The following is a 257,065-nucleotide window of genomic DNA, read 5'->3' on the forward strand; positions in this document are numbered from 1 at the left end:
TAAACTCATCACCAACTGACTTTTTGAAGAGCTTATAATCACTACCCATATTCCATTCACTTTCATCATCACTATCCATCACATTTTTATCTTTACTCATACTGCCTTAAATTAATAAAGAACAAAGAAAACTAGCAAATATGGTGTTAGAAATAAAAACACTCAAGCATTTGCACTCTTACCACTTTTTTGCTGATTCTTCAATTGCCCTTCAGAAACTAAGGTCAACCAACCAACCACAAGTTTAAAGAAACAATGAAGAAAACCTAAATAAAGAAGAAAGCGCGCAGAAACTAGAAAGAAGACACTGACAATTTGGAAAGTAACGTGCTACTTGAAAATTATCACCTAGAGTATAAGTACAAGCAAACAATACTCTAGCAATGTCAAGTAAGCAAAAACAAGTTTAAACAAAAAAAAAAAAAACAGAAACTTAGAATTCAAATGAAAACGAATTTGGACAAAAGTTTTAATTTAACTCACTTTAATGCAAATTAAATATGGATCTATTTAAATCTACCCAAAAATGCAAGTATCACAAAACTCCACAAATAGAATCAGAAAATAAAAAAATTCCACTCAATTCAGCATCTGGATGAATTTTTTGGTCTTAAAAGAATGATTTGATATCAAATCAATTTAGATGCAATTGCCTTAAATGTGCCCTCTAGGAAATAGGCGGATTTTTTTTTGTTTTCTAATCTGGATTTAACCCAATTCAATTTATCTTAGGATCTAGGGTTTTAGAGTTTTCCTTTTTTTCCTTATTGATTTCGGTGAAGTTTGAGTATCCATTACTGCACTTTCTTGATTATGAACCATCTCATGATCTCTTTTGGAAGAAAAATTTGAAATTCATAAAAAAAAAAAGAAAATTTCAAGGATTACTCTTGTTTGACAAAAAAAATTGCCTTTGCCTTGATCATCCTAACGTGGCCGAAATTGTGATATACTTCCTATTTCATCTGTATTGCTTTAGTTATCTCAATTGATGGTTGTAATTTATGGGAATCTCTGATATCAACTGACGTGGAATCCTATGATATAAGTCTCAAACCCACATGCACAAGTAGATATGAAATCTAAAAATTTGATAAACCTACCTCCTATGATACCCCACACGTAGAGAAACTAAAACACCAATGATAAAGGATTTAGACGATAATACGACGAACGTCACAATGATAAATTAGTCACTGTGCTCGTTTCAAAAAAAAAAAGTTAGTCATTATGCAATTGATAGAAGCAAATCTCATTCTTAGTCAAAGTAATAAATGCCAAAAGCACAAAAAAGAATTATGAAAATTTTTAATTCCACTTAACCATTTGTTTTTGTTTTCCTCTTTTTTCTTCTTTTGTCGAACACCTCCACTTGTCAAACCTGGAATCTTTGATCCTTGATAATGAGACAGAAATTCCGGCCAATAAAATTCCTGAGATCGGGTGTCTTAACTGGGACCTGTATATTCCTCGAGAGTAGTTACGTTGTGTGTTGACTAACTAGAGAGTAAAAGAGAGTGAAAATGGAGTTGAAAGTTGCATTGCCTTTCGTGGGGATGGTAATGGCAGAGTGTGCCCAAGTTGGGCTTATAGTAGTAAGCAAAGCGGCCATGTCTAAAGGCATGAGCAGTTTCATCTTTGTCTGTTACTCTAATGCCCTCGCCTCTCTCATCCTTCTCCCTTCTTCTTTGCTTTTGCACAGGTACTTTGACTTTCTCTCTCTCTCTCTCTCTCTCTCTCTCTCTCTTTCTCTTTCTCTCTCTCTCACACACACACACCCTTAAAGTAAATTCCCCTTTGCATGCACTTCTATTTTTTGAATTTGTTTTGTAGATCACAGAGGCCTCCTCTTACCTTCTCAATTATCTGTGGATTCTTCTTGCTTGGTCTATTTGGGTATGCTATTTCAATTCGTGATTGAAACTTATTTTGTGGGTTTGTTTTTGTTTTAATGATTTTCTTTTTCGCTTTACTGGTAAATCTTGTTTTGGGTCTGATTGGTATTTGTTTAATTCAGTTGCTTGGCACAGTTTTTTGGGTATGCTGGGATTAACCTCAGTTCTCCTACGCTTGGCACAGCCATGCTCAATCTCGTCCCTGGTTTTACCTTCATGCTTGCTGTTGCATTAAGGTTAGGTTTTCCTCTTTATTTTACTGCAGTATTAGTTGATCTGGTTGCAGTGAGTTGTGGTCACCAGCTGTAGTAACAGAAAAGTACCCCAATGTTCTTTCTTTTATGCTGCTGATGGTGCTACTGTGTAATTCAAGAAACAAATGCCATTATTTATCTATTTAATTCAGATAGAAAATACGGAAATTTACTTTAAACTCATTGGTTGGTCTATCGGTCTTGATAAACACAGTAAAATATTATGAGATTTTAAAAAATCTATTAATTAGTCCTTCTATTAACTTTAGCTATATTTTATCATTTAGTCCTATAATATTGAAAAACTCATTAGTTGGTCATTCGATTATCTTCGTATCGAGATATTTTAGATTTTTTTACAATGTTTACAATAAATGGAGAAACTAATTAGTGGATTTTTTAAAATCTCATGAACGATTGAATGTATTTTTCAAAACTAAAGAACTAACCAATGAGTTTGATAGAATAAAGTGCTTAAAAAGATTATAAAGATCAATCAAACAGAGAAATATGGAAGAGAAGATAGAAATGCTTTCACTTCCTTTCACTGAATGCCCAGCTTTCCAGGATTACAGTAACTTTGGCCCAGCAAAATGCCAAATACAAGCAAATCATTCAAAACATACCTCTTAATTCTCCTATTACAATTATTTATAGACATACAAAGGAATATTGCATACCTGTTCTTTCTTCCGCTATTTCCGCAACTGATAGAATCTGGGTAACGGACTGTCCTTTGTGAATTTATTCTCCTTCTGGGCATTTTTCCTTTCCCAAATAAACTTTCCATGAGCCCGGTTTCCTATCAATCCATCCTTTCCTTATGGTTTGGTCCATAACATTGCCTGCCTCTTGAGAAACAACCTTGTCCTCAAGTTTGAATTGAGGAAACTGATTCTGAAAATCCATGACATTAATCCAAGTGGGTTCCTCCTTAGTTCGTCCTTTTCACTGAACTAGAACCTGCGGTAGGAGTTGCCTTTTTTCGTGACTTCTTCGGACATCTAAAATAGCAACAGGTTCAAACGTTGGTACCTCAACATCCAAATTAGTTGGTAATTCAGCTATGACTGCATGATTGCCGACTACTCATTTCAATTGTGAGATGTGGAACACTGGATGTATATGAGCTTCTTCAGGCAACTGCAATTTATAGGCAACTAATCCTATCTTAGCAAGAATTCGAAACAGCCCATAATACCTTGCTGCTAGTTTAGGACAGATTGGGGGGTTAAGTGATAACTATAGTGAGGTCGAAATTTCAAAAAGACAGAATCCCCAACTGAGAACTGAACATACCTTCAATGTCGGATAGCTGCCTTTGTCATACGTTGCTGAGCTCTCTCTAAACTATACTTCAGCTGGGCTAGGATCTCATCTTTGTCCTTGAGTGTTTGAGCTACAGCTTCAACTCTTATCTCTCTTGTCAGAAATTTAGACAACGTGGTTGGTGGTTTTCCATAAACATCTCAAAGGGAGTCATCCCCGAAACTGTGTGAAAATTGGAGTTATACCAATACTCAGCCCATGTCACCCACTTGCTCCATTGTTTGGTCTGCTCTGAAGTAAAACACCTTAAATATGTCTGCAGACATCGGTTTAAGACCTCTGTTTGGCCATTTATTTCTGGGTGGTAGATAGAACTCATTCTCAATCTAGTCCCTGTAGGTGGAATAGTTCCCTCCAGAAGTTGCTCAAGAACAGGGGATCCCTATCACTGATAATGGAGCGAGGCATACCATATAGATGGATCACTTCTTTAGCAAATAACTCAACAACCATTCTTGCCGTGAAAGGGTGTTTTAGGCTTAAGAAATGAGCATATTTAGATAGGCGATCATTAACCACCAATATGCAATCAACACCATAGGATCGCAGCAGCCCAATAATTAAATTCATGCTGATATCTTTCCAAATTGATGTTGGAGTAGGAATTGGTTGCAACAACCCTCCTGGACTGGTTGCCTCATACTTTTGTTTTTTTGACAAATTAGACACTCAGCTACAAATTGTTGTACTGTTTTCACCATATCTTTCCAGTAGAGATTCGAAGCTAACCTTGTTAGGCCTTGATTCTTTCCTCGCTCAATTGTTGTTGTTGTAAACTCAATAAAGGGAGCTCTGACTTTTTAAACTTGTTGAGAGAGTTCAGATCTCAATTTAGATGAAATAAATATGCTTGCTTTATTGAATAAAAATAAAGGTCTTATATAATGGAGGTTCATATAATTATAATACTCATAATTAGAGAAGAAATCTAATACAAACAACTATTAGACAAAGAACTCCGAAGATAAGATAACAAAAAATCTAATAACAAATGTATAAGATAAGATAAGATACTAGAGATAAAATAAGGTAGCAGAGATAAAATAACAAATAAATATAATATGTTTATTATGGATTTAATCTATCCATTATCCATAACATCACTCCCCTCCTGAGGAAGGAGTTTGTCCTCAAGCTCAAAGGTGGAATATGCGGCCGTCAACTAACTAATAGGTGGAATATGCGGCCGTCAACTAACTAATAATTTCCAAACTTGGCTGTCTAAACCAAAAGCAATAACTCTACGCCCCTTTTTATCATCGCCGGAAAAGCCAACTTACCAAAATTTTGTTGGCTACTACTCATATATCTTGGTTCTGGTTTGCCTCCCTATTGAAGGTGTGAACTACTAGTTCAAATATTTGCAGCTCATTCAAACGTGATCGTTGTATGAAGGAATTCAACTTCTCTGATAGAATTTTTGAATCACCCATGATGATCGACTTTTCTTTTGCTTTTTCTGCTAAGGTTAAATGCTTAGCCCTTGAAGCTCATATCTCTTTGTGTTCATGACATTGTTGTTGATACCGTTTTTCTTTATTCTTTCCTCGCCCAATTTTCGTTGTTGTGAGCTTAATAAAGGGAGCTTTGACCTTTTAAACTCGTTGAGAGAGAGTTCAAATCTCAATTTAGATGAAATAAATCTGATTGCTTTATTGAATAAAAATAAATCTCTTATATAGTGGAGGTTCATACAATTATAATACTTCTAATTACAGTAGAAGTCTAATACAAGTAACTATTAGATAAAAAACTCCTAAGATAATAACAAAGAATCTAATAACAAATGCATAAGATAAGGTAAGATACTAGAGATAAGATAGCAGAGATAAGATAACATAGCATAGATAAGATAACAGATAAATATAATCTGTTTGTTATGGATTTAATCTATCTGTTATTCATAACAAACCTCCTGTAAGTTCTATATACTCCTGGATGTCCACCTGTTGGGGTTTGAATGAAATTCTTCTAACAGCAGGTTAATTGTGGAAGATTTTGTAGGAAGTACCAAGTGCACTTCATAAAAAAAGTCTCCCTTGATCGAGATGTTATTGAGAATTCCTTAATTTATTTCTTTCCAAGGCAGTAACAATTTTAGCAAGATCAAGATCAGGATCTTTATGGACCTCCTGATCTATATAAATGCATGTCAATCCACTGCGGCATAGTGATGGCCCGACACTCCATCTCCTTCCCACAACGTGACAAGGCATTTGCAAATTGCAACTGTATTCGTGTTTCTAGCCTTGTAATAAATATCAAAATCATACCCCAAGGGTTTTGCTATCCAATGCTACTAGGCTGGAGTTGTAATTGGTTGTTGGAGCAAGTGTCGAAGGCTCTTTTGGTCGGTATATTCTGTGAATTATCTCCCCACGAGATAAGGTCTCCATTGCTGGATTACCAAGACTAAAGCCATCATTTTCTTTTCATAAGTCGACTTAGAGAAGGACTGATCTGATAATGCTTTGCTAAAGAAGGCAATGGGATGTTTGTTTTGCATCAGAACCGCTCTTAGTCCTTTCCTGGATGTATCACATTCCAACAAAAACTGTTTTGAAAAACCTGGCATAGTGAGTGTCGGAGCAGATATCACAACCTTTTGAAGAGTGAGAAATGCGTTTCTTGCCTCATCATTCCACAAGAAGTTGCTGATGTTTTCTTTTTTGAGTAATTGGTTTAGGGGTTGAGCGATCTTACCATAGTCCTTGATGAATCTTCTACAGTATCCCGTTAAACCCAAAAATCCTCGAACTCCTTTTACCAATGATATTAAAGGCGCACCAAAGGCGTGAGGTGAGCAACGCGATCGACACATTGCCTGGAACCACTTAAGGCAGGCGATCTTCCAAAGGCGGTGATAGGCGACGTGAGGCACACCTAGGTTCAGGGTGCACCCAAGCACACCTCAACAAAAGCCAGTGCCTTTTAATAGAAAATGCCATTTTTTTGAGCCCAAACAGTCTCAGTCCCGTGGCAAACCAGCCAAAGAAGAATAAGAAAAAGAAGAAGCAAAATTATTTGGTTAGTTTACCCTTCCTCCTCCTTCTTCTCCTCCTCCTCCCCCTTGTTGGTTGCTTGTTTGCAGGAGACTTTCTTCTTCTCCTCCTCTTTGGCTGCTGGTTTGCATGGGACTTTCTTCTTCTTCATCATGATCTTCCTCTTCTTCTCCTTCTTCTTCTGGTTTGATCATTTTCTCTGGTTTTCTTCTTTTTTTCTTTCTTTCTTTCTTTCTCCTTCTTGCTCTTTAGCTTCTTGAAGACATGCACAAATTTCTTCTTGCCCCTAGGCTTCTTCTGTTGTGACCTTGGGTCTGGGATCCCATCACGAGTCTGTTAACCATGAAGTCAAACTTGAAGGCTGTAGCCTTGGCCTTCCCTCGATTCCTACCTCGACCAATGGTTACAGATGTGAGCTTGAAAGGAGCTCTAACCTGGAACTCGTTAGGAGGAGAGAGGGAGCTCAAACCTCAGTCTAGATCAACAATTCTGCTTATTTTATTTCATAATTTGGTTCACCTTATATAGGCGAGTACAATCAATAAGTATCAGAATAAAATCCTATTATAAGGAAATGATTTGAGCAAATCTAGAAACAAATAAAAGGAGATATTAGCTGCAGAAATCAAGTCCTTAAATTCTGCCAATGATCAATCAGTTCTCTTCCTGACATCCACAACATCACCCCTGTCCTGGAGAAAAAGCTTGTCCTCAAGCAAAAAGGTACGATAAACAACATGGAATTGATCCAACGGCTCCCAAGTGGCGTCTGTGTCGGGTAGGCTTTCCCAATGAACTAGCAATTTCCAAGTGCCCTTATGTAGAGCAAACTTGTTCCTCCATCAAAGGAGGCAACATGTGTAGAGTAGAGGGGGGCACACCCTTGAAGGGTTTATGCAAAGAGACATGGAAGACATTGTGAATCTTGTTAGAGGGTGGAAGAACCAATTGGTAGGCCACAGAACCAATGCAAAGAAGAACCTGGAAGGGGCTATAGTAATGTGGAGAAAGCTTGTTGCCGGGTCGTCCTACCCAAACATAATCACCAATGGCGAATTCGAACTCCTGGTGACCCTTGTCATAATGGGTTTTCATGCGAGTCTGTGCTTGTTCCAAACGGTGATAAATTTCAGCAAGAGCAGCATCCCGATCCTGTAAAGTGATGTCAATTGCCTCAACACAAAAGGAACCCGAATCATAAGAGAGCATCCGAGGGGAGTTACGTCTATAGACGACTTAGACGAGAGAGGTTTGGTGGGCAGTATGAATTCTATCTGACATTTCGACTTATCACCCACAAAGCAATGTAATTATATTTCAATGGTGCGGTTCACCACCTCCGTTTGCTCGTACGACTAGGGATGATAAGTGAAGGAGAAGGCCAACTTGGTACCACATAAATAGAACAATTCTTTCGAATCGAATCGGTTTGATTTGGTTTGATTGAGTTCGGTTTAATCTGTTGAGTTTTTAGTTTTTATATTTTATTTTTAGTGTTCTAAAATTCAATTGAAGTATTTCAATTTTGGTTATAGTCTAATCTCCATATGTTATCAATTATAATATACTATTGCTTACTAATTGGTTTGGTTAGAATTTATCGATTTTTTCTGGTTAAAATTGAACTGAACTGAACCGAAATTTTTAAAAATAAAAATAATATATTGTTGCTTAATAGTTGGTTTGGTTCAATTTTATCAATTTTTGCTTACTAAATCTGAACCGAACCAAAATAATCAAAATTTTTAAAAATAAAAATAAACCGAAAAAAATAAAAAAAATCGAACCGAATTTCTAAATTAATTCGGTTCAATCAATTTTTTCGGTTTGAATCAAATACAGCTCACCCCTACATTGTTGCAACCATCAAACCCGGTGAAGAGCTGCCCCTTCCATAAAAACCAGCACTAAAGACACCTTCATGTCGGGTGGAGTTCTATTGACTGCAAAAAACTGGTCCGCTCTGGCTAGCCACCCCGGATCTTGCCTATCAAACATGGGTAACTCCACCTTCTTGGCGGCTAACTGAACTTCTATCGGATCCAACATACATGTAGGTGGTTGAACTAACAGCAGCATTGAGACCCTGGTTGACTATCGTTTGTGAGTCCCCTTCATTACTTGTATCTGTGCTTTTCCCTTTTAAAAGGGTTGCTAACATTCCCTCTATACTGTCAAGCTTCCTTCGGGTCTGTAAAATCTCTTCCCACATTCCATGGGACTTTTGTTCCTGTTGCTCCCGTTCCTTCCCTAACTTTAGGATTCCTTCTATCGCAACTAAGCTCTTTTCTATGGAATCTATTTTGGACTCCATTCTTGTGGTCGGACCAATTTGATAGAATAAAGAGCTTAAGAAGATTATAAAGATCAATCAAACAGAGAAATATGGAAGAGAAGAAGATAGAAATGCTTTCACTTCCTTTCACTGAATGCCAGTAAGTAACTTTGGCCCAGCAAAATGCCGAATACAAGCAAATCATTCAAAACATACCTCTTAATTTTCCTATTACAATTATTTATAGACATACAATGGAATATTGCATAGCTGTCCTTTCTTCCGCTATTTCCGCAACTTATAGAATCTGGTAACGGACTGTCCTTTGTGAATTTCATTCCCTTCTGGAATATTCTCCTTCTGGGCTCTTTCCCTTTCTGAAATAAACTTTTCACGAGCCCAGTTTCTTATCAGCCCATCCTTTCCTTATGGTTAGGTTCATAACAGTGTTTCCCTATACGACAAGGACCAAATAGTAATTTTTTCTAGAAAATATTGCTTTATTTTTCTTTCTTTAAGAATTAGAATTTTGTATCAGAAGTTGCCAGGGATTATTTTTATGCTGTTAAAAGAAAACATGGCATGAACATTGACATGGGTGTATTGACTGGACTAAAGAGTTACTTATCTATGCAATCACTCCATCATTTCTACCATCTACCCATCTAGCTCCGCAATAAACTAGTATGTCAGCAAGAACATCCATTTGGAAATAGCAATGTGCTTGGTTCTTTCGTCCTCAAGTACCTAATCTTCCAGTATTTGAAGCAATAATGACTGCAAGTGTTTCACCTGCTTTATCTGTGAGGCATTTTGAAGAATGTGTAGTTTTCTCCAGCTAATGGAGTTCTTTCTTTAAGTTGCAACATGCAGGGAGATCTAGTTCTTAAACACCAAACTCTACCCCCTCCTTTTTTCTGGTAAACACCTTAAAAAAACCATGATCTTGTTCCAGTCCCATGAATTCTAAAACTTGTTGCTAGCATGATAAGGTCTTGAAACATTGGTTTCTTATTTAGTTTAGTAAATTCCTCTTATTGGCCCACAAATATTTATGTGTTTTACATAAAAGTAACAGAATCAGAATCTCCTTGTTCAGCTGTTCCTTTCTTTTTCTCCCCTTAGCATGAGCTAATTTTATTGATTATTCCAATCTAAAGGATTTTTTCTTCATCCAATATCTCTCTTATTTTCAAAAAGAAAAAAGGAACAAAATTAAAATAAACAAGAAAATGGTTAATTATTGTAGAAGGATAATATTTGTTGTTGTATTTCACAATAGAGATTACAATCTATTTATACATGAGAGAGGGTATCTAAATAGGAAGGAAAATCAAGTCTATGATTATACAATCCCTAGGATTAAGCAACTGATCCATCTATCAATATTTACTTCCTATATTAGCATATTTACTTTCTATAACTTATAACACTCCCCCTCAAGTTGGATCATAAATGTTAATCATGCCCAACTTGTTACATATATAATCGACTCGAGTCCCATTTAGAGCTTTAGTGAAAATATCTCCTAATTGTTCTCCAGTTCGGATATGTTCTGTTGATATTATCTTCTGTTGATATTATCTTTTGTTGAACCTTTTCACGAACAAAATGACAATCAATCTCGATGTGTTTGGTCCTCTCGTGAAATACTGGATTGGAGGCAATGTGGATAGCTGCTTGATTATCACACCACAACTTAGCAGGCACCGAATTTGAAAACCCAACTTCTTCCAACAGTTGACGTACCCACAAGATTTCACAAACGGCTTGTGCCATGGCTCGATATTCAGATTCAGCACTAGAACGGGAGACCACATTTTGCTTCTTACTTTTCCATGAGACCAAGTTACCTCCCACAAAAACACAATACCCAGTAGTTGACCTCCTATCAACTTTCGAGCCTGCCCAATCAGCATCAGAAAAGCATTCAATATTTGAGTGCCTATGGTTATCATAGAATAGGCCTCGCCCTGGGGCCCCTTTAAGGTAACAAAGAATCTGTCCCAGAGCATCCCACTGGGCAACAGTAGGAGAGGACATAAACTGACTTACCACACTCACTGAATATGCAATATCAGGACGAGTCACAGTCAAATAATTCAGCTTACCAACTAATCTTCTGTACCTTCCAGGATCTGCAAATGGCTCACTGTCTTCTGTGGTAAGTTGAAGGTTAGGGGTCATTGGGGTACTACAAGGCTTAGCTCCCAATTTTCCTGTTTCTGCCAACAAATCAAGAACATATTTTCTTTGAGATAAGAAGATGCCTTTCTTACACCGCATAACTTCAATTCCCAAGAAATATTTCAAGGAACCCAAATCCTTTGTATAAAACTGTGTTTTAAGAAATTCTTTTAGGGATGTGATGCCAGCAATGTCACTTCCTGTAATAACGATATCATCCACATATACTACAAGCAGAATTACTTCACTATCAGAATTTCTATAAAACACTGAGTGATCACACTTACTCATTTTCATTTCAAACTGTTGGACCACCTCACTAAACCTGCCAAACCATACTTGAGGACTCTGTTTCAAGCCATAAAGGGATTTTCGAAGTCTACAAACCTTACCTGACTCCCCCTGAGCAACAAAACCAGGTGGTTGCTCAATATAAACCTCCTCCTGAAGATCACCATGAAGAAAAGCATTTTTAATATCCAGTTGATGCAAGGGCCAATCATGAGTAGCCGCCAAGGAAATAAACAATCGGACAGATGCGAGATTGGCAATTGGAGAGAATGTATCAGAATAGTCAACTCCATAAGTTTGTGCATAACCTTTGGCCACTAAACGGGCCTTGAGGCGAGCAATAGATCCATCAGGGTTTACTTTTACTGCAAACACCCATTTGCACCCAATAGCCCGCTTTCCTGGGGGCAAGGACATCAACTCCCAAGTACCATTAGTGTCAAGGGCCATCATTTCCTCTTCCATTGCAGCACGCCAACCAGGATGGGACAAAGCCTCAATAACAGTTTTGGGAATTGAAATAGAATCTAAAGTAGTGACAAAACAACGAGAAGAGGAGGATAATTGATCATAAGAGACACAAGATGAAATAGGATAAGTGCAAGTACGTTTACCTTTGCGAAGAGCAATGGGCAAATCCAAATCAGACGGTGAAGGATCAGTGGGAGCAGGATCTGTCGACGAAGAAGCAGGTAGCGGAACGGAGTCAGAGTTCTCTAAGCGTCTGGAATACATATGAAAGATGGGAGGGCGACCTGGCACATGAGCGAAAGGTGTAGGAGTAGTCTAAGGAGACAAAGAGCGAACAGTGTATAACAAGAGGTCATCTTCCTCCCCCTCGGTGTTATAAACAGATGATGGCGGAAAAAATGGAGTGGACTCAAAGAATGTTACATCCGCAGACACAAGAAACCGATTCAGATCAGGAGAAAAACAACGATACCCTTTCTGACGTCGAGAGTAGCCAAGGAAGACACATTTGAGTGATTTAGGATCCAATTTAGTAACCTGTGGACGAACATCACGAACAAAACATGTACAACCAAACATACGTGGCTCAATAGGAAACAAAGATTTAGTGGGAAACAAAATGTTATAAGGGATATCACCATGAAGGATGGAGGAAGGCATGCGATTGATCAAAAAACAAGCAGTGGATACAGCATCAACCCAAAAACATTTAGGTACCTTCATTTGGAATAAGAGAGCTCTGGCTACTTCAAGAAGATGTCGATTTTTTCTTTCAGCAACTCCATTTTGTGAAGGAGTGGCAACACAAGATAACTGATGAAGAATCCCTTTTTGTAACAAATAAGATTGAAATTCCCCACAGAGATACTCTTTAGCATTATCACTTTGCAATATACGAATGGAAATATTGAATTGGGTTTGGATTTCAGCATAAAATGCACAAAAAACAGAAAATAATTCTGAACGACTCTTCATTAAAAATAACCAAGTAGTACGAGAGAAATCATCAACAAAAGTAACAAAATACTTAAAGCCAGACTTAGACACAACAGGACAAGGACCCCAAACATCTGAATGTACTAACTCAAAGGGAGACGAAGCCCGTTTATTGACTCGAGGCAGTGTAGGTAAACGATGATGTTTGGCAAATTGACAAGACTCACAATCTAGAGTAGACAAAGAATGAAACTGTGGATATAACTTCTTTAAAACTGAGAGAGAAGGATGCCCCAAACGACAATGAACATCAAAAGGTGTTAAACGCGTGGAGCATACCAGAGATTGAGGAGATCGAGGTAGTTGCTGATCCAAGACGTAAAGACCCTCTGACTCACTCCCTCTACCAATAATCTGCTTCGTCGAAAGATCCTGAAAAACACAGTGATCAGGAAAGAATGAGACACAACAATTCAATGCACGAGTGAGTTTACTAACGGAAAGCAAATTAAATGCGAACTTAGGGAGACATAACACAGAGGATACAGAAAGAGAAGGGGTTAAGTTGACATGACCAGAACCAATGATAGAAGATTTAGTGCCATCAGCAAGAGTAACATAAGAAGGCGATGTACGAGACTCAAGATTGGACAAAAGGGTAGAATTACCTGACATATGATCGGTAGCACCAGAATCAATAATCCATTTTGAGGATGAAGACACAAGACATGTAGTAGAGTTACCTGACTTGGCAATTGCAGTGATAGAGGAGGAATTAGAGGATTTTAGAGATGTCTGGTATTGGACGAATTGTGCATACTCATCTGCAGATATCAAAATTCCTTGATTGGAAGATCCATTCAATTTGTGTTCCGTGATTTTAGTCATCATAGGAATCACATCAGTTACGGTGGTGGTTTTCACTTCAACCATGATAACAAACCCAAAACGACAGCAACAAAAGAAACACAGAATCAGAAAACAGTACCCGGCGTGAACAGTACCGATGAACAGTACCACGTGAACAGTACTCGTGAACAGTACCGTGAACAGTTCCGATGAACAGTACCGATAAAAACACCTCCCCCAAAACCCGAACGGCAAATAAACCTCAGATCTGACAAGGGAATGATGTGGCGGCTCCAGCGATGGTGAGATCCAAATATTACCCGTTATGGGTAACCCAAATAAACAGAGCCCTAAGTCTCCAAAAAAATTTTTTTTTTTTTTCTTAAAAAAACTTTGACGGGAGAGAAAAATTAAATCTTTACGAGAAAGGCTTTGATACCATGTAGAAGGATAATATTTGTTGTTGTATTTCACAATAGAGATTACAATCTATTTATACATGAGAGAGGGTATCTAAATAGGAAGGAAAATCAAGTCTATGATTATACAATCCCTAGGATTAAGCAACTGACCCATCTATCAATATTTACTTCCTATATTAACATATTTACTTTCTATAACTTATAACAATTACTAATAGAAGCTCAACTGTTGTGTTGAAGGTCAGTTATGCTCAGAATATGGGAGCAAAGCCCTTTTTGAAACAATTCCAGTGATATGCTGCTTGGAATGAAATATTTACTGCAATAGATGAGCTGAAATTTATTCAACTATTTGGTTTCAGGATGGAAAAAGTTGACTGGAGAACCTCTAGAACTCTAGCTAAAGCCATGGGAACCATAGTATCAATTGGAGGGGCATTCATTTTAACTTACTACAGAGGTCCACCGGTTTTGATGACACTCTCTTCTTTGAACGCCTCTCCTCAACGTTTCATGCAATTGTCAAATTGGGTTATTGGAGGATCGCTACTTGCAGTTGATTGTGTTATGGCTTCTGCATGGATCATCATACAGGTGAAATTTCTTAAAACCTTATGGAATAAGAAAATCAATTGGAAATATGTGATATACTTTTGAACTCTTAATCTTTCAGGCATTGATACTCAAGAAATACCCAGCAGAGCTGATTGTTGTCTTTTTCTACTGCTTCTTTGTGACGATTCTGTCTGCAATAGTTTGTGTGGTTGTAGAAAGAGACCCTTTTGCTTGGAGCTTAAAACCTAATATAAGATTGGCTGCTGTTTTGTACTCGGTATGCAACTAAACTTCATTTATTCATGATGTAGATAAAGGAACTTATCATGGTACTGGAGTTAATTTACATGCTGCATCTGACCTGTGGATAGTGATTTAAGCTTTAATATGTCAAAGTATGCCTTTTTTTGGCTATGCATTTCAACTTTTCACTTCTAATTGCTTTATAGGTGCTAGTCTAACAGTGACTTTAAACCTTTAACAAGTGACATTGTAGGGAGTTTTTGGGTCGGCATTCCAAGTTGGCATTACTACATGGTGCCTGCGGCAGACAGGCCCTGTTTTTGTTTCTATGTTCAAGCCCCTGGGCATTGTCATTGCGGCTGTTGCAGGTGTCATCTTCTTAGGGGATACCTTGTACCTTGGGAGGTATGGTCCTGGTCCTGGAATTAAATTCTTTGTTCTTTTTTTGGCTACTACAAGTTGATATATTTGGACTTTGAGTTCATCATGCTATTGAATTATATTTATTTCTTTCTTTTTATATTTTTGCAATCATTTTCATATTCAAGTAGCATATCACTTACGCTAAGAATTTTGCAGTATAGTTGGAGCAATTGTGATAGTCACCGGGTTCTATTTGGTGATGTGGGGAAAAGCCAAAGAATGGGAGATGGGTGTGGATGCTGTAGTGAGGAGCTTTGAGTCAAGCAGCCAAAAAGTCCCTCTTCTGCAAAGCTCTATTGAAGAAAATAGAAGTGTTTTGCAATGACAAAAAAAAAAAAAATTCCTTTTGCCAAACCAAATAGGTAATTTCCATTTCCTTCTCCTAGAGCGCATGCATACATGCAACATTAAAAGGAGAATTTGTGATCAAAGTTGCTTTTGCATTGTTGTGAAAACTGAGGGGTCAGGTACTTTGTGCTTGTCTTATGCTTTGGGTTCAACCCACTGGAGTATGGATCACTCTCATGAGTCATGTGTGGATTATGGTCTAAGCAAGCCTTTGCCTTTTTCAGCCTAAGGTTTGGGTTTATAGTGTTGATAGTTTAGTTCAGTTGGTGAGTTAGCACCTGTGAATGAGTTATAACTGTTAGCCAATTTAAAACAAGTTGGCTTAAAAAAACTCATAATCTTCAGATTATGCATTTGCTATCGTATATACATTCGATTAATGTCGACTGGAGTTTGTTGTTATTACCAACCAAAGTTGCTTCTCATGATTGGGGACAATGCTCAATTGATAATTCCATTTGATGTAATGTAGTTTATAACCATAACAGAATATCCTCTTGTGCCTGGAATTCTCCCCGTCTCTGTCCCCCTATCCTTGCTTTTCATGTTGAACTAATACTTAAAGATGTTGCAAATTGAAAATTGTTTTAAGCAGAGGCATCTTTTATGTCCCCTGAATTCACTTGTAGCCAAATTCATGTGAACATTTCTTCCCCCCTCCCCCTTGTGCGTATCATGGACCAAGAATCAAGAGGCATTATGCTAGATAAGTGTCTGATGTATTTGACGCCTCTGTTCATGAGGAGGCAACTTTGATCATTGACTCTATCCTAACAACATTGAAGTAATCAATGTGTGGCAATACATTTCTTTGTCAATGTGTCGGTACTTTTCTATAGTTCCTTCTCTTTGATTTTATAATGAGTTTGTCTTGAGTCAATTCATTTTATATTTGATTTTGCAGATGAACTTAATACGTCTTCAACTTTTGAATAAGCTCTTCCTCATATGTTTTACCCAGAAAGGAGGAAGAAGTCCGCAAAGAATATATAAGGTACTTTGTTTGTCTGTAATAGAACTAGATATGGAAGGCACGTTCAGAGATCCAAGCATGTGAGAAAGGCAACTGCAATGGCTGTGGGCTCAATAACATTGGCTTTGATTGAAAGGAAGTCTTTGTGCCTGAAAGCAGCTTAGAAATTGGTTGGTAATAAAGTGAGAACTCGACAGTTAGGCTAGGGTCAACTTACTGTCTAAAGATGATATTGAAAATTTCTACATTTTCAACTTATTTTTAATTAAAACACTGTCTCATGACTAGATCACCGTCATGACCAGCAGCATTGACATTCAATTTGATATAGAACATAGAGTTTGCACGCGTGATACACAGGTTTCATCATGGTCAATGGATATGCCCTTTTTAGCAGCTCACATTCCTTTGACCTCCATGTCCAAATAAAGAATATTAATCTGAAGTGAAGGAATGATCATGATCTGGACTCTGATGCAATCCCTTATTAAAATTTTGTTAACCATTCTGATGCACCAGTTAACGTATTTGTCATAAATAAAAGAAACATGCTAATAAGGTCTGAATACTTTTAGTGTATCTGTTTTTTCACCTGCATTAACAAAAAATACTTAAAAATAATAAGTATTATAGTGTATCTTTCGTTCATATTGTTATATTACTAAATTATATTCTTGAAATTCATAATTTTTCAAAAAATATAAATCAAATTATTATTAGTAATAATAAATTTTCCTGAAAAAGCGGTGCAAGCCACCGATCGGACAGATTGTCTGGGCGCCGTAATTTACAAACGGTAGACGAGTGTGGTTGCAGGCAGAGTTGATTCTTGAATCTAAAATAATTCCAAACCAGGAGCGTGGTATCACAAGAATCTGAAAGGAAAGAAAATTAGGTTTTGGGTCCATCTTGTTGATTTTTACAGAGTAGGTGGACCAAAAGACTAATAATACTCCATTTTGAGTGGGACCCTTTTCAATATCCACCACACATATCTTTCAGCTTTTGGCCATTACTGATTTAAAAAATAATTAGAAAATAATAAAGCAAGAGACGAATTAAGGTAAAACAAGTGCAGCACTTGAACTGCTTAGATCATCATACACCAAACAAATCAATATCTATGAGAACATGTATGCCACGTCACGTCTCCCCCTTTGTTTACAGCTTGAGGCATTAACGAGTCGCTTTTTCTCCTTTTGAGTAGCCTCACCAACTTGTGAAAGGGTACCTCTTTTCTTTCTCATCTCACATCCTCAATCATAACTTCTTGTCACAGACCAACCATAAATAGAGAGGGATACTGGGAGAGAGAGATGGAGACGTTTTGCAGAGTATTATCTTGCTGTTTTAAGACACAAGAGAGAGAGTGAGGTAGAGAGCTTACTGCTAATTCTGTCTTGATCAAATAAGAGATCAAGAATCTTGTTGTTTGAAAGCAGACAAAAAGAGAGATGATGGGTGTGAGTTATAACGTAGGAGAAGTAGCTCCATTTGTAGTGATGGTGATAATGGAAGGTTGCACTATAGCACTGACCATTATGGCCAAGACGGCCATCTCCGGAGGGATGAGCCCTTTTGTATTTGTTTTGTATACAAATGCTCTAGGTTCTATTATTCTCTTCCCTTGTTCCTTCTTGTTTCACAGGGAAAGGTCCATTCTCTCTCTCGATCGCTTTGCTAGTTTGCTTTGTTCACTGTGATCAGCTGCCAACTTTTTCGTTTTCTGGTTTTCTGCAGGGTTGAACAGCTACTCTTCACCTTACCTCTTCTCTTGCGACTCTTCTTCTTGGGTTTCACAGGGTCCGTTCTCTCTCTATCTCTCTCTCTAAAGCACATATATTTCTGTTTGTTACTTATAGAATCTCAAATTATAGAAGGAGCATGAGAAATGGTTCAAGTTCATGCATTCAATAAATTAGACATAGATTCTGGACCGTTTTAAATGGTTCTACTGAGTCCGCGGATGCAGAAATTTAAATCAGTAAATTCAATTTCATTGTTTCAATGAAAAATTCTAATTTCATTTAATTTATAAACATTTTATTTATATATATAAAATTTTCAAATTAAAATTTAATTTTAAATAAAGCAATAAAAAAATTCACATGCATGAAATTTTGTGAATTAATTTATTTTTAAAATTTTTTTAATATGAATTATATAAACTATTTTCTGTTAAAAAATTATTTAATTTTAATATTTTATTGTATATTTAAAATTTTAAATATAATCATTAATTATTAAACTAATATTTTTCATTAAATTTTTTTTTTAATTTAAATAGTTCATTAAATGATGTAACGGTTAATCTTAAAATTATTTTTTTTATAAATTTAAGATTTATTTTTTAAATTTAAATAATGCAATATAATTTCAATTACGTAAACCAAAATAGATAAAAATAACTTTACTTCTAAATTAAATATATATTTACACTCAATAATAGTGCTGATTGTGATTTAAATTTTTCATATTTTATTAATTTATAAGAAAATTATTATTATTACATCATTGAAATTTTAAAAATTTTATTAATTTACATTTGTATTAAAATTACTCAATTAAAATATTTATATATTTTATAAAATTAAATTATTTAATTCATTTGTCAAAATAACTATTAATGAACTTGTTTGACCATTAATAAAAAAAAAATAGTATAGATATTTAAATGTATTAAACTAAAACTCATTAGTATATTAGATATTTTATTGATTTAATATTAAAAAAAATATGATATCTATTTTGAAAAATAGACTATAACTTTCAATATTTATGTTAAACTTCTAATTATTTGACAGGATCCTTTTTTTTTTTTCTTTATGAGAAAAATTACATAGAACAAGGATGGAAATATAATTGTAATTAATATTTCCTAATTTATAACTTTTGATTAAAATTTAGGAATTAAATATAATTTATTTCAAAGAAAACAAAGTTTTTTCTTCCCTAAAATGAAAAGAAAATAAAGGGTTTCTTGGTCCATACGAAAAAAGATAACTTTGGCCCATTGACTGTTCCCTCTTTAGTTGGGCAGCTCAAATTAAAGTTGAAATACAATAGGCAAACTTCAAACTTCAAAGGGCCATGAATAATTAAATTTTAATTATTTTCATATGGATCACTGTAATCAATAATTTCGTAATTGTAATTCAATTACCTGACATGTATGAGTTTATATCTTATGTAGGATAGCTTTGTCTCAGAATCTGGCATTTGTGGGTCTAAGCTACAGTTCACCAATAGTTGTATGTGCAATGGGCCTTCTGATCCCTGCCTTTTCCTTCATTCTTTCCATTATTCTCAGGTTTGACCTCATCCCTCATCCCTCTTTCTTCATTACTATTTGTCCATTTTCACATACAACAGATTTTCAACTCTTGGGCATTAAATCACTAGTAGTAGTATCATCAACAGACCTGTAAAGTCTCTAGATTGAATCATAATCAAAGCCAATTGAAAAAAAGGAAAAGATAAACAAATAAATAAACAAAAATCATGTAATAAGATCCATTTATCAATACCACATGTTGCCCACCGATTAGTTTAATGTCTCAGGATGAAAAAGCTGGAGTGGAGTAGCTCAAGTTTCCAATTCAAAGTGCTTGGCACCTTGATATCAGCCATAGGAGCAGTGATAGTAGAACTTTACAAGGGTCCATATATAAGAGAAGCTTCATCTTCGTCTCTTAAACTCAAGCAGAAACAGCACCTATTTGTTTTCTACTCAGCACCAGACCGCTGGGTTCTTGGTGGTTTATTGCTTGCAGCTTCTTGTTTATGTAATTCAATATGGAATGTTATCCAGGTAGAATTCTTTTGAGACGTCTAGTATTTTTCTGATCTAGTTGTGGATATCTATGCTTTCCTGTACATAAAATCTTTCTTCTTCTTCTCCTATTTTATTTGGTCAGTTGGGAACTGTGAAACAATATCCCCAAGTGATGAAAATAGCCTCTTTTTATAGCTTAGCTGGGACTATTCAATGTGCAATCTTCTCTTTGATTGTAGAAAGAGACTTGAATGCTTGGAAGATAAAGCATAACATGGATCTACTTCTCATTGTTTTGACAGTAAGTGCATCATAGATATTGTATTTTGCTTTGATATTCATATTCTCAATAGCTATATATGACCTTATTGATCACTTTATCTGGTGCAATGATAGGCAATCTTTGGGAGTGTTATTCGTAGCAGTGTACACATCTCGTTTACACGCATGAAGGGCCCTTTTTACGTCCCCTTGTTTCAGCCATTTAGGGTTTTTTGGGCAACCTGTTTTGGCGTCAGCTTCTTCGTAAATAGCCTTCACTACGGCAGGTTGAAAAAAACAAACGTTGTTTCTCTGCATGAAAAATGTGGTAGGCTTTGTCGACATTTAATTATTAACTGTCTATGTTGATGGTGCAGTGTGATAGGAACAGTAATATGTGGAATGGGATATTACACAGTAACATGGGGACAAACGCGAGAAGATGAAAAACGCAAAAACTTTGACGTTGAAAGAGCCAATTCTTCTGAGGAAAAGGTCCCTCTTCTGCAACAAGATGCAGAAGTCTAGAAGTTCTAGGCAATTAAAATACTTTAGAAGAGCTCTTCTGCAAAGAGTCTTTCATAAGTAAGCAATTCTGATCTCTTTTATCAAACATCATTGTTACATTAACCTTGCAGATTTACTTTCTGTCTGAGGATTCCTTCTTTTTATCAGCTAATATGTCTTTTGTATTTGTTTCCTGAAAGATAGAAGTTGGAGGCAGGTACATGGGGATCTGCAGCAGCCTCGTTCAGCAAATGTACATTTTCTTGTGAATAAATTAAACTTGTAAAAATTGGAAAACCAGTGTGCTGTATTTTTGGACATTTGAAACTGTTCTTTTATTTTCTTGATTGCTTGGAAGATGTTTTTGAATTTTCAAGTGATTCTACAAGATATATTAATTAATTTCTTCGTCTTGTTTTATTTACCTAATTAATTAAGTTGATTTCTTGGTGACTCTCTCAAGTCTCATCAGTACCGACTGTACATGCTCCCTTCGGATGCTGCAATAGTTAATCCAAGAGTGACACTGAGAATCGGATGGAAAATAAGTGACATACAAACATTCCCAAAGATAAAAAGGAATCCACTTTTGAATTTGATGCGTATATTGCAATCAAGAATCTGTCATAAAAGGATTTCTTGTAAAAGTTTAAATTTATGAGATACGTGTACATATGTTAAAATTTTCAAATTATGTATATATTTCAATGAATTTTATTTTTTTATTTTTTTGAGGTTTTTAAATACCAAAAATATTGGAGTCATTTTATTTCTTTATTTTTTGTTTCAAATGGAGTCTTTTTATTTCTTTTGTTATCTTATTTTGTGTTGTAATCCTCAAATTTCCAGCCTGGGAAACATAAGGTTGAGATAGATGAACCAGCTAAAGCTGGAATCTATTATAATTAAGACAAATACACAAGTGCAGAGCATTAAACTCACAAGCATAGGGCTCTGCTTTATTTACTATGCCACATGCAGTACATAGCACAGAACCACATGCATATACTCGCATCTAGCGGATATGCATGGATCGAGGAGTGCAGAGCAGGGCTCTGTTTTATTCACGTAATCTATTTATATATGTGCTTTAAGATGCCTGTGCTTGCAATTTAGCAGCTGCAGCAAAGTTAGCTGCGGCAAAGTTGAAGGATTCACTTTGAACATAGTAATCAACTTTTGCCAGGGTCTCAGATGCAATCTCTGACATCTCTTTGTCAACACTAATAGCATCTTCTTCCTTATCTGATGTATAATTATATGTCCAAGTCCATGACACCCATTGATCTCTTGGGTAACGTATTACAGCTTTGAAGTTGGTCACTGGAAACCTAGTGAGAATATCACCACCAGTTACAGTGTAAGCAAACTCTCCTCGATCGTTTTTAGTGATAGTCTCAGTCGATTTTTTTATATTCTCAGCCCCTACAAAGAAAGCAAAAAAAGAAAAAATCACCAACGCTAATGCTTAACTGCTAACTCATAATCAGTTGTTAATATATGTAAAATGGAGGCGTGTACTTACTTGGGCCATAGGTGACATGGCGCACATTACCATTTTTGGAATCTGATGAAATTGATAGGTATAGCGAATTAGCAGCTTTAGGGAAATATTTTTTGGAGTGTTGAATATAATTCCAGAACATGTCTGGGCTAGTCCTTATCTTAACTCTAACTCCACCTTCTGCACTGACAACCGACATTTCTGCTAACAGAGAAACAAAGCAAATGAAGAGACAAGTATTGGATGATGGATATGGGTCCAGAGCTAACATACACCGCTATTTATAGTGCAGCAGGTGATGGGCAACTGAGAAGCCTTACCAAAAGTTGATAAAAGGTCTTTTTTTCTTTGGGCGAATAAAGGGAAGGAACAGAGAAAGCATGAAACGGAAACATCAAGATGATTATGTTATGCGCAATACCACTCCCTACATATTTTCAGATTCGGATCGGTGGTAGGTAAATCTAAATAAATACGAGAGATTTTATATTTTATTTTTTTAGTTTTCATTTAAAAAATTTATAATAATCACTTAATTTTATCTTAAATTTACGTTATTATTTAATTAAATAATTAAATTTTAATTAATAAAAATTAATTATTAATATTTAATACTGATATTAATCGATATAATTATTTTATTTTTTTGAATAATTTGAATAAAATATTGCTAGCGGGGCTCTTATCCTTATCTATTGATGAGGAGATCATTTTAAAAGGGAACATAAAATTCCCTGAGGCTGTCAAGAGTGATATCATCTCAAGTCTCAAAGTATTTCATCAGTGAATTCCATGCTGCAAATATCTTATCCAAAGAGAACAAATGCTTTTAAGATTTTTTTTCTTCTAGAAAAATTTCTTCACCATCGAGAAGGGGCGGACCAGCCACTCCCACCAAATATATTTATTAGTAATAAAATTTCAAATATAATGCACAATAAATATTTTAATCCCTTAAATATTTAATAAGTTAATATAGTTTAATTTTTTATTATTTAGTGATGTATATTAGTATTAAAATATATTAAATTTAAATTTTAATAATTCAAATCACATTAATTATTTAAATAAAATTTTATTTTTTTATTTTATCTAAAATTTCACATTCTACATTAAAATATAATTCTATTATTTAATCTATTTTTAGTAATATCATATCAATTATTTAAATAAAATTTTATTCTTTTATTTTATTTAAAGTTTCACCTCCTATTTCAATTCTTTTAATATTTAAACTTTATTCATTATCATGCTACGTTTAACAATCGTCCAAAATAAGTTATAAATTGTTATTATAAAATAGAGTTATAAAATGAAAAATACAGTCTTATCCAAGTAAAAAAAGATTCGAACACCTCAAACACTTGGTTTATTATCAAAATTAGTCCTCTCCTAAATAGAACGAGTCTTTGTATAAAATTATCGTTATCGAGCACATCCCAACATGTCCCTATTACATTATTAACTTATTAGTTGACGATATCTTTTATCAAACAATCAGTTATATCATCGTCGAATTATCAGGAAATACTATAAAAAGAAAAAGATCACACAGATAAATACACACTTTTTTTAAAAAAAAAAAATTCTAAACAATTCATTATCTTCACTTTCTTCCAAATACTGACTTGAGCGTGGGTGTAATTGTCATGAGCATCCATCGCCACCACCTCACATTCTCTTTCTTACAGGTCTAAACTAATCACAACTCTATTTTCTAGCTTTATTTTCTAGTTGCATTAAATATGCTATTTTCTAGTTACATTAAATACGCTATTCTATCATCATACATACTGATTTAAGCATGATAAAAGTTTATATTATTTTTTATTATAGTTTTATACTCAAAAAATTATGATATAAATAAATAATTAATTTTATTAATTATTAAAATAAATAAATTATAATACACTATATAATTAAATTAGGAATTTAATGGGTGAAAATAACATAAACAAGATTAAAAAAAAAACTAGTACATTCTAAAAAGTTTCTAATAAGTACGCTTGTACAATTTAAAAATCATAATTTATTAAGAATTTATATTAAAATTAGATCCAAATTTTCAATTTCGAATCTAATTAGCATCCAAAAATAGCATTAGAATTTTATTTTGCAATATCGGAGTATATATATTAAATTTAATAATTTTAATTCATAAAATCTAAAAAAAAAAAAAATTAACATATCAAGTTATATCTAACCCTTGGTCAACATGCCATCTAATAACACTAAGTTTTTAGACAGTAAATATTAAATAAAAAAATTAAAAAATTATTAAATTTAGAACATATTTAACAATTATTTTTAAAATAGTGTTTAATATTTTGATTTAATCAAAATACTATTATTTAATAATTAAAAAATAATTTACGAAAATATATTCTTTATAACATTTTGATTAACTACTATCTGAATAGTTTATTCAGTACTATAACGGATAATATTATCGAATAAAATCTTAATAACATCGCTAATAGAGTTTGAAAGTTCAGATCAATAGATCTGAACTATCATATAATATTACAATCATAGCAAAATAAAATTTTAAGTGTATATTTCAACACAATGTACAATGTTGATGTGAAATAAGCGGTTGATTGAATAATTTTTGAAATTTCATAATGCAATGTTTATCCAATTGGATGCAATATGCGTGACATATAACCATTCCCTAAGATAAAAAGGAATCCACTTTTGAATTTGATGCATGTTTTGCAATCAAGAATCTGTCATAAAGGTTTCTGGTAAATGTGAAATTTTAAGAGATTGACACATGGGCATACGTTAAAATTTTAAAATTATTTCATGAATTTTATTTTTTATGATGTTTTTTTAAATTTAATTAAAATATAAATAAATAAAGAACGAAGAACAAAAACAAAAATATAATTACTCTCCATTCACATAGTGAGCTCTGTTTCCTGTGAATGTATGGGCGTGTATATTGTTTGTAACAATGCCTATGCTATTATATTATAAGAAAAATAAAAGGAATTTATTAATTAAATTATAAAATAAATTTATTTGAAAGATTAAATTTAATTAGTTATTAAAATTAATTTTTTATATTTAAATTATTTTAAAATAGATATAAATTTAAAATATTTAATCTCTACCTGAACTCTATTTCGTTATAATTTTAAATAAAATTTTATTATAATAAACCCATTAAAAAACGTTGATGTTATATAAGTTATTGGTGCATATAGTAAAAAATAATAAAAATAGTTTTAATTATTTTTTTATTATAATAATAGTAATTTTTAGTAATAGTAACTCTTCATTATAATTTTTTTATTATGTTATGATAATAATAGTTAAAAATTAATTTCATATTTAAAGTATTTTACAGATTTAAAATACTTAGTCCTATTGGTACTTAAATTCTATTTTATTAATTTCATATATGAAGCAGCTAAAGCTGGATTGTATTATAATTAAGAAAAATACACAAGTGCAGAGCATTAAGTTTATAAGCATAGCGCTCTTCTTTATTTACTATGCCACAAGCAGTACGTAACACAGAAACACATGCATACTCATAACCTAGCAAACATGCATGGATTGACGGGTGCAGAGAACAGGGCTCTGTTTTATTTACGTGCTATGTATATGTATGCTTTAAGACGCCTGTGCTTGCAATTTAGCAGCAGCAGCAAAATTAGCAGATTCACTTTGAACATAGTAATCAACTTTTGCCAGGGTCTCCGTTGCAATCTCTGACATCTCTTTGTCAACACTAATAGCATCTTCTTCGTCATTTGAAGAATATTTATAGGTCCAGGTCCATGACACCCATCCGCCTCTTGGGTAACGTATTACAGCTTTGAACTCGGTTAATGAAAACTTAGTGAGAATATCACCAGTTACAGTGTAAGCGAACTCTCCTCCATCGTTTTTGGTGATAATCTCAGTGGAGTTTTTTATATTCTCAGCCCCTGAAAAAAAAAAAAAAAAAGAAAAGAAAACAAAGAAAAAGAAGATACCAACACCAGTACTTTACTACTAACTCATAATCAGTTTGTTAATATATGTAAAATGGAGGCGTACGTGTACTTACTTGGGCCATACGTGACATAGCGCACATTACATTTTTTGGAATCTGATGTAATTGATGAATATAGTGTCTTAGCAGCTTTAGGAAAATATTTTTTGGAGTGTTGAATATGATTCCAGAACACGTCTGGGTTAGTCCTTATCTTAACTACAACTCCTCCTTCGCCACTTACTATCGACATTTCTGCTAACAGAGAAACAAAGGGACAGGTATTTGAATGATGGATATGCTTCCAGAGCTAACATACAACGCTATTTATAGTGCTGCAGGTGATAGAGAACTGATGAGAAGCCTTTACCAAAAGTTAATAAATTCTTGATGTTAACATATTCTGATAATTAGATTTTTTTTTTTTTCTTTTTTTTCTTTTTAACTTATGGAGAATAAAGGAAGGAGTTAAACAAAGCATGAAATGACCATATAAAGATACTTCTGTCATGCGCAACACCGCAGAGATAATGCACAAGCCACTCTCTACAGTCCAAAGGAGGATAATCAATATAAAGTTCCCTCTTGCTCCATAGCTACAATCATGGCCTTTAAATTCTTCTCTTGCTACATCAAAGCTCTGATCACCTTCATTTTGGTGGCTATGCTCATATTCCTTTTACAGTAGGGTTTGTTCCCCTGCATGGGTTTGATGTATTTTCAGTTCTGGATTTTCATTATGCTTACCTATGTGTTTTTTCTTACCTATCTGCATATTAAAAACAAAAAACCTTTTGATAAAGATATGGTTTTCAGTATCTTTTTAATGCATATTTTCCTAGTAAGCAAGAATTTCTTAATTTCATTAATAAAAAGTCAAGAAAAATGTAGCAAACCCAGCTTGCTAAACCTAGATGATAGGTTTCTGTACAATTCTACTTAGCCCTTCGTCTTTGATAGTATTTTACGAAGAAAAAAAACTAAAGAGTGAAAATTTTGGAAGGAAATAAAATAATGAAGAGGTTAATTTTCTCTATTCTTACTTGGATATTAGTGAAGAAAATAAAAGAGGAAAGCGACTTTTCGAGTACTAAAATATTTATTTTATTCTACATATTTGTAATTAAAATATATGAAGATAAAATATATATTTGTTCATTTTAGATCATTTGTTAAGATGTAATTAATTTTGTTTTTTTCCTTCATGCCACCCTGATAGCTAGGGCTGAGCAGATTTCGGTTCAAACCGAAAAAATCGACCGAACCGAACCGATTTGAAAATTTAGTTCGGTTTTTTATACATTTCGGTTCGGTTCGGTTTTTATTTTCAGAAATTTCGGTGATTTCGGTTCGGTTCGGTTTTAGATTCAAAAATTTCGATTAAACCGAACCGAACCGAAATCATCAATACTACGTCGTTTTTAATAGTTCACTTATTTGCCCTAAATATAAAAGTCATCTCGTCTGCCACAATTCGCATTCACACTCTGTTGCTCTCCATCCATTTCAGATTCCATCGCCGCCTGCCCTCACCTCACACTCACAGTGCATGTGCCTCCATCCACTCCATCCACCACTTCCAGCGGCGCTTCCACCGTCCAACCTCCACTTTCCTCCCGGCGACATCGATTGATTGACCATCGTCGGGTACCTCGGCTTGTACGTTGCAGCTGTGTGACCCGTCGCTGCAATCGTCGGTGCCGCGTCACCCATCGCCGCTGTCGTGTGCTGTTGTGTTGTACATCTGCATCGCTGTCGTGCACTGCCGCGTGCTGTTGTGTCGTACATCTCTCTCACGCCTCCAGCCCTTAGTTCAGTCGGTTGTGTCGTCTGCCGCGTGCTGTTGTGTCGTCTGCCGCGTGCTGTTGTGTCGTACATCTCTCTCTCAAGCCTCCAGCCCTCAGTTCAGTCGGTTGTGTCGTCCATGTGTGCTGTTGAACTTGAGGCAACCGTAGAAGGTAAATAAATATTTTGAAAACAAATTCCATTAGATCTGCTGTTCTGTGATGTTGTATCCTGATTCATATATATTACAAATTAGATGTTGTGTTGAGGCAACTATTTTTTCAAATTCTTGAATAGCATAATAAAATTGATGAAAACCCAGAACTTTTGAGGCTTAACGTGTCAAAGGTAAAAGGATGGAATTGCCATTTAAAACGCTGTTGCTGGCACTTGGCAGGTCGTTTAGCATTAAGTTTAAACGAATTGCTCCAAAAATCGGTTTAACCGATCAAACCGACCGAATTGAACCGAACCGATTTGATTCGGTTCGATTCGGTTATCCCTCTTATTCGGTTCGGTTCGGTTTTTATAAAGTTCTTCAATTCGGTTTTCGATTATTTCGGTTCGATTCGGTTTTAAACCGAACCGACCGAATGCTCACCCCTACTGATAGCTTTAATAAATTTATTTTTATAAAAAAAAAAAAAATCTGAGGCGACATATACTGACAACAAGAAAACCGGAGGTGGTATAATTATAAAAGCAAGATCCCAAAGTTGATGTAAGGTGGCAAAAATTCTTTTTGATAAGTCCAATCCATTCCAGCTTGTGTGATGATAATACTTCCTGTTTTGAGAGAACTTTCTCTCTATTATTTGAGGGAGAAAACTCACTCTCTCATATATTTTTTTTTTTTTTTAAATTTCTGAGCTCAGTTTCTACTTTTTACCATAATCGGTGTAGTTCCAATCGGTCAATTCAATTTCAAATTTGACTTGAGACAGTTCAACTTTAAATTAAATTGAATTAAAAAAATTAAAAATTAAATTATAAAAATATTAAAGATTTAATCAATTGATTATAAAAATATAATCAAATTGAATTAATTCGATAAAAATAAATTCGGTTTAATTCGGTTATTTTAAATTGAAATCTGTAATTTTTTTTAAATTTTTTATTTTTAATTTCAGTAAAATAATTTAATAAATATTTTTTATAAATTTATTAATAAATATTATTTGAATACATAATAATAATATTTAAAAAATTCATATAAATTTATATAAAATTTAAAAATATATATAAAATTAATATTTTACATAATAAAAATATGTATGAAATCAGTTATTTAATTTATCGGTTATTTAACATATTTAAATTGAATCAAATTAAAAATTAAATAAATTGAAAAATACTAATCGAACCGAATCGAATATTTCGATTAACCGAACCATTAAAACAAAATTTATCAGTTCGGTTTAATTTTTCGATTCAAACTGATTTATACTCTCCCCTATTCCTCTCTAACCGAAATGTGAGTTTGCCTTCCTGGGCTCGAGATGGGAATATATAGCTTTTTTTTTAATTTTGTTTTGATATAAATTTTGTAATCTAAAGGATAGAGTTTTTTTATGTAGATTTTCTGGTTACTTGACTCGTATTATCCGCTAGGCTCTATAAAATGAATCCATTTGAAATTTATTATAAAAAAATAAAAATTAATTTCATACAGACGGTACGCCTTCCTTTTTATAGAAAATTTATTTTTCACCTTCTTTTCACCCTGTCAATTATTTTGATATATTAGCCCGAAATTATTAATTTGGTTGTTTTTATTTTTCATTAAAAACTTGATCCAATAAAAAAATTATAAAATAAAATAAATTTACTATTAAAATTTATTTACACGATAGAATTTTTTTTAATTAAATTGAATTTTAAAATTTTTTTATCAGAATTATAAGAAGATCGGAGATTTACTCCATCTTTGTGAGTGAATCTCCATTCTGTTAGGAACAGAAAATTGGCTTGCAAGTCTATCTCAAAATATTACGTCAGTGAATTCCATGCTGCATTTTATCCAAAAAGAATATGCTTTTAAGATTTTTTTTTTAAGAAAATAAAATAAATTTAGTTTCAGAATAAAATCCTAACATGTGTCAAATTATTTCAGTTGAACTTTTTATTAAAATTTAATTGAATAGAAATAATTATAAATTTAAAAAAAAATCAAATTTTAATAAATTAATTTTTTTCATTTAAACTAAATACGGCTCGCCAAATTCCGTATCAAATGCCGATATCACTTCAAAATTTAGGGGAAAAAATATATAGCTTTGAAAAGTTTTTTAAAAAAAATCCCTTACATTGTAATTGATGGTGATATCATCTACAGTATTAAGATACACGACAGTGAATTCCAGCTCGCAAAATTTCATCCGTTTAATGTTGCAGTAATTTTAGTTTAGCTATTTTTTTATATATATTTTTAACTGCATAATAATGAAATTAAGCAATTAATTATATTTTTATCCAAAAAGAGTATGTTTTTTAAAATATATAAAAATATTATAGTAAAGAATCTGTCATAAAGAGTCTTGTAATTTAAAAATTAAAAGTAAATTATTCAGAAGAACGTTAACTTTAATTTGGCTTTTTAAATAAAAAAAGAAAACGCAAAACCTTTTGGCGAGGCTTCTCAGTTTTAATCATTTCTCCTATGATGCTCTAACTGTAAGTGTTAGCTTTGAATTCTGAGGATGTCTCCATTGCTTTTTAAAGAAGGCAGTTTGCCACTTCCATTTGATCTGATGTTGCATGCGCTTATTTTCTGACCTCTGAAAGTTTGAATTTACTTGGTTGTGGGAGTAGTACTTTTCTACTTCAATTTGTTGCTATCACCTTTTAGGTTGCTGTGGGAGGAAAAATCTTACCGCTTTGACCTCAGTCGGCAATGATGGCCGATTGTCTAAAGACGGAGACAGGCGCTTACTTAGGATTTTAACCGGGTTGAGTTTCGATCAGGTTTAGGTTTTAAGTTTCTAGGATTTTTTTTTTTTTCCATCCGCTTTGTTTATCTGTTAAGCTTTAAGAACCCTTTTTAATAAGTATGTTCTCTTTAAATCTTAAGCCTTCGTAAAATTGTATTGAGCTCTGTACCCCTGGTTTATAAAGAATTCAATGCCCTAAAAACCTAAAGGATTTCTCCCAATGAATGTCCAAAGATGATGATTCAGGCCTAAGATCAGGCCCAAATTAAGAACTATCCTTTGTCTTTTAAGGAAAAAAAAAAAGAATAAAAGAAAAAGAAAAAGGAGCAGCTTTGGATTGGACGCATATATATCCAAGTAGTTAGGAAATTCTAAAGTAAAGCAGGCTACATAAGAAAACATAATACCATAAAACACCAAATATTTTACAAAGCTAGGAGACAGGTAACCCATCTCCATTTGCAAACATGATACAAACGACAACCAAATACAACATGCACTTGCGTATTACAAGTGCAGGGTGGAGCAGTAGTCCACTTTATTTACCATATTCATACGATAACAGCTTGCATGGGACAGCATCTCCAAGTATCCTGGGAGATGAGTTTTATTTACTATCTAATATTCCATGCATGCTGCACGTGAGGCAACATATGCCTCAGTATTTTTTGGTAGGAGCATTTTGAATCACTTGATCCACCTGAATGAGGACAGCGATTTCGAACTCGAAGAATGCTGGAGCAAAGCTGTTATCTACCTTCTCATACTCATACGCCCTTTTCACCTTGCAACCTTTCTCTTGAGGATACAAAGTAACAGTGACTTTGAGATTCTTGTAATACTTCAGCACATCTCCATCAATTACAGAGTAAAAGCATTGCAGTTTTTCAAGATCCAGTTTATCAATCTGGTCTGTCTCTGTCTCGATTGGACATCCTGCGTACACGTATAATATGTTAGAAGCTAATTACATGGAAAAATAAAACACACACAGAGAGAGAGGGAGAAAGATTTTTACCATTAGCATACTCGATTTTAAATGTATATACACCCTTGCTCGACTGGCATGGCGTGATCTTCTTGTATATATTGGGCAAATACTTGGGGAGGAGTTCTGCAGCCTGCGTGAAAAAGTTCGTCAGCTGGTCCTCACTGGACTGGAGCATTATAGTATTTTCGACAGTAACAGTGTAGGGAGTGTTGCCACTGGAACTCATTTTGATAATACTTGCGAGAGAACTGCTTGGATATGGATGGATGCATTCACTAGAGCTAAACTCACGTTTATTTATACTAGTAGCTGTGTAGGAGGAGACAAAAAAAAAAAAAGTTAATTCAAGATTTTAGACATAGACATTGGAGAATTAAAACTCGGTATTATCCCTTGTTCAATATATAATATTGATAATTTTATATGAAATAATAATTCAATTATAAAAGATAAACACATATAAAATTGGAGTCCATAAAATTATTCTTATCTTTGTTTATTTTAATACAATTTTTGAATTTGATAGCTACTTATTTACTTTTTATGTTTAATTAATTATTTCATATAAAAATATTTTCTTTATAAATTTAAATTGATCTAAAAATATTTTATAAAATTTATGCTATATGTTGATTGAGATTATAGTTTATATATTTAAAATTTAAAGTACTAAAAAAAAAATTTTAAGTTGAAAAGTAAAAAGTACGTATTCAGCCAATAAGGATACTGTTCATGGACAACACCAATTTGACTTGTGTATGTGAAACCATTAAGTAAAATTCCATTCTTCATTGTCATTTTCAATTTTTGTTAAAAATTCCTACTTCTTATTTCTCCATTTATATTATAACAGTATATTGTATACTTCCAGGTGAAACTGGGGTTTTATAGAGAACTTCAATATTAATAAATAGTTATTTTTAACGATTTTTTCCTTATTTATTAACTTTAAATTATTGCCTCTTTCCTTCTTTTCTATGTGAAAAGAAAAAAAAGAGAATTATTATTGAATTCATAAATTTTTAAAAAATTTATGGATTTGCTTAAATTTTAAAATTATTTAATTTTATAAAATATTATATTTTATAAAATTAAATTATTTAGTCTTTCTATTAAATAAGTTGTTAGTCATATTATTTTAATTTTAATTAAATGAATTAAATATTATTATTAGAATGTAAACATAATCTTAGCAAATTATATAATCATATATTAATCGATTAGCAAAGGATTCTTAGGAATTGATTTAACAAGACCTTATAATCTGTGTATATATACACTTACTTCAATGGAGAAAGATACGGAAATTATCCAATTATTTCTTATCTTATTCCATGATATTAAAGTCATTCCCATAGAAATTTAATTTTTTTCTTTTCCATCAAATTTTAAATTTTTTTAGAGACTTAGTCCTCCTGTTCTTTTGGGTTACCTATCTAGGGTAACATTTGTCTCTCACCCCCATCTAGGGAAGACGCTGGAGTTGCCTTGCAGCTCCCTTATCAGATTTGTGGTTCATTTGCCGTTTAAGTGTTGAGTTAAGGCGTTTTTTATACTATTCACGATGGGTACTGTTAACGTCAATACTGTTCACATTGGCTACTATTTATTGGGTTACTGTTCACTAGGTTAGGTTTTGCTAACTTCTTTTAATTCATTCGTTTGAAGGTATAGGAGTATAGGATTTTGGTTGAAACGGTTTCTGACAGTAAGACCCATGTTATTAAAATTATCCCAACGTCTTAAATAGCGACTGAGACAGGTAAAACGTGTCTTATTTTCTCTTCATTTAAATGGGTTATTGATTCTGGTGCCACGGATCATATGATAGGTAATCCTCATATTTTTACTAACTTTCGATCTCATAAAGCACCTTCTCCTGTTATTATAGTTGATGGGTCAACTTACAATGTTGAGGGTTCTGGGACTGTTAAATCTACTCCTTCTATTACCCTATCATCTGTACTAAGTTTATCTAATCTTGCCTTTAATTTAATCTTTGTGAATAAACTTACCAAATACCTAAATTGTTGTGTTTCCTTTTTTCCTAATAATTGTCTCATTCAGGATCTTGTGACGAAATAGATTATTGGTAAAGGACATGTATCTAGGGGTCTCTATATTTTGGATGCATGGGTGTCTTGGTCTGTTGCTTGCTCCAGTGTTATGTCTCCATTTGAAGCACATTGTCGATTGGGACAACCTTCTTTACCGGTTTTGAAGAAGTTATGCCCTCAATTTTATGAGTTATCTTTACTAGAATGTGAATCATTTCATTTTGCAAAATATTATCGAAATTCTATAAGTCATAGAGTCAATAAAAAAGCTGAGTCTGCTTTTGAATTAGTTCATTCAGATATTTGGGATCCATGTCTGATTGGATCTAAGACTGTATTCAGATATTTTATCACTTTTGTGGATGATTACTATACAATGATATGGATTTATTTTATGAAGCATTGTTCGAAAGTGTTTTCTCATTTTTCTGCCTTTTATGCTGAAATCAAGACTCAATTTAATGTTTCTGTGAAAATTTTGTGGAGCGACAATGCTAAAGAATATATGCCAGAATCAATTCAGGCTTATATGACTCAACATGGTTTTTTTCATCAATCGTCATGTGTTGATACACCCGCTCAAAATGGGGTAGCTAAAAGGAAGAATCGACATCTCCTTGAGACTGCTCGAGCTCTATTGTTTCAAATGCAAGTTCCTAAGCAATTTTGAGCCGATGTTATTTCTACTGCATGCTTTCTCAATAATCGCATGCCCTCCATAGTACTAAACGGTAATACTCCTTATAATGTTCTCTTTCCTAAAAAACTATTATTTCCTAAGAAACTACGACTGTTTGGCAGCACTTGCTATGTTCGGGATGTCAGACCTTATATGGCTAAATTTGATTCTAAAGTTTTAAAGTGTATTTTTTTGAGATATTCTCGCCTTCAGAAGAGGTATCGGTGTTACTTTCCAGACCTCAATAAATATCTGGTCTCAACAGATGTATCATTTTTTGAGAAAATTTCTTTATATCCTATTGCACAAACCTCTCCTGATCAAGAGGAGGATGATGAGTGGCTCATCTATAAAATCATATCTGATGGTGGGACCTCTTCGAGTATGCATTCTACTATGCTATTTGATGGTAACATTCCTTCTAGAACTCAGCCTCCTGTTTAATTGTCAATTATTCAAGTTTACTCTCGGAGACCAGTACTTGATGATACATGTCCTGCACCAGAATCTTCTTGTAATACCCGGCTAGAGTCCGGCATCGGGATTCCTGTAGTCCGGTGGAATCTTGGGTGTCGGAATCCTCTGGAATGGGTAATACGTAAGTTTTAAAGTGTTTTAAGTTGGTTTTAATGTTTTAAGAGTTAAAGAGAAAGAGTTTTTGGATAAAAAGCAACAAGGGAGAAAATAGCAAGTTCGGCCGCCGAAGGTCACTTTCGGCCGCCGAACATTGCATGGTTTCGGATTCACGTTCGGCTGCCGAAGGTGGTCTGATCAGCCACCTATAAAAGAGTCAAAGGTCGGTGAGAGGAGGTATTTTCTCCTTCACCCGCAGCCAAAGGTGAGTCCCAACCCTCTCCATGTTGACTTTCATGTTTTTGATGTTTTTCACCAAATCTTCCAAGGTTTTAAGAGTTTTGGGATGTTTTGAAGGTTTTTAGTAAAAAGATCAAAGTTTGGAAGCTTGGAGCTTTGGGAGAGATTTTCCTCATAACTCCACGTTGGGATTCTTCAACCTTGAGTTTTTCAAGAGGTAAGTGAAGATCTTAAGCTTCTAGTATGGTTTTTAAAGGTTTTAAGAAGTTTGTATGGGTAGTATGCATGTTTAGGTTTAAGGGGGGTTTTGGTGATCTTGGCATGTTCAAGTGTGTTAAGTGTTATTTGTAATGTTTGTTGAGGTTATAGGTTAGCTTTTGACCTCTTTATGCATGTTTTATGATATGTGCTAGTTGGGAGTAGTTGATATGCATGTTAGATAGGTTTGGGGGAAAGTTTACATGAAGCAGAGCAAGTCTCTGCCCTTCTGGCTAAGCCAGGTTCGGCCGCCGAAGGAAGGTTCGGCCGCCGAACCCCTTATGGAGGCAGTTTCGGCTGCCAAAGCTTGCTTCCGAAAGTTTGGACTTTCGTCTCTGGAGGCAAGGTTCGGCCGCCAAAAGTGCCGCCGAAGGTTGAGTTTCGTCTCTGGACGAGACATTCGGCTGCCAAAGGTGCCCTCGAAGGTTAGGAAAAGGAATTTCGGCCGCCGAAGGTGGAGATTCGGCCACCAAAAGTATGTGAGTTTCGTCTCTGGATGGGACTTTCGGCCGCCGAACCTGCCGCCGAAAGTGCCCTGTCCAGCCTTCCTTTGCATGCTATGTGTGCTTGTTTTAGGGTCTTTTAGAGGGCTTTTGGGGGAGTTTATAGAAATGTTCTAGAGTTGGTTTGGTCCCTCATATGTGTCCATCTGTGTAGGAACAGATCAGAGGAACCTGAGTGGTCAGCAGTGAGCACTGCTACAGAACCTGCGAAGTTTATACGGAGTCAGCCAGAGGTGAGTGGAACTAACTTTAATGTTTTAATATGAGCAAATGAATATTTTATCATGTTTCATGCATCATGAATATGTTATAGGTTGAGTGCATTAGAATTCACAAAGATGACGCATTGCATTATTCTATGTTGATGATCAATCCGTGAGAGGAAGGACGCTTGCGTGAACTCTCTGGGGAAGGATGTTTACGTGAACCCATACGGATAAAAGTAACAGACGATGAAATACTTGTGCTATGATGCATTTCCATGAGAGCATTTTTATCACCTGTTTTATAGGTTCTGCTCACTGGGCTAGTATAGCTCATCCCTCTCCCTTAACCCCAGTTTTGCAGGTTCAGAGTCCAGAGAAGGGTGTCAGCAGGGTACAGAGAAAAAGAAGAGTTATGTAATAGTTTAGCTGGACATGTAAATGTAAAGAGATAGTATATGATGTATAGTGTATAGAATTGTGCTTGACATATGTAAGATGTGATCTTTTTGGTATACATGATCATTTTTATGAAAATGTTTTATGTTATGTGAATGAAAAACCAGGCTTAACATTATATGAGATAACCCGCTTAGAGCATAGATGAGAGCTCTAGCAGGGGTTTTACAGTATAGAGTTAGCATATGCACAGGTTAAGCCTTGGAACAGGGAAAGATTTTAATTATTTTACAGAAAAATGCATGATCATTTACAGGTTTTCACAGGTTCACAGAGCACATGGCAGGCTTACTACGGGTCTAGGCGGCCTTAAGCCGATCTGGATCCTAGTGCCAGTAACAGTTCGGTTTTCGGGCTGTTACAGAGTGGTATCAGAGCAGTTAGGTTCACATGGTCGGACCTATATAGATAGAGATGGGCTCATAGAGTTTTTAGAAGGTCAAGCACAATAGGGAAAACATGTCCACTAGGATAGGATGTTAGTCTTGTCTATATAATGATGTGAAATGCCATGATTTATGCATGTGCATTGCTTTATATGTGATGTATGCTGACATGTTGCTGATGTGTTGTGCTATATGTTGTTTCCCAGAAAGTAGTCATGAGAGGAACTCGTCGATCCACCAGATTGACTAGAGTCCCATCAGAAAGAGAGGGTACAGCTGCTCATCCTCCTGCATTGCCAAGGGAAAGGGCACGCAGAGCAGGCGGGGAAGGAACGTCAAGAGACCCTAGAAGGTCTTCTGACGAGAGTAGAATGGGTGTGCACAGAGGAGAAAGACTAGAGGAAGTCAGAGAAGCTATGGAGGTAGAGCAGGGAAGAGATGAGGGTATGGGTGTGGAAAGGCAGGAGGAAGGTATGGGGGAGTCTCAGGGAGGAGCACAGGGCTACGGGTATCCGATGGAGGGCACTTCGGATTACTCCAGCTATGCCCCCTATCCACCATATATGCCCTATATGCCTTATCCTACCTTTTATCCACCTTACCACATGTATCCACCCCCACCTTATCAACAAAGTCCAGCACACCCTGAACCTCAAGAAACAGCACCTCCACCACCACCACCTGAACCAGCAGCCCCTGTTGTGGAAGCACAGCCATCTAGTTCTTCAGGGGGGAGAAAAGTAAAGATGACAGAGTACTTGAAACTGGATGCTCCTAAATTCAATACGGGAGACGATCCATTTGAGTATCTCAGTGCGGTCAGAATGATCACAAGTGAGCTGGGAGCGGATGATTGTAGAGCCATTGAGATGGCAGGGTTTACCCTAAAGTGTAAGAAGGCTAGGGAATGGTTCAAGAGTTATGTAGAGCCCAGGATAGACAGTATGTCTTAGGAAGTGTTTGCTAATGAGTTCGCCGGTTGGGCGTTTCCTGACAGCTCCAGGGAGATGAAAGTGGTTGAGTTTGAGCAGCTCAGGCAAACAGAGGAGATGACCGCAGATGAGTACACAGATAAATTCCTGGATCTGTTGAGGTATGTGGGTCAGGCATATGATACGGATCAGAAGAAGGCGAGGAGATATGCCTCAAGGCTTCATCCCAGGTATTTCTCCTTGATTCTTCCAGCTGAGAAGGAGAGTTTTCACTCTATTGTGGATGCAGCCAGGAAAATGGAGGCGAGTGCCATTATTCAAGGAATAGTTAAACAGCCTACGGCACAGTCTTCAGGTTCTAAGATGGAAACTTCTTCTCAGAGTACAGCAGCTACAGGCAGGAAGAGATGGGATAGAAGAGGAAAGAGGGGAAAGTTCTGGAGCAGGGTTAAATCAGGTCTGGGAATGGGGAGTAGTTCAAGTTCAGATGCAAGCAGTGCAGCGTGCAAGAGATGTGGGAAAATGCATAGAGGGGCTTGTTTGTTGGGATCTACAGCTTGCTATAAGTGTGGGCAAGAAGGGCATTATGCACGAGAATGTCCTCAGGCGACTTTGGTTGCACCATCCCAGCAGATGACATCTGGCAGTGTTGTACAGCCAGCAGCTCCGACAGTACCCCAGAGTAGTGGCAGAGGAAGAGGAAGAGGGTCAGCCTCTTCGTCAGGGATGGGTTCCCGAGGTGCAGGTCCGTCAGTCCCAGCATGGATTTTCACCATGACTCAACAGGAGGCAGACACTTCGAACACAGTGGTGTCAGGTAAACTCATCATTGGGTGTTCAGAGGTGTATGCTTTGATGGACCCCGGTGCTTCTCACTCTTTTATTTCTTTGAAAGCCGCAGAGAGATTGGGTTTGATAGTCTCTGAGCTAGAGTGTCCTTTTTGGGTGAGTGGACCCAGATGTGACCCATCATTGGCAAAGTCAGTCTGTCGGTTCAGTCCAGTCTGTATAGAGAGTAGATACCTTCCAGCTGACCTGGTGGTTCTAGAGTTGACAGATTTTGATGTCATTCTAGGGATGGATTGGTTATCTACGTATAATGCTACCTTGAACTGCAGAGACAAGGTAGTGAGTTTCAGAGACCAGGATGGGTACGAGTGTGTCTTCAGAGGAGACAGAAGGGGGACACCTAAAGGGATGATATCAGCCCTTCAGGCTCGTAGGTTGTTGAGGAGAGGATGTCAGGGGTTCCTAGCTCATGTGAGAGAGCTAGATAGTCGGGTTAGGGAACCATCCTCAGTGCCAGTGGTTAGAGAGTTCCCAGACGTGTTTCCTGAAGATCTTCCAGGACTACCACCTGATAGGGAAATAGAGTTCGAGATTGAATTGATGCCTGGTACCAGACCGATCTCTATTCCTCCCTACAGGATGGCACCAGCGGAGCTGAGAGAGTTGAAAGAGCAGTTACAGGAGTTGGTAGACAAGGGTTTCATCCGTCCGAGTACCTCACCTTGGGGTGCTCCAGTACCGTTTGTCAGGAAGAAGGATGGATCTCTTAGACTTTGTATCGACTACAGACAGTTGAACAAAGTCACTACCAAGAATAAGTATCCTCTACCCAGGATCGATGATCTATTTGACCAGCTGGCAGGAGCGGGTTATTTTTCTAAGATAGATCTGAGGTCCGGGTATCATCAGTTAAAGATCAGGGAAGAGGATGTACCGAAAACTGCTTTCAGGACTAGATATGGGCACTATGAGTTCCTGGTAATGCCGTTCGGGTTGACTAATGCCCCTGCAGCATTTATGGATCTCATGAACAGGGTTTTCAGGGAGTACCTAGATCACTTTGTGATTGTCTTTATAGATGATATCCTGGTGTACTCCAAGGATGCAGAGGAACATACCCAGCATCTGAGAATAGTCCTGCAGACTTTGAGAGAGCATGGCTTGTATGCCAAGTTCTCTAAGTGTGAGTTCTGGCTGAGGAGCATTTCCTTCTTGGGTCATGTAGTATCAGATGAAGGCATAGCAGTGGACCCCAAGAAGGTAGAGGCAGTAGCCAACTGGCCTACACCCACTACAGTGACAGAGGTTAAGAGTTTTCTGGGTTTGGCAGGTTACTATCGGAGGTTCGTTCAGGACTTCTCGAAGATAGCTGCTCCTATGACCAGACTGACCAGAAAGAACCAGAAGTTCTTATGGTCTGAAGAGTGTGATGAAAGTTTTGAAGAGTTGAAGAGACGGTTGACTTCAGCACCGGTACTAGCTCTGCCGATCAGTGATGAGGACTTCACAGTGTTCTGTGATGCGTCCCGAGTGGGACTGGGTTGTGTGTTAATGCAGAGAGACAGAGTGATAGCTTATGCTTCTAGGCAGCTGAAGAAGCACGAGCTGAACTACCCGACACACGATCTGGAAATGGCAGCTGTTATCTTTGCACTTAAGATGTGGAGGCATTACCTCTATGGGGTGAAATGTGAGATCTTTACGGATCATAAGAGCCTGCAGCACATCTTGAGTCAGAGGGATCTGAATCTAAGGCAGAGAAGGTGGGTGGAATTGCTTAGTGATTATGATTGTAAGATTCAGTATCATCCGGGTAAGGCTAATGTTGTAGCTGATGCCTTAAGCCGGAAATCACTTGGCAGTCTATCCCACATTTCAGCACAGAGAAGGCCGATGTGAAGGACTTTTACAGGCTCATAGATGAAGGGCTACAGTTAGAGTTATCTGGTACAGGAGCTTTGGTTGCACAGATGAGAGTTACACCTGTGTTTCTAGAGCAGGTGGCTCTGAAACAGCACGAGGACCCTGAGTTAGTGAAGATTGCCAGGACTGTTCAGTCAGGCGATAGTGCAGAGTTCAGATTTGACAGTCAGGGGATTCTTCGGCACGGGAAGAGGTTATGTGTACCAGATGACAGCGAGTTGAAGGAAGATATTATGAGGGAAGCTCATAATGCAAGGTATAGCATGCACCCTGGAGCCACCAAGATGTATCAAGACCTGAGAAGAGTATATTGGTGGCCAGCAATGAAGAGAGAAGTGGCACAGTATGTGTCAGCCTGCGAGATATGTCAAAGGGTGAAGCTAGAGCACCAGAAGCCGGCTGGAATGCTTAACCCACTGCCGATTCCAGAGTGGAAATGGGAGAACATAGCTATGGATTTTGTAGTGGGGTTACCGGCGACGTCTAACAGACTAGACTCTATCTGGGTGATTGTGGATAGACTGACTAAATCTGCTCACTTCATACCAGTCAGGAGTAACTACTCTGTAGACAAGTTAGCGCAGGTGTATGTGGAAGAAATAGTGAGATTGCATGGAGTACCAGTGTCAATAGTTTCTGATAGAGGACCACAGTTCACCTCTCGATTTTGGCGGAGTCTGCAAGCTGAAATGGGCACAAGATTGGATTTCAGCACTGCTTTCCATCCACAGACGGACGGTCAGTCAGAGAGGACCATCCAGACCATAGAGGATATGTTGAGAATGTGTGTGTTAGACTTTGGCAGTTCTTGGAGGCAGCATCTACCTCTGGTGGAGTTTGCCTACAATAACAGCCATCATGCTAGCATAGGGATGGCTCCTTATGAAGCTCTGTATGGAAGGAAGTGCAGAACACCAGTTTGCTGGGAAGAGGTAGGAGAGAAGGCTCTTGCAGGGCCAGAGATTGTAGAGATCACCAGCAGACTAGTGCCTATCATCAGAGAGAGGATCAAGACAGTTGTCAGTAGACAGAAGAGTTATGCAGACGTCCGGAGGAAACAGATAGAATTCCAGGAGGGGGATATGGTATTGCTGAAGGTGTCTCCGATGAAGGGAGTGGTTCGCTTTGGAAGGAAGGGTAAGCTAGCTCCACGATACATTGGTCCCTTCGAGGTCTTGCAAAAGATCGGAAATGTGTCGTATAAGCTGGATTTACCTGCTTCTATGGAAAAGATCCATCCGGTGTTCCATGTTTCTATGCTACGGAGGTTCGTGTCAAATCCGAGTAAAGTTCTCAGTGAGCCTGATGTAGAGATCCTAGGAGATCTCACTTATGTAGAGCAGCCAGTACGGATCATTGACACCCAGATCAGAAGATTAAGGAACAAGGAGATACCGATGGTAAAAGTTTTGTGGAACCACCACAATCTAGAGGAGTGCACCTGGGAGACACGAGAATCCATGCTTCAGCAGTATCCCTATCTGTTTTAAGGTTAGTTAGCTTTCCCCTTTTCTTATGTGCTTATGTGTTTTATGTTGAGTTAGGAACATTCGGGGACGAATGTTCTTAAGGGGGGGAGAATGTAATACCCGGCTAGAGTCCGGCATCGGGATTCCTGCAGTCCGGTGGAATCTCGGGTGTCAGAATCCTCTGGAATGGGTAATACGTAAGTTTTAAAGTGTTTTAAGTTGGTTTTAATGTTTTAAGAGTTAAAGAGAAAGAGTTTTTGGATAAAAAGCAACAAGGGAGAAAATAGCAAGTTCGGCCGCCGAAGGTCACTTTCGGCCGCCGAACATTGCATTGGTTCGGCTTCACGTTCGGCTGCCGAAGGTGGTCTGATCAGCCACCTATAAAAGAGTCAAAGGTCGGTGAGAGGAGGTATTTTCTCCTTCACCCGCAGCCAAAGGTGAGTCCCAACCCTCTCCATGTTGACTTTCATGTTTTTGATGTTTTTCACCAAATCTTCCAAGGTTTTAAGAGTTTTGGGATGTTTTGAAGGTTTTTAGTAAAAAGATCAAAGTTTGGAAGCTTGGAGCTTTGGGAGAGATTTTCCTCTTAACTCCACGTTGGGATTCTTCAACCTTGAGTTTTTCAAGAGGTAAGTGAAGATCTTAAGCTTCTAGTATGGTTTTTAAAGGTTTTAAGAAGTTTGTATGGATAGTATGCATGTTTAGGTTTAAGGGGGGTTTTGGTGATCTTGGCATGTTCAAGTGTGTTAAGTGTTATTTGTAATGTTTGTTGAGGTTATAGGTTAGCTTTTGACCTCTTTATGCATGTTTTATGATATGTGCTAGTTGGGAGTAGTTGATATGCATGTTAGATAGGTTTGGGGGAAAGTTTGCATGAAGCAGAGCAAGTCTCTGCCCTTCTGGCTAAGCCAGGTTCGGCCGCCGAAGGAAGGTTCGGCCGCCGAACCCCTTGTGGAGGCAGTTTCAGCTGCCAAAGCTTGCTTCCGAAAGTTTGGACTTTCGTCTCTGGAGGCAAGGTTCGGCCGCCGAAAGTGCCGCCGAAGGTTGAGTTTCGTCTCTGGACGAGACATTCGGCTGCCAAAGGTGCCCCCGAAGGTTAGGAAAAGGACTTTCGGCCGCCGAAGGTGGAGATTCTGCCGTCGAAAGTATGTGAGTTTCGTCTCTGGACGGGACTTTCGGCCGCCGAACCTGCCGCCGAAAGTGCCCTGTCCAGCCTTCCTTTGCATGCTATGTGTGCTTGTTTTAGGGTCTTTTAGAGGGCTTTTGGGGGAGTTTATAGAAATGTTCTAGAGTTGGTTTGGTCCCTCATATGTGTCCATCTGTGTAGGAACAGATCAAAGGAACCTGAGTGGTCAGCAGTGAGCACTGCTACAGAACCTGCGGAGTTTATACGGAGTCAGCCAGAGGTGAGTGGAACTAACTTTAATGTTTTAATATGAGCAAATGAATATTTTATCATGTTTCATGCATCATGAATATGTTATAGGTTGAGTGCATTAGAATTCACAAAGATGACGCATTGCATTATTCTATGTCGATGATCAATCCGTGAGAGGAAGGACGCTTGCGTGAACTCTCTGGGGAAGGACGTTTACGTGAACCCATACGGATAAAAGCAACAGACGATGAAATACTTGTGCTATGATGCATTTCCATGAGAGCATTTTTATCACCTGTTTTATAGGTTCTGCTCACTGGGCTAGTATAGCTCATCCCTCTCCCTTAACCCCAGTTTTGCAGGTTCAGAGTCCAGAGAAGGGTGTCAGCAGGGTACAGAGAAAAAGAAGAGTTATGTAATAGTTTAGCTGGACATGTAAATGTAAAGAGATAGTATATGATGTATAGTGTATAGAATTGTGCTTGACATATGTAAGATGTGATCTTTTTGGTATACATGATCATTTTTATGAAAATGTTTTATATTATGTGAATGAAAAACCAGGCTTAACATTATATGAGATAACCCGCTTAGAGCATAGATGAGAGCTCTAGCAGGGGTTTTACAGTATAGTGTTAGCATATGCACAGGTTAAGCCTTGGAACAGGGAAAGATTTTAATTATTTTACAGAAAAATGCATGATCATGTACAGGTTTTCACAGGTTCACAGAGCACATGGCAGGCTTACTACGGGTCTAGGCGGCCTTAAGCCGATCTGGATCCTAGTGCCGGTAATAGTTCGGTTTCCGGGCTGTTACACTTCTTGGCCATCGGATCCACCATCAAGTGACCTTGACCTCTCCATTAGTCTTCATAAAGGTAAACGACATAATAAATCTACTTATTCTGTTGCTAACTTTCTGTCTTATGATCACCTATCTCCTTCTTCTACCTCCTTAATTGTCTCTCTAGATTCCATTTTTTTGCCTAAAATAATTAAAGAGACCCTGACTCATTCTAGATGGCGTGATGCAATATTTAGAAGATCAAGCCTCTAGATGAAAATCTTACTTGAGAACTAGTTGATTTACCCTTTGGCAAGAAGGTTGTGGGCTGTAAATGGGTTTTTGCCATCAAAGTCAATCCAGATGGTTTCATAGCGAGGCTTAAGACCCGTCTTGTCGCCAAAGGTTATGCCCAAACCTATAGCGTTGACTATTTTGACATTTTTTCTCCTGTGGCAAAAGTAACCTCTGTTCACTTGTTCATCTCCTTAGCTGCTTTTCAGCATTGACCTTTACACTAGTTAGATATCAAGAATGCATTTTTACATAGTGACCTCCAAGAGGAGGTGTATATGGAGCAACTACCAGGATTTGTTACTCAGGAGAGTATGGGAAGTCTGCCATTTGAAGAAATCTTTGTATGGTTTGAAGTAGAGTCCCCGTGCATGGTTTGGCAAGTTTAGTGAAGCTGTTCAAAAATTTGGGTTGAAAAAAGCAAGTGTGACTATTCAGTCTTCTAGAGAAATTCAGATACTAGTATTATTCTCCTTCCTTGTTGTATATGTTGATGATATTGTAATTACATGTCATTACAGGGAATGATAGTACAGAGATCTCTTCTCTCAAAAACTACTTGCATACGAGTTTTCATATTAAATACTTGGGTCGGCTTAAGTATTTCTTAGGAGTCGAAGTCTTGAGGAGTAAAAGAGGAATTTTCCTATCTCAAAGGAAGTATATCATTGACTTACTTACAGAAACTGGGAAGATGGGAGCTAAACCATGTAGCACACTAATTATTCGTAATATATGTCTTACAAAGGACGACGGAGACTCTTATGATGATCTAGAGAGATACAGGAGGTTGGTTGGAAAACTAAACTATCTTATGGTGATAACTTAGCCAGATATTGCTTTTACAGTAAGCGTTGTAAGCTAGTTCATATTTGCACCTACAGTAAAATATTGGGCAACTCTAGAACAAATTTTATGTTATCTAAAAGGAACTCCTGGATTCAGTATACTCTATAGTGATCATGGGTATACTGCACTTGAGTGTTTTTCTGATATTGACTGGACAGAATCCAAAAGTGATAGAAGGTCGACTACAAGCTATTGTGTATTTGTTGAAGGAAATCTAGTGTCTTGGAAGAGTAAGTAAAATGTGGTATCCAAATCTAGTGCCGAGTCAGAATACAGGGCCACGACTCAATCCACTTGTGAGATTCTGTGGATAAATCATCTGCTGAATGAAGTAGGTATGGATATTGCATCACCCACAAAACTTTGGTGTGATAACCAGGCTACTCTTCACATTACTTCAAATCCAGTATATCACAAACGGACTAAGCATATTGAAGTTAATTGTCATTTCATCCGTGAGAAAATTTAAGAAAATTTAATTTCCATCACTTATGTGAAGATAGGAGAGCAATTGGCTGATTTACTCACCAAAACTTTAAATGGATTTCGAATAAAATATTTTTCTAATAAGTTGACCATGATAAACATTTATAATCCAACTTAAGCAAAATGTTAGAGTTTGAACATAATTATAGAAAATTACATAATTATAAGAGATTATATAATCATAAACTAATTAATTGATAGATGATTCTTGGAAGTTATGTTAATGAGACGTTATAATCTGTATATATATACATACTTATTTTAATAAAGAAAAATATAAAAATTATCCAATTATTCTTTATTTTATTATAATTATAAATATTTATAATTATAAATGCTAAATAATATGTATAATTAAATTTATAAAATTAAACTATATAAATATTTAAAATAATTAATTATTTTTTATTAAAAATAAATGTGTCTATATACACATTAGAGCTTTTTTTACTTATTCTTAAGAAATAATTAAAATAGAGGCTTGCGATTTCATTTTTATTTAGAATTTAAATAAAAATAAAAATTACACTCACTTGTTAATAGTTTAATTATAATTCAGTTAATTCGATTTTAATTGCTTAAATAATTTTATATGTTTATTGTCAAGATTCATTGTATATAAATGTCTAGTTAAATAATTTAATATTTTATTTGTTTTATAGAAAATCATTTATATAAGAAAAAATATTTTTTAATAAAATAATTTTTTTTTATTATTTAGTTATAATCAAATAGTTTTAACAAATTTCATACATAGTGTGAAATAGATTTTCAAATTTTAAAAGATAACCTTTACTTTTAAAAACGTTTTTTTTTTTTTTTTTTTTTTACCGCATTAATGTACTTGTTACAAACAGAGTAAATGGGTATGATTGCCAGATGGCAGCATCTTGTGAATGCATTAAATGCAATTCCCCTGAAATTTTGATTTTTCCGGAAGAGGTTAAACAAAATTGAATCATCACATTCAGCTCCCGTGTTTTCTTCTTCCATGTGATACACACTCTTGTAAGACAAATTTATTCACTGTTCTCCAAATAATACGTCATATATGAATTATGTTGTACTTCTAATTAATAAAAATAAAATATTTATTATTAAATAATTAATTAAAAAATAATTATCAACACACTTAATTATTTTATTTATATATTTTAATATAAATTTGAGTCATGTAATATTCTAAATTTATTATTTCCCTTTTATCCTCCATTTTCTTACCAGCCACACAATTTATTTTATTTTCAGAGAATTATCAAATGCTGTGTCTACCAGAATTTGTCTTATTTCAATTGGTTCCCATCTCCAATTCCATGATATTTTGTTTTATTTTATATAATCTTTTTTGGCTGCTTCCATGAATATACAGATGTCACGTTCCCCAAAGTAATGAAAAATAGCCAAAATTCAAAACTCGTGTATCTTTTTGTACCAATTAATTTAATACTTTTCAAAATATATTATTATTTTTTTAAATAAAAATTAAAAATTAAAAAAATAAAATCTGATATTTTTTAAAAAAATAATTACTATCAAATTAAATCTATAAATACATAAGATATTTTCATTGAATCAATAAATTTAAATGATATTTTATATTTTTTAAAAAATAAATTGTCCTTACCATGAATGTCTTTTATTTCTTGAGAAAAAAAAAAGAATATTATGACGTCAGCTTGGTGACATCACCAGGATAATGGAATTCCTTTCGTGGTAAATTCATGTGCCAGCTGTCCCCGGTGAAAACACGAAATGGATTATTTGATCTTATTTCTTTATTTATTTATTTTGCTAGATAATCAATACAAAAATTTATATTTGAAAAAAACAAAAACTTAATTTACATAAAAACAAATTTTTTTTATTGGTCTTTATTTTTTTTTATTTCAACATGCAAATATTGCCTGAAAAGTCTAAAAAGGCATCTAAGTATAAAGCCCATCCAGGGTTAACAGAACAGCCCAACCCATAGCCATCTCCTAAGCCCACAACAAGAACTGGTGTGCGGTTAAAACATTATTTTATTTTAATTTATTTAGCATGATTTTCCTTCTCTGGGAAACAATTGCAAGAGGCCAACCATCCAGTGGATTGGTAGTCAAATTATTCATTTGCCCATATATATATATATAACTCGAGGTGAGCTAGGTGCTTCTAAGCCTTGTGATCCAGAATATATTCATCCACCTCCTTGAAGTTCTTTACTACAAAATCCTTGATCACATGTGGGACTTCAACGTCGTCGCTCGCCTTCTCGTACTCACAGCTCCATTTCACCAAGCTTTCACCATTTTCCTTTGAACCAACAGATATGAAGCCCTTGAAAGTCTTGTAGTATTTCAGAAGGTCACCATCAATCACACTGTAAGCGACGTGCTTGGTTGCTTCATCTACAGCATCGATCCTCTCCTTCGATACCTTAACGAGCGGAGAACCTGGAAAATCAAACAACCCACTTTCAGTAATATAATTAAAACTGAAATCTTTATAATCTAAGACTGCATGTTAATGAATTGAAGGCTACACCTTCAGCATAACTGAAGAGGCGAATAGAACCAGGAGCCTTGCCATCGCCTTCAAGTACTTGAATGCTCTTGTATTGGTCAGGGAAGGCCTTGGGGAAGAGAGTTGTGGAGCTCCTAATGCTATCCCAGAACTTTTCTGGAGAAGACTTGATGTGAACTTCTACGTCAAGCTTTCCACTAGAGGCCATGTTGGGATGATGCACAAACGAAAGTAGATGAACAAGAGAGAATCGGTGACTTGCATTTTAGAGAGCCTCAATGTGCAAATTTAATACTGGCGGTGTTGTATCGGGATTTGGTTGAGAGCTTTCAATTCATTGAAAGCAAGTTCAACTGCCACTGACTTGTAATCAAGAATTCCGCTGCTTTGTTCACCGGCCAGTGCCAGCAATGGACCCAATCACATAAATTCTGTGACGGTGGTGTTACATATACATGGATCACTATAATGGCAGATTTTTTTTTTTTTTGCTTTGTACAAAAAGAATATACAAAATCATTTACAAAGAAGAACAAAAATCATTTTTGGCTATTTACTTCGCCGATAAACTCTTACCAATTTTTAAACCGGCCATTGGTGAGCAATAAGCCATCTTCCATCCAAAATCTCCTCGTCTTATCAATTATAGTGCACCTTTTACTTGCCAATATTCTCACAAATTTTTAATCAATTAAATTTCTAAGAGAAAATGAACTCCTTATTTTAACTCAAATGAACTCCTTATTTTAACTCACTATTTTATCTTTAGATCCACGCTAAAAAAATCAATGTAATTTCTATTTTAACATGATGTTTATTTAGTGGAATATTCTACTAAATATATTCAAGAATAACAAAACTATAAATTTCAATTTCATTACTTAGATTTTTTTGTAAATTAATAAGAATACATCAATTTTAGTGTATATCTCTTATTTGATCATTATAATATTTTACTAAATTTAATGAATTTTTATATAATATAATTTAATGAGTTAATAAAAAATTAAAATATTTGGATATATAGTTTCTATAAATTTTTATTCTTAAAAAATTTAAAATAACTAAAAATCTTCTATGTTTAGTAATATATATATATTTATATAAATTTTAAAAGCTATAAAATTGAAGAAAAATATTTATGATACTTCATGTTTATAATCAAAATTTAAATTTTAAATGGTAAAAATAAAAAATTTTAAAAATACTTACTAATCCAATTAAAATGAAAACAAATAAATGTATGATATAACACAATAATTATTCGAAGTAAGTCATATGTCGGTACTTGAAAACGGAGTCACATGGCAAGAGTCTGATCAAATGATACTTTGTCTCACCGAGAGAGAAAGAAAGACTTGGACTCTTCAAGTTTTAACTCTTCGTTAAAACTCACCCCTACAGAGCGAGACTCCATGGAAAGTTACCATTAGAGAATGTCATTCAACAAATTCTTATTACACCTATAATCACAAGATCTCATATCCACTAGGCGGTGCTAGTTGAATTTCTAGGAGATCTGATAACTAACTCCATCTTCTTATAGTATAAAAACTCATAATTACTGAGATCAATGTATACAATTACTATTAAATTCAAAATATTACATTACAGTCGCTCTTATCTTTAATTTATTGACTCGAGTGTCGGAGTGGCTGCCGTAGGCACTAACTACCTCATATTCTCTTTTTTGCAAATTGACCAATCACAGTACAATTTCATTTTAGCCATATTATTTGATTCCGTTACAAGAAAATCCATTGAATTCTCTCTATTCAATTAGAGTAGAAACCGGTCTCTTATTCCCATTCTTTTAAAAAGAAATCTTTCTTTCCTTTTCTATTCTCTAAAATGGTTGACAATTCACGAGATGCTGCTAAGGTGCCAACAAAGGTGTAATTATTTCCTCCACTCCTGATAGTGGACAAAACACTCCAACAATGGTTAATGAAGCTGATTTGAGCAATCTAAACAATGAGAAGATGCTTCAATACATAAAAAGGCTACGGGCCACTCTTGAGCAGTATAAAACTCGGGAGTAGGCCTCCTTCATGGCTCCCAGGATAAGGGAGGAAATCCCAATCGACACCCCAAGAATTCGGACAGAAGCATATAAAAACTCATAATTACTTAGATCAAGGTATACAATTACTGTTAAATTCAAAATATTACATTACAGTCACTCTTATCTTTAATTTATTGACTCGAGTGTCGGAGTGGCTGCCGTAGGCGCCAACCACCTCATATTCTCTTTTTTGCAAATTGACCAATCACAGTATAATTTCATTTTAGCCATATTATTTGATTCCGTTATAAGAAAATCCATTGAATTCTCTCTATTCAATTAGAGTAGAAACCGGTCTCTTATTCCCATTCTCTTAAAAAGAAATCTTTCTTTCTTTTTCTATTCTCTAAAATGGTTGACAATTCACGAGATGCTACTAAGGTGCCAACAAAGGCGTAATTATTTCCTCCACTCCTGATAGTGGATAAAACACTCCAACAATGGTCAATGAAGCTGATTTGAGCAATCTAAACAATGAGAAGATGCTTCAATACATAAAAAGGCTACGGGCCACTCTTGAGCAGTATAAAACTCGGGAGTAGGCCTCCTTCATGGCTCCCAGGATAAGGGAGGAAATCCCAATCGACACCCCAAGAATTCGGACAGAGGCAATTCAAGCGCAATCCAAGAGAAAGGCAAAGCTGGAGGAAGAGGAATTGTTGGACGCAACTCCAAAGGATGTCGACTGACACTTGATACGGGCCATACAAAGGTACCAGAAGGAGAAGGAGGAGGATTGTGGGCTGGACGATACTTCACCCCTGATAGAAGAGATCCTGGCAGAGACATTCCTTGTCAAGTTCAAACTGCCAAACTTGGACCAAAAACAATGGAACAATAGATCCTAGAAGTACTTGTCGATCTTTAGAATAACAATACAACTCCAAAATGTCAACGACTTTGTATTGTGATAAGTATTTTCGTGAACAATTACAAGTTTGGCTCTAAAATGGTACCAACATCTGAGTCCAAGTTTAATTCAAAACTTTATACAAATTGCTATACTATTTAAATCCGGATTTATTACTTGTATACCTCCTAAAAAGCTCTCCTCTGACTTACGAAAGATCCGCCAAGTAGAGGGTGAGTCTTTAAGGAGTTTTATCTCACATTTCAATGCAGAAACAATACAAGTGGAAGAATTAAATCGTGAGATAGCATGTGAAGTTTTGAAAAAAGGAATGCGCAACATCAAGTTCAAGGATTTTCTAATCAAGAATCCAGCCACTACGTACCAATAGCTAATAGATAAAGCCCAAAAATACATCGGGCTGGATGATGAAATTCGAGCATTGAGAGAGGACTAAAGGATGAGTCAAAAGCAAAACCAAAAGTCAGAGAGGCGATGATATGTATTGACAAGAAGAAGGCCACAAAGTGAGTATCCGCTAGACCATAATTTGGATGTTAGTCCCATTAAACAAGGCATTTTATGCCAAGCCACAAGGCGGGTATTCGCAGGCTATAATTCGAGTGTTAGTCTCACTAACAAGGCATTTTATGCCAGGTTACAAGGCAGGTATTCGTTGGGCCACAATCCAGATATTAGTCCCGCTAAACAAGACATTTTACGCCAAGCTACAAGGCAGGTATCTGCCAAGTTATAATTCAGGTGTTAATCCCGCTAAACAAGGCATTTCATGCCAAGGCCACAAGGCGGGTATCCACCAAGCCACGTAACCGAGTGTTAGTTTCATTTCATAAAAAAGTTTCTAAAGCATTTTATGCCAGGCTAAAAGGCAAGTATCCGCCAGGCCATGTAATTGGGTATTAGTCCCATTTTCCAAAAAAGTTTCTAAGACGCCAGGCCACAAGGCGGATATTTGTCAAGCTATGCAACCGGGTGTTAGTCTCATTTCATAAAAAATTTCTAAGGTATTTTATGGTAAAGCGGGTATCAACCAGACTATGCAACTGAGTGTTAGTCCCATTTCACAAAAAAGTTTCTAATGTATTTTATGCCAGGCCACAAAGTGGGTATCTGCTAGGCCATGCAGCCGAATGTTAGTCTCATTTCACAAAAAGTTTATAAGGCAATTTATGTTAGGCTGCAAGGCGGTTATCCGCCAAGCGAGTCTTCGAGTGTTAGTCCCAAAAGACAAATGCAAGTTTCTGTCGAAAAGCCTCACAAGGCGAGTAATCGCCAAGTGAGTCTTCGAGTATTAGTCCCAAAAGATAAAAGACAAGTTTTTGTTAAAAAGCGCTATAAGGCAGATAACCGTCAGGCGAGTCTTCGGATATTAGTCCCAAAAGATAAAATCAAGCTTTTACCAAAACGCGACTTAAGGTGGGTATCTACCAGGCTAACGACCGAGTGTTAATCCCTATTAATAAAATCCTTTGTCGTTATCATGACCGAATATTAAGTTTAATTTAATATTTTTTCTAAATTTTTTTCTATAGCCACAAGGCGGGTATCCTTCACGCGAATCACAAGGTGAGGGGTAAATCCCATTAAAAAGTTTAAAGTTATTTTATGCCAAAAAGTATAGGCTGCCAGGTGCTTGGTCGAGTATTAACCCCTTAACAATTTTTAAGAGATTATTTAAGTCTTGTTTAATGATGATCGGATGAGGGTTATAAACGAGTACAGATAAACACTCAATAAAAATAATAATAAGAAATGAGAGAAAATATTTTTCATTAAAATCATAGAAAGCCGATCAAGACGTACTACATGTTTCGGATCGTGAAAACAACTGTCACTTTTAAATCTGAAGAATTGAAGATTAGCAGGGACTTTTGATATAACACAATAATCATCCAAAATAGGCCATATGCTGGTAATCGAAAACAGTGCCACATGGCAAAAGTCTGATAAGATGATACTCGGTCCTACCGAGGGAAAAAAAGACCTGGACGCTTCAGGTCTCAGCTCTTCGTTAAGATTCGTCTCTATAGGGTGAGACTCCATGGAAAGTTACCGTTAAAAAACGCAATTCAGAATATTCTCATTACACCTATAATCGTGGGATTCCATATCTACTAACCGATGCACGTTGAATTTCTAGGAAATGTGATAACTAACTCTATTTTCTTACTGTATAAAAGCTAATGATTATAAAAATTAAGGTATGCAATTCTTAATGATTACAGAGATCAAGATATGCAATTCTTACATAACTATTGTTAAGTTTAAAACATTATATTACACTCGTTTTTATCTTTAGTTTATTAACTTGAGCGTTAGAATGGCTGCTATAAATACCGACAATTTCACATTCTCTTTTTTACAGATTAATTAATCACAGCACAATTTCATTTCAGTCACATTAATATATAATAATATGAATTCGTGCCTATGACTATGGATTTTGTATTGCAGATTAATCCTCCACCAATAATACCAATAGGTGACATAGAGGAAGGAGCACTACACGATAACCATCGCATTTGTAATGCGATGCTCTAACCTCTGAGTTAAGTGGACTCACATAAAAAAATTAAATTAATAAATTATTTAATTAATATTTTAATAATAAAATAATTTTATTTTATATTCTACCATTTATATTATTAAATTTAAATATAAAAGGAAATTATACATTGAAGATTTGTATAATTAAATTAAATTAAAGCACAGTACTATTTGTATATTTTACAATCTTATCATTTTTCTATTTTTTTTAGAAATTTACTCGACTCTTACATCTTTTAATATATTTTAAGTTTTTAACATCTAATTTGTTATTTTTCATACTTGTTAATACCAATACTTTAATATACACAAAAATTTAGTGACTCTCCTTTTATATTATAATAATTTTTCACACTTTTAGGTTTACTATTAATCATTGTGTAGGATTCATAAATCAAATATGTAAATTTTGTAATATATAAAATTTTTAATATTATTTAATTTTTAATTTAAATAAAAATTATCACTTCAAAAATTAACTCAATAGAAAGAGTATGTAAAATTCTTTTAAGATATCTATTACTTCTATCATAAATATGGAATTCAACGCACTCTTCCCATTTAAAAAATTAAATTAGAATCTAAAATATTTATGAAAAGTCTAACATTAAATAAGAGTCTCTAATATCATATTAAATTTCGATCGAGCTTAATTTATACAGAAAATTAATTTAAAAAAAATATTTAAATCCCTTATAAAAGGATATTATTCTATCTCAATACACTGACTTCATATCTATAAAAACGCCATCTCCTCGTAAAAAGACAATTGCATTCAAAAATCAATGATAAAGCAAATAAGACTATGGGTAAATATACGGCCAGACTTGTGGTTAAAGACTATAACCATTTTCTAAAAATTAATTATTTTGACAATTACTCACACGTGGCAAAGCTTGTAATTATCAGTGTTTTCTAAATTGTTGTTACAACTTTTGCTTGCTCCATTCACCAACTTCATGTATCATGATTTTTTGCATGGCTTTATTAAAGAGGATTTATATGTGTTGCCTCATGCTGAGGGATTTATTATGATCTTAAGGAAGCTAATAGATGGAACAGAGAGTTTACTACTCACCTGATTTCTCCAAAACTCCAAATATTAATGTATTATAGGAGAGGCCTAAGATTTATAGAAAAATAAAAATTTAATTATTAATTATCCCATAAGAAAGAAAAAATAGCGATTAACAACTTAGTGGAAATAAAAACTCTGAATTTCTGTTAATTACACAGTCATTTCTACATTGTTTTCCTAGGTTGCATTTCCAACAAATTGTTATCTCCTCTCCAAGAAAAGCAAATAAAATTACACTTAGCCAAATGCCACAGGCTGGCTGAAGTTCAATCTTCCCAGTAGGAAGAGGGCTTCCTTTCCTTTCCTTTCCTTTCTAAAATCCTTGGTTATAGCAACAGCATCTGCTTTTCATTACAGCATTCTGAAGTTAAGCTTATGCTTGCTAATTGACTTGAAAAGTAGATGATAGAGATCTTTACTAGCTTCTCCCACATCAGCACTTGGTCATTTTCAAATAAGAAACTAATGATATGTAAAATGAACTAAAAATTAGAGAAACAAATGAAAACAACCTCTCAACTGCCACCACCGCCTTCACAAAAAGTTGAAAACAAAAATCAAAGGAAAATGGAGGGAGAGGCGGATTGTATTTCCTTATCAAACAAAACGTCCCCCACCAACTTTCCGCTACATTAGCCAGAGGTAAGCAACCAATACCAACTTTTCTTTTTTCCCTTAATCTTCTATTCCCAGGTTGTTGAAAGATGTAGTAGTTTAGTTGAGTATTCTCCTCGTTTAACTTACCTAAGCTTGCTCAATGCGTACTCATCAGACCATTCTCTTAATATCAACTCCCGTCTCTTTTGCAGTTTCTTTATTTTTTTCAGTTTTCATCATATTTTTTACTTTAAACAAGAACTCTAGTCGCTGATTTCTGTCAAGACTGGCGTCAAGAAACATACATTAGTCCCACGGTTTCATTTCTCTCGTCTGTTCCAGATAATTCAATTCTTTTTAAACCCTGAAAACACAGGTTAATTCCATCCAAGGAAGAATCATTATGCCTTTTGGGCTGGTCTCCTCGTGGAGCAAACGCCGAGGAAAAAAGTCTAAAGATCACTCAGATCCCTGTATATTCCTCTTTTGTTTCTTTATCTTATAGCATAAAAATAAGTTCCTACACTAAGTTCTTTCAGTTTACTTTTCCATAACTAGTTTCACAGTTTGAATGTGCACCTACTTTTCTCCAGGGGTTTATAAACCTGTGGAGTTTTGGCAACTCGAGGATCAAACTCCCCATGCCACAAAAAAACACCATGGATCTTCAGTATTCACACTCAAGGAAATGGAAGACGCAACTTGCTCTTTTAGTGATGAACATATGGTTGGAAAAGGGGGTTTTGGCCGAGTTTATCGGGGCACTCTGCGATCAGGAGAGGTATGTTCTAACAAGTAACAATGCATTTTCATTTACAGAAAAATGCAATAACAACAATAATGGCCCTCCAATGAAGTCTCATGTCTAATCTAAAATTCAGAACATAACAAATAGATGAACAACATTAATTTTATTTTCTTCAGAACAAAAAATTTTCAGTGAACCAATTAAATTCTGGATTATAAAAATAGGAAAACAGTTAAAGAGTTGTTAATCATCATTACCACAATTAAAAGAATACAAACTTGCTTCTCTCTGAAATATAAAGGTCGTAGCAATCAAGAAAATGGAGCTGCCACCATTTAAAGAAGCTCAAGGAGAGCGAGAGTTTCGTGTTGAAGTCGATATCTTGAGCAGGCTCAGCCACCCAAATTTGGTATCCTTGATAGGATATTGTGCTGATGGGAAGCACAGGTTTCTAGTGTATGAATACCTGCAAAATGGTAATCTGCAAGATCACTTAAATGGTAGGTAGCACTCCAAATCCTATCCTCACGTGAAACTTATTAAATTGTCATAACTAGAGTTTGTTAATTTTTCCTAGGAATTGGAGAGGTAAAAATGGATTGGCCCTTAAGGCTTAAAGTGGCACATGGAGCAGCAAGGGGACTGGCTTTTCTCCATTCCAGTTCTGCAGTTGGGATACCAATTGTCCATAGAGATTTTAAATCCACCAACATTCTCCTAAATGCTAACTTTGACGCCAAGGTAAATAACCTTGAAGCTTTTTATACTCTTAGCTGAACTTATCAGAGGTTGCTCCAATGTAACTAGGAAGCTTTCTTCGAAAATATAACAAATAATAACCTAAAATAATGAAAATTCGTAGCTAAACTTCACAATCTTATTTTTAATAGATTTCTGATTTTGGGCTTGCTAAGTTGATGCCAGAAGGCCAGGAGACATATTTGACAGCCAGGGTTCTTGGCACATTTGGCTATTTTGATCCGCAGTATACATCGGTATGCACCCTTCTTCAATTTCTAATTTGAAAATGTTCAAAGATTAAAGAAATTGTCTCTTCATAATTTCTAGTCCTTTAATGAATGCTAGGTTCCTCACTGCTTTGCTAACCAGAATCTCTTAATCACAGAACATAATTCTCCAAAAATCTCCTAATTCATTGACCTAAAAAAATAGAAGAACAGGTAACTCACTCACAAGACAGGTTTGAACTTTAGGTTCCCTAACTTTGGAAAACAAGTATCCAATGCACCATGGATACCACAATACCTAAATTCTTAGTTTGCATTTGCACATTGGTAAGATACTAGGAAGATAAAATGCTTAGTAGACATGAACCTTGGAGTTATAAATTTATGAACCTTAGCTAGATTAACATTTGTTTCTTTTATTTGATATAATAAGTTGATGTATTGTGCTACATTCATAAACAGTTTCCAAGTCCTCCAGACCACATGCAATATACAGAAAAGTTGGTAACTTCTCTCCTTTGTGATCCCCAGAGGACTTTCTACAAACTTGTTTTAGCAAATTTAAGACCAAACTCAAAATAAAATTTGTGAACATCTAAGTTGCAATCCCACCAGGTTTGCTTCCTAAGTCTAATTAACCAGCCCAACAAGATTATAATACCAAAAGTATTTAGATATGCCAAGCACTTGTATTCAAGTATCCATGCTTCCTTTGGTTGTATTTCTAGCAAAATACAACTCCATTTCAAGCTGACCTGAAGTTTATCAGACAGATGATATTTTAGCCATGAACACTCAGTTTTAATCCTTCCAAGACAGATAAATAACCATAATGCAACTCATAATCCTAAATCGATCTGTTTCAATTAAAAGCAAATAAGCAATATCCTACAAGTATTCAGTAATCATTCAGACAATTAGGAAAACTGCTAGTTTCTTGCTGAATAGAAAATAAGGAATTTCAGTCTTTGACAACCACTTGACTAACCATAAATAAAAATCTAGTACCTCCACTATTACCTTAGATCAACTTAATTCAGTCTTGGTTGCCTTATTTCCAAGCTCATAGGTCTACTTTCATTCAAGTCATAGGAAGAATAATTGTTTCAAGCTCCTACTTTTGTCCTGCTTAATTGGAATAGCAAGTTAAATGTAACCATCATTTCCTCTCCCTTCATGACAGACAGGGAAACTCACTTTACAAAGTGATGTTTATGCGTTTGGAGTAGTTCTTCTTGAGCTTTTGACAGGACGCAGAGCAGTGGACTTAAGTCAGGGACCAAGTGATCAAAACCTTGTACTACAAGTAAGCAGTTTGTTTTTTTGCTTATTTGACCAATGTGCACATAAGGAACACTAAGCAAACATTACTGAAATAGAATATGATTTTTTTTTTGTCGAAAAAGAATATGAATAAACCTTCTGTTTCAGGTTAGGCATATAATGAATGATTGGAAGAAGTTGCGTAAGGTGATAGATCCAGAACTAAATCGGAGTTCATATACAAGAGAATCTATAGCCACGTTTGCGAACCTGGCATCACGTTGTGTCCGCATTGAGAGCAGTGAGAGACCCTCCATGATTGAATGTGTAAACGAACTCCAAATGATAAGATATACAAACTCAAGAGCCTTGGGCATGCCATTGCATACATTCAAAATAGTCAAATAGCCCCTGATGAACTATCAGCAGACAAACTGTATTACATCAGTAATAAAGTTCTTTATTTTCATTCATTTGGTTACTGTTGGAAGCTGTGGCACCAAGGGGTTCAACAATACAAGCAAGAAATAGATGCATAACAAGAAAGGAACTTTGTAATTGTTAGCAACACAAGAAATAAAATGAAGATCTATGAAGATTTTTTACCAATGAACTCGAACCTTAAAAATATAAATAAAGAGTACCTTCACTCATATGTATGGCTCAATCTAGCGTCAACATTTTACTTTACATCTTTCTCTCCACCTATTAAAGACTCCTATATGTATATCATATGCACTCTAGAGCAAGAAACAGGTCTTTGCAATAAAGCTAGATCTTCTCTCTGTGAGTTTTTGGAAACAATTCCAGAGGCACTATAACTTTTTCTCTGTCCCTTGTTTCTCATTAACATCCAAGCTCATGCTCATTTGTTTTGTTTGTTTTTTCAAATGATATACATATATTCTATAAAGTTTTGAGTGTAAATTGCTTATAAGAAAAAGGATAAACCCGGTCAAATTATCTGTAGCGCAACAAAAAGTTATCACATAACCATACTGACTTCCTAGCATAATCAACTTGATTTGATGATCACCAAAACCCACTCTGACAATATTCTGAAGAACCTGAAGCTGAAAAGTATAATAGGCAAGGTTTAATATGGTTGTTGGCATGGAACAGACAGGAAAATCTTCAAGAAGATTTCTAAGAGATCAATTGAAAAAGAAATGAATTCAAGCATAGAAAGATAGAGAGAGAATAAAGGAATTTCAACTGTTCCCACCATTGCATGTACCTTAGAAACACATCATGGCATCTGTGTCTTGTGAAGAAAGTTCCATGTCTCCGAAAAAGAAAATTTCTGAAGGATTCTTTAAGACTGGAAGTTTCTTATGCATCAAATGTTTGCGACTCTGTTATCTGTCTTAACAATATTGTAGCCTGCTTTTGTATACATGTTAAAGGAGGCCAAATCAATCATTCTGCAATGCAAATACACCTCTCTTAAGCATCTCACCAGAGAAATTAGTTCCTTACTTGCCCTCAGAAGATTCCAACCAATGCTTCTCCTGGAAGTTTCAGAAATCAAAGTTCAATACATTGTACAGAAATTCTTTAAGTTCCGAAATCTTAAGATTCATGATACAGAAAGTTAAATAAAATCCAACAAGTGTAACAGCATGTGGCACCGCTCTCCTCTCAATCAAGTACTGCTTCACCGTAAACCCCACAAAGACACATAGCCCACGGGCAACAACATAGACGCCGCAAATGACTCAGCTAGCAATTTCACAGTGATATCCATCTCCGCTGGCATCACCCTAACCCACATCGACCCAGTTTCCAGTTCTTGGTAATATCTAAAGTTTTGCAGTGCTTGAAGCTTCTCAGACTCTTCATTGCTCGAAAACCTCTCCATGTTTTGAATGAATCCTCGAGATTCGAAAAAATAGCCGAAACACCAGTTGTTTCTGTTTGTAGAAGAAGAGTGCGAGGAGGATGACGATTTGAAATCAGGACTTGCAGGAAGAAAAACTTGGGAGTTTATGATTGGGAGGTGAGAGAATGAAGGGTAGCCTTTGATAGGGCTGTCGATCGGAGGAGAGAGTGAGAGAGAGGAGAAGGTGTTTTCCGTTCATCAGCTCGTTTGACTAATTTGGACATGAGATGATCAATGAGAAACGTCATCATATTAGGTAATGCGCGAGTAAAATAAATATGAATTCTTCGCTAAAAAATTAAAAAAAAAAAAAAAAAAAAAAAATTAACTATGAATTTTTTATTTAAATTAAAATTAAAATTTTAATTTAAAAACTAAATGAGGTGAAGTTGATTATAATTAAATCAATTTCTATCAAATTTAATTGCAATATAAAAAAATAAAACAAAATTATAAAAAATAAAATAAAATTACATTTAAATGAGAAAAATAATTTAAACTTAAATATTTAATAATTAATTTGCCTATATATTAATTTCAAGTGACACAAATTTATAGAAATGCTTTATATTAAAAACTCAAATCAAACTGAAGCTTGAATTGGATCATCAATTCGAACAAACCATTTTTTTATCTGATTTCAATTCTAAATCAGAAAAAAGAAAAAAATCATAATCACCCTTTAGTTTGAGGTTCTGGTCTAGAACGGGAACCAATTGATCAGTCCAATATAAAAAGAACTGAAGCCATTTTCCCTTTCACTTTTTGCCTCTTTAGTCTTATGTTAGGATCTAGCATACTAAAAGTTCTATAGACTCTTCAATCTTCATTAACAAGCACTGGAAAGTGGAAAGTTACCTTGGATCCCTTGGACTAGGGCTTTTATGCTATGGAATAATGGAGCCCCACAATTTTTTTTTTTTTGAAAAAAATAGGGTTGTCATTATGTGTTGACTTTTAAAGAGAGGGGGAGAGTAATTTCTAATTTTATATCATTCTCTATGCCAGGCCGCCTCATTATGATTGGCACACTGAGGGTGGTTAAGCAAAATATTAAGACTTTATGGATTAGCAGTTGAGTTTAAAATAATGAAACTTGTTTCAACAAGTCTTTGCTTTTGATCAATTCAAAAGCATGAGCCTACCTAATTTTACCAAGTATCAAAATGAAAAACTTGTCTGAACAATAATTGCAATTGATATTTCCAATTCATTGCTGCCAAATCTCTGATTTGATCAATTCCAAATCACCTAAGGGATATAATCATACCCTTCAACAAAGACATCTCCAGCAAAGACTCCACAAGGGTAAATCTGCTAAAAGATTGGAATGTGGCCAAGCTTTCATTTGTACATTTTACATAAATAAAAAAATTACAGGAGAAATCACTGTGAAATCACTGTTCTTGACACCCACTTAACCTCATTTTTCTACTTGTCTCCTTTTCTTTTGTATCTTTCAAGAGCAATAAACACAACACAAATGAATCAGAAAATTCAGCAAAAAACAAACTCGCTCATTCTTGTCTTATTGATTGATACGCCCATCTCTTGATCATCTCCAGCAATATTTCGTTCCAGGTATCTACAGGCCCTGGCAAGCACCAATGCACACAGTCATTTTGTACACGCTCAGTTACACCATTAGCAAATGGAAATGGATACATGTATGGTCCTGGATGACCATCTGGCCTCAGTAGTGATAATTTGGTTACATCTAATGCCTCTAATCTCAGATTGTCAAATTGCATAGCACTCAACTTTGCAGCTTCAACTTCTTGGATCTCAATGTTTCTCATATCTGCATCCATTCCTTCAACTGATTTCTCTCCCTCCTGATAAGGCTTTGTTTTTGGACAGGCACCAAATTTATCCCAGTCACCTTCAAAGTGTGAAGGTGAAAATGTGGTGAGAATTACTTCAATGCCTTTGCCATTAGTCCCTCTTCCTCTCCTTTGGATTGCTGTATTGAGTGTAGTCTTTAAAGCCTTCCTCAAGACATCATAAAATCCAATTTCAGTGTGATTAAGACCAGGACAGTAATGGCAGCCTAGAACAGAATCACCCTCATAATACACTGCTGGATGTAGAAACCAATGGCCAACTGATAGCACAAGCAAGTCAAATCCATTCATATCAGCTGCCCATCTCTCATCAACATGATCTAAATACAATTTGTTATGATTTGGACCAGCATTTGATTTTTCCACACCTTTTACAAGAAAAGGTGACCAATACACTGATATGGTGATATTATGAGAATCAAAATGCCATCTGCGATACTTGTTATCCTCACCATCTCGATAAACAAGATTAGGGGCAGAGACAGAGGCTAGCATACAAAGAAGGGACTCTAATTGGTTCCTAGCCATGGAGTCACCAACAAATGCTAAATGCTTATTGCTAAGGAGTTGAAGAAATATGTTGGGTTCAAACCTTGGAAGCTCGCATTGCTTTGGTTTCCATCTCCAGTATAGATAACCCATATCTGGCCTGCCATGAGCCATGCAGTTCTGGCCTTCTTTGATTGTACCACAGGTTGTGCCATTGTACAAAGGACCCCTCTCGTCTTGGACCCAGTCTCCACTGGTGTAGTCACATGGAGTTTCCTTAGAACTTTCCTCTTCTGTAATAGAAAACAATTTCAAAGAGACATTGTTAGTGCCAAAAATAACCCAAAATTTCAATCAAGAAATCAAACAAACAAAAAAAGAACAATCTTTTGAGAGTTGAATACGGATACCTACCTAGCGTAGAAGGAGAAAGAGAGGAGGAGGAGGAGATGAGAATGGGGAGAGAATGAGGAAGAGGGCAAGGGTAGAAATACAAGCGAAACAAAACCAAAGGAATAATAGTATAAAATGTCCATGGAAGGAGCTTCCTGGTGAGAGAAGGATAAGAATGGTCTTTGGAAGGACTGTAAGTGACCATTCTTGAAAATTTTTTTGTTCTCTTCCTCTGTTTCGTCTCTGGCAGCTTCGAAGTCAGCTGTTGTGTTCCCGGCTTCCTGCTGCGAGTCCTGTTCTAAGATAGCAGTGGATGAACCATGAGTGTACAGTGGGGCACTTTGGGTTGGCCAGGTGTGGACCGGAGAGGGAAGAGAGAGGAGAGAGGCGGTGGGGGTGTAGAGTTTTAATGGGATGATACTCTGTGATAGAGTCAAAACATCGAGAATCCCATTACACCTGTGGGTTTGGCCAACTAATTCTTACATGTCGTGGCTCTTTTAGTCTTGTCTTCTTCCCTATTTGGAACATGTCGCTTCTCTCTCCACCCGCTCTTCTTTTTTTTTTTTTTCCTTTAATTTTTTTAAGTACATTCCATTTATAATTTTTATCTACGTTACAGGGGAAGGCCAAAACAGAGTTAAAACTTGCATTTTCCTAAACAAAAATGAAAATTATTGGACAGACGATCTGAATTGGCAATTTTCAAGTTGATAACGTATTTTTTCCTCTATTAGGAAACAATCTTCTTGGATTATGGCTTTGATTATATTGAGATCGTAGACACACTCATTAACTTTTTTGCACAGAGAGATATACTACTTTTATGAAAAAATATAATTCAAAAACAGAAATTAAGGGCGGAGGGTGAGAGAAAAATAAGAGAATAGAGTTAGAGTTTGAATAGATTATATTTGAATAATAATTTATTTTTATACAAAATTATATTAAATAACCAATTTTTTTAAAAATAGTTAAAATTAATTATAAAGTTAATCAGTATTCTAAAAAGTTATGGCTCTTTGACGGTGACCCGCTGCCACTGGGCTACAAAAAAAATTGATTCGTACAAGATAACACAGAGAAGCAACTTCCCCACGTTACAAGACCCCATACCTAAAAAGCTTTAAAAAGAAGTCAATAACTCATGATTCCCAGCACCTCAATAAATCTTAAATATTACTATTTAGGAAAAAAAAATTGTTGGAATTCAAAATTTAAATAATGTAGATGCAGGGAGATGACAAGTGGGGTGTCGTAAATCTTTTATTATGTGGCATCAAGATACAAGGTTAAGAGAGCACTCGATGATGCCAGGCAATCCACGCCCAATCTCGTATGGAAGCCATGGGTGTGATTAATGATTGTGTCTGGAAGCTGAATCCTGAGCTTTCATTGGCCAACCATTTAATATGTGTAGGCTTCTGTTTTGGTCTCTACATGTTTGCTTCTGTCCTTAGTAGATGTCTAGGTTGTATTCGTCCCTTATGTATGAATAATCAATTTGGCATTAAATTAAGATTTGTGTCCAGAAGTTCAGCAAACTCTCGCAATAATTGTTTACTTGTAGGAATATTTATATCTATATCAAATCTAGATCTATCTATCAAAAAATAAAAATAAAAATTTGAACGATTGGTGTTTCGTTTCTACTTGTTATGCTGCACCGACATAACCGTGAGGAGTTTTCTGGAAAGCTGAGTGTTCTTCCCCGTTATTAACTACTCATAGTATAGAATATATGAAAATATGAGGTAAAGGTAAATATGCTCAGTTAAATTTTTATGAAATTTATTTTAATTTTAAATTATTTTGATAAAGATAAATACTAAATTAGATATTTTTATATATCATTAAATTTTATAAATAATTAAAATTATTACGTAAGCTTTAAGTAATTGAATTATGTTCAATCATAATAAATGAGTCAAATCATGTGGATTTGTGTTATATTTATTATGATATTAAATTAATTTAGCATGATTCAGTTAAATATAAATTTATAAAATAAAATTATTATACTCAGTATTCAAAAATTTGACATAATTTATTGATTATCATTTTTATATTATATTTATCCTTATTAGTATGATGAAATTAATTAATTAATTATTATATTTTAAAAAATACACCATAATATTTGCCATTTTAAAGATTCAATTAAAATATTATTTTTATTAAATTTTAGACAGAAAAAAGTGAAATAAAAATTGTGGTTATAAAAATTAATTGATTAATTTCTTGTTATAGTAATTTTCACTATATTTTATGTGGATTAGAGTATTTAATATTTGATTTAAATTGAAAAAATTAATTGAATTAAATTAATTTAAAAGTTTAGTTTGATTTTTTTTAATTTGATTTGACTCGATTTAATTTTAATAAAAAAATAATAAAATTAAATTAATTAATAATAATAATATTTTATTTTTTATGTATAAAGATATTAAATCATAAGTAAAATTAAAATATTTTAATTAAATTTTAAAATATAAAAAATAAGATATAAAAAATAAAAAATTTATTAAAAAATTAAATCGATAAAATTAAATTAAATTAATTTAATTCAAATCAATTCTATTTAAATTTTATAAATATTAATTTTTAATTTTTAATTTTTTTAATTTAATTTAATTTTAAATCAAAGAACCTAAATTGTGGACACAAATGTGATGGGAGATATAAAATGCGACTGAAAGATTATGCCAGCCCAAGGCACGGGATTCCTGACCCTAAATTGTAACCTGATTGGTCTTTTCAAAAAAAAAAAAAAATTGTAACGTGTTTGGTCTAGAGTTTTTTTCTTCTTTTTTTTTTTTAAATGCAACGAGGCCATAATGGGCATCCAATGTACAAATGGTGTTTAAGGATTTGGGGCATAGCCACCAACCATTAACTAGACCCATAGGAATCCTAAACTCAAATTGGAAATATTTTTATATCAAAGATATGGAGATCTCATAGGAAGGCTTATTTCTTGATTTTTTGGAATTGTCCTTTTTTCCAATATATCTTATCTCTAAGTTAAAAAAAAAAAAAAAAAAAAGAAGCTTTTGTGAATGAAATGAAGAAAGCAGATGCAGACAGTGTTGCCTAATAATGTAGAGATCATGCCATTGCCATTGCTCTTGCCCAGCAAGGGCTTGCTTAGTGGTGACCAGCTAAGCTCCCACCTCACCATGTCATAATTCATTTTCCAGTGCCTACTGCCTCATTATAAAATAGAATGATAATAAAATAAGTTCTAAATCAATAATTACATAATTAATTATAATTTAAAGCTTTTAAATTGGGTATTTTATATCAGTATTAAAATTTGAAGATTCAGATTTTTATTAAACATGCAATGAAGATGAGGGAGAGAAGAAAAAGATCATGTGAACTTATCATGACTTTCTTTTCAGAAGAAAACAAGGAAAGCATGCCTCACATGTATAATCATCCAATTGAGATTATGTTGCGGGGAAAATAGAATTAATTAGATATGCTGGTTTCCATATATGAAATTAGATTTAAAAGAAAATCAAACCAAAATAATTAAAACTGAAATAAACACAAATTAAAATTAAAATAATAATCGAACAGTTCATTTACGTGCATCAGTCATTATCATCGATTTCATTATTCCATCAATGACTATCGACTCATCAACATGATTCCTTAATACTATAATTGAGACTAGAACAAATGAGTAAACCTAGAGAAAAAAACCACACATAAGTGTGACAATATATACCCATATCAACAGAGCAGCACCGACCACATAAAATATCATCGTAAAAAGTACGCAAACAAAAAAATAAAGGTAACATACATGGAACATATATAAGAAAGTAATAGGTATTCAATATTATGAGTTATTTATGGACAGTCGAGAGGGAAGACATTGTAAAGTCGAATTGAAAATAGTTGGCGGAAGCGTGATCACCAAACATATCCATGTGATTTCGAAAATATAGACATTACGTAAATAATTATTCTTTACGTAAAAAATATCCGTTGAAGTTTTGATAAAATAAATTCAATAAGAAGTTTCGATAAAATAAATTCAACAAATGGTAAATCTCTTGTAAAATCGATGTTGAAAATTTAGAAAGTAAAAAATAAATAATAAAACAATAAACAAAAGAAAGGAAATAAAACAAACTGCCAGTACATCCATCCACGAGGAGAAATTTCAAGAAGGATGGTGATAATGAAAAAATAATAATTAACTAACTTTTTTCGTTTAAAAGCAAGGAAAAAAAACTAAAAATGAGGAAAACTAAAATTCGGAGGTTCACGTCGGTATCACTTCTTTTTATATATATATTTTTTCTCTATCTTCTTCTCTTTAAGATTAAGTATACCAGGCTAAATCTAATGGATGAGGGAGAGCCAAATACATCACGAAGACAAGCTGGGCATAAAGAAATGTTTTTTGTGAAAAAAATAACTAAGGTTTACACAAAATTTTAATTTTTTTATGATTATTTAAAATTAAATAAATATTTTTTAAAAGTTAAAAAATTCACATTTTACAATGTTATAGTAATTTATTTTTAAATATAACAAAAACAAATACATTTTGCTTATATAAAAATTATTGAATAATTAAATTAAACATAAAAAAATAAATAATTTAATAGAAGAGAAAGAAATCAATAAATTAAAAAAATTAAAACGTATAATTTTCATCGAAGTATTATACATATAAGATACATTTTATAAATTTTAATTTTTAGAACAATATTTATTTTAAAATAATAAAAAATAAATACACTTTATTTATATAAAATATTTTTAATTGAAAAAATAAAAAATAATTCAAAAGTGAAAAAGCAAAAGGACTTGATATTCTGATTTAATCCATAAATAACTAAGTTTTTTTAATCATAAATAATAAAATTAAAATATAAAATTTAATTTCTTAATCATTTGTTAGTATTTTGAATTATTTAAATTATTTACTATTTATAATTTTAACTATATATATTATTTAATTTTTATAATTATATATTTATATTATTTATTTTCTCTTATAAAAGTTAAAATAAATTTTTTTAATAAAAACACTAAAAATTTTAATTTTACAAAATAAATTATTATTTTACCCGAATGACTTGGGGATAAAAATAAACTAATAAATTTCTGAAAAATCCAAGAAAATGATTGCAAGTCTCATGAATCCAATTGTGGGCTTCAAAGGTTTTTTATGGAAGCAACTGGTTGGAATGGGATACAAATTGAATTGGGGTTATGGGCCTATTAAATCCAAAGCTCAAAAACATTAAAAAAAGAAGAAAAATTGAAACTGAATCAAGACAGGCAGCCATGGAAGGTAGCAACAGCGGCCAGGACTTTGAAGTGGGCTGCTTGCTCTCCATCAAGACCACATTACGCGACGAGTTCGACGGCCAAGTCATCACCTTCGACCGCCCCTCCAACATTCTCGTCCTGCATATCTTCGTTTCATTCTTGTACTCATTAATCTTTGCTTCTCTTTTCTTTCTAACCCTAATTCTTTGAGCTTTTTTTTTTTTTGAAATTCTCAACTATTTTGAGTCATAAAAGATAGGCCCGTGCATAATTTTTAAGATATCAAATTAGATGAAATTAAAAATTTGCATCGAATTGAATTAAAATTAAAAAAAAATCAATAGTGTAAGAAATTAAACTGAATTTATTAAATTATCTGATTTTATTTTTTATCGATAATTATATTAAAATTGAAATAAAATCATAATAAAAAATTTATATTTATATATATATATATATATTAATAGTTTTTATATGTTTTATATATATATAATTTTAATAAAATTATACATATAATTATAATATTATTTAATTATTAAATATTTCTTATCATTTTATTAAGTCAATTTAGTTAAGTTAATTATAACTTATTCTATTTAAATAAATCACACATATATATAATATATATATTAATAAAATTATATTATTAGAATATAAATTATTAAAATAATTATATATATATATATATATATATTTTTAATCAAATTATATATATATATATATATTTATAATTATTATTATATATATATATATAATAATATAAAATTATTATATTTTTAGTCATTAATCAATTATTAAATATTTATAATAATATACTTTAACTAATTCAATTAGTTAATTAAAATTTGTCCTATCTAAATAGATTATGTAATAGAATATAAATTACTAAAATATAGATTGATATGTGTATATATAATTATAATTATTATCATTAGTTATATATATATAATTATTATATATTTTAATTATTAGTCAATTATTAAAAATTTATAAAAATATAATTTAATTTATTAATTATATTTCATTCTATTTAAATAAAATATATTATACATCATCTATATTAATAAAATTTATACTAATTGAATGTAAATCATTAAAATCAATTATATATAATAATAATAATAATAATAATTATTATTATTATTATTATTATTATTATTATTATTATATTAATTAAATTATATAATAATAAAATATAATTTAATAAAATTAAAATAATTATAACTATATAAAAATAAAGTATTAACCTAAACTATAAAATTTTAGATATTACATAATTTTATTTTAAATTATATAATTTTACTATAAAAAATAATAATAAAATAAATACATTTGTAGGAAATGATAAAAATTCGATTAGTTGAATTTATTTTTTATGAAAATACTGCAATAAAATTTTTAGAAGTTCTGTTAGAAAATTTTGTCTTCTTTTTTTTAATTAAAAATTTAAAAATTGTAATAGAAAGATTATATTATGTTTAATTATACGGTGTCTTCATATATTTTAAATAAAAATATTATATAATATTATGAATATTTAATATTATTTTTAAAATTAAAATATAATATTTATTAATTTGATATAAATAATATCAGTATTGTGTTATGAATATTTAATTATTTTATAAATTTAGATTTTTTTATAAAAATTAAAAATTATATCGAAATTAAAAAAAATCGATACTAAAATTAAATTGAAATCGAAAATATGTAAGACGGTATTTTTTATTCTAAAAATTTTAAAGAGCCAACTTTCTATTCTAGTTTCAAATTCTGTAAAAATTCGTTCTGAAATCTAAACCTAAGAGAAACATAAGGTTCTTGAAAGCTAATTATATAAATGAATCCTTTTCTGGGTCAAGCCGACGACCCACTTGATGTCAAAAGTGTTACGTTGATCTCCATAGTCTTCAAGCTAGAGAGGATTTGGTGATTTTGGCAATTGGTACATAACCCACGTGGGGATTTGTAATTTCTGTTTTTTGTAGTGTTTTGGCCTTTGGGTGGTCAAATGCGACGGGTGGGTTTTTGAGGTGGTGGATATTTAATGTTGTACGTTCCTTGCAGCTAGGGATGGCAACGAGTAGGGTACCCGCGAAATTGGGAGTACCCAAATCCGAACCCGATTATATATAAAATTTTTAAACCCGTCCCAAATCCGTTTAGTGTTTTAATTTTACTACCCGTGTCCGTTCCAAATCCGTTTAGCAATACCCGCACACTACCCGAACCCGACCGACTTTCTTCTCAGCAGTAGGGTCAATCAGATTCAATGGTTTATGAGAATGATGCAATCTGATATTAGTGGAGTCACCACCTGATGGAACGATCAAGGGTGCCCCATCCCCAACAAGCCCATCAAAACTGATTGTTTTTACGATTGTAATTTCAGTCAATTTTCCTTTTCCAAAACCATTTTAAGTGCCTGAAAAAAGAAAATAGTATTTTTTTCTTTCATGTTTCTAGCATAATTCCAGTATGTGTTACTTTACTACTAAACTAGCAGTTCCGAAAATAGATAGCTTCTGACTACAACAAGCATGTCAGCCAGAACCCCCAATTTGCAGTATAATATTCAAAACAATATTGACAAATGCCAAGCATCCAAAAAAACTAGATGACAACAACAAAAAGAAAGGTTAGGAAAACCTCTGACAAAAGATGCTCAAAAAATCAATCCATGAGACTAAATATATCAATGTGCCAAAAGATGTAAAGTTTATCTGCATAACATTTAAACTGGAAAATACATTAATCTGGTAAGTGAAGAGTTGTCTCCGACTGAGAAGTGGGAGATGTCGCCACACTGGAGAGAGAGAAGGAGATATTGCTGACCGGAGAGAGAAGATTTATCGTCAACTGGGGAGAGAAAGGAGACGTTGTCGGTGCCGACTGAGCTGCCGGCACTCGTCAAGTGAAGTGGGGGAGAGATGCGTTGACTGGGAAGTGGGAGATATCGCCGACTGGAGAGAGAAGGAGATATCGCTGACTGGGGAGAGGAAGCAGATGTCGCCGGTGCCGACTGGGCTGCCGGCAGTCGTCAGTGAAGTGGGAGAGAGGCGTCGATTGGAAATTATGGGAAGGGAAGGGGGGAGAGAGGCGCCGACAAAGAGAGAAGCTCGAGTAAAATGAGAAAATGAATTAGGGATAAGAAATTAGGGTTAGTATAGCTAAACGGGTTCGGGTAATGGGTATCCAATCACCTAATCCCGAACCCTACCCGAATCCGAGACGGGTAAAATTTTTCAAATCCAAATCCGTCCAAATCCGTTTTATAAATACTCAAATCCGTCCTAATAGGGTTTGGGCGGATTGGATATCCGTGAAAACCCGCCCGTCTGCCATCCCTACTTGCACCGACCCATTTAAAAATTTTATTTAGAGGCTCGGTAAAACGAATGGTTAATAAAAATAATATATATAAAATAAATGTATATTTAAATAATTTATAAAAAATTAATAAAATATTTTTTTCTTAATTAAAATATATTAATAATATTATTATTTTTAATATTTTTAGATATATTTTTTATATATTTTTCAGTTATTATAAAATTAATTTTTAATAATATTTATTATAATTTTTTTTATTATAATTATAACATATAAATTTATAAAAGATAATACTGTTAAAATAATATATTAATTTAATATAATATTTACTATAAAATTTATTTTTTAAATTAAATTATTTAACTCATTAGTAATTAATAATAAAAACAATATTTCTATTTTATTTTTTTAATTTAAATAATTTAATCTATTATATATAAAAATAATATTTGATTTATATTTAAATATTTTTAAATTTAAATTATTTAACTTATTATCTATTAAATTTATATTTTTAAAATTAAATTATTTTTTAAATTTAAATAGTTCAAAAAACTCATTAATTAATAAAACATTATTCATAAAAATACTTTTATTTATAAAAAATTAAAATTTATTTCTTTAAATTTAGATAGTTTAATAAATAATTTCAATTATATAAATAGATTAGAAATTAATTAAATGAGATAATTATTTTTTAATAATAAAAATAGTGTGTAAAATTAAATTATATAATAAATGAATAATTTTTTTTAAAAAAATATGTATTGGAGTTGAAATTTTAAATATAAAAAATATATTTTTTAAATTAAAAAAATATTAGAAGGACAAAATAAAATAAACAATTAAAATTAAATAAATTAAATAATATTAAAAATGGATAAAAACTTATTTGATAAAAAAAATTAAAAATTTTAATTTTATAAAATATAAAATATTTTAATTAAATAATTTTAAAATAAAAATTAACTAATAAATTTTTTAAATATATAAAAATTTAATAATAATTTTTTTATTATATATAAAATTACCTAAATATGTCTAGACAATTTAAAATTTTTCAGGGCTCTTGGCCCTGCTCCGTCACTACTTCCTTGCTCTTATTAATTGCTGATCACGAAAATTGCTACGGCGTGATTTAGGACTTGCGTTTCAGTTTGTTGATTTTTGTAAATTTACTAAGCTTTAACTCTTAGAAAAACATAAACAGGAACAAAAACTGATGGATGCAGGTTGTTTTTAGTGTGCAACTGAAAGTATCTGAATAAGCCCTAATCTTATAGTGTACATTTAGACGATATTCAGATACACTTATCATCAAATTATTTAGACGATATTCAGATACACTTATCATCAAATTAAGTTTACAAGTATGATTATTATTATATTTATAAATAAATCATACTGATTTTTTTAAAATTTACGTAAATTATATTACTATATAATTTTATTAAAATTATCATAATTTTAATTACATAATTCAATTTATATCTAAGATTAATTATATTGATTCTTCTTTGACTTTGAAGAGAATTCCCTTTCCTTTACACTTTTTTTAAAGTTAATAAATTGAATTGATTCTTCCTCTCATTAGCTCTTGGCATAAGGAATCTCACCTTTCAGTTTTTCTAATTTTTGTCCAAGGTGGGTACTTTCAGTCAAAGTTGGAGTTTTATTTAATTTTTAACATTTTTTTTTCAAAATTTAAGATTGATTATTTCATTCATATAATTCATAAAACAAAGAATCTCAAATTGCTGATACATCTTACTAATTAAAAAAAAAATACTTGAAAAAAGTAACTCATAAAAAATTATGAAAAATATCAAAATAAAATTATGATATTAATTTCTAGTCCTAAGCAGTGAAAGGATGAATTTCATCTCTCAATTTTCATCCTTAAATAAAAATTTTAAATCTATTAAACTCTTTATGAATTAGTTTTAAATAATTTTTTATATAATAAATGTATAGATTTAGAGTTAATATTTAATTTAGGGAAAATTATTTTTTAGTCCATGAGATTTAACGTAATTAACACTTCTGTTTCTCTATTTTGGCGACCCAACACTTAAGTCCCTCACTTTTTTTTCTGTCCAAATTCGTAGTCATTCCGTCCAAAATAGCCAATTGGGACACATGAATTGACAAAATTAACCCTCTAAAAATCCCGCTATTTCAAAATCACAAAACCCAAATCCAAATGCTTGTTCTTCTTTTTTTTCTTCTTCTTCTTCCTACCCTTTCTGCAACTTCTTCTTCTTCTTTCTTCTTCTTCTTCTTTTTCTTCTTCTTCTTCTTCTTCTTCTTCTTCTTACCCTTTCTACAACTTCTTCTCCTTCTTCTTCTTTCTTCCTATCCTTTCTACAACTGGAGAAAACATGAAAGAGAAAAAAAATAGGGATTTCACATTAAGAGAAGGGTATTTTTGAAAAAAATTATCACCTCTCACCTTTGACTCTTTGACCAAACGATTTAAATGGACGAAAGGACTACGAATTTGGACGGAAAAGAAAGTGAGAGACTTAAGTGTTGGGTCGCCAAAATATAAGGATAGAAATGTTAATTACATTAAATTTTAGGGACTAAAAAGTAATTTTTCCTATAATTTATAATTATTACCCTCATTCTCAATAAAGAATTTGAGCTCTCAAGTGATTGATTTGTTTTTGAATTCAAATCAATTTTTCAAGTTATTAGAAAAACAAATTGAATTGAAATTAGTTATTTCAATTTAATTCGATTTAAATTTTTTGAATTAAATCTATATTGGAATTTTAAAAATTAAAAAAATATGAAAATGGGCTTTCAATGGATTTATTTCAAGGTATTGGCAAAAATTTAAACCAAATACTAATAAAATAATATTAATAATAATGTTATTAATTTATTATAGTTTTTATTATATTAATTTGTGTACAAATATATTTATATATTAATCTGAAACATCAATTTTTGTTAATTAATGTATTTTTCATAAAATAATTACTTAACATCATTTTACATAAATTTATAATAAAAATATACAATTTTAAAGTTCAATTTATTATTTTATTAATATTTGAAAAAGTTTAAATGAGCTTTGTCACTTTAAATAAGGCTAATACGCTTTACATCTGCCTCTAATCCACAATTTAAAATATTAATATATAAATTAACTATTATAATTTTATTTTATTTTAAAGATATTTTTTCATTAATGGTGTTTTTAGATAAAAATTTTAATTTTTTTAATATTTAATAAAATTTAATTAAAATTCAAAAAGTTAATAATGTAAAAGAAATAAAATGGACAGAAATCATAATAGTTAATTGAAAAAGTTAAAAATGTATCGATTTTTTAATAATGTTGATTTTAAAAATAGAGGGAATGGAGCCCTTGGTTGTATAATTGATTTTTCTTTCCAAACAAGGAGAAAGAAGTTTGTTGGAGATATTGTAACAGCCCGAAAATCAGTACCTCTCTGTAATGGCCCAAACTGCTCGGCGCTAGGATCCAGATCGGCTTAAGGCCGTCAGAACCCGTAGCAAGCCTAACCTGAACTCCAAACATCCCATACATGATCCGACTTGATTACTAGCTTTTTAAACTTTTTCTGTAAAACGACCAGACTTAACCTTTAAAACCAATCAGATACACCAATCTGAAATAGCCCCTAGGGCTCACACCAGTAACTTTGTCCGTAGAGTCACGGGACTCAAACCCGTTCTTCCCTCACGGTCTGGTCTTGGGTTACAGGAATCAAACCTTGTCTTCCCTCACAGTTAAATTTTACTGGAGTTTTCACAACACATCATTTATTAAGCCTGGTTTGACTCATTTCTCATCAAGAAACTGAAAACAGGATACATGCATACACAAGGGATAAACAAACACTAGGCAAAGCACATTCTAAACCATATCATACTGACTTACTAGCTATTACATGCCTTTACATATATTTCTTTAATTTACATCATGTCCATACTAGTCTAGTACACATGCAGTCTTCTAATCAACACTCTGTTGTTGCTGACTTTCCCTGCTATACTGAACCTGCAAAACTGGGATTAAGGGAAAGGGATGAGCTTCTAAAGCCCAGTGAGTAGAAACACTGTAAAACAGTTCAGTAAAACACACTTACATGAATGTGGCACAACACAAACATTTCACATCTCGGATTAGACATGACCTCAAAACTCCCTTTGTCGGCACCCGATTCCCATAGGAACTCACACAGGATTTTCACTACCATGACAGATCGTGGGCTATTGATGTCGCCTTGGTCCAATCCCCACTATCAGTAAATAATGCAATGCACCATATTCGTGATTCTAATGCAAACATCCTATTACATAACATGGTATTCATGATGCATGATCTGTGCTAAAGCATTCCATTTTCTTAGTATAAAAGATTTAGTTTAGTTCTACTCACCTCTGCTCCTCTAGCAGAAAACTGACCTGACGCTGCAACCACTAACACTGGTGACCTCCTCGATCTCTCGGGTCCAATCCTATACAAATGGACTCAAATGAGGTGTCAAACATACTCTTATCAACTCATAAACAACTTCCCAAAACCCCTTAACACGCTCTTAGAACAATCACATAAAGCATACAAAAGAAAAGCTAGACAGAACACATTCGACAGCAGGTTCGGCGGCCGAATGCCCTGTCCAGAGCCGAAACTTGCATACTTTCGGCGGCCGAAACCCCTAAACAGAGCCGAACCTTCAAACACTCGGGGGCAAGCTGTGGCAGCCTAAGCCACCATGCAAGAGGTTCGGCGGCCGAATGCTCCTTCGGCTGCCGAACCTGAGTTCTTCAAGAACTCAGCTTCACCCGCAACCTAGCTCCTCTATCCGTTCCACCTCTCTAAACATGCATACCTCCATTCCTTAACACACATATACTCACGTATATGAACAAAGGGGTCCAAAACTAACTTACAACCCCAACAAAACAACAAACATAACACATATACAAGCTTGCATGCATAACTCATCAAAAACTAAACTTAAACCCTATACATGCAACTCTACCCTTAACCTCTTTAAAAGCTGGTATAAATCATTAAAACAAGTTAAAAAGCTGCCCTTACCTCCTGAAAACAGAAGCTGATCAACCTGAACCTAAGAATAAGCACCACCTTCCCTTCACCTTCTCCAAACTACCAAACCTCTCTTTTTCCCTTTACAAACCACAAACCAACTCATTAAAACTTTACAAAGTTGATAAAAACAAAGCAAGTGACTCATGGAGACGTGGCCTCACCTCAGGAAGTGAAAGGAATAGAAATCCATCCATTTCACCGACTGGAGGCGCTAAAATAGAGGGCTGGCCGACTCACCTTCGGCTGCCAAACCTGCATGCAAAACCATGCAACGTTCGGGGGCCGAACATGACCTTCGGAAATCGAATCTATAACACTTTCGGCGGCCGAACATTACCTTCGGCGGCCGAACATGGCAAAAGTCCCCATAGTCTTTTCTCTTCAAAACTTAATCCAAAACTCATTCAAAACACATTAAAGACTTAAAACATTTTAGAAATCATTCTCTTACCCTTCTAACAACACTGACATCCCCGAATTCCACCGGACGGTAAGAATTCCGATGCCTGAGCTAGCCGGTGTAACAGCCCGGAAACCGGTACCCCTCTGTAACGGCCCGAACCATCACTGGCACTAGGATCCAGATCGGCTTAAGGCCGCCGGGACCCGTAGTAAGCCGACTATACTCTCTGTGTACCTGATAAATCCCATACATGATACAAAACGACTCAACAATCCTGTAAAACTCTGTAGGCTTAACTACTGCTACTCAGATATGTCAATCTGAAATGGCCCTCAGGGCCTATACCAGGGACTCTGTGGGTCATGGGAATGAAACCCTTTTAATCTGTAACACATTCCACTGATATCTCATCGAAGCCATACATTAAGCCTAACTCACACATTTCTCATCAAGAAACGTAAAACAGGATTCATGTACAGGGGATTAAGCATACATCACACAACAACAAAAACACTAGGGAAAGCACAAGTCTATCCGTATATGACAGTACAGATCTATACAGTACATGACAGTGAATCTTTTAATTACATCATGTCCACTACACTACACTATTACAGCATACATTCAAGCACAACTTTCCTCTGTACTCTTGCTGACTTTGCTTTCCCATAGCTATCTCAGGACCTGCAAAACTGGGGTTAAGGGAGTGGGATGAGCTCTAGAGCCCAGTGAGGAGGAACAATAAAAACAGTTCATTCATTACATGCTCTCATGAAATGCATCACATCACAAACATATCATCTCAAGGATGAATTTGTCCCCAATAACCCTCAACTACATGTTATAATTATGCCAACTGTGCCAAGGAGACTATGTCATCACCTGGTCTACACTTATCTCTCTGATATCATAACATGACCAACTGTGCCAAGGAGACGAGGTCTCACCTGGTCTAAACTTAACTCTGATTTGACAGCCCAGCTGTCTCACTCATAGTACCAGGAGCGACCTGGACTATCCAGGGGCGACCTGGTATGGCTATCTCATGCCATAATTCTGTATCTGCTCTCTGTCAAGGGCTAAGGATCATCCAACATTCATCCACAGGAATAACAACTTATGCAATGCATCATATTCGTGAATTCTAATGCAACACAACCTAATACATAACATGGCAGTTTATGATGCATGGATCATGCTCGAATCGTGTCAGGTCTCAAGATAACATATTGAGTTTAGTTCCACTCACCTGTAGCCACTGCTTGGCTAACTCTGGGCTACCTCTAACTCTGCAACAGCTACGACTGCTAAACACCTCGGTTCCTCGGGTCCAATCCTACAATGGAGGACGCAAATGAGGCACCACACATACTCTATGCAACTGACAAAACAATTCCCCAAAACCCCTCTAGAACACCTCAAAACATGCATGCAAAACAAGCAAAGGAAGGCTGGACAGGGCACCTTCGGCAGCACCTTCGGCGGCCGAATGTCTCCTCCAGAGACGAAAGTCAGGCATGTTCGGCGGCCTAACTTGGACTTTCGGCGGCCGAACCTGAGTTCATCCAGAACTCAGTTTCGTGCACAAGGACGCCTGCCAGTCCCTCCAGCACCTGCTCAGCCCTTAATACATGCAGTTAACCCCTCTAAAACATGCATAAACACTTAAACAAGCAGAAAGGAGCGTCAAACTACTTAAACCCAACAAAACAATACACATAACATGCTTACACCATTAAAACGTCAAAACTACACCTAATCATGTATAACCCATGACAACACTAAAATGAACCTATATAGCAACTCTACCCTTATCCTCTGTAACAACTGTTAAAACCAATAAAACAAGAAGAGGAACAATGCTCTTACCTCCTGAAACTAGAAGAGGAACAACTTGAACTCAGCAAATCCCCTTCACAAGCTTCAAACCACCAAAACCTCTCTTTTCTCTCCACCCCTTCAAAACGCTTTGAAACACACTCAACCCTCTGCACGAGCTGATAAAAGCTTGCAGATGAGTCAAGGGAGACGTGGCCTAACCTCTGGTCATGATCTGGAGGTGAACACCTGGCCAAACCACGGACTGAGGAGCGTACACAACTAACCGACCACCTCAGCTTCGGCTGCCGAAACTGCATGCAAAACCATGCAACTTTCGGGGGCCGAACATAACCTTCGGGGGCCGAACATTGGGCACTTTCGGTGGCCAAACTTACCTTCGGCGGCCGAACCTGGCCTTTGTCCCCTAAGCCTTTTCTTTTCAACACTCAATCCTATTCTATTCCAAACCTTACAAAGTCTTAAAAAACATTTTGCAAAACTTTCTAATACCCTCCCACTAGAAGTCTCTGACATCCCCGAATTCCACCGGACGGTAGGAATTCCGATGCCTGAATTAGCCGGGTATTACAGCCGGGTATTACAATCTTCCCCCCTTTAAAAACATTCGTCCTCGAATGTTAAAAACAAACAAGTAAACAATCAAGAACGAAATCTATGCCTGAACTTTACAGCTTCTGCTGCGCTACTCTGATCCTGACTCCTTTTTTCTCTTTATCCTTTTTCCTCTAATCTCTTTTCTAACTTTCACATTCTACCTCTCAACAGATCATACTCAAATCTAGGTGTTACCTAGGAAAACCACAATCGATCCTTAGTCGCTGTTCTTTCTAGATCACTCCTAACTAGACATACTTCGTCACCATTGACAGGTACTATAAAAGCTCAAGAAGTCATCCTTCGTTTCCCATCACAACTCTGGACCATTCCAGGGTGAGGTACTAAGTCAGATAAAACCCCTTAGCTACCAAGCCTCCATACTGGAAACATCTAGTCAATACGAACATTGGCACTGAGGCTGATTCCCTGACCTGACTGCAAACCTTGCTCACAAGAGCGAAAACGCCCTAGCAACCTTTCCTGAAAAACTATGAGCTTACGGGGCTGACACCAACTTCTAGGCATCCCTATACTCTGTCCTCTCTCAGGACTCATTCTGATCCCTCCTAGCCTCTATACACTGAACTTTCCTACCTTGTCTCTGCAGACTCAGGTAGTACCTCGAGTAGCTAGCCAATCCGCCCTAGATTGACATCACTAGTCACCTCTAGAACCATAAGGTCAGCTGGATTGCATCCACTACTCTCACATGCTCTGAACTGAACCGACAGACTGACTCTGCCACAGATGGATCATACTCGGGTCTACTAACCCAAAGAAAACACTCAAATGCCCAGAAGTCATCAAACCCACCCTAGTTAAGGCTCACAAACAGAAAGGAAAGCGAAACACTAGGGTCCAAACCAAATAGCATACACATCCAAACACTTCCAGTGACCGTACCTGACGTCACCGTGTTCAATGTGATAGCCTCCTATAGAATCAGGGTGAAGATCCAAGCCAAAGCTAACGGAACTTCCCACGGGAATCTACAAAAGAAAAGCCTGGCACTTTTCTCTGCCTCAAAGACCACCTATTCCCAGACTAACTCTATTCTCTTTCTAACCTTAGTCTTTCTTCTTTTCTCTTTCGTTTATTTTAAACTATCTTCTCTTATGATCATTCGTACTATAACTACACGTAACAACCCAAGGTTACCACATTTCATAGCAATTCTCTCTTTACCTTTTCTTTAGTTCACTAATCTCTTAGCTATTCACTTTCCTCAGCATTCCTATAATTCTGTTTTCCTCTATGAATCTCACAACATATAGACAACAGACGACCCAAAAACACAACCATACCTGGCACCTCTGTGTCAAATGTGGCTGCCTCCTGCTGAACAGCTCTACCAGAAAATGTCCGCTGGGACTGAACTATCCAAGGCGCAACAGGACACTCACGTATCATATGCCCTTCCTTACCACACCTATAACATCCTGTTATCCCTACACGACAGACTCCCTTATGCAACCTTCCACACCTCCCACACCCTTCTCTCAAATGCTTCCACAACCTACCCTTCCTAGTCCTACCCCACTCCTTTTGCTTTGACCTTCTAAGGCCTCTGACTTTTTGCTTACTAGTGCTCCCCCATTGCACTCCTTTTGAGGTAGCTGTACTCCAAGTAGAGGGATCATTCTCTCCTATAACTGAAAGTCTGGCATCCTTGGCCTGCATATCCTCTAAAGATTCGTTGTCCATATTCACCTGCAAACCTATATCCCTTCTTTGCACATCCACTTCCATCTCTTTCCTATCTCCAGATACTCTTTCTAGATCCATTCCTTCCCTGCTTTCATCAAAAGACCCTTCAGACGGATCTGAATCAATCTGAGGACTAATTCCACTCATCTTAGCTCTTCTGAAAACACAAAACACAAATAGACAAACATTAGCACACATATCGTTCATATGAAAGACACATGAACATAGCACATATACATGCATAGCATATATCATGGCATTGCACAGCAGCTTTCAAAACAAAACTTAACAACCTAGTGGACATGTACATTTCACATCTCGGATTAGACATGACCTCAAAACTCCCTCTGTCGGCACCCGATTCCCATAGGAACTCACACAGGATTTTCACTGCCATGACAGATCGTGGGCTATTGATGTCGCCTTGGTCCAATCCCCACTATCAGTAAATAATGCAATGCACCATATTCGTGATTCTAATGCAAACATCCTATTACATAACATGGTATTCATGATGCATGATCTGTGCTAAAGCATTCCATTTTCTTAGTATAAAAGATTTAGTTTAGTTCTACTCACCTCTGCTCCTCTAGCAGAAAACTGACCTGACGCTGCAACCACTAACACTGGTGACCTCCTCGATCTCTCGGGTCCAATCCTATACAAATGGACTCAAATGAGGTGTCAAACATACTCTTATCAACTCATAAACAACTTCCCAAAACCCCTTAACACGCTCTTAGAACAATCACATAAAGCATACAAAAGAAAAGCTAGACAGAACACATTCGGCAGCAGGTTCGGCGGCCGAATGCCCTGTCCAGAGCCGAAACTTGCATACTTTCGGCGGCCGAAACCCCTAAACAGAGCCGAACCTTCAAACACTCGGGGGCAAGCTGTGGCAGCCTAAGCCACCATGCAAGAGGTTCGGCGGCCGAATGCTCCTTCGGCTGCCGAACCTGAGTTCTTCAAGAACTCAGCTTCACCCGCAACCTAGCTCCTCTATCCGTTCCACCTCTCTAAACATGCATACCTCCATTCCTTAACACACATATACTCACGTATATGAACAAAGGGGTCCAAAACTAACTTACAACTCCAACAAAACAACAAACATAACACATATACAAGCTTGCATGCATAACTCATCAAAAACTAAACTTAAACCCTATACATGCAACTCTACCCTTAACCTCTTTAAAAGCTGGTATAAATCATTAAAACAAGTTAAAAAGCTGCCCTTACCTCCTGAAAACAGAAGCTGATCAACCTGAACCTAAGAATAAGCACCACCTTCCCTTCACCTTCTCCAAACTACCAAACCTCTCTTTTTCCCTTTACAAACCACAAACCAACTCATTAAAACTTTACAAAGTTGATAAAAACAAAGCAAGTGACTCATGGAGACGTGGCCTCACCTCAGGAAGTGAAAGGAATAGAAATCCATCCATTTCACCGACTGGAGGCGCTAAAATAGAGGGCTGGCCGACTCACCTTCGGCTGCCAAACCTGCATGCAAAACCATGCAACGTTCGGGGGCCGAACATGACCTTCGGAAACCGAATCTATAACACTTTCGGCGGCCGAACATTACCTTCGGCGGCCGAACATGGCAAAAGGCCCCATAGTCTTTTCTCTTCAAAACTTAATCCAAAACTCATTCAAAACACATTAAAGACTTAAAACATTTTAGAAATCATTCTCTTACCCTTCTAACAACACTGACATCCCCGAATTCCACCGGACGGTAAGAATTCCGATGCCTGAGCTAGCCGGGTATTACATATATGGTAATATATTTACTGTAAATTTTTAATACAAAAAGCCTGACTATTTTTTGCTATCTATTTAGGAAATTGAGTCCTTTCTGTGACTTGCAGCTAAAGTTGAAGAAAGAATATATAAGTTTGGTTGGAGTGATTTCCTCACAGTACCTGTTCGTCTGAACCAGAGACTTATATAAATCTGTGACTGCGTGATTCCGGCAATTATGCTCCGTCGAGATTTGTGACAGGATTGGTATCAACTAGTAATTTTGAAAACATTAATTTAGCAGCACATAATAGGCAATTCTCCTTATTTGACAAAAGTCATAATACTACTCTAACGGTTCATATTTTGGCTAGAGAATATATTTTGTATAATCGTCTCTCTATCCTTATTTGACAAAAGTCATAATAAATACTCTAACTGCTCATACTCTTGCTAAAAAATCTATTAGGTATAATTATTTTTCTATTTGGGATGATATCATTTCTATTTGATAAAATTTTATTAATACAATCAATAATTTTGTTTTAAAAAAATAGTTTATAAAACTCATTAATTAATAAAATATTATTCATAAACATTTTTACTTATAAAATTTAAATTTATTTCTCTAAATTTAGATAATTTAATAAATAATTTTAATTATATAAATAGATTAGAAATTAATTATGTAAAATAATTATTTTTAATAATAAAAATAGTCTGTACAATTAAATTATATAATTAATGAATAATTCTATCCATTGGAGTTAAAATCTTAAAGATAAAAAATAAATTTATTGAATTGGAAAAATAGAAAATGAAAAGGAAAAAATAAAATGAACCACTAAAATGAAACGGAAGGATAAAAATTTATTTGATAAAAAGATTAAAAAATTTAATGTTATAAAATATAAAATATATTAATTAAATAATTTTAAAATAAAAATTAAATAATAAATTTTTTAAATATATAAAGGACTAATGAAAATTTTTTTTATTATATATAAAACTATCTAAATATTCTTTAAGTAATTTAAAATTTGTTCGAAGCCCGTAACCCTTGACCCCTTTAGCTCCGTCACTGGTTCTTTACTCTTATTAATTGCTGATCACGAAAATTGCTGCGGCGTGGTTTAGGACTTGCGTGTCAGTTTGTTGATTTTTGTAAATTTACTAAGCTTTAAATGAATCGAATATGAACTGATTTTTTAAAATTCTTTATAAATAAATCGAGTATAAATTGGTATTTTAAAATTCACGTCGATTCATATGATTATAAACTTATATACTATCATATAATTTTATTAAAATTATCATAATTTTAATTTGCATTCCGTAAAATGATTGAATTCATATCTTAAGATTAATTATATTGATTCTTCTTGGCTTTGAGGAGAATTCCCTTTCCTTTACACTTTTTTAAAGTTAATTAATAAATTTAATTGATTCTTCCTCTCATTTGCTCTTGGCATAAGGAATCTCACCTTTCAGTTTTTCTAATTTTTGTCCAAGGTGGGCACTTTCAGTTTTATTTATTTTTTAACTTTTTTTTTTCAAAATTTAAGATTGATTATTTCATTCATAAAACAAAGAATCTCAAATTGCTGATACATCTTACTAATTAAAAAAAAATTACTTGAAAAAAGTAACTCATAAAAAATTATGAAAAATATCAAAATAAAATTATGATATTAAGTTCTAGTCCTAGGCAGTGAAAGGATGAATTTCATCTCTCAATTTTCATCCTTAAATAAAAATTTTAAATCTATTAAACTCTTTATGAATTAGTTTTAAATAATTTTTTATATAATAAATGTATAGATTTAGAGTTAATATTTAATTTATAATTATTACACTCATTCTCAATAAACAAATTGAATCAAAATTAATTATTTTAATTTAATTTTTTATTATATTAATTTGTGTACAAATATATTTATATATTAATTTGAAACATCAATTTTTGTTAATTAATATATTTTTCATGAAATAATTACTTAACATCATTTTACATAAATTTATAATAAAAATATACAATTTTAAAGTTCAATTTATTATTTTATTAATATTTGAAAAAGTTTAAATGAGCTTTGTCATTTTAAATAAGGCTAATACGCTTTACATTTGAGTCTAATCCATAATTTAAAATATTAATATATAAATTAACTATTATAATTTTGTTTTATTTTAAAGATATTTTTTCAATAATGGTGTTTTTAGATAAAAATTTTAATTTTTTAATATTTAATAAAATTTAATTAAAATTGAAAAAGTTAATAATGTAAAAGAAATAAAATGGACAGAAATCATAAAATGGAGTAAGAAGGGAAAATCCAAAACAGAGCATATGGATGGGCGCAGTTTTGACTCCCAAGAGGTATGGTTTCTGCGAGACGTGAACAGCTCAGTGGGAAGTGTCAGGCGAAATCCAGAAGTTAAGACAGACAGAAGAGGAGATTGATTGTGTACGAAAGAGACTCATCAGTCTATCAAAATCCCCTCGCACCAATATCAAAAACGCTCGTCTTTTATTTCGTTTTCAAGATAGAAAGAAAGAAATAGCTGCTTTTTTTAATTTCTGTCATAGAAAATGCTTCAAAGAACCTCGAACTGTACTACTTATTGTTAACCCCAGAAAGCAAGTACGAAATTTGGTACCCTTTAATGTGTCTGTAAATTCAGCATTAACAATTCTTTCTTTAATCGAAAATATCAATAGAGAATATTAGTAGTAACAAGAAGATGGCTAAAGGTGGCGGTGGAGAGAAGCTTTTATGCAAGCAGGAAGCAAGCTTTATCTTTACGTGATACATGAAAAGAGAATAGACACACAATAGCAATATAGTTTAAAATTAAAAATTGTAAAGCAGTGGACGTAGGATTCTTTTGGGTCAGCGAGAGGTATTCTGGTTTTCTTTCTCGCTTTGGGTGGCTCCTCTTTCTTCTTTTACTTTTTCTTTCCCTCTTCACTCTCGCTTTTATGTAACTTGGGAGGTGTTCTGGTCTTCTTCCTTTTTTTTGGGGAGCTCTAAATCAAGCCTAGTAAGCTAAATTTTACACCTCTTGAGTTGTTCATTGTATTTGGGTTCAGTCTTTAAAGGGTGGAATATTGTGTTTTTCACGGCAATGCCAGCATTTTGATTCTGATTCTCGGCTCTCTAGGTGTTTCTCTGCCATTTTTTTTTCTTGCTCTGTTTTCGTTTACCTGTCTTATCAGTTTTAACTGAACAAGGGTTGTGGTATTTTTTTCCCTTTGGGAATCGTGACATCTGGGTTTGGTAAGTTATTTTCTGTGAGATTTCTTGAGAGATTTGGGATTCTAGTTCTGTACTGAGAATTGGGTTTTCTAACGTGCAAGGACTAAATAAAGTTGTGAAAGGGAAACAGAGAGCGTGACACAGAGAGAGGAGATGGCAGGAGGTGGAGGTGGAGGTGGAGGTGGAGGTGGAGGTGGAGCCGCACCACCGCCAAAACAGGAAGAGTTGCAACCACATCCAGTGAAGGATCAACTCCCTAGCATTTCTTACTGCATTACTAGTCCTCCTCCTTGGCGTAAGTTCCTATTCATTTATTTATTTTAGTAGTTCATCCTTCAGTTATTTGTCTGATAGGGCCAAACTATGTTGTTTGTCTGGTTTAATCATTAAGCATAGTATAAGGAAAGTGGTTTGATCTTGATGATCATGATTCATGAGCCAATATGCTGTAGTTGTTTATACATAAATCCTCTGCTTCTTCAACACGAATTTGTGCCGTAGACTAAATTGTAACATCATGTTCTCACTTTGCTTTGTTTAATTTATTCCCTGTTTGCGAGAACACGTTTTTATTTGAATCCCATATTTTCATACATAATTCTTTTTTTTTTTTTCTCATCTTTTTATGGCGTTGTTTTCTGATTGTTTCTGATTTTTTCTTATTTGTATGGAAGTCATTTACTTCTACCATTTGATCATGTGGAATTCCCATTTTTATTTGGCTTGTCTTTCCATTTATGGCAGTGTTTCGAATGGAACGCACTTAGAAGTATATTTATTTTGTGAAATAATATGCATTTGTGTCTTGATTTGATGAGTTTTTATTTTGGGGTTTATTTCTAAAATGCAGCTGAGGCAATTCTACTTGGTTTCCAGCACTACTTGGTGATGCTTGGGACAACAGTGGTTATACCCACTACTCTAGTTCCCCAGATGGGGGGAGGAAATGTAAGCTTAATAGCCAGATTCTTCCCTGTGTTGCTCCTTATTTCACTTACACATGCTTTTGCTCATTGATATGAAATCTTTTAGGAAGAAAAAGCCAAAATGATTCAAACCTTGCTCTTTGTTGCTGGGCTGAATACATTGTTCCAAACGATGTTTGGTACTCGCCTACCTGCAGTAATCGGAGGCTCTTATACCTATTTGCCAACCACCATTTCGATTGTTTTGGCTGGTCAATACAGTGATATTTTGAGTCCGCAGGAGGTTGTTCACAGGAACCTTTGTCATTTATGAGATCAAGAATGATATGATACTGATTCGGCTTGTTTAAAATGGTCACACAGAAATTTGAGAAGATAATGCGTGGAATTCAAGGTTCTCTTATTGTTGCCTCAACCCTACAGATTGTTGTTGGCTTCAGTGGCCTTTGGCGTAATGTTGCAAGGTTCATTATATATCGTCGAATTATTATCTCAGAGAGTTGTTTGTGACAGTACACTCTTTTAATTCCAATGCTTGAATTTTGTTTCAAGATATCTATTGAATATATAGGTAGCTTTTTGTCATGATTTGCAGCTCTTTTGTGCTGATCAATCCTTGAATTTGTTTCATGGACTTGACTGCCTGCCTGATTTCCATCACTTCTCTTTTCTTCAAATGTGAATTACAAATTCTCCTTTCATGTCATGAAAACTGAATTTGCCATTATCAGATATTGGTTGGAAATTTCAGTCATGGTTTTGTAATATTGAAGAATCTGCTTATAATGCTAACCAATTTATGCTTCTCTATTACGCCAGGTTCTTAAGTCCATTATCTGCTGTTCCTTTGGTTGCTCTATCTGGTTTCGGGCTCTATGAATTTGGTTTTCCTCTGGTACACAGGCTTCCCTTCTTTAATTTTTTGTTTTTTTTCTAATTATTTGCAGATGAAATTTTATCGCTTAACACCCCTTCCCCCCCAAATCTACAGTATTCATTATTGACCTGGGCTTTTGTATTTCTAGCTTACAAAATGTGTGGAGATTGGACTGCCACAGATCATCCTTCTACTTGTTTTCTCACAGGTATAATGAGATATTGTTATTGCATATTTATCCATTCTTTCACTTTCATTGGGGCATTGCAGATAATGTCAACATTGGTCTATCTTAGATGAAAGTTCTGTAAAAATAGAAGTAACCTTGTTGAGTTGTTGCAGTATCTACCTCATTTGACACGAGGAGAGCGAACAGTATTTGATCGCTTTGCTGTAATATTCTCAGTGGTTATCGTGTGGGTTTATGCTCACCTCCTAACTGTTGGTGGAGCATATAAAAATTCAGGACCAAAAACTCAAATAAGCTGCCGAACCGATCGTGCAGGGATTATAGGTGCTGCCCCATGGTAAGCTTCTTGATTTCCTTCTATTGACACTTAGATGTGATGAGATCTTGACACTCTATATTTATGAAACTATGGATTCCATTTTGGCTTCTTACTTATTCTCGTTTGTTTTAACACTTCTTATATAGGATACGAGTTCCATATCCTTTCCAATGGGGAGCTCCCACTTTCGATGCTGGAGAGGCCTTCGCAATGATGGCTGCTTCATTTGTTTCTCTTGTAGAGGTTTGATTGCAATCATGCTTATAACATTTTGATGTATTAATGAACTTGAAGTGATTGCAATTTCATTTTGTTGGAATATCTTTTATAACATGACCTTATAGATACGTCGATATATTTTATTCATAGTCCGCTGAAACTTGCTTACTCTTTCTATACTTAACAGTCCAGTGGTGCTTTCATTGCCGTGTCAAGATATGCAAGTGCCACTCCATTGCCACCTTCTATACTTAGTCGTGGTGTCGGTTGGCAGGTACAAGTTTTGTCATTGCTTATGTTTCTCCGTGGTTTTGGCACCTTTCTGCTCAAAGACAAGCTGGATAAAATAATTATCAAATTCAATTGCTACAGAAACTATCAACATTTTGTTTACCTTTCTGTTGCCTGCATCTATAAAGTAACAGAGTTGAAAAGAGGATCTTGTTGATCTTTTGATGGCTAAAGTTGTACAATTTCTTGCATTGCAATTTTGATCGATTATTTGACCAAAAAATTTCTTTTATCCTCATCTCAGGGAGTTGGAATTCTCTTCTCTGGGATATTTGGAACTGGCAGTGGATCATCAGTGTCTGTGTAAGATGCTTTCTGTAATAATATCTTCTTTTCCTTACACATAACTACTTGTTCTTCTCCAACCAAATTCTTTATTTATTTTATTCTTCAATTCGGCATGAAACCTTTATTGGCTTAATTGCAGGGAAAATGCTGGTTTATTAGCACTGACGCGTGTTGGCAGCCGAAGGGTTGTCCAGATATCAGCAGCGTTTATGATTTTCTTTTCCATTCTTGGTTAGTAAACTAACTGATTCTCTCTGCCATTAATTCTCTATTAAATGTACACATGGTTCTCACTTCTCATGCTTGGTTATCCAGGGAAATTTGGTGCTGTCTTTGCTTCAATTCCAGCTCCAATAGTTGCAGCTCTATATTGCCTTTTCTTTGCATATGTTGGTACGTCCACTCAAATTTTACAATCATTTATTGTCATAATTCAGCTCAATTTATGCTCTTTCATGGCACATGAGCAGGTTCAGGAGGTCTTAGTTTCCTTCAGTTCTGCAACTTAAACAGCTTCAGGACAAAATTTATACTTGGATTCTCTGTCTTCATGGGTTTATCAATACCACAATACTTCAACGAGTACACAGCTATTAATGGGTATGGCCCAGTCCACACTGGAGCAAGATGGGTAACCAACTATGCCTTACCTTTATTACTATCAGATTTCCTGGTTTTTGTTCCTAGACGACTCATGTTTTCGTATGCTATGGCAGTTCAACGACATGATAAATGTGCCGTTTTCATCAGAAGCTTTTGTCGCTGGCGTATTGGCATTCTTCTTGGACACCACATTGCATGGGAAAGATAATGCAACGAAGAAAGACAGAGGTATGCATTGGTGGGACAAGTTTCGGTCTTACAAAACAGACACAAGAAGTGAAGAGTTTTATTCCCTCCCTTTCAATCTCAACAAGTTCTTCCCATCCGTGTGATGTTACAACATGTAATTGTGGAGTTGCTTGCATGGAATTTACCCCCAAAATGTCTTACTGCTGGCACCTTTGTACTGCTTTTTTGCCCGCTGTTCTTCAACTCTTACACTAAATGAATAATTGATGATAATTATAGAAGATTGCGTTTTGACTTTTGTTGTTTTGGATTCTGGTCTGATTTTTATTAAGATTTTAATTCTTGAAATAATTTTATGCAATTTCAATAAAAAAATAATAATTATTTAAGTTTTAAAATTATTTTTTTAAATATTAGTTATATAATATCTTCACTCACACATGCAGATAAAACTAATTCATAATTATAATATATAATATAAAAAAATAAAATAAAATAAGTTGGTTTTAGGACTATGCTTATTGAACAATTCAATTCTGTTTAGGATCTAAAAACTGTCCACGCCCTTGTGCGCATTAGGCCACTAGGCTTCCGGTTGTTGCCAGATTATTTGGGGCCAAATCTAGCCGGCCGGCTTAATTTGCTTTTTATCATAACTGTTCCTTTGTTCCCACCTTATGTAGATATTAAAATATTTTATATTATTAATAATATAAAGTTATTTTATAGGACAATATAAAATTATCTTATAAAATAATATATATTTTTTATAAATTCATTTTATTTATCATAAAAATAAAATTTTTTCTTATATTTAGATTTTAAATTTTAAATTATTAATTAATACATAATAGATCATAATATCTTACTTAATATATGTACACATAAAACAATATATATATATTCTCTTTGTTTTGTAATAAAATATATATATTCTTAATATATTTTTTATATTATATATATATATATATATTCTTAATATATATATATTCTCTTTCTTTTGTAATAAAATAATATGTACACATAAAACAAAGAAAAATTTTACTCATTCAATTTGCTATAAACTCAAAATATAATTTTTATATAAAAAAAATTCACATAAATGTGTTAATTTTATAATAAATCGAATTTAAGACAAATGTGACGTTTAAAGCCATTGTGTATGCAAGAAGACAAATTAGAATTGTCCAAATGTTGTAATAAGGGTTTAAAGAAGTACATAAAATTGTATGGAAGCTTTTTCCAATCCAATCCATTTGCTTCAATTTCTCCACCAAAAAACTGGTTTCCACTAAAATTTGTTTTCTTTCGGCCTCTCCGCTACCCATTACCCAACAAAAGCCAACACAGAAGGGACCACTTTGTCAACTTCCAACTGGAGCTTCTGCATTTCTTTGATTTAATTTGGTTGGTTCCATTTGTATAAATTTGATAGTTTGATCGGTTTTTAGGTTTTTTTTATTTTAGCTCACGATAAATAAATAAATAAAAATTCTTTCACACTAAATTAATAAAATATAAATATATTATAAATTTAATTTATTTATTAATTAAATATATATAACAATTTTTCTACTTTATAATCTTACTTTCTAAAATATTGCAGTTAAAAAACAAATTAACAATGCTATGTAGCTTCCACTCTTAATTAATTGATTTTAATTCAATTTCAAATATGAGTGAAACGGTGAGTTTTTGAGAATGTATATATGTTAATAATTTTTTAATGGCACTAGAGATAGACCTAGCAATGGATCAATTACGATTTGGTTTTTGGGTCAAAATCGTTGGTTCAGTTCACTTCACAATTGAGATGAAAATTCTATTTGAAAATGAAGTCCAGTAAAAAGTGATTTCAGTTCAAAAGTTTTCGGTTTGAAGCCATTTTGATGCTTTCAATTTCAACTTGTCCCAACTTGAAAATTTTAAAATTTCAACGATTTTAATATTTTCCTGTTTCTCGAATGGGACTGGCTGGCTTTCTAAGGAAATCAAATCAATCCTCCTCACCCCATAGCTAAAAGATCGATTTTATACATTTTTTTTTTTTTTGATTTTTGGGTTATTAAGTTAAAAAGTAGGACAGACTTGTGAAGATGCTGCATTATCTAATTTAATGATAAAAGAGAATATACCAATGCTTCGTCATCACACTTGTAACATTAATTTTGAAGCTTCTTCTTCAAGAATCCATGTCATTGCAATAACCTCAATTAATTTATTTTTTTTAAAAAAAGTTGAGCTAGCTTACCCACTTATTTCATTTAAAATTTTCAAAGCTTTTGTTTATGTCTATCCACATATGACAGAGATTTTTTGATCTTTATCGTATTGATTCTAATGTTTAATATTGTTACTCTTTATATTCTTAAATAGTAGATATGGGACACGTAGATGGTGTTGTGTGTTCCATGTCAAATTTGATCCAAAATCCCTGCTTAGTGCTTCTACCAAAGCTTCCATTACATGAAAAAAAAAAAAAAAAAACCCACTCTTTTTGCTTTCTAATGTAGTGTCATCAAAAGTTGGCACCACTTCTACCATACATGTTCTGAAAGAGAGCATCATGTTTTGTATAATCTTCGTTTCTGGCATTAGTCTTGTAAACTTAATCGTCCAAACAATGCCACCACGCACCGCACCGAACTTTCAATATATATTCTTTTTTTATTTATTTATTTATTAAATTTAATTAAATTAATATTTAAAAATTTATTATCGTTAAATTGATTAGCCTTCTATCTTTTAAACGTATAGAAAGTAAGTGAGATTTCATATTTGAGTCTCTCCATATACTTATTTTAAATATTTATTTGTATAATAAAAATAAAAAGGACTACCTTTCGTGCCTACCTCATTTGAATAAAAAATAATTTTAGTATTAATAAATAAATGTAAATTTTAATATAAATTTTAGAGGATCATCGGTTAATTTAATTAATTGGGTGTATGCGTATTAAATCCGTCAATCCTTTAATTTTATACACATAGTATATGATGAGATGAGATCCAACAGAAAGTACAGTTTTGGTTTATGTAACTTTAATCTGAATGGTTTACGCCTTTTTTTTTTTATTATTTGTTCACTAATTATATATAACAATCAGCCAATTACAGTGTCATTTGTCACTATCATATAGATTCACCCTGCTATTGTGATGTATACGGAGCCTGATCCCTGACCAGCTGTACTTCATGTATGTTCATTTATTAAAAGACCCGGTAAGATAACAGATTCACTTTACTCCCATCATCTACCAGGACTTTGTGGACCCGGAAGTTGTGAATGACTGTCTCAATGACTAGGGCATCATCATGAGACATTTGGATTCCATGGGCGTCTTCTGGAGAGAAAGAGATGGTCACAGGGGAGTGTTCCACTATCTGCATGATTTCGGCACTGCTTCCTTCTCCATTACTGCTCATTCGTCCTCCAGATCCTCCCACGATCATATTGATCGTCTCACTAGATCTATCATTCACAAGTCCTCCTATTTGCTTGCGATGCCTCTCTGCCATTGCATTTTGCTTAGGTCTCTGCCCTTCCTGTTTCTTCACAAAGCTCCTGAGATGCCCTTTTTAATGAGCCTTTTTATCTCATTTATCAGCTGGTGGCAGTCGTTGGTGGCAGTCGTTGGTGTCATGACCATGAGTCCGGTGGTATTGGCAGTACTTGTCTGGATCTCTTTGGCTGGCCTCGGCTTTCATAGGCTTAGACCATTGTATGAAGTCTTTATCATGTACAACCACAAGCACCTCTACATTGACACATTCAGGGAAGTAATTACCTCAAGAATCCAAGGCTGGTATGGCCTCTGCTCTTTCCTCTCCCATTGGTGCTTGTCCAATGCTTCGAGCTCCCAATTCTGTCTTCTCTTCTGCCTTTCAGGTCATCTATCCTCTATTGCTTTCCCCTATCTCCCATTTCCTTGGCAAACCTACTAGTGGTTAGGGTGTCATCCTGCCTTATATATTTCTCAGTCCTTTTCATCAGTTCGATCAAGGTAGTGGGTGACTTTCTATATAATGAGCCAAAAGCCTCTTAGGATGTGGTTCCTTTCTGCATGGTCTCTACCACTCTGGCCTCATCGAGCTCAGGGATCTACAGGACCTCAGAATTGAATCTAGCTACGTACTCCCTTAGAGACTCATTCCTCCTTTGTCTGACTGTCTTCAAGTAGCTCATTTTTCTTTCCACCAGTACTCCTGCAATGAACTTGCTAATGAATACACTTGCTAGTTCCATGAAGCTCTTAATACCCCCTACTTCCAAGCTGTTAAACCATGGCTGGGCTGGTCCAGTGAGGGTGGTAGGAAAGACCTAGTCTGGAGCTCTATAAACGTTTTGTAGTTCAGGACATGTTCTCGAGGGTTCCTCGTGCCATCGTATGCAGCCATCGACAGCATCATAAACTTCTTAGGAATAATCTCCTATTGTACTCATCTCGTAAATGGGGATGAAGTAGGTATCAGGGGGTTGTTGTTGTCCCGTGCCCTAGTTCTGCCAATAGCTGCTCTCTCAGCCTCTCCAGCTTTTGTCTACGTCCGCTTCTTCCCTTCTCGGCCGTTTCTCCAGGCAGTAGCCCCCTTCCAGCTCCTCACATCTCGATTCTCGTATCGGCTTGGAGGAATAGCTCTCGACTTCATCGTTTTCGATGAGCTCCCTAACCATTCGGCCACAAGTGGTACTCTTAATGGGGTATTGAGTCTCCTTTGTTGTAACATTTACCACAGCCAGTAGACGGTATTTTGTAGTTGGATAGCCATATTTTATAGTTTTTCATCAGAAAGGGTGGTTCTAAGCACATTCCCTGCCGAGCTCGGCGAGGGGTTGAACAATGCAGGTGGTTGGTTTGATGAGGCTGTAGGACTGGAAAATGAAAACTGTTGACCTTTATGAGTGGAACTTAGGTCGTTTGGAGTGTTTCCGGTGTGGTTTTCATCGGGATTCGCCATGTGGATCTCAGTGAATATAATGAAGATGAGAGCTTCGGTGATGAAAATATCTCTTTTGTTTCCACAGACGACGCTAATTGATAAGCTGAGATCCAGCAGAGAGTAGGATTTTGGTGTGTGTAAGTTTAGTTTGAATGATTCACGCCTTTTCCGATTATTTCTTTTTTCCATTTGTCCTCTAGTGATATATAACCGTCACCCTGCTACAGTGCTACATGTCGCTATCATACAGAGTCGGACGGACGGACGTACTGCCCCCCTTTCTCCATTGTCAGGCGGCTATTTAATTCCCTTCGGCACTCATACTAACATGGTCTTGAATGTAGATGGGTCCGTTCCTCCATTGATCCATTAAGTCAGGTGTGCTGAATCTCTCTTTGTTAGACCCGAGTTCCGGTCTGCCCAGCCTGCTTGAGCGTGATCTGGGTCACGTGCTAATGGACGACCTTGCATAGTGAATTTTGGTGGGTTACGGTCCAACTTTCCTTCAAAGACTCAATTGCAGTCCAAATGATAAAGACCTAGCGGTCATCAATATATCATGTGAAATATTTAAATACTTACTGCACTACGTATAAAAGTTTAAATTTTATTAGATTAAAAAAATGTATATATAAAAGGAAAAAGAAAAAGAAAATTAAAAACAATAACCCCACAAGCAGTCCAATGGTTATAATTAGAAATATAGAATGTTTTCAAAGGCAAGGCACAAAGATATTGGGGACCTAAATTTGTTGCCCCCACAAGGTGCAATCTGTGAACATATGAGAGTTTGAATTTCATCCACAACCAATATATATAATTAGGGCAACCCAGCATTTAATAAATGACCAAACCCTTTGCCCTAAGGACCATCCTTTTTAATATTAGGGGCAATGTAAGAGTGATGCATGTTTCAACAACAAATTGTCCATTCACCATTTATTATTTGAATCAAATATCACCCAACACCTCACATGGCTTACATACTCTGACATTCATCTCAAATGTCTATTCTTCTTCTTCTTTTTCAAACTTTGGGATTCAAAGAGTTAAACATCAATCAGATTTACAGGAGTCAAAAGATCCTTAGGAATATTACTCTCTCTTTCCTAGCCTAATTAATTAGGTCTTTGCTCTTAATGACTACAAAAATAATTAGTTATTCTCGTTTTTTGTATTGTTAAAAAAAAAAAAACAATGGGAAAAGTAGGGTTTGAATCCAAATTGAAGGCCGGCTGCCAGCTTCAAAGATAATTAATGTTCTTTTTTTTTTTCCTTAAAAAAGTAAATATTTTAATGTTGGTTATAATTATAAAAAAGAGTGGATTTTATTTATTTAATTGGAAATGGGTTGTAATTATTTGTTCCACATCATCACATTCCACACTTCAAGAAGGAGACTTAAAAGGGAATTGAAAAAAGCATTTGCTAATTAATTTATTTTAAGGAAGGCATCTTCTCTAAATCTCTTGATTATGTGCTAAGATATCTCATTTTGAGCACTCCATTGAATTGCATTGCTTTCAAAAAAGTATAATGTGCTTATTGTTTTAATAATTAATTTATTTGATTTTAAGATAGTGGATTTGCTTTCTATAAATCACAACCCACTAATTAAGCACTCAACTTAATCACCCATTAATGCAAATCCAATAACACATGCTTTCATAATTTGTATTTATTTTATTTTTATATATATTAAAAAATATAATTTTTTTAACTGAAAATGAAAAATTGAGAGAGTAGAACTAAAATTTTTCAAATTTATTTAAATGCACCAGACTAAATTTATGAATGTAAAAAAAATATATAATTTTTTATCAATAATTTAAAGTTGCTAATCAAAATTTCTCCATTTAGTATTCTGAAAGCAAGAAAGGTATAATATTTTGAATTTTTCTGTTTATCCCTTTTGAGATATTCATATTTATAATAAGAAATAAAAAAATTATAATTTATTAATTATATTTAATTTTTATATTAATTTCATATAAGAAAATAGCTAATATTCAACTTTTTGTACCATTTTCATATTAAAAAATAAATAACTTAAATTTTAAAAATCAATCCAACCAGTTCCAATGGCTCAATCTTTTGGATGAAAAAGTGAATACAGTACTTGAAAAAAAAGATATGCAAGAATCAAATTAACAAGTAAAGAATAAAGATAATTACTGTAAAAAGATCCAAACTTATCCAATTTAAGAAAATTGAAAACGAAGAAAACAAAGAAGAAGAGATTAGGAATTTTGGATAGAAGAGAGAGAGGTGGATTGTCTTTGTCTTTCCAAAGAATCTCCCCTAGCACGCCTTCCTTACAAAAACCATTGACTCCGTCGACACCGCCGACCATGTCCGGCCGTGCTTCCTTCACTTGAGTTCTCTCCACGTGGCACTCCTACCACACTCGGGGGCTGTGTAGGTCCTAATTATTTTAATCATTTCGCATCTAAAATATTACTATTATGTCAACATAATTATTTTTTTAATCAATTAATTAGCAGACTTAAAATGTCAAATTCGTTCATTAATTTAATTTAAATTTAAATGTGACCACGTAGGAATTTAGTTAGTTGGGAAATGAAAGACGGCCTGCTTGCTTGATTAAGACCCTTTACTAGTATATTTTTGTGATGCATGGTTGGAGCTGTACAGAAAGAGACTGCTGCTATTTCTTCACCTCCTTCCATTTCTTCCTCATCCTTATCTTTCTTCTTCTTCTTCTTCTTGTTTCTTGCTGATTCCATGAGAGATGGGGAACTGTCAAGCCATTGATGCTGCAGCTTTGGTCATACAGCACCCCTGTGGCAAGATTGAGAGGCTTTACTGGCCGATTTCAGCTAGTGAGGTCATGAGAATGAACCCTGGTCACTATGTTTCTTTGATTATTCCATTGCCTGTTTCTGGGGATCAAAATAAAGATAATAGCCATGAGAAGAAGACTAGTACTGTTCAGTTTACTCGTGTCAAGCTTCTTAGGCCTACTGATACTCTTGCACTTGGCCATGCTTATCGTCTTGTTACTACTCAAGGTGGGGATTAATTGCTAATGTTGTTCTTCAGATGATCTGATCTGTGTTTTTTTTTTTTTGTGAGTTTCTAATCTGCTTATAATTTGCTGTGGGTTTAGAAGTGATGAAGGTGTTGAGGGCAAAGAAGTATGCGAAAATGAGGAAGCAGCAGCCGGAACCAGTTGAGAAGCCTCAGACAGCAGCACAGAAGAAGAGTTCAGATTGTGAAGCAGGGAAAAAACCTGCCGATGCAGACAAGGATAAAGAAAAAGATCATCAGGTTTATATCATTCTAAGCTGCTGCTTCATTTCTTTTTTCGATCAATTTCATTTTATGTGAAAAAGTATATGTATTTCACCAACTACCATGATATGAACTGTTTATGTACCAAATAAATTCCCTTTTCTTTTTTCAATTTTTGTAATCATGCAGATATCAGCTGGTTAAGAACAAAAGGTTTCTTCTCTAAAACAATAGAAATAGCTTTGTCAACCATACAAAGATTATCCTTTAATGTGAAGAGAAGATTTCTCTTTTTTAGTTTCTGGGTCCATGATTAATAGTAGATGATGGTGAAGGAGAATTTTCAACAATGCTTATATTCATTCTTCTTAATGAAGCATTGACCGTTCTGATAAAGCTCCAAAAATTTCAGGCGACTAAAAATGAAAGACACCGACCAAGGACACCATCAATCACCTCCGCTGCACTCAAGTCAAAGTCATGGCGCCCCACATTGCAGAGCATCTCTGAGGCTGCGAGTTGAGCTGATGGAATTAGTCGTATTATGCCACAGGAAATTTGCAGTAGATCGCTTCTTACATTGGAGGTTAGTCGTATATGTAATACTGCTTGTACACAGAAAAATAGATTAATTCATCACTGGATCGAAGGAGACTTGTAATCAGATGTCAAAAGCATTCTCAATCAAAGCCCACCAGTTTCAAACCATTTTCAAGTAATAACAAATCTGTATAGCTACAAGGGTAGCATGGATCTAACATTATTTTACGAGTACTATTTTCTTGCCTTCATATTCTGCAAGCTTATGATTGATCAGGAACTAGAATAGTATAACATTAAAGTATCAAATAATAGTAAAAAGAAGACAATCATGTAGGGTTGAGGTCCAAACTTTCCAGTTCTCTTCAACATAGTTTAGACTTTAGAGATCATAATAAGGATTCCCTTGCTGCAAAAGGTGCACCAGGTAATTTCCTCTCCTTGAGGGCAACAGTGCATATCAGTGAATGGCTCCATCAATAGTGGTCCAAGTCCGCCATGCTCCTTGAGAAAGAAATTGCTAAATATCTGTTTCCAACACTGAAAGCCAATTAGCATTAAAGAAAATTTGGATCTTTTGCTTTCTATCTCAAAACTTCAAACATACGTGTAGAATGTGAATATATTACCAACGTTGGACTAAATTTGCACAAAAAGTTAGAACCATTGATGGAAGTTGTCTGAACAACAGTGAATATATTATTGTCAGGTCAGACATTTCTTTTGAGGTCGATTATTAACTGTTATTCAGTCAAACAAACGCAAGGCTCCCATGAGATAAGAAAAAGATGGTCGACCAAGTTAAAGGAATCAACACTGCAAGAAATCATATATAACTCAACTAGGAGTAAATTAAAGTAACGAAGTTGTATGGCTAGTAAAACTAGACTATGGCTTCACTGCTGATACCATAATTATCAATTAGTTATGTTGCCTTAAAGCAACAGCAGTTCATATGTTTATGAAGAACAAGGGAATGGAAATTGAATTATGGAACTGGTATTTTTATTCCCATTCATTTTCTAGGACCTAATTTCGAGATCTGGTTATGAAGAATTTCCCATTCCATGTTCCTCATTTCCATCACCGATTTTTAGGCCTAAGAACTTCGTCCAGAATCCTCTATTTATCAAACAATAAAAATTATATAGTAAAAAGAAATTATTCTGCGCTCAAAAATATTAAAATATAGCAATTAATATTTCCTCACCTTTATATGCAGGCATCTTTAGCAATTTTTATTTGCAGTCATTTCTCCTACTTGGTTTTACACATTGTTGCTTCTAAGACAAAATGGTTTTTCCCCATGACCAGTACTTAGATAGCAAGATTAACAAAAATATCTACAACATTTTTTCTAAAACAGATGAGCAGCGTTAGATATTTTATTTTTCTTTTCCCAAGAGAGAACGGAAGGGGAGGAACTTCAAGTTGTTAATGGATGTCAACAACTTAAACCATCAAATTTTGCAAGGAACCACAGGACTGCAGGTTGTTTCAGTAATAGAAATCTAAAATCTTTTGTTTACCCATATAGTTCTCCCCTCCCAGCCGCAAAGCGCAGAGATAGCTAGAGAAGGGGGAGTTTTTTTTTTCCTTGGGGGGGTGGAGGGGCGGCGGCTTTAAGCTATTAGAGGATGTCTAAAACTTAAATCAAAATTCCCAGGGTCATACATTCATAATACTAAAACTTGTCACCCTGTTTACATAGAAACCTTCCAAAAAGTGTTGAATCACTAAATGCCTATTTGGCATTATGATTTGAGGGCCAAAACTGCTTTTCCACAAAAAAAGCACCACTTTAGATGTTATAAAAAAAAAGGGCAATTTGAGAAAAAGCTATTTTGTTGCTTTAGTGGTTTAGGAGTAAAACTAATTAAATTTAATTTTAAGTTATTTTTTAATATTGTCTAACAAATATATTTGAAAATGTGATTTTCTCAACTGCAGTTCCAACGGTAATACTAAATAGACCCTGATGTTCTCAAAAAGGGCCAACTTCTATCTCAATGCATGTTATTTGAGCCAAACCCTTACCCTTCTCATCGTTGGGTATCAGAATAAAGGAATTCTCCTCAGTTTATGAATATGATACTTCAAAATTTAAACTCATATATCTCCTCTCCCTAGCAATTCTGCCCTTAAAAAAGCAAGCAGGCTTACTGTGTGATCAACTTATCATGTATCAGCAACCTTCCCATGATAATTTTTTAGAAAATTTTGGGAAATGGCAACAAGCAACCTTATTCTAATGCTCTCACTGAACTGAAACTTTCACAACTTTGCTAACTATGTTTTACTAGACATTTGTTCAATTAAAACTCGATGAAAACATGCTTATGGCCAATCCTGTGGTTCACATTTTGGGGGGATAAAGCACAGTCAATCCTAGGACGACATGTCATATCAGTGGAAGAATGTAATTTCCCAGAATGAACAATGAAACAACTTTCGTTTAGGCACTTTAAGTTCATTAGCTGTGGAACTATAAGAAAATTCTAGCAATCTCAAAGCAGATTTTATTTTTATTGTGAGGATGTTAACCATAAATGTTAGCCTAGGTTTTTGTTAGAACTTTTCAAGTATCCTACAGGCTACAAGGATGTCCCCTCTTTCTTATTCAATGCAAGAAAGAATGTTGGCCATAAATGAGGGACCAACAGTTTGTTGAAGTTATAAGTGTGCTAATAAATATATATATTCTTGAACATTCCATAGAGATCACTTTGGGCCCAATTTTTTAAATCTTAAACCGTGCTATGACATTGTCTTGCCATGCCATAGTTTTCAAATGTCCCATCTTTTAGGATGGCCACCATGTACTGTAAAAATCATATTCATATAAACATCAAATATGCCTTAAAACTGTTGAAATAAATAGACTTTTAAATTCTAGTTAAACAAGTTGAATTTATAATTTATGAGTTAAATTTTGTTGGTTGAATGCAAGAATTCACTTAGAATTCGATTAAAAGAAAGAATGTACTTAGAAGAATGCTGCTAAAAAAATGTCAATAAACCATCTAGTGGGCATAGAAAATTAATCCTCAAACTAATTTACCCATATTCATGAGCATTCTGTAAGGGAAGATCTAACTGGAGTATGCTCTAAATGGAGTATGCTGGTAAAATGAAGAAGTATGAGAAGATAGTTAATAGACAGAGGTAGTAAGGTCATGAAAAGAGTTCCAACAATCAGATCTTCAACCAACAAAAAGATGCTGGTTTTATAATCTCTATTCAAGAAAGAAAAGAAAAGAAAAACCTCTACTTCAACTTCTCCTAGCCCAATGCATGTACATTGATCATAGCATATTCACATTCAAACTTCCACCGTAGGAGAAAATAAGAGATCGAAGGCTTGTCAGTTGTCAAACAATATATAAACATTATCTTCATCCTTTTGCAGTTATATATAAAGTGAGAAGAGATTGAATGGAATAGTACAATGAGAAGTCAGTATTTCATTGAAATGAAACAGCATAGGAGTAATTCCAACCACGCTCAAAGCTATGAGTCAGAGTGTATTCGCTTCAATATCTAATTGAAGAGAGCATTCGCTGAACTGCTTTGAGGATTTCCATTAAATTAGTTCTGGAAAGTCTCGTATCACGTCAACCTCATAGCTTCACTTGCACATTTACTCGAGTAGGTTATATTCAACTTTCCGTTTACACGCCATTGTTTAATAGCAACATACTTAAGCGATCTAACAAAAAAGATTACTAACATCTAATGCCTCCTTAAACTCCAAAAATATCAAAGAAAGCCTAATCAAGTTAACAAACGATGAAATTTATAAAATATATATATATATCTTACCTCCGAGAAAACATAAACTACTTTGTCAAGGGCATTACCAAATGTTTCCTTAATTACTTCTAATTGGACAAGTTCTTGGAGAGATGACCCCTAAAAGCATCTGGGTCTCCTGAAAAATTACAAATGAAGAACACAAACATACATAAGCAATGCATAGCGGCATACAGCTACAGAGTTTATATAAGTGCTTACATCTTTGCAGATTCAGGGATGAGGTCAGGGTAGACAAAATTCTGGTGAGGGAGGGCAGTGGCTGGGGGGGTTTCTTGAGATGGGTTTTGAGAGGGGACTGTGATGGAAAGAGCAGGAGAATGGAGGTTATGGGAAGAGTTACGAAGGACAGGAGAGGAGAGATGGATGTTGAAATTTTGGCGGGAGACAGACAGAGCCAGAGCCAGAGCCGGAGGCGGAGGCGGACGGAGAACCTAGGAAGAAATTTCTAAGAATTTATGTGTCCATAAACTAAATGTAGAACTATAGGATTTAACTAAAATTGGAAAAATGATTAAATAACTGTTTTTTAATAGGGATGTTTGGCGGGCGGGTTTTCACGGGTATCAAATCCGTCCAAATCCTATTAGTACGAATTTGGACTTTTACAAAACGGATTTGGGCGGGTTTGAATTTAAAAAATTTTATCCGTCTCGAATTCGGGTAGGATTCAGGATTAGGTGATGGATACCCGTTACCCGAACCCGATTATCTATACTAACAAACCTAACCCTAAACCTAATCCCTCATTCCATTTTTCATTTTACCATAGTGCTCTGTCGGCGCCTCTCTCCCCCCGTTTCCCTTCCCTCTCTCCCCACTTCACTGAAGACCCACAGTCCCACCGTCGGCGCCTCTCTCCCCCCGCTTCCCTTCCCTCTCTCCCCACTTCATTGACGACCCACAGTCCCACTGTCGGCGCCTCTCTCCCCCCCCCCGCTTCCCTTCCCTCTCTTCCCGCTTCACTCACGACCCACAGTCCCACTGTCGGCGCTCTTTTCTCTCCAGTGGCGACATCTCCCACTTCCTAGTCGGAGACAACTCTTCCCTCTCCTCGGTCAGCATCGGTCGGCATCGGCGACATCTCCTTCTCTCTTCCGACTGCCCTTGCCTCTCCCCAATCGGCATCAGTGACATCTCCTTTGACTGGAACTCTCTTCAGGTTTGCTATTTGATTACTGTATCACACTGTTGATTTTTAGAATTTATGGCTATTAATATGATGTATGGACTAAAAGTTGCTATTAAAGATTTTTAAGGACTCTTGATAGTCAGTGATATTTAATCTGATGCATTGGTGATGTGCTGTTATGCGTTGCTTTCTCTTCTCCTGTAACAGTTCACATCTTTGTTACCAGATGGATTCTGCTTTTGGTTTTTATTATTGCTTTGATTTTTAGAATTTATAGCTATTAATCTGATGTATGGACTAAAAGTTGCTATTAAAGATTTTTAGAATTTATGAACTATTAATTTAATTACTTGTATACAATTAAAAAATTTAATTGCAGTTATGAATAGACTTTTTAAGGACTCTTGCCTCTTGGTAGTCAGTGATATTTAATCTGATGTATTGGTGATGTGCTGTTATGCGGTGCTTTCTCTTCTCCTGTAACAGTTCATTGCTTTGATACTGGATGGATTCTGCTTTTGGTTTTTATTATTGCTATTTGATTACTGTAACACTTGTTGATTTTTAGAATTTATGTGCTATTAATATGATGTATGGACTAAAAGTTGCTATTAAAAATTTTTATAATTTATAAACTATTAATTTGATTACTTTGATACTGTTAAAAAATTTAATTGCAGTTATGAATAGACTTTTTAAGGACTCTTGCCTCTTGGTAGTAAGTGATATTTAATCTGATGTATTTGTGAAGTGCTGTTATGCGTTGCTTTCTTTTCTCCTGTAACAGTTCATTGCTTTGATACTGGATGGATTCTGCTTTTGGTTTTTATTATTGCTATTTGATTACTGTAACACTGTTGATTTTTAGAATTTATGGGCTATTAATCTGATGTATGGACTAAAAGTTGCTATTAAAGATTTTTAGAATTTATGGACTATTAATTTGATTATTTGGATATGTATTGACTTAAGTAGAGGTATCTTTGAGCAAATCTTTAGAATTAACTAGGTGAACTGGAGTAGTTATTTTAGTTTGTGGTTATGTATTGACTTAAATAAATTTATTTGTTGATTAAGTTACTATATGTTATTTGTTCTTATGGTTATGTATTGTTTGCTAATACATGTTACTGCTCTCCATATTTAGGATATTTAAAATGTCAACGTTTAATAGTTCCGAAGATGTAGCGAGTTGCAAAGCTACTACTGTTTCTCAACCTTCTTCAACTAGTCAGCCCGTTAGTAGTTCCACCCATTCTCAATTGGAGCCATCAACACCAATCAATCCCTCTCATTCATTGCCAGCCACTACAAATCCAACTGCAAGTCTTCCTCCAATTAGCAATTTGGGAAAGAAAAGGAAGTTGACATCAACTGTTTGGGATCATTTTGAAAAAGTCCATCATAGTGGGAATGATTGGGCAATTTGTAATCATTGTAAGACAAGCCTCAAAGCTAATAGCAAAAATGGGACTAAATCTTTGCACAATCATGTAGAGAAATGTGCAAAGAAAGGCAATCAAGACATAGTCAAATGTCTAGAGAAGCAAAAGCAGATTTCTATGAATATAAGAAATGATGGAAAAGTGCATTTTAGAAACTTTACATTTGATCAAGAAAAATCAAGAAGGGAGTTAGCATGTGCCATTATATTACATGAGTATCCACTTCGCATTACTGAACATGTGGGATTTAGAAAGTTTGTTATCAGCCTTCAACCACTCTTCAAAATGGTTTCTCGAAATACTATTAGGAAAGATATTTTGGATATCTACGATCTTGAGTTCAATAAATTATACAAATCTTTGGAGAAACTCAAGAGTCGAATAGCAATCACCACTGATATGTGGACATCAAATCAAAAGAAAGGCTACATGTCTATCACAGCACATTATATTGATGACTCTTGGGTGCTACAAAATCGGATTTTGCGGTAAATTTCTTCTCTCTATCTTTGTTATTATGAAGATTTGTTTTCAATAAGATTTAACTTGATATTTTATTAATTTTTTCTTATTTTTATTATGTAGATTTGTGTATATCCCAACACCTCATACTAAGGAGGAGCTCGCCAAATATCTAATGGAGGCTTTTAGCAAGTGGAATATAGAGACCAAAATTTCTACAATCACTGTAGACAATTGCTCTACTAATGATGGTATGGTTTCTATTGTTATTGATAAATTGTTTGGTGATCTTTTATGTGATGGGGCTGTATTGCATATGAGGTGTTGTGCACATATTTTAAATCTTGTTGTTAAGGATGGGTTAGCTACTATTGAGAGTTCACTTTCAAGGATTAGGGATAGTATAGTATTTTGGGTAGCTTCTCCTCAACAGAGTAGAAAAATTTGAAGAAATGGCTAGACAATTGAAGATTACTTGTACAAAAAAGTTGAGTTTAGATTGTAAAACAAGATGGAACTCAACATATCATATGCTTCAAACTGCAATTGAGTACAAAGATGTTTTTCCTAAATTGAAAAATAGGGAAAAAAGTTACAAGGATGTGCCTACTTATGATGATTGGGAAATGGCAAAAAGAGTTGCAAAAAAATTAGAAACTTTTCACAGCATCACTGAAATATTTTCTGGGAGAAAATATCCAACTTCTAATTGTTTTTTCATTTCCATTTGCCAATTGCGAAATTCAATAGTGGAATGGATGAGTTTTGATGATGATGTTATAAAGTCAATGTCTGCTAGAATGTTTGAAAAATTTGAAAAATATTGGAGTGTGGTTCACATTGTTTTAGCTGTTGCTGTCATATTGGATCCACGGTATAAGATAAAAGTGGTAGAATACTATTTTCCAATGATTTATGGTGATGATGCATCAAATGAGATTGAGCAAGTTAAGGTTACTTGTTACAACTTACTTAATGATTACCAATCTCGAGCTTTCAAGCCAAAATCTCAAAGTTCATCTTCAGTTCCACCTATTTCGGTTTCAGAAAATCAAGGTTCTTTGAAGAAAGACTTTAGTAATCTAGTTGCATTTCTTAACTCTTCTTCCACTAGTGTTTATGTGAAATCTGAATTAGATCATTACCTTGAAGAGCCTGTTTTGCCATGGATGCAAGAATTTGATATTCTTAATTGGTGGAAGACAAATGGGATAAAATATCCTATATTACAAATGATTGCTAGAGATTTTTTGGCTGTACCTGTATCTTCAGTTGCATCTGAGTTTGCTTTTAGTACTGGAGGTAGAGTTGTTAGTATTCATAGAAGTAGACTCCATGAAGATACTTTGGAAGCATTGATGTGCTCACAAAATTGGTTATGGTCAGAAATTGAAGGTAATTACAATAATAAACTCTTATTTTTATTTTATTTTATTTTAATGTAAAGCTGATAAATGTTAATAATTTTTTCTATATTACTATGTAGCTGGTTGTTCAAATGAGAGTATATCTTGTTTATGGGATGCTGAGGATGATGTGAATTAAATTATGCATTTCACAATTTTAATATGTAAGTTTGATTTTTATTTTTTTATTCTATTATTTTTTATGATAACGTGTATTATTTTGCAACTGTGATATTCTAATTTTTTTGTATTTATTTTTTTGAAGCTTTTCAAGCACAATTTGATATTGGAGATTGAAATGGCCAATTGAATATATTTTATGTTCAATTAATGTAGTTTAATGAACTTTTGGAACATTTCATTTGTTCAAAATTTTATGTTGGATAGATAATTGATTAATGGTTGTGTTATGATGAATTTGTAATATATTTATTTTATTTTAGTATATTTAAATTTTCTAATTCAGGTTTGTTATTTGGGTTATAATATTCAAATATTTAAATTTTTTATCATTGAATTGAATTTTAAAAAATCGGGTTCGGTCGGGTTCGGATATTATGCAGATATTATTAAACGGATTTGGAACGGGTACGTGTAATAAAATTAAAATACTAAACGGATTTGGGACTGGTTTAGAAATTTTATATATAATCGTGTTCGGATTTGGGTACTTTCAATTTCGCGGGTACACTATCCGTTTACATCCCTATTTTTTAATAATAAGTATTGTTTTTAATTGTACAATTATTTAAAATTATTATTTATGACAATAAAAAAGTAATTATATTGAAAATAAATAAATAAATCACCACTTTAAATTTTATAAATAAAATATGCTAATAGATATATTTTATAATAATTTATTTTCTAACGTTAAATATATTAATATTTAATTAAAAAATTATTTTTTATTATTAATAGATAAACTTATTTTCTAGATTTTCTTTACTTTTGTGAAAAATAAAAATAAATAAAAAATATATATATAAAATTAAGGAATTGTTATTCATAAGTAAACCAGCATTGCACTATAAAGTCCATGATTTCGTACATGGGATGGAAACTAATAATTGTAGAAACAATTTGAGTGGATTATAATTTGTTCTAGCGAAAATATAAGAAAATTACATTTTCAATTTACTCATTTTCCTTTAATAATTTTAATATCACACTATTAATAAATAATAATAATTTTTTAACTGTGTCAAAAAATTATTACGTAATAGATAAAATATAATTATTAAAAAAATATAAAAATAAATATCTATAGTTTCATTTATTTTTATTTTAAAATTTATAATTTAATTTATATTAAATTAATATTTTATAATATAATTTTCATAAAAATATTTATAATGATACTAAATATTACGGGCTCAAATTTTGACATTCACTCGAAACTGTGTAACACTTAACTTGAACCTTATGAAGGCAAGTCTGTCGATATATTTACACGATCTGCATAATAAAATGTGTCGATTAACCAAAAGACTAAAATATTATTAAAACGGACAATATATATATATATCAACGGATATCAGTATCAAATAAGTATAATGGTATAAACAACCTAAATTGTGCACGTAGTCACATAAATTTTAATAAAAGGGTTACTCATTTCATTTTAAGGGTAACATAATTTGACACAACAATCCTCACATTACTTGTAGTTAGGAAACACACCTATAAGGATAGAGGCATAACACAGAGACTCGATAGGCCTATGATGGCCAGTTGGGCCAACTTTCACTATAGCCAGCTGGACTCAGTTGCCAGCTGGGCTCAGTCCTCAGTGATGACCAACTAGTCACTCCCCTAAAAAGTCCTAGAAACAAGTTAAACTGTACTAAGAGAAGATATTAATATGTCTAAGGTGACATCCCTTTATAATTATATGAAAATGAATTATAAGAAAATGAATTACGACTGTTTTGATACTACTATTTTATATTAATTTTTATCCATTTTATTTTAAAAAAAATTTATATTGAAAAAATTACATTTTAATTCTTTAAAATCGGAGATTCTACTCTTTCTGCCATTGATTTGTGAAAAATCAATAGAAATATAGGATATTTTTTTAAAATATTTTTATTTAGATATTCATTATTGAAACCAATCATGTGTATATATCCACATTTTTCTTTTGAAATCCAAAGCACTCTTCTTCTTGGTTAAAACCAGATGGAGACATCTTAAATCTTGAAGATATTCATCCCAGCCCACAATCAAATTAGGGGCTATTCATCCCAACCCAGCTGAAACCCATGAAGCCTAATAATTTCAAAGCCCTTCCATGCAAGATGAACCCATTTAGAACTAAAATTTCCCTCACCCAACTGCTTCTTGTGATACAATACATACATAAAATATTTACCCATACTCGATTCCTTTTGCCGAATAAACAAAACCAATAAGAAAATTGATACAAATTATTAAAAAAGTATATCTCGATGGCATCATGAATCAGTTTTAGAGAAATGTTACAATGTATAAATAATTTTTAATTTCTGATCTACCATTGATGTATGAAATTAAAACCAAAGGAGGAGTGAACACGTGACACTTTAAGCAAAATTCAAAAGTTGTAGAAAAAGGATGTCTGGTAAATAAACATACCCTTTAATTTTGTAAAGCAGTGAGCCTTAAGAATCAAAATTGCAATAGAATATATAGCTTTTTGCTTAATGGATTAGCCTTTCAACCCATCAATCTCTTTTCTATTTCCGAATCAAAACTTTTGATGCAAAGTGTTTTGTGTATTTTCTACTCTATACTCAAATTATTATATATATCTATAGAATTTCTTTCATAATTCTTTTAATCGATATATATAGACATAATTTTGAAATTTATAATTGTAATCTTACAGCTTTGGGTAACTATATTATCAATATAGTGACCAAAATTTTAAATATCTGTAAAATCAATTTTAGGGATGATTATAATTACAAAATATTAGGGTTTATGATGGTGGTAATTAATTAAATAAAAAGGGAATCAATAAAGAGAGATGGTATGCACGAGCAAAAGCTTCCAAATATGGAAAGAGTTTAACTTTGGCTTTGATCAGCAGGTAAAAAAGTTTGAATTTTGTTGTTTGGCCCAAAGCTTTATACTCCGCATTTTCCAAAGGATTAAAATAAAGACCAGAGCAGGAGGGCCACGAGGGATAGAAATTTGCATTGAGAAACTTTAATTAAGATAAATAGATTATTTAATATGATTGTTATATCTATGATATTTAAATTTTGAGCATTTAACTGGTACTGGGCTTAATTTGTATTTACTCAAACCAATAAAGAATCAATCTTCTATTTTTTCTCTAAAAATTTTAAATAGCTAAAAGTAATAGCCTATTAAAAAAATCTATATTCATTGAACCCATTTTTAATTAGAAAAACTGAATTATTATTTATTCAGATATTTATTTATTTATTTTTATAGATATTTTTGAAAAATTCGAGATAATGGTGTAATAATTGAAAGAATTTAGTCTCTAAATTGAATTTATATAGATTTATAATGTAAAATAAAAATTTAATTTACATTAAATTTTATATATTTAGATTATTGATTTATATAAATTTGATTTAAATTATTGATTTATATAAATTCGATTTAGATAAATTTTCTGCCCTGATTGAATATATAAGTTAATAAGATGATTGAAAGAAAGGCTCTATATGTATATGTCTCCACTCTTAATGAATAGAATGGAGAGTGGAATAGAATGAAGGTCCAAAGCACTATCACAAAGGCAATAAAGAAGAGAACACGACACGGACGCTCCCTCGAGAGTAGTCACTCCCCTGCCTCTTTCACCTTCTTTTCATGGCATCCAATGAAAATATATGAGTTGGAAAGCCAAATTCGCTCTCCCAAAAGACATCTCTCCTTTTTTTGTTTTAGCAACCATTTTCCACAACTCCATCATCACTTTGTGCTGCTTACTACAATTTCTCACATTTACATTAATATAAAGACAACACAAACTAATCAAACATGATTATCTTAATGGGTGCACGAAATTTCTTGCTCTGCCGATCGTACGTACTATACAAAAATTATCTAATATTTTTCGTGAAAGAGAGGGTCAGAAAATTCACTGTTAAAGAGAGACAAAATGTAAATTTCCCATAGTATGATACATCAAAATGGGCGGTGATATATATGAGAGTTATTCTTTTTTCTTTTTGCTAAAGTATATGAGAATATTATATATATATATATATAGAGAGAGAGAGAGAGGATGGAGACGTTTGAGTAGGCAATGGACTACTGGAGAGTAGTGGTGTCTTGCATTCAGCAGAAAATCACAAAATCTATATCTTCAATATTGTGGGCATCATTCCAGCTTTTGAACCCTTTAGTTCTGTGGCCCTGTATACCTTTTACAGCAACCCCACGAGCTCCGTTTTTACAACTTTTAAAGGTCCTCCATTTTTGTCATGGCCACTCTTAGAAAAGTTGAAACTTCCTCATTTTATTTATTATTCCAAAAAAAAAAAAAAGGAACTCAGTAGGTAATGACCAATAAGATTTTCTGCTCATTCGGAGGGAGAGAGATAAAGTAATTTTGGCTTTTTGGTTTATACTTAGGATTCCATACTTTAAAGACCATTTTTTATAGCATAAAAGAAAAAGAAAAGTGTGTGGGATATGATATTTTATATATATAGAAAAAGAGAGAGAGAGAGAGAGAGAGAGAGAATAGCATATAATTAGAGATAAGAGATTGAAGGAATTGAAGGTAAAGGGACTGCAGTAATCTCATACAATTCAGATTCTATTAAAGCAAAAGCTGTTGACAGTTGGGTCCTTTCTTCTGGTTTCAGTTATACATGTTACCCTCTCATTGGTCTCAATCCACATCTTACTGTGTTTAAAACACGGCTCCATGTGATTATTATTCATTATCAAATACAATTCTTCTTTTCATAAGAAGCATCATCAGTGAATTATGTTTTAAATTAATTACTAATTATCTTATTAATTTGTATGAGAATATTTGGCATGATGAGGGATAATGGTGGGAACCCATTGCTAACAAAATCCAAACCCTAATACCTCTCTTTTCACTTTTCTTATATGTCAAATAATGAAGCTAGCTATGGCCACCCTCTAATTAATCACCATTTTAATTTCTCTGATTTCGCTGCTTTGATAGGCCGCGTGGAAAATTATTACACTCAAGGGTCCCTATAAAACTATGCATACGTCAAACTAATAATAGTTAATTATCAAAATTAGGATATTAGTATTAGTAACGCGATTAAGCATACGTACTCGGCAGGATATTTTGTTAAATTAATTTAGGGTTTGGTTTTATGTTTGTGGTAGTCTTTGCCCTTACCAGTTTATTCTGATTAATATTTTCTTCTTTTTTTTTTTGAGAATGACTTAATTATATCGATCAACAAGTTTAATTAATGTGACCTTTTTGGTGGGGAAGTTAGGCAAACTTTCATTGGTCATATAGTCCAAATCGTCATGGCTCCCACCGAGCTTGTGTAATGAGGTAGTGCCACAAACGCATTACTGAATATTAATAGAGACGTTGTATTAAAAAAGAAAAATATCACCCAATGAATTCTGACACCATTACAAACAAAAATAGGGACCTAATCGCGCACGTTACATATAAACTAACCATTATTACATCATACGACGTACACATATTTATAAATTATCACTTAAAATTATTGAATTGTCATCTAAAATTACTTAAATAATATGCGTGACCTCATATTAATGATTAATCCACGAATAAGCGCGGTAGACTGAATTCATAACTGGAACGAACTATAAGGCCTTGCTTAGAGATTATAAAATATCCAGTAAACTGGATTTTCAATTCAATATTGAGAATTCCTAAATTCATGACTTGTGCCAATCATGTATAGTACTGATTCCATTTTTTATCAGAGTAAAATGCGGATCTAATGAAGATCTAAGGCAAATCCAAGAGAAACGGGCGAAATTTGTACTATACAAAAATTGTCTACATGTTACGATTTTTCTTCGTGGTGGCCCATATTGGCATAACAATGATGTGAATGAACAAGGTATATATACATGTAAGATGAGAGATAAAGGATGATGATGCTGCTGCTGCTGCAGCTTCATGATCAATACTGCAGGAATCACAGAAATAAAGTTTGCATGATAAAATTATAGAAGATGGGTCATATGGTTGTTTCCTAAAATGCATGGTTACTTGTATTAAAAATAAAAAGGATAAAGGGGGCATTGTGCTACGTTATTACATGCAAAAAAATAATATGCCATGTGTCGGGGATCTAGGCTAAGTGACAACCTACTTGCTGGGCTTTTTCTATTTGTATTTTTGAAGGTACTGCAAGTATATAAAGGAGCTTTTTTTAAGTTGTTTGCTTTTTTTCTAAAATATATCCCATCAAACACAATACCCATGCTTTATGATCGATGCATCTGTATGATTCAGGTATATGATCCGTGCATCTGTATGATTCAGGTATGTGGGCATAAAAATACGAGCTAGGTATGTGTTTGTGTGTTAAATAATATTAGTTGAGCCATCAAGATGTTAGTGAGGCAGAGCTGTCTGATATCTATAAGGAGATAAAAGGAAGCAGCCATGGATTGGTCACGAGATGCACTAGCTAATGTGCAAGGAGTCATATTCATGAAAGAAACCTCCTTTATTGCTTGAGGGACCAAGCAGTCTCTTCAATTTTTGCTAGGGCCTTCACTTCACTGACCACTGGCCTCGCTAAATTCCACACACCTTAAAAGTTCTTTTGATACCGTAATAAAAACAAATCGCAAAGCTACAAAGTATTTAATATCAATCACATGATATTCACATAAAGAAAAGATATATATAAAATATAAATAAATAAAAAAAATATGGTTGAAAGAAAGATATATATTTGGATTATTATATTAATCAGAATCTGATACAAGCACGCGTGAAAGGCCCCAAAGACCTTTGTATTTGCCAATTGCCAGTCCAAAGATAGGCCTCGTAAGAGGTTTCTCCTCTTTGGGAAAAAAAAAATAATAATAAAAATAAAGAAAAAATTTTAAAGGAAATGAAAAGGAAATTAAGAAAAGTTTACACACGTGTAACCACAAGCCCTGTGGTTAATATTCTAGTAGTATGGTTAGGCCAAGGTCTCAAAGGCCATTTATAAGAGGCAATTCCCGCCAAAAAAGCACACATACACACGTGTGTGCCATGCACCTCCTAGAGCATGTGCACACAAGCCACTCTCAAAATCTATAAACATATCATATCATGTGTGGATAGAGCCATATTATTATTTTTCCTTTTTATTGGAGTTTCTTCCCATCAAAAGACGGAGCGATGAAAATGATGGTGGCCAGTATCTGAGAAGCTTACTTGTTTTCTATGAACAGCCCAAACTTCTAAAGCTTAATCCCTTATTTTCGCTAACCCTTTTGAATTTCTTTGCCCATTTAAGGTCCCACCATCTCCTCCCTTTCATTCAATAATCAATGCTGCCATTGAATTTCATCACCCCACTTCTTTCACACTAGCTCTATGACTACTATTTAAAACATAAGCTTTCTCTCTCTTCTTCTAACTTTCTCACACAAAATTATTAAGGTAAACAAACCCCCCTCCCTTGGGAATCTGCAATGCCATTAATATATATTCAATGGCAAACCCCACCAAAAAAAAATTAATCAATCTCCAAACTCACCAAACTCTAGTTCACACATATATACACAAAGTAATCTGCATCACTGAGTCAATTTTTCCCTCAAAACCTTCCAACAAAATATTTTTGAGGATTCTATATAGATTGGACCACCATAATTTGTTTCCTTTATTTTTTTTTATTCCTCTCCTTTCTTTTTTCCTCCATTTTTTTATGCCCTCAATCGGGGTTTCCTTTGTCATCGTCCACCCATAAGCAGTTATTTAATTTTCTCCTTTTATAAGATGAGGATGAGGATGAAGATGAAGATGGAGAAGAAGATGAGTCAAGGGACCTCGTTCTGGCCCGGATTGTTACTCTAAGCAGCGGTAAGACTTTTGGAGGTTTCCTCCGGCTGTTGTCAAGCACAAGATCTTGCATTAACTGGTAGCAGCCGATGATCTTTTCCTGCAAAAAATTGGATGTACTTGGGAGTTGGGACACGAGTTTGTACTTGTAAACATGGAGACGCCCAATCGCAACTATAATCATAATCATTTTAGGTATTGTATGTAAAAATACGTATCTCCTTACTTTGCTTAGTCCATCGCACCACGATTCAGCATGTTCAGGATTAGCGAGAGACAAGTTTGGTATTTCATTTGCTGCACAAAGTATAGCTGCGGCAGCAATGCTTGATGGCCAATACTCAAGAAAACTTGCTTCTGTAGACATTAGCAAAAATGTACTTATTTCAGTATTTTGCCTAGCTACTATATGCCACGTAAGTGTAAGCACATAAATCATCCATGCATGCAGGGATATCCATATCCGAATTGTTACCTTGCATATTAGACAAGATGATTTCCGTTGCCCGTGAAATCAGAAACCCAATGTAAGTTCCCGTTGGATCGATCTTGCATGCGAAGAAACCGAGAAAGCTAAACGGTGTTACGGATCGTAGCCTCCAATCCAACACAGTAAGAACGAGAAGTTCCATTCTGCGGATTGTTCTGGGTTCAAAAATATATTTGGCACCTTCAACCTACAGAAAACTATATTGGTTTAGACCACTATAGTACGCCGGCATAAAGTTTTTTATCAGAAGAAGTATAATACCTGAAGATCCAATAGCGAAGGAACCAGAGCTTCCTCCATCTTAGCTGCTAATGACAAGCAAGCCACGGCTAAAAGATGCATTGGCCATCCATTTGCTTGCTGAAATAGTGACACAATCCATTAAGAAACATTTTTTAAAAAAAAAAGCATCATTATTTTCATTTATAATAATATTAAAATCAAGTTAATTAATGATGATAAATTTTGTCATTAAGATGAATTCATCCTAGGATATATCTCATTTTACCCGAAAATGCAGATACAGTGATTGCCACGTGGCAGGACAGTTAATTAAGTTTCAAAAAAAACCATAATTTATAAACAGTACCAAAACTTTACGAGGATACTCCAATAAAGTTTAACACTTTTGATAAACTACTAAGGCAAGCCTAACAGATTAACAATAATTGTTCGGTCGGATCATGTTTCCAACATAATACCTACCTATTCCCTCGAAATCAAGGCACAGGTGCCCCCATTTACACTACATCAACGATAATATATGTCTCCTAATTAAATTTAAATTTAACCATCAACCAAATAAGGTATAAAAAAATCAATAAAATTAAAATTAAAATTAAAATTACTTGCTCAAATTAAAAAAGAAAATATTATACATATAGACACTCATTTCTCACTTAGACCCTATCTATTATAAACCCAAAATATATATATAAAAAAAATAAATTTCATTTAACTTTGAATTCATGATAGCCAAGATCTAAACATGTTCCCATAGCGCAACCGCGCCAAATAGATGCTGCGGCTGTAGTTAGGTTACCCGCGTCGTTTTCATTGTTTGAAAAGTCAAACGCAGTTACCCCTACAGTCAAAAGCGTTTATGCATTACTTACCGGGCAGAAATTTTGCAATTTTTTCCCTTTTTGTTTTTAAGAAGATGATTTATTGATTTTTCACATAACTAAAAGATACTTAATGAGAAGCTTACCGGCAATGGACGGGAATAAAGGAATCGGTCCAAATAGTTGACTGACAGATAAGCCGTCAATGGCTGGAATCTATAGTATGTTTTCACCTGTAAAAAACCAACCGCTTAAGGATAATAGCATATATAGACAGATTTTAGGGAGCATAAATGAGCTGCCAATCCATGAACAGCCGTGGATCCAGCGCCTGATAAAAACTGTATTCAGGTTTCAATCAATAACTCCTCCGTATGATAAGTGGCTCAGCGAGACATTAGGACTGAGCTGGACCTCTCAGATCTCATACAGTACTTTTGACTGCTTAAATTAACATGATGTGTACCGCAGTGGCAATATAGTAATATCAGTAAACTTATTGTCGTTTACCTTGAGAATCCATGCAACGGATTCTTCGCGCGCCGATGCATCGAGAGAGCGAGATTGGAAGCGAGATAAGTAATCGAATCCAGGAACGAAGTTCCTCTCATCCTCAATAAAACTGGCAATAGATTCTTCGATACATGCTGAAGATTCGAGGTCCGATGAACATTCCGGCGACTCGCCGGAGAAAATTTCTGATGATTCCTCACAACAGAGTAGGTCGGTGAAGCAATCGGAGCACGGCAGTGACATGATCGCCGTCGATGGTTTCTCATTCTCTTGTCATCACTGTTTTGTATTATCGAAGTCGAAACGACTTCAAAACTCTATGGACGGAGTATTGGTCGGAGTTGTCACCGGGAAGTGACTGGAATATTGAGAAAGAGCAAGAGAAGTTTCGTCTGTGTGTTAGAGAAGCAGTGTACATGAATGCCTATACATCCATTTCTCTTGTGATATAAATATGAGGTGATGTGATTTTTTATATATAAATTTCATTTAAAGAAATTCTAGGGCTTTTTTAAATTATAGAAAATTAATGGAAAATCGAAACGGAAAGAGAGTGTGGGGCTGTTCGGTTGATTTTACAGGGGAAAACGGATTTTCCAAAACGAGACGGAAGTGGGGTAACTGTTTATATTAGAGAGCACTGTAGCAATGAGATTAGCGCAGAAGTAAAACGGTTTACTCTTTACGCTTCCAAAGTTAGGTTTCTGGCTGCTCGACTTTTGATTGCTCTATTTGAATGTTCCTTTTTGGTTTTTGTCAATTAATCTCGTCCTGCCATGTGTTCCACAGATTTCTAATTATTTATTATTTTGACCCGTATATGTTCATTAAAACAAAATTAATTTTTTTTAAAAAAAAATTATAATTAGTGAGAATTTATTTCTAGAGCATCATTATTAATTTTTTTTCAAACGAAAAATAAAGATTAAAAATTGACCAAATAGAATTTAAAATCTCTTAAATGCATTTTATCATTAAATTAAGATGGTGAATGGATCATTTTTAATTTTATAATTAGCTAAATACATCATTTAAATCATGATTTTTTATAAAAATCAATTTAAATTTTATAAAATATAATTTTTAAATTCTTAAATTTTATAAAATAATTATTTAATTTTTATATGTACATAATTATATGTATATATATATTTATTACACATTTATATTAAATATAAAAAATTAATCATAAAGATATAGAAATGCCAATTGATTTTTTATATAAAGATTAAAAATCAAATTATACATGCAGCATTATAATGGGTCAAATTAATAATTCATTTTCATTTATAATAATCATTCTTTTTATAGGACAGATTAACAATTTCATTTCGGGTCACTAGCCCCCAAGTATGGTATTATATAAAATAAAATAAAAAAACTTTGGGCCTCCCCGGCTACTCTCTGGGCTTAAAAAGAGAGCATTGATCCAAATCACAATGCTCCATTTTTTAAAAAAAAAAATATATGTATACTACCTGAATAAATATAATAATTTTTTTAATGTAAGATATAAGTTTATTATTGTTAATACCAAATCAGTTCATCTAAAAGTAAAATAGTTTAGTAAATATTTATTTTATTTATAAAAATAAAATTTTTAATTTTATTTAAAAAAAAGTGTCAGATTATTTCTTTTTTCATTTAATAGAATAATAATAAACGGAAATGGGTGTCTGTGCAGCGGAAAATTGTGCAATACAGTAGAAGAGGTCATATGGTCTCTATAAATGTGTAACCCAGCTAAGATAAACTGATTAGTCAATGCTGGGGATATTGAAATCAGACACCACATGACCAATTTAACAATCAATTTTGGATTTATCTGCTTTTAATGTCCATTCAATTAATGTCCGGCACTTCCTCTTGTTCCATAAATAAGGATTTAACTTAATATTATTCTTAATTTAAAAATTAAGAACTAAAATTAAAAAATTAAAAAATTAAAAAATTAATATAAGTAATTTTTTAGTGATAACTGCTTAGTCAATAGGATGGTGCCACGCGTTCCGAATGGTGTTTTCTGTTTTTTTTTTTGTCAGAGTTCCGCATGGTGTTCGAGAGTCGTTTTTCCCGCTTTTCATCTGATTCAGCTGGTACAGATCATACACGTGTTGTCATATAAAGAATTGATAATATTTTAGTTATCAACGAGAAAAGAACATTTAAAATTTAACTGAATTAACAATATTTTTTTAATAAATAATGAAAAAAAACTATAAGATTAATAAGAAGATTGAGTAAATAGTAATTGTAATTTGAAAAAGAAAAAGATAGATATATTTCAATCATTAAATTATTTCAAATCAGAATTAGTTGATGGTCATGTCTATTTCACTCAAATATAATTCAGAATTTTAATATATATTTATTATAAATTTAAATAAAAAATAAAATTATAATTTTTAAATTATTAAAGACAAATTTAGCATTTTTGTCCATGAATAACTATATTTAACTCAAGGGTTTGGGGCTCCCTGACCTAACAGGAGTATAGGCTAGGCCTAAGAAACTTAGGTAGCTAGCTACATATACAGTGAAGATTGAAGGCATGTGGTAGCAACCAAATGATGGGTGTGGCAATTGGCAACACATCCACCACTTCCATATGGAAACAATAATGTTAAAAATCTTTTTCTATTTTCTATGCTTTAATTATTACTCTCTCCCAATGTAATTACTTTTTCTTTTCTTTTTTCTTCCAATGGAAATATTTAAAATTTTTAAGAACTATACAAATTATTTTTATTTAATTAATGTTTTTCAAATTTTTTAAAAATTAATAATTTTCCCTTTTTTAATAAAAAATAATTTATTTATTTTAATTTAATTTAATTATTTGAACTAAATAAGAATTGAATAATTACCGTCATCTAAGTGAAAATGGGTAGAATTTTGAAGGAGTCAGCATCATGTCAGCATTATCAACTCATTCTGCTAAATGAAACGCCAATAAATTTTTATTATTTTATGGTTTTTCAAATAAAAAATTGTGTATTATTAATTGTTATTGACTTTTTCCTATGGTTTGCATTTATGTTGATGAAACTTGTCTGGAATCCACAAGGGAATTAGATCCTACCTTGCAGCTAGATATTAGGGATTGTTAAGGGTAATTTTTAAATTAAAATATATTAATATATGAGTTTAATGCCTTCAAATTCTTAAAAACCAGGGTGAAAATGAATTAAATTGAGCCAGAGTTTTAAAAATTTTAAATTTAATTTATTAAAAATTTTTTAAGTTTAAGTCGAATTTGAATTCTACTTAATTTTAAATTCGAACTAAGTATTAAAAAATTTAAATTTATCTCATTTAGCAAATGAATTTAGACGAGTCGAGTTTTTATCGAATTTATTTTCGAATAGTTCACGAACAGTTCAATTTATTTATATGTATAATGAGTTTTAATTTAAAATTAATAAATTTAAAACTAAAATAATTTTAGTTAAATAAATATATATATATAAATTAACTCGTAAACTTATAAAAATGAGCATTTAAATTTTAATAATTCAAATATATGCAAGTTTAAGAGTATAATTAAATTATATAGAGCTAAAATTTAAAAAATTTAGATTTAACTCATAAAAGTATATGTATTGTTTGAGTTTATTTCCCATTACCATAACAATCTCAACTTACTTAATAAAACTGTTTACAAATTTATTCGTGAACCTGCTTATAAATTCAGAAATGAATCGGACTCATGAATCTTAACAAACAGAATACTATGGAGTTCAAATGTAGTTTATTTACCAAACTAATCTAAAATTTAAGCTTGATTTTGATTCGTTTAGAAATTAAATCGAGTTCGATCGAACTTTTATCAAACCAAATCTCAAAAAATTTATTAACAATTTCATTTATTTACACGTTGTTAAAAATAATTAAAATTTAATTTTTTATTAATTTAACTAGAAAATATCTCCAACCAATTTAATTTCTATTGGGACTCGAATCACCCTTCAGTTTCATATCAAATTAGTTAAATGATATTATTTTATTATTAATTATTTTCTTAATAACTGGACTTGAGATAATGCCAAATTGGAATAACAAATAGAGGGTAGTTGAATTGGCATTCCGACAATGGCACATTTTTAAAGCACATGCCACAATCGATAAGGTTTATTAAACATTATAAAAAGACTTTAAACTCAAGTCTCTGTAAATTAATATATCAACATACACTCCTCACCATCTAATCTGATGCATGGATACATTTTAATTTCCTCTGCTCTTTATAAGCACCCAGAATTTTAATTTCTAGATACTCTTTTTATAAAAATATATTATAAAACATCAATTTTATAGAAATAAATAATATAATATATAAAATTAAATTCATTCATATAATCATAAATTAAAAAAAGTTTGCAATCACATATTTAGTCCGATGGTAAAATGCATCTGAGTAAATCTAAGAGATCTCACATTCTATTCTCTCAATCTCCATAGTAATTAAATTGATGAGAGAAAGGCAGTTGTATATTTTGTGAAATGATATAAAGCAACACCTCTGTGATATCCTTGGACATGATCTTACATTTTGAACTCTCAAAAAAGTTGCACATAATCTCTTGAAATGATAAAAATTATTTGTATGGCCCAATGAACCTAAAAATAATTAAATTACCTTTTCACATAGATGATTACTAACTTGTCTATCTTCCAACTCTTACCCTTTTGAGTAATTTGAAGGTTAATCTTTTTGTATTAATTAATTAACCGTAAGATCTTAATTAACTAAAGATCACTGAAATTGAGAACCCAATTAAGGATAATGTGGGTGTCAACCTGTCCCTTCCAAGCACTTGAATCCTAAAGTGAAAACCCACATTAAATGTACCACCCTCAACCCAAACTGAAAAAGGTATCTTTCATCAACAATGCCACATTGAGAGATGACTGTGCCTTGAACTAGGGCACCATTATTGCTTTCTCTTCCAATACTTCTCCATTTGATCGCCTTTGGTGGAGGCATACCTATATAATTTGGTCATTACTATTTAGGCCAAGTCTTTTATATATACACACACTGTGTATATATTCACTATTACATTAAAAATAATATTTTTAAAAATTTAAGTGTTTATTAGATTAAAATTAAAATATTTAATAGGTAAAAATATTAGATTACATGTCTGCAAGTATGTGTTTGGTCTAAAAAAAATTAAACTGGGATGACAGTGCAAAAATGATGGTCCAAGGCAAAATGAATGCCAACTGCACCAGCTTTTAACTTTGACAAATCAATGCACTCTTTGAATTTTGCTCTTCTGAGTTGGAGAGGATCAATAATCTGATACATGTATTTAATTATTTGTACATCAAAAAGTCCTGGCAGGAATGGCTCCATAAACCCACCACATTATTACATTCATACTTGGTTTCCATATGTATGCTTTTAAAAAAAAATCATCAACTTATTGACCCTTGCCTCCTACATTTATAGATAATATTATATATGGATGAGCTCTTGCATTATTCATACGTATATATGCTTTTTATTACATATATTTTTATCTAAAAATTAGTAATAATTAAAAATGAATATAAAGTAAAATATTAATAATTAAATTCCATCAATTCGAACATTTTCTCTACTTATTTTAATTTATAAAATAAAAATAACACATGTTAAGTAATTAACTAAAAATTATTGAAATTTATGAGTAACAACAACATGAATATATACAAATAAATTAATAATTCAATCTTAAAAACCTAACCAGTCAAGTGGCATGAATCTCTATTTTCACTAAACTACAAACATGTTTTTGTAATAGATCTATCTTTTCTCCTCATTCATTAATTTTATCAAACAACTTTTGCGGCTCTGGTACACTCCAATGAGCCACTTTTTCGCTATTCTCTTAATTTTCCTAAACTCACAACCATCCTCGACTCAATTTTCTAAACTTACAATGTCATTTTGTTAAAAAACTCAAACTAATTTTTTTAAAAAAAATCCTAAGCCGTTAAAAAAAGCTTAAAATAATTTCTAAATGATTAAATTCCGTCAAAAATTCGATGTTGTATAGTATATGGAAACAGGGCTACATATGAAGTATATAAGTATAGGATGGGATTTATACCCAAGTTAAAAAGTAGGGAAAAACATTGATTTCGGACAACGTATACAAATGTGTCCCAAAAAGTTTGGTGGGTGGGCAATTTAAACTGTTGTCGGATAGCTAGGGCATATGCCCTTAGCCCACCACCACATTAATCATATAATATCTACGTACCTTGCTATAACACTACGTATATATTAATTTCTAAAGTCAATTACTGGTGGCTAATAAATACTAATTATGCGTAGCTCTTGAAAATTAATTATTTGATAACGTCTGCATGAATTTCCAAATTATATTTTTTTATGATCGATTAAGCCTGGTCAAAACATCATAAGTCAACATGCAATTTTACAATTTTAATTTTCTCTTCTCTTATTTTTCTTAACCTATGATATTTAGGGTTGGAGATGAGGGAGGGGACAACCGCATAATGTACACGTATTTCAAATATATATATATATTTCATGATTGGTACAATGTTTGAGATAAACTATTATATGTCTTTTTGTTATTTTTTAAGAAAATTTTCCTTATTAGATCTTATAATTATTAATTTTTTTATTTTTTATTCCGATAAATTAATTTTTTTTAATTTTTTAAGTTGAAGATCGAGTATTTATGATTAATTGATATTTTATAAGATGTCAGACCTCCTAGTCCTAATGTATGAGTATGAGATGAATAATGAAGATATATTCTATAGTTTAAGATGTGAGCAGAACTGCCCATATCCTATGGATGAGAAATGGGGATATGCCCAGTGGAATTTTAAAAAAAAATTATTTGGACACGGGCAGAGAGAGGAGCCATCCAAATTTTGTCCCTTAGTATGATCATTAATCACTTAAAAAAAAAAAAATTAAAAACACAAAGTGGGAACATCATTTTCAGCACTGTTTTTATTTTTTCCTTTTTTATCTAATTTTCTTCAGCCTTGTATTATTTGCCTCTCAAAGACAAAAGTCTTATCAAAAAGTAGCTTGCACCATTCATCTTCCTTTCTTTATATATATGCACCGTTTTTTCTTTTTTCCTCTTTCCCCGGACGGCAAAGTCATGATGCAGAAATCTGAAGTGACTGCCCTTCATTATCAAATAGCTAAGGACTTAAGTCCTCCTGTTTGAGAACCTTAGGATTCTGCAGGTACCAGTTCCCATCTTGGCTTACATTTTACAATTATAAGTCTTTATATATATATATATATATCTCCATAGGACCCAATTCAGCTTTTGGGTTTTGGTCGGTGAGGCAGATTGAGACATCTTCCTTCAATCACAAGAACTACTCATCTCAAATTCTCTATTTCCATTCATGTTTATGATTGATTTTAAAAAAAAAAAAAGAAAAAAAAATAGTGATGATCAGTAGTGTAAATAATCATGGTTTTAGTGAAAGTACCCATCAATGCATGATGACATACTGACTTCTTAATTCTCCTTAGGTAATTAAATTAATTAATACAATATTAATTTAATCCCTTCTTCTTTAGTGTTTATAACTTTACGTTCGGTAGCCCATTTGATTTAATCAAATCCGTCTAATTAAATGTATCTTTCCTTTTGAAAGTGGCTATCTAGCTAGCTACCTTATGGATTATTCTACCTAAACCCCCCCCCCCCCCTCTTTTTTTTAATTTATGCTATGGATTACACATAAACACATGCTTAATTTAATTATATACTTATATTTAATATTAAATTATTATTTTATTAATATTAAATTAATAATTTTATTAATAATTAAAATACTATTTTAAAAAAAAAATAAAATCACTAATTGTATTAATAAAATTTCATTAAATAAAAAGAAATATCATCCCAAACAGAAACGATCATATCTAATAGATTTTTTAGTTAAATTTTAAGCGGTTAGAATGGTACGATGACGAATTCAAAAATATTTAAAATATAATAAAGATTTACAATCATTCAAAATCTAATCTAATTCAGAAGATAATTAATATATTATATTTTAAATTTTAAAATACAGTGTTAAATTATATTGGTGGATTATATTTTTCAGTTAAAATATATTAAAATGATTTAATAATATAGTGTATGCAAAACAAAATGATTGATTAATTATAAAATGATCTCCTACTCTTGACTGTGGTCTCTTGTGGTGTGGCACATGCAATGATATGATTGGAAGGAGAAGTATTAATAATTCATTTAAGCAGGCAAAGTTGTTAGAGTTTTGTGAACATGTTATGCTCCACCATCACTATTTTTTCTATTTCCAAGGGTTATGTCCAAAAATACATGTATTTATATTATTATACTCATATAATATTGTCTATAATAATTAATATTTAATTTATTTAATTAATGTCCTCTCAATCTTTTTCTTTCTTTTATTTTGGGAGCCTTATACGGTCAACTTCATTGACATAAGTGAGTTGATGGCCCAACCACATGCCTAACATTTTCAACAAATACAGTTTCTCTTAATTTTTGGGCTTATGTTGTGCCTTGTTCATTACTGACAAGCCGGCTATTGTCCATCGTTAGAACCCTTTCCCACTCCTTTATTAAGGACAATTATCTGATTAATATAATTGATTTTGATTGGAATTTAAATTTGAGATTTTTTAATTTTGAAAATGACTTCACTATAAAGGATAGGATTTTAGCAAGCGAAATGAAATTCCAACAACCTTGGTGGCTGGATGATTAAGGTAAAGTAATTTAATGGGTGCAAGCAATTAAAAGGTTGAAAATCCAGAAATGCTTTTAGGAAAACTAAGAATTCAAAGACAACAGTGGATTTTTCAATGAATACCAACATCTGCCTACCACCTACATATATAGAATTGAAGCCCAAATGCTGCTCTGGTCCTCAACCTTCTGAATGATTTTTAAATTAATTTAAATTGTCAATCAAATGAAAAGACTAGATCATAGGCCCTTGTAGAAAGCTCTAGTTACCTAATACCAACATCCAAGGAACTCTGTCTGCAAACCCTGGAAATTCAACTGGCAGATGGTGTGGACACAAGGGAACTGGCCGCTTGGTGGGGCACAAACAGCCTAGCATCATCACTCCCTTTTCTATTGTTTTTATTTCCTTTATTAATTTTTTTTTTCCCTTGAGCTTGCTGACCACTTTCATTATGATTGAGCCAATGAGGTAGGGGAGGAAGATATGTACACACAACTTATATTCAGCATCAAACAAGATTAAAATTGAACCGGCAGTTGTTGTCAGGCTTGGATATTTGGGCCTCAGCTGCTAGACGTTGGCTAGTATGTGGCCAGTTTTCTGTGGGGTAGAATTAGAAACTTTTGATAACCCATCACATGTGTTTGAGTCAGGTATTACCCCAGCAAATAAATAAATAAATAAATAATATAGTGCCAATTTCGGGATTCATGTTGTGTGTATAAGAGAATGATGTGCGCATATAAATCCTGAAAATGTTGAAATGAACCCTGGAAAAAGGACTATGGTGGCTTCCCTGGAAATGGGTCTTAGAAGGAATGTGGGCACAAGTTGCATTTGGTCCTTGTAGATATTGGCTATTGCATGTCCATCCTTCATCTATATCCCAGCAGGCCCAAGTTTCAATTAATTTTGCCTAGTAATTATAATGGTGAACGACTTAAGATTGGGCCTGGAGATTAAATTAGTTGAATTCAATATAGCATTCAAAGTTTTAGAATGATTAGGACACGACTGGTAGTGAGCCCGTGTAGGTAGTACTAGAGCCAGTCGGTAGGGTCCTGAGTCCTAATTCTCAAGTCCTCACGAGACAGCTTATATTTGTAGCAAGTAGTCGTAGTACATGCAGTGATTGAATCTGCCAAGTCCCACACGTTAGGACATTCTAGTTCAAAATTTTCAAGGCATTGCCATCCAGTTAGTAGAACCTTGGAACGTTAGTTGCTGCCCCCAAAATGCCAAAAAATTGTTGTAGTGAAACGGCTGTCATTGGCCCCATTCGTCCTCTTGGGTTTTGGAATAATTGGAACCGCAGGGGGATAAAGTAAAAGCCTGCAAAGCACTTTCACCCCCTTCACTGTCAATAACACCAACAAACAAATTCTTTAGTTCTGCACTTTTTTTTTTTACCATGCCTGATAGTTTTTAAAGTCTGTATAAGATAGATTAAATTATATTAGAGAAAGGGAGACTCAAAGTCAAGACATCCGAAATCAAGGGTGATATCTCCAATACCCGTTTCATCATATTATTTGCCACTGAATGTGGTTTCAATGTTGAGCAGAGCCCATGCAATGGGACACCCAAAGAGGTTGGTTTACGGGCTGAGCTGCATAATGTTGAGTGGATGATTGGATGGGCTCACAGGCTTGCATCAAAAAATAAAAGCAAACCATGAGCCATACACTTATATTTAAGAAGAGCCCACATGGGCAGCAATAAAGGTTATAAGGAAAAAGTGTAGGAAAAACTGGCGTCGCCCGGACTCGAACCGGAGACCTTCAGTGTGTTAGACTGACGTGATAACCAACTACACCACGACACCTTGCTGACCGAATGTATGATTGGTGCATTAAAAAATAAAAGCAAACCATCACCCAAATACTTATATTTAAGAAGAGCCCACATGGGCAGCAAAAGGTTACAAGAAAAATGTGCAGAAAAAATTGGCGTCGCCCGGACTCGAACCGGAGACCTTGAGTGTGTTAGACTGACGTGATAACCAACTACACCACGACACCTTGCTCACCTTTAGTCTGAATAATTTAATAAATACGCGTTGGGACGAGAGATATGAAAAGAAGCTTAACCAGAGCAGAGTCGAAGCGGAAGTAGCAGGTGATGAGCCAAATGATGGTGGGCAATCCCGCGTCTCTTCTCACCATCTCTAACGCATCTGCCGCCAATTTCATCTATTTTCGCATTCAAGTGCGAAATGAAACTCCAAAAACTATGCCACATTTCTTGTATTTCTCAAACTCATCTTCAACTGCGTCGGACTGCCTTCACTTCAAAAGCAGCTGTTCCCTCTCTTCTCCACAACAATCTCAACGCACCCATTTCAGTTTTTGTTCTCTTTTAAGGAAAAGAGATGATATTTTGTGTGTGAATGCGATAAAGAAACAAAGAAACGGCGACCCTGCCCACATGGAAATGAGCGACTTGGATGAGATGGATTATGAATTTGATGATTTTGATGATGAGAGTGAGGATGATGAAGATGGAGAGATGTTTGTGCCCTTTGGGAAGATGAAAAAGTGGCTAGAGAACAAGCCCAGTGGATTCGGTGAAGGGAAAGTGTATGACACCTCAATTGAAGACAAGATGCTCGAAGAAATGGAACAGAGTAGAAAGGCACAGGCTGCTAATATCAATAAACTTAAAAACGATTCTATCCTTTCTTCGCCCCAGAAAGACAATCAAAACAAGAAAGGTAAATGTTTCCTTTTTCTTTGGTTGATTGCATATGTTGTTTTTTAGCATTATAATGTGCAACATAATTTACATCCTTATACCTATCTTGTTTATTTATTGCAAGTGAATACCAGTTCCGTTAGGTAGCTTATACTAATAGTGATATTGTCACTATTTATCCAATACTAATAGTGAACATGTTCCAGGAAGATTGTTTTTCTATTCACTTAACAATTACAGATTGGGTTGGTACAGTTTGATGTGAGTTTCTATTATTGGAGGAAATTTCAGTGGCAAATTTGCCTATTAGTCTGATCTAACCCATAATTTCTTATCTTCGGTGGATTTTGAAAAAGTGATGGAATATATCCCATAATGCCAGAGTCCATGAATATCTGAAACGTCTACTGAAAAATGATGGCATAATAACTAGGCAGATTAGAAATGGGTTCAAAGAGCACTGTAGAGACTAGAAAATGTTAGACAAACTGCTAGTTTTCAGTCCATTCTTTGGAAAATCCACTCGAAAATTGATTATGTATAAATTTTATTTTGTGTATTCCCAGATGGCACATTGAATTTGGAAAGGGGGTCCCTAGAGATGATAATTCAATGGCCCTCTTCTCAGGCCAATGGGCATCTAAATGTGACAGCAGTCAATCCTTTGTCAGATCTCACACCTATGATCTTGTATTCTAATCTTTGTAGAGGCATTGAGCCCCCTGCTTTTGTTTTTAACTTGCCAAGATATGGTCATGGAACCTCTAACCAGATCTCCATGTAAGAAAAAGATAATTAAATTATTAAAGATTGAAAACATATGGTGCTTCCATGCTTCATCTAATTGTATCTCATTTTTTTTTAAGAAGCATAATAAATTATTTTTGTGTCAGGTTTGATTTGCATTTCAATATCTCCGTGTTAACTTGATTCTGACCCTGCACCACCATACTGAATTCATGCAGTAACTGATGTTGTAGCAAGTGGCTTTCGCGTTCGTATTGTCAACCTTCCAAAGAAAAAGAATATATACAGAGATCTAAAATCAGCATTTAAAGAGGTTCCTGGCATCATGAATATTATCCCAGCTGTTTCTGGAAATAAAAAGACAAAGGATCCTATTTGCAAGGGCTTTGCTTTTGTTGATTTCAAATCTGAGGAGGATGCCAATAGGTATTTTACTTTCTCAATATAATATTTATTAGCTAAATATTAAAGTGGTAGCTTTATGTAAGAAGATCAAGATTATTTCCTCCTTATATTCAAAAAAGAAAAACATGGTTTCTAGAATTGGTTAATGTTGACACTTTTTTTAATATTAAGAAACTATATGCCATCTATGAGGTGTAGGGAGTGACATGATGGAAATATGAACTAAATCTGATGTCATGTAGATATCTAATGGACAAATTCTCATCCTCTTTCTTAATCTAAGGGCTGTAAACAATTCAGCCAAGTTTTGACATATTGAGATGTGATTCATTTTTTAAACAAGCTTGAAAGGATTGAAAAGCCACGAATCTATCAAGATGTTTAAGTTAACCAAGTCCAATTTTGCTCAGCTCTTTTATTAAATTAGTTTCAGAATTATACTTTGGATATACTAGCATAAACTAAAAGGTTTGGACAAGCCTCCATCACATCATCTTGAGCATCCAAGTTAGTCAAAAACTTCTTGGCTTACTTGCAGCCCAACTTTTTATCTTGGAAGATGATGGGAGAGATTGAAAGTTAGTAAGGGTAAGCTGTGTATCTGATATATGAAAAAAGAAAAAGAGCAATAATAGCATGGAGATACTTTTCGTGGGTCATCAATAATTTCATTGTTACCACAATAGTTGCTACTGCAATGTTGGATATTTTTTTCTCATTGATATAGGTAATTGATTATAGAGATCTAAAATTTTCTGCATACTGTTTATTTGAAATGTACAGCAGATAAAATGCATACCTTTCATGGCAGGTTTTTGCAACAATTTTCTGGACAAAGTGTAGCATTCGGCAGGACTCAGAAGCAGATAAAGTGTATGATGACAAATTCACACTCTTCCAACTCTTCTGATGATGAATCAGCAGACAGCTTTTACACTGGTTCACACTTGGTGATTCCTACTCCGGAAGAAGATAAACGTTCTTCTTCTGATGGGGATGATTCATCCTTAGAAGAAACTTCCCGTGAGGTATCTGGTAACACAGATGAACTTGTAACAGAAGAATTGCAAGACACGGTTGACAATTTGGAGTCTTCCAGTGTATCAGAGCTTGATAGTAGTGATAGCACGGAATCAAAGTTAGAATCTAAACCTAGTTCATTTTCATCGAAGAAACAGTATAAAGGTGGGGCTACTAAGAAAAAGACTGTTGTGAAAGAGAGAAAAGAGAAGGTTCCCAAGATGGAAATCCCAGGATCAGGAAAGAGGTCATTTCCCTTATCAAGCATTCTAGGAAAAGTGTTGTTTTCTTTTCTTATCATGATTAAACAAATATCTAATCATAACCTTTCCTGATGCAGGCTGAAGATCAAGGAGAAGGCTGTGCTGACTAGTGTATTCTCTAAATACGGATTGCAATCATCTCTGTCTTCAAAAGAAGGGAGCTAATCCATAAATGACGACTCTGGCAAGGGAAAGCAAAATGTTTATGTTGTTGGTTTGCCCAAATGAAAAATAGACAATTTAAGTTATGGGCATAACCTATAGAGCCTGATGTGGTAATCTGCATAATTCTGAGACCTGACCACTTTCTTGCCTGTCCCAATTACGCACATTTATCAAGCGATTTTCGTTTTCAATTTATTGTGTAATTGTCTCTTCAAACGTAACTCCATTCTCTAAACGATAGCCTCCTCTGCTACAAACGAAATCACTGTTTTCACTAGTAGTTTGTGTGTTCAAGAGAGATTTGAGTGCCTAGTCATTAGTACTTGAGAGTTGACAGTTAGAATTCTGGCAATCCTTTTCAAAATCACAATGGTAGCTTCCTAAACAACAAGACTCCCCCCTGGAATAAACTGAAGCTTTATTAAGCTTGCAAAATTTTTTGCCTAGGCTCCAACAGAATTCCACGTCCATAAACTTGTCATTTCATGCTAAGAAAAAGGTACAGTATGATGGTTTTTGCACCAAAATAAGGATGTTAATGATTCTGTTATCAGGGATTACCCATTAAAAGAAAATTAGAAAAGCAAACTAACAATAATACTAGAATTGTAGGCTTAACCATTAAGGGTGTAAGCCTCCAAAAATAAGGTATTTTTTAGTAGAAGGCGAAAGAATATTTCGCTTTGTGCTCTCAGCGCAGCTGAGTGGCTTTCAGTTAGCAAAGGAACTAACTAATATTGAAACTCTCTTACAGAGTGTTTGTAACTTTTGAACGATGTGGGATTTCTCCCAGTTCTTCCAATGGGGTCCTAGTATAAACTAAAATATGAAATACTCTGTTATTATATTAGGTATCCAGATTCTCAAATTTTATTTTTCTGTATTCAGTCTCATTCTCTATTTTTTAAAAAAATAATAAATTTTCATTTTTTACATATTAGATAATTTATAACTGTCTTGGCATATTTTCTCAGCTCTTACAAGTCTAAATGTTTGATTAGATCATACAAGGAGGAAGTGGTTCCTGATTTTGTCTTTCATTATCGCTTTCTCTAATTGTTATTTGAATGAGACAAGCATTTCTTAGTTGTTACTGCAGTTTTACATTGCAGTTGCTGTAACAAAGCAAAAGATGAAGGAATACTCAAAAAGATTCTCAATTAACAAATTGATAGGATAGAAATGCTGAAATTTGAGCATACAAATTTGTTATACAGAAATGTTAAAAGCTTTACATATATATGAAGAAATATAATTTTTTTATTAATTTTTTAATTATATCTATTTTAAATATATTAATCTTTATTAAATGGTAAGTATTTTAAATATTCACTAAAATAATAAATATTTAATGAAAAATTATTTTAAAAATAAATAAAATTAAATAGAATTATAGTAATTATTTTATATGTTATCATAATATAAAAAAGATAAAGTGAATAATAATTGTAAGATAACTAAAAAATAATATGAATAAAACTTATGGGAGGGAGAGTAAAATTTTTAAATTTAGAATTTATTTAATTTAACTGTTGAATATGTTAGATAACTAATTCTAATTGATATATTTAAGTGTTTAATAAATTATATTCAATTGATATGGTTGACATATCAAATGAATAATAAGATATAAATTAATTTATTATATTAATAAAATAAATATAAAAATATTAATTTATTATGTAACATATATAATAATTAAAAATATAATATTATTTATTTTACAATATTTTAAAATTATGATTTTTCATTTTAAAAATATAATTTTTAAAATATAATTATGCATGATATATATATATATAAATAATTTTTTAACTTATAATAATAAATAGTTCCATAATTTTTATCCTTTTTATTATTTTAAAATTGTTGTTAATTTTTTTAAATTATAATAATATATGAATTAACTATTATAATTTTATTTTATTTTTAAAAAAATTTTTAAAATATTTTTAAATATTTAATAAAACTTATATTTATATTTTTATTCAAAAAATTATACTTAATATAACAACTAAAATGCCTACTTACAATGCTCTAATTTAAGAAATGAACACTATGAGATGGAAAAAGGAGTTGATAGCCAAAAATGATTTCAGTTAAAGAGTAACTAAACAAATTCGAGATCAAAATTAGTCGAACAACCCAATAAGACTGGCAAAATGTCTTCTAACTTTAAAAATTTTCTTAACTATTATTGTTGGCCACCCATTATGGGCGAACCCTCCAAAAATTAGCGTATGTCGCTATTTGCGGCGAGCACACGGTATTCTTTAGTAAAAGGCGAAAGAATAGTTCGCTCTGTGCTCACCGCGCGGCTGCGTGCTTTGGCTGATAGGTTTCGACACAAAATATAGCAAGTCTCCTTCATCTGCTTGTTCTCTTTTCCCGATGTGGGATTCACCTCCTTTATCGTTCAGATACCTTTCTTTATTGGGCCTAGCTTATACAACTAAAGCTTCAAGCGCTCTCAGCTGGGTTGGCTTACTTTTCTTTACTGAAGTCTGAGCCCCCCCCATTCTAATGTAGGTCTGGTTAAAGAGTTATTTGCACAACTTTGGCGCATTTAAAATATGGAAAATGGTGACAGTTGATGAAAACTTTTAACAGCTTTCCCTTGCATCACCATGTTATGGTATTTGATGAGTACTACACTCAGAATAAATAAATTAAAATCTGGATCCCATTCAAGTATAATAAATTCCTTTCTCCATCAAAGCCAAGTCTTAGCCCCAATCAAATTACAATAACATCACATGCATCCTGTGATGAAAGTTTGAGGCTGGCTGGCATAGAAGAAAAGTTAAATGTTCCATAAAAATAAATCTACCCACTGAACAAAAATAAAACAAAGGAAGCTGGTGTTAGCTGCAATATTATTAAATCAAAGAAATTATTTTCAGTTGAATCTTGAAAGGTATAGTTGCCATAATATTATAATGGAATCCTAGGTATTGAGCATGGTTTTAAATGGTAGTGTCAGATAACGGATATAGGCTTGCAATGGTCGATAACATTGAGTTAATGAAATTAATAAATATTTAAAAATACAATCAAAACTAAATTATACAACCTAATAATAAGTATAAATATATCAAAGAAATATAAAATTTATAATTTTTAAATTTCATATTTAATAATTAACATTAATTACCATCAGAATGAGCGTTTAGCAAGTTCTTGTGTTATCAAACATTTTAATTTGTAATCGTTTTTATTTATACATTCTAAATTAATTTTTTTGCATAATAGATTTTAAAATCACTCTAAAATATAGAGTTTTTTATTCTTGAAGAAGTGAATAGAGAAATTTGCAATCTTTAGTAGTCAAACTTACAGAAATTCAAGAGAAAGTTGAGAAGAGAGCTTAGTCAAACTTACAGAAATTATGGAGAAAATTAAAAAGAGAGCTTAGAATTGAGGGAAATCCCATGTTTTTTTTTTTTTTTTGGCAGAAAAAGATAGTTTTCAAGCCTTTAAATAAAGTTATCCCAACAAGAAGATAACATTCTCTGCAAATTGCTGCAGAGAAAATAAAATAATGGCCATTACAGCCATTAAGTCGTAGCCTATAACGTCTATGACTGTTATATAACGGTCGTTATTGTAACAAAATTTTATTATCGTTAAATAATAGTCTTAACAGCCACGACATTCTCCAAAACCTGTAAAACCTGTAAATAACAACCGTTATTTAAAATCAAGAAATTGAGAGATGCCAACTCGTCATGACAAGGGGAAAAACACCAGGATGATACTGTCTCAAATCTCTAACTGCTGAATGGAACCTCCAGCAGTTCAAACAGGTGCTATGACAGAATATGGTAATACAAACTACATGTTCAAAGAGGGAAAGAACAGAAGCAAATAATGATATTTGATAAGACAATGATAGAGATGCAGGAGACAATCAACTTGTGCAACATTTCCAGCAAAAATTGAACAGCTTAGCCTTTTGATCTAGCTGCTTCTAATCCATTAAATGAGATGACATTATATATTCTCATGATTGGTACACTAGTACATACACAATTCCCTCCAGTCCACAAAACATGCTCAAATTTCAGTTTTTTTTTTCATCAACACTTCCTTCAGAGACAAATCAGAATTGCTTGATGATCTTTTTTCAACTAACATTACAACAGTCAAACAGAATCTTGCACTGAATCGATGATCAGGGAGTATTCTGTCAATTACTATCACCTCCAGTCCATTCTTTCCAGTCCTTGTCAACATGATCTTGGGCCCATTTTACTGCTGCATGTGCAGCTTGTGGTCCTCCAGGCAAACCTCGCTCGTTTATGGTATCAGCCATGTCAATGAAAGGTATGACTAAGAGTGTTCCAGGACCGCCATACTCTGTGTGCAAGAACGTATGCAGTATCTGTAAAGAATTATAAGTCAAAAAGCCTAATAAATATCTGTTTATGACTGAATATATTATACTTTTATAGCAAGTTATCAAGCAACAAAATCACAACTAAGAAAGTCAAAAGCCTATTCGTGTGTGTGTGTGTGTTTATATACATATATATATTCGACAGATAGAAAAAGATAAGTTGATTACATAATGATAGAAAATATAGGAAAAAAATTATAAAGGAGGATTTACATGATCTACCAAGAGCCTATATCCACACACACAACCTCAAAAGATTATATTTCATTCATGTGTGCATTTAAAGTTTATAATGGATGATGCAAGATATATATGGCATCCTATCACTAAAACCATTAATTGCTAATTTATATAAGCAATAATCAAGCCAATAATTTGCTGATCAATACATAGTTTTCTTATAATCATGAGATTCTTCCATATCCTACTTATGTGAACAAGTACCAACAGCAGTCCAGTAGTTGCATTTGACATTCCTTACTGAAGCATTTAATTACCCATATCATTGTTTTCATATTGTTTTTTAGTACATACAGTTTTCTCAAGGTTTTCAAACATCCATAATCTCTTTGTTTGGAATGGTTGGTTTTGCAAGAAAAGAACTCGAATAAATTCTTACAAAATCATGCATAATTTTAATTTCTTTTAAAATACAATTTTTTAAGTTATAACAAAGGAATTGAATTCTTCTCATTCCAAACAAGAGAATTGTTAGAAAACAAATCAATTAAATTAAATTCTTGCGAGATTCTAGATTCCAATCGAAGGGAATACAACGGGTTCACCTTCCCACTTTTCTTCATTTTCATTAGTATAAACATCCTGGACCATTACTTCTGGAGGATGGAAGCAACTTTAAGCCATATACAAGGGTCATAAGATATGTTATTTTCTAAATGTTAAAAATTAGAGAAGCCACTCAATCGTGGACAATGGTCAGAACATAAAATTTACATTTAAACTGTAAAAGTCATGGAAGAATGACAAATGACATCATTCCATATGCTTTCTGATATGACCCAGTGCTCGCCCTTCTAGTTAAAACTTGTTGACCAACCCTCATTGGCTCCCGGTGGTGACATGGGCATGATCCATCCATCGCCCCTTTGATTAGGTCAAATGGGTATTTGACAGCTCAACTAGGCCTCAACCTCTCCGACACTTGGTACTCAAGTATCCAAGAGTTACCCACATTCTAGGTGAACGTAACCATCATCACTTGACTGTTAGTGACTGTTACCACAAGATTTATAGAATTCCTACAAACACAAAATCCTTTTATCTATGGGCCAATAACTCCAGATTTCAAGAAAAATAGACAACTAACCTTATCTTCTAACAATATAAAAGCAACCAGAAGACAGTATCCAAGATACACAATTCTAAGCATTCAAAGTAGCTCTTTCTCTCCATCACTCGCTCACGTTAAAATGTTTACTGATTTGAGCGTCAGAATTGTTGCTAACAAGAAACTAACCACCTTAGCTTCTTTTCCTCACAAGACATCATCTGGTCAAAGGGTCAAAGGAATTTGGCTCAGGCGATATCACTTTCCTACTTTCACAAGTTTATAACTTCTTGTTTATATGTTGTTTTAATGTTTCTAATCAAACCATGTATAAGGAAAGTGCAGGACAAATGACACACAGGTCAAAAGCAAACCACTAGTTGAGAAGATGCTTGAGATAGTCTTATAAGCTGCTGGGTGTTTCTGAAATAACATCAAGGCTTAATAGGCCAGTATGACAATGCCTATTTGATCTCTTTGGTTAGTAGTCCTACTATACAACCATCATTTGTCGAAAGTTGCTAATTTGTCTGCTGTTAGAGGGCCGTGATAATGTTTGACAGTGAGGTAAAAAACTGCTTTTTGCAGAAACATATAGAAAGCAATTTGAATTTTTCGCTTTTCTCTTTGGAGATTTATAAACAAAAATATCAAATCAATCATTTTTAATCAACAAATTCAAGACTACATTTTTCAACATAGTTGCAGCAGCAATGTCCAACACCTCCCCATGTGACATTAGCAGTCTTGAAACTGCATTCATCATGCACTTCACAAAACTGTTGTATAATTACAAGAAAGAGAGAGGCTAAGGAAAGCGGGTACTCATATGAGCACTAATTTTTCAACCATTGATTATGTAGCGGGATGAATATATTTAATACTTTCACACATTCCAATACATTATAGCTAGTGCTCAGATGAGCGCCTGCTTTCCTTAGCCTCACCCTACAAGAAAACAATAGTGTTATGGCCGAGTTATAACTAAAAATTCCAATTCAAACCATTCTAGTTTTATTTTCCGGTGACAAGTCCGGTGATAAAACTGAGCCGAACCAACTGTGGCTCAGCCCTAATGAGTGCTAAACAAAAGGAATAAGGTTTACCTAGCATGATAACTTACACTAACAACAAGATATAGGCTTTTTAGTAAAGCTAAATGATGATAAGAAAAGCCAAGAGTCAGTTGAAATCTATTAGCCGGTTTCTATGTCTGTGTAGACGGAAATAATATAATTTGACAACACGGAAACGCCACAAAAAGGGACATGAGGGAAGCACCTCAGTGCAGATTCCAACCACCTCTTCAAGTGAATCTCCATAGATGTCCTTCTTCGAGAGCTTCTTATGGAGATGGGTCCTAAATTTCTCTGTCTCCTAAATAAAGAATGAAGAAAAATAAAACAAAACGATTAATTATAAGCAGATTAGGATAAGTGCTATGAAATGGGCACGAAAATAAACAATTTACTCACGGCATCTGCGAATTCGGGAATTGGGTCTGGAAATTTGTATTCAGCCGCTCTGCAAATTTGTTTTCTCCTGGTCTTTTTGCTGATTGAAGGGTATAAGTAAGACTGTGTTCGTTGAATAATGGTTAAGTGAGTGGTTGCAGAGAAACCTGAGCCCACAACAAGTGCATTGATTATGGGAGGAGAAGGCGAAGAAGAAGAAGAATAAGAAGCAAAATTAAACAAAGGAGGGGGACGAGAATCGGAAGAAAAGAAGAGGTTTAAGGGAACAAGAGCTTTAGTCAATGAAGCCATTTCTACTTCAGCTTCTTTGTTCCTTATCCTTGAAACGTTGCCTGAAGAGGTTTTTTCTGGGTTTTAGAATGGGTTCTTATGATGACTGCTGCCGTACTAATAAAAGACATCAGCCCTTTGTTTGGATCCTTAATTATGCGATGGAATTAAAGAGTAGAAATAGGAGAAAAGAATTCGAAAAAAAGAAAAAAGAAATTAAATTATTCCTTTTTTTTAAATTGTTTGGATGTAGAAAAGAGATGACACCATAAGTTTTGGTTTTTTTTTATATGACATAAGGGGTATGCAAGTAGTTTTAACATCAATAGTGTAAAATGATTTCTATTTCTCTCTTCTGTTTTTTTTTTTCCTTGAGATAGATTCATTAAAGCCAAAAAAAAAAAAAAGCTAAACAAATACAAGGTAATTCTAGTTAGAGAGATTATATCTGAAAAAATGCCTACACAGTGCTGTTTTATTAGCTGATCTTCTAATAAAAGAAAAATTAATATTCAAACAAAAAAACTAAACACAGAATATTATGTATAAAAGGTACAATATTATTGTACTTTATAACCTTTACGATCAATATATTATTATACTTTATAACCTTTACGCCCATTAATCATTGTTAGAGAATCACCTTCAACATTAGAGTTTTGTCATTATGAATTAAAAAAACGGTTTCTGTGCATACTAACCCTTCAACGAGAAGGGGTATGATATTGTATACCATAGTCGACAATATCAATTCACTATTTGATTTAGGTCATTTTGCACAATGATAGTTGAAATGTCCTAATTCTTGATATGATCTATAACTGCATCAAAATTCAGCTTTAGGACTACACAATATGGAGGTGTCCAAAATTGGATCAGGTTACAAGGTAAAGAATTGAGTGAATAAGGCTATTTGAAATGTTTGCTAAATTGAAATCCTCTTATTGCAGTAAGACACTTTTAATTACGTCTTGGAAAGGTTTGTGACATTGGTTGAAGGGGAAGAAGTTCACGTCTTTCTAGATTTGCCAAAGGATAAAGCCAGGCAATTGAATTAACTTTTACCCCTTAGGATGACCCGTACTAATTTCAAAATTATCAATCAGCAGTCTTTCATCTTTCTGATAGGTAACCTTGATGATCGAAGACTAAAAGGGAAGTGGAGTCAGATTGATATTGTTTGAGGATAGTCAAAGAATATGTGAATAAATCTTATGGTTTATCACAAAAAGGCTGCTAGGGCATATGTGATTAATCTTTTGGTGCATATTTAGATTGCATGATAATTTTTCTAGTAGAAAACTCCATAAAATCATTTTGATTTTACTAGGTAAGATGAGTTGCCGAGATTTTTCCAAAGAGAGAAGTTCGCAATTGATGTGCTAGGTCTTGGTACACCATTGAGAGTGTCTAAAGAATTGTTATACCACTCACTAGCCAAGAATTGTTATACCACTCACTAGCCATAAGTTGACAAACTCTTGTAATCCATGTATCATGAGTTTCAATTTTCTTTGGAATAGCATGGGAAAGTGGTGGAATCCAAGCTTCCTCTTTGCAAAAATTTGACTGACCATCCTCAAAATGCCACCGTACACCTTTTTTGAGCATATCTCGACCCAAGAGAATATTTTGCGATTCCCGTAAAGATCTCTAACTCTTAAAAAGGAAGTGTGAGGAAAGTACTTACCTTTTATAACCCTTGCCAAGAGAGAGTGGGGGTTTGTCAGCATAACCTAACCTTGTTTAGCGATCACAGTCTTATTGAAGCATGTCATATTTCTAAAAACGAGACTTCTAGACCATTTTAGATTGCTCATTTGTTTCCAAAATGCTCGATAAATTTGCCTTTCATCAGATTTTTTTTCTCCAAAAGAAATTGGATATGATGCTATTTATTTTATTATAAAGCGCATTTGTAAACTTAAAACATGACATTGCATGTATTAGAATGGCCGAATATATGGCTTTAATGAGCACTTTCTTTTCTTCTTTTGACAAAAGTTGTTATTTCCATCTTGAAGTCAGTTTTTCCAGCTTCTCAATGATAAAAGCACAGGATTGTTTCTTTGACCGAGACATGTGTGATGGGAGGCCAAGAAAGTGGTCTTAATAATCTAAGTTCTCAATTTGTAGAACTTGCCCAATCTCCCTTTTAAGAGTGTCCGATGTGTTGAGACTGAAGACTATTCCTGATTTAGACAAATTGATAGTTTACCCACTAGCTTTTGAATAATTGTCACGAATTTCTTTGATTTTATTGGCTTCTTGCAAATTGGGACATCAAATTTCTCTCCATTTATCTTCGTTTCTCCTCTTCTTTCTCTTCTAATTTTTGTCCAAACAAAAGAAAATAATAAAAAAAACATTTTTTCCTTTTCCCTCCATTTTCATCAATCCAAACAAAAGGCAGAAGTATCTGACAAAATAATTTAAATCTTCTAATGAATTCTCATTTATATTCTAGCCTCCTAACTTTGGATAATTAAAGTGTAACTTATAAATTGATTGCAATTTTAGCCAAAAATTTAAATAAAATTTTGAGTAAAACTTAAAATTGCCACATATTATCCCATTTAATTTTTTATTATTTTTTAATTAATTATACTTTAAGCATATTCAATAAAATAATTTAAATCTTTTCATAAATCATATTTATTTCTTAAGCTTTAAATATTGAACAGTTAAACCATAACTTTAGCATTAGTTATGAATGGGATCCTATATGAATTTAAATTCACAATTCATTAAATTTTAATTTTTCATCACTTTATCCATAATCAAATATCAAAATTTCATTTATAATTAAAACTTATAAACCACTTACCTGAGAATTCATTATTGGATCTAGATAAGTTTTACTATATCCTCTCTATCTCTTCATTACTGTATTGTTCTCCAAACCATCCTCTCTTGTCCATTACTCCTCTCTCGGTTACCGCTTTATTTGCTTAGCTTCTAACATTCTCTTATATAGTTGGAATTATAAAAAAAGCACTGATTAATTTAATTTTGTTTCTCATCTAAAGATACTAAAGATGCAACTATTGATCTATTTTTGCATAATAAAAATTAAAAAAATTAGATATAAATGTGATTTTTGCAAAAATATTTGGGTTATTTTATAAAATAAATAAAAAATATAAATTAAAAAATATTTAAAAAAGTTGTGTATGATGAAAAGTGATCAAATTAAATCTTGATCAAAATTAGTTTTAACTTGATAAAAATCAAGATTGGTTTTATAGTTTAAAATTTAAAAGAATAAAATATAAACGTAAATTTATGAAACTTTTTAATTTATTTTATTTAATAGACTTTAATCATTTTTTATCAAAAATTAAATTATTTATATGGCATAGACGCTAAGGGTTAAGAACATAAATATAATATTCAGACTCGATTCAATCTATAAAGAAAAAGAAAAAAAACCTAAAATTTTAACACCAAAAGCCTTTTAAGTCTCTAATTTGAGTGAGAAGAAACACAGAGGAAGATTAGGAAGAACATAAACGCGCCGCACTAGCTTGTAGAACCCCATAACCATTGTTGACAAGCCGAACTCAACTCAAAGATGCGTGCATCCAAAAATAACAAAGCTTATGGCTTCAGCCATGGCAAGAACCTATAGATCCGTAATCCAAATTTTGTCTCAAGTACTATGCATATTCATCCATGATATTATTCATTCAATCAGACATTTTTCCCTTATGAAAATTTTTATTAGGTCTACGAATTTTTAAAAAATTATTAAGTTTATTTTTATTTTAAAATTATCTTATTAAAATATTATTATATTTTATAAAATTAATCTGTTTAATTCTTTTTTACGGAACACATTTATTAATTTAATTTAACATTAATTAAATAATTAAATAATTTATATAATTAAAATTATAAATCCTAAATAATATATATAATAAAAGCTGTTAAAAATAAAAAAAAATAAAGAGTTTTGATTTAATAAAATATATGAAGATCTAAAATAGCAATATGGAAATGTGAACTAAAGGAGGGCCATGCCGAAACCCGCGGTTTGATATATTTTTTAAATTATATTGAAATCAGTCTTGATTTAAAAATGATTTGAGATAATTTTAGTTTTTTCACAGTTTCGATTTGATTTTAAAGCAGTTCTGATTTCTTTTCTCAAGAATTTGATTCATTCAAATTATAATGGTTAACTAGATTTTAATTTTAAAAAAAATAAAGTAAAAAATTTAAGTAGAATGTAAATAAATAAATATAGGTTTTAAATATAATTAAATATATATTTTATTGAATGGTAAATTGCAGTTTAATCTTTATAATTTAATAAAATATTTATTTTAGTTTTTATATTTTTAAAAATTTATAATTTAACCATTGACATTGAAAAAAATTACAAATTAGTCGGTTAACCTACCATTCACTTTAATACTCTTTAATATATATTTTTAATTTAAAACAACACATTCTTAATACTTTATTAAATTTACAATAAAATCTATATTTTTTCCAATTGATCTTTATATTTTAGTGATAAATTCTTAAAATGGACTTTAAATCTTTGTGTTTTACAATTGAATTCCTAAATATATTTTCAAATAAGTTATTTTAGTTTTATAAATTAATTTTTAAATAATTATAATATTTAGAAATAATTTATATATTTGATGTGAATTTAACTTTTAATATTATAGTTATTTATAAAAAAAACTTATATTTCTATAAATTAATCTTTAAATATTATAAATCTTTATAAATATATTTTTATAATTTAAAAATAAATCAAACTAAACTGAGTACGTGGAAGAAAGTGAAAGAATTATAATATTTAGAAATAATTTATAAACCTTTATAAATAAGTTATTTTAGTTTTATAAATTAATCTTTAAATAATTATAATATTTAGAAATAATTTATATATTTTATGTGAATTTAACTTTTAATATTATAGTTATTTAAAAAAAATCTTACATATTTATAAATTAATCTTTAAATATTATAAACCTTTATAAATACATTCTTATAATTTAAAAATATTGAAAAACAAACTAAACTGAGTAAGTGGAAGGGTATCAAAGTGAAAGAATTAATTCAACTTGTTGAGGAAGTATATTGAGTGTGGGGGGGGGGGGGGGGGTTGTTGGGGTTCAATTCTTATGAAAATACAAGTATTTTTTTATTGAGATAAGTTTGATTTAGAAAATAGAATTCAAATTGTCCAGTTTGATCAAAATTTGATTGGTTCACATCGAGTTGATTCAATTCTACTAAATATATGGTTAATAGCTTAAATTAAACCAAATCATAGTTCGATTTCTAATTAAATTAGTCCAACTAACAGGTCTGATTTTAACAATCATGGTTTAGTTGGATTTTTTTTTTGGTCTTTTTCATAAAAATTAATGACAAATTAACTTTAATTCTAATGGTATAAATTAAATTATAATTTTTTTTTCAATTGTTAAGAATTAAAATTGTAAGTTTTTAAAAATATAAAAATTAAAGTAAACATTTCATTAAATAAAAGAGATTAAACTGCGGTTTGTCATTATTAAATAAATAAATAAAATTACTTTTTAGTATCTGAGATATGATATAATTAACAAATTTGTTTCTTTATTTTTAAAATTAAACACTTTAGTCTCTAACTTTTAATTTCCTCCAAACAAACTGCATTTCCATTCATTTTTTAAGTTAAATAAGTGAGTTACATGTGATTAAGTTAAATAAGTGAGTTACATGTGATTAAAGATGAGAGATTATATTTTATTTTTCTAAATACCTTTAGTTTGTTTCCCTTCATCTCCTTTCTTTCTCCTCCTTCAGCTTCTTCTTCTTTTTAGATGTACAACTCTGTTCCATCTTATTTCTCTTTTACCTTATTTTCCTTTTAATCTTAGATTAATGGTTCTGCTTACTCCTCCTCCTTCTTCACTCAAAGTTGCAATGAATAGGTTTTAGATTCACCAGTCGCTTCACCGATTTAGCACGCATATACTATGCTCTTCTCCAAAAAAAAAAGTGTATGCCTTTCTTCTTGAAACTCTGGTTCGCTGCCTTTGATACGATAGATACAATCTAATTTTCCCACAAAAGTGTAAGGTAGTGATTAATGAATTGTTTTATAGACACCATTATGGAATTGATTTTTGTAAACGGATTGCTTGTGAAATTGATTTTTATAAATGGGTTACTCTTGGATTTGATTTTTGTAAAATTATTTTTGTAAAATTGGGTTGTTGAACTGATGCTTGTGGATCGAGAATTGGGTTGCTTGTGTAATTAATTTTTGTAAAATTATTTTTGTGGAATTAGATTGCTTAACTAGTGCTGGTAATTGGGTTGCTTGTGCTTTTACAAAAATCAATTCACATAAATAATACAATCATGTACTCTGCTCTTTTTATTTGTGTGGAATTTTCTGTTTTTTAGAATTGATTGTGGGTTGATTGTGATTTTGTATATTTCTTTTTGAAACTTGAATTAAATTGTGATTTGTATATTAAGAAAGTATATTGTAATACCCATAGATTTGAGAGGTTGATGGTGAAGGGTGATTGTTGAGGAATTTCTAAAGTTAATCAAAGGTTTTATAATAATTTCTCTCGTCGAGACATTTAATTTAAACTTAATTAGAAGTTAGAAATTAAAGTGTTTATTTTTAAAAATAATAGATAAATTTATTAATTATATTATATTTTAAAAAGTAAAAAATAATTTTTTCATAAATAAATTGTACAAAATGTATTCATTTATATGTAATATAAAATATAAAATAATATTACATATAATATTAAAAAATAAAATTATATTAAGTTTGAGTGTGATATTCTGAAATTCAGAAAATATGGTTCACAGTGATTGAGTAAGCTTGGATGGAGAGAAAAGTGTTCCTCTCTTTTTATTCCTTCCTCTCTGCTACAATATTACATGCTTCTGTCACGCAGATCCGTACGTACGGAAACGTTAGATGCCCTCTCCACGCTAGATAGTTATTTAATTTTTCCGGCGCGCACGCGGGCAGGACTGCGAAGTGACTGTGCCTGTCATCCTCCATCACGTCACATCTATGGGCTGGATTTCTCACCACTACACTCGGGCTCACATGTGACCCGGCCTGTCTTATGTTTCTGGGTCGAGACCTAAGGAGTCAGACTGTTCGGTCTAAAGGACTTCGCGGGTTTTGGGCCGGCTTCGTTTTCTCAGTCCTGATCTGACTCAAGGTAGATGAGGTCCAATCAATTGCCCCTTTACCTCTTCAGCAGTTATTGCATGATTGATGATGTAGTAAATTTTTAGAACCCATTATGACTATGCGGCCTGAGAACGGCTCCCATCAAAACGTCTCTTCTTTGTTTTACTGTTTTCAAAATTCAAATCTCCCAAATCTTCACAGAATTCTTCCTCTCCTTCTGCTCTCTACTCCCTTGTAATACCCGGCTAGACCCCGGCATCGTAAATCCAACTTTCCGGCGGAATCTCCGTTGGAATCCAGAAATCTCGGATGTCGGAGCCTTCTAGAATGGTAAAATAAAGGTTTTCTAAAATATTTTAAAGTATTTTAAGGTTTTGAATGAGAAAGAAATTGAGTTTTGAAAGAAAAGACCAAGGAGGGAAGAACCCAAGTTCGGCCGCCGAACATGGGGCTGTTTAGGGGGCACGTTAGGCTTCCGAAAGTGGCTTCCTTTTGCTGCCGCCGAACCCCAAGTTCGGCTGCCGAATGTGGTGGAGTTGCGGGAGCAGGTTTGGCCGCCGAAGGGAGTTTGGCCAGCCACCTATAAAAGGCCCCTTGTCCGAAAAATGGGCGAGTTTTCTCTCTCTTTTCGGGCATAGGTGAGTTCATGCTCTCCTTTGGTTGTTTTTATACTTTTTCTTCAAATTCCTCAAGTTTTCATGAATTTCATCTTTGTTTTGAAGAGTTTTAAGCTTAGATCAAGGTTTTGGAGCTTGGAGACCTTTAGAGCTCTCTTCCTCCACATCTCAAAGTTTGGGTCGCACCAACCCTCGATCTTCAAGAGGTAAGTGTAGATCCTCATCTTTTACAATATTTTAAGTAAGTTTTGTGAAGGGTTTTGGGGTAAAAATACATGTTGAGGCTAGATGTAAAAAATGTTAGGGTTATGTGAGTTATGAGGTATTGTGTGTTGTTATGCATGTTTAATGTGATGTTTGTTGGGGTTTAGGCTAGTTTGAGACCCCTGTATGTTTATATACATGTTTATGCATGCTTGTGGTTATTGTAATTTGAGTTTGGAAAGTTTGGGAGGCTTTGTGCATGAGAGAGGCTGAGTTCTGCCATTCTGGAAGAACTCAGGTTCGGCAGCCGAAGCCATGTTCGGCCGCCGAACCTGCCTGTGGTGGCATGTTTTGGCTGCCGAACCCTGCCTCCGAAAGTTGGACTTTCGGCTCTGGAGGGGAGTTTTGGCCGCCGAAGGTGCCGCCGAACATGCATGAGTTTCGGCTCTGGAACCACTTTCGGCCGCCGAAGGTGCCACCGAAAGTGGCTGAGTTTCGGCTCTGGAGGGACTTTCGACCGCCGAACCTGCCGCCGAAAGTGCCCTGTTCAGCCTTCCTTTGCATGATTTCTATGATTGTTTTATGATATTTTAGTAGATTTTTGGGGAGTTGTTTAGAGTCCTATTAGAGTATGTTTGGTCTCTCATTTGAGTCCACCTGTGTAGGATCGGACCTGAGGAACCAAGGTGTTCAGCAGTGAGTTAGCTGCTCCAGAGTTAGTAAGCGTCAGCCAGAGGTGAGTAAAACATAACTTCTTTTTATATTAAAGAAATCAAATGTTTTAAGCATGTTCACGCATCATGAATACCATGTTATGTAATAGGTTGTTTGCATTAGAATTCACGAATATGTTGCATTGCATAATTTGATGATGATGATGTGGATGGATATTGGATGATCCTCTAGCCCTTAATATGATACCATATGACATGAGATGATATGATATGAGATGAGATGGAAAGACCAGGTGTGGCCGTATCGCCCCTGGCAATATGTTATATGTAAGAGAAGACCAGATGTGGCTGTATCGCCCTTAGCACAGTTGGACTTGATATGTTATATGTAAGAGAAGATCAGGTGTGGACGTATCGCCCCTGGCATAGTTGGACATGTTATGCTATGTTATGATATGCTTAAGAGGAAGCCTGAGGAGCCCCGTTGAGGGCCGTGCATCTATTGGATATGGGGGGGGCTATAAGTGACAAGTCCATCCTTGATGTGTATTGTTTGTGTTATGATGCATTCCATGAAAGCATATGTTTTAATCTATTGTTTTACTGTTTTGCTCACTGGGCTTTATAGCTCACTCCTTTCCCCTAACCCCCAGGTTTGCAGGGACAGAGATAGTTCGGGTGGTCAACAGGTTATAGCCATGATTATGTGTATGTAATAGAATAGTAGTGGACATGATGTAATGTAAAGATGTGTAATAAATTACAAAATGATATGATGTAATGTAAAATAGAGTTATGTAGTGTAAGGATATGTAATGACATGTCATGGTTAGAGTTGTGCTTTGCCCTAGTTATGTATGGTTAATCCCTTTTGATACATGATTGTATGTTAATGTTTAAATGATGATATTTATGTAAACCAAGTTTAATGTATGATATGTTACCCCATTGGAGCATTTGATGAGGGCTCCAGTGTGGGGTTTTATGATATTGAGTTTGTGCATGCACAGATTAAGCTTGGTGAATGAAAGAAAAAGTTTAAAGTTTTATGTATATGTTTGATCATGTATGGGATTATACCAGTTGTACAGGATGCATGTTAGGCTTGCTACGGGTCCCGGCAACCTTAAGTCGATCTGGATCCTAGCGCCGGTAGCGGTCCGGTTTCCGGGTCGTTACATCCCTGCTCCGGTTCTATAGCGCTGCTTTGTTCTTTACTCCCTGCTCCGGTTCTATGGCACTGCTTTGTTAAGGGACTGGGTGGTTAAAGATGGGTTGAGGTTTTGCAGTTGAAGGGTTATAGTTTGGAGTTCTTGGTTGAAAATGGTGTTTCGGGATGTGTTCACTGCTGAGCTTGGTGAAGAGTTAAGCAGCATTGGTGGTTGGCTGGAAAAAGAAAATTGCTGTCCTTCTGGAAAAAGAGAGCAGCATTGGTGATTTTTATTGTGGTTTGCCATTATGGATCTCAGTGGATTTTGCAGAAAAGGAAATCCGGTGATGAGAAGATCTCCCTCGTTCCCACAGACGGCGCCAATTGATGTTCTGAGATTCAGAGAATAGGATTCACAGTGATTGAGTAAGCTTGGATGGAAAGAAAAGTGTTCCTCTCATTTTATTCCTTTCCATTTGTCTGCTAATGACTCCTAACGGCCTCTCTACTATAGTGTCGCTTGCCTCTATCACGCAAGTCCGTACGTATGAAAGCATTAGACGCCATCTCCATGTTAGACGGCCATTTAATTTTCCCGGCGTGCATGCAGACAGAACTGCAAAGTGACTGGACCTGCCATTCTCCATCATGTCATATCATTGAATTGGATTTCTCACCACTGGACCCCGGCTCACATGTGACCCGGCCTGTTCCGTGTTTCTAAGTCGAGGCCTGAGGAGCAAGGCCTTTCGACCTAAAGGATTTCGCGGGTTTTGAACCGACTCTGTTTTCTCAGTCCTGATCTAGCATATGGTAGATGAGGTCCAATGGTCAACAGTAAATAATATTTTTTATAAATTAAAAATAAATTTAAATTTAATTACTTGTTTATATATTAATTTTAAATATTATAATTTTATAGATTAATTTATTTTAGAAATAAAAAATCAAATTAAAATTAGGTCAGATGGTTTCGGTTTATAAGAGGAGGAATCATAACCAGCCCCTGATTCTAAGGTTCTGCTGCGGTTCAAGAATCAGAACCGATTAATTGATCCAGTTTCAACCAAACAGTGGCCATGTAATTTTTTTAAAATTTCAGGAGTTATAATAATTTTACTTCAAATCAAAAAAATTGACCGAGCTGAATTCATTTAAAAATTCGATTTAATTTTTTATTTATTTTAATTCAATTTAATTTTTAATTTTAATTATTTCAATTCGATTTGATTTTAATAAAAAAATTAAAAAATTAAAATCAAACTGATTTAATAATAATAATATATTATTTTTAATAATATAAAAAAATTAAATCATACTAAACTTAAAATATTTTAAATAAATTTTAAATTATTAAAAATAAAATATAAAAGTAAAAAATTTATTAAAAAATCAAACCAAATTAAATCACAATTCTTATCAAAATCGATTTAATTGAGTTTTTATAAATATATACTTTAATTTTCAATTTATTCTATTAGATTTGATTTTAAACAGAACTCACGTAATGCACGCCCTAGTTGACGCTGTCGTTTTTGCCATCCGAAATCCTCACAGGTCAGAGCAGACGGCAAGGGTTTATGCTTAACCCCCTAATCTTCCACCTCCTACCAAGTTTCTCCAGTTACAACGGAAATGCTCGTCTATCGCTCTGCTTCAATGCTCCATTTCCACAAACTATCGCCGCCGCCTAAATTGCTCCTCTCGCGATTGAAGCACTCCTGTTCATACATCTCTAGTTCTCCTCTATCCTCCTTATCTTCTCCAACTTCTTCGCTGAGAATCCGCTTGTTTTGGCTCAATCAGTCAAGCAGAAGAGGTAATCGTTTTTCTACTGCCGCTGCGGCTGCTTTGTCGGATAAGGTGGGAAATGATACGTTCTTCGCTGACGAAGGTGTTTCGTGGGCTTCTCTCGGTTTGTCTGATCGGCTTTGTCGAGCTATCTCTAATGCCCGCATCGAAAGACCATCTCTAGTTCAGGTGAGTCGATCTAAATTCACACATATCTATATCTATGTTTATTTTTAACAAGTAACTAGCCAATTTAAAGCAAATTTAGACACGGGAATTTAAGTAATGATACTTAGAGATGAAGATAGGAAAAAGAAATTGATTTTTTTTTATTGAAAAAAATTTCAAGTTAAAAGGAGGAACAACTAAGAAAAAGAAACAGCAGAAATCGGTTAAATGCTTCATCGAGAAGTATTTTTGGATTTTACTGGCTATTCTCTCAACTATTGCGTTACAGTTGTTGTTTTGAAAATATAATATCAGGAAACGTGTCGTTGTGTTGATAAATGAGCGGCAACCCCTTGAGCTTGTAATTGTATAAACCCAAATCTAGGCAAACTGAACCCACTTTGAGCACTGCCTGGTACGTGCAGATTACAAATAAAGGAAATTTCTTGTGATTTTAAACTGATAGTAGGTGTTATTTAACATTCTGTCATTCCAGGCATTTATCTTTCTGGACTTGTCAATGAGAAATATGAAATTTGTTTGAGTTCTAATTTTGAAATTGCCAATGATTTTTGCTCTTGGTTGCATCATTTTTTTGGGGGTAGTTTTATAATGGATAATGGTCTTGTATTCCAGGCTGCCTGTATACCCTCAATACTTTCAGGAAAGGATGTTGTTGTAGCAGCGGAAACTGGTAGTGGTAAAACGCATACATACCTGGTTCCCTTAATTGACAAGTTATGTAATCCACTGGATCATCCCAAAGAATCTGATTCTGATCAAGGATTGGTGCCTTCCCATAGACTTTCTCTAGTTCTTTGTCCAAATGTGTTGTTGTGTGAACAAGTGGTTCGAATGGCTAGCTATCTTTGTGATGATAATGGTGAACCACTTCTCAAAGTCACAGCTGTCTGTGGCAGACAGGTATTGATGCCATGACTATTGTTATCTGATTACAGTACAAATGTACATCTGCATGGTGCTGGTGGCAAGTTTTTCTCTTGTGTGTTACTTCAGGGGTGTGATGCACTTACTTTTTCTGATGGATGCTTGTGCACATTTAATGTTCTATATGTTTATTACAGTCTATTAATAAATCTTGACTGCAGGGATGGCCAGTTGATCAACCTGATATTGTTGTTTCTACACCGGCTGCTCTTCTTAATTATATTGACCCAAAAAAACAGCGAAAATTGAATTTTGTTCGTGGCGTGAAATATGTGGTATTTTTCTCTGCCTGAAAACCCTTGTTGTTTTCCCTTTAATTGTTGTTATTAGTAAAATGGACAATGATATTGACAATGGTTAGTTGAGAAATTGGTTGTCTTCAACTATTGTATACTCTAATTGGCAGGTCTTCGATGAAGCAGACATGCTTCTCTGTGGGAGCTTCCAAAATCAGGTTATCCGTCTAATAAACATGCTCCGTTTTGATGAGAAGCAGTTGTCTCAACTAAGTAAATCTGCAGCTGATTCTCCAAGAGAGTTTTTTTCAGAGGATGATAAGCCCCAAAATGAATCTACCTTCGAAGAAAATGAAGACTTTGAAGATGATAATGAAGCTGAGGACTTAGAAGAGGGAGGTGAAGCTGGGTCCATCAGCAGAAAAGACTGGAGGAGAGTGAGAAAAGATTATGTACGCAGTAAACAATACATTTTTGTTGCAGCCACCCTTCCAGTTAATGGGAAAAAGACTGCCGGAGCACTGTTGAAACATATGTTTCCAGATGCCAATTGGATTAGTGGAAACTATCTTCATCGTCACAACCCCAGGTGCCACACTCCATCTTCCTTGCTATCTGTTGCAACTTACAAGTTACTGTTATTTTTCCGCTGCTTTTTGGCCAATTTAATGATATAGCAAATTGATTTCTTTGCTATTAATTGCTTCTATTCTCTTCCAGATTGCAACAGAGGTGGGTTGAAGTTACAGTTGATACCCAGGTGGATAAACTTATAGATGCTGTGAACCAAGGATCTAGATCTGGTGTTGATGTTAGTCGAACTATGATTTTTGCAAACACTGTTGATGCTGTTGAAGCAGTTGCTAAAATATTGGAGAGAGCGGGGACTGAATGCTATCGGTACCATAAAGACACTTCTTTGGAGGAACGTGCAAAGACTTTAGTTGATTTCCGAGAAAAAGGTGGAATTTTTGTCTGCACTGATGCTGCTGCACGTGGAGTAGATGTTCCAAATGTGTCACATGTTATCCAGGTTTGTTCTTATATTGACAGATTACTTTGGTACTTGATTTATGCATGCATTATATTATCATAATAACTTTAAACACTGGCAATTCCCAGTTTCTGAAGAAAAGTTTGTAACGTTAAAATTATATTCATCGGTGAAAAATGACAAGCAACACAAAATACTAGGTAACCACTTCTTTGAAGTATATTAATTTCTATGGGGGACATGCATGTATTATGAATGGGATACTCTAATTAGCTTGGCTAACAAGTAGCCATAATGAAAAAAGCTGCACAAGAGACAACTAGCCAAGTGTTTGCTGGTTTTCAGAATCTGCAGGAGACTAAAAGATGCCTAGGATTTGGAACCAGATACACCACATTGAGAGAAAGGGTTCTTATTGCCAGAAGGAAAGATATAAACCACCGGAAGTTTTCTCAAATTTAAAATTTCAGAGCCGTATCATCCTTAGTTTGGATGATAAATTTAAATTGCATTAATTTGTGGACTCTAATAAGCTCCTACAGGATTTCAGTTCAATTTAAATATACCCAAATCATGGTGTCCCAGAAACCATCATTTTGGCTTTTAGAAAATTACAATTCACTGTCGCTTTCTAGTTGAAGCAAAACTTAACTGCATGTAGTTACTGTGGGGTTTATCATGGGTTGACATATTTCTGTTCCCTTGGGTGAGCACTAATGTTTCCCTTAAAATTATCATGCCTTATATTGATTGTTTCGATATCTATTTATGGAACTCTCTTTGCCCATAAGATTTATATGTTAAAAGAACTTGCTTTGGAAACTGTTGGCATTTTCCAGGCCGACTTTGCCACATCTGCTGTAGATTTCTTGCATAGGATTGGCCGCACTGCTCGAGCTGGTCAATATGGGCTTGTCACTAGTCTGTATACTGAATCCAATCGTAATCTTGTTGATGCAATTCGTCAAGCGAAGAAACTGGGTCAGCCTGTGGTAATTTCACCTTCACTTTCTACTAGTTCCCATTTGAGAAATTATTTACCACCATTATTTTATTGTTCCCCAAGCAGCAGTAAAAGATTTATTTTCTAGTAAATTAGTTTGGGGTGGCCAACTGGTCATTCTATGGCAAGTACAGGTCATTATTCCGAGTCATAATATTAGCACTTAAAATTTTATTTCCATATTAAATTTAATGTACTTCTATATTTTCTGACGTGCAACACCCTGAGCAAGAGCTAAAACGTTTTGATATGGATACAGGAGTCAGCCTTCAGCAGAAAAAGGAGCTTCAGAAACAAACTTAAGAAGAGAGGTAGATCATTATTTTAGAATTGTTTTCCTTAGTTCAAATCAAGGGACAAGGAAAACAAATTGAAATCTCTATCACCTATTTCTGGTACAGTAAAGAAAAAATTGAAAATATTATGAAACTGTTAATCCTCATTAATATGTGATGTCACTAGACTAGACTGGTGGAACGAGATGTCCTAGAATTTTCAAGGGAAAAGAACGATTTCTTCCTTAAAAAGCATCTTCACATAAATTTCCTCAATGAATTGTTTGTGCCAATGTCAATGTGTTACTTCACTCTTCAGTGTATTTGCATTAGGTATTTTGAAATATCAATCTGAATTCTTAATTATAAACAAAGCTGCTAGTCAAAATTCTCCCTCACGTCCCTGAAGTCCTGCCAGTGTACTTTCAAAACTCTCTAGATGCCTGAGCATTTGCATTTGATAAAATATTGTCAGATGTCGGTTCTCCAACTCAGTACAAAGTTGCATTGCGGCAAAACTTTTGCGATGCTCAGTCTTGTAATCCATAAAGTTTAACTTGATAGAGTGTTTTATGACACGGATTAATTAATGACGATGGTAACTGTATTGACAAAAATGTGGACTGATTTGTTGTTCACTCATCTTAGCAGGTTCCAGTGAAGTCAGAGATGCATCAGCCAACGAAATGGTGAGGGTATAAGGAACTTGGTACATAAAAAGCTTATGATCATTGGTCTGCTGAATTGTTAGTTTTGACTCTCATAATGTACATGTAAATTTTGTTGTATAACATTGATAATTGAATTTTCTCTCCTAAATCTGGGCATATCCCCATCACTTCTGGTGCAAAAACATTCCCTCTGATCAGCGTATTTTTGCCTTTTTTGTTGGGGGGGGGGGGGTGTGGGTGGGAAGAAAACACTACTCATGACCAGTCTATTGTTGCCAATTCTCAAATTGCTGCTATACAGTTTTTGAATCACTGGCCCGATGGCATCTTTAGATCAAACCAATCAGTGTGTTAGCCGGCCCTGTAATTACGTTACCGTAGTAGATTAAAGTCTTGAACAGCCGTGTGGAAGGAATAATGGCTGTGAAATTCGTGGGTCTTGAAGCAAACACTTAGTTCTTCTATTTGGGATGATGTTCTCAAGGTAATGAATAGTGGAAAATTTGATTTGTTAGGGTATTCAGATGTGAAAATGTACGTTTTAGTGTATAGTTGCTTTGAATTTGGCGAGCAATACGGAGTTTTCCTATTCTCTTTTTATTTTCGGGCATTAAATTAATGAATGATTTTGGTAGGAAAATTATCTTTTGACCTTAGAGTTTTGAATAACTTAATCTCTGTAATTTATTGAAATCTATACATTAAAAACATATATTTTTTTAAAAAATCGACTATTTTTGTATTTGTAATTTAAATAACACCACATTTGTAATTTTAATAGACTAATTTGTGAAATTATTTTTTAAGTATTAATTTATTATATGTATATAAATTATAAGTCTGGAATTAATTAAATAAATGGATAATGCTGTGTAGAGATTAATTTATTTGTATTTTCAAATTGTAAGGATTAAGTAGTTATTTTTCAAAAAATTATGGGGTTAATGTTTAAATTTAACTAAATTACAGGACTTAGATTTCATTTACCCTATTAGACATGTCAATGAAAAAGAAATTGTTTTGTTTAATTTTGCGATTTATAGCAAGTAATTTTGATTTTCAGTCATAACGTCAGTGGCAATTTTTCAGCCCATGTATAAAAGTACAAGAATAAATTTGTAGTGAGTGATTATAATGAATGGCATTAATATGACTATAAATATATGAAATTTTTATTACTCGTTAAATCTGTAACGCTGGAAAATGATAATGGATATGATATTTGTAAACTAGTAATAAAATTTTATCAATACTTCTAAAATTTCTGAACTTATTTTAAATTATTAGAATTACTTTAAATTTGAGTATTATTATTTGAATGTTTAATAGATGTTTTAATTATTAATTTTTTCCAAAAATGGTCTCTTTATTTTTAAATTTTAATACTTTAATTCTTATTTTTAAATTATATTTTTGAAGTTGTAAACTTGTGAAAGCTAAACCAAAGTCTACATTTAATTAGATTTATGCGGAGAGATCATAGCTTAGCAGTGGGATTATTATTTATTTTGATTTAAACACCAATCTGACAAACTTCACTTTCTAATATTATAATTTATCCAAGATTTAACTTCAAAATTAACTTCAAATATTACAAATTTTTCCAAAATTTAAGGATTATCTTAAACTTTTCAAATTTAATTTAATAGTTTTAAATATATTATAATAAATTAAAAATATTTAATTTTATTATTCAAAATTTAAAAAATTGACTATAACAATAAGCTTTTGTAGATGTTTAGACTTTTTTATCAGATAAATCATTAATAAAAAGATTTATTTTGTAATTAATAAAATGATTTGTTAATGTGTTGTATTTTAGTTTTTGTAACTTTATAGAATATTAATATGTGTAAAATTAAAATATTATGATAAAAATAATATATTGCATATGTAATTAATTATTTATATAACTACTCGTATGTGCACATATATTTAAATTACCAAAAAAGAAAAGATTTAATGTGTAATGTGATTCCCCTTTCTGTAAGAGAATGAGGGCCAAGGAGCTGTCACATGTGAAACTGGCCAGTTTTTTCGGGATTTATTGATTCTGAGTTAAACTGGCTACTGGCTTTAGTTACCTAACTCATGCCTTTATTGTGATTAGAGCTATGGCTATCAGTTTCTTTATTGGTTATGGAAATGATGCTTCTTTTTGGTCTGAGTGGGCTTTGTGTTTTATGTTGGCAAAAGCAAATTTTCGTATAATTTATTTTGTAATAAATAAAATTTATATAAAAACATGTGAAATTTATTTTTTTAGATAAAAATTTTTCAAACTAAAAAGGCTTGAATACTTTTATTTCGAATAAGACAATTGTTAAAAAAATTTAATTGAATTAAACTTTACCAAATTCTCAAATTGCTTTTTTTTTTTGGCGAACGAAATTCTCAATTCAAAAGGACAAATTGGGGATGAGCCAGTCATGAGGCTTAGCCCATTTTTAGTTTGTACACCCATTTACTTTACTTCAAGGGACTTCTACTTTCGGTAAAAAAAATGTTTAATATGTAAAATTTGAATTCATTATTGAAGAAGTGGAGTCATAAAGGCAAAGGCAAAGGCAAAGGCAAAGACGCCACTTAACAGCTGTCATGGCTAGTGCTACGTCTTCAATACGAAATAAGAATCACGTGTGAATGATTTGAGTGATTTTAAGGTACAATAATTTTATATTATAACAGGTGAAATAAAAAAATAATAAATAATAAAAAAAATAAAAATAAATATAAAAATTATTTTTTTTTTATCATTTTCAATATATAAGTTAAAATATTAATAGATTGTGGTATCAAATAAAAAAATTTTAGTTAGTATTGTCTAAGAAATTCTAATTGGTATGGTCGAGGTTATTCTTTAACTTCTTCAAAATTGAGATTAAGTCACGTAGAGACGTGGATGATGGAGGAATCGTGTCATGAGGTGAGCCAGGAGTTTGAGAGATTGCGTGGTCCCTGGCTTTGCTACTACTGGGGAGATTTTTTTTTTAATATATATATATTAAAAAAGAAATACATAAAACAAGATTTCGACAGGGCACCCACAGTATAATTTATGAAATGGAATATGCTCAACCCAATAGAAAAATCTAGTTGAAATTTGACACTAATAATAATAATAGCCATTCAGAGCCTTAGCATCTCCTTTCTTATTAGCCAGCTCCAAATGCTCCACAAAATCATTAATATGCTTATCTGAGCTCCCTTCTTCCCCAACTGTTTTTCTAGCCATCTGCCTCCATTGTCTCGCATTCTTCTTAATCTCATAGCTTCTTTTTCCTTCCATTACTTCCTTCAAACACCTAATCACTTCTTGTTTCCTCACAACTCCTTTCTCATCCTCCTTAGCTCTGATTCCCACTTTCCAAACATCTTCTATGAACTTGGCATTAGGTACCTGGTCTGTCCATTGTGGGATGCACACCATTGGGACCCCAAGGCTCAGAGCTTCTAGGGTTGAATTCCACCCACAGTGCGTCACGAAGCAGCCTATGGTTCTGTGCGCCAGCATTTCAAGCTGGTCGCACCATGTCACTACTAGACCCTTGTTGTTTATTGAGTCACTGAACCCAGTTGGAAGTTTGTCCATTTCTGATTCTCTCACAACCAATAAGAAGTTTAAATTGCTTTCTTTCAATCCCCATGCAAGTTCTTCCATTTGTTTTACTGTTAAAGAAACCATGCTTCCAAAAGATACGTACACTACTGATTGAGCTGCTTTTGTTTCTAGCCATCTCAGACACTCTTCCCCAAGTGGATTCCATAGACTTGCTCCATATCCTTTGTCTCCTTCAATCCGGCCATCTAAGTAGAATGATGGAACCATCGGACCGATCAACTTCGCGGGCCAAAGTTTTGATATGCCTCCCGCCTCCTGTTTGAACATGCAAGTGAATTTGTCAGCGCTAATTAATTGAAGTTGATCGACCACTTTGCAGGCTACTTAATTAAATTTAAATAAATCTTGCAGATTACATCGACGAGATTTAGTACAAATCCCCACGTACCTTGCTTTCTAACCCTTCAAAGGTGTTTGCAAAAATCCAGTCAGCCATGTCCAAGTTAGAAAACTGACTCAATTTCATAGCCAAATAAGCTGGGTAACTCTCAGGCAGCCTGAGAAAAGTTGGCAAGTCAGAGTCGTATAATGGAGGCAGGCCAGGTAACAACAAAGGTTTATTATCCTCCAATTCCAGGGGAAGGGTGAGGAAGCCATAATGTATTCGACAGAAAATGCTACACACAGTTGCTGAATTTGTAAAAAATGGAGCTCCAAAGATGCCATGTTGCCTGGCGACATCAAGAACCCAAGGCAGAAAAGAATCATACACAATACAATTGACAGGAAAACTAGAGTTTTGGAATTTTTGAATGAGGTGAGATAGAGTGCTTGAGCCGTTGGCCTTGAAGGACTTGAGGTACAGGTCCACGTCCTTGGCCTGAGCAAAACCAGCTTCGTCAAAGCCATCGGAAATTGGTTCAACGGTGATATTTGGAGCACAGATGGATTTGACGGTGTAATGGGTAGTGGCTAATGTTGCCTTGAGACCTTTGGAAGCTAAACGCTTAGCAAATTGGAGAAGAGGGTTAATGTGGCCTTGGCTTGGATATGGGAGCACCACCACGTGCCCTTTGAACTCTGTTTCCCTCATTTCTAATTCTTTGGATGGCCTTTTCTACGCACCAAGATGTCCTATTTATAGGCCAGGAAAGTTTTTTTTTTATATATTTTAAGGGAAAATTACTTTTTAATCCCTGAGGTTTAACGTAATTAACACTTCTATTCCTCTATTTTGGCGACCCAACACTTAAGTCCCTCACTTTCTCTTCCGTCCAAATTCGTAGTCCTTCCGTCCATTTAAACCGTTTGGTCAAAGAGTCAAAGGTGAGAGATAATAATTTTTTCCAAAAATACCCTTCTCTCAATGTGAAATTTCTATTTTTTTTTCTCTTCCATGTTTTCTCCAGTTGAAGAAGAAGAAGAAGAAGAAAAAGAAGAGGAAGAAAAAGAAGAGGAGGAGGCATTTGGGTTTGGGTTTAGTGAGGGTTAATTTTGTCAATTCACGTGTCCCAAACGGCTATTTTGGACGGAAAGACTACGAATTTGAACGGAAAATAAAGTGAGGGACTTAAGTGTTGGGTCGTCAAAATAGAGAGATAAAAGTATTAATTACGTTAAATCTCAGGGATTAAAAAGTAATTTTCCCTATTTTAAATCCCTGTGTAGCGTCTCTACTATATATAAGAGTTAGAGGGGAGCAGAGGGATTGCGAACAATACCCTTAATAGTTTAGAATTATTCTACTTCTCTGAAAGAGTAACTTTGAAAATTATAAATTATTTTTTTAAATAGTTATTTTCTTTTTTTTTTCTTAAAAAAAGTTAAACATTTTATATTAAAAAAACATTGAAAACGACACTAAATTTAATTAATTGATTTTAAATATTTATTATTTAAATTATTAATAAATTTTATATAAATTTAAAATTCATAAGCTTTTTGTACTTATATTTTCTTTAATTGTGTTTTTATTTTATTATAATTCAATTAAAATAAAGCGATATTTTTAGCTTATAAAACTGAAAAATTTAAATGATGATTTTAATATGTCGTGGAACATTAAATTTATTTTTAAAAATAAACTAAAAAAATATTTTTTGCCTTTTAAATTGATTTAAAAATTATGAAAAGTTCATTTCATCTTATAAAGACCAAAATTTAAAATAATGATTTTAATATGTGATATAACATTACATAGTATTTAAAAAATAAAATAAAAATTTTTCCAATTAAATTGATTTTTATAAAAATGGATTAAAAATAAACAGAAAAAAACTAATAAAATTTTAACTCTATTTATTTTTTAAAATATATCACGTTTAAAATGAAAATAAAAACATAACATATAATCTATCTATAATCGCACTCACAGACTTGACTTGATAGTAAGTCTATCTGAGTAAATGTGAGAGATTTCAGGTTGATGTCTATAACAATCACTCAAACGCTCAATTTAGTAAACTTCAAAAGAGAACAAGTATAATAAATTGTTTTGAACTCCAGTGTAGTCGTGTAAGAAAAACGTGCCTTCATTTTTGTGAATCATTAACTTTTATACTGTAAGAAGATGAAGTTAATTACAGTATTTCCTAAAAGTCTAACAACGATGTGGCCGGTTAATTGATAAGGGATTTCGCCGATTAATTGGTCAGAAATCCCTGATTACATGAGTAAAGTAGATCTGTTAGGTTGTATCTAATAACGGTAACTTTATTTAAATACTCGACCTTTTCAGGAGAGGGAGAGAGTTTTGATAAAAAACCAAATTTTATGGTGTTTGGGTATTCTTTTTCATGAGTGAGACCGCATATCAGTTTATCAGACACTTACCACGTGACCCTGTTTCATGATGACAGCCCATGGCCTATTTTGGACGATTGTTGTATTACATTAGAGTTCCCCGCTGGTCTTTGATTCTTCAGATTTGAAGGTGACAATTATCTTCACAATCTTAGGCACATGACATGTTTAGATTGACCTTCTATACTCGTGTTGTTTTGTCTGCTTCTGCCCATAAATGACGATTGTCTTATTTCTCGAGCTGCATCAAAAATTATAGACAAAGCCATCATATAAAAACTCTTCTTCTTCTCCAAATACCACTACAACTTATATTTGTATTTTAGAAAAAACTCGACCATTCTTCTTTTCCATTCGAACTTCCTTACTTCACGATAATTCTTATTTACTTTCCCTTTTATGAATAGAAATATTTCTTCTTCTTCTTCTTCTTGTGAAAGTTCTACCTTGAGCTCTTCCTTCAATGGCCCCACTCGCACTCTTACTTTTATCATTATATTAAGGGCAGTCCATAAAAGCAAAAACATCCTGGTCAATGACACCCCTTTCGTATTAATCGAGAAGGACAAAATATTTTCATGACCAATATCGTATGCTTTCGAGAAATTTTTCGTGTCTATGCTCCCTCTTCAAGTGTTCACATGGATGATCAGATCCATGAAGGATACCAGTATGGTCTACGAAGAGCAGCTGAAAGTGAATTTTCATGAAGGTGTGAAAGTGATCGAGAAACATGTTATCTAGATTTGTGTATTGGTTGAGGACTGCAATCAGCCTGACTATATTAAACTTATAAAAGGGCTTTGTGCTGGCCATTATGTTGGCCTCTTTATCGGTTTCTAGTGCCAAACCTCTTAGAAAGTGGGTTGAATTGTACAAGATTGATTATGAGGGAAAGGCGGAGAAGGTAGTTGGAAAAGCGGTTTCCTTTTGAAAACTTTACCTGGATAGACGATATCTTCTCGGAGAAGGAAGGTGATGAAGATGAGCAATAGTGAGAGAGACAAGTTGAAGAAAATTCTACCGACCGAGTCTCTGCAGATAATGTAATAGACAATATTGATGTATCTTCGATTCGAGAGAAAAAACCTGAAGATCATCCTCCTATGTAATCTTTCATGATCTTAATGAAAAATATATTTATTATTTTCATTGAGTGTTTATATACTCTGTGCTCATTTATAACCCTCATCCGACCATTATCAAACAAGACTTAAATAATTTTTTTAAAATATTGTTAAGGGGTTAGCACTTGACAATCTCTACTTTTTATCGTAAAATTACTTTAAACTTTTTAATGGGACTTACACCCCGCCTTGTGCCTCATCCAGAGGATAATTGACTTGAGTCGCTTTTCGATAGAAATTTAACCTTTGTCTTTTGAGATTAACACTCGAAAACTCATCTAGTAGTTATCCATTTTAAAATATTTATTTTAAAAAATATATGTATTTTTTTATTAATTTATAATTAATAAAATTAAATTATATATTTTTCTAAACTATTTAAATTTCGGTCAAAATCATAAGAATTTTATTTGAATTGATGTTCTATTTTTGGCAAAAATAATTACAATTTCATTCAATATTAATTTTACTTTTTTATCATTAAGTGAAAGTTTAAACAGTACAGATATTATTTTTCAATCCATACTTTTTAAAAAATATGTCATGAGTTTTCAAACAAAATAACAATAAACTCGATAAAATAACAAATTATGTAATATTTTTTTAAAATTTTGACAGGCTACAAACCATATTACAATGTACTTCATAATCCACGTCCATAATGTCACCGCCCAAGTCATCTTCATCATCTGCCAATAACCCATTTTCTATATTGCATGTCTTATGCACATACTTTTTCCATGTTGCACGTTTTATGCACACATTTTCTGTCTTGTAGCTTCAATTCATGTAATGTAGTCTTTTTAGAACATGTTGAAACTTTTTTAACTTATCAATTTTTTGTGAATTTTTTTAATTAATTGATTATTGAAAACTAATTATATATAAACAATATATAAAATATATTTAATAAAAAACTAATAACTATAAAAAAGTGTCTAATACTAATATATATATATTGAAATTGAGAAAGTTGATTAATTGTAACTAAATCTTTAATTTGTTCTTTATTTTGTATAATCGAGATTGAAAGAATTCAAAATTTTATGATTTAATTTTAATATAATTACCATCATTCCATAATTTTTATCAATATTTAATTTTTTAGTTGTTTTAAAATTATTATTTATTTTTTTAAATATATAAATTGATTATTATAGTTTTATTTAATTTTATCATATTTTTAAGAAATTTTTTAAAATATCTATTAATATTTAATAAAATTTCATATATTTAAGATAATGAATTAATGTATATTTTTTTATTAGAATTACAAAAATATAAGGAATAAACACATAAGGACTGAAATATAACTAATAAATTATATTATAATTCTTTAATCGATTATTATTTTAATTAAAGTTAACTTTTTTTGCTGTTATCATGAAAGTGAAATGTGAAAACAAGGAAAAAAATAACAGAAATACAAGGAGTATTGAAATAGATAATAATTTATAAATTTTCATAAAAATTGAAAATTAGATTATAAAATATCAATACTTTATTAAAATTTCAAATTTATTTTTTATTTAAATAAACCTTTGCAGGAGCAGGACAAAATGGAATTGGCACTTTTTTTTTGTCAATGGCAAAATGCAATTGTTTGGCTCAGTGTTGATTGTACAAAGCATCTCCCGAGACAAAGTTGAAATTAGGAACGAGTTACTTCAAGTAATAAAGGAGCTTCTTCACTTTTCTAGCGTCGACGGCCGACATTATTTCCTCCGCAACTGCAGGCGTAACTGCTGATGTCATATACATGACGACACCCGTAGGCGGATCGACATGCGTCAAAGTGGGGTCAATGCACCCACCCATTGACTTTGTAACTATCAAATATATATACTGTGTGAATGAAAAATTATTATATAATCTTTATAATTAAAAAAAAATTTTTAAAAATATATTAAAATATTTTAATAATTTAAAAAATTTATTAATTAATTATCCAACCATTCAATTTGCTAGCTCCGCTGCTTCATATTTGATGCTTCTAATTTTCCTCATTTTCCATCCACAAATCTTTTCTCTCACTTCATTTATAGTGATGTCTTCTCACAGATTAAATATGAGAAATATGTAATTCAAAAAAATAAAACCATTTCATTTTCATGGGGAGATGAATGCTCGAAATGGGACGTTCTTCTTCTTTTTTATTTTTTAAGTTTGGTGAAATGGGACAATCTGATGAAGTGGAGTTAGTATATATTCATTTTCTTTGTTGATTGTATATTCAATTAATTTAATTATTTTTATTATAAAATTTAATTGATCATAAATAAAATTTAGAAATTCAATTAGTTTATATTTTGATTTAGACCCAATAAAACTGACCAGTAAATAAAAAGGAAAAAGGTTTGTTTGGCTCTCATGGAGGAAAAATTGAAAGTAGGGCAGGGGTGACAGACAGCCACTTGCTCTGTTTCTTATTTTCGCTGTGTCCTTTATTTATTGAAAAGCAAAGGGGGAATTGAATTGCACCGCTAGGCAATTTCTAAATATGTCTTGTGAAATTATTCCGTGAGTCATAAATAATGAAGTAAAATTGGGAGTCTCAGTCTCACTGTCCAACACTCAGCCGCCCGTCGGTGAAGTAGCCGCAAGTGAAACAGTTCTCACCAAAAGTGCCTAAAAACAGCCGCGTTAATTGAGCACGAACATCGCTTTTTTTTTTAAGAAAATATTATACTAACAAACGACAAAATGTCAATTTTTACATCAAGTGTTTGTACCAAACAGCTAGGTTAGCTCTTTTAAGTGTTTCAAGGTCCAAATAGGCCCTTAATGCTTTAAAATAATATATTTAAACTCAACAATTATAGATATTAGCTTAAATTGCGCCATGACTGATGTCTAGCTTAATTTGAGAGAAAGCGACAAACATCACTTATGGTACAATTTAAGTTAATATCTATTAAAGTAGGATTTAAATACGCCGGCTAATATAATATAATGAGAGTATATATATATATGAACAAAAACAAAAGAATGTCGGCAGAGTAAGCAAATAATTAATTAGGCTCGTCAACTCCCCAGATGAGTTCAGCCGAAAATTAAATACCTCTGTTTTCATGGAATCAAAATAAAAGAGTCGTCCTTCTCAAATCAAATTATTTTCTAAAGTCTGAGCGACTTAAGCTTCAACTTCGAAGATGATGGATGAACTTCTTTATCACTGACATTTAATTAAAGATGTAAAAAGCATGACTAAGGGATGGCAACGGATCGGGTATTTTTGGGTATTCGATCCGATCGAACTCTAATAAAACGGATTTGAATAGTTATAATCGGGTTTGGGACGGATTCGGGTTTTAAAAATAATACCCGTTATGGGTTCGGATTGAATTCGGGTTTTATGTACAGATACCCACCACCCGAATCCGTTTATATAAATAATTAATTTAATATAAAAAATATATTTTACAATAATATTTGTAAATTTTTTTATATATTTTTATTTAAAAATTTAAATTTAAATATTTTTTAAAAATATTAAATTTTTTAAATGAAAATTATTAATGAGAAATATTTTTTATATAAATTTTTAATTAAAATATATAAGATTAAATGGGTTCGGGTTTTATTCGGGTAATAATAATTGGATTTGGTACGTATTCGGATAGTTTAAATTAATTTTTAATCGGGTTCGAAACGGATTCGGATATTACTAATATAAATCAAATTTGGGTTCGGGTAGTTTAATTTTCGCGGATACCCTACGCGTTTACATCCTAATGACTATTGAGTCTTTTTCTTTATCATCTTTGATTTATTATTATTTTTTTTTAACAGTGAAAATCCATTAAAAGAATATTCAAATGCAAGGCGCAAGCTTTAAACTAAATAAGCCCAGTACAGGTACAAAACCACCCAACTTAACCCCTGGAAACCCACGAAAGCAATTAGGTAGCAGGGGTGACATTATTATGTTCAAATTAAAAAATCGTTTAAATTAAATTAATTTAAAATTTTAATTTAATTTTTTATTCATTTTAAATCAATTAATTTTTAATTTAAAAAATTTTAATTATTTTAATTCGATTCAATTTTAATTAAAAAAAATAAAATAATCAAATCGAACTAATTAATGATAATAGTATATTATTTTTAATAATATAGAAAAATTAGATCATATTTAAAATACAAAATATTTCAATTAAATTTAAAATATTAAAAATAAAATATAAAAAATAAAAAATTTATTAAATATCATAAAATTAAATCAAATTGATTTAATTTAATTTAATTTTTTATTAAAATTAATTCAAATTAATTTTTATAAATACTAATATTTTAATTTTTAATTTATTTAATTCCATTTGAATGTCTCACCTCTATCAAATAGAGTCGGCTTCAAAACAACCCGCATCAAAAACAACTCACTTGATGCAGCCCCGCAATGCAGAGACGCTTGAGAGGGGAGAGGCTCTGAGGATAGATAGCAGTGCTCAACAATGGAGAATGCATCAACGAGGAAGGAGAAAAACCTGCAGCCAGTCATTTATAAAAGGTGCAAAGAACTCGAGCCAGAGCCGGAAGAACTCCGGAAAATAGGCCTAGTACATACTGGAGGAGAGAAGACAGCTCCTTGTTAGCAAGGAGTCGCTACAACCACTACTTTTTATTAAAACAATTAGGATAGAACAATAAAATCATTAAAACAATTAGGATAGAACAATAAAATCAGATTCAGTGTGGACACTCCCACAAGGATTAAAGTCAACACTCGTTAGAATTTTCTAAAATTTAATTTTAAAAATTAAAATAATAAAAATTTATTTTTAATTTATAATTTAGCAAAAAGTATAAAAATAGAAAGGAATAAAGTAGATAAATGGGAGTGTATTTTTTTATGAAAATGAGATTATTTATAATAAAAAAAATAATTATTATAAACTGTTATCAAAATTTTAAAATAATATAATAAAATTATAACGGTTCGATTTAATATTAGATTTAAATATTAAATTTATAATATTTCATAAATAAAATCTTTAACGATTATAAAATTTTCAGGTGGCATAAAAATTTTATGAAATCTAAATTTATTTTACAAACTCTTCTACAGATCCATCATCAAGGGAGAGCTAAGACTGCATACACCGGCCAGTTGGCCGGACCTCCCCAAGAACCAGGACAAACTTTTGTTTTCTAGAGCCAAATTCTTCAGTTTATTCTTGAAAAAAGAGGTTTGAAGGGCCCATTATCATCTTTGATTTATTGAAACATAACGATACTATTACTGAAATATTAAGCATTTATAAGTAATAATTTCTAGATAATTGTTGAATTAAATATTTATATCTAAATTTTAGATATAGTTAATTAGAATATATATAAAATTATATAATATAAATATTTTTAATTTAGTAATTATTAAACTCATTAAATTTATCATGTTTCCATCTTTTAGAAATTTAAAATATTTTCATAGTTTTATGAAGATACATTTTGATGGAGGAGTGAACCCGAGCAAGAACTACGAGTCGATTGCTGCCACTGTCCATGACTTATTTAGTATTCCTTTTGACATGGATGTACAAAAGTTTCCAAGGATTCTCGATCCTCTAGTTTTAGAGAATTGCTATATTTCGATCAAAGGTTCAAGATACTCTATCTTATGTTCACTTTTTATTATAAACTTTTCTCAATCATGTCGGCAGCACATTTCTTAGCAAAATTAATATCAATCAAATATTTCTGTTGTTTTAATCTTTTAACACATCATCTATCCCATTGCCACTTAATAGCTGTTCAATGATTCTACCCTTTAAAAAGTAAAAAAAAAAGAGAAAAAAAAAGAGAGAATTCTTTAAAATGAAGAAATTTGTATGTGTTTATAAAGGTCTAGAGTGAAAATAAAATGGCTTAAAAGCCGAGGAAGAGATCAAACTCCTTTTTCATTCTTACTTCCCAACAGATTTCAGCTCACTTCGGTCTGTTTGATCTAAATTTTATGAAATAGTCCGATTCAAACTGATTTAAATAATTTTTGCACTCGCTTTTCACTTGGTTCAAAATAGTTAATTCAAATTATTTAGTAATTTCGTGCTAGCTAATATATATAATTAAAAATTACCGTAAACTTTTGTGCTATTTATTATATATAATTCGAAATTGTCGTGAACTTAAACCGCTAATGTGGGATGTCTATTATAAACAAGCAGCTAGCTATTATTTATAATTTGAAATTGCCGTAAACCTAAATCGACAATGTAGAACGTCTCTCACAAGCAAACAACTAACTATTATATATAAACCTAAATCGACAATGTAGAACGTCTCTCACAAGCAAACAACTAACTATTATATATAATTTGAAATTGCCGTAAATTTAAATCGTCGATGTAGAATGTCTCCCACAAGCAAGTGTGCTAACCAGGTCTCACACGGGTAACTCTGCCTTGAATTGGATACAATTGCTAACCAGGACCGGACTCTCGGATATTATAATTCGCTAATACCCCTCGGACGGCTCCACCTCATCTCACACGGGTAGCTCTTTCCTCGCAGACCCACTAATTTTGCATAATTTTTTTTACCCATAAGTGGCTCTGATACCAATTTTGCACAATTTTTTTTATCCATAAGCGGCTCTGATACCAATTAAAACAGTCTAGTTCAAATTGATCTAAATAATTTTTGAATCAACTTTTTACTTAACTCAAAATGATTAACTCAAATTATTTAATAATTTCATTGCGGACTATTATATACAGTTTAAAATTGCCATAAACGCCGATGCGGTGCGTATTCCACAAGCAAAGCAGCTAAATGTTACATTTTATGCCAATTTACCAAACTATTCCCATGCTCTTCTATTGCCACTGCCACTTCTCCACAATCCAGATAATCCTTTTATCCCTTCTATTTTTACACAGCAGCAGGACTATATGTTCTTCTGTCGTTTATTTATTTATTTTATCTTGTTAATTATATATTCTTCTAAATATTTCAAATTTAATATCCAAAACGATAATCATTTTTGGGCATATTAAATTCTGACAGAATTAAACATAGCTCAATTTTTAAAATTTTTTAAAATTCTTTTTGAAATATATTTTTTGCCTGCAAAACATTGTATTACAAAGGCGGCTCATGCAGCACATAATTTTACGATAGAAAATTAAGTTCAGGTAAGTTATAGGATGCCCATCCTGGGTTGAGCTAGAGTTGTGACCTTTGTTCGTTTATCAGAGAGTATTTTCGACAGCTTTATACTACAAGATCTTTGCTAAGCAGTGATAAAGGTATTATCCCTTATTCTCCCATTAGTCACTTCAACGATCAATGATGCTTTATTGTCCTGATGGTTTTTCTAGACAAAAATGGTAACACAAGATACCAATTAGGAGAATCTAACTCTTGCATATGAAACTTGTTTTTTTGGGGTTCAAGATCCTCTCTTACTACCACCATTGACCTCCTCTGCTCCACCGGGTAAAAGAGTTCTCCTACTTTTCTCGGCAATGAGTTTTCCCTCCACTGCTAGGTTGGGTTGCGGATAGTGTTTTTTTTTTTCTTTTTTTCTTTTTTTGTTTTGTGATGGTAGCTGGGCATGTTTGAGAGGGATTAAAAAAGGTTACATTTTTCCTGGTTTCTTCTTGTGTTTTGATTTGTTTTCCTCCTGTTTCTACCTCGTTTTGTTCTTCCTTCAGGTTGACATCCCTAGCTTCGAGGAGACATACAAGGGTTGGTGGATCGACAATCTGTGTAGCCTGGAATCTGTGGGGATGTTACTGGTGTCAATGAGCTGCATCCAGTCCCTTAACAACTACAAGAGAATGAAATCATCATAAGAGCTCTTCCGGTTAACCGTGGTCCCTGCCATAGGTACATTTAGCATGAAATGATTTTATTGCTGAGGAATGCTTTCTGTAAGTTTCTTAGACGTTGCGACACTTGTTGTGAAGTTCCAGATGTGTTTGGTTTCTTCCATTTTCCATCTTGATTCTATGGCAGTGACATGCAAATGTTGAGAATTTCTTTTTTTTTGACGGGTTCGGTTTGGGGGCTTGAGTCCTACGGTTTCATGGCTTTTGGTTTTTATTGGGCCTGGGTATCTCTAATAGGTTGGGCTTTAGTTGTAGATTTTTTACCCTGTTATTGCATCTGTACCATGTATTGTTTAGGGTTTTTAGGCCTTTCATCAATGATATCCTCTCATCTTTGCCACAAAAAAGAGAAAAGGAAACTTACTATGAGGTCCACAAGTTTTAATAAAATTAATTAGTCAGTCCCTATAATTACTAATTCCAATTAAAATATTTTTTATATTTTAAAATATAACCATTTAATCCTTCTGTTTATTAACAGATTCTATTAATTTAATGTAAAAAGTCAATATTACCCTTTATAATTAAAGAATTAGACATCATATCCCTATCTTAATTTCTCTATATCTTGAAGTTATATCATCGGCCAGCTGTAATGTATTTAATTGAAATACTTAAATCTCTCCTTTGTAATTTATTTTAAAATTTTCAGAGATAATAATTTCAATTTGAATTAGTTTTTATAAACAACTACTCTTCTTCTGCTGCTTTTATCTCTATGTTCTCATAATCAAATTCTAAGTTTTAATTTTAATTCAATTTGGATAGACAGTATTTCACAAGGATAATTTCATTAGTAAAAATGGAATATTATGCTTCAAAATTGAAAAGAAAATTTAAAAGAAATTATAAATATCGATAATCTTTAGGAGATATATTTTTCTCAAATTTTAGAATATGGTATTCTCTTTCATTTAAACCCATAAAACCTAATTCATTATACTCCTCCTCCCAATCAATTTCACTACCCGATCAAACCTCTGTAGAATTCGTTGTCAATTCACTCCTTACTATCGTTCCAAGTCTTGATGGAAAATGGACCAATATTCATTTTCCTTTTTTCTATATCAAAAGCCTCGCTCCATCTATTTTTCCCAAATCGCTTTATTCCTCTTCTCTAATCTTCCTTTATATTATCATCTATCAGCACCCTTAAGAGAAATAGAGAGAAGAGAATAAAATATAAAGGTAAGGAGAGAAATAAATAAAACTATAAAATTTTGAGAGAGAAATCGAGAGAAACAGATGGGAGGAATGACTAAAATTTTCTTTTCTCGATTCATAAAGGAACTAAAAGTAATTTTATAATTTTAAAATATTCTTTCTCATTTGAAAAAAAGATATGATTATTAATTAATGGAATTATTAATAAAAGGACAAATTAATTATATTTCAAAAAAATTAAGAATATTTTAACTGAAAATTAACTAACGAAATTATTAATAAAAGGATCAATTAATTATATTTTAAAAAAATTAAGGATATTTTAACTGAAAATAAAAATTATAAGGACTCATTAATTAATTTTATCTCATAATAATTTTTTTTAAAAAAAAATAGAAGCATGCTACCAATAAAATATGAAATTTCTAAAAATTAAATGGCTATCTCGTAACTATTTATAAGATTGAAGAGATAATACATAAGACTGAACAACAGGTAACAAACTATCCCATTCCTACCTTGTAGCTCTGCCAAGCACAAGGGTAACATCAGCCTAGTAGATTTCTGAAAATAATCCCTTACTAAGCAAAGGACCAATAAAGAACAATGATGCCTAAATATTTTTATACACAGTTTACCGGCTCTTTGTCAAGGATGTAAATAGACAGGTGAAAATCACATTATTTAAATTTGATTAAAATTATTAATATTTAATTCATTTTAAATTTAATTAAAATTTACTTTAAATTATCTAAATCTGTTTAATTTTATATATATTAATTAATAGTTTATATAAAAATATGTTTTTTATTAAAATTTTCATTTTAAAAATTAATATTTATAAAAATATTTAAATTCTAATTTTTAAATAAAAACATATAAAAAATTATAAATATTATTATAAAATATATATTTTATATTAAATTAATTATTTATATAAATAAATTTTAAATAATAAATATACTATATATCCAATTTAAAAAAAATTCTATATATAAAATTCAATTTGAATATTAATTTTAATCCCGATTATATACTATTGAAATCCGTCGTATCAATTTTCAATACTCTTTGCCATCCTACTCCCCGTCTTCATCTTTCGGGTCATAGATCTGCCTGGGTGAAAGACCACTGCCTAGCCAGAGTTTTTCATTGTATGGGCTTGGGCTATGTTAGGTGGTATGTTTGTAAGGCTTTTGTACTACAGACCACTGGGCCTTGTATGTTTTAACTCTAATGAAATTATCTTTCGGGAAAAAAAATGAAAAGTGAAAGAATAGGTAAAGCCAAAATGGTTTTGTGCAACTGGTGTAAACCACCATTTAAACACATGTCAGTACAACCAGTTAAGATGCCTCAACAACCCCACACAGCCAAACCATGCATGATTTAATGAGCCAAATGGTAAAATTCAGTTCAAAACCAGCGAGGACAATATATATAAAGAACAGTAATTTACACATAAGCTCCATTAATTTCATTAAGTAACATTCCAGAACAGACACCCACATATAAAGCCCAACTGATCTTTATTTGATAACATGAATAGAGAAGTTCCTAATTAGCAAAATAGCATTCTAAGGGCACTTGGTCCTGTTGGCATGGGTAGTCATGTCAGTGTAACATTTCCCACAGAGTTCTCTGCTTCCAGAGGTGCCTGGAGGCACGCACTTGCACCTAAAGCAGCAGGTGCCACATGCCCTTGTGCACACATTAGGCCTCGAGTGCAGGCTGCATCTCACCTGGCACAACCCTGCACAATCTGCTACCAAATTTTACTATTATCAGTTACAGAAGCTAACTTATCTGAGATCATAACGAGCAAGGAAAGATATGCGAGTAGAGAACAATAGGTCTACCCAAGAATGGCAAGAGCCTTCTGTTAGGTCCTTTCACCAGTTGGGTGCTTTGCTCTTCAATCTCCATATCAGATGAAACCTGTAACATTTCCAGGAGGTTTTTCATCAAGATATTATATTAGGATTAGTAGTAGTTTAAGAGACTAGAGTTCTCTACCTGGGCTATGCAGAAAAGAAAGATTGCCACCAAAAGAAGGGAGCGTAAAGCCATTTTGAAAGCAGCTGAAGATGTTTGAAAATTGAAATAATCAGAACGGAGCTGTTAAGAGAGTAATGGGGCACTGAGCCTGCTGACTACTGCGCCTGGCTCTTTATTTATAGGCGATTCTGGTGGCTTGTTCTCAATTACCAATTCACCCACTGGCTTTGTTTTTATTCTCGTTGTTGTCTTGGTCTCTGTACTTTTTGTTAAGCTGTGCCTATTATTTTCGGGCCAAGGGAACACGATATCGTAATTTAATGTTTAATTCTCCCACAACATCCCTAACTTATCACATCACCATTGAAATTTTGATTTTCTTCACACCATTGGGAAAATAAACTTATGGCAACCTGATTAAAAGAATTCACAATGAAGTGATTAACCAGTTTTTAGTGTCTATGTACAGGTGCCTTGAGAATTCTGTATGTTGTACAAAGCTGATCCGGTAATTAATGAAACTTAATTGGACATTAGCATAGTATATTGCAGAGAAGACCATGCATTCTACGTAAAAATAGTTCTGCATCTTCGATTAAAATAATTCTCCTCTCGCACTCTATTGAGTCTTGACAATGGAAATAGGCCAAAGAGAAGCAACCTAAAGCATTTTGCTGTTGCCTCGTAAATCTTATATTTACTTGGGGCAAAATCATAGTTTGGGATTTACTGAAATGGGCAGCGTATGGAGAAATAGAAAAGGCCATCTCTTCTCCTTCTCTAGATTACTAACAGGTTTTTGGAATTTAGAAAAAAAAAAAAGAAAAGGGGTGAATCATCAAATGGCAAAGAAGCACAGCTGTATCCAACAACCCAATAGTAATAATAACAATAATAAAATTTAGTCACAATTTTCGAAAGTACAAAGCAGCTTTTCAAGCAAGAAAGAAGCTCGTTTAAATCGTGAATAAGGGTAAGAGGGGCAAAGAAAAAAACTGGGTGCTGGCCTTGAATGTTCAGTCACAGTGAGCAGAGCAGATGACAGCTAAAACACATTTGGCTAAAATGGTATAATAAAAGATGTACGTCACAGTCACGTCTTCTTTTCGTCGCTACCCGCTGGCAAAGGAGAAAGAAATTGGGATTCAACAAGAGTTTTGCCTTACTTTCCCCGATCAGTTACGAGTCTCCATTTTTCAAGGGCCCATAAAATTTATAGGGTTCAAATTGTAATGGGCCCTCCTCGTGCTCTTCCGGGGCATGATTATTCATTTCAGATTAAGCATCAAACTAGGACGTCTCAAATATGCATCTATTTACAAGAAGATAACAAGATCCGCCAGCTATTCAAGTTACTGCAGGGCTAAAACCACTGCAAGATTCCCAAGACTCTGATCTCGGCAGTCATTGGGTAAAATGCCACTAAACGTAGAATCCCTCACAGGCTCGCTTTTTCATACGTCGTAAAATATATCCACTAATAGCTTGGCAATGGCAATTGCAATTGCAATTGCCACCGCGTTCATTTCACACCAACAATTCTCTATATTCGTGAAAATACTCATTATTACATCACGTGTTGCTACATATTCCTTCCCGTTCCAAACATCTTTTCAAGATCATGAAGTGTTACAAAAACTCAATCTCACAAGTACTGCATTTTCCCAATTGTTGAATTAGACACATCAAGGAGATTGTCAATAATTTAAACCTTTTCAAATCCAATGCTTGAAAGCCAGGAGTCGTAAGTGGTAAAAAAAAACAATTAAAATCCTCGAATTTTAGTTTAGAATTAAAAATTTTACAAAAAATTAATTTAATTAATTTATATTCTAATAATCCTCTTTGAAATCAAAATTCAATTGTTTTCAATTTAAAAAATATTTTAATTTTCATTTAAAAAAATTAGAATCATTCATAATTTTACAAAATTCTTTTGAATTTTAAATGAGTCATGCCAAAACAAAAGGTTAATGGTAATAAATGATGATTGATAAATTACGAGAAGTACTTTTGAGTAATCTTCGGCATCCACCAAAAATTATGACACTTGAAAAGAAAATACAACAAAAGGAATGAACCACCTAAGAACCAGGCAATGTAAATAAGATTAAGATGTCAGGCTTGAAAAGAAAATACAACAAAAGAAAGGAACCACCTAAGAACCAGGCAATGTAAATAAGATTAAGATGTCAGGCTAGCAGCACTAAATACGCAGATTGAGCTTAAATAATAAATTCTGTAAATTATTTACCATAAACAAACAGAAATAAGGAAGCTTACATCTAATTCTGAAGTCTACTAAAGCCAGGAAAAATGTTTACAGTGACACAAAACTGTCGGTTGTGAAGTTTAGTATGATCTCTCAACGTCAAAAAATCCAAATGCTCAGGTTGATGTGTTAGTTACAGCTAAAAAAATCTTTAATGTTTTAGTTCTCACCTATATCCGCAGGAAGAATACGAGAAAAAGAACAGCTCGTCATGTTCTTGCATATGACAAAAACTACCTCCCTGTAAAGTGAATTCAATTTTTCTAGAAAACAATGTTCACTTCCATCTCATTCATCTCGTATACATGATCTCTTGCATCAGTGAGAGCACTCTGTAGAATGAATATAATCAAGCATATGCACAAGAAGTAGACAAAATTGAAAAAAAAAAAAAAAATCCATGTATGAGAATTAAAGGCAGGAGTATTACCTGCCCAAATTTCGTGAGGAAGTTATTTGCAAGGTTTAAAGAGGTAATTTTCACATCTTCATTAGCCTTGAGCGCTTGGGCAATAGCAAAAGCCCCATCATCCTGTACACAAAATCAGTATAAAATAGTGCAGGACGTTTTCAATCTGTGAACAGATTCAATAAAATAACAATTCCTTACTCTTATTTCATTGAATCCTAAGTCAAGCTCAGTTAGAACTTCATTCACCACTTTCAAACTACGAGCCAAGCACATTGCACCCTGAAAACATTTTATGTAAATGAAGAACAGGAAAAGTAAGAATGAGTGACTAGAGTGACAAAAAAGGTGATAAAAGGATCTGAATTGAGAAGCACGAACTTCATCTCTAAGTCCATTTCCTCGCAAGTCCAGAATTGTTATCGTATTATTATATTTCAAAGTATCAGCAATATACTCTGCGCCTTTTGCTCCTATCTGCATGACATTTTCATGCCACATTATTGTCACTAATTATGCAACGGATTCACATTTTTAGATATGTGGATTTACCTGACACCAACCAAGCTTTAATGCTTTTACATTTCCATGAAACTTAAGAACTTCTGATAATGCCTTGGCTCCATCAGGTCCAATAGGATTATATCCAACTTCCAACTGTGCGTGAGACAATCCCAGATTAAAATGGACAAGAAAAAAGACAGATTAAACCATCGTAAAGAACAAATGACTCACTGTTGTAATGACAGAGTTGTCTTTCAAAACTTGAGCTATCTCACTGATGCCCTTGGCATGGATGTTATTTCCACCCTGTAAAGTTGATAGAAATCATTTGTTAAACATTCAGGAAGCAATTAAAACATCCATGCAAGTGTGAAGCCCTCTCTTCTCACCAAGTCTATTATTGCTAAACTTCTGTTCTGCTTTAGAGCTTCTGCAATTTTTTCCGCACCCTGATAAACATGTACGTAAAAAATGTCCACAAAACGGAAAGTCAAATCTAGAACCATCTTTATTGATTTAAAAGTTAGCCAATAAGCTGAATCAAGGATGCAGATGATCAGTCACCTCATCACCTATGTCATTCATGTACATATTCATCCAAAACAAGCTCTTGCTCTTTTTTACATATTCAGCAACATGAAAGGCTCCCTTTGCGCTAATTGAGTTGTTCCCAAGGTCTAGATGAGTAAGTTTTGCTGAAGAGGCACACACATCAGATTTACTACAATGGAATTTGGTGAGCTAAATCGACTGAATTTGGCATCTTAAAATGGAAATTGATAGGGTAACAGACTCACCTTTACTGTCAGATAAACCTGACATTAAGGCACGAACTCCTTCGTCTCCAATAGAATTTCCTTGCAAATGGAGTTCCTGAATGAAAACAACTTCACAGTGAATCATATATCCCGTGAAAAACATGTTTGCATATCCAAAATTCCAATGCTTGGTAAAATAGATATAATGATGTACACCCTATAAAACTTCAAATTGCCAATCAGGACTGGTATGAGGATGAGGGAATAATATACTAACTGGCTTTTCCCTTCCTGATCTGACAATAATAAAAAGAATAACTGAAAGTCTAGATCTGGTATTACAACCTTCATAACTAAGCATAGCCTACAGCATACATGCCATGACTCGTTGAGGCCACAACTCATAAGTGATTATCTGCCTACATAATCTACAGGTCGCTAAAAATCTGTTTTAACCTATTCATAATGGTGTACTGTGGAAAATAAATTACAGATATTTAAATAACATCACCAATCCTTCAGAAAAATTTATTAAGCTTGGACCACAGACCATATGAAGCCTTTTCAATCTCGTCAGATAACTTGGTTGATATGAAGTTGCTAGCTTTGAGTTTTTTAAATAGATCACTATTAATCAGATTGAGCAACCTACTGCCAAATACTCATGCGAAAGTCAATCACTCATCACTGTTAGAACAAATCTAGAACGTCATTAATTCACTTAAATTGAAAGATAGATAAATTGAAACAGAGAAAAAGAAAGAAAAGTAAAAGTTGTTATTACACGTACCCATAATGACTTGTTTCCCTCAAGTCCTTTAGCCAAAGCATTAGCCCCCAAAGCACCACCATAATTGCCACTTAACAGTGATAGAATGTCAGCAAGATTTTCCAGAAATAACATAAAGGAAGTGATTGGAAATATTCATCTAAAAAAAGCAGTTGAAGAACCCAACCAGTTATATTCAAAGGCTTCTATACATAAATTGATCATATTATTAATTCAACAGCATCCTTGCCCCCCCCCCCCCCCCCCCAAAAAAAAAAAAAAAAAACAAAAAAAAAAGAAAAAAAAAAGAAAAAATCTACTCACTTGAGATATATACTTCTTACAGTGGCATTCTCCAAAATTGCTCCAGCAAGACTTGTAAATCCCTACTTCCAGTTCCAAAAAGAAATCATATCACAATATCAATTTGTCAACCTTTGACTCTTAATTTTATTTTGTAGACAGAGAGGGGCTTGCCAATTTAGCTATAATCTTAAGAAAATTTTGAGGTATTTGCATACAGAATAATCAATCATGTTGTTATTAAGCTCAATCACACGCAGGTTTGAATTTTTCTTCAGCAAATCTGCAATTGCCTTTGCACCCTGCAAAGATAGTCAGCAACACTTCAGGCACATGGTCAATAGATGTGCCTTAATTAACATTTACCAACTATGTAGGCCTCAGAAATGTACTCCTCAGGCATCAGTTTGAAGCGAAAAGAAAGCTCACCTCATCACCAAGGTCCACACTGTTCATCTGGAGCTTTTCGATGCCAGCATTATCTACCAATATATCACATAGACTCTGTTTGCAACAAAAAAATAAAAAAAGAAGTTCGTAGCCCTGAATGCAAAACATTAGAAGCAACAATTTGAACATTGATGGAAAAGAATGAAAAATTGCAACCAGAAAAGAAGTCAGCACTTAAGTTTCATGTAGATAATCAAGCAGTGAAAATGAACAAAAATACAAAGGAGCATTTTGTACTGGCAACGCTCAACATGCTACTTCAATTTTAAGTCATTACATAACAACTCACATAATTCCAATGAATATGTTGGCCAACTGAAGTATCTGGTCTATATGTGCTCAAAGTTCCCCAGAGTAGTTGATGAGTTACAAATCCAGATGGTTAGTGTTCCTTGTTGCTTCATTCTATATATTGATCAATGAAGATCTTCATAAGGGCTTTTATTGGTTTTGCAAAGATTCCTATTTCTGTAATTTGCAGACAAAGGAAAGAAAGCCAACAGAGAGATATCACATAAGAGACTTATATGGTTTCGGTTTTGGTATACGTCGAAAAGTGAAAGATGACACAAATTTCAATACCAAAACCAAAGATTACAAGAGGAATCTCTAGGGGAATAATTGAATCAAGCCGAGTCGAACTTTGTAAAGGTCAGGCTCGTTTATTAAAAAATTTTATAAGTTCGAGTTCGAGCTCGACTAAAAAATTAAATACTATAATCGAGCTCGATTTGAGCTCAACTCGTGAAAAACTCGTTTAAACTAATAACGAAACTAATTGAAACTCGAGCTCGAAAACTCGATAAAAAGCTCGTTTAAGCTAATAACGAGTCTAATTCAAACTCGAGCTTGAAAGCTCCATTAAAAAGCTCGCTAACAAAACTTAATTAATTTAAAATTTTAAATATTAAAATTTTAAATTAAAAGGTTAAAAGTGACTTTAATAAAATTAAATATAATTTAATTAAAGTCTAATATAACAAAAACTTTAATTTAAAATATAATAGAAAGTAAAATCTTTATTTATAGAGGAGTTTTATCCCACCATCTCTATAAGTTTCCGATGTGGGATAGGAGATATTGTTTAAATAACCTAAATGGGTTTGTTGCAAGTGATTTTAGGAAAGTGGGTTTGTTGCCATTGACAATAAATGATTAAATTTTTTCTTTTTTATTATTTAGATTTTAATATTTAAATCTTTTATTTTTTTATTATTTAAGTTTTAATATTTAAATATTTATATTATATGAAAAATTAATTGAAATATATATAATAAATATATAAATTTATATATAAAATGTCTATACAGCTGAGAGAGGGAATTTCTTTTTAAATTATATAGTTCTTTTTTAAATCTGTATAATTTTATTGTTAGTACCAATAGACATTTTTACATAAAATTTATTAATATATTATAATTTATATTAAATTATTTTATTGTATAAAAAATACTATACATATAATATAAATATAAAATATTACATAAAATAAATATATTAACCTAAGTATAATCAATTTAAATTATATAATTATATATATACATTATAATCAAATTTATCAATAAAATCATATTGATTTATATTTAAATTATATAAAAATTTTAATTTATAAAATTAAGTGAATAATATTAAGTAGGAAAATAATCATATAAATACATATATAAACATATAAAAGTAATAATAATAAAAATAGTTTATTAAGAGATTAAATAGTTTAAAAAGAGCTTTTACTTAGAAAGACATATAGTGAAAAATAAATATATAAATTAATAATATAGTTATATAATTAAGGGATAGAAATATAAAAATTAACAATATATATAGTAAATAGATTAAGTGGCAGCATCTTAACGAGCGTGCTCGACGAGCATCTTAACGAATCTCTTAACGAGTCTGTTTACGAGTCTCTTAATGAGCCTGTTTACGAGTAATTTAACGAGTCTGTTCACGAGTCGCTTAATGAGCCTGTTCACGAGCCTCTTAACGAGCCTGTTCACGAGCCTCTTAACAAGCCTGTTCACGAGCCCGTTTCACGAGCCTGTTCACGAGTCAGCTCACGAACTTTAACGAGTCGAATATGACGGAGCTCAAGTTTGGCTCGTTTATTAAGCTCGAGCTTGGCTCATTTAGAAATCGAGTCAAGTCTGATCGAGCTTTTATCGAGTCGAGTCTTGAATAGCTCACGAATAGCTTGGTTCATTTACAGTCCTAGGAATCTCTCTTCATGTCTTGTCTTTTCACAAGCAAAGTAAATCAATATAAAGAAATCTTTATTTGTGTTCACCGAGTAAATTAGAGTATAGCCATAATTCAAGTCCAATCCATTGGTAATTGCAGATTAGGACACAAACACCTTACGTCTATACTTATCTTCAATTCCAAGGTTCAGCCTGAATTCTACATTAGTTATGTTGTCACTGAGAGTTTTTCACATAGTAATCACACAAATGCAAGTCCAGGTAATCAATGTTGGGTGGCCTTGAGATTGTAGGTTAAATGATTGAAATTCTATTTGCAAGACATTGAAAGAGACAAATGATAGTATTCAATTGGAAAGTGATTCATACTTCCACTATCAATTGTATGCATCCTTTGCAGAAGAATAGAACAAGGTCTAGTAATCAAAGGGGTAAAAACAAAAAAAAACGAAGTTAATAAGTACGAAAAATAAGCAACCCACAGATTTAATATGATTTACTTGGCTATTTCTACGACAGCTAGGTTTTTATTATTTTTTTGTGAACTTTCGAATAAGATACACTAAGAAATATTACATATTTAAATATCTAGAAAAAAATACAAAAAGACATATAATATTTGCGATAGTGGAATATGGTGTACAGTTTATAATATATCATTAAGCTCCATATCTCATCATTTACAAGTATAATGCAATGAAGCTGCAAAAGCAAAATTCAAAAAACAGCTTGCAGCTTGAGGAAACTCCACTCAGGAACTTTAAGTTCTCAAGAAATGCTAAAATTTTACTTGTTTGGTTGGCCATTTTTCCTGATCTCACTTCTTTTACTGTAGGGGATAACCCACTTAGGTTACTTCCTAGAAGTCCATGTCCTAGAAAGTAGGCCATTTGAACCAAAACAAGCCAATAATCTCTTGAAACAAAGGCAGCATCATACTAAATTCAAGAATGTAATCCACTACTTTGCAGCAATAAAATAGAAGAGCCACCAACATTCTTGTATTCCAAATCTCTAGCAACTAATCATATAAATAGAAGTGGACAGAGTCTGACCTTAGCTCCTTCATCTCCAATAGGGTTTCCAGACAAGTTTAGAGTTTTTAATACAATGTTTGACTGAAGAACACGATCAAAGGCTTTTATTCCTTCTGCAGTTATTCCATTTGCAGCAAAACTCACTTCCTCTAGAGTCTGAGAGCAGCTAAGATATATCCAGTCAATTCATAACAAATCACTTTTAGATGTACTAATAAATATAGTCTAACCAAATAAATAAGTAAATTTATAAGAAACAAAGAATCATAAGGAAATCTGCAGTGAACCATTAAAGAATTTAACCTGATTGTATGCTAAGCTCTCAGCAAGGAAAAATAGTCCGTCATCTCCAAAGTTACACCCTGATAAATATTTAAAAAAGTTTGAGGTCACATTGATATTGGACTACGTGCATTTATATGACAGCCATAGAATACAAAATTGCATCAACCAAACAAAAGAATGAAAGAACTAAATGCAAAAGAAGAAAAAAAAAATCATGCTCATTGCATTTGAAATGTCGAAGTTATGCTGTAAAAGTTGCTGTCTGGTACACTGTATCATGAAACAGACGTACAACAAGTCAGACACCTGGAACATTATTTTCCTTGCTTAATTTCACTTCATTTCCATTCAATTGGAAACCCTAATCCTTTTTCACAAAATACCAAACCAGTTACAGTCAATTAGCATCCTCAAAAGTCCCTGAAAAATTCTGATAAAGTCCAAAGACTCTTTGCTCATCAGCCTAGGACATACAGTAATCAAACGCCTAAAAGGGGTGCAAAATGGGGTATGTGTGTATGTGTGTGTGTATATATATATATACATATATACATATATATTGACAATAAACATTTGAATTCTGCCATACAAAAGAGAATATTAGAAAATAATGCAGATACAATACAGACATGCAGAAAATGAAATCTATCCTGAAAACCTTAACAGAAGCATATGACATAAACTGTCTAGTTGTTGCTCAAATCAATCTGGCAAGAATACCTGACATGTCAACTATGCTGAATGACCTAATTTCCTTGGCAAATTCATTGAGCTTCTGCTTGGACTCTCTGTCAATCTTTGCAGTGAGACCCGGAAATAAATTTGTGCCAGCAGCAAAAGACCAATTCATTCCTTTTGCAGGAGCCGAAGATTTATTCTCCACCAATGTTGGCCTTTTTGGCTTTGGCATCACGATTTTCTCCACCAATTTCCACAAAACTGTCAGCTGAAGACAAAAATTAGTACATCATTGGAGAAACAAGAGGACTAGATTGATCGGCGTCCACAGCTGTGATGAGAAAGCACATTAAATCTCATATTCCTCTAATCATAGTAAGCTCACTAGAATGACAATCACTCAAGAACAATCATCTCTATACAAATTAATTGGATAAATATATCACTATATTCCTGTCCAATCATCAAGACAATACTTCAAAATGCACCAAACTATCGATACACTTTCTGCACATTAAAATTGACCAGTAAAGTCTCCATACCGAAAGTAAAGGCCATAAACGCGCCGGCGGGCACGACAAAGGACGCAATCTGCTGGACAGGAGCACTACGAAACGCACTCTCTCCTTGAGACTGCCTGTAAACTCTACGGGCATTGGACTGCCGCCGTGAACCACCATCGACCGCCCTCACAACCAGAGTCCTGTACCTGAAACATGTTCGCCTAGAAGTAAACGACAACGCAGTGTTGGAGAAGGACACTAGCACACCGTGAGGACGACCAAAGGCGTCAGACTGTTGGCTAAGTGAAATCTTCAAGAAACAATGGAATTGTTAGTCCACATCTACAGAGTAGAGAAGAGAAAGATGAGGATAACTACGAAGCGATACATTTTACCTTAGGTTGAAAGTAGGGAGAAAGAGTGGAAGTGTAGCCCATAGGTGTGAGTGAGTTTAGATGATGCGCATAGAGCGTACAAGTTCTTATCCGAGCTTAGACAGAGCTGCAGAGACCGGAAACAGATGATGAAAGCGGCGGCTCTCCGGTATGTTCTAAAATCAGTGCTAGAGTTTCTATGTTTTTCTCTATCGGCTCTCTGACTGAACCACGGGTGCGAGAGTTTTAACTTCTTTCTGTAATGGGCTTGGTTCGGGCCGGGTCATGGTCAATTAGATGAAATTAACTTTGACGACTAAGCTCACCAAATGGCCCAATATAAAATATCGAGCCACTTTTCACTTGTAACCAGAATGATTATTAGGCTTTCTCAGCTTATTTATATCGGTCTGCGAAAAACATTGAGATATCCATTTTTTTCTTTTAGCCCTTTTTTAAGGTGAGATATCTTAAATTAATTAATGGTATATTTATATTATAACAATTTTTCTAATGAGTGTAATGTTGCACTTATTAAATACAGAAGTTTATTATTGACTTTGCAGTGGTAAAATAAAAAAAATATTTTCTATGTATTATTGTTCAATATTAATATTATATAATTTTTTAGACTACTAATAAAAAATTAATAATAAATAATGTTCCTTCTATTTTATAATATTTATCTAAATTTTTTTATTATTTTAAAATTACTATCCATTTTTTTAAAATTATAGTAAAATATAAATTAATTATTATAATTCTATTTAATTTTATTTTATTTTTAATAAATTTTTTAAAATCTCTTAATATTTAATAAAATTTAATATATTTAAAATGTGTATAATTAAAAAATTAATAAAAAATTATATTTTTTAATATATATAAAAAAAATAAAATGAATGAAAATTATAAAACGGATGAAATAGTTACACTATTACACTTATTAGAGAGGCATGATAAAGATTTAATTTTATTTTTAGGAGAGATAACCATATTTTAGTCTATATGGATCTTATCCCTGAAATTATAATAATTTCAGGTAGAATAATATTACACTCATTTATTTATAGTTTGGTTCATCAAGCTTTCGATATAAGCAATAATTCCCTTTTATCAAAATCCACAAAAACTCATATGCATTGTATTTGTATAACACAAATGCAAGCCTTAAGTGTTTGTTTCCTTTTTTTTTTTTTTTTTTTTTCCGAAGAAGCCTTAAGTTTAGCTCTTTGCCAAATTTGTGCCCTTCCTTTCCTTCAAAGACTCTCTTCCACAAAAATCCCTCTTCATTCTCCACTTACGCAACAAAACTCTCCTACGTTTTTTCTCCCTTCTCATTCTCCCAAACCACCACCATGGCAACTCCTCTTTCCCTCTTCCTCTTCCTCCTCCTCACATTCATTCCATTTTCCCAATCCAAACTCTCCCTAGACTATTATGCTAAAACATGTCCACAGTTCCAGGAGATAATACAAAAAGTGGTCACCCAGAAGCAAAAGGATTCTCCCATCACTGCCGCTGCTGTTCTTCGCCTTTTCTTCCACGACTGCGAAGTGGGAGGCTGTGATGGTTCCATCCTCATCTCCTCCACAGCCTTCAACAAAGCCGAACGTGACGCTGAGCCAAACCTTGTCCTCCCAGGGGATGCATTTGATGTTATCCTTCGTGCAAAAACCGCCCTCGAAATCCAATGCCCTGGCATTGTCTCCTGCTCTGACATTCTTGCTACTGCCGCTCGCGACCTCGTCTCCATGGTGGGTGGCCCTCAGTACAACGTGCCTCTAGGCAGAAAAGACGGGCTTGAATCCAACGCTTCTCGTGTTGAAGCCAATCTTCCCACACCCAACATGCCACTTTCCAAAGTCATATCTCTTTATACTTCCAAAGGGTTTACAGTGCAAGAAATGGTAGCTTTAGCTGGTGCTCGAACAATAGGATTCTCCCCATGTAAAGAGTTTAGCAATAGGCTTTTCAACTTCAGCAAAACTTCTGATACTGATCCTGCACTTTCCCCTAAGTATGCAGAAGCGCTGAAGAAACTATGTGCTAATTACACCCAAGACGCCTCCATGACTGCTTTTAATGACGTGATTACCCCAAATAAGTTCGATAATATGTATTACCAGAACTTGCAGAAAGGATTAGGGTTGCTTCCAGTGGATCAAGCCATGGCTGTGGATGAGAGGACCAAGCCCTTCGTCCACTTGTATGCCTCCAATGATACCGCATTTTTGCAAGATTTTGGTCGTGCAATGGAGAAACTTAGCGTTTATAAAGTCAAGACGGGTAAGGAAGGAGAGGTGAGGCGGAGGTGTGACCATTTTAATACTGTTAACCTTTGATTAGGTGATTATATATAATTAATTTATTGTGTAATAGAATTATGAATATCACCTTAGTGTTTTCAAGGTGGCTATGCTTAATGATAATGCTTTAAATTTTATTGACGTGAGAGCATCCTTAGTCTTTTTATTAATCTGTCAATATCCAAAAGAAGCTGTAACTTGAACTCAAATTGGGTTACTTCAAAAAATAATTGCAATCTAATTGGAACTTCAGCCAATGTTGTATGTATGGAGTACAAATTTTTGCCTACATTCGATCCATGGTATATAAAAATCACAAGCTCTACCTATTCGTGATACTTTCTCATCCATGATTTCTTGTTCTTACTCTTGTTTTGAGCCTACTACAGTCTGTTTTTTGCGTTCTTGTTGATCTGTGCTTGCTTTCCTTTGCTCCATTGGCCTCCTGCGCTACATGCATGTTGACATCAGCACAAAAGCTGCCGGTGGTGGATAACGTCGATCTGCCCAGAAGATGAAGAAAGAAGATGAACCAGACAAGGGTTCTCTTGATGTATGGGTTGGGCTTATCGTTTTGGGCTAGATTTAGTGGGCCTTTTGATAGAAGCCATGGCCTCTTCACTATAAAAAAATTTCACTGACAATTTATCGTTAAATATTAAAAATTAATCGTTAAAAATTATTATCAACTATTTTATCAGATATTCCATCATTAAATCATCATCGTTATAGATAAATTGGCTCAAACATAAAATGTTTGCGTGTAATTTTGATCGATTTATAAAATTAAAATTAAAAATAAATAATTTAATTATTAAATATATAATTTACATTTTTAATAGTGATAAATTTTATTTTACAAAATATTTTATAATAAATATGATAGACCGTTGGGTTTCACTGACCTGGTAAAAGGCCGAGTCCACAGAGAAAAGGTCGGTCCAGGACCCGCAGAGTCACACGAGAGAGAAGACCCAGCCCATTCATCCTTGAGGTCAGACTTTTCTCAGGGCCCAGCCTTCCCTTCCCAAATCCGGCCTGGAAGCTTAGCCAAACAAGGGTCACTGGCCCAGCCCAGAACAGCTCGGTTAACCCGCATGCTAAAAGGGAGAATTAAAGGGCCGATAGCATGGCGCATAGGACTGATTCTTCCGTACATATGTATCAGCATGGCAGAGACAGATGGCCCAATGGCGAGAAATCTATTATATGTCACTAGCAGACAAAAGAAAACGAATAAAAAGAGAGGAGCATCCTCCTCTCAGACCAAGCTTACAAACCCCTTGTAAAACCCTATTTTCTGGATATCAGATTATCAATTAGCGCCGTCTGTGGGAAACGAATGAGATCTTTTCATCGCCGGAGTTCCATTCTTAAAAACCCACTGAGATCCACAATGGCCAACCATAATGAAAACAACATCGTCAACACCCCTAATGACCTGAGCTCCGCTCAGGAGGGACAACAGTTCTCTTTTTCCAGTCCCACAACTCCCCATAACCAAACACCAACTCCTTTTAATCCCTCGCCGAGCTTGGCAGAGAATGTGCCCGGAGCTACCTTGTCCAACCAGGACCTCCAAGCCATGGCCCTCCAGTTACAAAACACCGTCCATTGGTTAGGGCTAATGATGCAGCAAAGGGGTCTCAATACCCCGGTGAACGTATTGCCTGTGATAGAAGAACCCCAGACCAACGAACCCCAGCCTACCTTTAATCACCCTCAAACGAACAGCAGAAAAACCAGGGAAAAGGGGGAGAAGAGCAAGCGAAGAGGAAGAGCCGGAGGCTAGAATCCGGGGAAGAAGGGTAAGGGAGTTGATAGAAAACGATGAGGCGGAGAGTTACTCAGCCAGAACAACAACCAGAAAAATGGGAGATGAAGAGCAGGAAGAGGAGTATCGTCTAGAGAAGAGGCCTAGACAAGAAGAAGAGAACGTAGATCAGAAACTGCAGAAACTGAAGGAACAGCTCCTAGTCGAGTTGGGAGCAAAGGATCACAATCAGGCTTTCTTGCCCACCTCTTCACCTTTCTCAAGATGGGTGCAGCAGGAGACCATCACCAAGAAGTTTATGATGCCGCCCATGGCGGCCTATGACGGAACTGAAAACCTGAGAGAGTACGTTCTCAACTATAAGACTTTTATGGAGCTGCAGACTCTATCAGATGCCTTGATATGCAAGGTATTCCCCACAACACTCTCGGGGCCAGCACGGGTGTGGTTTAACAGCTTAGAGGCTGGAAGTATCAGAAGTTTTGGAGATCTGGCCAATATCTTCATCAGCCGGTTCATTGCCGGAGTGCCAGCGGAAAGATGAGCTACCTAGAGATAGTCAGGCAGAGGAGGAATGAATCTTTGAGGGAGTATGTCGCCCGTTTCAATATGGAGGCTCTACAGATCTCTGAGCTAGATGAGGGCAGAGCGGTGGAGGCCATGCAGAAGGGAACGACCTTCCCAGAGTTCTTTGGCTCATTGAATAGGAAGCCTCCCACCTCGTTGGCAGAATTGATGAAGAGGGCAGAGAAATACATAAGGCAGGATGATGCCTTAGTAATGAGCAGATTTGCTAAAGAGTCAGCAGACAGGGGAAAAGCCCGGAAGAAAGGAGGCTGGAGAGGCATGATAAAAGACAAAGCAAAAGACCTGAGTTGTACCGACAGCCCTAGGACCGAAGGGACCAGAGACCTCTCCCCCCTAGGGTTCCAGAACAAAAACCATTCCCCCCGCAGGTTCCAGAGAACCTGACTCCACTCAACGCCTCCAGAGCTGAAGTGCTCATGGCAATCCAAAGCAAGGAGTTCCTCCAATGGTCGAAACCAATGAGGGCTGAGGTGAGCCAACGAATCCTGACAAATACTGCCAGTATCATCGTACACATGGCCACGACACCAATAACTGCTACCAGCTGATCAGTGAGATCGAAAGGCTGATTAAGAGGGGACACTTGCGAAACTTTGTGAAGAAACCAGAGAGAGAAAGGCTTCAGCCGAATCCTACAGCAGAGAGACCCAGGAGGACGGGAGCAGGACCGGTAAATGATGGTTCCAGTGGGACCATCAACATGACTGTGGGAGGAACTGGAGGTCGGATGAGCCGAAGAGGAAAGAAGAGAGGCCGAGACGGGGAGGGTAGCAGTGCTGAGGTCATGCAGGTAGTTGAACATTCTCCAGTGACCATCTCCTTCTCTCCGGAGGATGCCCAGGGCGTTCAGATGCCTCATGACGACGCTCTTGTTATCGAGGCTGTTATCCACAACTATCGAGTTAGAAAGGTTCTCGTCGATAATGGTAGCAAGGTGAACTTGTTGCCGTACAGGGTCTTTCAACAAATGAGAATCCCTGAAGAACAGATGGTTCGGGATCAAGTCCCGATGAAGGGGATCGGAGGAGTCCCAATACCTGTAGAAGGAAAGGTGAAGCTGGCTCTTACCCTCGGAGAAGCACCTTTGACTCGGACGCACTACGCGGTGTTCCTGGTGGTGAAGCTTCCCCTGAACTACAATGCGATACTGGAAAGGCCGGCGCTGTATGACTTTGAGGTCGTAACCAGCATAAGGTACTTAGCCATGAAGTTCCCGATAGAAGCAGGGGTGGGAGTAGTCAGAGGAAGTCAAGAAGAGGCGAGAGCAGTATACCTGGCCACGGTATCAGAGCCGAGCTCTGCAGTTGAAAAGTTTGACTCAGAGGTCCTAGAAGTCCGGGATGAGAAAAAAGAGGCCAGAACGGAGCCGGTTGGAGAACTAGAAACTTTTCCCTTATGAGAAGCAGAGACAGATAAAGTCTTCAGTCTTAACGCCGGCCTGACTGAAGAACAGAAAACTGAAGTAATGGCCCTGATCCGAGGTCACGCATCAAGCTTCGCCTGGAAGCCTTCTGACATGCTTGGGATAGACCCAAAGGTGATGACTCACAAGCTGAACGTCCTCCCAGAAGCCAAGCCGGTGAAACAGAATAAGAGGGTAGTAGGAAGAGAGAAGCAACAAGCTACTAGGGAGGAGGTACAAAAGCTTGAGGAGGTAGGGTTTATTAGGGAAGTGATGTACCCCTGATAGCGGTTGTCGAAGCCGTCAAAAATAAACCTATTAAACAATCAACAATAAACTTGTAGATAGTGGCAATAGGGTCGAACCACAGGGAATTGACACCAATGATTTTCCTAATAATGACTAGGTCAAGTAAATAACAAGTAATTAAAAGAGGGGGGTTTTGAGTTGATGGATTAACACTAAATAACAAAAGAAAGCAATAATTTAAAGATGAGTAAATCAATAAGAGAAAAGCTTCTAGTTGAAGTATGGATCTATTTCAGATTGTTTAGAATTGATCATTGATTATTTAAGACTCCTATTTTATTTCAATAAATTAGTTTTGATTATGGAAGACGCTTCTCACAACCAAATTCCTCCTTAGTTCTAGTTTGATTAGGAAACGTTCGCTAATCAAACACTAATCAACAAGTTGCCAAGGAACGTCCTTGGGGCATTGTAGCATCGAACAACTGTTGACTGCATTAAGACTTAGAGAAACCCAATTCTATCCTTGCCAACCGCGTGGTCAAGTTTAGATTATGCAATTTGATTAAATGTGTATTTGAACAACCTAAGCAATTACGGACCTAAATCATTCAAACAATATTACTTAAGCAATTTAAAAGCAATGGGCCCTTATTGATTCTAAAGCAAAGTAATAATTATGGAAAGCTCAAATTGCATAAATATTGAAAATAAATAGAAGTTTAACAATGGAGATTTAAATCTCCCAATTCATCACAAAATCTGAAATTCACCAATCTTCAACTAGAAAGGATGGAAATTAGCCACACATGGTGGACTAAATACACAAAAGATGAAAAGAAAAGAAAAGGGAAGAGCTGCAGAGTTTCTGGCGAGAGGAAGAGGAGGCTCAATAGCTGATCAGAAGATGCCTTTGCTGGTTTGGAGGCTCTCCTTTTATAGCTGAAGAATTCTATCTATCTAGGGTTTTGAAATCCCTTTTTGATTTGGTGTTTGACTCCTCTTTTGATGTTGAATTTAATTGCAATTGGAATTCCTTGGATGAGAAGCTCTTTCGTGGCTCTTGGTTTTATGTTGGTAGTGATTGGGTTGGATTTGGACATCTGAAAATTCAGATTTCTGTTTTCTGCCCAATTTCCCGCTCTGCTGTCAGTTTCTGCTGTCAAAGTGATTTGCCCGGTGATTTGACCAGTTTCTTCAAGTGATTGGGCAAATCACTGACCCAATCACTTTTTTGTGAGTCAGTCCAGTTTTCTGCTCTCTGTCTTCTGCGAGTGATTTGGCCAGTGTCTTCGAGTGTCTTGGGCAAATCACTGCCCATATCACTTCTGCCTGTTGCCTCCAGGTTTCTGCTGTCAAAGTGATTTGCCCGGTGATTTGAGTGTTTTGGGCAAATCACTGACCCAATCACTTTTCTGTCAATTTTCTGCACTTTTTCTCCAATTTTCCAATTTCTTCCTTTTCTGTAAAAACAAAATAAAAACCATAAATTAAACTAAAAAATGTGTAAATAAGCAATAAAAAGGATAATAAAAATGCGGCTAATTTATGCTTGATCAACCCCCAATGGTTAGCAAATCCTGTATTAGTCAAAAAAGTCAATGGCAAATATAGGATGTGTATAGACTTTACTGACCTGAATCAGGCATGTCCCAAAGATTGGTACCCCCTCCCTGATATTAATAAAATGGTCGACTCCACGGCCGGTTTTGATTACATATCGTCTTTGGATGTAATGTCCGGTTACCACCAAATTCCAATGGACAGGTCAGATGAAGAAAAGATCTCGTTCATAACAGAAGATGGGACCTACTGCTACAAGGCCATGCCTTTCGGGCTGAAGAATGCCAGGGCGACATATCAAAGACTGATGAACAAAATCTTCAAAGATCAGATCGGCAGGAATGTCGAAGTATATATGGATGATATGGTGGTGAAGAGTCCGACCTTTTAACAACATTTAGCAGACTTGAGGGAGGTGTTTGAAGTACTGGAGCAATATAGAATGAGGCTAAACCTGGCTAAGTGTGCTTTCTTCATCAGGGGAGGGAAGTTCTTGGGATACATGGTGAGTGGAAAAGGCATTGAGCCCAATCCAGAGAAGGTAGAAGCTATCTTGAAAATGTCTAAGCCAACCTGCATGAGGGATGTCCAAAGACTTACTGGAAGGGTAGTAGCGCTCAATCGCTTCATGTCGAGGTCGGCTGAAAGATGCTTGCCGTTCTTTAAGAAGTTGAGAAAAGTTCTGAACTTTGAATGGACTGAGGACTGTCGAAAAGCCTTCAAAGAACTCAAACACTTTCTTAGCTCGCCACACGTGCTCAGTAGTCCACTGGAAGGGGAAGAGCTCTTGATCTACTTATTAGCCTCAGAGCAAGCTGTTAGTACCGTACTGGTGAGAGTGGAAGGAGGAGAGCAAAAGCCAGTTTTCTATGTCAGCAAAGTACTCAAAGATGTTGGCGGTCAGAAAATTCAGAGTTTATCTGGAAAGCTATCAAGGAGTAGTGATGACAGACTAGCCGCTGAAGAAGATTCTCCACAGACCGGAAACCTCAGGTCGGATGCTTGCTTGGTCCATCGAGATCAGCCCGTATTGTTTGGAATACCGACCTCGCACCACCATAAAGTCTCAAGCCCTCGCTGACTTCATAGCAAAATGTTCTTTCAGTGAGAAACAAGTGGGATTAGATGTGACATCCTCAGAAACAATGCAGGATAAGAAAGAGAGGCAGCCCCCATGAGATTTCGGCTGGAAGCTGTATGTGGATGGAGCATCCAGGGCTGGGGGCAGTGGTGCAGGAATAATGCTAAAGGGACCTAAAGGGTTCAAAGTTTGTTACGCCTTACGTCTAGAGTTCAGTGCCTCCAATAACGTAGCGGAATATAAAGCCCTGATAAACGGGATGCTGGTAGCAATGGAGGTAGGGGCAACCGACCTCGAGGTGAATAGTGATTCCCAATTGGTAGTCAACCAGATAACAGGGGCGTATCAGGCCAGAGACCCTACTATGTAGAATTACCTGGCGAAGGTAAAGGCCATAGAAGCCGAGCTCAAGAGTCGGGGGATCATGGTCAGATACCAGAGAATACCTCGGGAAGAGAATGAAGAAGCAGACTTGCTCAGCCGGTTGTCTAGGGAAGAGCTGGAGCAGCTTCCAGATGAGGTGTACATACAACATGTTAGCATTCCCGCCTTCAATAAGGCAAATATCGTCATGGAAGTCGAAGATAAGCAAAACTGGATGACCCCGTACCTTGAATATTTGGAAAGAGGAAAACTCCCCGAGGATAAAGCCGAGGCAAAGAAGATTGCGGGTCGGGCAGCTAACTACCAAGCAGTGAGAGGGACTCTATACAGAAGAGGGAAGTCTACCCCATGGCTTCGATGCGTGAGTCCGGAAGAGGCTACAAGGGTGATGGAAGAAATACACCGGGTATATGCGGAGCCCACGAGGGGGCAGGGACACTGGCAAATAAGATATTCAGGCAAGGGTATTACTGGCCCACCGTTAAAAAGGAGGCTGAAGAGTTTATCCGAAGGTACGATGTATGCTAGAGATTTGCCAACGCCATCAACGTGCCAGCCACACCTCAATCCAGCATATTCAGCCCATGGCCGTTCTCCCAGTGGGAGATAGATATCCTGGGACCTTTTTCTAAGACCACCGGGCAGAAAAAATTTGTGATAGTGGTTGTGGAATACTTTTCAAAGTGGCCAGAAGCAGAGGCAGTCCCTACTATCACAGCGAGGAAAATGATAGACTTCGTCTGGGGCAACATTATCTACAGGTATGGGATACCCAGGGTGCTCATATCAGATAACGGCAGACAATTCGACTGCAAGACCTTCAAGGAATTCACGACAAACATGGGCATATGGTACAAATTCTCTTTGGTGGCCCACCTTTAGACCAATGGCCAAACAGAGGTCACTAACAGAGCCATTCTCTAGGGGCTGAAGAAGCGACTGGATGGGGCAAAGGGAAATTGGGCGGATGAGCTCAACAGCATCTTGTGGGCATTCCAAACTACACCTAGGATGCCCACCAAAGAGACGCCTTTTGCACTTGCGTTTGGCACCGAAGTTGTGGTTCCAATCGAGCTGCAGGTTCCAATCGAGCTGCAGGTCCCTACCCATCGAGTCCAATTCAACAGCGAGAGCACCAATGACGATAAGTTAAGAAGTAACCTGGATGCTCTAGAGGAAGTCAGAGAAGAAGCTCAAGTTTGGACTGCCGCTTATCAACAAAGGGCGGCTCGCTATTATAACCAGAGGGTCAGAGAAAGAAGCCTGAAGATAGAGGATCTGGCCCTGAGAAATCTAGAAGCTACTGGAAAGAGAGCGGCAGTGGGAAAGCTGGCGCCGATCTGGGAGGGTCCCTTCCAAATAATTAAAGTAGTTAAACCTGGTGTATACCGCCTTGAAGATATGCAAGGGAACCCTAAGCCTCACGCTTGGAATATCTAGCACTTAAAGAGGTATTTCCCTTAAATTCTCACCAAATGTAAAGTAAGTCGTTGTATCTCGAAATGTGCAAATGAAATAAATATCATTATCAAAATATGTTGTTTACCATTATTATTTTCACCCATCCTAAAAGGAAAAAGAAAAAAGAAAACAGGTGCGAAAATTCAAGACCTCAGTGAGGTAGGTGACCGGGCTCTCCAAGCGCCCCCGACACCACAAAACCGGCTGAGATGATGGAGCGACAGTAAGGCCAAAGTGCCTAAATCACGTTCAAGACCTCAGTGAGGTAGGTGACCGGGCTCCCCAAGTGCCCCCGGCACCACAAAACCGGCTGAGATGATGAAGCGACAGTAAGGCCAAAATGCCTGGGTTCCTGAATCACGTTCAAGATCTCAGTGAGGTAGGTGACCAGGCTCCCCAAGTGCCCCCGACACCACAAAACCGGCTGAGATGATGAAGCAACAGTAAGGCCAAAGTGCCTGAATCACGTTCAAGACCTCAGTGAGGTAGGTGACCGGGCTCCCCAAGCACTCTCGGCACCACAAAGCCCGCTGAGATGATGAAGCGACAGTAAGGCCAAAGTGCCTGAATCTAGTTCAAGACCTTAGTGAGGTAGGTGACTGGGCTCCCCAAGCGCTCCTGGCACCACAAAACCCGCTGAGATAGTGAAGCGACAGTAAGGCCAAAGTGCCTGAATCTAGTTCAAAACCTCAGTGAGGTAGGTGACCTGGCTCCCCAAGCGCTCCCGGTACCACAAAATCGGCAGGGATGATGAAGGGACAGTAAGACCAAAGTGTCTGAATCTAGTTCAAGACCTCAGTGAGGTAGGTGACCGGGCTCCCCAAGTGCCCCCGGCATTACAAAACCCGCTGAGATGATGAAGCGACAGTAAGGCCAAAGAGCCTGAATCTTGCGCAAGACCTCAATGAGGTAGGTGACCGGGCTTCCCAAGTGCCCCGGCACCACAAAGCTCGCTGAGATGATGAAGCGACAGTAAGGCCAAAGAACCTGAATTCCCTCTAAACCAAGGAGCAAGAGAAAATCTAAGGCATGAGCAGACAAGGCCCCAGCCTCGTTTCCTATCTACACAGAATTAAAAAAGAGGCCAGCTTTGCTCATCACTTTAAAAGGTACATGGTCCATTTCACTTGGATTACACGAAATTTATATATCCGATCTCAAATCATGGGTTAATCAACAGAATAAAAATCTTTGCGAGATTAGAAAAACTTCATAAGTTAGAAGCCCAATTCATCACTGAAGTTTCAGCCCGGATTAACTCAGGGGAGAGAAAATTGGCAACTAGACTGGTCAATCCAGTATGACTGATTCCTTTGGGAAATCATTGAATAAACATATAGCTTAGAGGTTTAGCCCTTAATATATTGACGGATTAAACAAATTAGGCTTTTAATAGATTAAGTAATTTGATAAGGCCAGAAAAATAAATAAAAGTGGAAATAGCTCAAGTATAAACCCGAATAAAAATTAGATTTCATTAAAAGGAAAATATATTACAACCTAGTCATCTATAACTACTGGAGAAAAAATTGTCCGTAAAGGACTTACATTTCTAGGAGCTTCACTATTTACATCATTATTATCTACACTACTATCCTCAGGGAGCCCAGCACTTTTCTGCTCTGACCCCCCGGGGCCCACATAGGGCACTATCTCACCCCCAGCACCTTCTCCTTGAGGCCTGGCATCATCTTCGGCAGCCTCGTCGTCCTCCCTCTCGTCCTCCTCTCCTAGCTCGGCATCCTCTTCTAGGGACCCAGCGGCAGTGTGAGGAACTCCTTTGGGCAAGGGTCTGTCATCCTCCCCGTAATGCACATCCTCCCCGTCATGCACCTCCTCGCCGTCAGAGTCCACCTCAAGAGCTCAGAGTTGAGCTAACGGGGTGGAAGGGGCATACTTGGCTTCCCTCAAGCCCCGATTGAAACCGGAGACGAATATGCGGAAGCCCTTATGCCATATTGCATTCTTCATCTCGTCAGAGGCTTTGTATTCCGCAAATTGCGCCTCACAGGCCTCAGCTATCTTGGCCTTCAACTCAGGAGAGTCCTTATAACTTTGGAGGCGAGCTTCACAGGCCTGTTCAATCCCCTTTTTCAGCTCTGCCGACTCCTTGTACTCCCTTAGGCGCTCCTCACACTCCAGCTGGACCCTGTCTTCAGCAAGCTTAGCGTCCTCGAGTAGGGCTGCACACCTCTTCTTCAAAGCCTCGACTTCTTGGCTGAGGTGTTGATTTTGGATTTTGGACACCTCAGCTTCCAAAGTCAAGTCTTTAAAGCTATCAGCACGCTTGGCTAGCTCTTGCTCGAGAACTACCGTCTGAGCTAGGGATTCGTCCCTTTGGGCCATCACAATACCACAACGAGCCTGGGCTGCCTCAAAGTCTGCCTTTAAGGCCTTGTATTGATGCCAGACCTCGTCCTTCTGGCTTATTGCCTCGTCCCTCTCCCGCCGAATCTCCTTCAAGGAGGACAACTGCTTCAATACTTTATCTCGACGAATCTCAGCTGCAGCTGCCCTCCCATCAGCCCTTTTGAGGGCTTCCTGCGCGTAAGACAGCTCTGCCTGCAGGGACTTGGAATGCTTCTGGGCCACCGCGAGATTACCTCGGGCATCACTGGTGGCAGACAAATTCTCCTCCAAGCGTGCCTCCTCAATCCGGCGGTCCACGGAGTCCCTGAGAGAACGATCTCGGGCGTCTATCTCCATGAAGATGCCCGTCACCTAACACAAATAGTAAATGTTAAGACCAAGGATAACAGCAACTAAAAAGAGAAACCCGGGATTAGGAAGGCCGACTTACCATAAGGAGCATCTCTCTGGCAATATCCCCGAGCTGCTCTCTAGGCCGAGAGCGGAACGCTACTTGCTCTCGAGTAGAGCTGGCCAAAAGGCCAGTGAGAGCAAGTAAGCGAGGGTCCGAAGCCTCAGTCACCCCGCCAAACATTCGCCCCCGGAGAATTTCCACGACCACGCTCGCTGGAGACTGATGGGTGATGTCCTCTGCGTTCAGGATGTCATTATCAGGGGCATAGAGCAGGGGCACCACCAGAGTCTTTTCCTTCTCGAGCGGAGGCAAAGCGGGGGCCGGACGCCTGGAGGCCCAAGACTTCTTGGGAGCTGGGATAGGGGCGTCAGAGGGGAGAGGACGCTTGCCCTCGGTCTTTTCAGCAGCACCTATAGGAACGTCTGAAGACTTCTCTTGAGGAGGAACGTCCTCAACCAGCCTGGACTCAGCCCCCTCCATAAGGGTGCCCTCGATGATAGGAGCGCCCTCAGTAGCAGCTCCCTGGACACCCTCACCCACAGGGATGACCTCCAGCTCGCCTTCAAAAGCCTTGCCACCAGCCGGAGATGAGGCAACATCCGTCCTCACATGCCCAGGATCTTCAACCGACCTGTCAGTAACCCTGGGAGCCCTCTCCGTCCTCGCAGCAGAGACCTATTGGGACTTCGTGGCCTGGGAAGACTGAGGAATCGAGCTCGACCTGCTACGGCTGGAGGGCCTGGAGGTCCTGACACCTCGGGAGCTCAGCTTGGGAGCTCGGGAAGAAGCGGGAGCAGGGTGAACGGATCGACCTGCCGATCTGGAGGAGATGACTTGGGCCACCTCCTGGGTGGCTTTCGACACAGATCGCCCAGCTTGGAGGGCGTCTAATGCAGCATTCATACTCTCCCGAGATAGGGTGAAGTTCTTGGGAGCCTTAATGTTGTCCATATCTGTTTGAGAAGCTGCAAAAACATCAAATCAACACAAGTTAAACATCTCTCAAGAAAGGTTAAAAGAGGAGAAACAAAGCTATTAAACAAAGTATAATACCCGTGTCCTTGATATCCCAAAGATTGGACACAAACATACATTTTTCGATATCATACTTCTTCTCAACAGAAGTCAGTCGAAGGTACCCGACCTGCTCAGAGAGACTCAGCTGAGGCAGGTCGTTACAACCTAGAAAGACATCCTCCCAGGAGAGCTCCACCTCCCAAGATAGCCCGGAGTCTTTCTTCAGCTCCACCACTGCGAACTCCTCTACCCAGCCTTTTATCGAGTCCTTGTGACCCGTAAAGATGGACAGCCCTCCGCGAGGGGCAAAATAGTAAAAGTCTTGACTCGCTTTCACTAATGAAAAAAAGGTAACAAACAGACATGCTGTGGGTGTGAACCCCCAGCTCAGGCAAATTGACTCAAAAGAACACATGAACAGGATGGAGTTAGGGGCCAGCATCTGAGGGGTTATCTCGAAGTACCGGAAGACCTCCATGAAGAAGGGAGAGAAGGGAAAGGTTAAACCGTATTCTCTTTGTTTGGCGAAGAAGACCAAGCTGAGGTCCCTCTGTGGGTTGATTAAACCAGAGGGAGGAGGATCGGGAAGAACAATCCTCTCATTCCGGTAAGGGGCCTGGATGTGAAAAAGGGGGTATCTAGGTATTCCCTGGAAAAGAAGTTTTTTAGGGTGGACGGAGTGATGCTAGACTCTAGATTAATGACGTCGGGAAGCTTTGGGCTATCCATAGAGAAATGAGAAGCGTACCTTGAAAACAATGGGAGCAGGAAGACAGAACAAGCAAAGCGCATAGAGGACAGAGAAGCACAAGAGTTCTGGAAAAGTAGAGAAATTTCGAATTTTGAAACAGTACAAGGAAAGATAAATGTTTTAAGGGGGAAAGTTCTTGGGTTACGCGGTCATAATGGGTCATCGGCGTTTACCCTCCCATCATTCATGTAATAATTGATGAGAAGGTAAAGGGGCAATTGATGACCACTGGATTTCACTGAACTGGTAAAAGGCCGAGCCCACAGTGAAAAGACCGGTCCAGAACCCGCAGAGTCCCACGAGAGAGAAGACCCAGCCCATTCATCCTTGAAGTCGGGCTTTTCTCAGGGCCCAGCCTTCCCTTCCCAAGCCCGGCCTGGAAGCTTAGCCAAACAAGGGTCACTGGCCCAGCCCAAAACAGCTCGGTTAACCCGCATGCTAAAAGAGAGAATTAAAGGGCCGATAGCATGGCGCAGAGGACTGATTCTTCCATACATACATATCAGCATGGCAGAGATAGATGGGCCAATGATATACGTCACTAGCAGACAAAAGAAAACAAATAAAAAGAGAGGAGCATCCTCCTCTCAGACCAAGCTTACAAACCCCTTATAAAACCCTATTTTCTGGATCTCAGATTATCAAAATATATTATTTAATTTAAAATAACAATATATATAAAATAATTAAAAATAATATATTTATTATAAAATTTGTATAATTATTAATACAAATAAAATCTATCTATTATTGAAATTAACATATTAAATTAACATATTTAACCATTGAATTACTATTATTTTTAAAATTAAATATATTATTAATATTATTTTCAGAATTAGTTTATATTTAAGAAATAATAAAATATTGTATTATTTGATATTCTATCTAAATTTTTATATTTTAATTTTTAAAAATTGACTAAAATTATATCTATTATGCCAATTAAACCAAAAAATTAAAACGTAAAATAATGTAAATATTGAGATGTTTTCAATAATTTGATTATTAGTTTATATAAAAAAATAATAATAATACATGTTGGCCTGCCAAAACTTTCAAATTGTCATATAATTGATTAAAATTGTACCAAAATCTAAATATTGAACCAATTAAATTAAAATTAAAATATAAATACACACCAATATTGAATCTTTTTAGATAAATTCGCCTAATTAAAAATAATTAAGTATTAATAATGGGAGCCCACTTTAGACTTGGAAGGATTCCAAATCGTTTGTGAATGAAATTTAAATTAAATATATATTAAGTTAATAAACTACTAAATAATTTGAATTAATCATTTTGTATCAACTAAAAAAATAGATTTAATAGTTATTTGAGACTGTTACCATTGATATCAAAGTCACTTTGCATCATAAAATTATGCGAAACTGGTAGGCCTACAAAAAAGGGCTAACCGTACAGAATTAGATGGAGTCACTCGAGATATTAGCAAACTATGATACTCGAAAATTCAGTTCTAGTATAGCAATTGTAATCCAATTCAATACAATAAGATCACAACGAAAAATCGCTCGAAATACTAGCGAATCACAATCCTCAAAAATTCAATCTTGATGTAAGTAATTATAATTTAATTCAACACGACAATATTGCAATGGGAACATTGCGAAATTTAGTGGAAAGAGTTGTAGAGTTCACTTTAATCTTCATTTGCAAATGAAATCTAAATTAAATTAGTATCATTTTGAATCAATCGAAAAATATATTTAAATGTTATTTTGATCCATTTGGATCAAACTATTAAAAATAATAATTGAGAGCAAAATATTTTTGATAAAAAAAATTTAATTTATATTTATTGTGAATTTAGATTGCTTGTTAATTTATAGTGGTATTGTTAATTTATAGTGGTATTATATTTATTGTGAGTTTATATTACTCGTTAATTTATAATGATATTAGGTCATATTTCATATTTATATAGAATTTAGTAAAAGAAAAACTTACATTTTAATGATCGACGCTCTTGTATTTAATGAGAATAACGATCATTAAATTTTAATATAAAAACGATTAATTATATTATTAATCATTGTATATATGTCAAGAAAAGTTAAATTAATTATTTTTTTATAGTTGCTTTGAATCTTAATATTAGGTTCTTGTAATTGGACCTAGCCGTTTTTCAACAAATGAAATTTTCTACCTTCGAAATGGAGACTTTTTTACTTCATAATGCACTAGGATCATTCAACAGCAGGCTTGCCAAGTATATAGGTTTTATTTGTTTGATACGTAAAAGCATAACTTTACGGCTTTACCACCACCTTGCTCTATTTCTACCATCATAATTCCATGAAACGAAAGTAGAAAATGAACCTTGCATATCATCTTCGAGACTTTCCTTTTCATCCAGTGGCCTCATTGACTTTGAAGACTTTTTGCTGAGGAGCTCTGTCATACAACGCTCTCTAAATTAAGGAAAGGTGTTTGAGACGCTATAATCGGCCCCTGTGCCTTATTCTGCTACCTTTTTCAGGCAAAGTTTGGTTGAAAGGAGACTCATAGAGGATGCCTCAGAAGGCGCGAGTGAATCACCAAAGAACACCCCTCTGCCACTTTCGTCTGTCAAATCTAAGCCGATTGAAATTTCTTTGGCCTTCGGGTGTTTACTAAGAGTTTTTCCCGATGGTTGCATGTCTTTTTCTTCTCTTTTTGGTGGCTGCAATGTCTGAGTTCTCTTTAGATCTCTTTCTTCTTTTGGTTTTTCAGTGGGTGTTTTATGCCTTAAGGGCTACTGTAGCGAGGATACTCATATGCCTCTTAGGCTTGTTTTGAGCTCAAACGACCGATGAAACCAAGTGCAGGGGGCGGTAGAGTTGCAGCATTTGGGTTTTACTGTTCCAATTTGCTTGGGCTTCCTTTGTTTGTATGCTTATATTCTTTTTTGGACCTTTTTTATTTGGCTTTGTTTTGAGATTTGGCCTGTTTTATGATCATTTATGAATTTTATCTATTGAAAAAGAATTTAAAAAGTTGGCTTTTACGACAATCATCGCATGCTCAGCGCCTAAATACTTTGATAGATCACATAGTTTTTACCATTGTAAAACTTTATAATCAATAGAATTTCATTCTTAAGAGGGTTAAAAATACGGGCTTTGTGAAAATGGCAAATCAAACATCAATACTATTAAGTAACAATGCCGCAAGGAAAAGAAAGAAAATGGCCACTTCCAGCATTGCAAAGAAGTGGCCAAACTATCAAACAGATCACTGTCCAGAGTTCGAACGTTGCAAAACATGTCTACATAAATGTCAACTCTTTCGTTCTCCCATTAGCTGATGAAAGGATCTGCATGAATAAGTTGTGCAAATTTACAGATACGTTTGCTTACAATCTGAGCAAAAAACTAACAGAAATGACTGATACAGTGGGAAAAAAGGGGGAATTTTACAATAGCAATGAATTGCCGTCATCCTGTAAAAGTGAAGACATGGAGCATTTCCGCAATACCAATGATTTGCACTTCATCATTACTTAGAATTAGGTCAAGGAATTGCTTAACCTCTTAATTTCTTGCAGAGCATCAAACCATCAGAACAAATTAATGAGCACAGATGATAGGGTTGTCCCGTGTATATGACTCGGCTTCCCACAACCATCTAGATGATAACAAAACAGTAAAACTAAAAAAAAAAATAACTATATGCAATGTCAGGAAGATATAATCACAACGAGCATAAAATTCCTGCATCTTACCATACTTAGCAAGGCTTTCTCTTGTCAACTTTTAAGCGGATATTGAACCATTTCTTTTTTTTAGCTCTATCCCTCATTGAAGGTTTCTTATCTCTCAATTGTCCATCTTTGCTCTCTCTGAAGGGGCTCTTATTCCTGCTCTTACTTGTACTCCGCTTCGTTGATGGAGCAGTTGTGTACGTGGCATGAATTTCATTCCTTCGTTTAAGAAGCTCATTTATCTGCAAAAAATTAAAAAGATTGTAGACCAGAGATGATCAATTCACTTAACCTTCAATGCTCCCACAGCACATAGAAATACAACTTTCGTATGTAATTTTTATTCACAATTACTCAACTTTGAAGTATGTTTCATTTCCATCACTAACTTTAATTTGTTTTAATAAAATTATTTAGACTCCGTTTGTTTATCGAAAATAATTTATATTTAGAAAATATTTTCCGTATAAAATATAAAAATATTTTTTAACGACATAACTTATTTTTGATTACTTAATTTTAATTTAAAAAATAAAATTTATTAATAAATTTATATACAAAAGTCTTTCGGAGTAAGGATCTCTTTTAAAAAAAAGTCATTTTCTTTAAAATAATTTATTTTTTTCTTTAATCAGAAAAATATTATCCATTAACTAAATTTTTTGAGCGTCCCAAATAACAGAAAATATGAAAAAAAATTTCTTGAAAATATTTTTACGTGAAACAAATGTAACCTTAACTTTGATTTTATTTCGGAAAAAGTAACCCTAGCTTGTTATACCAGGTTTTCTTGTTACCAACCCTCTTATCTATTCTCTCTTCCTTTTTTACATGCTTTATGTTTAATTAATTGATAATTACCTATAAGATAAGATTATTTTTTATTTTTAATAAACTTTTATTACTAAATTCTATAATCATTTATAACATATTTGCTATTCAATTTGATTATTTGAATGTGAATTTAGAATTAAGAGTTCTTGTATTAACTAATTTGTTAAGATTCTTTTTTAAAACTTAATTAATAGTAAAATCAATTATAAAACTTAAAACTTTAAAATTTATGATTAAATATTAGATAAAAATAAAAATTGTCATTGCTAAAAGTTAAATTTTACAAATAATGCTAGATTTTTTGAAAACTATTATTTAGTTGCAAAAGTAATTTAGTTTAAATAATTTTTTTTTACTTCAATATTAATTAAAAATTACTATTTTTATAAAATTTTATTACTAATTTGAATAAAGAAAGATTACATTTTCAACGTTAATTATCAAGTATTTTAAACATATATATCATTGAACTCTTTTTATCACACATTATGAGAAATATTTCATATTTTTATTTTTGGGATATTTAATTTTTTTTAATCAACATCAAATCTTTATTAATTAGAGAAAAATCAAACTAAACCTCAAAATTAATTTTATTTAAGTTCAACTTACATTAATTAATTTAATAAATTTTTATTTGGGATAAAGTAAATTTATTAATAATTCATTTTTTATTTCCTTGAACATAAAAATTAGAGTAATGAAAAAAAAATAAAAAGAGATAGAAAATATTGGAGAGAATATATAAAATTATTATTTTTCATTTTGGTAATCTCTATACCAGGTTAAAGTGAGTTGTCTTAAACAAAATTAAAGTTGAGAGATGGAAATGAAATAAATCTCAAATTTGAGTGACTGAGTAAAAATTACCCAACTTTCGCCGGTCAAACTCACCTCTTGCATTTCTTTTGTATATCTACTTGTCATTTCTGTAAATTGTGCCAACACCTGTCAACATTCCATGAAAATATTAGCAAAAATGAAGGTGACTATAACAGGGATATACACTGCACAAATTAAGTGCAGACCTCTCTGTATTCAGTTTCAAACTTGGAGATCTCTACCCTTTTTGTAAGAATTTGAGCTTCCACATCTCTGAGATTTTCCTTTTCTTCCACAAAAGGTGCAGCACAGAGAAATTCTATCGAATAGCTTGCACTCTTAAAAAAATTGTCACCTGGAAGAGAAGAACGAGAATATGGAGACTGCAGTCAATTTCATCCAAAAACATAATGAAGAATCATAGCAACCAAAAAAAGCAATAAAACCTGAAACTAACCATAGACTGCAAAAATATGTGAGCCAGGCTTCAGTTCAGTTATTTCACATGGCTGAAAACCTTCCAATTTCTTGAAGAAGGCAGCATCAGCATCCTTTACCGCTGCAATCTGAAGCAACAACAATTCAAAAACCAAATGGAGAACAATGAGCAACATAGAATAATGAGCAAAATAGAATCTAAATATGAAAACATGACCACAATTCTTTTACAGTATCACCAGCTCACCAAGTTTGTCCGATCCAACCGATAAACAGGAAATCGAAGGAAATACATTCCAGCAGATGTAACCTTTCCAGTTTTGGCACTGTCCTCCTACGTCCAAAAATTACGAAGAAAGGTTAATATTTGTAAAATGAATGTTTTGTGACACCCAGGACAAGTCTAGAGTCATCACAAGCACAAGTGTTACACTTCAATGAAAAATCTTAATATTGTTGTTATTCATATTGTGGGATTTGTCTTTTTCTTGAGATCATCTGTATAAATAAGCCTTTGGGCCATAATCAAGTAAAGTCCCAAGTTCCCAGCTCCATCGTGCGAACCAATCCAAACAAGCAAAAGAAATTTTCAGGTTTACCATATTGAAAATTTTGACCTTAAACAAAGCCACAAGCAAATTCTAGTTGGGGAAGCAAGAAAAGAAATGTTAACACAACTTTTTTAGTGGATAACCAACAAAAAAATTGAGTTTTATTCGATGATTACAAATTAACAAGTTTTAATTCAAATCAACACTGGGCCTTCACATTTTTTGGAATACAAGAGAAGTATATATAAGAGAATTCCCGGTCAATATGGAGACAAACAAAGAGAGACAGAAAGAACAAACATATTTCTTCATTCTTAGGCCAAAACCATCAGAAAAAGTATGCAAAAAACCTAAGGCAGACAGAAGGTTCATACAATTAACCTTTTGGACAGCAATGCCTATTTTGACAAAGAATTAAGCATCTTCAATTGACGATCTAGAAAATTGACGCTTCACAAAAGAGAAAACTCAAAGTCTCTTTAGTGCCCATCAGAAGTATATGCATCCAGAGGATACTCTTCTAAAATTGCATCACTTTCGTGGAGATCTCCAATTTAATGGTACAGATATAACACTTGAACGGACCCCTGACATTCATTAAGATCCATCTAGTAGTAGAATAAAATAAAAATACTTGAACCGTGGGATTATGAGTTCAAAAAGTAACATCTAAAACCAAGGAAGAGCTTTGTACCTGTAGAGAAAGGTTCAGTCCACCATTTCCTTCCTGTTCAAAATACAACAACTGTGGAAAGAAAATCAATCAGTAAGACTATGCTGTTGCCCATGGATAGAAAAAGAAAAAAAGTATAACCAGTGTCAATAAAGTACCAGTTAAGTATTCAGCAACTGTAAAACTAGTAGAAACCATTTGAAAATGGAAGAAAAATCTTTTGGCTATCTGAAACTTGACTGGATCAGTAATTGAGAAGGTGTCCAATAGAATTCTAAGTTACATCCCGTATTACCATGAAGTTGTATTTCCTCATAACGAATAAAATAATGGCAAATGCTCATTAGATGCAAAGAAAAGCAAAATAGTGTAAACCTTCAATGCATCCAAAGAATACCACTCAAGATGACCAAGCACAATATAACATGAGCCCATGAACTCAAGACAAATGTTAATTCTTTAAGCATCACATGAGTAAGCTTTATACCTTCCTCTTCTTTTCCCTTTTACAAAGACAGGCTAAGCTACAGCAGTCTCAGTTACTTCCTTGCACTACCAGATGTCATGTGATTATACTGCAAAGTGGATCACAATGCGAAATTTCGCAAACTTCCCCCCCTGCTAATCAATCATACATAATCCAGCCTTCACAAAATTATATGAGTTGGCCAAATTAATCCATTATTACTGCTTTTGCCTACAGTGAAGCTTATATATGTAATGCCTTACTACAAATGAGCCACTCATAGAGGGATGCGAAATAATGGACTTTGATTGAAAATTCTCAGTATCATTTGACATCACTTCAAAACGCAAATCCACTAAAACCCTATCATCACAGCTCACTATTACATCCAACAATATGCTTTATCTTCTTTGTGTTTTAGTCTTTTAGATGGTGTTTGCAACCATCTAATTCTAACTTATCAAGATATTCTACAAACACAATCCTTAAAGACACCTTTTCTTTGCATGTCTTAATTTGAATAAGGCAGACAATACTTCAAAGCAGCCAAACATAAATTTTATGCTCCCTGGTCAAATGTATTTTATTTTCAGACCTCAAATCACAAACATTATTTTTTTTAGTCATATATGTTCCGTGCTAGCTTTCCAATAAAATAATTCTTACTTGCCCACAAAGCTCCATGGTAAAAGCAAGCATACAACTTAACAACTTTGTCAACAAATTCTCTGAAGCCATATCTGGAATTCTAAATCAGCAGAGTTGTCTACGCATCTTGGAATCATAAGCTGACACTTAAGTTACTCTAATGTTTCAATCAAGATTCAAGGGTGCACAGAGTGATAAATTATGTTCAGGAACTATAAATTACTATAAAATGCAGTCTATCCCTCAGTTGTGCATATTTAGACCCTCAGAAATAGATCCCTTGCTCTAAAAGGTTGTCTATTGGCATAAGAAAAGGTAGGAAATCAATTTTGTGCATATCCAACTTCAGTTATGAAGGCAGTTCTGATAAAATGCTCATACCAAATGCTCATGAATTAATTCATGCAAACCTTGAACTTGCTTTTGTCAGAGGATTGTACTCGACAGACAAAGCCAGCCATTGCTTCCTCTTCTGTTATTGTGACAGAATAGAAGTGAGCACATTGTTTTTCAACCTGCTTAAAAATGCAAAAGTTTCCAATAAGCCCTAAAACGTTGTTAATTTTGACAAAAGTTTCAGAATTCAAATACCTAACCTTCCTAGAAAGAGGCTGCCCCAGAGGAAGTTGACAAATAGAGACCACGCCATTAAGTGCCTCCTCCAAGACAGTAGCTGATACAGTGGTCTTAATAGGCACGCCAAGTTTACTATTATGTGAAGAACAGTGAACCTCAGAAATCAACAAATATGGAGAGAGGATTCAGTCAATGAATGAAAGTCATAAATTCATATTAGTATACCTAAAAAGTGCTGCAAACATTGTGTTCACAGTGCCCAAGCTTGAAAGGTCTAGCTCCAATTCTTGACTTTCAGATTCAACAGCCTGCTAAGTGAAAACAGCAATAAGATCATGCTTAAGAATAAAATGTTAAATGAAACATACAACAAAGTAAATCATGTGAAGTATACCAAAAACTAATAAATGCTATAAGCAATTAGTATGTCACTCTCTGTAACCTGGAACCAGAAGCTATAAACCATGTAGTTCCAGAAAGAACATAAATGTCCTTTATATCATCAGAGTTATATGTGTTAATTATCTGCCTTAATACCTCACCTCAAAACCAGCTGAGTCATATTGGCGTCGTTTATCTGAGTCGGATAAGATATTATAGGAAAATGTAACTTCTTTAAACATATCAGCTGCTTCAGGATCATTTGCATTCTTGTCAGGATGGTATCTGAAATCGTATATAATTAGCATTTAAAAACACTAGGACCCAGTTAAGCAAAAGGGAAAACATTAAGAGGAGAAAGGAAACAAAACATATAAAGATCTAAAATACTTGACACAAGATCCATCACATTGTCTGAACCAATACAAGGTCCAACTAAGCATGACATTTGAACCTACGAACCCCAATATATTATAAGTGCTAGTGATATATGGTCACATTGACACCCCACAGTGTCACTACATTAGGTATTTGATGAGGTATTAAAAAGAAGGATCATCCTAGGTTGACGATTTTAAAGCCCCACATCACAATCTACCACTCACTAACAGAAATTGTGATAATCTAAGCTATTAAAGCATGTAATATATAATCTGTACTCTTGATACAACCATTTTCCTTTCACAGTTTCACTTCCCCGTGCTTTAGTAGAAGTTGCATGGGTTTTGCTTTGCCGTTTGACACATCATGTGACAAGCTCATCCAATGGGACTTATCAACCAACCTTATCTAAATGCAACCATAAATTCTGATTGTGGCCCTCGTTTCCCCACACATTTCATTATGTAAAAATTAACCTCTCCATTCACATTCTATATTTAGTCTTCCAAGCATACCATATTCAGTTAAATTAGACACTGAAATTTTTGATAAATCTATTCATTTCTGTAGCAAGTGACCAATTGTATTACCCCTTCTCTATTTGCAGTCCCTTATAAACTGTGCATAGATTTCACAATACTCATACTCCTGAATTTAAAAATCTCATAAAAACATTTGGCAGATATGCCCATTGTTAGCATTGCTAAGTTTCTCTAAAGAGCACCACATCACTAACTCGTCCTATACTCTCCAACTAGTCCTCCACAACCCTCACAGGCCCTACATCAGGAATCCTTTGCTCCCTTCTAAATAAAGTTAGCAGACATTATTTTCCAATTTCCACATTTAGTACAAACTACCAAATCCCAATAAGTGTTAATTCTGTCTTGCGGCATCTAGGTGAAGCAAGAAACTCAAATGATTGAAATGGAGCTAAAATTTTAACTCTCAATCTCTTACCACCACTTATATCGGCAGTTCGAGAGTGAAGAAGAGCTATTAAGTTACCAATTTTGTAAAATCAACAACTTTTTCTTCCTCTAAAGTTTATAATAGCTCTTCATCTCGATGGAACATCCAATTTCTATATTGCAAACGAATAATCCAATTCATTTCCAACACCGATCCATTCAATTACAAACTTTCAACAAATCAATTTAAAAAAACAAAAAGAACCCTTCAAAAAAGGAAACTCCAAAAACACCTAAAATAGTGAACAAATAAGAAAAATGTTCAGCAAAAAGAAAAGACATTAAAAATGACATACTTGAGAGCCATTTTACGGTACGCGCTCTTGATTTCCTGGTCGGTGGAGTTCCTGGAGACGCCAAGGACCTCGTAAGGGTCCCGCCTGAGCTGCTTTGCCTCATCATGCTTCTCCGGCCTCGACCGGCGAGCCGGCATTTCCAAATCAAACGGTAAATTTTCAATTCAAATAATTTTGTTCCTTTTTTCCCTTAAAAAAGGTATAACCTCAACAAAACCTTACGTTCTCAGGGCCCCCAAAAAAATAATTCTCAAAACCCCTTTCAAATCCCTAGACTTTCCCAGGAAAGTGTTGATTTGAATGAGAAAGTCAAAAGCGCAGAGAAACCCTACAGAGAGAAAGACTCCATGTCCATTGGACCTCCAGAGCTGGAGGATGAGAGAGAATGGAGATAGAGACAAATTAAGGAGAAACTGGAGGGCAAATTCGGTGTAAAATTTTGTTGTTTTGTAGTCTTCTTCAAAAATTTGAAAAAGGGATAGCTTTTTCGATAGCGAGGGTGCGTACCGTACACGCGGGGTCTGAGCGTTGATATGATTCTTCTGAAACTTGAGGTGTTGACAGTGCACGAGGTGCCTTTTTTGCCCTTGTGGCTTCGTTAACTGTTAATAATCCTTTCAGTTAGTCATGAAAGGCAGTTGTCTGCCACCGCTAACTCGGTCGGCAATAATATTGAATTGACCCTAAATAATTAGGGTTGTGACACAGCCATCTAATATAAGATTCTTGCATATTAAAAAAAAAAAAAAAAAGAAAATGATTTGATTTCTACTCTTCTACTATATTTTAGTCTGTTTAATATGATTTGTTTTAAAAAAAATAATTTAAATAATTTTTTATAAAATTATATATACTTTATTTTATTTAAAAATAAAAATTTATAAATTAAAAAATAAATTTTTTTATTTTAAATAATAAAATTATTAAAAAATTAAATTAAATTAAAATTTTTTATTTTAAATAAAAAAATTAGTTATTCTTATCTAAATTCAGGATATAGTAACCTTAAAATATAAATAAGTAAATATGAGATAATAAAAAATATTATATTTTTAAGTTTATTAGAATTACATTATATTATTTTTTATTAATTAAATAATAATTTTTAATGTTATTTTAAATGCATTTTATCATTATTTATACCATTAATTATTAAAAAATTTACTTTTTTTATTTTATGATTTTTATTTATTTTTTTATATATTAAAAATATAATTTTTTATTAATAATTTTATATATCTCTTATATATATTAAATTCTATTAAATATTAAAAGATATTTTAAAAAAATTCTTAAAATAAAATAAAATAAAATTATAATGGTTAATTTATATATTATTATTTTTTAAAAAAAATAAATAAATAAAAATTATAAAACGAAAACATTATTATTGTTTACTTTTATTATAATTTAATTTTTTTTACTAATTAAAATTTATTATTTAAATATTAGACTAAACACAAATTCATGTCACTGATGTTATTAAATACTAATAAAATTATCAAATCACTCATTTACTAATAAAAATAATTAAAAATTACTTTTATATTATTATTTATTTTTAAAAATTTTATTAAAAAATTTAAAATAACAATTTATCTCAATCTCATTTCACATAAAATTATTTTCTGCTAACTGTTTTTAAGTTTGTTAAAAATAATTATTATTTAACATTACTTTTAAAACTATACTAAAAAATAATTTATTAAATATATTAATTATAAATAAACAATTAATTTAAAATAAAATTTAATATTATTTAATTTTAAAAATATCAAAATAATAAAATATTTTTTCTAAATTTTTTTTTACAATTTTTTTTTCTAAATTTTTCAATAAAGCGATGGAACTTCAAATATAATGTCAATTAGGCGCATTGTCTAAATTATACTAACAATTATAATGTATTAAAAAAATTGATAAAATATAAATTTAATTAAAATTTAATTAATATAATAGATAATCGTAACAAAGTTTTATTTTTTATTTTTAATTTTGTTAAAATTTCAAGAAAATGATGCGATTTCTACTTTTACACTTGTATTACTCTTAAAATTAGCTATTCTTGCCTAAACTCGAAATATACATATATCGTTCAGCAATTCCTGAATTAAATCAAAAAATAAAATAAATAAATTTAATTTAATTTTTATTTTAATATGTTGAATTAAAATAAAAATTTTAAATAAACCAATTTGATTCGATTATTTTTGATAAAAATTAATCTAATAAACTGCAATAGGATGATATAACCTTTTTGTAGCCCGTACATAATAACTTGAAACAATTCTCTTCCATTTTCCATCCTTGAAACAGAAATAGATAGCTCTTTTTCATTGTCAGTTCTTGAAATAAAATCGCCCCTCCTCCTTTTTCAAATTACCCCAAATTGAAACTTTGCCAAGGAAATCTCAAACCCCTCTAGCAGTAGTTACAGAGTGCATGTAATGATGGCACTCTTTGACTCAGCGTTTTACTTCCAAGATGATTTGCCAGAAATTAATCAAAATGAGGTACAGTTTACTTGCATATTATTTAATCAAATAAATATATTTTTAAAAATTTTTTAATTTTTATCTTTTATTAAATAAATATATAGTTAAATCAAAATTGATGGTATAATATTCAGAAAATAGGGTTTTACAATGGTTTTTTTAAACTTGGTCTGAGAGGAGAGTGTTCCTCTCCTTTTATTCCTTTTCTTTACTCGTCAGTGACGTGTAACAGTCTCATGACTATTGGGCCACTTGTCTCTACCATACGGATACGGACGTACGAGAATATCAGATCTCTGCTCCATGCGTAATGGCCATTTAATTCCCCCTAGCACGCATGCGGATGGACCCACTAAGAGAATGGGCTGGCCACCTTTTCTCCTCCGGACTGAGCTGAAAGATGAAATTAGGACTGGAGCCCAGGGGAGGTCTGATCTTAGGGCCGAAAGGACTGGATCGACCCGATTGAGAGGTTTTAGAGGGAGTCCGGTCTTCAGGCCGAGCGGGCTGAACCTGGTTCATGTGGGAGGCTTAAGAGCCTTCAAGTAATGGGCTGTCATCATGGGCCAGGTCTCAGACCGGGGTGGTAAAATCTAGCGGTCATCAATTGCCCATTTACCTTCTCATCAGTTATTGTACGACTGATGAGGAGGTAAATATAGAGAATTGTAATGACCGCGCCGCCCAATGACAGTTTTCATCAAAACATCTCTTCGTCTCATTGCTGTTCAAATTTTCAAATTCTCTCTGTCTTCTCAGAACTTTTGTTTTCCTCTGTTCTTTGTGCGCTTCGCCTGCTCTGTCCTTTTGATCTACCCGCTCTTCAGGTACGCTCTTCATTCTTCCATGGAAGGTCCAAAACTCCCCGATGTCTTTGATCTCGAGTCTAGTATTACTCCTTCTACCTTAATAAATTTCTTTTCTCAGAAGTATTTGGACACCCCCCTTTATCACATTCGAGCTCCTTACCGGAATGAGAGGATTGTTCTTCCCGATCCTCCTCCTTCCGGCTTGATAGATCCCCAGAAAAATCTCAGTCTAGTCTTTTTCGTTAAACAATGAGACTTCGGTCTAACTTTCCCCTTTACTCCTTTCTTCATCGAGGTCTTCCAGTACTTCGGGATAACCCTTGGATTTGAAAAGGTACTTCCCCTAAGATGTTATCAAATATAAAAAGATTGATTGCATTTTAAAGCATGGGAATAAAGTAAACGATATTATCGTTAAAATTGTTATTTGCCATAACTTACATTGCTTCCCTTGAAAGAAACAGAAAAGAAAAATAAAACAGGCACAAAGGCACAAGACCTCAGTGAGGTACGTGACCAGGCTCCCCAAGTGCCCCCGGCACCACAAACCGGCTGAGATGACGAAGCGACAGTAAGGCCACAGTGCCTGAATCTTGCGCAAGACCTCAGTGAGGTAGGTGACCGGACTCTCCAAGTGCTCCCGGCACCACAAACCGGCTGAGATGACGAAGCGACAGTAAGGCCACAGTGCCTGAATTTTGCGCAAGACCTCAGTGAGGTAGGTGACCGGGCTCCCCAAGTGCTCCCGGCACCATAAACCGGCTGAGATGACGAAGCGACAGTAAGGCCACAGTGCCTGAATCTTGCGCAAGACCTCAGTGAGGTAGGTGACCGGGATCCCCAAGTGCTCCCGGCACCACAAACCTGCTGAGATGACGAAGCGACAGTAAGGCCACAGTGCCTGAATCTTGCGCAAGACCTCAGTGAGGTAGGTGACCGGACTCCCCAAGTGCCCCCGGCACCACAAATCGGCTGAGATGACGAAGCGACAATAAGGTCACAGTGTCTGAATCTTGCACAAGACCTCAGTGAGGTAGGTGACCGGGCTCCCCAAGTGCTCCCGGCACCACAAAATTGGCTGAGACGACGAAGCGACAGTAAGGCCACAATGCCTGAATCTTGCGCAAGACCTCAGTGAGGTAGGTGACCGGGCTCCCCAAGTGCCCCCGGCACCATAAAACCGACTGAGAAGACGAAGCGACAGTAAGGCCACAAAGCTCGAATCTTGCACAAGACCTCAGTGAGATGGGTGACCGGGCGCCCCAAAGCGACCCCGACACCACAAATGGTAAAAACCACAGAGGCCAAAGGTGCCTGACCTAAGACACGCAAATTGGAACTCGAAAAACCAAGCAAGAAAGAGAGCCGACCTCAGGAAGCTCAAGGGCAAACTGAATATTACAAATTTCCTCTAGCCCAAGGGGCAAGCCAAAAGCATGAGCTGACGAAAAAACATCACAGACTCAGTACCACTCAACACAAGACATAAAGCGAGTCCAGGAAAACAGATTCATCGTTATAAGAAGGTACATTACCTTACCTATTTTGGTTATACGAAAATTATATGTCCGAGCTTGCATTATTGATAAGTTAGAGGTTCAATCAATTTGTTAAGTCCCAGCCCTGATTAGCACAAGGGCAAGAAAATTGACAACTAAACTGGTCAACCCAGTATGGCAGATCCCTTTGGGAAATCGTTGAATAAGCATATAACTCAAAGGCTTAGCCCTTAATATATTGACGAATTAAACAAATTAGGCCCTTAATAGATTAAGTAATTTGATAAGGCCAGAAAAATAAATAAAAGTGGAAATATCTCAAATATAAACACGAATAAAAATTGGATTTCATTAAAAAGAAAAATATATTACAACCTAGTCATCTACAACTGCTGGAGGAAAAATTGTCCTTAAGAGACTTACATTCTTGGGAGCATCATTATCTACACTCCTACCTACAAAAGGTACAATTTTCCCTCCTTGGAACCCAGCATCTTCTCCTCGAGGTCTGGCATCGCTCCCCTCAGGCCCATCTTCCTCCCTCAACTCGGCATCTTCTTCAGGAGACCTAGTTGCAGTGTGAGGAACTCCTTTGGGCAAGGGTCTGTCATCCTCCCGGCAATGCACCTCCTCACCATCAGAGTCTACCTCAGCAGCTCAGAGTTCAGCTAGCGGGGTGGAAGGGGCATACCTGGCTTCCCTCAAGCCTCGATTGAAACCAAAGACGAACATACGGAAGCCCTTGTGCCATATGGCAGTCTTTATCTCGTCAGAGGATTTGTATTCCGCAAGTCGCCCCTCGCAGGCCTCAGCTATCTTGGCCTTTAGCTCAGAAGAGTCCTTATAAGTTTGGAGATGAGCTTCACAGGCCTATTCAATCTCCCTTTTTAGCTCTGCTGACTCCTTATACTCCCTCAAGCGCTCCTCACACTCCAACTGGACTCTATCCTTGGCATGCTTGGCATCCTCGAGCAGGGCAGAGCATCTCTTTTTAAGAGCCTCGACCTCCTGGCTGAGATATTAATTTTGAAGCTTTACTGTTTCTACTGCCAAGGTCAAGTCTTTGACATTATCGGCGCTTTTACTCAGCTCCTGCTCGAGCACCACGACCCTAGCCAAGGATTCCTCTCTTTGGGCCAACATAGCCTCATAGCGAGCCTGGGCTGCCTCGAGATCTGCCTTTAAGGCCTTGCATTGATGCCAGACTTCATCCTTTTGGCTCACCGCTTCGTCCCTTTCCCGCCGAATCTCCTCTAAGGAGGACAGCTGCTCCAATACTTCATCTCGACGAATCTCGGCTGCAATTGCCCTCCCATCGGCCCTTTTGAGGGCTTCCTGCGCATAAGATAACTCTGCCTGCAAGGACTTCGAATGCTCGTGGGCCACTGCAAGATTGCCCCTGGCGTCACTGGTGGTAGACAAGTTCTCCTCCAGGCATGCCTCCTCAATCCGGCGATCTACAGACTCCAGGAGAGAGTGGTCACGAGCATCCACATCCATGAAGAGGCCCATCACCTAGCAAAAAGAGAAAACCGTCAGAACAAGGAAACAAGGAGAACCAAAATATGAGCGAAAATCAAAAAGGACAACTTACCATCAGTAGCATCTCTCTGATTGTATCCCCGAGTTCCCCCTGGGTCCGAGACTGGAACGCTACCTGCTCTCGAGTAGAGCTGGCCAAAAGGCTAGTGAGAGCAAGTAAGCGAGGGTCTGAAGCCTCGGTCACCCCGCCAAACATGCGCTCCCGGAGAATTTCCACGATCACGCTCGCTGGAGACTGATGGGTGATGTCCTCTGCGTTCAAGATGTCATTATCAGGGGCAAAAAGCAGGGGCACCACCGGAGTCTTTTCCTTCTCGAGCGGAGGTAGAGCGGGGGTCGGACGCCTGGAGGCCTGAGACCTCTTGGGAGCTGGGACAGGAGCATCAGAGGGGAGAGGACGTTTGCCCTCAGTCTGCTCAGCAGCACCCGTAGGAATGTCCCCAACCGGCCTAGACTCAGCTCCCTCCGTAAGGGTGCCCTCGATGATAGGAGTGCCCTCAGTAGCAACTCCCTGGACCCCCTCACCCGCAGGGATGATTTCCAGCCCGCCTTCAGGAGCCCTGCCTCCAGCAGGAGAGACCTCAAACGTTTATTCAGGGACACCCTCCAAAGATGTGGTGGCATCTGTCCTCACGTCCCCAGGATCTTCGACCGACCTGTCAGTAACCCTAGAAGCCTCCTCCGTCCTCACAGCAAAGACTTGTTGAGATTTCGGGGCCTGGGAAGACTGAGGAGCCGAGCTCGACCTGCTACGGCTGGAGGGTCTGGAGGTCCTGACACCTCGAGAGCTCGGCTTGGGAGCTCGGGAAGAAGCGGGGGCAGGTGAATGGATCGGCGTGCCGACCTGGAGGAGATGACTTGGGCCACCTCCTGAGTGGCTTTCGACACAGATCGCCCGGCTCGGAGGGCGTCTAATGCAGCGTTCATGCTCTCCCGAGATAGGGTGAAGTTCTTGGGAGCCTTAATTTTGTCCATGTCTACTTGGGAAGCTGCAAAAACACAAAGTCAACACAAGTTAGAAAAAGCACATAAGAAAAATCAAGAGGGAAGGAACCAAGCAATTAAAACAAGGGGAAATACCCGCAGCCCGGCAGTCCTGAAGACTGAACACAAACATACACTTTTCGACGTCATACTTCTTTTCAATAGAAGTCAGTCGAAGGTATCCGACCTGCTCGGAGAGACTCAGTTGGGGCAAGTCGTTGCAACCCAGAGGGATATCATCCCAGGAGAGTTCCACCTCCCAGGACAGACCGGAGTCCTTCAACTCCACCACCACAAATCCCTCTACCCAGCCTTTTATGGAATCCTTATAACCCGTGAAAATAGACAACCCACCGCGAGGGGCAAAGTAGTAGAAGCACTGGCTTGCTCTAACAAGACGGAAGAAGGTTACGAACAGACGCGCCGTGGGCGTTAACCCCCAGCTCAAGCAGATAGATTCGAAGGAACACATGAACAAGATGGAATTGGGAGACAACATCCGGGGGGTTATCTCGAAGTACTGAAAGACCTCGATGAAGAAAGGAGTAAAGGAGAAAGTTAGACCGAAGTCTAGTTGTTTAACGAAAAAGACTAGACTGAAATTTTTCTGGGGATCTATCAAGCCGAAAAGAGGAGGATCGGGAAGAACAATCCTCTCATTCCGGTAAGGAGCTCGAATGTGATAAAGGGGGGTGTCCAAATACTTCCGAGAAAAGAAATTTGTCAAGGTAGAAGGGGTAATACTAGACTCGAGATCAAAGACATTGGGGAGTTTTGGGCCTTCCATGGAAGAATGAAGAGCGTACCTGAAGAGCGGGTAGATCAGAAGGATAGAGCAGGCAAAGCGCACAGAGAACAGAGGAAAGCAAAAGTTCTGAGAAGACAGAGAGAATTTGAAAATTTGAAACAGCAATGAGACGAAGAGGAGTTCTGATAAAAACTGTCCTTGGGTGGCGCGGTCATTACGATTCTCGATATTTACCCCCTCATCAGTTGTACAATAACTGATGAGAAGGTAAAGGGGCAATTGATGACCGTTGAATTTCACCACTCCGGTCTGAGGCCTGGCCCATGATGACAGCCCATTACTTGAAGGCTCTTAAGCCTCTCACATGAACTACGTTCAGTCCGCTCGGCCTGAAGACTGGACTCCCTCTAAAGCCTCTCAATCGGGTCGGCCCAGTCCTTTCGGCCCTAAGATCAGACCCCCCTGGGCTCCAGTCCTAATCTCATCTTCCAGTCCTAATCTCATCTTCCAGCCCAGTCCGGAGGAGAAAAGGTGGCCAGTCCATTTGCCTAGTGGGTCCATCCGCATGCGTACCGGGGAAATTAAATGGCCATTACGCATGGATCAGAGATCTGATATTCTCGTACGTCTGTATCCGTATGGCAGAGACAGGTGGTCCAATAGTCATGAGACTGTTACACGTCACTGACGGGTAAAGAAAATGAATAAAAGGAGAGGAACACCCTCCTCTCATACCAAGTTTAAAAAATCCATTGTAAAATCCTATTTTCTGAATATTAGATCATAAAAAATAATTAGTAAATTATAGATTAATAATAATAGGAAGTAGATGGTGGATTATTGAAGAATTAATGAACAATTCACAAAGTCAGAAAACAACAAAAGTAGTATTAAAATATAACTGAACTATTGATTCTGTACAAAAAAAAGAAAAGTAGACACCTTAATTATTGTTATATAAAAAAATTATTAAGTTCAAGTCCAAAATGTTTTATTTTATTTTTAAATTTATAACTATATAATTATTTTTATATTATTATTGAGTGACCCATGTATAATTTTGTATTTGTATGTTGAGCTTTTATAAATTTATATATTAATAATATTCTTTGTACATTTTTTTATTTAATCAAATCCATGTTACATAACTGATCTGAGTTCCTAAGCTAAAATGTATTACATAACTGATCCTGAGTTCCTGATCTAAAATGTTGACATCATGTTAACCTCCATGCCACAGTGTTCAGAAGTATCTCTGTGTCTCCATTCATATTATAATGGATTTCATCCTTTTGTTAGTGGAGTTCTGGTGGCCTATGTGTTCATCTTCTATATGAGCAAGAATCAATGAGTTTAATATTAATGGGTGGGCCAGCGACAAAAAATTTTGCCCCAGGGCATGCGTATCTCATATTGGCTTTTAAGTGCAACCAATGAAAATGAAGCATACAATGGCCATTGCTATGACCATAAAGAATTTAGTAAGCTTTTCGTAAAAAATTTAATCACAGACAAACCTTGTATTATTTCTATAAATACGATTTTATTAGAAAAAAAAAATAATCGGCCTTTCCATGAAGTGCACCGGTCAATCATTTTCCATTAAGAGGATTATGCACTTTCTCTTTACCAGAAAACTAAAATTAATCAGTTTTTCCGTGAAGTGCTTGCAGAACAGCTTAATTCTGATAAAGAGGAAGTGCATAAAGAACTGGAGTCAATCCTTTTCCATTAAGAGGATTATGCACTTCCTCTTCATCAGAAAAAAAATTAATCAGCTTTTCCATGAAGTGCGTGCAGAACAACTTAATTCTGATGAAGAGGAAGTGCATACAGAATTAGAGTCAATCATTTTCCATTAAGAGAAGTGGAGTCGTGACAGAAGAGAGGGAATGCACAAGGATTCCAAGTAATAGTCATGAAATCACCAAGCACAGAAACTTGAAGAAGTCATCTTCAAAATTTCTTTGATCAAGAAATGCACAAAAGTTATCATCAATCTCTATAATGCCCCATTTGTCTATTTTTAGTTCTACCTAATTATGAAAAGAAGAAAAAAGAGAGGAAAATGGAACAAGAGTGATTGTTTACTAATGAGAGAACTGGTCACATTGTTACTGCATAAAAGCCCAAGAAATTCTAGAGAAAATGGAATCTCTAGCCACTTTGGTTAAAGGGAAGACTTTTCCTGTAAAGGATATGCTATGGAAGAAAGAAAGAGTTTAAGATTGTATCCTTAGGATACCAAGAGTAAAGATTAAGAATATGAAATCAACCTCTCATTTGCATTATTACCCATTGGGGTGAAAAGCTTTTCTATTTTTATGACCATTTGAAACTAATGTTGAGAAAAATACTTTCTAACTTCACGACGGAGAGATCATGCATCACACAGAGAACTTCAAACATTTCATAAAGCCTTCATTTAATTATGAAAACATAATCTCGAGGTTGTAAGTGGAATAAAAAAGAGGTCTAGGGTTAAGCTGTTTATGTAATTAATGGTAAAGCTTTTATCTTAAAGAAATAACGGCGGAAAGGGTAGGTAGGAGTCACCATCTAGTCTTAGAGATTCAGCAACTGTTGTTGTTCAAAGCTATTAATTGACTAGACATTGGAGAAATGTAAAAGTTTGTTCTGGAATTTTTCAATAACCGTACCAACTGAGGAAATGGAGCCTTCTTATTGTAATAGCATGCTGATAACATGCATAATTATGCAACTTTAATATTACAAATTATCTAGATATTGAGTTTGATTTCATTTAAAACAGATTGATTTATTTAAATTTCGTTATCTTGGTAGGATTGGAGGATAACAAGAAAAATCCAATTTGAAATAGAGATAAAAGGTGGCCACAATCAAATTTATAAGAGGATACTCTAGATGAGCTGTGTTATGGATTGCGTTATGAGCACAAACATACTTGACAAACAAAGCCAGCCTCAAAACTAAAAACCAAACAGATAACTCTTATCTGTCAAACTGTACTCAATTTTGATTTTAGATACTTGTATTTGGGTTAGGACTTTGAGCACTATAAAAAGGGGCATTCTGATGTATCTGGGGGCTCATCTTATTTTTATCTCCTATTTTTAGCCATGAACATGTGTGGCTAAATTTCTCTTTTCGGTTAAAGGATAATTAAAAGTTCAGTTAAATGGGTTGTGAGATTTATGTGATTTTATAGTTTTCTCGGTTATTGGTATTTATATTATTCCTGTATTTATTGCTTAATATCATTCTGTGGGTTGTTGCATTAAGGCGCCATTGCTCAATTGATAGAATGGTAGACTGCTATTCAGGTTAGTCAAATCCGTAATTGTTTAACTAAACTGAAATAGGTAGTAAATTAGGTTGCGTAAGGCCTTCCTAAGGAATAATATAATCTAACTTAAATGAACCAAGTGTCTCGCGTTTGTTAGTTAGAATCAGGTCCTTTTCAATAATTGGATCCTACGGTTGTCCAAGAGTTAGGGTTAACTCTTAACTAGTTTAAAATTAAGAAAAGATTGGATACCTGAAGCGTCTTCGATATCTATAACTGGTTTATTAATTAAATTGATATTATTTTATATATGTGATCAACCCATAAAAACTGAAACTAAAATTATTTCTTTAACTGAATGTGTCTCATCTTGATTCTCTCTTTTAAATTTAAATTGTTTCTTATTTTAAATTGATTTTATTTATTCCTCTATATTCAAAACCCCGCATTTTATTTTATTTTATTTTATTTTATTTCATTCAATAGAATTAATCCATTTAATCAGTGGGATCGACCCTGCTTTCCATTATCACAAATTTTATTTTAAAGCAGGAATTTATTTTTGGTAGTTTCGACGCCATCACATGCTGAACTTATACTGGAATTCTGCAGCAATACACTCCTTCCCAACTGTGCAGCAAGTGCAATTCTGCATATTGTACTTGCTACACTGTTTAGATAAGATTATTTTATTCATGTGATAGTTTTTATTGAAAGTTTGTGATATTTGAACAATCATCAAATGTGGCCTCCAGTGTGGGAGAGAGAGATTGTGCGAGTATGAGCACACGTGTGTGTGGGAGAGAGAGTACGAGTTTAGTTTTGGTTGGCACTCTTGAATGCTATTTGAGTACCTTGATCTTTGAGGTGTTGGATAGGATAGGACTTGTGGATTATATGCTGAAAATTTGGACATCTATTCTGACTATGAGAACTTGCATTAATACATGCAAGTTAATGTAGTTCTTTTAGCTAAGATACTTAGAAGTTGGGTTTTAACAAATTAGACAATAATTTTGTATGTTGCAATGTAAAATCATCTAGTTGCACAAACACTCGAGTTAATAATCATATAAAATTTTAATGTGTTGCAGCAAGTACACGACTTGCTGTGCAGTGTAGCCAGATGCACTGCAAATGCAGCAAGCTAGCTGCACAGCAAGTACATCACTTAGCTGCATGTGCACAGCTAACTTGCTGTGCAGTGCAGCAAGATGCATTGCAAGTGCAGCAAGCTGTTGCAGCTTGCTGCACTACTTCACCAGGTTAAATTTCATTGCATGGAAGTTAATTTTAGTTGATTCATTTTACTTTGACTCGTATAAATTTATTTGTCTTTATATTTATTTATTTATTTATTTATTTATTTTAACTTCATTAGAAACTGAGATTTTTTCTATTACTTATCTCTGATTTATGCCACCTGTAAATATTATTCCTTCGAGTATGCAACTTAAATATTGGAAAAAGTATTAATATACTCTAAGCCAAAATTAAAAGCGGCTATCTATTTCTAGTATTTAAATACTCATATCATAATCATAATCATGTCAAACTTTTAGTTTATTTACTATTTGTGTAATGACACACTTTCCCAAAGAATTAGTTTGTTAGCATAGTTATGCTTAATAAGCTTTTCATGAAAAATTTAATCACCAAAAAACATTATATTATTTCTACAAATACGATTATGCAAGAAAAAAATTAATCAGATTTGCCATGAAGTGCACTGAGAACTTGGCATTAGATGGGGCATTACCATGGTCATGAAGAACCATGGTTTCTTTCTTTAATAAACAATATATTTCACCTTTCTTTGCAAAAAAAAATAGGAATACAATTATTCAGAGAGTTTATAAGAAAAAAAAATAAATGAAAAGAAAAAGATAAACTACATCTATTTCATTCATCAATCATGTGCTATGTCTTTATCAATATCCTATTCCTAAAATAAAGATTGGAATAGGATAATTTTATGCCTTGACATTAAAAATGAAAATATATTATGTCAAATATATATATATTTCATACATTCATATAAAATAATATATATTTTTATAATAATTTTATAAAATTTGTTAAATTAATAAAATATAATTTTTTTATAAACATAAAAAAAATATACAACTTTAAATATAAAATTGTAAAACTTGTTTCAATAAAAAACATGTCATTTATAAACTATTTTATTTAGTTTTATTTAAAAATTTTAACTTGATACATATATGGGAGGTTTCCTATTTAATCTAAGTATTATTATTATTAATAACTCAGTTATTATAATTTTAAAAATTTATTAAAATATTTTTATATTTTTTTTCCGTCAACAAATTTCTTCTGTCTATTTCTATCATTAAAAATATAGTAAAAAGCCACAGGATCCTCTTTTGCTCCTCCTCTTTCTTTTTCTTCTTTTTCTTTAGTTGTTGTTCTTCTTCTTCGGTTCTGTTGGATCTAAGTGTTGTAATTTTTGTTTTGATGACTAATAGACAATTGATATCTTACTAATTATTTTCAAAAGTGTTTGTGTGAGCTTGTAGATTCTTTTTTAAAATAAATGAAATTGCTTCATTTTCAAGAATTAAAAATGCTAAATTTGAAAGTATATGACAATAAAGAGATCAAATTGTAATTTTTATTTTATACATTGTCAATTTTAATTAATTAATTGTGTTGGTTCAAATTTTCTTTTTAAGTCTAAAAATTTATAAATATGACCAAGTTTTAAATAATTATTTTTGGGACCAAAATGAAATTTGATATATGAAACTTTTCTGGAGATATTTTTCTACCAAATAAGATATTTCAAATTATAAGTTGCAAAAAATTCAAATAGAATAAAAATTAAAAGTTTATAACGTAAGTTTTTCGCTCCATGACTTTGAGGGGTCAAAATGAAATTTTTTAAAATGAGTGCTTTCGAAATTATTTTTTATCAAAATAAAAGATCTCAAAATATAGGTTGCAAGAATTCAAATGGATTGAAAAACAGAGTTTTATAGTCTAAGTTATGATTTTTTAAAGATTTAATGAAATATTTTTTACCTCTTAATATCAAATGTTCCGCTTCTAAAAATGGAGGGACAGAGGCAAAACTCTCAAATGTTTGGCCACTAAATATAGATTTTAGACCGCCAAAAGTTTGTTTTCAATATGCCTCCTAAATGAAACTTTTTGCTTTTGAGAGCGAAGAAATAGAAATAAAAGTCTCAAATGTTCAGCTACCGAATATAGACTGACTTTAAGCAGCCACTGTTACCGCTCACGGCCCAGGGCTATCCCTCGCCTGGCCCTCTCGCCACCTCGGGCTTTCCACTAGCCCCGTGAACAGCTCTTAACATCCCTTCACACTCACGGGTTCCGGGCAGGATTTGTCCCCTTGGGTTCTCAACGTCGCATCCTTTCCTAAAGTGGATTTGGCCCAAAGGTCGCCTCCCCCACTGCTCGAACCCTTGACCTCCCACTTTAAGGGATTGTCTGGTGAGAGTGAATACCAATTGTTCCAATGGCACAATTGGTACTCACTCTCACCAGACTATTCCCTTAAAGTGGGAGGTCAAGGGTTCGAGCAGTGGGGGAGGCGACCTAATTTCCTAAGGGAAATTTGGGCCAAATCCACTTGGGGAAGGATGCGACGTCGAGAACCCAAGGGGACAAATCCTGCCCGGAACCCGTGAGGGTGAAGGGATGTTAATAAGAGCTGTTCACGGGGCCAGTGGAAAGCCCGAGGTGGCGAGAGGGCCAGGCGAGGGATAGCCCTGGGCCGTGAGCTGGTAACAGTGCCGGGGATCACGTCCGGGCTGTTACAGCCGTCAAACATGAGTTTTTTTTTCTGAGCACGAATAACGGCTATTTCAATATACAAACGGTTCTATTTGCATTTAATGCATGTCCAATGACCATATTTATGATAAAACTATAAATATGTTTTTAATCTGAAAGAAGTTACAATAATTATCTAAGTACACAATTATTGAGATTCAAGTTTTTTACACTCTTCCTCTAGCATTAATTTCTTAATAGTTTGCCTTGAGTTATAATTGAACTTTCTCTTGAATTGTAATTGGTTTGTGTTTTAAGATTGAGTGACAATTTGTTGAGTGAATTTATTGCAGTGAGTGTGATTTTGAGTAAAAGATTGTTCGTGTGAGAAAAAGAGGATTGGAGAGAGTAAGGGTTCTGCTCTAGAATTAAAAGGGATTTTAATCTTCACTCAAAGAGAGAGTAAGGATTTTGCTCTAAAATTGAAAGGGATTTTAATCTTCACTCAAAGAGAAAGGATTTTGCTCTAGAATTGAAAGAAATTTTAATCTTAATCTTCACTCAAAGAAAATTTAATAATAGAGTTAAAATCTCAAGGAGGGTCTTGAGAAGAGAATATGTTTAAGACATTCTCTTCCTTTTTTATTTTTTTATAATTTATTTTTTTACATTTTTAACCTTTTTTATAAACCCAATTTATCCATCTCGGTTGCTTCAAGGGAGAACATGTTTTATTTTTACATTTAAAATATTTTAATAATTTTTTTTAAAATATAAAAATTTACTTAATATGTAAAATTAAATAGTAAATCTTCAAATATATATATATAATATAAAATATTTTAAATTTTAAAGCTTAATTAAAATATAAGAAATAAAACTAAATAACTGAACCCTTAAATATTTTATAAAAAGAATATTTGACGTCTTCCCATTTCCACGACTGTAGTAGTGCAATCTCTTCCATTTTATACTCCTTATTTTAGTTAAATCAATATTATTTATTTTGATTTTAAAAATTTAATGGTTTATTTTGTTTTAATTATATTAGTATTTTATTTTTAATTCTAATAAAAAAGGAAAAGAGTAAAAAAAAAGAAAATTAAAAAAAATGAAGAATACAAAATTTAATTTTAATTTTAATAACTCTAATTCCTAACTTTTAAATTTTAAATATCTCCTTTAATAACAAAATAAATTAACTTGTTATAAATTATTTTTAATTAAATATATCAACTTTTATTTATACTATTTAAGAATAGTTATAAGCTCATATTCATATACCAACCTTTCCTTTAATTTTCAATCAAAGAATCTAAGGTTTTGGAGTGTTGTATAGTCCTAATTTCCACCGTTTGAAAAGAAATTGGGAGTTTGCCGACAGAATATGTGTTTTTTTTAAGGGTAATTTACGATTTAGTCCTTGGGTATTACCATTATTAACAAGTCAGTCCCTGTATTTTTAGAAACCTATTAAAACGTCCTTATGTTTTCTCTCCGTCAACGAAATAGTCATTCTGTCTATTTTTGCCGTTAAAAATATAGTAAAAGACTATATTACCCCCCATTATTTTTCTCCTTCTCCTCCTCCCTTTTCTTCTTCATCAATTCTTCTTCTGCTTCTTCTGCTTCTTCTTCTTCTCCTTCTTCTTCTGCTTCTTCTCCTTCTTCTTCTTCTACTTCTTCTCCTTCTTCTTCTTTTGCTTCTTTTTCTTCTTTCTCTTCTTCTTCTTCTTCTCATTCTTCTTCTTCTTCTTTTTCTTCTTTCTCTTCTTCTTCTTCTTCTTCTTCTTCTTCTTCTTCTTCTTCTTCTTCTCCTTCTTTTTCTTCTTTCTCTTCTTCTCCTTCTTTTTCTTCTTTCTCTTCTTCTTCTTCTTCTTCTTCTTCTTCTTCTTCTCCTTCTTCTTCTTCTCCTTCTTCTTCTTCTTCTTCTTCTTTCTCTTCTTCTTCTTCTTCTTCTTTTTCTTCTTCTTCTTTTTCGAAGGAGGAAGAGGAGGAGGAGGACGAAAGAAAAGACATGGACTATTTCGTTGACAAAAAGAAACGATAAGGACGTTTTAATAGATCTGAGAAAAGATAGAGACTATTTAGTTGACATAAAAAAACGATAAGGACGTTTTAATAGTTATGAAAAAAGATAAAAATATTTTAATAGATTTTTAAAAATGTAAGGACTAACTTGTTAATAATTGTAATATACAAGGACTAAATAAATGGTTTTATTTGAGGGTAAAATTGGATTTTAAAATTTTTCTCTCTCCTTCTTTATCTAATTTTAACGGAAAATAGGACGGAAGGACTATTTCGTTGACGGAAATAAAACATAAGGACGTTTTAATAGGTTTCTAAAAATACATGGACTGACTTGTTAATAATGGTAATACTTAGAGACTAAATCGTAAATTACCCTTTTTTAATCTGCCCAACTTCAAAACCATGGGAAATTGAGAGGTGAGCAATTGAGAGTTTGCCAATAGAACAATCTCTGTTCCATCTCAAGTTCAACTCCCATCTCTCATCACTTGCACCGACTACACCCGCTCTCCCCATTTAGCTCACAGAACCAGTCCCCCATCTGCTCAGCCTCCTCTTCTTCTCCACTCCTTCACTCAATCTCACCTCCACGCCATCTCCCCTTCATCTTCCTCACCAAGACCATCAAGAATCAACTCCACCCTACTCCACCGAACCCTTCTCAACACCAGAACTCATTTCACGACAACCTCATCACCTCTCCAATCTCACCATCAGCCCCCAGGAGCACCATCCATACCCATTTTTCACTCAACCACACCCTCCTCCATACCCTCCACAAAACCAATTTCACAATTTTCCTTTAATCAGCTCTGCTTCTTGAATTCTCTAAAGTTCACGACATCTCCAAACCGAAACCCTTGCTCAACATACCCATCGATGGTTTGCTTTTATAAAGAAGTTCATTTCAAATAATTCATTCAAAATTAATCCCTTATATAAAATAAAATTTGTTTTCTCATTGCCATCGATGGTTTGCTTTACTTTGTGACAAAAAAAAAATATATTGAATATTTTAACTCACATAAATTTAATTAAATATTTTTTATAATTTTATAATTTATAAAATTTTTATTTAAAAAATTAAAATTATGCATAATTTTATAAAAATTTATTTATTTATTTTTTAAAATTTAATCATAACTACACAGAATTTAGTCAATATTATTTATTTTTATTAAATTTAAAACCTCTCAAAATATAATGTAATATACATAGTAAATTGAATCGGTTCATGTTCAGCATAATAGCTGATTAATATTTATATTGTCAGCTGCAATTAATTATTAAAATTATTTTTAGCTAGACTCATGGGATGAAAATGGCAGATGGGCTTTGAACAATGGAGACTTTCTAAACTCTTTCCTTTATTATTTTTTTTTTTGTTTTGCTTTCATTGTTTTTTAAGAGAATTAAATGTAAACTCAACTATATTAATTTTGTATGTATTCGGAGAGCATAATATGAGTAAGATCAGTTTAATTTGAATCGAATTATTGATTTATCAATAAATTTTAATCGCTTTACAATTAATATCTTAAATAGTTTTATGGTGAAGAGATGGATTTAAAACTAACTATTGAAATATAGCTAGATTGTTATTTTTAATATTTACACCATTGTCTTTTTAGTTTTTTTATTTTTTAATAAAAAAATTGCAGTCATCAACATAATTATTAATAAGTATATAAACATAATTTAATTTTCTTTAATTTTTTAATCAAAAAATTACAGTTATCAACTTAATTATTGTTATATATATAAATTTAATATATTTTAAATTAAATACATAATTGCACCCTAATATTTATCACAAAAAAGTAATTTTATTCAGACTTGATCATATGAATTAATTATTTTAGATTTAAAAGTTAAATATATCAAAGGTTTTAACTATTAATATTACAAAATTAAGAGATCTTTGAATTTTTTTTTAATAAGCTGAAGGCATTGAATTTGAATTTATTTAAAAAAAAAAACAGTCTAATTTAAGAATTTGTTAAAGAAAACTTTTAAAAAATGAAAGTTCTAAAGTAAATATTTATTTCTAAATTTAATAAAATTTTCAAGTTTTTATTTCTCTAATTTTACCGTGCTCTTTTTTTTCCTAAGTTTAATTATTTATTATTTAAATTAATATTTCTCCTTTTATTTTATCTTTATTAAAAAAATACCATTAAGAATTCAGTTAAGTATTCAAGAAATAATACCATAAGCAATAAAATAGGATAATTGATTTATTGTAATTTTCATGGATGAGAACAATAGATCTATCAATAGGGTTGTACTCAAATTAAACTTTAGGATTGTACTTAAATTAAACTGAGCTGAGTTTTGACAAACTCAGTCTCCATTAGAAAATAAATTTAAAAGTTTAAATTCGAGTTCGAACTCGACTCGAGTTTTATTTATAAATTCAAACTCGATTCATAAAATAAATATTAAACTTGAATTCGATTCAAACTCAATTCGTAATAAACTCATTTATTACATTAACGAGCCAACTCAAATTCTATTCAAAAAATTCGAATTTAAATTTATTTAAACTCAGAATTTAAAAAATTCGAATTTAAATTTATTTAAACTCGAATTTGGACTTTGATTATATTATAAACAAGTTCAATATAATTCAAATTCATTTACATTATAAACAAGTTTAAATTAAAATTAAAATTTAAATTATAAGGTCATTAAGAGACTTTTAAATTAAATTTTTTTATTTAATTGAAGTCTCTTGCATCCAAAACTAATAAAAAAAAATATAGAAGGGTTCTCCTTTTATAGAGAAGTCACAATCATTCATATCCTTTCAACTTTCGATGTGGGATTGGTGTTGGCAAAATGAGCGTGTTTACGAGTCTGCTTACAAGTTTGTTCCTGAGTCTACTCACGAGTTTATTTGCGAGTCTGTTCACGAGTCAATTCGCAAGTTTGTTAATAAACTTAAAAACGAGCCGAGCTCATGAGGCTAAACAAGCTGAATACTGCTAAGTTCAAGTTCGGCTCGTTTATTAAATGAGTCTAAAAAAGTGAGCTCAAATTCGCATTGTTTTCAAGTTCGATCAAGTTTTTATCGAGTCGAATCTCGAATAAGTAACGACCAGTCGTTTACGCTTCCATCTATCAATAATTTGACATAAGTTAATTTATAAATTAAAATAATAAAGATATTAATTGAAATGAACAAACAAATAACAAAAATAAAGTGTAATATTTTTTTTTCCACTAACAATGCAATACAAGCATTTTTAACAGTTTAAAATTTATTTGATATGTAATTTATTGGCTAAGCATTAATTAATTCAATAGTTAAAAGATATATAATTTATTTGATATAGTCCTTATTATTTTAAATTTTAAAATTAAAATTAAAATAAAATTATAATTTTATCTAAAATATAATTAATTATAAATATAATATCAAATTAATCTAATCAAACAAACTAAACACTTCCAATAATTGATAGATTCCAATAAAATTAAATTTACACGTGGTATTTTTTTTTATCTCTTACAAAATTTAATATTTCTTATATTATTAGATGTATTTTGAGTAATTTTTTTAATATTAATTATTTTTAATTAGTTAATGTGGAGCCTAGTCCCTAATTAACATTTATACAGTTAGCTGCTATTAATTAATAATTATTTTTAGTTATGGTCATGGGATCAGAACACCCAAGGGGTTTGAGCAATGGGCAGTCCCTAAACTCTTTTTTTTTTTTCTTAATTTTTTCGTTGTGCTTTTATTTTTATTTTTAAGTAAAATAATTATTAACTTAACTAAATCTGTTTAAAACTATACTGAGAAAAATAGGAGAGATATTGGTAAAATTTTCAATTGTCTTATAATTAATACCTTAAAAAGTGAGCGTGAAAATTATGAAATAAAAAAAAATAAAATAATAGAAATGTAGCTCAATTAAATTACTGTTTTCAATTGTTTTAGCATTTAAGCTATTTTCAGTTTTTTTAATTAAAAATTACAACAGACTAATTTAACAATACGTTAAAAAAATTAAAATTATCACTTAAATATTTATTTTTAAATTTAATAAAATTTAGTAAGTTTTTAAAGATCTAGTTTTACCATTTTTTTCCATAAATATTTAAATTATTTATTATCTAAGTTAATATTTCATTTAATTGTAATTTTTTACTATTAATGGTTTGTATTTCATCTCTATTTTATTTTTATAAGAAAATTTATGTGGGGTTCATTTATTTTATTTTTATTATTTACTTATACAAGTTAATTTTTAAATTAAAATAATAAAGTTATTAATTGAAATGAATTAATCCAATATATTTATATTTTTTTCCACTAACAATACTATATAAACATCTAAAGGTATATAAATCACTCTATCAAAGATCCCAAGATCCCAAGAAATAATCAGTCTCCTTCCCGGACTAAAGCATCAGGGAGCTCAAACCAACGAAAGAATTAACATTCCAAATATGCTGCAGCAGAGGTGAGTTGTTCATTTAAAATAAAAAGTCATTTACATTAAATGACTTAATAATATTTTGTGTCCCTCTCCACCTTTACTACCATTTCCTTTTTTTTTTTTTTTTTTTATAGGAACATGAGGTGATTCCCTAAGAAAAGACGGAATGCACAAGGAAGTAATACTAATGAAATTTGCACAACAATTTGAAGAATTTATTTCCAAAATCTTTTTCATAAAGAAATATACCATATTACCATCAATCTCCATAATGCCCCATCTTTTTATATTTAGCTCTACCTATATATGACTATTTTATTTTAAATTTAAATTTTAATTCTCCAACCGAGGAAAGAAAGAAAGAAAATTATAGGTCTTGAATGATAATGTTTGCTATTACTTTTTGAATTATTGCTAAAAAATTATTATTGAAAAATATCCATAAGAAACTTATTTTAGTTTACATCAATATAATTATTATTCTTAATTTTTATCTGGATTATAAAAATTTTAAATCAAAGATATTTAGTTATTTTATTTGGAAGAAATATCAACATGTGTGGATAAATAAGATAAAATTTTAATTTTGAATAAAATTTTTTAAAATTTATAACAATAATGAAATTTATTTTTTTAAAGAAAAAAATCTTATTTTTTTAAGAAAAAAATCTTATTTTTATTTTAAATATATGATTGTTCAAATAAGCTACAATCCAACAAAAAATCACAAAATTTTGTAAATAAATTTGCATTAATGTTATGTCAATTATCAATGATGGGCTTTTATTGTTACTTTATTTTAAATAAAGTTAAATTAATTAATTTTTTAAAAATTAAATTTTATTTTAAATTTTTATAAAGTGAAATTATTTTTCATAATGAATTTTAATATATAAAAATTACAATATTAATAAGGAAGTAATAATAATTCTTCAAAGTTGTAATGTTTTGAATTAAAAAAATATAATATTTTTATTTTTAATTTTTAAATTTATAAAAATAATATATAATTTTTGAGGTAATTACTTATAAAAAAATTTAAAAATAGTGATTATTTCAAAAAAAAATATTTTATCTTTATTATTTATTTAAACCCTATCAATTGTGATATCGCCCTCAACAGTTAAAGTTCAGTGTTTAAGTAGCTTGATGGGTATTGAAGAGGATGCTGCTTTTGACCTTCAGAGTTTTGATGAAGTTTTTGACTTAATATTTGATGGGGAACAGTGTCACCAACAACCCAACTTTGGAACAATATGTGCAACAATTATTATATGTTTAAAAAACAGTGAGTTAAATTAAGATAGAAGGCAAAACACCAATGTCTCCAAAAGCAGTTGTAGGGTGCATGCAATGATAACGGTCTTTGGCTGGAGCATTTTACTTTCAAAAGATGTAAGATGATTTCCAAAAATTGATAATCACAAGATATTAATTTGTTTGCATATTATTTAATTAAATAAATATTTTTTAAATTTTTTAATTTTTAATTTTATTTTTTATTAAATAAATATATGATTGAATAAAAATAATTGATAAATTATAGATTAATAATATAATGAAGCAGACTATAAATATAAACAAATTGATAAAAAAATTCATAAAAATTAGAGACTTTCAAGAGCGGTTTTAAAATGTAATTGAACTACAAAAATTTTAATTTAATTTTTTAATTAAAAGAATATGTAGACAGTTTAATTATTATCATATAAAAAATTAAATTTAAAATTTAAAATATTTTATTTTATTTTTTAATTTATAATAATTTAATTATTTTTATATTATTATTATCTATATATGTTTTTTTTTATTTATATGTTGAAGTTTTGAATGCTCAAGTCTCTTCTCTGCAAAAACACAGTGAAAGTTCTTTATTCTTTTTTGAATTCCCATGCAAAACAGTGAAAATCTTATATTTGGATAACGGTATTTATTTTCTTAAAGTAATTATTTATAAAATAATTTAAAAAATAGTAATTATTTTAAAAAATATATAAAAAATAACATTTTAAATATAAAAATAATAATATATTTTTATAAATAATAAAAATATAAAAAGTAACACCTTAAATATAAAAATAATAATATACGTTTGTAAATAATATGATAAAAATAATATTTTTAAATAATAATATTGTTATAAAATTATTAATATTATATATATAATTACTCTTTTGACATTTACCAAAACAATTAATTGGAGCCCGATTTTTATTTATATGCTCAGTCTCCTCTACAAAAGCAGAGGAAGTTTTTTATTCTTTCTTGAATTACCATGAAAACCAGTGAAAATCCTTATTTTTTTTAACCGTTTTTATTTTTTTAAAGTAATTATTTGTAAAATAATTTAAAAAATAGTAATTATTTTAAAAAATATATAAAAAATAACATTTTAAATATAAAGAGAATAATATATTTTTATAAATAATAAAAATATAAAAAAGTAATATTTTAAATATAAAAAAGTAATATTTTAAATATAAAAATAATAATATACTTTTATAAATAATATAACGAAATAATATTTTAAAATAATAATATTGTTATAAAATTATATTAATATTATATATATAATTGGTTTTTTTTATTTACAAAAAAAATTAATTGTTATAAAAAAATAATTTAAAAAATAATAATTATTTTAAAAAATATATAAAAATAACATTTTAAATATAAAAATAATAATATATTTTTATTATTTATAAAAATGTAAAAAAGTAACACCTTAAATATAAAAATAATAATATATTTTGTAAATAATATGATAAAAATAATATTTTTAAATAATAATATTGTTATAAAATTATTAATATTATATATATAATTACTCTTTTGACATTTACCAAAACAATTAATTGGAGCCCGACTTTTATTTATATGCTCAGTCTCCTCTACAAAAACAGAGGAAGTTCTTTATTCTTTCTTGAATTACCATGAAAACCAGTGAAAATCCTAATTTTTTCTAATCCTCTTTATTTTTTTAAAGTAATTATTTATAAAATAATTTAAAAAATAGTAATTATTTTAAAAAATATATAAAAAATAACATTTTAAATATAAAGAGAATAATATATTTTTATAAATAATAAAAATATAAAAAATAATATTTTAAATATAAAAATAATAATATACTTTTATAAATAATATAACGAAATAATATTTTTAAATAATAATATTGTTATAAAATTATATTAATATTATATATATAATTACGCTTTTGACATTTACCAAAACAATTAATTGGAGCCCGACTTTTATTTATATGCTCAGTCTCCTCTATAAAAACAGAGGAAGTTCTTTATTCTTTCTTGAATTACCATAAAAACTAGTAAAAATCCTTATTTTTCCTAACCGTCTTTATTTTTTTAAAGTAATTATTTATAAAATAATTTAAAAAATAGTAATTATTTTAAAAAATATATAAAAAATAACATTTTAAATATAAAAATAATAATATATTTTTATAAATAACAAAAATATAAAAAAGTAACACCTTAAATATAAAAATAATAATATACTTTTTTAAATAATATGATAAAAATAATATTTTTAAATAATAATATTGTTATAAAATTATTAATATTATATATATAATTACTCTTTTTGACATTTACCAAAACAATTAATTGGAGCCCGACTTTTATTTATATCCTCAGTCTCCTCTACAAAAACCAGAGGAAGTTATGTATTCTTTCTTGAATTACCATGAAAACCAGCGAAAATCCTTATTTTTCCTAACCGTCTTTATTTTTTTAAAGTAATTATTTATAAAATAATTTAAAAAATAGTAATTATTTTAAAAAATATATAAAAAATAACATTTTAAATATAAAGAGAATAATATATTTTTATAAATAATAAAAATATAAAAAAGTAACACCTTAAATATAAAAATAATAATATATTTTGTAAATATTACGATAAAAATAATATTTTTAAATAATAATATTGTTATAAAATTATTAATGTTATATATATAATTACTCTTTTGACATTTACCAAAACAATTAATTGGAGCCCGACTTTTATTTATATGCTCAGTCTCCTCTACAAAAACAGAGGAAGTTCTTTATTCTTTCTTGAATTACCATGAAAATCAGTGAAAATCCTTATTTTTTTTAACCGTTTTTATTTTTTTAAAGTAATTATTTGTAAAATAATTTAAAAAATAGTAATTATTTTAAAAAATATATAAAAAATAACATTTTAAATATAAAGAGAATAATATATTTTTATAAATAATAAAAATATAAAAAAGTAATATTTTAAATATAAAAATAATAATATACTTTTATAAATAATATAACGAAATAATATTTTAAAATAATAATATTGTTATAAAATTATATTAATATTATATATATAATGGGTTTTTTTTATTTAAAAAAAAAATTAATTGGGTCTTGACTTTTATTAAGGGATAACTTTTTTATTGTATATGTAATAAATTTTAAATTTTGAATGGTTAAATAATTATATTTTATAAAAATGATTAATAAAAAAAAATTTAGAGTATCAATAAATTTTTTATATAAAAATTATGGTTAAAATATGTATTTAGCTTTATGTTTATTGTTTTAATATTACAACTTGTTTGTATTTGCTCAGCGGACCAAAATATTGTATATATATTTGAAAAAAATTATTAATTTAATATATATTTTATAAAATAATTATTTTAAAACATAAATATCATTTTGCATGAAGTTATAATAAATCTTATTTTAAAAGAATAAATTGTGTTTTGTGTTATTGAAATATATTAGTCATCAGCCCAAGTTTTATTTTAAACATCTAAAGGTATATAAATCACTCTATCAAAGATCCCAAGATCCCAAGAAACAATCAGTCTCCTCCTTGGACTAAAGCTATTCTTTCTTTTTTTCTTCAATTGATATGTGAAAATCCTTAGTATCTTTCTGTCAAAGATCCCGATTGTTAGTTGTTCATGTATTTCGTTGGGCACCTGAAACCCAATTCCAGAAAATATCTATCACAACTAAAAACACACATTATTAAATAAAATTTATAGCTCGTAGATGCTGTATATTTATTGTTCTTTATGTTATTTTGATTTTTTTTTTTCATTTACCTCACTCTTTTGCCAAATAGAATTCATAACTTGTAGGTATTGTATTTATTTCTTTTTTTCTTGAAAGGTTCTTTCTTTTTTTTTTAATCTAAATCTAGGGGCAAATTTATATCCTGCTAGCTACTATCTTTTATTAGTCTATTTTTAGTTCATAAAGTTTATTTAGATCACTCTATTAATTTTAATTTATTTTTAAACCTTTAAAAAAATAATTTATGTTGAATTGTTGTTGTTTCTTTTTTCCTATGGACATGCAAAAATTAAGATGGAAGATTTTTCCGGCTTAAGATTTTGTCCCACCGACGAAGAGCTGGTGGGCCATTATCTCCTTCGAAGGATCACCGGTGAATTGACTGCATGGCAATATGGAGTCATTAGGGGGTGTGATTTGTATAGCACAGAAGAGCCCTGGGAGCTATGACAAAGATACAAGTTAATGTCAGTGAGGATGTTTTCTTCTTCACAAAGCTAAACAAGAAAAATACTGGCAGTTCAAGAATTAATTGCAAGATCGGTGCTGGTGGGGTACTTGGCATGGCGAGTCAGGATCAGTCATCCATGTTAGTGGTTTGACGGCTTATAAAAAACGGTTCAGTTACAGAAATCCATCAAAATTGGACCAAGATCGTTGTTGGAACTTGATTGAGTACAGTATGGATCTTGAGGTGTCAAACACTAGTGACTATCATGTGCTTTGTCAACTGAAGATGAGTAACGGAAATAGATTCAACCCTAAGAAGAGGAAGTATGGCCTTCGTGATGAAGCTACTCATAGCTTTCTGCCAAACAAGCGCTCAGAGATTGAGTCAAACAAATTTCAAGAAAGCCAACTAGTCCCAATACTGCAAAGGGTAATGGAGTTTGGAGCTCAAGTGTTATTGATGACAGTTTCTTGACCAAGGATGATATGCGTTCTCGTTCTCCTTTTGATTTTCAGAGTTTTGATCCAGCAGCTGTACACCAACCATCAAATGACGTTCAAGAAAACCTTTCTGTTGTGATATCGCCCTCAACAATTGAGGTTGAGAGTTCGAGTAGCTTGAATCCTGCATTTGAGAGTTTTGATGAAATTTTTGACCTGCTGCTATCTGATGATGGAGAGAGCAGTACAGTAGAGATGTGGAATAGTGTCACCAACAACACAAGTTTGGAACAACCTGTGAATAGTGTCACCAACAACAAGTTTGGAACAACTTGTGCAACCGTTATCCTATGTTGGAACAACAGTGAGTCAGATTAATATGGAAGACACGTCTCCAAAACAGTTGCAGGATGCATGCTACGATGAGAGCCTTTGGCTCGAGCATTTTATTTCAAAGATGCAAGATGATTTGCCAGAAATTAATCAAGATCAGCTACTAATTTACTTGCATATTATCTAATTAAATAAATGTATTTTTTTTTATTTCTTTTAATTTTAAATTTTAATTTTTACTAAATAAATATATGATTGGATCAAAATACTTGGCAGATAGAAACCTACAAGAGCAGCGATAAAATGTAACTGAACTACGAGGGCTTTGATTCCTTTACCAAAAGGATACATAGGCAACTTAATTATTTTTACATAAAAATTTAAGTTCAAGCCCAAAGATATTTTATTTTATTTTGTAATTCATAATAATGTAATTAGTTTTATATTATCATTCATATACACATGTATAATTTTATTTTATTTATATGTTGGAGCTTTTATAAATTTATATATTAATAATATTTTTTGTAATTTTTTATTTAATCAATCAATGTTACTTAACTGATTCGAGCTAAAATGATGGCATCATATTAATTTCCATGGCCATAGTGTTCAGAAGTCTCTCTGTGTCTCCATTCATATTATAATGGCTTTCATCCCTTTTGTTAGTATAATTCTTCTTGCCTATGTGTTCATCTTCTATATTAGCAAGAATCAATGAGTTTAATATTGATGGGTGGGCCAGCAACAAAAACTTTTGCACCAAAATTCAAAATTTCCCATGTCATCTCATATTGGCTTTTAAGTGCAACCAATGAATATGAAGCATACAATTGCTACTGCTATGACCATAAAGAATTTAATAAGCTTTTCATGAAAAAATTAATCACCAACGAACATTGTATTATATCTATAAATACAATTCTGCAAGAAAAAATAAATTAATAAGCTTGTCCACGAAGCGCATCAATTAATCCTTTTCCATACTTATGCACTTTCTCTCCGTCGAAAGAAAAAATTAATAAACTTTTTCATGAAGTGCATCGATTAATCATTTTCTATGATTATGCACTTTCACTTCGTCAGAAGAAAAAATTATCACATTTTTCATGAAATACACCGGTCAATTCTTTTTCATAATTACATACTTTCTCTTATCAAACGAAAAAATTAATCAGTTTTTCTTTAAAATACTTACAGAACAGTTTAATTTTGATGAGTAGAAAGTGTATACAGAATTGGAATCAATTCTTTTTCATTAAGAGGATTATGCACTTCCTCATCATCTATGTAATACATGGAAAACGACTTAATTCTAATAAGGAGTCTCATCATCCATGTAATACATGGAAAACGACTTAATTTTAATAAGGAGGAAGTGCATATAGAACGAGAGTCGATCCTTTTTTCATTAAGAGAAGTAATGCACAAAGATTTCAAAATAATAATATATTTTTGTAATAATATTTTTAAAAAATAATATTATTATAAAATTATATTAATATTATTATTATTATGTTTTTTGAAATAGGGGGTTGGGGGAGTTCAACCTTAGACCTTTCAAGGCTACAGGATTCACTTTCCACCAGGCTAAGCCTTGGAATGCATTAATATTATTTTTTTTATAATGGATAACTTTTTGACTGCGTAACACCCTTAAATAGTTAAGATCCATAAGAACAAAATCCAAACAATCAAAACTCTAGAGACATGAAATACCATATGACCTGAAACCAGATCCGACTAAACAATTAAAGCAGAGCGGCTCCATGTTCTGAAAATCCGGCCACCGGACAGAATGGCTGCTAAGGCTGAACAAGAAAAAACTCCTACAACATTAGCCAATCTGTCCATTAAACACTCACTTTTAATTAAGATCGGAGGAGAAAAAAACCCAAACCAAATCCACATCTTCCAGAGCGAAGGAAGCAACACAAGTAGAAGAATAGTTGCATGCAAGCAAAGATCTGGCTGAAAGGCGATGGAACCTTGGCACAATCGAGAAGGAAAACCCACATCTCATATCAATAGGTCCAATGCTCGAGTCAAAGGAGGTCGCCTTAGAACAAGCATGCCAGCAAGAATCTGTGCAGATGCGCTCTTCGACTTGGCACTATGAGCTACTCCACTTCCTCTTGCTTGGGTTCAGAACTGCTGAAGAGCCATTCTTGGACCACTTCCAACCATTCTGGTCAACAACATCTTGATAGAAGAAGCAACGCCAGCGAAGGTGGTGAAAATGTCCTCTTCACTGATCCAATCGCGCCTTCTGAGCATTGCTCTGCGAGTCACTGCCTTACCTCCCTTCAGAGTAGAGGACAATATATATAAGAATAAAATCTGTGAGCCTTTAAATCTACTTGCAAGGATTTAACCACAATAAAGCAAGGAAAGAAGAAAAGCATATCAAAGAAACCCTCACAAATAACCCCGTATCTGCAAGGAAAGAATAAAAAACAGGAAAAGGAAACGAACACCAAAAGGAATCACTCGAAGATGGGGAGGGAGACCCACTCTCCGGGTGAAAGAAACGAGGACGTTCCCTGCTCGGACGGGGCAGGGGGATCAACATGCGGCAGATGGAAGGAGACCAGTGCTCCCAAAAAAGAGAAGAACTCGAGAGAAACTCAGAGAAGGTGATAGATGGTTGCAGAAAGAGAAGAGTTTAAGCAAGCTCGAAGAAGAACACTGGGATGCATATAAATGTGTGATAGATGGTTGCAACATGAAAAACTCCGAGAAGGTATTTATGGTCGATGAAATTGGAAAAGTTTAGTGATATTGAAATTCTGGAGCAATATTCAGTTTTTTGTTCAAATTTGGGAACTACACAAGTCTTAATCTCTCCAAAAGATTGATAAAATTTTGTAATTTGTAAAAAAACTTATAACACCCAATTATTTTATGATAAATTATAAATTAATTCAAATATTGACTTTTCCCATCAAATGTTGATGTTTAATTGTTAACTACTTGATCAGAACTAATATCCCATTTCTTGAATTTTAGCAACAACAGAATTGCATCAACACCGTAAAACAACATAGGATGCTTCTAATGTAAGCTCAACCCCGTATGAGAACAAGTTCAATGACCATTAGGTTAAATATTTGTAAAGACATTTGTTCAAGAGCAATTAAAGTTTGTACAATAAATGAATGCAAGTACTTAATTTAGTGGTTATTAAATTCATTCTCATATTAGATAGAGCTTATAATAGCTGCGCCTAGTAACATAATCACTAAAGGTCTTTTAGGTTTACAATTTGTCAGTTCCCAAAAGTTCAAATATCCGGTGCCATTTCTCAGTATCCATGCCCCTTGCCATGAGATGACTACTCCGTCTAGTTCGTTGATGGGGGACTAAGATTCTGCCATTTGGTTGATTCATGCCATCAAGTTTTATTTTTTCTTGAACTTTTTTTATTTAGTCTTTAATCATTTTATAAGCAGTGAGATTGCTCTATAAACTCCTATATTCATTTTGGGACAACCCACACATTGCATGAACAGTGGATTGAGCTGGTGGCTAAACCCAGTCGAGAAGTAGTCATTAAAGCATTATTAGGATCAAGAAATGTCATGCTTCAGATCATAAATTACATGTGCCAGATGGGTGAGGCTGCAGGTGTTTCAGTATTGATAACCGTCGGGTGTCTGATATCCGAGCCGCAGTTAAATCTACGTTGGATCGAGGGCCAAGCCTTAGTCTATTCAAGTCCAATACGCAGGTCTGTCCACTAGTACGCAGTCCAGGCCTCGCTCGAATAGGCCAAACAGAGCAGGAATCAGGCCCATGTGAAGGAGATCCTGCTCACTTGACTTGACGAATTCGTGGGCAACAGACCCTAAACATCCAAGATCGTATCTATATGACGCTGAAGGGAATTAAATGGCCGCCTTACAATAGGAAAAGACACAGTATGTCCATACATACTACTCCGTGTGACAATGACAGGGTATGCAGGCGCAGGACGATGGTTATACGCCACAAAAAGACAAAAAAGGAATAGAATAAAGGGAATGAGGGATGAGCCAACAGGACTAAGTTCAGTCACACATACTCTAATCTTAGTCTTTACTGGATCTCAGATCATCAATTGGCGTCGTTTGTAGGAACGAATGAGATCTTCTTCGTCACCAGAGTTCTCATCCTCCCCACTGAGATCCATATGGCTAATCACGGTGAAAACCACACCGAAAATACCCCAAACGACCTGAACTCTGCTTAAGAGGGACCACAGTTTTCATTCTCTAGCCTTACTGCTCATTAAACCAACCACCTATATTGTTTAACCCCTCGCTAAACTTGGTAGGGACCATGCTCCAAACTACCCTATCTGATCAGGAGCTATAAAACATAGCTCCAACTCCAAAATACTACCCATTGACTGGGGCCAATGCTGCAGCAAAGGGGACTCAACACTCCATTGAGCATACCCCTGTAACTGAAGGATTCAATGTTAATGAGCCCCAACCCACATTGAACCATCAAGCCCCTCAGCAAAGCAGCAGGAGGACGGGTGAGGGAGACGCAGAGGCTAGCAGGAGAAATGAGCCTGTGGCCAGAGCAAGAGGCCAGGTAATAAGGGAGCTAATCGAAAATGATGGGCCGAAAGCTACTCTTTCGAACCGGCAGAAAGGTTAGGAAGCGAGGAGTGGGAGAGAAGCTACCGCCCGAAGAAAAGGCCAAGGAGAGAAGAGGCGAAGAAGAGAAGAGGTAGATGCAGATCAGAAGCTAGAGAGGCTGAAGGAGCAGCTCCTAGTAGAGCTGGGGGCACGAGACAACAGCAGCCCCCTACTACCAACCTCATCCCCGTTCGTGAGATGGGTGCAACAAGAAACTATTACCAAAAAGTTCATGATGCCAACAATGGCTACATATGATGGGGCGGAAACCCTCGGGAGCACATCCTAAACTACAAAACATTCATGGAGCTTCAGACTCACTCGGATGTCCTGATGTGTAAAGTTTTTCTCACTACTCTTACCATTAGGGGTAAGCATTCGATCGGTTCGATTCAAAACTGAACCTAATAAACTGAAAATCAAAATTTTAGTATTTACGAAAATCGAACCCAACCGAATCGATTTTGATCAGAAACCAAATCGTACTGAACCAGTCTGATTCAAATCGATTTAGTTCGATTTGATCGGTTTCAATTTTTAATAAATTTTTTATTTTTTACACTTTATTTTTAGTATTTTAAAATTTAATTAAAATATTTTAATTTTAATATGATCTAATTTCTCATATTATTGAAAATAACATATTATTATCACTAATTGGTTTGGTTCGGTTCAATTTTTTCGATTTTTTCTAATCAAAACTGAACCAAACTGAAATAACCGAAATTTTTAAAATTAAAAACCGAATCGCACCGAACCTTCAAATTAATTTGGTTCGGTTGATTTTTTCGATTTGAACCGAATGCTACTCACCCCTACTTACCAAACCAGCCCAAGCGTGGTTTAACAGCCTAGAGGCAGGAAGTATCAAAAGTTTCATAGACCTAGCCAATGTTTTTATTAGCAGGTTCATCGCTGGGTCCCAGTGGAAAGAAAAACAAGCTAATTGGAGACGGTTCGGCAGAGGAGGAATGAGTCCCTGAGGGAATACGTGGCTAGATTCAACTCGGAGACACTACAAATCCCCAAGCTCAATGAAGCCAGGACAGTAGAAGCCATGCAAAAGGGAATCACTTCCCCGAAGTTCTTTGGATCGTTATGCAGAAAGCCACCTATTACCTTAGTAGAGATGATGAAGAGAGTAGAAAAATACATAAGGCAGGACGATGCCTTAACCACTAGCAGATTTGCCAGGGAAGCAGAAGACAGGGGTAAGGCTGTGGAAGACAAACGGTCAGACAGGTAAGAGAGGAGACAAAATCGAGGGCCGGAAGCATTAAAAAAACATCAATGAGAGAGGAAAGAGCAGAGACCCTATCAACCCCGGATTCCTGAGATGATTACTCCCCTGAACGTATCCAGGGTCGAGGTGCTCGTAGCTGTCCAAGACAAGAACTTCATACAGTGGCCTAAGACAATGAGGACCGATGCGAATAGGAGGGACCCGGATAAGTATTGTTAGTACCACTAGACTCATGGCCACAATACCAACGGCTATTATCAATCGATAAACGAGATAGAAAGGCTCACTAAGAGGGGAATCTCATTTCGTAAAAAAGCCAGAAGGCTAGAGATCACAGCAGAGTGCAGGGGCAAAAAGGCCTCGGAGATAGATAGGGGGACCAATGAATGATGGCTCAAGCGGGACAATCAACATGATTGTGGGAGGAATTGGGGACCGTATAAATCGAAGAGGAAAGAAGAGAAATAGGAATGGGGAAAGGAGCAGCGCAACAGTTATGCAGATAGTGGAGCATTCACCGAGAGTGCAAATACCCCATGACGACGCTCTGGTGATAGAGGTTGTCATTCATAACTTCAGGTCCAAAAAGTTCTAATAGACGACGGCAGCAAGGTGAACCTACTACCCTACCGAGTCTTCCACTAGATGAACATGCCAGAGGAATAACTGGTCAGAGATCAAGTCCCAATTAAGGGAATAGGAGGGACCCCAGTGGCAATAAAGCGAAAGGTAAAGGTAGCACTTACCCTAGGAGAACCACCCTTATCCCAAACTCATTACGTAGTGTTCCTTATAGTAAAGCTATCCCTGAGCTATAATGCCATCTTAGGAAGACTGATACTGTATGACTTTGAAGCAGTAACTAGCATTCGGTACCTGACTGACTGTGCAGTTGTCGAAACCGGTCAAAAATAACATTTTTAATTATCCACAATTTTACAACTGTAGATAGTGGTAAAAGAATCGAATCGACAGGGAATTGATACTTACCTATTTTTCTTATCAAGACCAAGTAAATAAACTAAAAATAAAATAAAATAGGGGTTTTTGAGATTGATGAACTGAACTAAAATTAAAAATAGTAAAGTAAAGCAAATAATAAAGTAAACAAAATTCAATAATAAGAAAAGTTCTAGTTGAAGAATTGGATCCACTTCAGTTGTTGGGATTGATCATTGACACTTATATTCTTTTATTTGACTCAATAAATTAGTTATGGGGGTGGAAGACGCTTCTCACCACCATATCCCTCCTTAAGTATAGATTAACTAGGAAACGTTCTCTAATTAATCACTAATCAACAAGTTGCCAAGAAATATCCTTGGGACTTTTAGCATCATACAACTGTCAATTGCATTAAGAAATAGAGAGACCTAATTCTAGCTACCCAAACGTATGGTGATCTTGTTAGATTATGCAATCTCTTTGGTTTTTACACCAAAAGTTACTTGTGTTTGAATAATTCAACCAATTACGGACTTCAAACTATCCAAACTAACAAATTATTACTTTGCAATCAAGAATCAATGGGCCCTATTGATCTAAACAACAAAGCAATAATAGAATTAAGCATGAAATTGCATAAATATTGATAAAAGATAAACAACATATGTTCAAATCTCACAATCCATAAACAAACTGAAGTTTCATCCTAATCTTCAACTAGAAAAAGGGGTTTCAGCCACTCATGGCTGAAACTAATATAAAAATAAAAGAAAAAAAAAACCAAAAAGAAGGAGAGGAAGGAGCCGATCAGCCGGCTGGTGTGGCACGCGGCTACAGGTTTAGTCTCCCAAAGATTCAAGCTCGTTTATTGCTGGTTCGATCCTCTTTTTATAGCTGAATAGGCTGCTATAAGTTTCTTGATTTGGATGGAGTTCTTTTCCCATTTAGAGTTGGATTTTCTTAAAGGCAATTGAATCTTCTTGAGATTTGGCTTCCTAAATAGGTGGGATAGAGTGCTGAGTTGTCTTCACATGTTTGGGGAGGGAAAGACTTCTTCGAATGTTTGAAATTTGAATTTTGAATTTCCTGCGTCTTTGCTTCAACTTTGTTTGGGCAAACGGTCTTGGGCAAACCAGGCTTGATCTCATTTGTTCTCTTTTGGGCAGTTTTAAGGTCATTTTTGTAATACCCGGCTAGAATCCGGCACCGGAATTCCTGTCGTCCGATGGAATCCAGGGTGTCGGAATAGAAGGGTAGGCTTTATGCTTTTCTATAATATTAAGTTATGTTTTAAGGTTTTCACGTTGAAGTGATTTGTGTTTTGAAGAGAAAAGTCTATGGGGACTTTTGCCAAGTTCGGCCGCCGAAGGTAAGTTCGGCCGCCGAAAGTGCCCAAGGTTCGGCTTTCGAAGTTCAGGTTCGGCCCCCGAAGTTCAGGTTCGGCCCCCGAATGTTGCATGGTTTTGCATGCGATTCGGCAGCCGAAGCTGAGTTGGCCAGCCAGCTCTTGTGCATTCCTTAGTCAGCATTTTGGACAGGTGTTATCTCCAAACCCTGTCCAGAAGATTGGCCACGTCTCCCATGACTCATCTGCAAACTTTTGAGTAGCTCATGCAGAGGTTTTGTTGTTTTGTTCAAAGGGTTTGAAGGTTGAAGCAAAAAGCTTAGTTTTGAGGTTTTATGATTTTGAAGAGGAGTTGAGCCATTTCTCTTTGTTCAGATCGTTCATCTTCTTGTTTACAGGAGGTAAGTGAAGATCTTGAACATGTTTTTTATGTTTTACAGAGGTTTTGTTGGGTTGAGATGCATGCTTAGGGAAGAAAGGGTGTTTTTGATGGTTTATGCATGTAAGCATGATTATGTGTTCTCTTTGATGTGTTTGTTGGGGTGTTTAGGTAGTTTTGGACCCCTTTGTACATATACATGAGTATATGTGTGTTGAGGAGTTGAAGTGTGCATGTTTTGAGAGGTTGAAGGGATGGAGGAGCTTGTTTGCCGTCGGGGCTGTTCTTTATGTGCTTATACAGACCAGAGGAACCAGAGAGAGCAGCAGTGAGTACTGCTCCAGAGTGTACAGAACCTGCAGAGTCAGTCCAGACAGCTAGAGGTGAGTGGAACTAAATTGATACTCATTTTACGTGCGACATTAACTGCTTTTAGCATATTTCATGCATCATATTTATGCAATAGGTTGATTGCATTAGAATCCACAAAGATGTTGCATTGCATAGCTTTATTGTTGGTGTGGGTAAATGCTGAATGATCCAGTGGTTCCAGACAGGAAGTCCAGGACCCCATTCTACGGCCTGGCAGGTATAGGAAGTCCAGGACCCCATTCTACGGCCTGGCGGGTATAGCTAAATGATCTATACTGGCAAATGGTAAGTACAGGTGTTATATACACATATACATATATGGTACAGGAAGACCAGGACCCCAGTCTACGGCCTGGCACGGTTTACTGGGACTATGTGGTGACGGATTTACCTTGATGTGGACTGTCTGTGTTATGATGCATTCCATCAGATCATCTTTTAATGAATTGTTTTAGTATTCTACTCACTGGGCTATAGAGCTCATCCCACTCCCTTAACCCCAGTCTTGCAGGTTCAGAGTACAGTGTACAGGGGATGTTCAGAAGAGGTCAGAAAAAGAGAAGAGACTTGTAATAGCTTAGAGTGGACATGTAATATTAAAGAGTTGTGCTTGTTGTATAATCAGTTAGATATGTGCTTGACTTAGTGGTTTGTGTTGTAAATCTTTTGTTGTGTACATGATCTGTATATGTATATGTTTTACAGAATATGTGAAAAACCAGGCTTAACAGGTATGATACAACCCATCTAGAGCAAGCTCTAGTCAGGGGTACAGAGTACAGGGTACTGAGATAGTGCATGCACAGGTTAAGCCCTGATACAGAGAAAAGAGTTTTTATTTTTTTTCACAGATTATGTTTGATCATGTATGAGATTTACAGGTACACAGAGAGTATAGCAGGCTTGCTACGGGTTCTGGCGGCCTTAAGCTGACCTGAATCCTAGCGCCGGTGACGGTCCATTTTGGGGTCGTTACAATTTTTATCAAATTACCCTTTTACACCATTTTCTGCAAAATAAGATCAAAACCATAAAATTAGGTAGAAAATGTGTAAATTAACATCAATAACAGCATGAAAAATGGGTCTAAATTTGGCTTGATCACTGACCATGAAGTTCCCAACAAAAGTAGAGGTGGGAGTCTACTTCAAGAGTTGTTGTCCTCTCTATAGCACACCTCCTCGCAATTGGAGTCTACGTCAAGAGCTTATAGGTTTTCCAACGGAGTGGAGGGGGCATCCCTAGCTGCCTTAAGGCCTTAAATGTAGCCCAAAGAGAACATGCGAAAAGCCTCCCTATATATTCTTTCTTTCATCTCCTCGAAGGCCTAGTACTCCTCAAGTCACGCTTTGCAGGTCTGCTGGATCTTAGCTTTCAACTCAGCAGAGTTCTTATACTTCCACAAGTGCTCCTCACAAGCTCGCTGAACCCTATCCTCTGCAGCCTGAGCATCCCTCAATAATGCAAAACACATCTCCTTTAGAGTAGTGATCTCTTGACGGAGTTATTATTGCTGGAGATGAGACTCCTCTGCATTCGAAGCCATGCTTTCAGATCATCGATGTGCTTGTTGACCTCCTACTGGAGGACTACTGTAACGACCCGAAAATCGGACCGCTACCGGCGCTAGGATCCGGGTCGGCTTAAGGCCGCCAAGACCCGTAGCAAGCCTGACATTCATCCTGAAAACCTGTTTAATCCCATACATGATCAACAATATACATAAAAATTTGAAACTTTACTTTCAAATATCCAACTCAACCTGAACATATACTGTGCATAGTCATAATCATAATCATGATCCCTCTGTGGGATCTCATCAATGCCCCAAAGGACAAAACATCATGAGATGAGTTGGCTTTCATAAACATTATAAAACATATTTGATCATGTAATAAAAGGGATTCCTCATACATAATGTCAAGCATAATATCTAAACCTCAATATCATTACATGACTGAAACTATACTTTTACATAACATTATTACATTTATCATGTCCACACTATCTATTACATATACCAGACTTCATTACTCTTGTAAACCTCCTGGTCTACCCTGTACCTGCAAACCTGGGGAAAAATGGGAGAGGGATGAGCTACTAGAGCCCAGTGAGCAGAATGATAAAACATTTAAATCATATGGATCATGGAATGCATCACATCACAGCTAATCACATCAAGGATGAACTTGTCACCAATAGCCCTCTACATGGTCCAACTATGCCAGAACGTAGAATGGGTCCTGGTCTTTCCCTTACATATCATAACATAACAGTGTCCAACTGTGCCAGAACGTAGAATGAGTCCTGGTCTTTCTCTTACATAGTGCCAGCGAACGTAGAATGGGTCCCACTAGTCTTACTTTCCGTACCGTACATATCACATCGTCATATCATAGATCGAGGGCTATGGATCATCCAACATTCATCCACATCATCATAAAAATGTGCAATGCAACATATTCGTGAATTCTAATGCAAGCAACCTAATTCATCACATGGCATTCATGATGCGTGAAACATGCTAAAAAGTTCATTCTTTGATTTAAAACATAATAAGTTATTCCATTCACCTCTGGATAGCTCTGACCAGACACTGGGGCAACAGACTCACTGCTGGGGTCCTCGGTTCCTCAGGTCCGAACCTACACAGGTGGACTCAAATGAGGGACCAAACATACATGAACATAACTCTAAACTATCCCCCAAAAACCCTCTAAAACATCATGGAAAAATCATAGAAAAACATGCAAGGAAGGGCTGGACAGGGCACTTTCGGCGGCAGGTTCGGCGGCCGAAAGTCCCTCCAGAGCCGAAAGTCAGGCAGGTTCGGCGGCAAGTTCGGCGGCCGAAACTCCCAGACAGAGGCGAAACTCATGCATGTTCGGCGGCACCTTCGGCGGCCGAAAGTCCCAGACAGAGACGAAAGTCTCCTTTCGGGGGCAACTTCGGCAGCCGAAAGGCCTGCCTCCCCAGCCATGTTCGGCGGCCGAAAGTTCCTTCGGCTGCCGAACCTGGTTTCTGCCAAAGGGCAGAAACTTGGCTCCCTTATGCATTTATGCCTCCAAAACTAACCAATCATGCACAAACCTATTCTACAACATTCCCAAGCATTTACAAGCAAACATACAAGCTCCTAGGGGCATCAAACCAACAAAAACCCCAACTACAACACACAAGCAACTCACATTGCTCAAAAACACATATAAAACCCATAAACCTAACTATGAGCTAAACATGCATTCTACCCATAGATCTTGCATAAAACTTACTTAAAACATAAAATGAGCTTAAGATCGGCTCTTACCTCTTGTAGATCGAGGGAGAGACGTCCTAAACTCGGAGGTGGGAGGTTTTGAGTTCTTGAACCTCAAAGCTCCAAAACTTTGCTCAAAGCTTGAAAACCTTCAAAACCAAGTAAAAACTCATGAAAATCGAGTAAGATGGGAAGGAAAGAACTCAAGATCGGTGAGGGGCGGCGGAGAGCTCACCTTGGCCGGAAATGGGAGAAAGCTCGCCCATTTTCGGCTAAGGGACCCTTTTATAGTGGCTGGCCAGGCCACGTTCGGGGGCCGAATGTGCCTCCGCATGCATGCCATGTTCGGCGGCCGAACTTGAGGTTCGGCGGCCGAACCTGGACTTCCCTCACTTGTGCTTTCGGGGGCCTAAAGGCGCTCCCGAAGGCATGCATGTTCGGCGGCCGAACTTGAGGTTCGGCGGCCGAACCTGAGTTTTCCTTCAAGGTTGTTTTCATGCAAAAACTCATTTCCATTATACTTAAAACCATGAAGTACCTTAAAACATTTTATGAAAACATGATTCTACCCTACTAGAGGCTTCCGACATCCGAGATCCCACCGGACGGTAGGAATTCCGATACCGGAGTCTAGCCGGGTATTACAACTACAGTATGAGCTAATGCCTAGGGGTGAGCACTATTCGGTTTAAACCGAAAAAACCGACCGAACCGAACCGATTTGAAAATTTGGTTTGATTTTTTATATATTTCGGTTCGGTTCAGTTTTCAATTTCAAAAATTTCGGTTATTTCGGTTCGGTTCGGTTTTGATTAGAAAAAAACCGAAAAAACCGAACCGAACCGATTAGTAATAATAATATGTTTTTTCAATAATATATAGAAATTAAATCATATTAAAATTAAAATATTTTAATTAAATTTTAAAATATTAAAAATAAAGTGTAAAAAATAAAAAAATTATTAAAAATCGAAACCGATCAAACCGAACCGAACCGAATCAGACCGGTTCGGTTCGATTCAGTTTCTGACCAAAATCGGTTCGGTTCGGTTTTCATAAACACTCAAATTTCGGTTTTCGGTTTATTCGGTTCGGTTCAGTTTTGAACCGAACCGACCGAATGCTCACCCCTACTAATGCCTCATCACGCTGGGTCCTGGCCTCATTGCATTGATGGTAGGACTCCTTCAAATAGGATAGTTGTGCTAAGGCCTCGTCCCGCTGAGACTCAAATACAAAAGCTCGTTGGGAAGCCCGGGTGACCTCCTCCCTCATATCCCCTAGTCGCTTGGTGAGGTCTTCAATAACCCCTTTGAATTCAATAATTTGTTCGCGAACCTCACCAGTGGCGATGATATTCTCATCCTAGCCCTCCTCAACGATGTGTTGCCCCACCGAGCTGTAGAAAGACCGGTTACGGGCATCAATCTCAAGCAATACCCCAAAGGACTGCCACAAGGAAAGAAAAACAAAGTTAAAAAGGCCAAAGAAGCTGGAAATACCCTTGAGAAAAACAAATGGCTTACCATGAGGAGCATCTCCCTCAAGCTGTCCCCAAGGTCGTCCATAGAATAAGTATTGAATGCCACTTGTTGTTTAGTGGAGCAAGTGAGGTGGCTGACAAGAGCTAGGAAACGGGATCTAAAGCATCCAGAGTTCCCCTAAACATTTTATTGCAAAGCTCCTTGGCGGCTGAAGCCAGCATAGACTCAAGAGTCACTTCGGCAGAATTCAAGAGTTTGTTGTAAGGAGTTGAGGACAATTGCTCTACTACCTTCTTTCCTTTGTCAATGGAGGAGGGAAGGGCTATCTTCGTAGGCCCCATAGAACGAGCTCACTTGGCAACCCTGCCTTTAGTAGCAGGCTCTGAGGTCCGGGCTCGCTTGCTAACTGCCCTCCAATCACAATGGCCCCCACAACTTAGAGAGGTGGGACATCTAAAGGGGCAACCCTAGTGCTCTCTTTCGAATCGCTCTTAGCAGACTCGCCGATGGCAATAGGCTCCTTGGAGGTCGATTTAAGAGCTGATAGAGATTTGGCTGTAGCCAGTGCCTTAGCAGGGATGGAGGCTCACGAAACTGCAGATCGAGAACCCCCTACGGAAGGTACCAACAACAAAGTTAGGGCAAGGACAGTAGTCTGATTTGCTGCAGCAGGGGCCACGGCCTGAAAAACCTCTCGGGTCACGTCTGCCACTGTTTTGCCAGCCTTAGAGGCATCCAGCGTGGCCTTCATGCTCTCCCAGGATAGGGAGAAGTTCTTTAGGAGATTAATGTTGTATATGGAAAGGGCAAAAGCTAAAAAAGAGATGTCAATTCGGTTTAGAACTTGAAATAACAAAAGAAAGCACAACAAGAAAGAAAAGCAAAAAAATAATAGTTAGCAGTACTAGCTTTCTGGCAGTCTCGGAGGTTGGACATGAACATGTACTTCTCGATGTCATACTTTTTCCGTACAGCGATCAGTCGAAGAAGGCAGACTTGGTCCAACAGGGTCAGCTTGGGGAAGTCGTTGCAACCCTGAGGGACTTTCCCCTAAGAGAGATCAATATCCCAATTGATCCCTGAACTCTCTTTCAGCTCGACTATCACAAATGTCTCAACCCAGTCCTTTATCGAGTCTTTGTACCCGGTGAAAATAGACAACCCTCTCTGGGGACAAAAATAGTAAAACCTCTGGTTAGATCTAACGAAGCGAAAGAAGGTGGAAAACAACGCGACAGAGAAGGCGAAACCCCAACACAAACAGACAAACTCGAAGCAGCACATGAAAAGGATGGAGTTGGGGGACAACATACGTGGGGTCACTCAGAAGTGACAAAAGACCTCAATGAAGAAAGGAGTGAAAGGGAATGTTAGTCCGAAATCGCGCTGCTTAACAAAGAAAACTAAGCTACATTCTTGCTAGGCATCTATTAAGCCTATTGAAGGTGGATTGGGAAGAATAATCTTCTCATTAGGAATGGGAGCCCTAATCTTATAGATGGTCGTGTCGGAGTACTCGCGGGAGAAGAAATTAAAAAGGAAAGAAGGGGTGATAGAAGACACCAAACCTGCGATATCAGGGATTTTAACATAAATCATGAGAAAAGTGAGACATACCTTGAATCGGGGAAGTAGAGATTACAGAGAAGAAAAAAAGCAAGTTAGCAGAAGCAGCGGAAGAAGAAGAACCGAGAGTAGAATCAAAGTATGAATTTGAAATAGGTAAAAGCAGATATAAGACATTTTGACAAAAGCATTCCTAGAGTCGCACTGTAATACCCGGCTAGACTCCGGTATCGAAATTCCTACCGTCCGGTGGAATCTCTGATGTCGGAAGCCTCTAGAAGGGTAAAATCATGTTTTATAAAATGTTTTCATGCATTTTAATGTTTTTAAGTATGATTTTAAATGAGTTTTTGCATGAAAATTCTCTAAGGAAAAAAAAACTCAGGTTCGGCCGCCGAAAGACAAGTTCGGCTGCCGAACATGCATGTGATTAGGAGGCACGTTAGGCCCCCGAAAGCATGAGTGAGGGAATTGCAGGTTCGGCCGCCGAACCTTATATTCGGCCGTCGAACATTGCATGGATACGGAGGCACATTCGGCCCCCGAACGTGGCCTGGCCAGCCACTATAAAAGGGTCCCCTTGGTCCGCACGGGCGAGCTTTTTCCCCCTTCGTCGGCCAAGGTGAGTCTCCGCCGCTCCTCCCTCAATCTTGAGTGTTTTCCTTAGATTTTTCATGGTTTTAACAAGTTTATAACTTCTATTTTGAAGACTCACAAGTTTAAAGCAAGTTTTGGAGCTTTGAAGTTCAAGAACTCAAATCTCTCCCATCTCCGAGCTAAGGTCGTTTCCTCTCGTGTCTTCAAGAGGTAAGCTCGGATCCACCCTTATTATGTGTTTTAAACAAGTTTTACAAAGTTTTAAAGGGGTAGAATGCCATGTTTAGGGATATATGTATATTTGAGAAAATGTTAGGTTTTTGATGTTTGATGAACAATGTAGCTTGTTTGTGTGATTGTGGAGTGTTGTAGATGGGGTATATGCTTGTTTGAGGCCCCTAGGAGCTTGTATGCATGCTTTGGTTGAAAAATATGCATGATTGGTAAGTTTGGAGGCGAAATGGGCAAAAGGGAGCCAAGTTTCTGCCCTTTGGCAGAAACCAGGTTCGGCAGCCGAAGGCACTTTCGGCCGCCGAACATGGCTGGGGAGGCAGGCCTTTCGGCTGCCGAAGTTGCCCCCGAAAAGAGACTTTCGTCTCTGTCTGGCACTTTCGGCCGCCGAAGGTGCCGCCGAACCTAGCTGAGTTTCGTCTCTGTCTGGGACTTTCGGCCGCCGAAGGTGCCGCCGAAAGTGCCCTGTTCAGCCATTTCATGCATATTTTCTGTGATGTTTTAATGATGTTTTAGGGGGGTTTTGGGGTATATATTAGAGTCATGTTTATATATGTTTGGTCCCTCATTGGAGTCCACCTGTGTAGGTTCGGACCCGAGGAACCAAGGACCCCAGCAGTGAGCCAGCTGCTACAGAGTTGTCAGAGTCAGCCAGAGGTGAGTGGGACTATATTTAACCTTTTAAATTAAGAAATTAAATATTTTTATCATGCTTCATGCATCATGATTATATTATAGGTTGTTTGCATTAGAATCACGAATTAAGTTGCATTGTATTATTATTTGTTGTTGATGGGGGATGGACATTGCACGACTCACTAGTCCTTTGTACGAAGTCCTGTGGTGCCCATAATAGGGCCGGGCAATAGCTCCGATCTACGAAGTCCTGTGGTGCCCATAATAGGGCCGGGCAATACGAAGTCCTGTGGTGCCCATAATAGGGCCGGGCATGGAGCTGAGGGATTTTTGGGTCAGTCCGTCCATGATGTGAAATGTTTGTGCAGTGATGCATTCCATGATGACATGTTTTAAAATATTCTTTTTTAGAGTTCTACTCACTGGGCATCTAGCTCACCCCTCTCCCCTAACCCCCAGGTTTGCAGGTACGGGATAGATAGAGAAGGCAGGAAGAATAAAGTCAGGTTGATGTAATAGATAGTTAGAGTTGTGGACATGACAAATTTGTAAAATGATGTATTTTTGAATAGTCCCTTTATGTATTAATGTTATTGAGGTTAGAGTTGTGCTTGACCATAGTATGTTGTTAATCCCATTTGTATTTTTTTACATGATCTCTATGTTTATGTAAACCAACTCACCATATGTTGTATAGCCCTTTGAGGCTTGTTGAGATCCCACCGAGGGACTTTATTTATGTAAATGTTCAGAGTATGCACAGGTTGAGTTGGTGATTGATAGCATGTATGCAAGAAGAAGTTTTAATTTTTATGTATGATGTTGATCATGTATGGAATTAAACAGGTTTACAGGTACATGTTAGGCTTGCTACGGGTCCCGGCGGCCTTATGCCGATCTGGATCCTAGCGCCGGTAGCGGTCCGGATCTTCGGGGCGTTACAGAGTGGTATCAGAGCCCTAGGTTCATATGGTCGGACCTAGAGTGTCGGGCTCATAAAGGTTATAGAAGGTCAAGCACAATAGGAAAGGTCATGTCCACTAGGATAGGATGTAGAGTCCTGTCTTGATGATGATGTGATATGCCATGACATTGTACATGTGCATAAATGATATGCTATGTTTGCTATGTATGTGATGTAGGTTCATGTGTGCCCACATGAACCATATAATACTGATGTTTGAAGTTTTGGTTGTGCTATTTTTCAGAAACAGAATGAGAGGAACTCGTCGATCTGCACGATTGACAGGAGTCCCACCAGAGGATGAGGGCACGAGCGCCCGTCCTCCAGCATTGCCTAGGGCAATGTCATGCAGAGTAAACAGAGAAAGAGTATCAAGGGACCCTAGAAGGTCTTTTGATACTAGCAGAAGGGGGACAGAAAGAGGAGGAAGTTCTTCACATGTGAGGGAGGCTATGGAGGAAGATCAGAGAAGGGATGGAAATCTGGATGTCAGCATGTCAGAAGAAGGGACAGGGGAGTCACAAGGAGGCACTCAGGCCTCGGGGTATGGTTTTCCACCCTATTACCCACCATATGCACAGAGTCCCGGGTATCCGAAGGGAAGTACATCGGATTACTCCAGCTTCAACCCCTACCCTACTCACATGCCTTATCCACCTTTCTATCCACCTTACCCACAGTACCCAGCCTATCCACCCTCATCCTTCCATCCTCACCCAGCAAACCCCACCTCGGGGAATGCTGCACCCCCACCTCCACCACCTACAGAACCAGTAACCCCAGCTACTCAACCTCCTAGACCTAGCTCAGCCAGTGGGAGTAAGGTGAAGATGACAGCTTACCTTAAGCTGGATGCTCCTAAGTACAAGTCAGGGGATGATCCCTTTGAATATCTGAGAGCAGTGAAGATGATCACTGATGAGCTAGGGGCAGATGATAGAAGAGCCATTGAGATGGCAGGGTTCACTTTAAAGTGCAAGAAGGCACGGGAATGGTTCAAGTGCTATGTGGACCCGAGACTGGATAATATGACATGGGAGGAATTTGCCAATGAGTTTGCTAGATGGGC

At 34.3% G+C, this 257,065-nt stretch overlaps 20 protein-coding genes, 1 long non-coding RNA gene, 3 other non-coding genes and 1 pseudogene across 36 annotated transcripts; 9 read left to right on the forward strand and 16 right to left on the reverse strand.

Annotated features, from left to right (window-relative positions):
- Positions 1 to 1,342: 1,342 nt before the first annotated feature.
- LOC110616161 (WAT1-related protein At3g28050) lies at positions 1,343 to 16,806 on the forward strand. Of its 3 annotated transcripts, none has more exons than XR_002488155.2 (8): positions 1,343 to 1,702; positions 1,834 to 1,896; positions 2,018 to 2,131; positions 14,274 to 14,505; positions 14,585 to 14,743; positions 14,963 to 15,114; positions 15,294 to 15,494; positions 16,385 to 16,806. XR_002488155.2 is itself a non-coding variant. In XM_021758504.2 (8 exons), the coding sequence occupies exons 1-7, from the start codon at positions 1,524 to 1,526 to the stop codon at positions 15,455 to 15,457; spliced, it is 1,068 nt and encodes a 355-aa protein (XP_021614196.1). In that variant the 5' UTR covers positions 1,349 to 1,523; the 3' UTR covers positions 15,458 to 15,494; positions 16,385 to 16,806. The 3 variants fall into 3 exon arrangements, 2 of the variants coding, with proteins under 2 accessions (XP_043812820.1, XP_021614196.1); XM_021758504.2 differs by having other exon boundaries at positions 1,349 to 1,702; positions 15,289 to 15,494; XM_043956885.1 differs by lacking the exon at positions 14,585 to 14,743 and having other exon boundaries at positions 15,289 to 15,494.
- Positions 16,807 to 17,691: 885 nt separating this feature from the next.
- Positions 17,692 to 21,416, forward strand: LOC110616367 (WAT1-related protein At1g70260). Of its 2 annotated transcripts, none has more exons than XM_021758771.2 (8): positions 17,692 to 18,107; positions 18,194 to 18,256; positions 19,647 to 19,763; positions 20,015 to 20,264; positions 20,371 to 20,529; positions 20,625 to 20,776; positions 20,867 to 21,074; positions 21,197 to 21,416. In XM_021758771.2, the coding sequence occupies exons 1-7, from the start codon at positions 17,908 to 17,910 to the stop codon at positions 21,015 to 21,017; spliced, it is 1,092 nt and encodes a 363-aa protein (XP_021614463.1). In that variant the 5' UTR covers positions 17,692 to 17,907; the 3' UTR covers positions 21,018 to 21,074; positions 21,197 to 21,416. The 2 variants fall into 2 exon arrangements, with proteins under 2 accessions (XP_021614463.1, XP_021614464.1); XM_021758772.2 differs by having other exon boundaries at positions 21,201 to 21,416.
- Positions 21,417 to 21,867: 451 nt separating this feature from the next.
- Positions 21,868 to 22,763, reverse strand: LOC110616368. The gene is made up of 2 exons (XM_021758773.2): positions 22,522 to 22,763; positions 21,868 to 22,421 (listed from the first exon to the last, which is right to left on the reverse strand). Exons 1-2 carry the CDS (start codon positions 22,697 to 22,699, stop codon positions 22,087 to 22,089), a joined length of 513 nt encoding a protein of 170 aa, XP_021614465.1. The 5' UTR covers positions 22,700 to 22,763; the 3' UTR covers positions 21,868 to 22,086.
- A 3,143-nt stretch (positions 22,764 to 25,906) lies between these two features.
- LOC110614923 lies at positions 25,907 to 26,782 on the reverse strand. The gene is made up of 2 exons (XM_021756612.2): positions 26,564 to 26,782; positions 25,907 to 26,441 (listed from the first exon to the last, which is right to left on the reverse strand). The coding sequence occupies exons 1-2, from the start codon at positions 26,739 to 26,741 to the stop codon at positions 26,125 to 26,127; spliced, it is 495 nt and encodes a 164-aa protein (XP_021612304.1). The 5' UTR covers positions 26,742 to 26,782; the 3' UTR covers positions 25,907 to 26,124.
- Positions 26,783 to 31,594: 4,812 nt separating this feature from the next.
- Positions 31,595 to 32,460, reverse strand: LOC110615076 (MLP-like protein 423). The gene is made up of 2 exons (XM_021756783.2): positions 32,222 to 32,460; positions 31,595 to 32,139 (listed from the first exon to the last, which is right to left on the reverse strand). The coding sequence occupies exons 1-2, from the start codon at positions 32,418 to 32,420 to the stop codon at positions 31,862 to 31,864; spliced, it is 477 nt and encodes a 158-aa protein (XP_021612475.1). The 5' UTR covers positions 32,421 to 32,460; the 3' UTR covers positions 31,595 to 31,861.
- A 15,882-nt stretch (positions 32,461 to 48,342) lies between these two features.
- LOC110614895 (MLP-like protein 423) lies at positions 48,343 to 49,244 on the reverse strand. Its single transcript, XM_021756584.1, has 2 exons — positions 48,985 to 49,244; positions 48,343 to 48,893 (listed from the first exon to the last, which is right to left on the reverse strand). Exons 1-2 carry the CDS (start codon positions 49,169 to 49,171, stop codon positions 48,613 to 48,615), a joined length of 468 nt encoding a protein of 155 aa, XP_021612276.1. The 5' UTR covers positions 49,172 to 49,244; the 3' UTR covers positions 48,343 to 48,612.
- A 7,212-nt stretch (positions 49,245 to 56,456) lies between these two features.
- On the forward strand, positions 56,457 to 59,753 carry LOC110616017 (probable serine/threonine-protein kinase PBL28). The gene is made up of 7 exons (XM_021758313.2): positions 56,457 to 56,594; positions 56,715 to 56,902; positions 57,171 to 57,369; positions 57,447 to 57,610; positions 57,760 to 57,864; positions 59,021 to 59,143; positions 59,269 to 59,753. Exons 1-7 carry the CDS (start codon positions 56,525 to 56,527, stop codon positions 59,506 to 59,508), a joined length of 1,089 nt encoding a protein of 362 aa, XP_021614005.1. The 5' UTR covers positions 56,457 to 56,524; the 3' UTR covers positions 59,509 to 59,753.
- LOC110616018 lies at positions 59,722 to 61,237 on the reverse strand (annotated as a pseudogene).
- A 922-nt stretch (positions 61,238 to 62,159) lies between these two features.
- LOC110614653 (protein ALTERED XYLOGLUCAN 4) lies at positions 62,160 to 64,239 on the reverse strand. The gene is made up of 2 exons (XM_021756258.2): positions 63,730 to 64,239; positions 62,160 to 63,608 (listed from the first exon to the last, which is right to left on the reverse strand). Exons 1-2 carry the CDS (start codon positions 63,911 to 63,913, stop codon positions 62,500 to 62,502), a joined length of 1,293 nt encoding a protein of 430 aa, XP_021611950.1. The 5' UTR covers positions 63,914 to 64,239; the 3' UTR covers positions 62,160 to 62,499.
- A 21,976-nt stretch (positions 64,240 to 86,215) lies between these two features.
- Positions 86,216 to 91,196, forward strand: LOC110614605 (nucleobase-ascorbate transporter 7). 3 transcript variants are annotated; one of them, XM_021756173.2, is made up of 15 exons: positions 86,216 to 87,013; positions 87,106 to 87,287; positions 87,843 to 87,940; positions 88,025 to 88,201; positions 88,282 to 88,382; positions 88,738 to 88,813; positions 88,944 to 89,003; positions 89,138 to 89,322; positions 89,451 to 89,547; positions 89,711 to 89,797; positions 90,059 to 90,117; positions 90,242 to 90,333; positions 90,418 to 90,495; positions 90,573 to 90,733; positions 90,819 to 91,196. In XM_021756173.2, the coding sequence occupies exons 2-15, from the start codon at positions 87,146 to 87,148 to the stop codon at positions 91,035 to 91,037; spliced, it is 1,632 nt and encodes a 543-aa protein (XP_021611865.1). In that variant the 5' UTR covers positions 86,216 to 87,013; positions 87,106 to 87,145; the 3' UTR covers positions 91,038 to 91,196. The 3 variants fall into 3 exon arrangements, with proteins under 3 accessions (XP_021611865.1, XP_021611867.1, XP_021611864.1); XM_021756175.2 differs by having other exon boundaries at positions 86,216 to 86,897; XM_021756172.2 differs by having other exon boundaries at positions 86,273 to 87,013; positions 87,094 to 87,287.
- Positions 91,197 to 98,466: 7,270 nt separating this feature from the next.
- Positions 98,467 to 99,878, forward strand: LOC110614454. Of its 2 annotated transcripts, none has more exons than XM_021755991.2 (3): positions 98,467 to 98,864; positions 98,963 to 99,123; positions 99,277 to 99,491. In XM_021755991.2, exons 1-3 carry the CDS (start codon positions 98,585 to 98,587, stop codon positions 99,289 to 99,291), a joined length of 456 nt encoding a protein of 151 aa, XP_021611683.1. In that variant the 5' UTR covers positions 98,467 to 98,584; the 3' UTR covers positions 99,292 to 99,491. The 2 variants fall into 2 exon arrangements, with proteins under 2 accessions (XP_021611683.1, XP_021611682.1); XM_021755990.2 differs by lacking the exon at positions 99,277 to 99,491 and adding an exon at positions 99,500 to 99,878 and having other exon boundaries at positions 98,470 to 98,864.
- LOC110614455 lies at positions 99,786 to 103,926 on the reverse strand. Its single transcript, XR_002487790.2, has 3 exons — positions 103,642 to 103,926; positions 103,450 to 103,558; positions 99,786 to 100,155 (listed from the first exon to the last, which is right to left on the reverse strand). It is a non-coding gene; the product is annotated as an uncharacterized LOC110614455 (long non-coding RNA).
- Positions 103,927 to 114,780: 10,854 nt separating this feature from the next.
- On the reverse strand, positions 114,781 to 118,470 carry LOC110615657 (cyclin-D1-1). 2 transcript variants are annotated; one of them, XM_021757653.2, is made up of 6 exons: positions 117,967 to 118,442; positions 117,603 to 117,689; positions 116,654 to 116,752; positions 116,378 to 116,579; positions 116,129 to 116,259; positions 114,781 to 116,002 (listed from the first exon to the last, which is right to left on the reverse strand). In XM_021757653.2, exons 1-6 carry the CDS (start codon positions 118,210 to 118,212, stop codon positions 115,775 to 115,777), a joined length of 993 nt encoding a protein of 330 aa, XP_021613345.1. In that variant the 5' UTR covers positions 118,213 to 118,442; the 3' UTR covers positions 114,781 to 115,774. The 2 variants fall into 2 exon arrangements, with proteins under 2 accessions (XP_021613345.1, XP_043812879.1); XM_043956944.1 differs by having other exon boundaries at positions 114,781 to 116,259; positions 117,967 to 118,470.
- Positions 118,471 to 128,465: 9,995 nt separating this feature from the next.
- On the reverse strand, positions 128,466 to 128,539 carry TRNAV-AAC. Its single transcript has one exon. It is a non-coding gene; the product is annotated as a tRNA-Val (tRNA).
- A 122-nt stretch (positions 128,540 to 128,661) lies between these two features.
- TRNAV-AAC lies at positions 128,662 to 128,735 on the reverse strand. Its single transcript has one exon. It is a non-coding gene; the product is annotated as a tRNA-Val (tRNA).
- Positions 128,736 to 128,797: 62 nt separating this feature from the next.
- Positions 128,798 to 132,199, forward strand: LOC110616184. 2 transcript variants are annotated; one of them, XM_021758531.2, is made up of 5 exons: positions 128,798 to 129,427; positions 130,374 to 130,581; positions 131,372 to 131,827; positions 131,921 to 132,042; positions 132,075 to 132,199. In XM_021758531.2, exons 1-4 carry the CDS (start codon positions 128,836 to 128,838, stop codon positions 132,006 to 132,008), a joined length of 1,344 nt encoding a protein of 447 aa, XP_021614223.1. In that variant the 5' UTR covers positions 128,798 to 128,835; the 3' UTR covers positions 132,009 to 132,042; positions 132,075 to 132,199. The 2 variants fall into 2 exon arrangements, with proteins under 2 accessions (XP_021614223.1, XP_021614222.1); XM_021758530.2 differs by having other exon boundaries at positions 131,921 to 132,199.
- Positions 132,200 to 134,211: 2,012 nt separating this feature from the next.
- Positions 134,212 to 134,328, reverse strand: LOC122723772. The gene has a single exon (XR_006350911.1). It is a non-coding gene; the product is annotated as a U5 spliceosomal RNA (small nuclear RNA).
- A 1,585-nt stretch (positions 134,329 to 135,913) lies between these two features.
- LOC110614652 (protein PLASTID REDOX INSENSITIVE 2, chloroplastic) lies at positions 135,914 to 139,601 on the reverse strand. Its single transcript, XM_021756257.2, has 3 exons — positions 139,171 to 139,601; positions 138,977 to 139,072; positions 135,914 to 136,392 (listed from the first exon to the last, which is right to left on the reverse strand). The coding sequence occupies exons 1-3, from the start codon at positions 139,459 to 139,461 to the stop codon at positions 136,198 to 136,200; spliced, it is 582 nt and encodes a 193-aa protein (XP_021611949.1). The 5' UTR covers positions 139,462 to 139,601; the 3' UTR covers positions 135,914 to 136,197.
- Positions 139,602 to 150,774: 11,173 nt separating this feature from the next.
- LOC110615920 (DEAD-box ATP-dependent RNA helicase 22) lies at positions 150,775 to 155,988 on the forward strand. Of its 2 annotated transcripts, none has more exons than XM_021758134.2 (8): positions 150,775 to 151,248; positions 151,864 to 152,151; positions 152,337 to 152,450; positions 152,582 to 153,000; positions 153,132 to 153,444; positions 154,245 to 154,397; positions 154,668 to 154,719; positions 155,332 to 155,988. In XM_021758134.2, exons 1-8 carry the CDS (start codon positions 150,904 to 150,906, stop codon positions 155,382 to 155,384), a joined length of 1,737 nt encoding a protein of 578 aa, XP_021613826.1. In that variant the 5' UTR covers positions 150,775 to 150,903; the 3' UTR covers positions 155,385 to 155,988. The 2 variants fall into 2 exon arrangements, with proteins under 2 accessions (XP_021613826.1, XP_021613827.1); XM_021758135.2 differs by having other exon boundaries at positions 155,335 to 155,988.
- Positions 155,989 to 158,328: 2,340 nt separating this feature from the next.
- On the reverse strand, positions 158,329 to 160,019 carry LOC110614697 (UDP-glycosyltransferase 74B1). The gene is made up of 2 exons (XM_021756319.2): positions 159,365 to 160,019; positions 158,329 to 159,231 (listed from the first exon to the last, which is right to left on the reverse strand). Exons 1-2 carry the CDS (start codon positions 160,007 to 160,009, stop codon positions 158,464 to 158,466), a joined length of 1,413 nt encoding a protein of 470 aa, XP_021612011.1. The 5' UTR covers positions 160,010 to 160,019; the 3' UTR covers positions 158,329 to 158,463.
- A 13,235-nt stretch (positions 160,020 to 173,254) lies between these two features.
- On the reverse strand, positions 173,255 to 174,020 carry LOC110616044 (gibberellin-regulated protein 11). Of its 2 annotated transcripts, none has more exons than XM_021758349.2 (3): positions 173,861 to 174,020; positions 173,704 to 173,782; positions 173,255 to 173,606 (listed from the first exon to the last, which is right to left on the reverse strand). In XM_021758349.2, the coding sequence occupies exons 1-3, from the start codon at positions 173,912 to 173,914 to the stop codon at positions 173,422 to 173,424; spliced, it is 318 nt and encodes a 105-aa protein (XP_021614041.1). In that variant the 5' UTR covers positions 173,915 to 174,020; the 3' UTR covers positions 173,255 to 173,421. The 2 variants fall into 2 exon arrangements, with proteins under 2 accessions (XP_021614041.1, XP_043812772.1); XM_043956837.1 differs by having other exon boundaries at positions 173,255 to 173,609.
- Positions 174,021 to 176,042: 2,022 nt separating this feature from the next.
- On the reverse strand, positions 176,043 to 184,593 carry LOC110615336 (NLR family CARD domain-containing protein 3). 2 transcript variants are annotated; one of them, XM_043956835.1, is made up of 18 exons: positions 184,404 to 184,593; positions 184,048 to 184,318; positions 183,548 to 183,766; positions 182,846 to 182,904; positions 182,561 to 182,698; positions 179,287 to 179,361; positions 179,076 to 179,159; positions 178,879 to 178,940; positions 178,576 to 178,645; positions 177,825 to 177,900; positions 177,592 to 177,722; positions 177,417 to 177,476; positions 177,259 to 177,333; positions 177,076 to 177,180; positions 176,905 to 177,000; positions 176,725 to 176,805; positions 176,545 to 176,646; positions 176,043 to 176,446 (listed from the first exon to the last, which is right to left on the reverse strand). In XM_043956835.1, the coding sequence occupies exons 1-18, from the start codon at positions 184,443 to 184,445 to the stop codon at positions 176,378 to 176,380; spliced, it is 1,815 nt and encodes a 604-aa protein (XP_043812770.1). In that variant the 5' UTR covers positions 184,446 to 184,593; the 3' UTR covers positions 176,043 to 176,377. The 2 variants fall into 2 exon arrangements, with proteins under 2 accessions (XP_043812770.1, XP_043812771.1); XM_043956836.1 differs by having other exon boundaries at positions 183,548 to 183,773.
- A 1,147-nt stretch (positions 184,594 to 185,740) lies between these two features.
- Positions 185,741 to 186,727, forward strand: LOC110614441 (peroxidase 31). Its single transcript, XM_021755975.1, has one exon. The coding sequence runs from the start codon at positions 185,741 to 185,743 to the stop codon at positions 186,725 to 186,727; it is 987 nt and encodes a 328-aa protein (XP_021611667.1).
- Positions 186,728 to 188,775: 2,048 nt separating this feature from the next.
- On the forward strand, positions 188,776 to 190,452 carry LOC122723681. The gene is made up of 2 exons (XM_043956778.1): positions 188,776 to 188,874; positions 189,556 to 190,452. The coding sequence occupies exons 1-2, from the start codon at positions 188,776 to 188,778 to the stop codon at positions 190,450 to 190,452; spliced, it is 996 nt and encodes a 331-aa protein (XP_043812713.1).
- Positions 190,453 to 202,910: 12,458 nt separating this feature from the next.
- LOC110615726 (chaperone protein dnaJ 16) lies at positions 202,911 to 211,043 on the reverse strand. 2 transcript variants are annotated; one of them, XM_021757776.2, is made up of 12 exons: positions 210,472 to 211,043; positions 208,985 to 209,108; positions 208,668 to 208,750; positions 208,463 to 208,574; positions 208,277 to 208,381; positions 206,774 to 206,824; positions 205,776 to 205,862; positions 205,548 to 205,656; positions 205,333 to 205,445; positions 205,163 to 205,216; positions 203,456 to 203,676; positions 202,911 to 203,358 (listed from the first exon to the last, which is right to left on the reverse strand). In XM_021757776.2, exons 1-11 carry the CDS (start codon positions 210,606 to 210,608, stop codon positions 203,461 to 203,463), a joined length of 1,191 nt encoding a protein of 396 aa, XP_021613468.1. In that variant the 5' UTR covers positions 210,609 to 211,043; the 3' UTR covers positions 202,911 to 203,358; positions 203,456 to 203,460. The 2 variants fall into 2 exon arrangements, with proteins under 2 accessions (XP_021613468.1, XP_021613464.1); XM_021757772.2 differs by having other exon boundaries at positions 205,297 to 205,445; positions 210,472 to 211,030.
- Between the last annotated feature and the right edge of the window lie 46,022 nt (positions 211,044 to 257,065).

This window comes from Manihot esculenta, chromosome 5, assembly GCF_001659605.2.
Source record: "Manihot esculenta cultivar AM560-2 chromosome 5, M.esculenta_v8, whole genome shotgun sequence".
Lineage (NCBI taxonomy): Eukaryota > Viridiplantae > Streptophyta > Magnoliopsida > Malpighiales > Euphorbiaceae > Manihot > Manihot esculenta.

Coding starts and splice junctions, on each gene's coding strand:
- LOC110616161 (XM_021758504.2), top strand. CDS start 1,524: ATGGAGTTGAAAGTTGCATTGCCTTTCGTGGGGATGGTAATGGCAGAG. Junction 14,744..14,962: donor TGGCTGCTGTTTTGTACTCG/GTATGCAACTAA, acceptor GTGACATTGTAG/GGAGTTTTTGGGTCGGCATT. Junction 15,115..15,288: donor GATACCTTGTACCTTGGGAG/GTATGGTCCTGG, acceptor AGAATTTTGCAG/TATAGTTGGAGCAATTGTGA.
- LOC110616367 (XM_021758771.2), top strand. CDS start 17,908: ATGATGGGTGTGAGTTATAACGTAGGAGAAGTAGCTCCATTTGTAGTG. Junction 18,257..19,646: donor TTCTTCTTGGGTTTCACAGG/GTCCGTTCTCTC, acceptor TATCTTATGTAG/GATAGCTTTGTCTCAGAATC. Junction 19,764..20,014: donor ATTCTTTCCATTATTCTCAG/GTTTGACCTCAT, acceptor TTAATGTCTCAG/GATGAAAAAGCTGGAGTGGA.
- LOC110616368 (XM_021758773.2), bottom strand. CDS start 22,699: ATGTCGGTTGTCAGTGCAGAAGGTGGAGTTAGAGTTAAGATAAGGACT. Junction 22,422..22,521: donor CCATGTCACCTATGGCCCAA/GTAAGTACACGC, acceptor CTTTCTTTGTAG/GGGCTGAGAATATAAAAAAA.
- LOC110614923 (XM_021756612.2), bottom strand. CDS start 26,741: ATGTCGATAGTAAGTGGCGAAGGAGGAGTTGTAGTTAAGATAAGGACT. Junction 26,442..26,563: donor CTATGTCACGTATGGCCCAA/GTAAGTACACGT, acceptor TTTTTTTTTCAG/GGGCTGAGAATATAAAAAAC.
- LOC110615076 (XM_021756783.2), bottom strand. CDS start 32,420: ATGAGTTCCAGTGGCAACACTCCCTACACTGTTACTGTCGAAAATACT. Junction 32,140..32,221: donor TAAAATCGAGTATGCTAATG/GTAAAAATCTTT, acceptor ACGTGTACGCAG/GATGTCCAATCGAGACAGAG.
- LOC110614895 (XM_021756584.1), bottom strand. CDS start 49,171: ATGGCCTCTAGTGGAAAGCTTGACGTAGAAGTTCACATCAAGTCTTCT. Junction 48,894..48,984: donor CCTCTTCAGTTATGCTGAAG/GTGTAGCCTTCA, acceptor TTGATTTTCCAG/GTTCTCCGCTCGTTAAGGTA.
- LOC110616017 (XM_021758313.2), top strand. CDS start 56,525: ATGCCTTTTGGGCTGGTCTCCTCGTGGAGCAAACGCCGAGGAAAAAAG. Junction 57,611..57,759: donor ATGCTAACTTTGACGCCAAG/GTAAATAACCTT, acceptor TATTTTTAATAG/ATTTCTGATTTTGGGCTTGC. Junction 59,144..59,268: donor ATCAAAACCTTGTACTACAA/GTAAGCAGTTTG, acceptor CTTCTGTTTCAG/GTTAGGCATATAATGAATGA.
- LOC110614653 (XM_021756258.2), bottom strand. CDS start 63,913: ATGGTCACTTACAGTCCTTCCAAAGACCATTCTTATCCTTCTCTCACC. Junction 63,609..63,729: donor TCTTTCTCCTTCTACGCTAG/GTAGGTATCCGT, acceptor TTTCTATTACAG/AAGAGGAAAGTTCTAAGGAA.
- LOC110614605 (XM_021756173.2), top strand. CDS start 87,146: ATGGCAGGAGGTGGAGGTGGAGGTGGAGGTGGAGGTGGAGGTGGAGCC. Junction 89,004..89,137: donor TTCTACTTGTTTTCTCACAG/GTATAATGAGAT, acceptor GAGTTGTTGCAG/TATCTACCTCATTTGACACG. Junction 90,734..90,818: donor TCCACACTGGAGCAAGATGG/GTAACCAACTAT, acceptor ATGCTATGGCAG/TTCAACGACATGATAAATGT.
- LOC110614454 (XM_021755990.2), top strand. CDS start 98,585: ATGGGGAACTGTCAAGCCATTGATGCTGCAGCTTTGGTCATACAGCAC. Junction 98,865..98,962: donor TCGTCTTGTTACTACTCAAG/GTGGGGATTAAT, acceptor CTGTGGGTTTAG/AAGTGATGAAGGTGTTGAGG. Junction 99,124..99,499: donor ATAAAGAAAAAGATCATCAG/GTTTATATCATT, acceptor CAAAAATTTCAG/GCGACTAAAAATGAAAGACA.
- LOC110615657 (XM_043956944.1), bottom strand. CDS start 118,212: ATGTCACTGCCGTGCTCCGATTGCTTCACCGACCTACTCTGTTGTGAG. Junction 117,690..117,966: donor CCGTTGCATGGATTCTCAAG/GTAAACGACAAT, acceptor GGTTTTTTACAG/GTGAAAACATACTATAGATT. Junction 116,753..117,602: donor TTTATTCCCGTCCATTGCCG/GTAAGCTTCTCA, acceptor TCACTATTTCAG/CAAGCAAATGGATGGCCAAT.
- LOC110616184 (XM_021758530.2), top strand. CDS start 128,836: ATGAGCCAAATGATGGTGGGCAATCCCGCGTCTCTTCTCACCATCTCT. Junction 130,582..131,371: donor TCTGAGGAGGATGCCAATAG/GTATTTTACTTT, acceptor CTTTCATGGCAG/GTTTTTGCAACAATTTTCTG. Junction 131,828..131,920: donor ATCCCAGGATCAGGAAAGAG/GTCATTTCCCTT, acceptor TTCCTGATGCAG/GCTGAAGATCAAGGAGAAGG.
- LOC110614652 (XM_021756257.2), bottom strand. CDS start 139,461: ATGGCTTCATTGACTAAAGCTCTTGTTCCCTTAAACCTCTTCTTTTCT. Junction 139,073..139,170: donor TTCCCGAATTCGCAGATGCC/GTGAGTAAATTG, acceptor TTCTTTATTTAG/GAGACAGAGAAATTTAGGAC. Junction 136,393..138,976: donor TGGTTGGAATCTGCACTGAG/GTGCTTCCCTCA, acceptor AATTCTTTACAG/ATACTGCATACGTTCTTGCA.
- LOC110615920 (XM_021758134.2), top strand. CDS start 150,904: ATGCTCGTCTATCGCTCTGCTTCAATGCTCCATTTCCACAAACTATCG. Junction 151,249..151,863: donor AAAGACCATCTCTAGTTCAG/GTGAGTCGATCT, acceptor CTTGTATTCCAG/GCTGCCTGTATACCCTCAAT. Junction 153,001..153,131: donor CTTCATCGTCACAACCCCAG/GTGCCACACTCC, acceptor ATTCTCTTCCAG/ATTGCAACAGAGGTGGGTTG.
- LOC110614697 (XM_021756319.2), bottom strand. CDS start 160,009: ATGAGGGAAACAGAGTTCAAAGGGCACGTGGTGGTGCTCCCATATCCA. Junction 159,232..159,364: donor TTGAAGGGTTAGAAAGCAAG/GTACGTGGGGAT, acceptor ATGTTCAAACAG/GAGGCGGGAGGCATATCAAA.
- LOC110616044 (XM_043956837.1), bottom strand. CDS start 173,914: ATGGCTTTACGCTCCCTTCTTTTGGTGGCAATCTTTCTTTTCTGCATA. Junction 173,783..173,860: donor TTCTTTTCTGCATAGCCCAG/GTAGAGAACTCT, acceptor GAAATGTTACAG/GTTTCATCTGATATGGAGAT. Junction 173,610..173,703: donor AAGGCTCTTGCCATTCTTGG/GTAGACCTATTG, acceptor AAAATTTGGTAG/CAGATTGTGCAGGGTTGTGC.
- LOC110615336 (XM_043956835.1), bottom strand. CDS start 184,445: ATGGGCTACACTTCCACTCTTTCTCCCTACTTTCAACCTAAG. Junction 177,723..177,824: donor AGGTTTATCTGACAGTAAAG/GTGAGTCTGTTA, acceptor GTGCCTCTTCAG/CAAAACTTACTCATCTAGAC. Junction 177,001..177,075: donor TAAAGCTTGGTTGGTGTCAG/GTAAATCCACAT, acceptor AATGTCATGCAG/ATAGGAGCAAAAGGCGCAGA.
- LOC110614441 (XM_021755975.1), top strand. CDS start 185,741: ATGGCAACTCCTCTTTCCCTCTTCCTCTTCCTCCTCCTCACATTCATT.
- LOC122723681 (XM_043956778.1), top strand. CDS start 188,776: ATGGCGGCCTATGACGGAACTGAAAACCTGAGAGAGTACGTTCTCAAC. Junction 188,875..189,555: donor CAGATGCCTTGATATGCAAG/GTATTCCCCACA, acceptor AAATACTGCCAG/TATCATCGTACACATGGCCA.
- LOC110615726 (XM_021757772.2), bottom strand. CDS start 210,608: ATGCCGGCTCGCCGGTCGAGGCCGGAGAAGCATGATGAGGCAAAGCAG. Junction 209,109..210,471: donor TACCGTAAAATGGCTCTCAA/GTATGTCATTTT, acceptor ATACGATTTCAG/ATACCATCCTGACAAGAATG. Junction 205,217..205,296: donor TTGAAACTGAATACAGAGAG/GTCTGCACTTAA, acceptor GAATGTTGACAG/GTGTTGGCACAATTTACAGA.